The sequence below is a fragment of the Podarcis melisellensis genome (assembly GCF_964234715.1).
Source record: "Podarcis melisellensis genome assembly, chromosome: 1".
Taxonomy (NCBI): domain Eukaryota; kingdom Metazoa; phylum Chordata; class Lepidosauria; order Squamata; family Lacertidae; genus Podarcis; species Podarcis melisellensis.
Window position 1 is genome coordinate 717746 of NC_138528.1, and position 288358 is coordinate 1006103.

Consider the following 288358-nt stretch of genomic DNA (forward strand, 5'->3'; position numbering starts at 1 on the left):
GACAGTGTTCTCAAAGCTACCAGCATGAGTTTGACCAAACTGTGGGAGGCAGTGGAAGACAGGAGTGCCTGGGGTGCTCTGGTCCAAGAGGTCACGAAGAGGACCATGAGGGACACGACTAAACAACTAAACAACAACAACAAAGCAAACTCTATGGTATGTGTCATGAATGAGTAAATGGGGGAGAGTTCTTCAAGGAGCATCAAGGAAATTCTTTGGAGAAAGTACCCTTGTGGTTTAAGAACATAAGAAGTTCCTGCTGGACCAGGTCAGTGGTCCATCAAGTCCAGCATCCTGTTCTCACAGTGGCCAACCAGAGGCCCATTGTGGGAAACTTGCAAGCAGGATTCGAGCACAAGAGCTTCCAGCAACTGGTAGTCAGAATCCTGGCTAGAAGCCCTCGATAGCCCTCTCCTCCACCATAAATTTGCCCAATCCTCTTTTAAAGCCATCCAAGTGGGTGGCCATCAGTGCCTTCTGCAGAAGTGAGTTGAACTACTCTACTTCCCTGCTCGCCCCCTCCTCACAGACATCAATCTCTGTCCAGTACCTCTTCAGCTTACCTCCCCCTGGGGACTACTCTCCTCTTTGCTTTGCCCCCCACTCCCAGTTTAACATCCCCAAACAACTTGCCAAAATGGAGTGCCAATCCCACCCCAAGCTGAGGAGAGCCACACATCCATATTCATCCGGCTTTTTCACATTAGGAAACATGGACCGCTAATTGTTGAGGGACTCACCTGTCAGGTAGCAGCCTCTTCAATATGGAAACACAAACAGGGAGGAAATATTGAAACACAAACAGCATAAAGCCCAGGCTTCCAAAAAAAGCAGCTTGTTAAGAGTTCTCCAAGTTGCCACGATCTTCTGAGGCTTTGACCATGCACCTTTTTCCAAAAAACCTCTTCCTATGGGTGGGGTCAACAGAAGGCACTGAATTCATTCAGCAGACTGGTCTGTGAACAAAGCACAGTACAGTGTTTTTTTTTATAAAAAATATATTTAGGGGGTACTCTCATTTCCTACTCATATTGAAATACTGTCCCTCAATGAGGCCAAACTTAGATTCACAAAGTCTTTAGGGGTACGCGTACCCCTGCGTCTCGCCAGAACAAAAGCACTGGGGCAGTATATCAGTTCAATAAATAAAATAAATGTCAGGAAGAAGGGGTGTCCCTGTTGCCCCTGGGCCAGATTCCCTTGGGAGGTTGCGGACTCTCCTTCCTTGGAGGTGATGCTTTACCTGCCAGGGATGCTTTGCCTGAGATTCCCGCATTGCAGGGGGTGGGAATGCAGAGCCTTCCTACTCTACGATTCTATGATTCCAAGAGGCAGAATTTCTAGATGACTGTAGCCAGAACAGTTGGTCATGGAACCGATCAGAGGAGCAGCAACCTTGGACTTAATTCTGAGCGGCAGCCAGGACCTGGTGTGAGATGTAAGTGATTCTATGATAATACCCGAAATGCGCTTGGATGGGTCCAACTGGCCCGGGGCTGGTGGTTTGTCTGTGATGGAAAGCTGGATGTGAGTGCTCTGTGGGCTTCTGCACCTGGTCCTGGCGATGAGATCCGGCTCTTCTGATGTGCATGAGAGGGCTGGAAGCAGGCTCTTCCTCCTTGCCATTTGCCCTGCAACCCAGAGGATGTTTGTGCTGCTTCCTTCTTTTCGAAGCAGCCTGTGGCGCTCTCTGCCAGCCTGATGGTGCCCCTGGCCTGCCATGCCTCCGCTGGCAGCCTGGAAAGTGTGGTCACCTGCGCCCAGTTGTGCAGCTGGCTGGGCCTGCCTGCCTTGCCCAGTCATCTGCCTGCTTCTGATAAAAGAAGAGAAGAACCAGGCTCTGGCAAGAGGGCATCAGGCTGGGAGTCTCAGGGCTTGGCTGAGTATCTCTGGGCATGGGGTCAGGGTAGGGGTGTGACAGGGTATTGTTTGTTATTTATATGCTGCCTTAAGCCGAAAAAGACACCCCAAGCCAACTCACAACCAATGCAAATGCAAACATAGCAATGCAAATGTTGTTATGGGATGCCATAAAAACCAAACTTGAATCGTAGATTTGTAGAGCTGGAAGGGATCCTAAGGATCATCTAGTGCAGGGGTCGGCAACCTGGGGCCCGTGGGCCAGATGCAGCCCAATCGCCTCCTCTCTTTTCTATATATATATATATATATTAGTTTTTTAACATGCCATTTTCAACCGTAATTAAACATGCTTTTACATCTTATTCATATTTTTTTTACTTCCATCAGTCCTGTCTGAAAATTTCCCAATCTAGTCTCTTAGTATGCATTTCTTACTTTCCCTATTACATTTAAGACTCATAACCAATATCTCTGTCTTTTTCTACTTTGTAACACTTCGTATATTTCTCCTTACAAAACGTCTTGTAGTCCTACTAGCGTAATTTGTTGGTTACAGTTGCTCTTCAAATAGTTTGTATACTTCTTCCAATCTTCTGTAAATCTCTGGTCCTTCAGGTTTCGAATCCTTCCTGTCATTTTGTCCAATTCTGCATAGTCCATTAATTTCATCTGCCATTCTTCTTGTGGCCCAATCACCTTCTCAATCCGGCCCACAGACAGTCAAGGAATCAGCGTGTTTTTACATGAGTAGACCGTCCTTTTAATGAAAAGGCATCTCTGGTTATTTGTGAGCATAGGAATTCGTTCATTCCCCCCCCCAAAAAAATATAGTTTGGCCCACCACATGGTCTGAGGGACGGTGGACCGGCCCAGGGCTGAAAAAGGTTGCTGACCCCTGATCTAGCGCAGACATGTTCAACCGGTCAACCGCGATCGACAGGTAGATCACCAGGGTGCTCCAGATAGATTGTGGGATTAAGGAAAGTGGGCAATGAATGTCCTCCCCCCCCCCAGTCATGGCTTGTTTGCCCTGTGGAGGTGGCAGAGTGGGGAAGGAGGTAGGGCGGCGGACCATTGGGCTCAACAACTATAGATCACCGCTAGTTTTTAATACTGGGAGTAGATCGCAGTCTCTCGGGAGTTGAATGTGCCTGATCTAGTGCAATCCCCTGCAATGCAGGAATATGCAGCTGTTCCATACAGAGCTCGAACCTGCAACCTTGGCATTATCACCACCATGCTCTAACTAACGGAACTTTCAAGAGTATTAAAACACTGTTGCATGTCACCCCAGTCTTGGAGCAATGAGAGACTCCAGGGAGTTGAGCCGCTTATCCCTGACAAATGGCCATCCAACCTTTGCTTCAAAACTTTCAAGGAAGGAGAGTCCACCACCTCCCAAGGGAGACCGTTCCACTATGGAACAGCTCTTACTGTCAGAAAGGTTTTCCGTGAGTTTAGTCGCAATCTCCTTTCTTGTAACTTGAAGCCATTGGTTCGAGTCCTCCCCTCCAGAGCAGGAGAAAACAAGCATGCTCCCTCTTCCATGGGACAGCCTTTGAGATATTGGAAGATGACTATCATATCTCCTCTCAGTCTCCTCTTTTCCAGCTAAATATACCCAGCTCCTTCAATCATTCGTCACAAGACTTGGGTTCCAGACTCTTGACCATCTTGGTTGCCCTCCTCTGTGCACCTTCCAGCTTGTCAATATTCTTCTCCCCATGTGATCATATCGGAATGAGAAGTCTGGAGAGCGGCAACACAAGAACGGACCTTTTTTGTAGTGGCTCCCTGCTCATGGAATGCTCTCTCCAGGGAGGCTTTCCTGGCACCTTCCTTACTTATCTTTAGGCACCAGGTGAAAACTTCCCTCTATAATCAGGACAGGACTTTAGCCTTTAACTATCTGAGGCTTTTTAGAAGTGGGCAGGATGGTTTTAATGTATTTGTTCCACTTGGTTTTAATGTGCAGTGGTACCTTGGTTTTCAAACAGCTTAGTTCATGAACAACTTGGAACCCAAATGCTGCAAAAGCGGAAGTAGGTGTTTCAGTTTTTGAACTTTTTTTTGGAAGCTGAACATGCTCCGTTTTGAGTCCCCCTGTGTTTCCTGTTGCGCTGCTCATTTGTGTCCCCCTGTTGTAATTCAAGCCTTCCATTTCCTATTGCAATGTTCTAAGGTGATATTTGGAGCTTACATTTGGTGCTTTCATTTTTGCTATTTATTTTGTGTTTTTTGTTTTGAGGCTTTTTCAGTTTTTGTTTTTGTGACTGTGTGGATCCCAGTTCAGCTATTGATTGATTGATTGATTGATTGACTGACTGATTGATTGATGGTGTGACTGCGGAAATGGATAAAAGCTCCCCCCCCCATCCAAACAATGACTATCATCAGTGCAGGCAAAATTTATTTATTTTAAATTTTAATTTTTATCATCTACAATTCTCTGTTATTTATTTTATAATACATTACATTGATTATTGCTTTCATTTTATGGATCAATGGTCTCATTAGATAGTAAAATTCATGTAAAATGGCTGTTTAAGTCTGGAACGGATTAATCAATTTTTCATTACTTTCTATGGAAAAGTGCGCCTTGGTTTGGGAATGCTTTGGTTTTGGAACGGACTTCCGGAACGGATTAAGTTCGAGAACCAAGGTATCAGTGTATCTCTCTCTGCCTGTTTGTTTGGTGGAATGTCACTTTGGGTTCCCCTGGACACGATAAAGTGACTAACAGATTCTAATCATCATCATCATCGCCATCATCATCAACGGCAGCCTTGCCAGGCTTGGAAGTGGAACAGTGATGGATCCTACTCCAATGGCCGTTGATAGCCAATCAGTACTTTCCCTTTCAACACCTTCCGATAATTGCCCTTAAATCAATTTGTTATAAGTTAGGTGCTCATTCCCCACAAAGGTGAGCAAATCAATCCATCAATGTCAAGGCACGTTCCCTGGGTGAATTTGGGGAGCATCGCATCCCTCCTGCCGACGAGCGATTTCCCTCCCCCTTGACAAAAGCAACTCATAAAGCATATTGGCACGATCTCCTGTGTTTCACCCCCCCAAGACACACACCCCCGCTTGAGCCACTTAATAGGATTCCTGTCCATACGGAATAATTCTGCTGAGCTCTCCGCACAGCCGCCTGGAAAGAGCCTTGATAGCTGCCTCCTTAATTGGTTTCTTTGCTTCATAATATCCAAGAAATAAAAGAGGCAATAATTGATTATCCTTGCTCAAAGAAGTGGCAGTCTGATTTCCAAAAGGCTGCAAGAGGCCCCTTTCTCACCTCTCTCCAGCGCCGGGCCTTTGCTTTTCCTGGGTCTGAGCACATCGAGTTCGTGTTTGTGTGTGATCACATGGAGGTGGTGCAGTGAGTCATTGCGTCTGGCCGCTCACCAGGAGGTTGGTGGTTTGAGCCCACCTAGGGGAAGCTAGGGGCAGGATCCCTGCACTGCAGGCGGCTTCTCTGGATGACCCTTGGGGTCCCTTCCAACTCGACAATTACATGATTCCAGGCTGATCGCCGAAGAATGGATGCTTTTGAATTCTGGTGCTGGAGGAGACTCTTGAGAGTCCCATGGACTGCAAAAAGATCAAACCTCTCCATTCTGAAGGAAATCAGCCCCGAGTGCTCACTGGAAGGACAGATCCTGAAGCTGAGGCTCCAAGACTTTGGCCACCTCAGGAGAAGAGAAGACTCCCTGGAAAAGACCCTGATATTGGGAAAGATGGAGGGCACAAGGAGAAGGGGATGACAGAGGAAGAGATGGTGGGACAGTGTTCTCGAAGCTACAAACATGAGTTTGACCAAACTGCGGGAGGCAGTGGAAGACAGGAGGGCCTGGCGTGCTCTGGTCCAGGGGATCACAAAGAGGCGGACACGACTAAACGACTAAACAACAACGACAACAGGGTGTTTCAACACGGAACTACATTTTCAGAATGGAGAACAGCCTTTGCCAAAGGTCTCATGGACTTTGAAGACACTTGAACGCAGTACGCAAGGGAGAAATGTACTAAGAGGAAGGCACGCCTGGCAAATAAACACTGTGATCAACTCCCGCCCGGAAACCAATGTCCCCAATGTGGAAGGACGTATGGATCCAGAATTGGCCTCCACAGTCACTTATGAACTCATTGTTAAAACCGTGTTTTTGGAAGACAATCTTACTCGGCTATGAGGGATCGCCAAAGACGAAGACATTTCCACCACATGCAAGCACAGTCAGGCTTTGCTCCCCCCCTCACCTTTTTTTTTGGGGGGGGGGGTAATAAATTTTTGTACTTTACCACTCTCACCTTCCTGAAAATATGTTCTCTCCTATGGAAGATTTTATATCAACTGCTCTCCTCCCCCCCCCCAAAAAAACCCTAGGTTGTTTGTTGTTTTCTTTATGGCTCCTTTAAAAAGGTCCAACGTCTTCCATTAATTAAGCAGCTGAGAGGAAGGAGAGGGCACCAACCTCTGAGGACATCTGCTCCATGGTTGAACAGCTCCTACCACAAGAAAGTCCTTCCTGATGCTTAGTCAGAATCTCCTTTCTTGTAACTTGGAGCCATTGGTTCGGATCCTACTCTCCAGAGCAGGAGAAAACAGGCTGGCTCCATTTCCCATGTGACTTCCCTTCAGATATTTGGAGATGGATATCATATCTCCTCTCAGTCTCCTCTTCTGTTGCTGCATCACCCTGCAGACTCCGCATTGGGAGTCTCCCTTGCCTTCGTGCTGTGCCACAAGGTACAATGGTATAGCTATGGAGGATGGATGGCGGCTAACGGATTGAGGTTGAATCCTGACAAGGCAGAAGTACTGTTTCTGGGGGATTGGGGGGCAGGCAGGTGTGGAGGATTCCCTGGTCCTGAATGGGGTAACTGTGCCCCTGAAGGACCAGGTGCGCAGCCTGGGAGTCATCTTGGACTCACAGCTGTCCATGGAGGCGCAGGTCAATTCTGGGTCCAGGGCAGCTGTTTACCAGCACTATCTGGTATGCAGGCTGAGACCCTACCTCCCCGCGGACTGTCTCGCCAGATTGGTGCATGCTCTAGTTATCTCCCGCTTGGACTACTGCCATGTGCTCTACGTGGGGCTACCTTTGAAAGTGACCCAGAACCTACAACTAATCCAGAATGCGGCAGCTAGACTGGGGACTGGGAGCGGCTGCCGAGGCCACATAACACTGGTCTTGAAAGACCTATACTGGCTCCCAGTATGTTTCTGAGCACAATTCAAAGTGTTGGTGCTGACCTTTAAAGCTCTAAATGGCCTCGGTCCAGTATACCTGAAGGAGCGTCTCCACCCCCATCGTTCTGCCCTGACACTGAGATTTAGCACTGAGGGCCTTCTGGCGATTCCCCCCCTGTGAGAAGTGAGGTTGCAGGGAATCAGGCAGAGGGTCTTCTCGGTAGTGGCACCCGCCCTGTGGAACGCCCTCCCACCAGATGTCAAAGGAAAAAGCAACTACCCCACTTTTAAAAGTCATCTGAAGGCAGCCCTGTTTAGGGAAGCTTTTAAAATCTGAGTGACTATTTTATTATATATTTTGTTGGAAGCCACCCAGAGTGGCTGGGGAGACCCAGCCAGATGGGCGTATTATTATTATTATTATTATTATTATTATTATTATTATTAACATTCAATAAAACTTTCCCTCCCTGTCCCCCTCCCTTTTCAGAATGAATCTGGACTTTTGCTGGCACAGAAATATCGCAAATCTTTTCCTAGGTTCATTTTAACTGCATATTGTTAATTACAAGAATGATGAAAGGGCCTTTAACTAATCATTAAGAAGCAGATCATTTTGTCAATATGTCTCTGAGATGGGGATGGGGGGGAGGAAAGCAAAACTGCCAAAGACTCTCCTGCGAAGTTTAACGAGCCGTGATGAGATTTGAGATCAATCTGCTTTTCAGAAGAGCAGATGCCAAACCTGAACTTCCTGTCTTTCTTCCAGAAGCCCAAAGGCAAAGATTGATTGAGTTTTATTTGCAATAAGACTAATAATCAGAAATGGACCTTTTATGCCAGAAAAAGTGGAGTGGAAAATGGCAATTGACTCTGACATGCTTTAATTAGAAAGGGATTCTGGATTTTTGGTTCCTGCATTGCAGGAGTTGTCTAGAGGATCCCTGGAGTTTCCTTCCAGCTCTGCAAGGACCTGAAGGGCTGCCACGTGGAAGGGGGAGCAAGCTTGTTTTCTCCTGCTCTGGAGGGAGGGCCTGAACTGCTGTTTTCAACCAAAAATGTCAATGATTTCCCTTCTTCTCTTTCCATCGCTCATTTGGCATATCATAAATCCCTGCATATTTTACGTAAGCCAAACCATTCAGTATTCCATTATTGCATCCATCAAAACTTGTTTACACTGTTGCATTTATCTTAATGCTGCCAACACTTTCAAGTGTACACAATTTCCCCCCATATATTCAATGAACATTTTCCAAACTTCTTTTTTCTTGTTCTCTTATTCTATATGTTAGATCAGGAGGCTGTGCATATTCCATCAGTTTAAGTTGCCATTCTTCTTTAGTTGGGACCTCGCTTGTTTTCCATTTTGGGGCAAACAAAACATGGGCCGCAGAAGTGGCATACATAAAGAGCCTTTTTTGACGCCTGGGAATTTCCATCTGAATTATCCACAACAAAACGGACGCTGGTTTGTTTGGTTTTTTTTTTTTTTTTTGGAAAAGTACTTTTAAACATTTTTTTTTCCAATTCATTATGGATGATTTCCCAATATTCTTTTAACTTTTTACAGGTTCTCAACATATGGAAGAACGTTCCTTCCACCTCATTGCATCTCCAGCACTTATCCAATTCAGGATTGTACATCTTAGCAAGCCTAGGTAAAGGTAAAGGGACCCCTGAACGTTAGGTCCAGTCGTGACCGACTCTGGGGTTGCGGCGCTCATCTCGCTTTATTGGCCGAGGGAGCCGGCGTACAGCTTCCGGGTCATGTGGCCAGCAGGACTAAGCCGTTTCTGGCGTACCAGAGCAGCGCACGGAAACGCCGTTTACCTTCCCACCGGAGTGGTACCTATTTATCTACTTGCACTTTGACGTGCTTTCGAACTGCTAGGTTGGCAGGAGCAGGGACCGAGTAACAGGAGCTCACCCCATCGCGGGGATTCGAACCGCCAACCTTCTGATCGGCAAGTCCTAGGCTCTGTGGTTTAACCCACAGCGCCACCCGCATCCCTTTTCTTAGCAAGCCTACTCGGAGTTAAATCATTTTCAAGTACTTCTCCTTCAATCCTATGCAATTCTCTCATTTTCTATTTCCTCACTTTACCATTCTGATTTCCGAAGGTTCAGAGCTGGTTACAATACATAAAATAAGTTGCCTCTGAAGCAAAGATGTATTCAGACATGGGGATTACTGCCCTAGCTTTCCCTCATTACAATGCTAGGGCTTCTGTCACAGTTTCCAATGCTCCTTTTATGCTGCTTTACCTCTTGCATTATGGAATTGAGGCTTTTTTGCTCAATATACCACCAGATCATGCAGAAATTCATTCACACCGTTGGGCGTGGTTCAAGACCACAGCAGACATCTTTCGACTTGTCACAACTCTCTGTATGCAGGCAGCCTCCTGTTTTCCCCTGAGAACAACAGGAAAGAAATTCATGCTGGAAGACCACCTCAAATTTCATTGCATTGTGTGATCCAGGAAAATTATGGGGAAATTACAGCACAAATATTCTGCGTGAACAGGGTTGCAAATGATTTTTTCCCTTTTCTTTCTGGAAGCAATTAAAGTAGGAACGAGCACTAAATGTCTGCGAGATCCCTGTGGATCTTCAGAAGCAGCTTTTACGTTGAGTGTAAGATCACATAAAATGTGGAAATTATCAGGTAAGGAAGCGTCAGGGAAATGGAAGGGAGGACTGAAGGCAGCCGAAGGCAGGGCAAGCCAAGCCTCCCTTGCCACATATCTGGGAAGGCAGTTCAGGAAGGTAGACTCCACAAAATCCTCTTTCCGTTTTGGAGAGGACTTTGCATAATAAAATCCAGAATCACATCTAGACTCTCTCCCCCTCCCCCCCAACCCGGTTTGTTCTTTTCTGTTGAGGAAACTGTGGGAATGATGTGAGAGGATATACTGATTAATATTATCCTTCCTAACTCGCTCCAGCAAGATTCTTCATACAGAAGAGTGCATTCCCCCTTTTACACAGCAGAAAGCTGGTTGCAGACTCGTGTGAGTCTTTTAAGACTCTGGCTTGCTCAGATTGAGGTGTTCCTGGTAAGACCCCTGGAATTCCTCCTAAAAGAATGAAGACACAACAGTCTTATTCATAAGTAATAAAAAGAAGTTTACCCACGATCAGGCAGAGCAGAGTGTGATCCCTGAAGGCAGGCTTAAAGTTACAAATACATAGAAATAGGTTTACCCCATACAGGAGATAACCCAGGGACTGCTGGCTGAGAGCCAGGTGAGTCCAGGTGAAGCAGGAAGCAGAAAAAGGATGAGAAAGAAGGGAGGGTGGCTACGTGACTTGGCCTTTCACCAGGTCTGGAAAGGGTCGTGCCCACCTAGTGGTCACATGCAAAGGAAGGATGCTGCAGCCAGGTGGAACAGGAAGTTCAAACTGGCTGGACCAACGTTCCCCTGCATGTCTACTCCAGCCAAACAGGTAATGTTGTACTTGACTGCTCCAGTGGATTACATGCCACAGAAACTGCGACAAGCAGCAGAACTTCCAGCATGCTCCAGGGTGCGGTGGCCCCCTTCCCCTCACCTGCACAGAGCATTGCTGCAAAAGTACTGCTCTGGAGCGCAATGGGACCTACAGCCCAATCCTATGAATGCTCCCCTAGCTGCACGTCCTGCTAAGTTCAAAAGGATTGGCAGTCCAGTCCCACCTAGGGATGCTTCCCTCTATTTTACAGCCCCCTGCAAAGTCTCCCTTCCACTGCTGCTGCTTCTTGTCCCCTGCCCCCCCCCCAGCACTTCCTTCCTCCTCCTCCTCCTCCTCCTCCCTCCCTCCCTCCTTCCTTCCTTCCTTCCTCCGCTGCTCCTTCCAGGCTCTGCTGGATAGCCTGTTCCTCCTAGTCAGGTGGTCAGTCAGGTGGGAAGAAGAAGGTGAGCTCTGGGACCCTGATCTGTCCCCGCAAAAATCCTGCCACGGAAGCACCTGCCTCACTAGGCTCATGGCAGTGTTGGCTCCGATTCACAGGCCTTGAAAGGGAACAACACTTTCAATTAATTAAATTATTGATGCTTGTGGAAACTTAGAGCTGGGTAGAAGGTCTATTTTACTTAGAGGAAAATCTGCACTCCAGCAGGAGAGGGTGGGAATAAGGCAATTCCGTTTAAACTTGAAAAGTTTGTATAAAATTGAGCTCCACCCTCATTCTCCGCTGAGCTGCAAGATTCCTGGTGGTTCTGGGTAACAAACAGGTTCTGTGTTCCTTCGAGAAGCAAGACGCAGAACAAACTGCTGTGGCTTTAAGTAATATGGTGGATGCCGTAAAAAAAGCCGGAAGCATTTTTGTTAGGGATTGTAGGAAAAGACCTGCTAAGGAAATTCAAGAACATATTCATGTATGCGACAACGGCGGCAAGAGTCTTAATAGTACAAGGATGGAAGAATTAAGAAATCCCGACCAAAGAACTGTGGAAAGGGAAACTGATGGATTACGTGGAACTGGCGAAATTGACGCACAAACTCCATGATAAGGACAACTGTGACTTTAAAGAAGAATGGGAACCTTTTACAAAGTACTTAAAGAAGCAACAAAATGAACTGGATCCCTTGGCAGGTTTTGAATAAACAAACACAAATTTATTATTGGTAACATATAGACAGATAATTTAAGGATTTTTACAATTTTACAATATTCAGAGAATAACATGTGCTGAGAAACCAGAGAGAGGAGCTGAGGGAAGTCTGGGCGGGGGTGGGAGGGTGGGCTCTTCTTAGGGGGGGAGGGGAAAATAGGGGGGATGAGGATGATATGTTTTTGATAAATTGTTATGCTGAAATTCTTAATAAAAATTATTCAAAAAAGAAATATGGTGGGTGCACCTATTTGCACCTAAGTTTGGATGGAGAGAGTCACAACATGGGGATCTCCAGGGACTTCTGCCCCACATCAGGGCAGCACCAGAGTCCCAGGCAGCTCTACTCCCCTGCCTTCAGCCAGCCTGCCCAAGATGGATCTGCCTGCTTCCTCAGCTGTCCCAAGCCTTTTGCCAAAGGCCCCCAAGGATTCCTGTCCAAATCTCCAATCTCTGGTCACAGCTTAGGGCAAGCGGGGAGGACATTTCTCTAGGATCGCCAATGGCTCTCAATGGCCCTGTCTTGTTTCTCAGTGCTCTACAACAGGCTAGCCCTCTTCAGCCGCTCCCTTCATATCACAAAAAATCAAAACCCTACCATTAAAAAAGGAAGAGGGGCAAGCTTTTGGTCCATCCAGGTTTTGGAGTCTGCATGCCCCACCAGCCTGGCAGCGCCATTCTGCCCCCTCCCCGCCTTTCTCTCATTCTTTTTGTCTTGAGGTGCGGCTACCCTAACGGGAAATGTCAAGGCCATTTGGCGCTGAGCTTTCCAACACTATTATTCCGTGCCAGAAGCAAATGGTTCTCCTAATCAGGCTCCCGCAAGCGCCTGACTGGGATCACAGCAACATTTGCCAGGCGCCCTAAACAGAGGTTATTTTTAGTCCCCGGGAGCCAGAGCACCAATAAGCAATAATGACAAACAACCTTTCTGATGAGAAGACTCATCCCCAAGGCGTGATGTACCATCACCTGTCTTTCATTGCGGCAAGATTTCTTTGTACTTACAACTCCTGATTTGCATCCCTCTCCAGAGGGGCAGGGAAAGGCAGCAGGCCTGGGAGATGTTAGCATTGATTACCTTCAGCTGCCTACCTCTTCAGACCGACTAGTTTCTGGGACACATGGTCATTTAGGCGATGAGGATTGTATCACTTGGTCACTGTGGTTGTCCGAAGGGCAAACCTCTAATCTTGGCAGGTCAGCCAAGCTTCTGGGATGTGGAAAATCTCAAGGCGAGGCAGGTCATCACTTCACCTCTAGGTCCCAGTCTCTGTCCTGCTCCACAGGCAGGTCAGAGATCATTTCACACCTGACCAGCTTTACTCTTCAGGAAACTTTCAGTTACCCCTGACCATTAGGTGCAGTCGCGACCGACTCTGGGATTGCGGCGCTCATCTTGCTTTATTGGCCGAGGGAGCCAGCGTACAGCTTCCAGGTCATGTGGTCAGCATGACTAAGCCGCTTCTGGCGAACCAGAGCAGCGCACGGAAACACCGTTTACCTTCCTGCCAGAGTGGTACCTATTTATCTACTTGCACTTTGACGTGCTTTCGAACTGCTAGGTTGGCAGGAGCTGGGACAGAGCAACAGACGCTCACTCCGTCGTGGGTATTCGAAGTGCCGACCTTCTGATCAGAAAGTCCTAGGCTCTGTGGTTTAACCCACAGCGCCACCTGCGTCCCTTAGTCAAGGGGTAGGTTGCCTCAAAAGAAATCTAGTGTCCAGGTGTCATGGGGAAGCTGGAAGCAGAAAGGTGGGAGGCACCACCTGGGAACCACCAAGGACAGAAGGCTCAGAGTCTGGGGAGTGGTGGTGGTATGACAGTGAGTGGTCAGAGAAAGAAAAGAGAGCAAACTGGGTGGAGGAGGAGGTGTTAGAAGCTGAAGAGGTAAGAGGGCTTAGTTAACTGGGAGAGTCTGTGGCAGAGAGAAGTCCAGAAGCAGGAGAAGAGGGAGGCCAAGAGGCAGAGATGAGTCAGGCAGGTGAAGAAGCCAGGGCTTCTCTCTTCTGCTGTGACAAGCTCCCCTCCATTCAGTCTCCTAGGATCAGAAGAGGTAAGAAGTGGAAGGAGCAAAGAAAGGCTCACCGACGTAGTCTCAGATTGCTTGGGAAGGTCCCTGGAGAGAAAGAGGCAGCTGTGGGAAAGCAGGGACCTTCAATCTCCCCCAACTGTCTCATATGGGCAAGGTCTACTAAGAAGAATCGCTGTGCTCATTAGACCTGGTCCTCTTGAGCTGACCTTGTTTCTTCTAATAAAGAGTTAAACTCACTTACTCCGTGTGATTTATTGCTGGTCAGTTCCTCACACCAGATGAAGGGAAGGCAACCAAGATGATCAAGATTCTGGAAAGCAGGCCTTATGAGGAATGGTTGAGGGAAATGGGTACATTTAGCCTGGAAAGGAGACTGAGAGGAGATATGATAGCTTTCTTCAAATATCTGAAGGGCTGTCACATGAAAGGGGGAGCAAGCTTGTTTTCTGCTGCTCTGGAGGGTGGGACCTGAATCAATGGCCTCAAGTTACAAGAAAAGAGATTCTGACTCAACATCAGGAAGAAGTTTCTGACTTTCCTTCCCTGGAGGAGTTTAAGCAGAGCTTGGACGGCCACCCATCAGGGATTCCTCAGCTGTGATTCCTCATTGCAGGGGGTTGGACTAGATGACCCTGTAGGCCCCTCACAATTCTCCAGTTCTATGATAAATCTCTCTCTCCATTTCTCACTCTCCTCTCAGCCCTTCCCAAAAGATCCTTGCTGAATACGGAATCAGAGGAGTGTCGTTTTCCTTAAGTGAATCACTCCATGATTAAAGCCAATGTTCCAACAGGATCACGGCTCACTTCACGCTTGCGATGATCAGATGCTTCTAATATCAGGCCCTGCAAAATTAATGGGATGGAGATAACCGAGAGAGGGAAGATGGCTGCTGTGTTCTCTATGGCTGTGCTAAAATTTAACATCCTCTATTTGCAGAAATGCCACATGCTAAAGCCTCCCGAGGAATGCCCCACCCTCAACTAATAAGAGCAGCCGTTCTTTGCTGGGTGACTTGGAATTGCTTCCTCCGTGCTCCTCTTCTGAATTTCTCCCCGGATGCCGGGATTTCAAATTACCTGCTCTTGCTTCCGAAGTGGAACCGCTCTATTAGGCATCCCCCGTCGCTCTGGTTTTTTATTTCCAAATTCTGTACCTAGAAGTGCACCACGTCCCATTTGTTGCCTCTCTCATTTCCTTCATGCCTTCTTCTCCCTTTGCACCACCGCTCTGCACACTTCCACATCGGTAAAAACACGACCAAACAAATCAACCAAACCTGATGCGATTGCAGGGGCATCAAGATTCGCTTTTGTGTTTCATCATCAAAGTTTGTGTGTTATTTTTCGCATCCGTAACACGGAGCGGGGAGGGAGGAAACTTAATGTGACTGTAAGGATAGATCAAGATTCCTCCCATGCAGCTTTTTGCTCTCTAACATGTAGGAATGTTGTGGATAGTAGGAGAGAATATATTGATTAAATATTATCCTTCCTTCCTCACGCTCATGAGCTGGTAGCAGAGTACATTCCCCTGCATTTGGCAGGAAGCTAGTTGGTAGATTCCTTTGACTCTCTTGAGTTAAGCAATCCAGTCTGGATTATTCCTGGTAAATTCCCCTTTAATCCCTCTTAAAAAGAATAAAGACACAACAGCCTTCTCTTAAAAGTCATGAGAAGTTTACTTACATTCAGTTCACGTATGATCCTGAAGGCAGACTTTCGCTTGTAGTTACAGAAGAGAGTTTGGGTTCATCCCATATGGGAACGAGCCCCTGTCCAGCAGACAGCAGAAGGCATCCAGAGATCTAGAGAGCATGGCATCAAAGAGGACGATGGCTGCGTGACCAGTCCTTTCATGGGGTCTGCCAGGGTCACGCCCACCTACTTGGTCACATGCCGGGGGAGGATGCTCCAGACAGGTGTAGCAGGAAGTCCTCCTGGCTGCAGTAACATCCCCCTGGGTGTCCACTCTGGGCAAACAGGAAGTGTTGTACTTGACTGCTTATGTTACATCCCACATAACCAACATGCAGGAGCTTCAAGATTAGGATACGGTAACTTTTCATTTTGAAAAACCATGAGAAGAGTCTGCTGGATCAGGCCCACCTAGTCCAGCATCCTGTCCTCACAGCGGCTTACCAGGTGCCCCCAAGCAGGATCCTAGCACAAGAGCTGAGCTCTCTGCTAACCGGGTTCGATTCCCTGCTCCTCCACCTGCAGCTGCTGGGTGACCTTGGGCCAGTCACACTTCTCTGAAGTCTCTCAGCCCCACTCACCTCACAGAGTGTTTGTTGTGGGGGAGGAAGGGAAAGGAGAATGTTAGCCGCTTTGAGACTCCTTAAAGGGAGTGAAAGGCGGGATATCAAATCCAAACTCCTCCTCCTCCTCCTCCTCTTCTTCTTCTTCTTCTTCTTCTTCTCCTCCTCCTCCTCCTCCTCCTCCTCCTTCTCTTCCTGTGGCTTCCAGCAAGTGGCATTCAGAAGGAGGGCTGGGTGATATATTGAAATACAGTACATATAGTTACTTACACTCCCCAAAGTGAATAAAACACAAACACCCCCAAGAAACAGATCTTGCTGCACACAACGACCCCCCCCCAAGCAAAAAGAAAGGAGAAACTTCAGGGCAATCAGTGGGCCTTGGAAACCACAAAGGGTGTGTGTGGGGTGTATAGGGACACCATAATGCCTCTTGTTAATTTTTCTTGATTTTACTGCTGTGGTGTTTTTGTTTTGTTTTGTTTTGGTAAACCACTTTGCAGGTTGCTTTTTAAAATAAATTTTATTAAATAAACAATAAATAGAATTAAAACAACACAAGCCAAAACACAAACCATCATGTAGATTTAAATATCTGTCCATAGTCGCTTACTTGTTGTAAGAGAATATGAAATAAAGTCAAACGCAAAAATAAATAAATTAAAAAATCAATGTGTGTGTGTTTTTTTGGGGGGTGACAAGAATTGTCCCACACGGGGTACCCCCTGACCCTGCTACCCACTGCGCCTCTCTTGCCAAGAAGGATCTCCCTCCCTCTCGCCCCCCTTCCCAGCCTTTCCTCTCCTTCCTGGGGGGGGGGGGGGCGCCGTCTTGGCCGCCCGACAATTCCCAGCCCGTCTCTCTTCATTAGCGGGACGTGGGGGCTCCGTCTGTCCCCTCCCTTGTAAATGGAGGAGACACGCCGAGTGAGGGAGGTAACGAGACTCCGCGGAGAAGGAGGCGCAGCTCGGAACTGCCTTCGCCTTCCACGCAAACACGAGTCTCGCTAATTAAGCCAACAGCAATTAACCCTTCCTGCCTTTTGCAAACGAGTTGGGGACTGGAGGAGAGCGCAAATCCCAGCCCTCCTCCGCCTCCTTCCTCTTCTTTCTTTCTTTCTTTCTTTCTTTCTTTCTTTCTTTCTTTCTTTCTTTCTTTCTTTCTTTCTTTCTTTCTTTCTTTCTTTCTTTCTTTCTTTCTTTCTTTCTTTCTTTCTTTCTTCACCTCCTCCTCACAGCGGTCATCCAGATGCACCAGGGGGAAACCCGAAAGCAGGATTCAAACACAGGACTCCCCTCCTGGAGTTTCCAGCAGCTGGTATATTGGCGGGACGCGGAGCACAGCCATCCTGGCTAGGAGGGGGGGGGGGCACGTGTTCTAAGAGAAAAAAAGATTTTGCTATCCCTGTAGGATGGCGGTCCCTGTTGCTGCATCTGAGGTCTTCCTGCTTTCCTGCTCGTGTGTTTTGCCTTTACTCAGTGTTCTCACTGTAGGCTTTTGAAAACTATTATTTCATAAGATCTATACGCTGCCCGACTATAAAAAAGAAAAGAAAAAGCCCATTCAAAGCAGTTCACTGAAAAAATAAAATAGTAGAATTGCTTGTAAGAAGTTTTTTTTAAAGCAAAAGCAAAATAGCAGGTGCTGGAAAACATTCAGGGAAGGTTCCTTCTTCTTGTTGTTGTTTAGTCGTTTAGTTGTGTCCAACTCTTCGTGACCCCCTGGACCAGAGCACGCCAGGCACTCCTGTCTTCCACTGCCTCCCGCAGTTTGGTCAAACTCATGCTGGTAGCTTTGAGAACACTGTCCCACCATCTCGTCCTCTGTCGTCCCCTTCTCCTTGCGCCCTCCATCCATAGCTGTCAACCTTCACTTTTTTGTGGGAAATTCCCTTATTCCAGCACCGTTTCCCGCTGCTATCCCGGATTGTTAGATATCCCATAGACTGTCCCCAGGACAGCTGAGGCTGCTGATCCCTTATTTTCGAGGCTGCTGATCCCTTATTTTTAAATCTATAAAGTTATTTTAAATCTATAAAGTTGACAGCTATGCCTCCATCTTTCCCAACATCAGGATCTTTTCCATGGAGTCTTCTCTTCTCAGGAGGTGGCCAAAGTATTTGTTCCTGCTGAATACCAAAAGGCAGGGAGTTCCACAGTACAGGTGCTGCCTCATGAAAAGAATGAATTCTGAGCAATGCAGAACAGGTTTGGCCCTGCTGACCAGGGGGGAAAGGCCACATGAAGCAGCCCCCCAAATGGCAAAGAGGAAGGTGACTGTGACTTCCATCATAGAGCTTCAGTATGCTGATGACAATCTAGTGTCTGTACACTCAGAGGATGACCTCCAAACCACCCTAAATATCTTCACAGAAGCTTACGAAAAGCTTGGCCTGTCGCTCAACATCCAAAAAAACAAAGTGCTGCACCAACAAGCACAAAACAACCCCTCTGCAGCGCCACAAATCCAACTCAATGGTGTAACGTTGGAGAATGTTGATCACTTATCCTACCTGGGCAGTTATCTTTCCACAAGGGCCAACATTGATGCCGAAATTCAGCATCGCCTGAGCTCTGCCACTGCGGCCTTCTCCCAAATGAAGTGCAGAGTGTTTGAGGACCGGGACATTCGCAGGGAAACCAAAATGCTTCTTTACAAAGCTATTGTACTACCATCCTTACTGTATGTTTGTGAAACATGGACCACTTTCCATCAACGGTGTCTCCCCAAAATTTTCACATCACTTGGGAAGACAGGCAAACTAATATCAGTGTCCCTCCCGGTAAAACACAAATTCGATCTTCTCCTTTTAGGTAAAGATCATAAGATGACCTGGATGGTCACCAGATTCTGTCTACAGATCTGTAGGTGCAGACCATCCCCCGATACAAATTAGCCCATCAAGAAAATCCCCATACTCAGACCCATGGGTGACTCTGGGCCAATTTTCTATGGTAGTTTTTCCTAAAGATTTTATGTGTTTACGCATTTAGTGCATTTTTTAAACATGTAAGCCATTGCTGTATATTGTTTTAAATGTCTGCTTTGCTTTTGGGAGTGCAGACCCATTATGCGTTTTACAAGCTCGTCTCTGACCATAATAATAAAATATTATTATTATATACCAGTGTACTGGAAGAAGCAAAGATCCCCAGTGTCAAAGCAATGATTCTTTAACATCAACTTCGTTGGTCTGGTCATGTTGTGCAGATGCCTGATGATCATCTTCCAAAGCAACTACTCTATTCCGAACTTAAAAATGGAAAGTGTAATGCTGGTGATCAACAAAAGAGGTTTAAGACTGTCTCAAGGCAAATCTTTAAAAATGTAGTATAAACACCGACAACTGGGAAACACGGGCCTGCGAGCGCTCCAGTTGGAGAACAGCCTTGACCAAAGAAGAAGAAGAAGTTTCTCCCCCTTGTTTTTGAAGCCGGATGTCTTCAGCTGGAAAACTTCCTTTGCCTTCTTAGGCTTCCAGCTCACGGAGCTCAGTTTACACACCAGATCACTGAAATTATCCCTGTATGGAAAACTCATGAAGATTTAAAGATGCAGTAAAGCCAACAGTCTTAGCCTGTTAAATGGCTCAATAACAACCAAGCTGCTTACTATAAAAAGGCAGGGAAGGAGGCGCGGAGGGAAAACCAAGGCAGGCGCCTCTTCAAAGCCAAGGAGCCTCTGTTTGCTGCACCCTTGCAGAATGGGCTCTGTCCTCCTACTCCCACCCCACCCCAATGCTCATGATCCGATGGGGGGGCGCTATGACCTCGACTTCTTCTGGGCTCCATCAACTCATCCTCAGTGCCACCTGCCATATAAAAAGCATTTTTTTTCAGACCCACTAGAAGGAAGATAACACACGCAAATGTGTATATCAGGAGAAATTTATTCTAAATTGTACTCTAAAATTCTTGAGGAGCCAAAACTGCATGGGAAAGACCAAAAAAGGGTGGGGGACATTTGAAAAACACCACTTTTTTTGTTTGGGACACACAGAGAGAATGAGAACAATTTACAGCCATGTTACACCTTAACATTGTTGATGGGAAATTAAAAACAGGTATTAAAAATGTGCAAAAGGTGAGGATGAACTTTCTTAGGGCAAGAGTTGCTTGAGCAGCTATAGGCAGCAATGCTTTTAAATGTCAGTTGCTGGAAACCCCAGGAGGGGAGATGGCCTTCAGGATCAGGCCCTCCTGGATATTTCCCACAGGCCTCTCTTTGGCTACAGTGAGAAGAGGATGCTGGACTCGATGGGCCATGGGCCTCATCCAGCAAGCTCTTCTGGTGTGCTTAGGACAGGGAATGAGCTCCTTTGGAAGGTGGTGGAGTCTCCTTCACTGGTGGCCTTTAAGCAAAGGTTGGGTGGCCACCTGTCGGATTCTTCAGCCATGATTCCTGGGGGTTGCGCTAAATGATCCTTGGGGTCCCTTCCAACTCTGTGATTATATGAAAAGGTCCCACCCTTCTCAGAGCTGCGTGTTGAGTCCATGTGCGTGGTGGACACCCTTGGGCATTCAGACATGCACCCCACAGCGTGCTGCAACTCACTCCAAGATGGCTTTTGTTAGGATTCTTGCATTGTTGGGCCTTGAAGTAGATTGGGGGACCTTCGAACTTTACAATTGTATGTTTTAAAAGCTTCCAGCCTGGGTTCAGCCTCGGTGTGAAGTGATTTGTGAAGCTGAATTGACTCGCAGTGTTTGGGTTTCATCTCATTTCTTCCTGACCAGGAAGAGCACCAGCCCAGCTAGAGGAGCAAAGTCACCTGGAGGCAGGAGGCAGGCAGGGAGGAAAGAAACCTTCTCCTCCGCTTGCCTGCCGTGTGACAGGGCCATTAAATAATGTAAACCTGAGAGGGAGACTGCATTATCAACTGTGCCCACGTTCTGGTGGGCCTGGGGAATCGCGTTCACCTTTGCACAGAGCAGAAGATGCCCTGAAAAGTAATGAAAGTTTGTGCAGAGGCAAAGCAATTGCATTGTGTCGATGGCTGCGCAGCCGAATCTTCGGAGAGTTCTAGGTCATAAAGCTGTTCACCCAGGAAAGGGATTGCAGGGCTTGTGATAAAATCATTTAAGTATTTGGCAGAGGCTGTTAGAGGCAGAAGACTTTTCTGATTCATTATTGCCATTAGAGCGCCAGGCAGATTCATGTCAAAAATAGAAGCATCTCCTGCTCAAGAAGCTCAGGGCAGAACCCAAGGTCCGTGGAGGAGAATCAGTCGGAGGAAGGGCCAACTCCATCAGCCCTTTCAGTTCTCAGTCTGGGGACTGCTCAGCACCTGAGAAGAGCCAGCTGGATCCGGCCAGGGGCCAACTAGCCCAGCACCCTGCTCTGACAGAGGCCAACCAGATGTGCTTGTGGGAAACCTGCCAGGAGGATTTGATCCCAAGAGCAATCTGGCCCTCTCGTGGTCTCCAGCCACGGGGACTCAGAAGCATCGCTGACTCCCACTGCAGAAGCAGAGAAAAGCCACTGACTGCCGTCTCCTCCGCCGTGAATTTGTCCAGTCCTCTTTTAAAGCCACCCAAATTGGTGGACTATTTCCTGTGGTTCTAGTTACAGGTTATAATAATAATTTTTTTTATTTATACCCTGCCCTTCCCGGTTCAAAAAACCAGGCTCAGGGCAGCTAACAACAAATTTAAAACACTTAATTGATGCAACAAAAAACAGCATAAAATACAGTATAAAACGTGAGTAACAATAAATTCAGAATTCACTAATCAATTTAGGGGGGAAATCCATCCAATAAACATTAGATGATCACCAGGGCTAGCTGGATAAATTAGTCCTATTTGGGCCAGCCAGGAGACCAGGGGAGAATTAGCTGTGGGATCCCAGAGCGGGTAATCTTCATTAAAAGGGGAGGGGGAGGCAAGGAAGGGGAATAAAAAATTGGGCTAATTTCAAGCTGAAAGCCAGGTGGAATAGCTCTGTCTTACAGGCCCTGCAGAAGGAAGTCAAATCCTGCAGGGCCCTGGTCTCATGGGACAGAGCATTCCACCAGGTCGGAGCCATCACTGAGAAGGCCCTGGCCCCGGTGGAGGATATTTGACTTTCTTTAGGGCCCGGGACCTCTAAACTATGATTATTCATGGACCTTAAGGTCATTTGTGGGGCAGACCAGGAGAGGCAGTCCTGTAAATACGAGGTAGGTAGACGGGAAAGAGAAGTTGCTGAATTGCAACTTATTACCAAACTTAAAACCATGGAGAGATCTGGTCTGAATAGAGACATTGGATTCTTATCTCATTATACATGATAAAGTTATTTTTAGCCATTTCACCCCTTGCTTTTTCCTGTAAGACCAATTGCAGTCATTAATAGTCATCAACAGGTTTACCACACCTACCAGCCAATCACCCATTCCCACCACCCTTCTGAGCAATACCCCTCCCCACCCTCTCACTATATATAAGGGTCTGGTGACTTCTATTTCAGTGTATCTGAAGAAGTGTGCATGCACACGAAAGCTCATACCAAGAACTGACTTAGTTGGTCTCTAAGGTACAACTGGAAGGATTTTTTTTTTTATTTCCTGTGGGAGTGAGTTCCACAGTTTAACTAGGCACCATGTGAAGAAGAACTTCTGTCCTGAATCTTCCAGCATTCAGCTTCACTGTACGTACATGAATTCTCATCTTAGAGGAGAAGGAGGAAAAGTTTTCTCTTCTTTTTCAGACTGTGCATCATTTTATAAATTTCCACCACGTCACCTTCACCTGCTACTCGCCTTTTCTCCAAACCAAAAAGGCCCAGCTGCTTCAACCTTTCTTTGGAGGGGAGTTAAGGCGGGTGAGTGGCTGACCTTAGCAGGAGGCGTTTAAGCAGGCGCTGCAGATCCTGAATTTAAGGGGTGCTGGTCTGGAGGACCTCAAAAGTCCCTCCAAACTTCATGGTTCTGTGATCTGAGTTAATTTCTAGATTGTTGAGCTGGGTCTAGGTTGCCATATTTTGCAGAGCAAAAAAGAGGAGACATTTGCCGGCACCTGGGGCAGAAGTGGAAGGGATTGTGCGGAAGTGGGCATATTCCACAATGTCCCTTCAAAATATGCAAAAACAAGGACCCTGCATAATGCAAAACTCACACAGTATGTGTATGTTTTGCTCTTGGTTGTCTAGTACTGCGTAGGCGACATAAAACGTATCCTGTTCCCACACCCCTGGACATTTTGGCAAATTCAGAAAAATCCACCTGGACAGAAATTTTACCCCTGAAAAACAGGACACATCCTGGGAAAAGAGGATGTATGGCAACCCTAGTGAGTTGACCTGATTCAAACTGGATCTTGATGCCATCACAAATGAAAGTGCACCAAGATGACTGCAAGCAGTCCAGATCTGTGACTTAGTAAAGGTAAAGGTACCCCTGCCCGTACGAGCCAGTCGTGTCCGACTCTGGGGTTGTGTGCCCATCTCACTTAAGAGGCTGGGAGCCAGCGCTGTCCGCAGACACTTCCGGGTCACGTGGCCAGCGTGACGAAGCTGCTCTGGCGAACTGGCACCAGAGCAGCACGTGGAACGCCATTTACCTTCCCGCTATAAAGCGGTACCTATTTATCTACTTGCACTTAAGGGTGCTTTCGAACTGCTAGGTGGGCAGGAGCTGGGACCAAACGACGGGAGCTCACCCCGCCGCGGGGATTCAAACCGCCGACCATGCGATCGGCAAGTCATAGGCACTGAGGTTTTACCTACAGCGCCACCTGCGCCCCCAGAGATCTGTGACTTGAGAAATGCCAAATGCAGAGGAACGCAAACCAAGGGGAGGCTGTGGCAAATTGCACCAGCCACGATCCCAGCATTAAACAGAGAAATTCCGGGTCTTCAGCCAACATTCACAGGGAGTGGAGCGCAGGGTGGAGCTGAGTCGAGCAGTTTGCTGGAGCCTGGACCAAGTCCTCAAAATGCCCTACAAAAAACTTTATCGCGTTACGTCTTTGAAAAAAGCAGCGGCGCAGAGATGCTCCATATGAATGAGCCCAGCTGGCCTCCTGGAATTGTTTGCTTCCTTCTATACATTTCAGATGCTTCAAAATGAGATTTCCCAGGGCCTCTTGCCTCCCCTGCAGCACCTGAGCCATTTCCCAGTTGGCGCAGAGATGAACTTAAAGCATCTCCTGACATCCTGGGGGATTTGCTCTGGGCTCAGTGGAGGAGGCCGGACGGCTTCTCTAGGCAAAGGGCAACCATTAGTGGAGCAGAAAGGTTTCTGGCGGCTGCAAATCCTTCAGGACTTCTACCTGCCCCTGAACCGATTGGCTGCAGTGCCAAGTTCCTCCTGCCTTTCGGACCCTTGACATCTCAAGTCCCTGGCAGCCATTTGCAGGCTCATATTTTTAGTCTGTGTCTCGGAAGACATTGTTCATCTCCCTCTCCCACTCCACACCCTTCCTTCCTTCCTTTGCTGCTTTTTCTTTCTTTCTTTCTTTGCAGGTTCCATCCTGCAGGAAGGAAAATGGAGAAAATAGATGTGAAGTTACCAGCTGCTCAGAAGGAAGAAAACAGGGGCTTTGGTTATTAAGAGGCAACCGCTTCAATTTGCATTTGTTTAGTCTGGCCCCGGACAAATGGAAGGAGGTTTTACATGCCTTCGATTGGAGGCAAAGCAGTTGGTTATTACCTGACAGAACGTGAGGTGTCTGCTCTATTGCACTGACTCTTGAAGTGGAAGCAAATAAAAAATGAAAATAACCAGCTCACAATCCCCCTCCTGCCACTTGGGCTGGAAGCAACGGAATCTGACTTCTTCCTAATGCCAGAACATTTCTCATCTGGCTCAGCCGCCACGGCTTCAACCAGCCCAATTATTGCTTTAACTGCCGGCAGATTAAAGGAGAAAGAGAAACCCATCACTTCCTCCTTTATTTTGACAGCCCAGAGATGCTCTCGGGTCTCCTCCTCCGCCTGGAGGACAAATGCCCTTCCCAGGAGCAGCTTAAAAAATAAATGAATTAAGAAGTGACACACACTTCAATAACACACAAGAAGAAAGACAGAAAGAAAACACTACCGCCGAATTAAGGTTAAGATTAAAGATACACACAAAATGCAAATTTGGGTCATTTCATTCACAATTCCAGAAAAGAATGTATTATTATTGGGAGTGGAGGTAGTAATACTCTCCCCTGGATTTTAATTCTTTTATTTTATTACATGTAGCAATGCAGATGTTTGAGCGATACGGAAAAGAACAATGATTTGCCTGTTTGACATTGAATAGTTCACCACTTAAAAAACAGAAACTGGAGTGGAGAACTGGCTCTTGCTTCCGCTTAACAAATGCAGGCAATCTGCTCCCAGGACCCCTTGGAATCTGGTCGGGCTGCGCTTATTGAGGGGGTTTTATTTTGTGGTGGAGAAAAGACATTGGCAGAGAGCCAATCAGAAAAGGGGTAAAAGGGTAAAAGGAAAAGGGGACCCAGATGGGGGTCTGAGTTGGACCCTGACCTAGGAGCAAGGAGGAGACCTGATCCTTGAGACATGAGCAGAAATCTCTGCTATGTGCCATTGATGTAAAAAAGGTAAACGTAAAGGACCCCTGGAAGGTTAAGTCCAGTCATGAATGACTCTGGGGTTGCGGTGCTCATCTTGTTTTACTGCCCGAGGGAGCCAGCGTTTGTCCAAAGACAGTTTTTCTGGGTCATGTGGCCAGTTGGTCTCTTAGGTGCTACTGGAAGGAATTTTTTTTATTATTTTGTTTCAACTATGGCAGACCAACATGGCTACCTACCTGTAACTAGAACGTTTTTATTATTTTGTTTTGTCCATGTTTAATCTTGCACCTTTCTAAAAATTATTTACTGGTGTGTAGGGGTTTTTTTTGGGGGGGTTGTAAATCTGCCAAAGAATAAAATAAACATAGGGTGATGGGGTTTTCTCAGGACGATGGGGAATATGGGGGGGGGGGGAGTGAGAAATGTCTATATTTCCATCTGAGGAATGTTGGAGGGTCTGAGTATATGTGTGTTCATGGGACTCCCTTCAGATAATGAATCAGAACATCATCATCATCATCATTTTATTATTTATGCCCTGCCCATCTGGCTGGGTCTCACCAGCCACTCTGGGCAGCTTCCAACCGAATATTCAAAACACAACACGGCATCAAACATTAAAAAAACTTCCCTAAAAAGGGCTGCTTTCATATGTCTTCTAAAAGTAATATAGTTGCTTATTGCCTTGACATCTGCTGGGAGGCCGTTCCTCAGGGCGGGCACCGCTAAGAAGAAGAACCTTCTGGATCAGGCCAGTGCCCCCCCCAAGCAGGATCCGAGCACCAGGACAGCTGTCTCCTCTTGTGCTTTCCAAAAGTTGGCATTCAGAAGTATCACTTCCTCCATCTGTAGAAGCTGAGCAGAGCCATCCTGGCTAGCCTCTGCTCCGTGAATTTGCCCAGTTCTCTTTTAAAGCCATTGAGGTGGCCATCACTGCTTCCTGTGGCAGGGAGTTCCGTAGTTTCACTACGCACTGAGTGAAGAAGTCCTTTCTTTCCTTTAGCTGTCTCGAATCTTCCAACTTTCAGCCTCATCAGATTCCTCCTCTAGGGCTTCGAAAAGGCGGGTGATTCCTCTGTGTCCTGTTCCTTTTACTCTGATCCTTATGTGAAGGCCGAAAGGACTCGGAGTTAGATACAAATAAAGAAATAAACCCAGCTTCTGGTGAGTCAGACTACTTTGGGGTTATTCTGATCGGTGGGGCAGGGAGGCCCCACAGACCACAAGTTGGCCGCCAAGCCTGAAGGCAGATGCCCTGCACTGCAAATTTGCCAGGATTAAAGCTCTGCCTCCGATGGAGAAAGAGATTTAATTGCATTTACACAGCCCAGCCCACGGGAAGAGATGACAACACACACACAAAAGCCCACCACCACCGTCTTCCAATATAATTGCAAATATTTCCACTGAAGGAAAAATAGATCCTATCAGCTACGAAATAGACTTTCAGAATGATGCAAGCGACTGCCACCCTCCATTCTCTGGCTTGGTACCTGCAGGAGGAATGGCATGTTCTGGGCTGTGGTTTTTTTCCACCAGGAAAGTTCATTGATTCCTCTTCAGCATATTTACACACACAAAAGACTTTCTGTTGCATATAAATTACATTTTCAAAGACTTCGGCTAAATGCAAATATCATTGATTTCCCCATATCCCACAAAATGATAGTGCCAAGGGAATTGCAAGGGGGGGGCGGGAAACGTGGAGACTCAGAGAGAGTTTCTGCTGTTACTGTTTATCCAAGCGCACAAAAAACCACACAGAAGCACTCTCTGGAATCATTTACATTCTGTTTAGACTCATCCTTGAATTGGAAGTGCTTTGACTTGTGCCACCTGTTTGGGATCTATATAAGCTGCGGTGGAGCAAATATTTACCCACAGGTATTTGCACAGGTACCATGGAAATCCTCTCTTTGCACTGGGAACAAGGGCCGGATTCCAACGGGAACAGCCATTCATGGCACCCAAAGGCGCAACACAGTTCACTGCATGTTGGGAGCCAGGGAAATGATTTATTCCCAAGACAAACTATGAACGTTCCCAATTTACAAATGACATTTTTAATCCAACCTCTGGGCCAATGTTAAGAACGTAAGAATCACCTGCTGGATCAGGCCCATGGCCCATCTAGTCCAGGATCCTGTTCTCACAGCAGCCAACTGGATGCCCCATTTTGGGAAATCAGCAAGCAGGATTGAGCCCCAGAGCCCTGTCCCCTCCTGCGGTTTCTAGCAACTGGATTTGAAAAGCATTGTTGCCTCTGACAGTAGAGGCCAAACAATAACCTTCTCCTCCACAAATTTCTCCAGTCCTCTTTTAAAGCCGTCAAAGGTGGTGGCCATCGCTGCTTCCTGTAGCAGTGAGTTCCATAGTTTAGTTATGTGCTCTGTGAAGAAGTCCTTCCTTTCATCTATCCTGAATCTTCTCACATTCAGCCTCACGGGATGTCTGTGCTGGGCACAGGGGTAACCCATGAAACGCGGTCCAGGTCTGGTCCAGAATCTGAAGGTTCCGCTGGGAGTCAGTCTGACAGGGCCAAGGCAGGACACGAGGCAGGAAACCAGGCAAGGACAGGTACAGGATCTCAGGCAGGATCTGGCACACAGCAATGTTGCTCCGGCAACCTGGAGCGGGGTCCGACAGCCTTTTATCTTTGTTGGGGTAGCGGCCAGGGTAGTAGACCAGAGATGATGATGATGATGATGATGATGATGATGATGATAATGATAATGATAATAATGATAATAATGATAATAATGATAATAATAATAATAATAATAATAATAATAATAATAATAATAATAATATATTATTTATACCCCGCCCATCTGGCTGGGCCTCCCCAGCCACTCTGGGCGGCTTCCATAAAAACCAAAAATACAGTAAAATATCACACGTTAAAAACTTCCCTGAACAGGGCTGCCTTAAGATGTCTTCTGAATGTCAGGTGGTTGTTTATCGCTTTGACATCTGGTGGGAGGGCGTTCCACAAGGCGGGCACCACTACCGAGAAGGCCCTCTGCCTGGTTCCCTGTAGCTTTGCTTCTCGCAATGAGGGAACCACCAGAAGGCCCTCGGCACTGGACCTCAGCGTCCGGGCAGAATGATAGGGGTGGAGACGCTCCTTCAGGTATACTGGGCCGAGGCCGTTTAGGGCTTTAAAGGTCAGCACCAACACTTTGAATTGTGCAGAGAAGGGAAATATTTTGATCACCACCTGGACCCTGCTGATGTCGAGAAGAATCTCTCCTCACAGGAATCTTGGATTGAAGACGATCCCTCATGTAGATGACGTTCTTGCATTTGTCGACTTCCCTTCCCCCTTTCCCCCCTTTAAAAATCTAATATAGGGAGAGCACCATATCATGCATCTCACAGCCATTTCAACTGAATGTCGTTCCCGGCAAATGTCACCACCGAATATGAGTGTCCTGGCAACGCGGCCTCTTCCATTCTCTCTTTCCTGCGAACAGATCCGGTAGCAGGGCCAACTTAGACACGACCAACCGATGCCAGGATTGCTCCAGCCATACCTGGCATGGACAGCTGGCATGGATGGGCAACTGCCAAGCCTTAGAGATGGGCAGAGCCCCTGCTGCTATCCAGAACCGGACTCTCTTTCCAGACCCTCTTAACACCAAAATGTCCTTCTTACCAGCTCTGGAAAGGCAAAAGGGAAGAGGGGTTAAGGCTACAGCAGCTGAGATTGCGGTGGGGAGAGGTCTGTGATAGCATTCTGGCAACTTTCTTGGGTTTTAAAAAATAAAATCAGTAGGTTTATAGAAGGGTGAAGAGCTCAGAAGCAGGATCTACCCAGTCACTCCAACGCCTGTCCAGTCTCATTCACAAATTGCTAGCATTGATTAAATAGAGGAAATAAAACACACAAAGATCCCATTGGTAAGGGGGAAGAAAAAGTTCTTCACTTACACTTTCTTCTTGTCTTATAAGGAGGGTTTTGGATTCTTCACCTTGTGGGAATGTTCAGGGAGGCAGGAGAGGATATATTGTTTAATTATATCCTTTCCAACTTGTGTTAACAAGTTCCACAATTTAGCAGAGTAACATTCCCCTTTTTAAACTTGTAAGGCGGACAGCATTTGCCAGGCTTGTATAAGCCTCTAAAATAAGTTACCTGGTATTTTCCCCTTTAGTCCCTCCTAAAAAGATAGACACAACACAGTCTTCTATAAAAGTATAAAAAGAGTTTACTCACTCACATTCTGTTCACAGATGGATCTCAGAAGGGCAGACTTAAGTTACAAAAGTAATATACCTGGAATCTATCCCATAAAGAGACAGTCCCTTCGTCATCTCTTGGCTGGAAGCCAAAAGAGCATCTTAGGCTAAACAGATGTTGCTTCTTCGATGAAAGTAGTCAGAGAGAGAGGGATGGCGGCCAGTCCTATGCTTTTGTTACCTGCACAGGTGAGGCCATGCCCACCTCTGGTCACATGTAGAGGAAGTCTGTCCAAGCCTAGGGGGAAACAGGAAGCTCCGACTGGCTGGTCCAGATATCCCCTTTTTATGTCCACTCTAGGGATGTTGTACTTGACTGCTCTGTGTTTCACATCCCACAAACCTACATGGTGGGAGCTGGGGATTTCTGTGGGAAACCATGAAGGACAGAGTTTAATGACCCTTTTCAAAGAAAGCGTGGCTTTATTTCATATAAAACTATTGTGAGACATGGTCCCTTAGTGCCACCCATATATGCACATGCCTGGTTCACTTAAGGTTATATAATAATTATAATAATTTTATTCTTTGTACCTCGCCCATCAGGCTGGGTTTCTCCAGCCACTCTGGGTGGCTTGCAGCATATATATTAACTTTGTTTGTCCCAGCCCATGCCCTCTGCTGACTGGAGGCATGCAAGGTTGCTGAAACCTTAAAAAATGTCTGGGTTCACGATCCCACGTGGGTCTGGAGACTTGACACAATCTTCTGAAACTCCCCAAATGAATGTTTTATGGAGATCACACAGACAGCATGCTATTGAGAGTTTGGGGGCTTATGGCTTGTGTTGGAGGCAGGTAGCATACTATGGCAGGCGTGTCTGTGCAGAGCATGTCGGACAAGCTAGGAGGTGTGCAGAGGAGGGCAACCAAGATGATCAAGGATCTGGAAACCAAGCCTGATGAGGAACGCTTGAAGGAGCTGGGTATGTTTAGCCAGAAAAAGAGGAGATTGAGAGAAGATAGGACAGCCATCTTCACATATCTCAAGGCCTGTCCCATGGAAGAGGGAGCAAGCTTCCCCCCATCCTTCTGTGGAGGTTAGGACTCGAACCCATGGCTTCAAGTTATAAGAAAGGAGATTGACAGTGGAATGGTCTCCCTCTGGAGGTTGTGGACTCTCCTTCCTTGGAGGTTTCTAAGCAGAGGTTGGATGGCCATCTGTCATGGATGCTTCAGCTGAGATTCCTGCATTGCAGGGGGTTGGACTAGGTGACCCTTGGGGTCTTTTCCAAATCTACAATTCTAGGATTCTGTGATTCTATGGTAGTTAGCTGACCTTGGGATGGGGAAAGAGTTTATATCCTGTACCTGGGAAGTCATAAAGTGTTGGGGGGGGGGGGATGTGATCAATGGCACTAATGTCTGAATTGTTCAGGGGGCTGTTATTACAAGACTGCTTTAAGTGCACACAGCCTTAAGTGCTTTCGAAGGAAAGGATTGAATTTCTCACCAAGGTGCTGAATTGCAAATTCAGCAAGGAGAAAGGAAAAGGTGAAGCGAAACCAGATGTTTCTCAAGGAGCAGAAAGATGGGATGAGACAGTCTTGGCACTGGCTGGTCATGGAGCAAGGCGAGGGGACAGGGAGCTCAGCTTTGCATGCTGAGGACCCAAGAAAACTGCCAATATTGTGTTGCTTTGTCTTTTTTAATAAACTGCTTTGAGGATGTTGTTGTTGTTTTACATTCAAGGAGTGTAAAAATGTCATGAAATAACTAAAGAACTCAAACTAAAAAACATCAGAGCAGCACTTCAGACCAGATGATTATGGATCCTGATTCAGCCCATTCCCCAAAATCACATATTTATTGCAGCTCTATCTTAATTATAGTTTACTATAGACAAGAATTTTCTCAATCCATTCCAAATTTTTACACACAGAGACACCATTGGTTTGGAGACCTGCATTGCAAAATTCAGAGATTTGACGGTTTGGGTGGATAACTGAATTGCAAACAGCAACCAGATTTCTTGGCCAGCCCTTTAATAAGTGGGCGGGATCATAGATTCATAGAACAGTAGAGTTGGAAGGGACCCTGAGGGTCATCTAGTCCAACCCGCTGAAATGCAGGGATCTCAGCTCAAGCACCCCTGAAAGATGGCCATCCAACTTTTGCTTAAAAACCTCCAAAGAAGGAGAGCCCACCACCTCTCATGGGAGTCCATTCCACTAATAATAATAATAATAATACCAATACTACTACTACTACTAATAATAATAATAATAATAATAGTATTAATTTTATTATTTATACTCCACCCACCTGGCTAGGTTTCCCTTTGGAATCAGAGCAGAAAACTAAATTAACATTTGTAAAAAAGCCAGAAGCATTTTTTTAGGGATTGTAGGAAAAGACCTGCCGAGGAAAGTGAAGAATATATTTATGTCTGCAACAACAGTGGCAAGAGTCTTAATCGCACAAGGATGCAAGAATGAAGAAACCCCAACAAAAGAACAGTGGCAAAAAAATTGATGGATTATGCAGAACTGGTGAAATTGACATATAAATTGTGAGATAAGGACAACAGTGACTTTAAAGAAGAATGGGAACCGTTTACAAATTATTTTTAAAAACCCCAAAATGAACTGGACTCCTCGGCAGGTTTTGAATAAACATACACAAACTTATTGTTGCTAATATACGGTAATAGATAGATAAGTTGAGGATCTTTACATTTTTATAACATGCAGAGAATAATATGTGTTAAAAAATCAGAGAGAGGAGCTGAGGGAGGGGAGGGGGAAATGGAGGGAAATATAATGATGATGATTTGTTGGAATAATTTGTTATGTGAAAACATTCAATAAAAAAATTACAAAAAAGAAAAGAGAACAATGGAACCAGAGCAAAAAACAACATTGTGGCTCAACTCCCTGTTGATTTTTGATTTAGTGGATATATGGAGATAAAAATATCCTGTCCCTGTTCGATTTCTGACTTTCCAGAAATTGGAAAAGGGTTACAGCCTCAGTGAGAACCCCGAGTCAGTGCCTGATGGTGCTCAGCCAGGCTCACAGAACCACAGAATTGTAGAGTTGGGAGGGACCCTCAGGGTCATCCAGCCCACCCCCACCCTGGCAACGCAGGAATCTCCACTAAAGCATCCTTGGCAGATGGGCACCTTCGCTAAAAACCTCCCAGGAAGGCGCCCAGCTGCAATTCTTTCCCGGCCTCTCCTTCTGGCTCTGAAGACGCTGGAGCCGTGGGCGTCTTGCGTGTCTCCCATCATTGCAAACCATCTGCTTCTTCAGCATTCTGGGGTGGGGGGGTGGGGGGTGCTGCTGCTTTTTTTAATCCGTCAGGCCAAAAACGAAGCCATTCTGGGTCAAACAACATCCTCTGACAAATTTGGCTGATGAGACTCAAGTTTGTCTTTTGGGTTCGGATCTCGTGGTTTATTTATTGGTCATTATTCCTGACAGCTTTGCTTGTTGGAAGGAGGAGGCGGAGGAGGCGGCAGCAGCAGCAGCAGCAGGGGAAATTGTCTTGGCTGAAGATCCAAATAGCTAGAATCGTAGATTCGGAGAGCTGGAAGGGACCCAAGGGGTCATCTAATCCAACCCCTTGCAATGAATGAATCACGGCTTTTGGGAAATCCTGCTCAAGCACCTTTGAGGGTAACTAGGGACGCAGGTGGCGCTGTGGGTTAAAGCCTCAGCGCCTAGGACTTGCCGAACAAAAGGTCGGCGGTTCGAATCCCTGCGGCGGGGTGCGCTCCCGCTGCTCGGTCCCAGCGCCTGCCAACCTAGCAGTTCGAAAGCACCTCCGGGTGCAAGTAGATAAATAGGGACCGCTTACCAGCGGGAAGGTAAACGGCGTTTCCGTGTGCGGCTCTGGCTCGCCAGAGCAGCGATGTCACGCTGGCCACGTGACCCGGAAGTGTCTCCGGACAGCGCTGGCCCCTGGCCTCTTAAGTGAGATGGGCGCACAACCCCAGAGTCTGTCAAGACTGGCCCGTACGGGCAGGGGTACCTTTACCTTTACCTTTAGGGACGTGGGTGGTGCTGTGGTCTAAAGCACAGAGCCTAGGGCTTGCTGAACAGAAGGTTGGCAGTTCGAATCCTTGCAATGGGGTGAGCTCCCGTTGCTCGGTCCCTGCTCCTGGCAACTTAGCAATTCAAAAGCATGCCAGTGCAAGTAGATAAATAGGTACCACTCCGGCGGGAAGGTAAACGGCATTTCCGTGCACTGCTCTGGTTCGCCAGAAGTGGCTTAGTCATGCTGGCCACATGACCCAGAAAAACTGTCTGCGGACAAACACCGGCTCCCTCGGCCTATAGAGTGAGATGAGCGCCGCGACCTCAGAGTCGTCTGCGACTGGACTTAACGTTCAGGGATCCCTTTATCTTTACCTTTTTAGAGGAGGAGAAACAACCCCTTTGTGAATGAGGCAAAAGAGGGAAATGTCTTTGCAAAAAGGCAAAAAATAAAAATAAAATTGGGTGACAGAAAGGAATTCAAGAAAACAGAATCCAAAGGACATCTGAGTCTGCTGTATCAGGCTAGTGCCCATCTAGCACGGCGACCAACCAGGTGCCCATTATGGGAAACCTGGAAGCAGGATCCGAGCACCAGAGCCCTCTCCCCTCCTGTGGTTTCCAGCAACTGGGATTCAGAAGCATTGGCTTCCTCTGACCTTGGAGACAGTGCAGAGCCAACCTGGCTTCCAGCCTGAGTTTAAGGGACCCAAGGGTCATCTAGTCCAACCCGCTGCAATGCTGGAATCTCAGCTGAAGCATCCATGACAGATGGCCATCCAACCTCTGCTTAGAAACCTCCAAGGAAGGAGAGTCCACCACCTCCTGATGGTGACTGTTCCACCGCTGAAGAGCTCTTGCTGTCAGAAGGTTTATAAAGAGACCACAATCTCCGCTGTGCCTCATTTCCAAAAGGAAACACAGACCCTGGGTGAGCGTCCGGGAATCGCACACCACTCGGAGATTGGGGTGGCATGCAAAACTAAAGAAAAGAAGACGACAGAAGACCTCTCCTTTACAGTTTGCCAAGAAAGAATGAAGCTTTTATTCAACGAGACGAATTATGGAGTTCAATTAGCTTCAGCAAAATTAGCAGCTCTCCAAAGGAAAACATAACAATAATTTGGGGGGGGGAGAGGGGAGGGGAGGAGAGAGAGAATTACTGGAGGCTCCCTTTCAGCGTGTCAGCATTATGCCCTGATAGGGGAAAAAAGTGCCATGTTTTCCTTTGCATTGGCTAATTTTACGAGAGGACATAATTGCTACAGTTTCTCACATCTAAGGCTTCTCCTCCCCCCCCCCCCCGTTCCAAGCTGGCCTCGTTGCCCAATATTTAATTAGAGTGACCCATTTTGCACACATGCCAGCTTGTCACTTTCTAATGGAGATGATCCTCAGCGCAATGGAGCTGCTTGATGCGTTTTTCAGACGGCGCCCTGGGACCCATCAGTGTGATGTTATCGTCTCTGAATGGGCGTCCTCTATCACTTAGATGATAATCGAGCCGGGAATGGGCTGGAAGGGCTGGCCGGCTCTGCTTTGTATTCCGGAGGACCAAAAAAATGATGTACAGCCGTTTAATCTTCACATTCCAGGACAGAATTCTACATGGATGGAAACGCCAGTGGTTTCCTCCCCTTCTCATATTGCTAGAACTCGCGGACGTCCAGTGAAGCTGAAGATTCAGGACATAGAAAAGAAAGGACTTCTTCACCCAGCACACAGTTGAACTGTGGAACTCCTTCCTGGAAGAGGGAGGGACAGCCACCAACTTGGATGGCTCGAGGAGAGCATGAGACAAATTCATGGAGGAGAAGAGGGCTATCGTTGACTTACCAGCCAGAATGGCTCTGCTCCACTTCCACAGTTAGGAGGCAGCCATGCTTCTGAATACCAGTTGCTGAAAACCACAGGAGGGGACAGTGTTGTTCTTAGTATCAGGTCCTCCTTGTGGGTATTGTTGTTGTGGTGGTAGTTTTGTAGCTGTTGTTGTTATATTTATTTATATCTCACATTTCACCCCATAGAGGGACTCAAGCCAGTGTGGTGTAGTGGTTAAGAGGAGTGGACTTGTAATCTGGTGAACCGGGTTCGCATCTCTGCTCCTCCACATGCAGCTGCTGGGTGACCTTGGGCCAGTCACACTTCTTGAAGTCTCTCAGCCCCACTCACCTCACAGAGTGTTTGTTGTGGGGGAGGAAGGGAAAGGAGAATGTCAGCTGCTTTGAGACTTCTTTGGGTAGTGATAAAGTGGGATATCAAATCCCAACTCTTCTTCTTCTTCCAGGTGGCTTGCAGATAAATTGTTGTTATTGTTTAGTCGTTTAGTCATACCCGCCTCTTCGTGACCCCCTGGACCAGAGCACACCAGGCACTCCTGTCTTCCGCTGCCTCCCTCATGCTGGTAGCTTCGAGAACACTGTCCCACCATCTCATCCGCCATCGTCCCCTTCTCCTTGTGCCCTCCATCTTTCCCAACACCAGGGTCTTTTCCAGGGAGTCTTCTCATGAAGTGGCCAAAGTATTGGAGCCTCAGCTTCAGGATCTGTCCTTCCAGTGAGCTGCTGATAAATTAGAAACTGCTAAAAAAGAAAAAGAAAAAACTCATTAAGAAACAATTAATCTCTCTTAAATTGACCATGGAGTGACAGGCTCAGTCCTCCAAACACCTGTCCAAGTTGTCAAAGGCCAGGGCAAAAAGCTCCGCCATGAGCTTCACCATAGTGAGTAGGCAATGGTGATCTCTCATTTGGATCAAGGCTCTGCTTTATAGGAAAGTGAAGAGAATAATATTCTATGAAGATATGCTAAGAAAACTGAATTGCATTGAAAAAAAATAGTTTTGGGTCGCTGAAGAAACACAGTGGCGAATCAGTTGCAGGGGATGTGGGTGATGCAGTTCACATAATTTTCTAAAAGTCTTCTAATGGGATGAGCACAACTATGAGAAATCAGATTGAAGCCACTCAGTATATTACAAAGTGACATAATATATCGGGCTGTTTTATGGTTTGCTGCGTGTTAAATCATTGTGACGAGATGGGACAATTTGCATAATTTCTTCCACATTTGGTTTTGTTGCAACAAAGTGGGTGAATTGGCTCTGAATGGAACGGGTGATTTAATTTCTCTCCTGTCAATAAAGCAATAAGGTTTTAATGCATTGATGAGGTCAACTCAGCACAAGTCAGGAGAAAGTCTCGGAAGCAGGAACAGCCTTGAAATGGACCCCCACCTCAACTTCCATGATACGCCGCTGCTCCTGCTGTCTGGGGCAGACTCCTGGAGGAGACCTTCTTGAAGCATGAAGTCCTAGTGATTGTGAGATTTTAGCCTTCTCTTTGGAATCACAGAAGTGTTGGGAGACACCATGAATGTCCTTGAAGACATTGACTGGCCATCTCTGCCTCCTGGCGGAGGGAGTTTAAACATGTTTTAACTATGTGCCACATGAAGAAGGACTTCCTTTCCTCCGTGCCAAATTGGAGGTGGCTTCCATCAAGTTCTTGCTCATCTCCTCCTGAGTGGCCTCATTTCCAGACCAGAAGACAAAGCCAGCTTGCTAGCGGTATTTATTCCAGGCACCTTTAATTTTGCAAATTAAGCAGCAATCTCATTCGCACTATTTTTTATTTTTTTATTTTTTTGCAAGCGTCCCATGCGAGTAATTTTCTCCCACAGTTGTAGAATCAGCAATCAACTGGATGGGGAAATATCCAGAAGGGGGAAAGAGGGATAATTGCAGCGTGTTGGTCCCTTGGCGCTGGAAGGAGGGAGAAGTCCAGCTCCACAAGTTCTGCCTCTCCCCAAGGCTCCCCGCATTTATGGAGACCAATTCATTTCGGAATAAGGAGGTTGCTAATAACGGAAACACCAGCCCCACCACAGGATCCTGCCAAGGTGGACGGCTGCCCAGGAGACTTCAGCCATCGTAAAACACTGACTCTCCCATTTTCTCTCCTTTAATTAATTATGTTTGGTTTGGCTCCTTGTGGAAAACCAGGTCAGTGGCTCCTCTTCTGAACTGGAACTAATCACTATTGCTCAATTGTTACTTATCCGAGAGGGAGCTGAGTCTCCCTGCTGGATTTGCAAAGATGCACATTGGTCCTTGTTTTAGACCCTCTAAAGCAGGGGGGCCACCGCCCAAGAATTAAAGACTGGTAGATCACTATCTACCCCTATTTTGGGGGAGTTCAGGGCAAAGTTGTTGAGCTTTCCTAGGGAGAAGGAAAGAGGAAAGGGGAACGGCCACTCACCAACAGATTGCTGAAGAAGAGTTTAGATTTGATATCCTGCTTTATCAGTACCCAAAGGAGTCTCAAAGCGGCTAACAATCTCCTTTTCCCTTCCTCCCCCACAACAAACACTCTGTGAGGTGAGTGGGGCCGAGAGACTTCAGAGAAGTGTGACTAGCCCAAGGTCACCCAGCAGCTGCAGGTGGAGGAGCCGAGACGCGAACCTGGTTCACCAGATTATGAATCCACCACTCTTAACCACTACACCATACTGGCTAAGGGGCTGGGTGAGGGGGTGGGGCCAGATTCTATTTTTAAAATGTTAAGGAAAGGGACCCAGCGATTGACCACGATCTACCAAGACCTTCTTGGGATCTACCAGTAGATCATGATCAACCTGTTGGACATCCCTGCTCTAAAGGTGTAAAGAGAGCCACAAACAAGAGATGCAGCCCACCTAGTGCTGCACGGAGCTAGTCCTGAGTGGATAGGGGGCTGCCTCACTCTCTCTCTCTCTCACACACACACACACACATATTGGCTCTTTGCTCAGGTTAACACACTTGTCATCCTCAAGATGGACTTAATATGAAGTTGGTAGGGGAGCTCAAGCAATTTCTTCTAGCTGAACTGGCAGGGAGAACCACTGAGTTCCACACAGGTCTGTATAATGCAGATCAAGGCTCGCCAAACTTTCTGTGCCTCTGAGCATAAGGCAATAAGAAGACCCTGCTGAATTAGGCCTGAACTTCTCCTTGCAACAGCTGGCTACTTGTGTATGCTCCTCCTTTGTGATTTCTCTGTTCTTCCATTTCTTATACATCCCTTTCTTAACTCTCCACTCATCTGTAAGCTCCTTGCGCAGCCACACCGGTTTCCTTAGATGCTTCCCACTTTTCTTTCTTGATGGAATTGTCTGCATTTGGGCCTTCAATATTTCACCTTTTAGAAACTCCCATCCATCTTTGACTCTTCTCTCTGAGTATTTCTGGCCATGGATCTCACCCAGTAGCCCCCTCAGCTTTTGGAAGTTGGCATGTCAGAGTACATGTCTGACTATGCTCAACTTTCCCTTTCCTCTGTTTCCTGAAACCCAGGAGGACATGAACACTTCCTCTCAAGTTTCGAGAACTTCTGCTTCATCAATCAGCTCCTCCCTGTTGTTGAGGAACAGGTCCAAGATAGATGATCTTCTTGTTGCTTCTTCCACCTTCTGGGAAATGAAATTGTCAGCGAGGCAATGGAGCGATTTGTTGGACCTTACATTCTTGGCAGAATTTGACTTCCAACAGATATTGGGGAAACTGAAGTCTCCCATGACTACTATATCTCTCATTTTTAATGTCTGGTATCTGCTCTAGGAAGGCATCATCCAAGGTTTGAGTCTGACTTGGCAGTCTATGGCAGACACCCACAGTAAGATGACTGTGATTTTCCTTCCCTTCGATTCCCCCCTCCCTAGGGGCACCCACCTGCATCGCTGTTCTAGGACAGCCCACTCTACTCTGCCAAGAGATTTTCCTCATCTTGCCCAGTAGCTTGAAACGGGGATAAGGGGACCTCAAGTTGCTATATCTTCCAGGAAGGGACCAGTTTGCACTTGCTGCCGATGTAGTTTTGCACAGTCTCAGACTGGAAGGCAAACCTCGCCCAGGTGCTGCAGGACATGGCAGCAGCTCCCTCACCACCCATGTCTCCTGGTCCTACGTACACCGTGAGACAGAACTCTGGGCCTCCCCCACAAAAGAGGTGGCCTCACAAACACCTCAAATCAAATTAATGGCAACTATTGGGCTAGAGTTCTGTGAAGATTGTCAAAGGGGGCCACTAGGGGGCGCATCGGAAGATGGCTGACAATAACATCTCTCCGACCCACACGAGGTAATTTGGAGGCTATGATGGGAGTAATTAGCCTCTCTACCCCCCCCCCGGATGGTGGGGGGGACTGCCTTGCCTGCTGTGCCCTATACCACCCCCAAATTTGTGGGGATGGGGGCACTAGGCACAAAGCCCTCCTGTGGGATTTCGGCACTCCTGGATGTCAGCATCGCCCTTGAGCCAGTGTACCAACTGGACTCATGCACTACAGCCCCGACTGGGCTGGGCGAGCTGGGCAGCACTGCCGGAGACCTCCTTTCCCACAGGAACTGGTCACAGTGCTGTGGACTCACAGCTTGGAGCTGAGAGCACCGGATTCACTGTCTCAATAATGCAGTCGTTGCGCAGCAGCGTTTTGCAGAGTCTTGCAGAGTATAAACCACTCGGAGAGCAGCTCTGTAAAATATCCTCCTTTATTCTATAACTACAGCTATAATACAAACTATATACAGAGCTAAATATTCTGAGCATACATCAATGCTACTCTGAGTGCCTGCAGCTGCTCTTAGCAGCAATCTTATCTCTAAATACTATCTCTTGCACTCACTCTCCGACAAACTGACTGACTCTCTCTCTCTCTCTCACACAGAGACTCACTCACTTGACTAATTAAGTAGAGAGCAGTACATTGCTCCTCCTCTCTGTAGAGTCAGCAGAGACCTCAGGAGATGATCAGGAGATTCTTGGGTATGGGAGGGGTGAAATCTCCTCACTGGACGCCGTCCCTGATTCGTGCCACTAGCTGCAAGAACTTCAAAAGAAACAATTTGGATGAAGGAATGCACATATTTCAAGGAAGGAGGGGGAGTAAAGACTGCTAACAGAAGAGATCTCTGATAAAACAAGACAAGATTAAATCATGAGAAGATACACCATGACACGGTATGGCAAATGACTGATGGGGGAGGGAAAAAAACTTTCCTTTCTTTCCTTATGTGATTAAACAAGAATCCCCTCCCCTCACGAGTCAGAAATGTCATTTTAAGGACTTAAGCTGTGGATTTAAGGCTGTGTGGAGATAAACTTTCGAACCAAAGCATGTTTTAAGAAGAGCGTGGTATGTATAAGAGCTTTGGAATTACGCAGTTAAAAATGCCGTCGCCATATTGGGAAGTTCTGTTGGAGGACTTGAGTCTGGGAGGAGAAATAGAGAAATAGAGCTGTTTTTATATTGTGGGTGAAACTCCTCAGAGGGATTTAGAGCGACAGTTTTGTGAGATTAATGATGGAAAGAGCGATGTTGTCTATGAAGGCGATGATATATGGAAACCATCTCGATTTGAGGATTGGAAGAACGGAAAAATTCACACAGGATTATTATTGGTGTATATCGGCTTAAGGAGACTATCAGAAGAGATCATAAAGAAAAAAGAGAAAATATATGAACAAGATGTGATGTGGAAACAGCAAGATAAGACTGGATAGAATTATGAACTCTGTTTGGACTGATTTGGATTGATTTGGACATTAACGCAGTAGCAAGAAGATGATCAGAATCCCCCTTCGGATCTTTGGATCCCCCCAACAAAAATTCCAAATTCGGCTTTGTAATTCGGAATTTATGTGATGTGATTTAATTTGATTTGATTGGCCGGTTAATAAAGAATTATTTTTTTAAAAAAGGGAGGGAGTCAGACTATGCCCTGACCAAAGGCCTGGTAGAACAGTTCTGTCTGCAGGCTCTGCAGAAAGATGTCAAGTCCCGCAGGGCCCTAGTCTCTTGTGACAGAGCGTTCCACCAGATCGGGGCCACAGCCGAAAAAGCCCTGGCTCTGGTTGAGGCCAGCCTACCCCTCTCTGTGGCCTGGGACCTTCAGGATGTTTTTGTTTGAAGACTGTAAGGTCCTTTGTGGGACATACCAGGAGAGGCGGTCCTGTAGGTACGAGGGTCCTAGGCAGTATAGGGCTTTAAAGGTTAAAACCAGCACCTTAAACCTGATCCTGTACTCCACCGGGAGCCAGTGCAGCTGGTATAGCACCGGGTGAATGTGATCTCACAGTGAAGACCCCATAAGGAGTCTCGCTGCAGCATTCTGCACCCGCTGGAGTTTGTGGGTCAGTCTCAACTTGAATGAAATTGGGGGGGTGGGCTGAGGGAGAGGCGTTCTCCTGGCTCAAATTTGCTTGCAAACATTTCAGATTAATTTTTTATTCCTTCCCCCTCCAAACTGACGACTGGGCTTTGCAATTTCCCCAGTAATCTGCTAAAAATAAGCAGGGAGGGTGGGGGAGAGTAACATCAACATAAAGGGAAGAAGAAATGATTTTGTATTGCTTTAAGGCATTAACCGCCAGGGCAAGGGAAGGAGCAGGCCATTACGGGGATGTTCTAGGGAGCAACGAATCTGCTTTCATGGGCTAGAAACTGCTCCAGGCAGGATTTGTGTAGCCCATGATCTGCAATGTGTTGCATTCCGATTGCCACATTCCTAGAGGTGCAGCGATTGCTGCTCACCTGACCAGCGTGAAACTTCGCGGAGGCTCCAGGTAGGTCTGAATTTTTCAAAGAGCCTCGTTTTCTGGTGGTTCACCCCCAAGTAAATTGGAATCAAAGTATTGTCAGGGTGGGGATTCTGGAGGAACTGATGGCCTCAGATATGCTTTCAGGCAAATCAAGTCTCTTTTCCCGTTTGAATCGTTTACAACGTGTCAAGCTGCAGACTGAGTTGCTAAACTGAGAGGATGCAGAGCAGTGGTTCTGTAACCAGCTGCCTTCTTATGTGAGAACCTAAGATGTCTGCTGGATCAGATCAAAGGGGCCCATCTAGTCCAACATCCTGTTCTCACAATGACCAATCAGAGGCCTCTTCTGCGAAACTAGAAAGCAGGATCTGAGCACAAGATCATCTTCCACTCCTGTGGTTTCTTATACCTGGCATTCTGAAGCATGGCTGCCTCCAGCTGTGGAGGAACAACAGAGTCTTCCTGCCGTCTCCTCCATGAATTTGTCTAAGCCGCCTTTAAATCTATCTTGGCTGGGGAGCCATCACTGCCTGCTGTGGGAGGAAGTTCCACAGTTTATTCAGAATTAATTTCAGTAGGGACAACTGTCAGGTTCTACACGTACGCAGGAAGAACCAGATGCACAAATATAAGATAGGATCTAGGGGTCTTGGTGGACCACAAGCTGAACAAGAGTCAAAAGTGTGATCCAGCAGCAAAGAAAAATAAAAAAAAGTGAATGGTATTGTAATGGTTCTAGGGGGGTGCTCGTGCGTAAGTTGCCACCACTCCTGGCTAGGTTGCCTGGTTGAACCCTTTCTGTCTGGACAGCCTCTCGCTCCTGGCTGTCTCAGTCGCTGGCAAAATCCATCGGTGGGCGTTTCTTGAACTTCTTCCAGCAAAGAAGTTCTTTGACGCCAAGTCTCCTCCTACTCTCCCTGCGTGGAAGTCCTCTGCGCAGGGAGGGTGTGGGCAGCGGAGCACCCGTGCTCTCCCCACTGGTCTCCGGTGAAGAGTCCTGGAGCCTCCTCTCCGATTCCCCCATCTGCCCCCCTTCACCCCTGGTGTTACGCTGATTTCCTTCCCCAGCAGATGGGCTGCCTCTCTCCCTGCTGGGACCCTCTCCGGCATCCCTCTGGAGCCTTCCCTCCACCTCTAGCTCCAATGGCAGTTCCCTGACAGGTATTCTAGCTGCATCAACAAAAGTCTAGTGTCCAGATCAAGGGAAATCATAAAGGTAAAGGGACCCCTGACCATTAGGTCCAGTCATGGCCGACTCTGGGGTTGCGCCGCTCATCTCGCTTTACTGGCCGAGGGAGCCGGCGTACAGCTTCCGGGTCATGTGGCCAGCATGACGAAGCCACTTCTGGCGAACCAGAGCAGCGCACGGAAACACCGTTTACCTTCCCACTGGTGCGGTACCTATTTATCTACTTGCACTTTGACATGCTTTCATACTGCTAGGTGGGCAGGAGCAGGGACCGAGCAACGGGAGCTCACCCCGTTGCGGGGATTCGAACCTATGACCTTCTGATCGGCAAGTCCTAGGCTCTGTGGTTTAACCCACAGCGCCACCCGCGTCCCCAGGGAAGTCATAATCCCACTCTATTCTTCCTTGGTCAGACCCCACCTGGAGTCCTGTGTCCAATTCTGGGCACCACAATTTAAGAAGGATGTGGACAAGCTGGAAGGTGTACAGAGGAGAAGGTCCAAGAGGATCCAGGGTCTGGAGCCAAGCCCTAGGAGAAAGAGTTGAGGGAGCTGGGCATGTTTAGCCTGGATGAAAGGAGGTGGAGAAGGGTCCCTGCCAATTCTACAATTCTCTGATTCTATGTGCTGAATGAGGAAGTCCTTTCTTTCAGACATCCTGAATCTTCCGACATTCATCTAGGTTGGATGTCCCAGATTTCCAGTGTTATGAGAAAAGGAGGAAACACTTTTCTCTCTCCGCTTTCTCCATGCTGTGCATAATTTTCTAAGCTTCTCTCGCGATGCCCTTTTGTCTAAACTAGAAAGTCCCAAATTGGGGCATCTCGAATGACAAGTAGTTGCTGGCTGGGCAGCATATATACAGACTCTTGGAAGAAAGCAAATGCTGCCCAGCAGAACAAAAGACATAAAGTGTCTCCCCTGGTTTCCAGCAAAGTGTCTTTTCCACAGAGAGTTTGGAAAACAGGCTGTTCCTGCCATGAAGAGGCACTTAATGAGCCTGAATTGCTTCACTCTGGATACTGGAAGCTCCCGGGAGAAGGAGCGAGGGCTGCAGGCGCTTCTCCCCTGGCCATTCTGACGAGGCCATTGACATTTCAGCTGATTTCAGACAAAAACCTTGTTTATCTGGCTTGTTAAGGAGACTCTAAGGATAGTTTAAATTCTTCTATGCAAGCAACCTCAGAGAGCTCTGCTGAGCCAATTCTGCAGGGGAGCACCGGTTCCTGGACTTTGGGCAGCTCTGCAACACTTTGGGCAGCTTGGAGCATATATTAAAACATAGCAAATGTTATCTCCCGCTTGGACTACTGCAATGTGCTCTACGTGGGGCTGCCTTTGAAGGTGACCCGGAAACTACAACTAATTCAGAATGTGGCAGCTAGACTGGTGACTGGGAGTAGCTGCCGAGACCATATAACACCGGTCCTACATTGGCTCCCACTACGTTTCCGAGCACGATTCAAAGTGTTGGTGCTGACCTGGAAAGCCCTAAATGGCCTTGGTCCAGTAAGCCTGAAGGAGCATCTCCACCCCCATTGTTCAACCCTGACACTGAGGTCCAGCTCCGAGGGCCTGTGGTGCGCCTGAGCCATGCTTCTCTCCTGGGAGTGACACGGTGGCTTGGGCGCCTGCAGGCTCCGCGCTGCCCCAAACGGTCTACCCACCGCCTCCCCCCAGTTGTAGGGCGGCTGAGTGAGAGGAGGCAAGCAGATTCCTTGGAGGCCTGATGGAGCGTCCTGCCCCAGCTGGCCCAGACCTGCAGGTGGCTGGCCCAACCCCTGGGCACAAGGCACGCGCACCACCACAGGTGCCCGATCGGCTTGCTCCGCCGCTGCTGCCTGGTTCCCAGTAACTTTGCTTCTCGCAGTGAGGCCCTTGGCACTGGACCTCAGTGTCTGGACTGAGCAATGGAAGAGGAGGTCTCCTTAAAGCACATTTAATACACATTTTTAAAAATCACAGTTGGAGGGACCCCCAAAGGTCTTCCAGTCCAACCCCTTGCAATGCAAGAATCTCAACTAGAGCATCCAGGACAGTGTTAGGATTTTTATCTATCTGAGCTGCTCCAGCGACTGTGAGAAAGGAAGTCTGTATTATCTCTTGGTTTCACTTCTGTGTGTGTTGCAGTTCTGTACTGGTGTTCAGAGAGCGCAGATGTACTGATGGAGTCTCTGTATATAAGACTGTAAATAAAGTAGTTTTAGAACTACGGTTGAGTCTTTCTTCTGCTTGAGTACGTTTCCGAGCACAATTCAAAGTGTACAATAATACAATACAATAATATAATACAATAGAAAAAACAAACAAAATAACATATAATTTTACAATAACCATATTTTCTTCACTTCTTTGGACTTCCTGGCATCTCTCGTTCCTGCATTCCAAGTTTTTCAAGCTTTACCCAGCAATTTATCACCTTGTTTCAATTCTTATATTATAATTTTCCAATATTGTGTCCCTAATTTTAGATAATTTTACCCAAACCTTAAAAGCTTAATTTTAGCATAATATTTATCCAAAATTTATCTTTCCTTATATTTTCATTTATCTTCGTATTCCTTTTAACTAGCTTAATGGTGCCATATTGTTAATAATCTTACATCTTTCTTAACACTCATGTTGTTGTTGTTGTTTAGTCGTTTAGTCGTGTCCGACTCTTCGTGACCCCATGGACCAGAGAACGCCAGGCACCTCTGTCCTCCACTGCCTCCCGCAGTTTGGTCAAACTCATGCTGGTAACCTCGAAAACACTATCCAACCATCTCATCCTCTGCCGTCCCCTTCTCCTTGTACCCGCCATCTTTCCCAACATCAGGGTCTTTTCCAGGGAGTCTTCTCTTCTCATGAAGTGGCCAAAGTACTGGAGCCTCAGCTTCACAATCTGTCCTTCCAGTGAGCACTCAGGGTTGATTTCCTTCAGTATGGAGAGGTTTGATCTTCTTGCAGTCCATGGGACTCTCAAGAGTCTCCTCCAGCACCATAGTTCAAAAGCATCAATTCTTCGGCGATCAGCCTTCTTTATGGTCCAGCTCTCACTTCCATACATCACTACTGGGAAAACCATAGCTTTAACTATACGAACCTTTGTTGGCAAGGTGATGTCTCTACTTCTCAAGATGCTGTCTAGGCCTGTCATTGCCCTTCTCCCAAGAAGCAGGCGTCTTTTAATTTCGTGGCTGCTGTCACCATCTGCAGTGATCATTGAGCCCAAGAAAGTAAAATCTCTCACTATCTCCATTTCTTCCCCTTCTATTTGCCAGGAGGTGATGGGACCAGTGGCCATGATCTTCGTTTTTTTGATGTTGAGCTTCAGACCATATTTTGCGCTCTCCTTTTTCACCCTCATTAAAAGATTCTTTAATTCCTCCTCACTTTCTGCCATCAAGGTTGTGTCATCTGCATATCTGAGGTTGTTGATATTTCAACTTAACACTCATACAATTTACAATATTTTTGTAAATAGTCCTTAAATTTCTTCCAGTCCTCCTCCACAGCCTCTTCTCCCAGGTCTCGGATTCTGCCAGTCATTTCTGCTAGCTCCATATAGTCTATCAGTTGCATCTGCCATTCTTCCAGTGTGGGCAAATCTTGGGTTTTCCAGTGCTTGGCGACAAGTATCCTTGCTGCTGTTGTTGCAACAAAGTGTTGGTGCTGACCTTTAAAGCCCTAAACGGCCTCAGTCCAGAATACCTAAAGGAGTGTCTCCACCCCCATCGTTCTGCCCGGACACTGAGGTCCAGCGCCGAGGGCCTTCTGGTGGTTCCCTCACTGCGAGAAGTGAGGTTACAGGGAACCAGGCAGAGGGCCTTCTCGGTAGTGGCGCCCTCCCTGTGGAACGCCCTCCCACCAAACAACTACCAGACTTTTAGAAGACATCTGAAGGCAGCCCTGTTTAGGGAAGCTTTTAATGTTTGATGTATTACAGTATTTTAATATTTTTTTGGAAGCCGCCCAGAGTGGCTGGGGAAGCCCAGCCAGATGAGTGGGGTATAAATTATTATTATTATTATTATTATTATTATTATTATTATTATTATTATTATATGCCATAAGACTGGCATGCTCTTTTCAGGAGAGAAGAGTCGCTTATTACCGGCCTCTCTGGACTGAAGAAGATTTACAGCCAGAGAGAGCCACGGGGGAACGCTCCGGAGACTTGGGGAAGTTTGCAGCCTTCCCGGGGTGTTTTTCCAACAGACAGATGGCCATCCAACCTCTGCTGAAAAACCTCCAAGGAAGGAGAGTCCACCACCTCCCCAGGGAGACCGTTCCACATTTGTAGCACAAGAGGTCCCCCCACAAGATTTCTGGGAACTGCAGTCCCCTCTTGCAGAGGCACAATTCCCAGCACCCGTAACAATATACAATCCCCAGGATTAATTGTGAGGGGAGTGGTCATGTGATTTGAATGGGCTTTAAATGTATTTCAAACTCATGTCTATTTATAGCAAAATCGATGGAGCACCTGGTTGTAAGAAAACCTGGAAGCAGCTTACAAAAGTATTATGAAAATATTGATAAAAACAATTGTGAACGAGTATTTTAGACTATCCATAAGATGGTTACAAGCAACAGTAGCTAAAAAGAAATGCGACATATGTGAGGTTTATGCATGTCTGTCTAGTCCTACCTAAACAAATATGTTTTAAACAGGCACCAGAAAAAGGACAGTAAAGGTGTCAGCACTGTCCCCCCCTTTTATTCTCGCAAGATTTAATGAAAAATCGAGGGGGGAAGTAAAGGCAAGGAGTTTCAAAGTGTAGGTGGGGCCACACCAAATGGTCTATTTCTTACACGTATGGAATAAGTTGTATGCAGGACTGCAATGGTGCCTGTTCCACAGGTCGAACCTCCACTGGAGGTTTTTAAGCAGAGGCAGGTGGCCATCTGTCAGGGATGCTTCAGTTGCGATTCCTGCAATGCAGGGGGTTGGACTAGATGACCATCAGGGTCCCTTCCAGTTCTACAATTCTGTGATTCTGAGGCAATCTCAGAAGTATAGAGCAGGGGTCAGATGCCTCAGGCCCATGGGCAGGAAGTGGCCCATGGAGGCCGTTTAACTGGCCCACGAGCTGCCTGCTCGGGGAGTCCCTGAACATTGTGCTAAACTGGTGCAGTGCAGCACGGAGACTCTCTTCCACTGCTCCAGAAATCGCTTCTGTGCATGCCCAAACGTTGAAAATTGCATCTGCACATGTCTGTGGCACCGGAAATCACTTCTGCACATGCCAGCAGTGATTTCCGGCACCACGAACATGCGCAGACATGATTTCCGGTGTTGTGCTGCCCCAGTGCGGTTCACGGAGAATCTCAGTGGGAGTGATCCGGCCCATGCCATTAAGCCTTGCTGACCCCTGGTATAGAGCAGGCACATCCAACTTTCAAGAGACTGCGTTCTACTACAGTGGTACCTCGGATTAAGCACTTAATTCATTCCGGAGGTCTGTTCTTAACCTGAAACTGTTCTTAACCTGAAGCACCACTTTAGCTAATGGGGCCTCCCACTGTCGCCACGCTGCTGAAGCACGATTTCTGTTCTCATCCTGAAACAAAGTTCTTAACCCAAGGTACTGTCTGTAACCTGAAGCGTCTGTAACCTGAAGCATATGTAACCCAAGATACCACTGTATAAAAAACCTGGCTGTGTTCTACCCATTGGATTGACCAAAGTTGATTATATTTTTTGGGGAGGATCAGTCAAAGTTCAGCTTTGTTTTGGTTTGGGTTTTTTTGGGGGGGCAATCAGGGTCCCACGATCGACCAGGATCCACCAGGGACACCCCACAATCAACCAGTAGACTATGATCAACCGGTTGGGCATCCCTGGCATAGAGTGTGGATCTGCCCTTTATCTGATATGAAAAAGAAGCAAGGCTTTTGGGAAGAGCGTTCTGGCTCTGGCTTTTTTAAAGCATGACTAATGACATATTGAGTTTGCCACAGCGTTATTGATTAGTGTTTTGAATGTGGAAGTGAAGTCTCCTGCCGCTCAGTTTATCTGCGGAGTCTGGGAGCCAGCACTCCGCCTCTCTCTTCCCTGCGCTGGCCATGAAGCTTCCTAATTTGATTACTGGGTGTACAAAGGCAGCGATACAAGACAGCCTTTGGTCTGCTTGAGGCAGGTGAGGAAGTTCCTTTTTTATAATATTTTTATTAATTTTCCATTTTATAACATATAAACACATCTTTGTTATCTACTTTACTTCTTTTGTTCATATGAGTCTGTTGACTCCCTCCCGCCTCACGGATTTCAAAATTCATTTGTATATAATAGCATTTATGCATATTCCATTTTACGTTTCGCTCATTCAGAATATCCCAATTTTTAAATAAATATAAAAGGGTAATGGCAATTATCATTGCAAGTCTTCTTACAACCCTGCTAGTGTTGTTAATTGCTTACAATGGTCCTTCAAGTATTGTACAGTGGTACCTCTGGTTGCGAACAGGATCCATTCCGGAGGCCCGTTCGCAACATGAAAAGAATGCAACCCGCAGCAGCTCCCAGTCTTTTGAAAAGTCTCTATTGTCCTTATGGGATGCGGGTGGAGCTGTGGGTTAAACCACAGAGCCTAGGACTTGCCGATCAGAAGGTCGGCGGTTCAAATCCCCGCGACGGGGTGAGCTCCCGTTGCTCGGTCCCTGCTCCTGCCAACCTAGCAGTTCGAAAGCATGAAGTGCAAATAGATAAATAGGTACCGCTCCGGCGGGAAGGTAAACGGCGTTTCCGTGCACTGCTCTGATTCGCCAGAAGCGGCTTAGTCATGCTGGCCACATGACCTGGAAACTCTACGCCGGCTCCCTCGGCCACTAAAGTGAGATGAGAGCCGCAACCCCAGAGTCGGCCATGACTGGACCTAATGGTCAGGGGTCCCTTTACCTTTACTATTGTCCTTATCTCTGAGTCAGTTAACTTTGCCATTTCCACATACTCCATCAGTTTTTCTTGCTATTGTTCTTTCGTAGGTATTTTGTCATTTTTCCACCTTTGGGCTAGCAAAATCCTAGCCACTGCTGTAGTAGACATAAATAAATTCTTCTTCTTCAGGTCATTTTGAATCCCGATTCTGTCGTTTGCAGCATTAGCTGCCTCTCCCAGTTTGTTGTCACCTGTTTCCCAGTCCTGACCTTTCCCTCCCCTTCCTGCCTTGTCTGCTCCCTGCATGCTAAGAAGCTGCCCTTTTCTCCGCGAAGCACAAAATACAGCTGGCGCTCTGGAAACAACCCATTTCATCCTCCTGGCAGCACTTGCAAAACCGCCAGCATCTTTGTTCTCCTGACAAGAGCAAGAGAGGTCACTGTCTTTGAAGGGTCTGCGGGGGGGGGGCAGATAAAAAGCTGCAATGAGCACAAGGGGAGCCCCAGTTGAGGATGCATCTTGCTCCCCCAGCAGCAAAGTGTGAAAGTGACACTTGAGGAAATCACCTATACAAAGAGCACGACCCATTTATTTGGTTTATTGGAGCATCAGCCGAAACGGAAACAGCGACGGCCTTGTGGGTCTCAGGAGCAGAGAGGAGAAATTCATGTCAGTACAGCTGCATAAATCCAAATCTATCAAATTTGCACTTTTCGAAACAATATTCAAACTGCAAGCCAGCCTTCCTTCGAAGTTTGCACTTTTCTGAATTCTGCAATGCGCTTCACCGATCAAACAACACTGACAAAAATGCATGTTTTGGGGGGAGGATGCATATGAAAAATGGCATAAATGGGTGGTGGTTTAATATTAAGGGAACTGCTTGCAAAAGAATGTGTGCGTTTGTCAAAACTGCATATGAAAATGTATTTATTCAGATGAATTCACACTAGAATGCACTTTGATACTGCTGAGCACAGAATCCTGCTAAGGCAACTCAGGGAGTTGAGGGTCGGGGACACAGAACATCTGTGGTTCTTTCCTTTCCTCCAGGGCCATTTCCAAAAAGGAGTCATGGGAAGCTACTGCTCATCACTGTGGGAGTTGTCCTCCAGTGATCCACAGGCTCCCATCTCGCCCGCCATGATCTGTAGCCTCTGGGAGTGGCCGCCAGGACCACATGACACCAGTCCTGAAAGTCCTACATTGGCTCCCAGTACGTTTCTGAGCACAATTCAAAGTGTTGGGGCTGACCTTGAAAGCCCTAAATGGCCTCAAAGGCCAAGTAGACCTGAAGGAGCGTCTCCACCCCCATCATTCTTCCCAAACACTGAGGTCCAGCTCCAAGGGCCTTCTGGCGGTTCCCTCACTGCAAGAAGTGAGGTTGCAGGAAACCAGGCAGAGGGCGTTCTTGGTAGTGGTGGAACGCCCTCCCATCAGAAGTCAAGGAGATAAACAACTACCTGACTTTTAGAAAATATCTGAAGGCAGCCCTCTTTAGGGAAGTTTTTAATGTTTGATGCTTTATCATGTTCTTAATATTCTATTGGAAGCTGCCCAGGGTGGCTGGGGAAACCCAGCCAGATGGGCGGGGCATAAATAATCATTGATGATGATGATGATGATGATGATGATGATGATGATATGGAGCTCCTGGGAGCTGTCAGCAGGATAATTGGAGTGACATGTCATCAGGCTAAGTGGGCCATTGGCCTGATCCATCAGGCTCTTCTTGTGTCGTTACGCGTGATCCGCCACCCCCTCCAGTTCCCTCGGCACTTCGTGATTCTCCAACTCTTGGTGGCTCAGCCACCCTGGTGGTCTTCCCTGCAGCCTTCACTGAGTGCCAGATTCCCACCCGCCTTTGGAGGCAATGGCTGCCTGGTCCTCGCTGCTCTTTGAGGAAGAATAGCTCCAATTGGGAACCAGACGCACCTGTTAATGGGTTTGGCCCCCTAAACCGAGAGGTCAGAGTCACAGGGCGAGAATATGGGGGACTTTCATCCTCCTCCTCCTCTCCAACACACAGATGCCAGTTATCATCATTGCCGCTGTCAGGTAACAGTGCCGGCAGATAATGGATGGCTTGTCCGACAGAGTCTCCCCTTCGCCTCACCAGGTTCCCATTTTTCCCCATTATGTGAACTATCGTTTTTCTAGTTTGTCTCCGAGTTGCATTCGGGCCTCTGATTTATTCTCTGTTCATTTCATAAAAATGATTATGTGTCTCCTACCTGTGATTTATAACTATAAATCATCTTTGCCCCGAAAACAGTTGCACGGTATCTCCCTCTCGCAACATTTATAAATCTGAAATGTTATTGTGCCACTTGGCAGGCGAATAGCAAATTGTGAGCGCCGGGTGCCTCAGGACGCGGCTCCCAGGGAGGGAAGAAGACAGGCAGGCGCCTCTCCCTGGCTGGGGGGTGCCTGGGAATCGTAGGACTGTAGAGTTGGAAGAGACCCCAGGGGTCATCTAGTCCAACCCCCTGCACTACAGGAATCACAGCTGAAGAATTCAGCCTCTGCTTAAAAAACTCCAAGGAGGGACCATCCATCACCTTCTGAGAGAGTTTGTTCCAAGGCTGAACAGCTCTCACTGTCAGAAAGTTCCTCCTAATGTTATGTCAGAATCCTCTCTTTAGTAATTTGAATCCATTGGTTTGGGTCCTCTCCTCCAGAGCAAGAGAAAACAAGCTTGCTCCATCTTCCATCGGACAGCCCTTTAAATATTTGAAGATGGTTATCTCCTCTCAGTCGCCTCTTCTCCACGCTACCCATGCTCAGCTCCTTCAAGTGCTCCTCATGAGGCTTGGCTTCCAGACCCTGGATCATCCTGGTTGCCCTTCTCTGAACACAACTCCATTCCAAACTTAAAAATGGAAAGCGTCATGCTGGTGGTCTACAAAAGAGGTTTAAAGACTGTCTCAAGGCAAATCTAAAAAAATGTAGTATAAACACCAACAACTAGGAAACACTGGCCTGCAAGCACTCCAGTTGGAGAACAGCCTTGACCAAAGGTGTCATGGGCTTTGAAGACACTCAAACTCAGGATGCAAGGGAGAAACATGCTAGGAGGAAGGCACGCTTGGCAAATCCACACTGTGATTATCTCCTGCCTGGAAACCAATGTCCCCACTGTGGAAGGATGTGTGGATCCAGAATTGGCCTCCACAGTCACCTATGGACTCATTGTTAAAACCGTGTTTATGGAAGACAATCTTACTCGGCTACGAGGGATCGAAGAAGAAGGCGCAGAAGGTGGAGCAAGCTTGTTTTCAGAGGAGGAGGAGGAGGAGGAGGAGAAGGAGAAGGAGAAGGAGAGACTGCCACTTCCCCAGATTTGGACATGAGATTTCTTGTTAGAAGGATCCAACTACAGAGACTCCCATTATCAGTACACATTATCAAGGCAAGACTTGTTTGAAGAAGGAGCGGCAGGCAATGCCACAAACATCCACGAGGGGTTTTATTTCCCATGCAACAAGAGCATGGCAGGCTGGGGGCAAGGCGGGGGGGGGGCTGCTGGGAGTTTTGCTGAGCGGAGACCCACGAGTGACAGCCAGCTTGTCTTCCGATGTGGATTTTTTGGCAGCCATAAATTTTGACAACGCTGATTGAATCCCAGACTGTGACAAGGTCAGAAATAATAAACTGAGGACAAGAGTGTGTTTCTAGTTGTCACTCCAGTGGAGACCGATTTGCTGGTGCCCTTGTTTCCAAGCAGTTGGTGTGAGGGCTGCGATTTGAACACACACACGCGCGCGCACACACACACACACACACACACACTCCCTCTGGTGTGAAAACATAGTGCAGACTCATCCACCCCCCACATTCCCTGCTGCCATGGAATATTTGCAGAGAGCTCATTCTCATCCACTTATTTTTTGCTCGGCCATATTTGCATTCGGCTTTCCAACCCTCCTGTCCTAGTGGCCCCACAAGGAGAAAACCAGCTCCCATTTTACAAATCAGAAACTTAGAGAGGGGGGAGAGAGATTGAGAATACAATTTTTTTTCAAGGCTCATAAGCAGAGGTGAGTCTTGGGGCTCTCCCTAACCGAAGGTATTTATTTCATGGAATTGTAGAGGTGGAAGGGACCCAAAGTGTCATTTAGTCCAACCCCCTGCGAGGCAGGGTCCACTGTCCCACAGACCTTGTGGGGGGCCAGACTATATTTTGAAGGGGGGGATGAACCAATTCCTATGCCCCACAAACAACCCAGAGATGTATTTTAAATAAAAGTACACATTCTACTCATGTGAAGAAGAAGAAGAAGAAGAAGAAGAAGAAGAAGAAGAAGAAGAAGAAGAAGAAGAGGAGGAGGAGGAGGAGGAGGAGGAAGAGTTTGGATTTGATATCCCGCCTTTCGCTCCCTTTAAGGAGTCTCAAAGCGGCTAACATTCTCCTTTCCCTTCCTCCCTCTGTGAGGTGAGTGGGGCTGAGAGACTTCAGAGAAGTGTGACTGGCCCAAGGTCACCCAGCAGCTGCATGTGGAGGAGCGGAGACGCGAACCCGGTTCTCCAGATTACGAGACTACCGCTCTTAACCACTACACCACGCTGGTTACCCAGGCAGGCCCCACAAATAACCCAGAGGTGCATTTTAAATAAAAGGACACATTCTGCTTATGTAAAAACACGCTGATTCCTGGACCGTCCGCGGGCTGGAGTGAGAAGGCGATTGGGCCGGATCCGGTTAGGACTTGGTTTGCCTAACCATAATCTAGGGAATGGATTGATTCTCCTATGAAGAGAAAGGTTTTTGCATTTGGGACTTTTTAGTTTAGAGGAAATGCGAGTCAGAAGCAACGGGACAGAAGATGAAGATGATGATATTATGCACGGCATGAAGGAAGTGGAGGGAGAAAATCCTTTTCCCACTCTCACAACACTGGAACTCATGGATATCCTAGGAAGCTAATCTTGGAAGATCCAGGACAGAGAATAGGAAGTCCTCCTTCACAAAGTGTGGTTGAGTGGTGGAAGTCCTTCCCATGGGAGGCCGTGATGGCCACCAACATGGATGGCTTTAAGAGGGGAGGAGACAAATCCATGGAGGAGGAGAGGTCTGTCGGGGCCACTAGTCACAATGACTGGGCTCTGCTTTGCCAGTTGCTGGGAACCACAGGAGGGGAGGGAGCTTCCTCAGGTCCTGCTTGTGGGTTTCTGACAAGCATCTAGTTGGCCACTGTGAGAACAGGAGGCTGGATGAGATGGACCACTGGCCATCTTCTGATGTTCTTCGGCCCCCACTCAGAGATGCTGGTTCCCGAACCGTCCGTGAGCTGGATTTAGAAGGCGATTGGGCCAGATCCGGCCCCCAGGCCTTAGGTTGCCTACCCTTGAACTAGATGCATTGAAAAGTTGATCAGACAAGTTGGTGGCCCAACTAGCCCAGCCTCCTCTTCTCACAGGGGCCAACCAGATGCCCCAAATGGGAAACCCACAAGCAGGATCTGAGCCCAAGAGCATCACTCTCCCCTCCGGTGCTCTCCAGAAACTGGGATTCAGAAGAAGCATCTCTGCCTCCGACTGGAGGAAGAGCAGAGACATCCTGGCCAGGAGCCACCAAGAGCCCTCTCCTTCTTCTCAGTTTTGTCCAATTTTGCCTGTCCTGCTACAAAACAAATAATTTGACTCCATTTTCTTTGCTGCAGTGGGTAGATTTATATATGACCATCTGGATGTTTTAACTATTGTTACCCATCAATGTCCGTGGTTTTATATAGAAATAGTATATAGTATATATAGATATAGATATATCTTGTAAACCGTTTTGGGCTTTATAAATGAGCAGTGGTATATAATAATAATAATAATAATAATAATAATAATAATAATAATAATAATAATAATTTATTTTTATATGCATTTTTATTGGGTTTTTTACATATCATTTTCAACAATCATTTATCATAACTTCTTATCTTATACAATATTTTAGACTTCCGTCAAAAATCTCTGATGATTTTCCTCTGATGATTTTCCTCTGATTATTTTCTTTATCACTTATTCTGCATTTCTTAATTTCTCTATTACTCTTAATTATCATTAACTAATAAGTCTCTAATAATAATAATAATAATAATAATAATAATAATAATAATAATAATAATAATTTATTTATACCCTGCCCATCTGGCTGGGTTTCCCCAGCCACTCTGGGCAGCCCCCAACAGATTATTAAGAACACGATATAGCATCAAACATTAAAAACTTCCCTCAACAGGGCTGCCTTCAGATGTCTTTTAAGAAAGATAGTTGCTTATTTCCTTGACATCTGGTTCCCTGTAGCTTTGCTTTTCTCAGGGAGGGAACCGCCAGAAGGCCCTCGGAGCTGGACCTCAGTGTCTAGGCTGAATGATGGGGGTGGAGATATAAATATACGTTTAAAAAATAAATAAAAATAATCTTTAAATATTCATACATTTATGTGAAGTAGTACATATGCATGGTATGCAAAACTATGTCTTCTTTTTCAATGATCGCCCCCATGTTCTCCAACTGGGGGGGGGGGGCTCTCTGGAGAATTAAATGTCCTCGTTATCCAGGAAACTCCTGGAGACCCACAATTGTTTCTGGGACTTATTTATCTATTCCCTTTCTGCATCTCTCTCTCTTTTAATTAACTTTTTAAAAACAATTTATTTTTAATACAAGTGCAGTTTGCAGCAATCGTGACAGACTGCATTCTTGACAATTAACAACAATCCCCTTTTATACTACATAATAATTTTGTAAAATCACAAAAAACAAATCGATGGTAATTTTAGCCTCTGATAATTACCATCCCAAAAAAGAGGGTTATTCTGAGTCAAACCATATTTTCTCATGTAATTGTTAAAGAATTATAGTTAATTGTCCCTTGTTCTTTAAGTGTTCTCCAATCTTGCTCATTTTGTCTTCCTTTTCCCCATTTTTAACCCATGAAAACTAGGTAGTTTTGCCAAAATTAGCCGTTTCCTCTGTACTTTTATATGGCATCCTCTAATATGGTAGATTTTCTCTCTCCCCCAATATTTTACATATACCGCAAGGTGATTTCATGAGACCATTATATACACAGACCTACCAAAATGATTAAGGTTTAAAATGATAATTTTAGGTTATATTTTAGTGATCAAGATTTAACATATTTTTTTAACTGCCGCTATATCTGAATTGTCTCTGTTATACCCAATTGTGATTCAATGTATCTGAAGAATTCAATGTATTCAATGTATTTGAAGATTCAATGTGTATCTGAAGAAGTGTGCATGCACACGAAAGCTCATACCAAGAACTAACTTAGTTGGTCTTTAAGGTGCTACTGGAAGGAATTTTTTTTTTGTTGTGATTCAATGTATTCCTCTTGTGTTTTATGATTTTCCTGATATTTTAAGTGACCCGGAACTGGTCTGTGACCGTAATAATAAAATTCTATTCTATTCTATACACAGGCACATTTGCATGTATAAAACCGGTTTTAAAGTTGCACTTTTTTTCTCCCTTTCTGGAGAAAATGTTAAAAATATTTTTTGTTAAAAAAACAGAAATTTTTTTATTAGGACTTTTAGGTACCAATATTCCAAAGGAGCAGAGAAGACTTTTTATGTAGGCGACAAGAACCGCATGGATGCTACTAGCTCAGAGATAGGAAGAAGACCGTGTCCCTACCAGAGAGGAATGGCAAAAGTAAGATGATGGATTACGCCAAAATGGCAAAGCTGACCAGAAAACTCAGGAACCAAGAGGACAAAAACTTTTAAAAAGAATGGGGAAGATTTATAATTTACTTAGGAGACCACTGTAGGCGGATAAAAAGATTAGTAGGATTTTAATATCACCTGTAATGTAACAGGTATTATGGGTGAATACAAAATATAGATGAGGAGATAATATGTGGTTGAAAATGTTCACATTAGGACTCATGGAAGGGATACTGGGGGGGAGTCGTGAGATTCAGAGTAATCTATACAGATATGTATTTGGGATTGCTTTATTTTTGGAAAATCGCATAAAAATGAGTTTTTTAAAAACACACTTTTTGGACGTTTCAAAGAACCGTTAAATACAGTGGTACCTCGGGTTACATACGCTTCAGGTTACAGACTCTGCTAACCCAGAAAGTGCTTCAGGTTCAGAACTTTGCTTCAGGATGAGAACAGAAATCGTGCTCTGGTGGAGTAGCAGCAGCAGTGGGAGGCCCCATTAGCTAAAGTGGTGCTTCAGGTTAAGAACAGCTTCAGGTTAAGAACGGACCTCCGGAACGAATTAAGTACTTAACCCGAGGTACCACTGTATATAGAAACAGTTAAAAAACACCATTGCACATATAAAAGCCCTTTCCTGTCTAGGGCAGGGGTAGGCAACCTAAGGCCCGGGGGCCGGATCTGGCCCAATCACCTTCTAAATCTGGCCCCCGGAAGGTCCGGGAATCAGTGTGTTTTTACATGAGTAGAATGTGTCCTTTTATTTCAAATGCATCTCTGGGTTATTTGTGGGACATAGGAATCCGTTCATTTTTTTCTTCAAAATATAGTCTGGCCCCCCACATGGTCTGAGGGACAGTGGACCGGCCCCCTCCCTGCTGAAAAATTTTGCTGACCCCTGCTCTAGGGAGCTACTGCTGCCAGTCAGTGTGGACAATACTTAGGTCAATGGGCCCATGGTTTCCTTCGGCATGTGATGCTCCCCTGAGGCAGGGGTCAGCAAACTTTTTCCGCAGGGGGCCAGTCCACTGTCCCTCAGACCTTGTGGGGGGCCAGACTATATTTTTTTGGGGGGGAATGGACAAATTCCTATGCCCCACAAATAAACCAAAGATGCATTTTAAATAAAAGGACACATTCTACTCATGCAAAAACATGCTGATTCCCAGACCATCCACAGGCCGGATTGAGAAGGCGATTGGGCCGGATCTGGCCCCCAGGCCTTAGTTTGCCTACCCATGCCCTGAGGTTTCCAGAGAACCACTTCCTCTTGTTTAGGAGCCAGTGGTTGTGTTCTGGTAGGGTGTTGGGTTCGAATCCCCACTCACTAGGTGGCCTCACAGGCCAGTCCCTGCCTCTCCATCTGGCCTACCTCCAAGGGTTGTTGTGAAAATAAAAGTGGAGATTAGGAGAACTGTGAGTGCCCCCTTGGGCTCCATGGAGGAAGGCTGGGCTAGAAATGGAACCATCAATTTAATGCAATTGTTGATTTTAAACACTTATCCGCTGCCTTTTCTTGAAAGCTTCTTGGGAGGGGTGTGTAAAACAGAAGCCGCGTGGCTCCCATTCTGGGTCTCCCGTTCTGTGCCCAGAAACCGATCTGCATTTTCACAGCCAAGGGAGCCTGGAGAGAAAATTGCACGCTTAGTAGAATCCTTTTGCAAATCGCACGGATGTCTAAACATCTGGGAATTGGTTAATTACCAATGTGGTCCATTAATTAGCTGCGTAGCGTGCATTTTATTCGGGGTGGGACTCGGTAGAATCGGCGCCGCGAAATCTGTTCAGCGGCTGAGGATTGCAAGTGTTCCTGGTTCTGCTGCTTCCTTGAAAGGGATCTCCTCTCTCCTTCCCAAAGGCTGTTCTTCATGAGAAAATCAGCAATTTTCGACATGCACATCTTCAGCAGTTGCAACCCTGTAAGTGCTGCCGTTTCCCAGCTGCTACTTGCCAAGGATGCAAATCTCCCGCTAACCGTTTAGAAAATAAATCCAAAACCATGCATGATTGCAGGGGCGGAGGAAGGGGGTGCGGTGGGGGCGGACTGCCCTGGGTGTCTTTGCTGAGGGGGTGACATTTGGCACACCGCCTGCCCGCAGCTCCCAAGCCTGCCCCGAGCATTGCCCCTCCCCCCTTGTTTTGACAGGTTGGGGGGTGCTTGGGAGTCGCAGGTGGGTGGTGCGCCGAATGTCCGCTATCGGCAGCTCACTCTGTCCCGTGGGGGGCTCACTCCGCCCCTGGCTGCTGGGGGTGCGCCGCTTCGTGCACCCATGTGGCTATCCTGGGCCTGGGAGGGCACCATCTGCACCACGCCCCCCCCCCCCCGGGAGTGTGCCCGCCCTGGGCAACGCAGGCACACGCTCTGCCGCTGCATGATTGTGGTGCGACTCATGTAACACGTTGGCGATTAATATACACAGAGCAATAATTATACATACTTTATCAACCTTCTGAGAAAAATACAAAACCTTGTGCAAAGCCACAGAGACTTGTGAACTACAGAACTAAGATGAACTTATAATGTCTGGTTTCAATAGATTTTTCAAATGCTTAACTCAGTCTTTTAGATAAGTTCATGAAGATACCAACAAAAGGTAAGTTCGGTGTTGTTCACAATAGCGAGAGATGCTAGTGTAGTTGTGTTGTTGTTGTTGTTTAGTCGTTTAGTCATGTCTGACTCTTCGTGACCCCCTGGACCAGAGCACGCCAGGCCCTCCTGTCTTCCACTGCCTCCCGCAGTTTGGTCAAACTCATGTTGGTAGCTTCAAGAACACTGTCCCACCATCTCGTCCTCTGTCGTCCCCTTCTCCTTGCGCCCTCCATCTTTTCCAACCTCAGGGTCTTTTCCAGGGAGTCTTCTCTTCTCAGGAGGTGGCCAAAGTCTTGGAGCCTCAGCTTCACAATCTGTCCTTCCCATGAGCACTCAGGGCTGATTTCCTTCAGAATGGAGAGGTCTGATCTTCTTGCAGTCCATGGGACTCTCAAGAGTCTCCTCCAGCACCAGAATTCAAAAGCATTAATTCTTCGGTGATCAGCCTTCTTGATGGTCCAGCTCTCACTTCCATACATCACTACTGGGAAAACCAGAGCTAGTATAGTTGTAGATAGAATCATAGAATCATAGAGTTGGAAGAGACCACAAGGGCCATCGAGTCCAACCCCCTGCCAAGCAGGAAACACCATCAGAGCACTCCTGACATATGGTTGTCAAGCCTCTGCTTAAAGACCTCCAAAGAAGGAGACTCCACCACACTCCTTGGCAGCAAATTCCACTGTCAAACAGCTCTTACTGTCAGGAAGTTCTTCCTAATGTTTAGGTGGAATCTTCTTTCTTGAAGTTTGGATCCATTGCTCCGTGTCCGCTTCTCTGGAGCAGCAGAAAACAACCTTTCTCCCTCCTCTATGTGACATCCTTTTATATATTTGAACATGGCTATCATATCACCCCTTAACCTCCTCTTCTCCAGGCTAAACATGCCCAGCTCCCTTAGCCGTTCCTCATAAGGCATCGTTTCCAGGCCTTTGACCATTTGGGTTGCCCTCCTCTGGACACGTTCCAGTTTGTCCGTGTCCTTCTTGAACTGTGGTGCCCAGAACTGGACACAGTACTCCAGGTGAGATAGATGTTAGTGAAGTTGTAGACAATGAAGTTGCAGACCACAGGGGGCCGGGGTTTTGCACCTGTTTTGCCCCAGCAGTCCAAGTGATCAAGAGGCCGCTGTTCGCCCCCGATGGGGCCCTTTTACTGGGGCTTGCAGGTAGCACACTCCCAAGGTAGTTTTCCAGGCTTCTTCAGTGGTCTAATCTCAAAGCCTTGATTAAGTACTTAATTACTTCCAGAGGTCCGTTCTTAACCTGAAACTGTTCTTAAGCTGAGACACCACTTTAGCTAATGGGGCCTCCTGCTGCTGCCACACCGCCAGAGCACGATTTCTGTTCTCATCCTGAAGCAAATTCTAAACCTGAGGTAATATTTCTGGGTTAGTGGAGTCTGTAATCTGAAGCGTATGTAACCTGAGGTACCACAGTATTGATATTTAATCTTATAGAGAACACTCTTTCTTGACTTAAGCTTAAGAGACTGAAAGAGTATTCTCTATAAGATTGAATAGGTGCAAAAAGGTTGATAAAGTATGTATAACTATTGTTCTGTGTATATTAATCGCCAACATGTTGCAGGAGTCACACGGCTTATTTTAGCAGCACAGGTTGCATTTTTCTAGCTGCATGATTGTGGACAGGTATTGCACGACCCCTTCCGCTTTTTTGATTATTCACCTGTGCATGGGGGGCAATCTCAGGGTCTCGTACGTAGCAGAGGAGCCCCCTTGCTGCCATCTATTGAAAGTCATTCCTTGACACAAGCTTTCTTCTCTGGAGGGTAGGACTCGAACCCACAGCTTCCAGTTACAAGAAAGGAGATTCTGACTAAACTTTAGGAAGAATTTTCTGACAGCAAGAGCTGTTCAACCGTTCAACTCTCAGGAGGTGGTGGACTCTCCTTCCTGGGAGGTTTTTAAGCAGAGGTTGGGTGGTCATCTGCCATGGATGCTTTAGCTGAGATTCCAGCATTGCAGGGGGTTGGACTAGATGACCCTCGGGGTCCCTTCCAAGTCTACCTTTCTACGGTTCTCTGATTTAGAGTGTATGGATGCCCAATGAAGTTTTTCTCTTCCTTTCTCTCTCAAATATGAAAATCTCATCTCTGGATATGTCAAATGAAATTCTGTCCAAAACACAGGAGAGTCTAGAGCAGTAAACCAGAATTCCTGACATGTCAGAGAGACACAAACAAGTTGAAGCCCTGATGCTGACATTGTGCATTCGGATCACAGTCTGCAATCGAGGGAACGTCATCCGCGACTGGAAGCATCAACATTCGGAGCGGCTCTCCGCCACTCGGGTGATGTTGGAGGTCAGGCTCAGCATGTTTCCTGAAGTGCAACACTTTGACCTCTCTGCCTCCCCCTCCCCTCTGCAGAGGACAAGGACACCCCCCAACGAAAGACAGCCGGGAGATGAGTCACTGAATTTCCTCACCCCACACTTCAAATGCAGCAGGGGCAAAGATTAATTATTCCGTAACATAGAGGTGCCTCTTCAGAATGCAGGAAGCACTTTCGAAACCAACTCTGGTTGTCACAACATCCAGCACTGTTTTAACAGGGGAGAAAAGATGCAAGATTCAATCACTGCCGAGAAGAAACTTCAACATTTCAAAATCCCCTGGTGTTCGAAAACAGGGGCTCTGGGATCTTCTAAAACTCCACAGTGACCAGGTGGGTGAGATATCTTCAAGTATCTCAAGGCTGTTCCATGGAAGAGGAAGCCTGTTTTCTCCTGCTCCAGGGGTTGGATCGGAACCAATGGCTTCGCATTACCAGGAAGGAGATTCTGACTAAACATCAGGAAAAAATAATAATACAGTGGTACCTCGGGTTAAGTACTTAATTCATTCCGGACGTCCGTTCCTAACCTGAAACTGTTCTTAACCTGAAGCACCACTTTAGCTAATGGGGCTTCCCGCTGCTGCCGTGCTGCCGGAGCACAATTTCTGTTCTCATCCTGAAGCAAAGTTCTTAACCTGAAGCACTATTTCTGGGTTAGTGGAGTCTGTAACCTGAAGCGTATGTAACCTGAAGCGTATGTAACCCCCCCTGTCAACTTCCCTCAATTTCGTTTCCTGGATATTTTTACATATTAACTTCTCCTGCTGACATGAATATCTTAATTTTGCAATCTTTAACTTGAATATTATTATTATACTCTTCTCATTTCACGTCCTCCTTATAGTTGCTGCATTTATTTTGCTAGCTGTAAGTGTTTAATCAAAACCTGCTAGTGAGTTCATGTCTTTACATTGTTTCTGTAGGTATAACATAAATGGTTCCCAGTCTTTCTAAAAGTCTCTGTTGTCCTTGTCTCGGAGTCTTTCAGTTAACTTTGCCATTTCAGCATATTCCATCAGCTTTCCTTGCCATTCTTCTTTCGTTGGTATTTCATCACTTTTCCATCTTTGGGCTAGCAATATTCTAGCCACTGTTGTAGCATACATAAAAAGCTCCCCCCCCCCTTTCTTTTGGCAAATCTTGACCTGAAATGCCTAATAAAAAGCTTCTGGTCTTTTCACAAAGGTTATCTTAAACATTCTTTTCATTTAATTATATATCATTTCCCAGTATTTTTTTTTAAAAAAATATTTTACAATTCTCCCACATATGAAAAAACGTGCCTTCTTTTTCTTTACACTTCCAACATTTGTTGGAGCCTGTTCTATACATTTCCCCCCCCATTTTTACAGGTGCAATATAGGAAATAGGGACGCGGGTGGCGCTGTGGGTTAAACCACAGAGCCAATAAATGTTGGAAATGTAATGAGACTGAAGGTCTCATTACATTCTTTCACCTTTGGTGGACATGCCCAAGGATTAAGGCTTTCTGGGAGATGATCTATAATGAAATGAAAAAGGTATTTAAATATACCTTTCTGAAGAAACCAGAGGCCTTTCTCCTGGGCATGGTCGGCCAATTGGTGCCAAAGAAGGACAGAACTTTTTTTATGTATGCAACAACAGCAGCAAGAATACTCATCGCAAAGCATTGGAAGACACAAGATTTACCCACCCTGGAAGAGTGGCAGATGAAGTTGATGGACTATATGGAACTGGCGGAAATGACTGGCAGAATCCGAGACCAGGGAGAAGAGTCGGTGGAAGAAGACTGGAAAAAAATTAAAGATTATTTACAGAAATACTGTAAAATTAATGAATGTTAGAAAAATGTTGGAATGAAGTTATATGGCTTTAGCAGAAATGTTATAAGGAATTAAGTACAAATAGATTTTTAATGTATTAAAGGGAAAAAATAAGATTAGAATAAGTTAAGATAAATTACAGGAGAGAAAACAGAGGAAGATAGAAAGGAATTGCTGAAACAGTTAATTGAAATGGAATACAAAAAGGGAGGTGTTTTAAATTGTGTTTGTTTTGTTTTGTTAATTCAATGTTTTAGTGTTAGTGTTACGTAGTGTTTTTGTTTTTGTATTGTATTGTATTGTTTTGTTTAATTCCTTTTCTTTCTTTTATAGTCTTTAAACTGTTAATAAATATTATTTTTTAAAAAATAAACCACAGAGCCTAGGACTTGCCGATCAGAAGGTCGGTGGTTCGAATCCCCGTGACGGGGTGAGCTCCCGTTGCTCGGTCCCTGCTCCTGCCCACCTAGCAGTTTGAAAGCACATCAAAGTGCAAGTAGATAAATAGGTACCACTCCAGCAGGAAGGTAAACGGGGTTTCCGTGCGCTGCTCTGGTTCGCCAGAAGCGGCTTAGTCATGCTGGCCACATGACCCGGAAGCTGTACACTGGCTCCCTCAGCCAATAAAGCAAGATGAGCGCCACAACCCCAGAGTCATCCGTGACTGGACCTAATGGTCAGGGGTCCTTTTACCTTTTTAATATAGGGAAAACTTCCTAACAGCAAGAGCTGTTCGACCGTGGAACAGTCTCTGTCCAGAGATGGTAGGCTCTCCTTCTAAGCAGAGGTTGGACGCTTGAGCTGCCACCTGCCATGGACGCTTGAGCTGAGATTCCTGCAGAACTGTGGAGACAGAGCTGAGCCCTCCTGACTAGTAGAAGTTGATAGCCATGAATTTGTCCCATCCTCTCAGTGCTTTTCTTCTAGAAAAAATTGTGCCGGTACTCACCGTGAAGTTGTTACAGCAAGTACTACATTATAAACCAAGGCTTTTCTTCTAGAAGGAAATGTGCCACCATTGCATATCCTTGAGTACCCCCAGAAAGCACTGTGTCCTCTTCTAAAGTCATCTTATGGCCTAGGACCCTCGTACCTACAGGACCGCCTCTCCTGGTATGTCCCACGGAGGACCTTACGGTCTTCAAGTAAAAACATCCTGGAGGTCCTGGACCACAAGGAGGTTAGACTGGCCTCAGCCGGAGCCAGGGCCTTTTTGGCCATGGCCCCGATCTGGTGGAACGCTCTGTCACAAGGGACTAGGGCCCTGCGGGACTTGACATCTTTCCGCAGGGCCTGCAAGATGGAGCTGTTCCACCAGGCCTTTGGTCAGGGCACAGCCTGACCCCCTCTCTCCTTCTGTAATCCTCATAGAACTCTAGCCCAATGGTTGCCATTAATTTGACTCTGAATTGATTTTAGAATGTATTTCAATTAATTGACTGTGATTTTATGAAAATTTTGCTATATTTATGGTTGTTAGCCACTCTGAGCCCGGCTTCAGCTGGGGAGGGAGGGATATAAGTAAAATTTTATTACTATTACTATTATTATTATTACTATTATTACTACTATTATTATTACTATTATTATTACTATTATTATTATATCTATGCTTCCTTTCTACATTGCTATACGCAAGATCAGTGCTTTTTTCTGGGGGGTACACAGGGGTACGCTTACCCCTAAACATTTTGTGGATCTTTGTAGTTTTGTCCATTTAATGTATTTATTTTTCCTATTTTGGACTGTACCCCTAAACGTTTTTTTAGGGGGGGAAAGCACCACACAAGATGTTTTACGAGCTGAAGAAACAACAAAATAGGCAACCACAATCACACATCACAATCCAATCCAATGCAAGCAAGTTATTGCAAAATTGACTTTCAGAATCCTAGCTCATTTCCAGCCAAGTGTTTGTTGCAAAGCGAAGTCTGGTCTATAAAAAACCATCCCTGGGAGCATTAAGTGCAATTTGCCACCAGCTCATTTCCCTCCCACCCCCCAGATAAGGCGAATCTGCGTCGTACAAGGAGCCATGCAAGGCCTCCCCTCCTCTTCTCCCACCCACACAAGGCCTGACTCTGTACCAGCTCGCTCTCTCACACTGAGTGGAATTAAGCCACAGCACAGTGCACACAAAAAGCAACCCCTGCTCTCACTCTGGGAAGCAAGAAGGAAGAGGAGGCATGGTAGAATTTTTTTTAAAAAAACTATGGCACAACATGGAGAGAGTGGATCGAGCAAAGTTTATCTCCCTCTCTCCTAATGCGAGAACTCATGGAAGATTCAGGAGAGATGAGAGAAAGTCCTTGTTCCTGCAGCAAAGAGTTAAACTGTGGAACTCCCTCCCACAGCTTGGAAAGAGAATTGGACAAATTCCTCTTTAGGCCTCTTTATGCTCCTAGCCAGGACGGCTCTGTTCTGGCTCCACAGTTGGAGGCAGCGGGTAGGCCATCGGCCTGATCCATAACCTTCTTCTGTTCTGTGGGAAGCCCAGGAAGAGAGAGTTGCTCATTGGGGCATCTGAGAACAGGACATTGGACTAGATGGACCCTTGGCCTGATCCAGATAATGATGATGATGATGATGATTTATTTATACCCTGCCCATCTGGTTGGGTTTCCCCAGCCACTCTAGGCAGCTTCCAACAGAATATTAAAATACAGTAATGCATCAAACATTAAAAGCTTCCCTGAACAGGGCTGCCTTCAGATGTCTTCTAAACGTCTGGTAGTTGTTCTCTTTGACATCTGGTGGGAGGGCGTTCCATAGGGTGGGTGTCACCACCGAGAAGGCCTTTTGCCTGGTTCCCTGTAACTTGGCTTCTCACAGCGAGGGAACCACCAGAAGGCCCTCGGCACTGGACCTCAGCGTCCAGGCTGAACGATGGGGGTGGAGACGCTCCTTCAGGTCTACTGGGCTGAGGCTGGTTTGAAACATACTGGGAGCCAATGTAGGTCTTTCAAGACCGGTGTTATGTGGTCCTGGTGGCCACTCCCAGTCCCCAGTCTAGCTGCCGCATTCTGGATTGGTTGCAGTTTCCAGGTCACCTTCAAAGGTAGAGCACATTGCAGTAGTCCAAGTGGGAGATAACCAGAGCATGCACCACTCTGGCGAGACAGTCCGTGGGCAGATAAGGTCTCATCCTGCATACCAGATGGAGCTGTTAAACAGCTGCCCTGGACACAGAATTGACCTGCGCCTCCATGGACAGCTGTGAGTCCAAAATGACTGCCAGGCTGCGCACCTGGTTCTTCAGAAGCCTCTTCTGGCGTTTTTATGTTCAGGGTCCCGGGAATTTCTCAAAGTGCCCATTCTGAGATGCCAGCCATAGATGATTGTGGGTTGGGGTAGAGGAAGGGAGAGGAAACCCCAGCAGAGTCAACTCCTTCCCCTGTTGCAGCCATGAAACTTTCCTTCTGCGCTGGAGTCGATCCCGTTGGCTTCCGACGTGGGGATGCAGTAATTTTCTGTCGCACGTAAAGGTTAAGGATTATTTACGAGTTTCCCTGGGGCTTTTGAGTTGACAATCTGATTGGTTCTAATCATCGTTCTATTCATTTCCTGAGGCAATTAGAGTTGTTATTTGCTTTATTATGTTTACTTGAGGATGGCACAACAAAACATTAATAGTGATTTGCTGGAGAGGCTGAGGAGGAGAGTGGGGGCTGGGAACCAGGCAGAGGTGGGGAGAAGGAGCCATGCCAGAACCAGGGCAGAGGATCGCCGCTTCTTCCCTGGCCTGGTCGTTGCCTTCGGGTGGGATTGACAGCTGTCCAGTCCCTCCTCCCAGAGTTGCACCTCCCTGCACTGCAGGGGTTTGACTAGATGACTCTTGGGGTCCCTTCCAATTCTACAGCTCTGTGACTTGATGACTCCTGTTTCATTGGGTACAACTGCTTTGGGGGGGGGGAATATTGGCTTAGACATGACTTACTTAAACCCCATTTATTTCCATGGGCCTACTCGAAGCATGAGTAAGTCTGATGGGGAAGTTCTTAAACAACTCCTAACCCACAATAATACTACAACCAGACCTAACATGGACACTGGCACCAGAGCCTGCAATAAACCCAGATGCCAACTTTGCTGCCACATACACCCGGACAACACCATTACTGGCCCCAACAACATCACACATACCATCTCGGGACTATTTAATTGCTCATTGTCTAACATTGTGTATGCCATCAAATGCCAACAGTGTCCTTCAGCTCTCTATATTGGACAAACAGGCCAGACCTTACGCCAAAGAATAAACGGACATAAATCGGACATCAGGAATCACAAGGCAGAGAAACCAGTAGGAGAACACTTCAATCTCCCAGGACATTCTATACAAGATCTCAAAGTAGCTGTTTTACTACAAAGGAATTTCAGAAATAGACTGGAAAGAGAAGCTGCTGAATTGCAACTTATCACCAAACTTAAAACCATGGAGACACCTGGCCTGAACAAAGACCTTGGATTCTTATCTCATTATACATGACAAAGCCATTTTTCACCTTCTCACCCCTTGCTTTTTCCTGTAAGACCTATTGCAGTCGTTAAGAGTCGTCAACAGGCTCATCACAGCTATCTGCCCATCACCCATTCCCACCACCCTTCTGAGTAATACCCCTCCCCACCTTCTCACTATATAGAAGGGTCTGGAAACTTCTGTTTCAGTGTATCTGAAGAAGTGTGCATGCACACGAAAGCTCATACCAAGAGCTAACTTAGTTGGTCTTTAAGGTGCTACTGGAAGGATTTTTTTTTTGTTTTGTCTGATGGGGAAGAGCAGGATAAGTCCCTTAATGTGGGCTCTATACCCCACCCAATCAAAATATGTGTCCCTTCACACTCCAAGTTGCAGTTGTAAACTTACACATCCATTTCTTGGCATATCCTGGATTCCCACATTCCAGTCTTTTCCTTAGCTAGACTTTGCAGACAATTGTCTTCCCTGGATCCCTCAGTGCATGTCAGGAACCACCTGGGGCCCTGATTCCCACCTAGTCTCCTTGTTTCCAGGTGAATGGATTTTTTCAGGGTTCTGGTCACCCCAGTGGAAGCACAGCTCTCTTGATTCCTTGTTGCCACCATCCTCTCTGTCTTCCAGAGAACAGTGAATTCCTATTTGGCAAGAGTTTTGAATAAATGTCGGTGACCATCTTCATCCCTTTCCCATCAGCTCCTCTGCAGACTCGGCTCAGTGGGAGATGCAGCTACAGAATTTCTGATCCGTCCCTCTGGTTCTTGTCAGGAGTCAACAGAAGGCTGGGATCCTGTTGGGTCTCCGGATGCCTTCCTGGCCCACCTTCCCAACTCTTCTGGGACAGGCACTTCCCATGACTTCTTTAATGGAATGAAATTTCCGAGGAGATGATAGAATTGCAGAGTTGGAAGGAATCCCATGGCTCATCAAGTGCAACTCCCTACAGTGTGGGAATCTCAGCTCAAGTAAGCTTGAGAGGCGGCCACCCAACCTTCCCTTAAAAACCTCCAAGGAAGGAGAGTCCCCCACCTCCCAAGGTCATTCATTCCACTGTCTTTTTTTTAAAAAATGAATTTTTATTAATTTTCCAAACAGTTATACAATTTTATCCAAAATACAACAAATTATTTCTTTTTTGAACTTCCTTCAGCGTTGTCAGGGAACTGACATCAGAGCGAGAGGCGGAGGCAGGGCTCCAGAGCGATGCCGGAGAGGGGACCAGCAGGGGGGAAGGAATTCAGCGCGACACCAGTAGAGAAGGGAGGGAGATGGAGGAATTGGAGACTGGTCTCCAAGACCCTGCATCAGAGACTAGTGGAGAGAGCGCTGGCACACCCCTGCCTTCCCCTTACTTGCGCAGACGAGTTCCGCCCAGGGAAAATAGGAGGAGACTTGGGGTCAAACAGCTCTTATGCTGGAAAAGGTTCAAGAAATGCCCACTGACAGATTCTGCAAGCGACTGACCGGCCACGGAGTGTGGGCTGTCAGCCAAGGCATGGTGAACCAGGCAATCGGACACAACTAGCAGGCAACTTACGCACAAGTAACCCCTTACAACCATTACAAGCGTCTCTGACAATCATCCGTATTTATAACTTTAGTTACACATTCCCTTCTTTCATATTGCCATTATACTTCCCTTCTCCCACTATTTCATATTAACAATACTTCTCCATTTTTACAGTGCCTCTTGAAATCCCACTAGCGTTGTGTTCACGCCACATATGTTTTTCAGATAGTCTATGAACTTTTCCCAGTCTTCGATGAACTTTTGGTCTTTGGTGTATCTGATTTTCCCAGTTAATTTATCCAATTCCGCATAGTCTATCATTTTCAATCTCCATTCTTCTATCGTCGGTATTTCCTCTTGTTTCCATCTCTGGGCCATCAAGATTCTGGCTGCCGTTACTGCATATTGGAAGAGTTTACAGTCTTTTCTTCTTATATCCTTTCCTACAATCCCTAAAAGAAAAGCCTCCGTTTTTTTTACAAAAGTATATCTTAACATTTTTTTCATTTCATTATATATCATTTCCCAAAAGCTTTTCACTTTCTTACATTCCCACCACACATGAAAAAACGTCCCTTCTTTTTCTTTACATTTCCAACATTTTTTTTTAAAGAATATTTATTAAAGTTTTCAACAACTTAAATAACAGAAAAAAAAGAAAAGAAAAATGACAATAAGATAGACATACATACAAAACAAATAACAAGTATAATTTCATCCCCTTACAGTCGTATACCTTACTTTCCCGACCTCCTCGTACCTCCCCTCTCTGTATTCCAATCTCTAATCAAGCCAATTCAGCAAATCTTTCCCCTAATTTCTGATTTAATTTTTAATCTTCCTTTTCTTATACATAATCATTACAGCTAAAAACCCCTTAATTTCTAAGTCAACATCATTCTAACATTCAATAATCTTGCAATGTTTCTTAAGATAGTCCTTAAATTTCTTCCAATCTTCTTCCGCCGTCCATTTCCAACATTTGTTACACATCTTATACATCTTTGCTAACTTTACAGGTGTGATGTACCATCTGTAAAACATTTTCATAACATTTTCTTTCAGTGTCGTGCGTGCATTAAATTTTATATTCTCTTTCCACAGTTTTCCCCATTCATCAAATTGGATATTATACCCAAAATCTTTTGCCCACTGTATCATTACCGATTTAACCTCTTCATCTTTTGTATGCCATTCCAACAATATCTTATACATTTTTGACAGAGTTTTATATTCATTGTTTATTATGTCTCTTTGAAAATTAGATTCTTTTTCTACATAACCCTTTTCTTTCAAATCTTTTTTGAACATTTCGTTTACTTGAAAATAATGCAGCCAATCATATACATGATCTTTGACTTGTTCAAATGCTTTCAGTTTCCATTTTCCTCCTTCTTTAATTACCAATTCACCATATGTACTCCATTTACCTCTCATATTAATTTTCTTAACACTCATTACCTCCAGCGGAGACAACCAATGTGGGACTTTGGGCTCCAATATATTTTTGTATCTATCCCATACTTCTATTAAAGAGCCCTTGAATATGTGGTTTCCAAAGCCTTTATGAACTTTCTTCTTATCACACCATAGATACGCGTGCCAACCAAATCTGTTGTCAAAACCTTCAAGATTTAATAATTCCTTATTTTCTAATTTTATCCATTCTATTAACCAACATAGGCATGCTGCTTCATAATATAGTTTCATAGCTGGCAGGGCGAAGCCACCTCTTTCTTTTACATCCGTCAAAAGTTAAAGCTTTTGCCGATGATTTGGTAATGACTATGGAAGAACCAATAGAAAGTGTAAAAGTGGTATTGGATGAGATGGAACAATTTGGAAAGGTAGTTGGATTTAGACTGAATAAGAGAAAGACCAAAATGATTGTAAAAAATATGGAACAAACTAAGATTGAAATAATACTCATTTTGACCTACTGTCACCCCTTTTATTTGTTTGTTTTGTCTAATTGCATTTAAAAAGACTTCCAGAACCATTATAAATAACAATGGCGAAAGTGGGCAACCTTGTCATGTTCCTTTAGATATTTTTATACCTTCCGTAATAACATTGTTAACTATCAATTTAGCGCTCTGTTCTGTATAGATTGCCTTTATACCATTGAAAAACTCTTTCCCCACCTCCATATATTCTAAATTTTTCAACATAAACTCCCATATAATATTGTCAAACATTCCACTGTCAAACATCTCTTACTCTCAGAAAGTGCTTCCTAGTGTTTAGCTGCGGTCTCTTTTCTTGAATTTGAAACCATTGGTTCGGGTCCCACCCTCTGGAGTAGGAGAAGACAAGCTTGCTCCCTCTTCCTTGGGACAACCATTCAGCTTGTCTTTTCCAGCTTGTCAATTGTTGTTTAGTCGTTTAGTTGTTTCCAACTCTTCGTGACCCCTGGACCAGAGTACGCCTGGCCCTCCTGTCTTCCACTGCCTCCTGCAGTTTGGTCAAACTCATGCTGGTAGCTTCGAGAACACTGTCCCACCATCTCGTCCTCTGTCGTCCCCTTCTCCTTGCACCCTCCATCTTTCCCAACATCAGGGTCTTTTCCAGGGAGTCTTCCCTTCTCATTAGGTGGCCAAAGTATTGGAGCCTCAGCTTCAGGATCTGTCCTTCCAGTGAGCACTCAGGGCTGACTTCCTTAGCTTGTCAATATCCTTCTTAAACTGGACACAGGACTCCAGAAAGGGTCTGGCCAAGGCAAGATAGGATTGATGGACCTTTCACTTCCCTTGATTATGGCTATTGTGCTACAGTATTTAAATTATCTTTTTCCATCATGAGTCACTTTGTGCTCATTTGTGTTTATGTGTTAAGATGCTGGTGTGATTATGACTTGAATTATGGCTGTGCTTGAATGAAAGTGGCCCTGATTCAACCAGGACCTCTGACTCTTGAGGAGGCCCATTTGGACAGGGTTGTGCTTGCCAGCGCTGCTTCTCCCTGGGCTGTCTCTCTCCTCCCTCCTCTCCATGCCCTGCACTGGCTTCCCTGTGGCATCTTGCATCCGCCGTTCTAAAAATATTGCATCTATTTTGAACCAGCTCGTCCTCCCTGGATCCTCAGGAAATGATAAAATGGGGGAAATCTATTCATGCCAAAATATCTCTATAAAATGGGGGAAATCTATTCATGCCAAAATATCTCTCTCTGTTGGATTGCAGACGTAATGTCCCTGCAGTGACATAAGTCATGGGGGATTCGATCCTCGCTAGACATGGAATGTAAAAATGGGGGTAAACAGCAAATTGAAGCTCTCTGTCTTCTGGGATAGAATCACTGTGTTCTTTGTGTTGATCAAGCGCAGCCCAATTTCCTATTTCTTTTCTCAACAAGACAGACTATGGACCTTTTAAAAAAGCATAGTAAGTTATTGTGCATGTGAAATTTCATCCAGGATCAATCACATTCTAGTTTTTTTCTGTCAGGGGTGGGGAACCTCCGGTCTGCGGGCTGATCTTGGCCCACCAGGGCGTGCAGTTTGGCCCATGAGGCCACTTCCCCCAAACCATGTCCACCTGTCAATCAGCTGACAATCAGCTGTGATTCCTGCTTTGCAAGGGTATTGGACTGGATGACCCTTGGGGTCCCTTCCAGACGTCCAATTCTATGGTTCTGTGGTTCTGTGACATCAGATGATGGGCAGGTATTTCCAGTGGGGCATCTGATTGGCCTATTTGAGAAGATGATGCTGGACTAGATGGGTCTTTGGCCTGATCCAACAGCCTCTTCTTATTTACCAAAAAGTGCCAGTCCCCATGGGCCCCACATTGAACAAAGTGATTTAAAAGCTGACACCCCAAAGAAGGTTGAGGAAATTGTTTTGATCCAACACGATCTCTGGATTTTCCACCTCCAGATTCCCCGATTCTGATTGCAAAAGTGGTTCTACCACCTTAGCAAACCCCACCCTCTTCTGACTCTTATTTCCAGACATTGTCTGGACTGCTGTGCAATCACAGCTGGGCACATTTTTCCTCCTGATTTTCCCTTACAGGTTTCCAGTGCTTAGAAAGCACATTGATTAAAACACTGTGCTGGGGAATCTGCCTTCATGACTTTGCACAATTGCAATTTAATCAGCGCTCAAAGGAGGGGGTGGGAGGAAGGCTGTTGGAGCAGAAAGCTCAGTACAGGAACATCCCATTCCAGCACAGAAGGCCTCACAAAAGCAAATGCTACACTCCTTCATCTAAGAGAACTGGACTGATTATTATTGTTGTTCTATTTATTTATATATATATATATCCCACCATTTCCCCTGGGGAGCCAAGGGCTCATCCACACATTCTAGAGAGCACAGATCCAGGCACTTTTCCACCTGACCCACACTTTCTAGCCCTGGGTCTCAGTGGTTTCCCCTGGTCCCACTCCTTCCCCAAGGAAAACCACCTCTTTAGTGCTAAATCATCAATCTGGAGAAAATCCAAATGGCCATTTGTTCCAATTGACCGCTAAAGAGTGGCAAAAAGGTCAGGCGGAAGGCTACCTTTACCTCTTGGATGCCTACCCCCCAACTAGCATCAACTTGCCAAACATCTGGACAGGCTTGTCTAAAATGTCTTTATCAGGTGCCCAAAAGAGGTCAGGAAATGAACCTTCCTGGTGTCACTTGGCAGGGAGTTCCAAAGTGTAGATGCTGCCACAATAAACGGCCGAGTTCTTCTTATAAATGTGGATCAGGTCTTATGTTGCTGCTGCTGCTGTTGTTTTTACAAATCAGGTTGCCTCTGAGTCTGGTAGCCCTCCAGTCTCTCCTGAGCTGCAGAGGCTCAGGGCAGAGAGGCGGAGGGAACTAGGTTCCCGCAGGAGGAGGGCTCACCTCCAGGCCAGGAGAGACGAGTCACCAGAGGATCAGGGCCACCCTATGCCTTGGGGCAGATAAAAGCCGGCCAGCCCAGTCCCAAGTTGCAGGAGCAACGTTGTTGGTAGCCAGTTCCTGCCTGCACCCTGCCCTGCCGGATCTCCTGACCTCGCCCGACTCCCTGCCTTGGACCCAGCTTCAGCTTTGATGGATGGCCTCAATACTTCACCCTCGGACTGGACTTGGACCACGCCTCACAGAAACCCTTGGGACCAGCACAAGTTTCATCCTTGGCCTCTGCTGGAAAACGCTTGACCACCTCTTCTAAAAACCCAGCTCCATCTCTCCTATGTGGCATCAGGGATTCAAACAGTCTTGGGGTAGTTCTGAGCCACCATGAGGGTTGCAAAGAAGAAGAAGAAGAAGAAGAAGAAGAAGAAGAAGAAGAAGAAGAAGAAGAAGAAGAAGAAGAAGAAGAAGAAATAATTAAAGAACACCCTCCCCCAGCCTCACACACACATGCCAGACAACGTGTCTTTCTTTGATCCACACACACTTTTCTTGAGAAGAGCATTTCATTTTCACTCTTCCCTCCATAAATGGCTGATACAAAAACCCTTCCAAAAATATCGGTTCATCTCTAATAAAAGCGGATTGTCCGAAGAGAATCTTGCTCTCGATTTCGATTTCTTCCATGCGGGGATTAGCTCTCTGTGGAGCTCAGATGCTAACTTGATCTGATATTTTTTAAAAACAACAACAACAACAACACAAGAACTTATTGCTAAAAGGAGGAGGAGGAGAAATCCCCCTTCCATGATCTAATCTCTGCTGAAGAAGGGTGGGTGTGTTTTGAAGCCCCCCCCCCCCGCTATTGGCAGTGTTCCCTATGGTGAGGAGTGGGATGCTTACGTCAAGTGATCTGGCATCCTTTGCCAGTGAAATATCTCGCTCCTGTGAAGTCTTGGTCTGCTTCAGTTTTGCAGTTAAAAAGAAATGAAGAGTCTTGTATGAATGCCTCATCGTGAGGTCTAAAGGGCTTTGGGGAACTCTTCAATGTAGGGAGACAAGGGCTCTCCAAACAGAATCAAACCGGGACACGGGTGGCACTGTGGTCTACACCATTGAGCCTCTTGGGCTTGCTGACCGGAACGACAGTGGTTCGAATCCCCACGACGGGGTGAGCTCCCATTGCTCTGTCCCAGCTCCTGCCAGCCTAGCAGTTCAAAAGTAGATAAATAGGTACCAATGCAGCGGGAAGGTAAATGGCATTTCCATGCGCTCTGGTTTCCATCACGGTGTCCCATTGCGCCAGAAGCGGTTTCGTCCTTCTGGCCCCATGTGTGCTGGTCCCGTGGGTTACCCGAGAGGCAAGGTCCAAGTCCGGTCTGTGGTCAATGGTGCAACATGGAGGCCGTCCGTAGTAGCTGAAGCTAGATGCAGAGTCAGATGATGTCAGGAACAGGCTTGCAAGCCGGGAGCCAGGGCGGGTCAGGAGCTCAGGCAGAAAAGCAGGACAGGGTTCAGGCAGGAACTAGCAACCAACAATGTTGCTCCCGCAACTTGGGACTGGGGCTGGCCAGCTTTTATCTGCCCCGAGGCATAGGGCGGCCCCGATCCTCTGGTAACTTGCCTCTCCTAGCCTGGAGGCGAGCTCTCCTCCTGCGGGAACTTAGTTCCCTCCGCCTCTCTGCCCTGAGAATCCCAGGCCATCACAAAACCGTCTGCAGTAATGCCAAGGACACCTCCCAGGGTGGGGTATGGACCCTCCCAGTTTCCTTCACCCCTTCTCATTTGGCATATTAGTAATATATTTATTTTATGGAAAGAAAATTCAGACCAGCTGAGTCAACTTTTGAATCCGTTATCTCTAGGGATACAGAGACACGTCTTCTGTCAGGATAATAGGACGATGAATATCTTAGACGTTCCGGTTTTCCAGGAAGGTGAACATCTGTCTGCCAGTTAATAAAGAAAACCCTACAGGCAGCAAAAACCTATTTATGGCTGGGAAAACTCCCAGTAATGCCATATGGACATTTTTGTTTTTTATTTTACATTTGAGATGTAATTGGGCAGATCTTCAAGGTTGTAAACAGGGGGCTGCCCAATCACTGAATTATATTCTGCAAGAGAAGGTGGTGTCCCGCTAAGTCAGCCCCATAGCAGACCAACTCAAATCAATGGACATAAATCACTTTAGCCCATCGATTTCAGTTGGGCTGCTCCTTGGATATCATCACCCAGGGTGTCCAAAAGTTTTAGTGATCATTTGTTGACAACTGATAAAGTCTAAAATGCCTTATTGTCTTTCCACTCGGAGATACTGAGTTTCTTTTTCTTTCTGCTGTCTCACCTGATAATTCAGCATATTGAAGTGTGGGAATTGGTGCCTCTGGCAATATAGACTTTCCAAATGTTATTTGAGCATGGAGTAAAGTGTGCTTTCTGTGAATAATTAGATACAGAGGGGGAGTGCTTCTCAAATTCAGGATTTTATGAGCCTTGCTTAGGGCTGTTCTCTTAGTCAGGTCTCTCTCTTTCTCTCCCCTCCGAATTCATATTTAGAAATGCTGTTTTATATAATGTGTTTTTCAGGGAATTTTCCATATGATGCAGAAGGTGGTGATATAACTGGCATCTGACACCTTCATTATCTAGCTCCCATTGTGTGCAGAAGATGCTCCTCTTTACCCTGGTCGTTGACTACACAAACTCTTCCTGGGACTGTAATTTGATTTCAGTGGATTTCAATGTTGTAGGGGAAGAGTTAGACCCAGAGGCACCAGCCTGTGAGAAGAAGAAGAAGAGTTTGGATTTGATATCCCGCCTTTCACTCCCCTTCAGGAGTCTCAAAGCGGCTAACATTCTCCTTTCCCTTCCTCCCCCACAACAAACACTCTGTGAGATGAGTGAGGCTGAGAGACTTCAGAGAAGTGTGACTGGCCCAAGGTCACCCAGCAGCTGCATGTGGAGGAGCGGAGACGCGAACCCGGTTCCCCAGATTACGTGACTACCACTCTTAACCACTACACCACACTGGCTGTGTGTGTGTGTGAGAGAGAGAGAGAGAGAGAGAGAGAGAGAGAGAGAGAGAGACATCATATGCATGACATTCCAATGTCCCAATGCCATGCATGACAGCATTGTGCCTCCCTCCCTAAGCCGAGCAAAGGAGTTTTAGGCTTTAGGAAGGAAGCACCAGGCTCTAACACTATCATACTCTGATTTACCAGGAACATTTAGGGAACTCCTCTGATCTCCTGAGTCCACTGACGAGATGCCAGAAGAAACCCATGAGAAGCTCAGAAGAACCTGATGGACCAGGCCAGTAGCCTGCCTTGATCCTGTTCTTCTCACAGCGGCCAACCAGGACACCATCAAGCCAGACCTGAGCACAAGAGCAGCTCTCCCCTCCTCTGGCTTCCAGCAAGTGGCATCCGGAAGCATATTATTATACTGTCATATCTCGGGTTGAATGTGCTTCGGGATGAGCACGTTTGAGTTGCGCTCCAAGGCAACCTGGAAGTAATGGAACGTGTTACTTCCGGGTTTCACTACTTGCGCATGTGCAGACGCTCAAAATGACGTCACGCACATGCGCAGAAGCGTGTGTGTGCAGACATCTGTCGCTAGTTACATTTGCTTCGGAAACGGACCCCGTTCGCATCTAGAGGTACCACTGTATATATTAATAAGCAACTATGCTTTTGAATTCTGGTGCTGGAGGAGACTCTGGAGAGTCCCATGGACTGCAAGAAGATCAAACCTCTCCATTCTGAAGGAAATCAGCCCTGAGTGCTCACTGGAAGGACACATCCTGAAGCTGAGGCTCCAGTACTTTGGCCACCTCATGAGAAGAGAAGACTCCCTGGAAAAGACCCTGATGTTGGTAAAGATGGAGGGCACAAGGAGAAGGGGATGACAGAGGACGAGATGGTGGGACAGTGTCCTCAAAGCTACCAGCATGAGTTTGACCAAACTGCAGGAGGCAGTGGAAGACAGGAGGGCCTGGCGTGCTCTGGTCTAGGGGGTCACAAAGAAGCGGACACAACTAAACGACTAGACAACAACAACAATCCTACATTTAAAAGACATCTGAAGGCAGCCCTGCTTAGGAAAGTTCTTGATGTTTAATGCCGTATTGTGTTTTTAATATTTGATTCGGAGCCGCCCAGAGTGGCTGGGGAAACCCAACCAGATGTGTGGGGTACAAATAATAATAATAAATTAAATAATAATAATAATCCCTGTCTGTGGAGGCAAAGCAGAGCCATCGCAGCTCGTTCCAGGAGATGCCTGGACTCTGTGCCCAAAGTGTCCATCTTCCTTCTCTGAGTGAGGGGCTTGCTGGTTCATGAAGCGGAGGAGGAGGAGGATGAGGAAGAGGAGCCTGTGTCCTTTCTTTGGGGACGTGGTCCCCCCCTCCCCGCCTGCCACACAAGCAGGCTGCCGTTTCCTAGAACTCCGAATCTCAGGAATCAGGTGCCAAGCCCAGTGTGGTCACGTCTGGCATGCTGTAACTAACCTCCGCATCCCTTTAATTACCTTCCCTCCATCTTAGTCCCCACCTCCACCCCCTCTTTTTTGGTCTCTCTCTTTAATTGCCGCTGCATAATCATCTCCAGAGAAAAAACATCTGCGGTTTTTATTGATCTCTTGTTTCCTCGGGGAGGATTTTGCAGTGTAGTGCTGCGTAATTTAATTTCTTCCTTTTCCTTCTGATACCCACCACAGTCTTGAGTGGTTTTTCAGTTTCTCTCTCTCTTGGCAGGGGGAGCAAGGAGTGCAAAAGGACTTTCTCGTTCCCAGAAGCTCTTTCTCTCCATCCTGCTGCAAGACACACACCCCCCGGGCCCAGAGAGGATCCCGCCAGGCAGAGGGAACCAGCTCTTTCCCATCCTCGCCTGCCTTCTCTGCTTGCATGCGCAGGATTGGTGCGGCCACCTGTGGAGAACTGTGCCCGATTCTGATCCCCTCCCCTCAAAATGGATACTGCATTTGGAAAATGAAATATACTCGGAGTCGAGAGTGGATTTCATGCTCTTTATTCAGCTCATAGTGGTGAGGAGAAATGGAAGTTCCCCCAGAATGTCTGCTTTATATCCATTATTTACACAATGGGCCCCACGTGATTGGCTAATTCCAGGATTCACCTGTAGGCCAATCAGGTTGCGGATTCATTTCCACCTGGAGCTGGATTGGGTGGCTCCTGTGGACCAATCAGACTGCTGTATTCTGGATCCTATTGTTCTAGGACCAATCAGACTGCTGCATTCTGGATCCTATTGTTCTAGGACCAATCAGACTGCTGCATTCTGGATCCTATTGTTCTAGGACCAATCAGACTGCTGCATTTTGGATCCTATTCAACTCAGTACAGAACAGAAAAGGTTCAGAAAAGGGCCGTCAAAAGGATCGAGCGGAGGGACTCCCATGAGAAAAAGAGACTTTAGAGAAAAGGAGAATGAGAGTTTGTAAAATGAGTGAAGTTCGTAAAATGATGTGGCAAAATGTTTTTCTCCCTCACAATACTAAAACTAAGGGACATCCAAAAAAGCTGAAAGTTGGAACTACGCAGCACACAGTTAAACTCTGGAACTCCCTGCCACAGGGCTGGACACCAACCTAGGCGGCTTTAAAAGAGGATTGGATTAATTCATGGAGGAAGTGAGAGTTGAGGGCCATGGAGGGCTCCTCCTTGCCAGGATGGCTTCACAGTCAGAGACAGCAATGGTACTGAATCCCAGTTGCTGGAAACCACAAGAGGGGAGAGTTACTCTTGTGCTCGGATCCTGATTAAGGGTTTCTCACGGGCATCTGGTTGGGCATTGTGAGAAGAGGGTGTGGGACTGACCCAGCAGCCAGCTCTTCCTATATTCTCTTTGATATTTAAAATTTTTATTGGAAATTTTATTTACAACATAACATAAACCCCCCAATACAGAAACCCACCCTCATTAAACGCGAACATAACATACAATAAGCATAATATACAATGCAAACAACCAAATGAAAGATTTCCTTTATCCTATCTGGCCTCCTTATTTACTTCTTATAAGCTGTTTCCTTTATGAATAATTACTAAGATTTTTCTAATTATAACTTAAATATCCACAAAGTCTCCTGCAGACATTAATCGAAACAAGTCCAGGTATGTAATTTAGGGCACTGTTTTGTGAAGTATTCTCTGCATTTCCCCCATGCTTTTTGATACTCTTGTCTAGTGTGATCTCTAATTGCCTCAAACGAGCCAGTTCAATATACTCTAACAGTTTGTCTTGCCATTTCTTTTTTGTTGGCACAGTTTCTTTTTTCCAGTTTTTAGCAATTAGGATCCTTGCCGCTCCTGTGGCATAGAGGAATATTTTCTGATCTTCTCTTGCTATACCTGTGCCCGTTATCCCTAGTAGAAAAGCTTCTGTATTTTTTATAAAGTTATACTTTATAACCCATATTCTCATGCTCCACCTTGCTGGAGACTATTATCATCATTATATTAATTTATATTCTGCCTTTTCCCCAGATCTCGACTGAAGGCTGCTTCAACCAATGCAGAAACAATGCCAAAAGTTAAAAAAAAATATAAAAGACAATCATAAAAAGTAATTAAACTGTAAAAGGATCGACACAATAGAAAACGCAAATCTATGCAGATAATAAAAACAGCAGGACAGTATCAAAAGGAAAAAAAAGAAAAGAAATGCTCACTTCTCAAAGGCCTGTTGGGATTAAAAAATAATAATATTTGCTTTCCAGGGGAAGCACAGCAAGGAAGGGAGTTCCAAAGTTGCCTCGGAGGAGTAACCACTGAGAAGCCCCTCTCCCACAGCCCCACCAAATGATCCTGCGGGGTGCGAGGGCCAAGAGAAGGGTCTCCCCAGAAGATCTCCCAGCCAGGGCAGAGGTGGATTTCAGGCAGCACAACTGGCTTCCCCCAACTGGTGCCACTGGGTATCACAGCTATGACTTGGTGCATGCGCAGAGCGGAAGGTGAGAGGCAGAAGGGGGCCTATTCTGGCCTCGCACAGGGCGCTGCAGAAATTGGGAAAAGTCTTCCCCCGCTAGGTGGATGAGCATTTACTGTTCCCAACCCTCATCCATCTAATTAGATTTTAATTTGATCCTGACTTGTTTTCAGGAGGTAATTTAATTATTGTTTGGTTTTATACTAATGTTATATATTTGATGTTAGCCGCCCTGAGCCCAGTTTCGGTCAGGGAGGATGGGATACAAATAAAAGTTTTATTATTATCATTAAGTATTTCTTTATTATTATTATTATTATTATTATTATTATGGTAGGTGTGTATGAGGGAATACGGTCATTGCAGAGGGTTGGACTAGCCTTGGGGTCCCTTCCATCTCCACAATTCTGTGATTCTGTGAATAAGCAACAACTGTGTCCAGTTCTTAAATGGGAGAGGCAAGAAGGGAGAGAAGAAGGAGGCTCCTCCGCAGCAGAATTTGCCTGCAAAACCTCCCTGGGACTCCTCCTTGTCTCCTCGCCTGATGAAAAGACCAGTTGCTGCCATGACAAGTTCCATTTTAATATGAGCAAAAATGAAATCCAGGCTGCCAGGTGTCAGGCGACCGCAGGCCGTTCTGTTCATGCGCAAAAGGGGGAGCAGGAGACAGAGGTGCGATTTTGCAGGGCCTTTTCCCTCCGCGTGAAATACTTTTCTGGTTGTCGTCTAAGTGACAGCGACTGTCACTCAGGCAACCTGAGTTAAGAAGAATATTGATAAGCTGGCAAGTGTGCAGAGGAGAGCGACCGAGATAATCAAGAGCCTGGAAACCAGACTCCTATTTATGAAGAAGGGTTGAGGGAGTTGGGAGAGAAGATATGAGAACCACTTTCACATCCCTGAAGGGTTGTCACACGGAAGAGGCAGCCAGCTTCTTTTCTGCTGTTCTAGAAGGTGGGGCCAGAACCGATGGATTCAAGTTACAAGAAAGGAGATTCTGACTCCATTTTAGGAAGAACTGTCCAGTAGTAAGAGCTGTTTGACAGTGGAAAGGACTCCCTTGGAAGGTGGTGGACTCTCCTTTTAAGCAGAGGTTGGGTGGCCAGCTGCCAGGGATGCTTGAGCTCAGATTCCTGCACTGCGGGGGGTTGGACTAGATGGCCTTTGGGTCCCTTCCAACCCTACGATTCCATGATTCTATTATGCTGTTATTCTCTGCCTGCTGGGAGCAGTGCTGGATTTACATATAAGCTAAACCCCACTCTTACTTACCATCCCAGGCCGCCCATCTGCGACCACGTTGTTCTTTTTTTTATCAGACCAAAATGATCAGACAACAGCAAAGGTTGCTAGGTTTATCGAGGGTGCAGTGAGATTAAGGGCCACGATCTGAACAATAATTTTGGTCATTTGATTGTCCTTTTTACCCATTGTTGTCTTTTTAATTGTATGCATTGTTTGTTTTATGTTGCTATGGCCGTTGGCTAATGCGAATGAAGTTTATCTATCTATCTAAACAAGCTATAGCTTAGGGCCCCACTCTCTTGGGGGCCCCCAAAAAAAATTAAAGGAAAAAAACACCTGGATGTACATTTCCAAAATATAAGATGAAAAACAAATGAAATAAAACCTACATCCAGTGTGTTGTGTTGTGTAGGTTCCTATGATGTAAGTCATGGCCCCCGCCTGCTCGCCTGCTCCCTCAAATATCCCTGGTTTGCTCCTTTCTATATACAGGGCAACATGTGCAAATGGCTTGCAATACCTATGAGGTCCATAAATTACCATATAGCATATATTCAAGACAAAAAACAGTGACCATTGGTTGTTGACAAAGGACAGATAAAGGGCCCCATTACCTTCAGGAGCTGAGGGGCTCATCAAACCTAAATCCAGCCCTGGCTGGCATGTATCTTCCCGAAGCTAGAGGAGCAGAGGAGCAGGTTTCCAATATATACGGCTACACTTTTATTTTATAGTACGTAATTGTCCTCCTCCATCGGGGCAGGGGAGGGGAGGAGGGTCCTTTGAAAACCATCCCTGCTGTGGGGTTGTCATTGTGGTTCCCACCTTTCAATGGTCGCAGGCTCTGGGATAACAGCAAATGCAACTCAAGATCTCTCTTCCACTTGATAGATGGGGTGGAGATGAGGAAATTTTATACTCCATAAAGGAGCCCTCAATGGAAAGCGGAGAATAAATTCTTAGGCAGCAGCTCCATTCAGAGGTTTGTAGCGGTTAACAAATGGTGCATCTGACCTCAAGAAGAACATAACCCAAGTTTTCTCCTTAACATTTGGCCTCCCCTGAAGGTTCGAAAGGGGTCTACATTTGGGAAGGGAGGGCTGATTTCATGAACTGACGGGGGCCACTGTTGTCTCCAGACTAAATAATCCATGTCTTCATAGAGTTGTGGAATTGGAAGGGACCCAAAGCGTCATCTAGTCTGACCCCCTGAGGGAGCTGTATGTTGTTGTACCAATGCAACCCTTCAGAGGTGATCTGGCTCAATAAGAAAACTGGGTAGGCCTTCACTGCTGTGGAGCGAAAGGAAAGCCTAGCAGTCAAACGTTTCGTTTATGGATTAAATGCAGCATCAAAGAGAGAGATGAAACATTCATGCCCAAATCTCGGATTCCTCCCTCGGTGGCTCCTCGCACAGCCTGCAGCCTCTTCTCCACGTGCGCAGAGTGAACTCCCTGCCTTTTGTTTGTCTTGAAGTCTTCATCCAAACGGACGTCCCTATTAAACAAAAAGGGCTAAACTGCACTCAGAGACTCAGATGCGAAACGCGGCGCAGCCTCCCAATCAGTTCATTAAGTCTGAATAAACACATGGAAATTAATATTCAACTTTCATTCTCATATAGCCAAATTAGAAGCCAGCAAAGAGGGAAAGAATGTAATCTAATTAAACTAATGAGAGTTGTGCTAATAAATTGCCCACCATTAATTCTTTATTGCAGCAGGAGCGGCTCGGGAAGGAGACGTCGGCAGCCCCACCGACCCGCCCCTGACGCAGGGGGGCTTCAAAATCAGTTGGTTCTCCCATCAGCTTTGCATGTCCCCCAACCGCTTCAAGGAAAAGCCAGAGATCTGCAAGGCGCTGGAGCCGAGGAGACCCACTCCCAGAGCTCAGTTGCTCCTTATTTTTAGAGAGACATTCACCCACCCATTGTTTTTATTCCATTAAATTGTTGTTGTTTTTTTAAAGCACCTGAAAGTGGTTTACCAAAAGACAAAACAATAAAATCCATTAAACAATGACAATACTTTAAACGCGTACAAAAAGTTAAAATTCACACTGGCATTTCTACGCCTCTGGGCAGGATGCTTTTAGCAGCTGCCAAAAAAGAATGAAGTTGCCAGCTTGATCTCAATAGGCAGGGAGTTCCAAAGTGGAAGCCCTGGAAAGCACTGATGGAGAGAGTTGCACTTGGGCTCAAACCCTACTGGGGGATTTCCATTGTGGCATCTGGTCGGCCACTGGGGGAACAGGACGCTGGACTTTGGGCCTGACCCAGGAAGCTCTTCTTTAAGTCGATAGAAAAATCTGTTGGAGAGGGAGGTGTTCCTTCTCAGCTCCTGATCTCGAACGTGGATGCCATGGAACGAGAAGCTGCCCCTTAATTTTGCTTTACTTGTTTCTTATTTACTTGTTTCTTGTTTCAGTGCATTCATATTGTCTTTTTTCATCCATGGAGTCAGGGGCGTCTTACCCATATTTTACTAATATTTTACTGGATATCAAACTGGATATTTCATGTTTTATCATGTTTTTAAAATTAAGTTGGGAGCCACCCAGAGTGGCCGGGGAAACCCAGCCAGATGGGTGGGGTATGAATAATAAATTATTTCAATTACTACTACTACTACTAATACTATGTTTTATATAAGCTGTAAACCACCCAGAGTGGCTGGGGCAACCCGGTCAGATGGGCATGGTACAACTAAGGTTTTTTTCTTTTTTGTTTAATTGTTGTTGTTGTTGTTGTTGTTGTTGTTTACAGGTGTGTTTTTCTCGTGCTTATCTTCCTTCCAAGTGACTGGGCACTTTCATTTCCAGACACACACACACAGAGAGAGAGAGAGAGAGAGAGAGAGAGAGAGCGAGAGAGCGAGCGCAGGAGGGATTCAACATCCATTTCTGCACCATGGAGTAACTTTTTCTATAAGGCTACAAATACAAGACTTTTCACCCAGGAACACGGAGCTGATGAAAGACGTTCGTTTCCCCGCTCTGTAAAGCTAAGTTGAAACCCAACCAGTAACCCAAACAGAGACAAACTGAGCCGCAAAAAAAGAGGAACGGATCTGCCTCTTGCAAAGAGCGCGGCTGGGAAGCACAGAACCATTCTGAGCATTTGAGTGAACGTAACTGGGTCACAGGGATCCTTTACGCATCCGGCTCAGAGACTCAGCTGGGATCTGGCGCTCTAAAGCTAGATCATCCCGCCTCCTCTCGGCTTCTGCTGCTTGGCTTGCAAAATCCCCCCAACCGCCTTTGTTGTGCGGCGTCGCATTTGTGATGCTCCAAGTGTCTCCATGGAAAACTTTCAAGTCTGACAGGCAGGCTCAGCAGAAGCCTCGAGGACCTGGTGGAATTTCCCCATTTTGACTTACAATCAATGGGGGCAGCGCATCAGAAGGGGGGGGGGGAGAAGGAGGCCTTGTTTGCTAAGTAATTTTTTTTTTAATGATCCGATGTTTTTATGCCTCCGGAAACCGTGGCGTGTAGATGGGAGGTGTGGGGGAGGGGGCCAATCCAACAGAAATTTCTTTTCGTGGAATCATTGCATTGCAGAGTCATTAGAACTGGATATGGAACAACTGATTGCTTCAAAATTGGGAAAGGAGTATGACAAGGCTGCATATTATCTCCCTGCTTATTTAACTTATATGCAGAATTCATCATGCGAAAGGCTGGGCTGGATGAATCCGAAGCCGGAATTAAGATTGTCGGTAGAAATATCAACAACCTCACATATGCAGATGACACAACCTTGATGGCAGAAAGTGAGGAGGAATTAAAGAACCTTTTAATGAGGGTGAAAGAGGTGAGCGCAAAATATGGTCTGAAGCTCAACATCAAAAAAGATCATGGCCACTGGTCCCATCACCTTCTGGCAAATAGAAGGGGAAGAAATGGAGGCAGTGAGAGATTTTACTTTCTTGGGCTCCATGATCACTGCAGATCTTTCTTGGGAGAAAGGCGATGGCAAACCTAGACAACATATTAAAAAGCAGAGACATCACCTTGCCAACAAAGGTCCGTATAGTTAAAGCCATGGTTTTCCCAGTAGTGATGTATGGAAGTGAGAGCTGGACCATCAAGAAGGCTGATCACCGAAGAATTGATGCTTTTGAATTCTGGCGCTGAAGAGACTCTTGAGAGTCCCATGGACTGCAAGAAGATCAAACCTCTCCATTCTGAAGGAAATCAGCCCTGAGTGCTCACTGGAAGGACAGATCCTGAAGCTGAGGCTCCAATACTTTGGCCACCTCCTGAGAAGAGAAGACTCCCTGGAAAAGACCCTGATGTTGGGAAAGATGGAGGGCACAAGGAGAAGGGGATGACAGAGGATGAGATGGTTGGATAGTGTCCTTGAGGCTACCAGGATGAGTTTGAGCAGACTACAGGAGGCAGTGGAAGACAGAACTGCCTGGCGTGCTCTGGTCCAGGGGGTCACGAAGAGTCAGACATGACTAAACTACTAAACAACACAAAGGGACCTCCAGGGTCATCTAGCCCCACCCTATGCAATGCAGGAATCACAGCCTTTGCAAAGGTGTTGCGTTTTAATGAAGGGCCTTGCACATTTAAGGAAAAGAGCAGTGAAAAAGAGACAGATCGTGTTCAAGAATGGGGCAGTTTAACCCCTTCTCACCCTGCCGCAGTCCTGGTGAAAGCTGCTCCTTGCATCAGAGGAGAGGTCAGCTTGGCTCTGGCCAGAGTCTAGGCATCTCGGCTTCTGTCTCGGCAGACCAGGTCAAGCAAGCAGACTCAGTGGGATGAACGGGAGGTGAGAGAGCAGTGCCCAGGACCCAGCTGCAGCAAGCAAAGGTCAAGTCTGTCTGCCAGGGTTCACCCACCACCCTCTGTCCTCTCCAGTTGGCCATTGATCTGTGGTTTCTCCCCCAAAAGGAGCCATTCTGAAAATCTCAATGTCCAAATGCGTTTTCTCTCAAAATCAACTGTTCTAAATACTCTTTCATACATACAGCCATACCTCGGGTTACAGAAGCTTCAGGTTGCATTTTTTTCGGGTTATGGATGCTCCAAAATACAGAAGTACCAGAATGGGTTACTTCTGGGTTTCAGCAGTCGCGCATGCGCAGAAGTGCTAAACTGCACTTTGCGCATGCGCAGAAGTGCCGCTGCGGGTTGTGAACATGCATCCTGCATGGATCACGTTCGCAACCTGAGCGTCCACTGTAATTGGAGTCACAAGATGCACTGGGACATTTGGTCAACAGCAAGAACAACAATGGCTGAATGTCCCGGTACAATTTGCGACTCAAAAGATAGAATTATAGAACTGAAGAAACTTGTTTTCCACTCTTCCTGATGGTAAGACCCAAACCAACGGATTCAAGGTACAAGAAAGGAAATGCCAACTAAGTCTCAGGAAGAACTTTCTGAGGACAAGAGCTCTTGGGCAGTGGAAGGTGGCAAGCTCTCCTTCCTTGGAGGTTTTCCATCCGAGGTTTGATTGGCACCTGCCAGGGATTCCTGGGATTCCTGCCTTGCAAGGGGTGGACTAGATGCCCCTCAGGATCTCTTCCAGCTCTACAATTCTATGTTTGCATGAAAGAGGGCCCCAAGAGGGGTGATGTGACAGTTGCAGCTGGGAAGGAAGGAAGGAAGGAAGAAGGAAGGAAGGAAGGAAGGAAGGAAGGAAGGAAGGAAGGAAGGAAGGAAGGAAGGAAGGAAGGAAGGAAGGAAGGAAGGGCTAATTGGAGCTTTTCTTCCGCCTCCTCTTTTCCAGGAAGAGGTGGTGGTGGCACTTGGAGCCATTTCTGCCGGAATGAGCGAAGTGCCGAGGGAAGGCCATTTATTCTGATTAGCCTGCCTCATTACACAAACACAAATGTTGCTTAAGCAAATGAAGCCAAGCTGCCTCCTCGCTCTTCCAAGGAGGCCCTTTGCGGCCCCACCAACAGAACGTGCCAACGGAACCCAGAGCGCCGGCCATTTCTTCCTCTTTGCAGCCCAGTAATGAAACATTCATTGGGGCCTCGAATGGAGGCCTCCAGAAGCGGAGGAGAGGAAGAAGGCCAAGAAAAATGGGCTGCCACGCCTGCAGAGGGAGCGACAGCAGGAAGAATGCCTCAGAAGAGCCGGGTGGATCAGGCCACAAGATGCCTCTACTGGGAAACCTCCAAGCAGGATTCGAGCACAAGAGCAACTCTCCCCTCCTGGAGTTTCCAGCAACTGCTCTCCAGAAGGATAGGTGAGCACAGCCATCTTGGCCAGTAGCCATCAATAGCCTTCCTTTAAATAATGGTTGCAGTAATCAAAGCCATCAAGGTAGGTGGCCATCTCTGCTTCCTGCAGGAGTGAGTTCCGCAGTTTAAGCAAGGCCAGGCAGCCCATGAGGTGAGGTAAGGCCATTGCTTTAGGCAGCATATCTGGGTCCAAGGAGAGGGCTTTGGGTTTTACTTAAAGGCTAAAATATAGCTCCATATAAAAAGGAGAATTTCCTGAATGTATAGACCCAGGTTTGGGGCAAGAGGTTTAAAAATCACAAATTTATTCTTATTCTTATTTAGTATTTATTATTATTTATATACCGTCCTATACCTGGAGGTCTCAGGGCGGTTCACAGAAAAGATCAGCGTAAAAACCACAATATATATAATCAAAATAAAAACAACTCGATTACACCCCCCAAAAAATGTGCAGCAAGGCATTGAAATATTGCCTGCTAGACCATCAAAATATCCCTTCAAAGTTGCTCTTGCCAGAGGAGTGAGGGTGCCAGGGTGCCAGGGCTGCAGGGGGCAGGCATGGAGGAGGCAGCTGCGTTGAGCAGCAGATCCGGTGCCTGAGGCAACCACTGCACCTTGCCTCACAGGTGACTCAGCCCTGAAAGAAGAGGTAGGGCAGCTGCTTTTCCTAGAGAAATCCCAGCTCCAGACCCCAAAACCTACCTACCTAAGAGCTTCCCCAGAGACCCCTTGCTGGGAATCCAGAGCTGGATCTTCTTGAGGCCTCTCCCTTGTTATGTACTGAGTTGAATAGGATCCAAAAGGCAGCAGTCTGATTGGTCCCAGAACAATAGGATCCAGAATGCAGCAGTCTGATTGGTCCTAGAACAATAGGATTCAGAATGCAGCAGCCTGATTGGTCTTAGAACACTAGGATCCAGAATGCAGCAGCCTGATTGGTCCACAGGAGCCACCCAATCCAACTCCAGGTGGAAGTGAATCCGCAACCTGATTGACCTACAGGAGAATCCCAGAATTAGCCAATCACGTGTGGCCCATTGTGTAAATAATGTATATGAAGCAGACATTCTGGGGGAACTTCCATTCCTCCTCACCACTATGAGCTGAATAAAGAGCATGAAATCCACTCTCGACTCTGAGTATATTTCACCCCTCTTAGGGAAGCTCTTTCCCATCAACAGCTGCCTTGAAACTGCTGAGGGGTTGAAAAGTTGGGATGACTTGGAGGAAGCCAGGAGGACTGCGGGTGAAGAGAGAGCTGGGAGTGGAGGGTGCCCCCTCTTCCCATCTTCTGGACCTCCTGGAAAACTCAGGAAACCTTCTGCACCTGGAATTGGTCCTGGAGAGGTCAGCTGGATGGGCTGCAGCCAGAGGAAGCACCATCCCTCTTGGGCTGCCCATAAAAAGCAGGTCTAGAGGGAGAGGCTAGAGGAAGAGCAGCGATGGCAAACCTGGTAGAGACTGAGTGCCCAAACTGCAACCCAAACCCCCTTATTTATCGCAAAGTGCCAACACGGCAATGTAAGCTGAATACTGAGATTTTAGTTTAGAAAAAACAACTTGTACATTAACATCTTTTGCCTTAAAAGAAAAGCACAATGACAGAGCTTCCAATGACACAAGCCACTTTTTGTTGAAAGGTAAAAGTTTGCATTTGGCATGCTTTTGAACAATTTATGTGATTTTTGCTGTTGTATGCATGCTGATAACTTGGCTCATACTTTGTAAGCTGTTGGGTGATCTGTTCTAGAAAGATACTGTGGTTGCAAAAACTAAGATACTGGGAATGACATTTCCTCAATTTCCCTTCAAGAAACTCTTTTCTTTCACCAAGTTGGGCAACACTTTTGTGGTTGGTGTAAGAGTGCCGTCGGACGCTTGATGTGCGACACACAACATTTTCATTGCACAGAAGACAGAACATTTCCCCACTGCGTTCAATCAATCCAAATAACTCTTGGAATGATCTTCCACTATCTGTTCTTGCTTTTCCTTTTCCTTTTTTTTTTTTTTGCTGTACTTCTTTTTGGGTGTCCCAATACAAATCTAGCCCTGTGTCTGCGTCACAACAGTGATCCTCAATTCCTCTGGCAATCTAGTAACAAGCTCTGGTGAACTCAGTGCTGGGGCGACGGCGCATGTGCCCACAAAGAGAGCTAGAGGGATCACCACCACTGGGCTAGAGGGATCTTTCCAGCAGCTTTTAGTGTTTTGAGACTTTTGCGGGTGAACTGAGAGTTTGTTTGGACCCTGGGTGAGAATCCAAAGGCCGAGAGGGGGTGTCAGAAGGAAAATGGATCGGTATTGATTCATATATATTATTCATGTTATCTTAACGTTACATTTTTATATGTAACTGTGTGTTTTTGCAATGTTTTCTTTAAGTTGTCCGCCGCTGCTTCGGGTTTTTTGCACACCACTTTGAGATATTTTTCATAAATTAAGCAGAGTAGAAGTTAAATGCTCTGATCTAATAATCTAATCTTTCTGAGCCAGGAAACGAGGATGAAGTTGCAGTCCAAGCCAGCAGAATCAATTGTTCTGAAAAGACTGCTAATTTGCTGAAAGTGAGCCCTCAAAGCATTTTGTTCGTCAAGCCACCGCGTCTTTGTTTACAGGTTAAATCCCCGCTGTCTCATCCTGTTAATGATCTCCAAATTAAAGCTGACCTTCCAATTTGGAACCTTTCAGGGACTCAGAGATAATGGCTGGTGGGGGCGGGAGGCATCATTTAGGAGACCAATGAGACAGGCCGGCAGGCGCCCCATGCCTGAAAACCTGAATCGGGGCCGTTCCATTTTGAACAATGAAGAAGGCACAGGGGAAAGGGGTTCTGGGCACTCTCCCTACCCTTAAAGAAGGCAGGACTTGTGGGCGCATTATTTCTTGGAAATGTCTTGCCCCCCAAAATGGTTTTCCTTGAGCTGGAAAGATGGTGAACCATCTGGAAACCAAGTCTTTTGAGGAACAGCTGAGGGAGTAGGGGGTGTTAATCATGGAGAAGAGGAGGCTGAGATGTCAAGGGTTGCAGTGACTCGTTTTTCCAGCCAAGGTACACCCAGAAGCCAGCACCACCCTTCCAGAAGCTGGAGGAAGAAGAGTGCGCAGGCAGAAGGACAAAGCACGTCTTTTGCTTTCCTCTTTTCGTCCCATGCTCTGGTGTGAGCCAACTGACTCAGGCCACAGTATGGGACAAAACAGTGCATCTTTTCGAGCAACCAGAGCTCTGGAGCCCAAACATAACATTCAGGCTTGGTATCAGAAGCTTCTGTAGATCTGGGATGCCCCTCTTAAAAAGGAACAGCTGCATGCTATGCCAGACCCAGATCTTCAAATATCTGAAGGGCCGTCCCAGGAAAGATGGATCCAGCTTGTTTTCTGCTGCTCCAGAGGGGAGGACCTGAAGCAATGGATTCCAAAGACCAGAGGGGAGATTCTGACTCAACATCAGGAAGAGCTTTATGATAGTAAGAGCTCTTCAGCAGTGGAACAGTCAACATCAGGAAATGGTGGGCTCTCCTTCCTTGGAGGTTTTTATGCAGAGGTTGGATGGCCATCTGTCATGGATTCCTTGGCTGAGATTCCTGCATTGAGGGGATTTAGGCTAGATGACCCCTTCCAGCCCCACAATTCTATGATTCCTCCTGCAACACCATGGAAGGCTCAAGAAGAATGGAGGCCGTGACAGTGCAACTGGCTGCTTCAAGCGCTTTGCCAGGGATCCTCAAACTACAGGTTTCCACCACTTTACCTGCTGCAGTCAAATCTGCTCTGCATTACCATCCTATTACAATAGAAAGAGAAGACGTGTGTGTTGTCGAGGAGATATATATATATATTTAAAAAGTAAAGACTGGTTGTTTAAATAAGACTGGTTCTGTACTGAATATTTATGGAACCCAGTGTTATCCAAAAGGGCAAAAAATAAAAATATAGGTTATTTAAATTTAATTTGCATTTAGATTTTCAAGTCAGGTTTATTATATAGCAGAAACATGCTAAAATTAAATCCATAATGTACATTACAGCAAGTTGAGCAAATTGTACCTTGGAGCAATTTCTGCTTCGAACACAGGCTGCCTTGCCTGCCTCTTCTTTTTTCCCATCATGGGTAAGTAAATTTGCAGGCGCTTTTCAGCAACTCTTTTATTATGCCTATTAGTAAATCAATGGAGAGTCTGGAAGAGAGAAAGTGTAACTGCTCAGGCAGCTAAGAGAGATGCAAAACCCGGCAGCGGCTTGGATTCGCCAAAAGGACTAGGTGGCGTGGCAGGAAAATGTTGCCTTCTCTTTCGCTCTGCTGATTCAGCATTAAAAGAAAATTTAAGGATTTTGACAAGCTAGAAAGTATACATACAAGGGTGACCAAGATGGTCAACCGTCTGGAAACCAAGCCTTATGAAGAACGGTTGAGGGAACTGGGAACGTTTAGCCTGGAAAGGAGGAGACTGAGAGGAGATATGAGAGCCATCTTCAAACATCTCAAGGGCTGTCCCATGGAAGAGGGAGCAAGCTTGTTTTCTCCTGCTCTGGAGGGAAGAAACCAAACCAATGGATGTGGCATGTAAGAATCAGGTGCAGTCAAACACAACATTACTAGAGTAGACATGAAGGTTGTCTCAGTCCTCGAGCTGGAACTTCCTGCTTTCCAAGACTAAGACGAAACCTCCTATGTGTAACTTGAGATGGGTGTGGCCTCTCCTGAAGTAGAGAAGAAGCAGAGTGTCAGGGTTTCTGGGAGAGAGGAGGAGATGACAGAGGAGACGGAGAGCGAGTGGGAGGAGGGGCAGAAGGATGAGGAAGAAGATGATGGAATTCTGAGGGAATCCACGAGTCTGAGCAGCGAGTCAGAGGATTCTCAAAAGGGGGTTACCTTAATCAAGCAAAGGGGAGGAGAAGGGAGAAGCGGAGAGGAGCCCAGTGGAAGACAGAGGAAGCAAGAGACGTCTCAGCCGGAACGGAGTAAAGGGGGTGGAGTTGTCAGTCTCTCGGAGGGAGCAGGATTAGGAGAGAACAGAGAGAGGGGGTTGGAGCAGGGTGTTCAGCCGGAAAGGGTGGAGAGCAGAGCAGGGGGTGGTGTAGCGGTCGAAAGAAAGGTCAGCAGCAACGTACGCGCGCCAAGTTCAAACGTAGAGGCGCGCGGAAGTGGAGAGAGCTCAGGGGAGGAGCCCGGCCCTAAAGCCAGAAAGAGGGGGGAAGAGGCGGCAGAGGATTCAGCCTCAGGCGAGTCACGGAGAGAGGGAACCCAGGGGGGCAGGAAGACCCTGCGGAAAAGAAAGGAGAGGAAGAGGTGGTCTAGAGCCAGGCTATTAAGTTGGTGCGGAAGAGGGGAGGAGTCAGAGGGGACTTCAGCGGTCTAACGTGGCAGACGTACGGCCACAATGCTGAACTGTATGAGAAGCAGAAATCTTTAATAAACTTTTCCTGTAAATAAGCTGCAACGGAGTGAGGTCTCTTGTGAGCTGGGACCAGTCCTGGGTGGCCGTGACAGTAAGTCCCCTCTCCCCAAGCAAAAATTTTTTTTTGCGAAGCTCACGAACGGGAGCAGCCATGAGCGCTGAGGAGCAGCTGGTTGCATTGCGGAATCAGGTTACCGCTCTCACATCGGCAGTCATTGCTTCGCAGAAGAAGAATGACGACTTGGAGAAGACGTGCCAGGATTTGCAGGCAAGGTGGGAGCGCGCGGACAAGGCGGGGGCCCCAGGATCCAGAGCGGAGGGCATTGCGCTTGGACGGAGGGGGGGTGCCCTAGTTCCGCATTTTAATGGCAACTTGCAAGACTATCCCAATTTCAGAGCGGACGTTGTATATGCACTGCACTTACTCCGTCACGATTTTAAAGATGAGGAGGAGAGAGTGGGGTTCATTGTTTCGCACCTGCATGGGGAGGCCAGGGCTTGGCTACGCAATTTGTGGCGCGAAGATGGACCGGCCCGTCGCGATTCAACTGCGTTCATCAAAGCGATGGATTCTTGTTTTCAATCCTCTGTGGATGTGGACATTGCGCGCCGTCAAATGCACGGGCTGAGGCAGGGGAAAGCGACTGTGCGCCAATACCACTCTAAATTTTTTGCATTGCTCACCGCCTTAGATTGGCCAAAGGACAGTAAACCGGTCAGAGATCTTTTTTGGGAGGGATTGAGCCCCCCCATCAAGGATGAGATCGCTAGGGGGGACAGACCCCAGACCCTAGAAGACGTGGTGCAACGGGCTTTAGCTCTTGGAATTCGACATGAGGGGCGTCCGTGGCACGAGGAGGACGGGCCCCAAGCGCGTGCGCAAGCAAGGACTCTCCCTTTTGTGCACAGGGACTTCAGCCGTGCGCACCCCTCGCCAATGGGGAAGGACAGAGAGGAGCCAATGGAGATTGGTGGTGCTAGGGCTCAGAAGCCATCCCAGAGCCCTGTCCCTGGTGCAGCCAAAGCGAAGCCTCCTAGAGGAACCAGGAAGTGTTACATCTGTGACAGTGCGCACCATATGGCGAAAGAGTGCCCCCAGAGGCTCCAGAAGCACACTGCAGCGCTGGCAACCGTAACAGCAGAGGTGCAACCAGGGGAGCAGCTTCAGGGAAACGACAGTGCCTGGCTGGAAGCAGAGCTACTGGGGCTCAGCCAGGCGGATCTGTAGACAAGCCCCCAGCATCACTGCAGAGCGTGGACCCTTTGCCTCCCAAACCGGCAGTTCTGCTCACAGCAACACTCCAGTTGCCTGATGGGAGACTCCTCGAGGTTCCAATAACGATCGATTCGGGAAGCAACGCCGACTTCATGGGACTGCAGTTCGTTAAGCAGCACAACATGGCGCTCCTGCCTGCAACGACGCCTCTGAACGTGGTCACGGTGGACGGCAGGAAGTTGCTGGGGGGGCAAGTGGTGCAGCAAACCCCTCCCATGATGATGCAGATTGGCAACCATCGAGAGCTTATTAGTTTCAATGTCACCCACTTATCGGACACACCCATCGTGTTAGGCATGAGTTGGCTGGAGAGGCACAGTCCCGCGGTTGCGTGGTACCAGAGGCAGATCAACTTTTGTTCATCGTATTGTGCTCAGCATTGCTTTCAGACCGATCAGGGAGGAGAAGCTGAGCAGCCATTGCATCTGGGTATGGTGCAAACAGTGCCTCACAAGTACCAGGAATTCTTGGAGGTTTTCTGTGAGAAGGAAGCTGACAAGTTGCCGCCTCATAGACCTTACGACTGCGCGATTGATTTAGTGCCAGGGGCGCAATTGCCTGCTGCCAAGCTGTACTCCATGTCGGAGGACGAAATGCAAGAGCTTCGGGAGTTCATAGACCATAACCTCAAGCGAGGTTTCATCCAGGAATCTAAAGCAGCGGGAGGCAGCCCTGTTTTCTTTGTGAAGAAGAAGGACACGCCCCAAAAAAGGCTTATAGTGGATTACAGGTTCATCAACAGCTTGACTAAGCCCAAAGCTTTCCCCATGCCCAAGATTGACGACCTTTTAGCGACCGTCAGGAGGGGCAAGATTTTCACCAAGCTGGACCTACGTGGAGCTTACAATCTCATCCGCATCCGGAAAGGAGATGAGTGGAAGACCGCCATGTTCACCCCTCTGGGCACATACGAATACAGAGTCATGCCTTTCGGCCTCCAAAATGGCAGCCACGTTTTTCAAGCATTTATGCACCACGTGCTAGCAGGTCTCCTCTACAAAAAGTGTGTCTGCTTTCTCGACGATATCCTGATTTTCTCGGAATCGCCGGAGGATCACGATAAGGACGTGAGGGAGGTCCTGCAGAGGCTGAAGGAACACAGGCTGTACGCCAAGTTGGAAAAGTGCCAGTTTGATGTCAGAGAGGTTGATTTCCTTGGCTACAAGTTGTCCGACGAGGGACTGGCCATGGACAGGGCTAAGGTTCAAGCGCTGTTGGACTGGAAAAGCCCTCGAAATCGGAAAGAGGTCCAGAGGTTCATCGGCTTTGCCAATTTTTACCGCAAGTTTATTAAAGGTTTTGCGAACGCGACGGCGGCGATCACTGACACCCTCAGTTCCAAGAAAAAGAAGTTCGTCTGGACCGAACAAGCGGAGCGGTCCTTCCGGACGCTTAAAGGTCTTTTCGCCTCCGAAGAGCAGCTGCTCCACGTGAATCCCGGCAGACCCATGCGGGTAGAGACCGATGCGTCAGATAGAGCGGTTGGGGCCGTTCTTTTGCAAGAGGATTCACAAGGCAACTGGCGACCGGGTGCGTTCTACTCCCGGAAGCTCAGCAAGGCGGAGCGCAATTATACCATATGGGACAGGGAGTTGTTGGCCATTCATGCAGCTTTCAAAGCGTGGCGACACTTCTTAATAGGAGCCAAGCACACGGTGCAGGTCCGCACGGATCACAAGAACTTAGAGTATTGGCGGACGGCTAAGTTGCAGACCCAGCGACACATGCGCTGGGCGGAGTTCTTTGCGGACTTCGACTTCAAAATAGAATACATCCCAGGAGACTCCAATGTTATTGCAGACGCGCTGTCCCGAAAGCCGCAATACTTGGAGGAAGCAGCTCCAATCGCAGCAAAGCACATTTTCGCACCGCAGGCGTGGACGTGCGCTACCATCGCAGTCGACCTGGACGCGGTGCGACGCGCGTTGCAAAGGGATCAGTTTGCACAGTCTAAGATGGAGGAGCTACGCGGAGGGTCGCGACACAACGATGAGTTTCAATTACAAGATGGACTTTTGACTCGTAAGGGTGCCCTTTACGTGCCCACCGACGATCTTCGAGCCAAGGTTCTGCAACAGTTGCATGACGCCCCTAGTGCAGGCCATTTCGGCAAAGAGAAGACGATGGAGTTGGTGGCTAGAGACTTTTGGTGGCCCCAGATGAGAGGAGAGGTGGCGGACTACGTCGCCAGGTGTGATATCTGCCAGAGGTCCAAACCAGTGCACCAGAAGCAGGCGGGATTGCTAGAACCGCTGGAGACACCGCAGCAACCATGGGAGAGGGTAGCGTTGGACTTTGTTACAGACCTGCCCAGCTCCAGAGGTAAGACGGCGGTGTTAGTGGTGGTGGACTTGTTCACCAAGATGGCGCACTTCATCCCTTGTGCCAAGGTGGCGACGGCAGAACAGACCGCAAAGCTCTTCATCGATCACGTCTTCAGAGTGCATGGACTTCCGCAGTCCGTCTTGTCCGACAGGGGGCGCCAGTTTGTTTCCACTTTCTGGCGAAAGCTTCTGGGCATCTTGCACGTCAAAATCAACCTGACATCGGCGAGGCATCCACAAACCAACGGTCAAGCGGAGAGGGTCAACGCGATCATGCAGCAGTACCTGCGGTGCTACGCCAACCAGCGACCTGCGGCGTGGGTGGACTATCTGCCGATGGCTGAATTCGCCTACAACAACACGAAACACGCTTCCACCGGGGTGACGCCTTTCTTCGCGAACAATGGCCGTCATCCCAGAACCTTCCCGAGATTTGCGGCACCAGGAGGGGGGGGGCCTCAAGATGCCGACCAGTTTGCAGCGGAGTTGCAAGAGGTGCACGAGGAGCTGCGGAGACATTTGGAGCTGGCAAAACAGGCGTATAAGGTGCAGGCCGATAAGCACAGGAGGGCGGGAGAGGACATCCAGGTTGGGGACTGGGTGTGGTTAGCAGCCCACGCGATGCCGGCCAGGTCATTGGCCAAGAAGAAGTTAGGACACAGGCAGCTAGGGCCATATCAAGTTGAGGCTAAGATCAATCCGGTGGCTTTTCGTCTAGCCCTTCCGGAAGGTTCCAGGGTGCACCCGGTCTTTCATAGGTCGGTGCTCACTCCCTACAAAACCCCACACAGGTTTCAAGAGTCAGGAGCACCCCCAGAGCCACGTAGGAGGGCGCCTGAGAGGGGGGAATCGCCAAGACCAGGACCTCTTAACGAGGTCACAGAGATACTGGACTCGAGATGGGGGGAGGAGGGAGTTGAATATTTTCTCGCCAGGGAGGGCACACCAGCCGCTGCTAATAGTTGGGTGCCAGGCTACGAGTTAGACGAACCCCTTTTGAAAGAAGAGTTCCATGCACTTTTCCCACATAGACCCATGCCAGCTGAGTACTTTGATGACTGGCTTTTCACACCCACATTGTCAGATAGCACGTTCAGGGGTTTCTCTTCCCCCGAGGAAAGAACACCAGAATCAAGCCCGCCCAGGGGATCGTGCTCGGGGGTGGACACGGAAACCCCTTATTGGTGGGAGGAGCAGCCAGAGGAGGAATGGCGTAAGAGGTGGCTGATAGGTCCTTGGCGGGCAGCACCGGAGGAAGTAGCGATGGAAGCAGAGACTGAGAAGCATTTGGGGGAAGAACCCGACTTCGAATACACTTACACAGAACTGCCAGCAGAGAACATTGACGTAGACGACCTGTATCCTGAGCCTACCCCCGAAGAGCCGCAGTTTCCACAACCGGTCCCCGGCGAGCGGGAGGGGGGAAGGGGGGGCTTCGAGGGGGGGATGGATGTCAGGGTTTCTGGGAGAGAGGAGGAGATGACAGAGGAGACGGAGAGCGAGTGGGAGGAGGGGCAGAAGGATGAGGAAGAAGATGATGGAATTCTGAGGGAATCCACGAGTCTGAGCAGCGAGTCAGAGGATTCTCAAAAGGGGGTTACCTTAATCAAGCAAAGGGGAGGAGAAGGGAGAAGCGGAGAGGAGCCCAGTGGAAGACAGAGGAAGCAAGAGACGTCTCAGCCGGAACGGAGTAAAGGGGGTGGAGTTGTCAGTCTCTCGGAGGGAGCAGGATTAGGAGAGAACAGAGAGAGGGGGTTGGAGCAGGGTGTTCAGCCGGAAAGGGTGGAGAGCAGAGCAGGGGGTGGTGTAGCGGTCGAAAGAAAGGTCAGCAGCAACGTACGCGCGCCAAGTTCAAACGTAGAGGCGCGCGGAAGTGGAGAGAGCTCAGGGGAGGAGCCCGGCCCTAAAGCCAGAAAGAGGGGGGAAGAGGCGGCAGAGGATTCAGCCTCAGGCGAGTCACGGAGAGAGGGAACCCAGGGGGGCAGGAAGACCCTGCGGAAAAGAAAGGAGAGGAAGAGGTGGTCTAGAGCCAGGCTATTAAGTTGGTGCGGAAGAGGGGAGGAGTCAGAGGGGACTTCAGCGGTCTAACGTGGCAGACGTACGGCCACAATGCTGAACTGTATGAGAAGCAGAAATCTTTAATAAACTTTTCCTGTAAATAAGCTGCAACGGAGTGAGGTCTCTTGTGAGCTGGGACCAGTCCTGGGTGGCCGTGACACAGAGCCACAGGCTGGCGACCATCTTGTCTCTCTATCAATGCCATCTTAACAACAGCACTACTAAGATGCCCCCTTGGCTCCAGACCAAGAGAAGAAAAGGGGGGTTTTCTCCCATAAGGAGATAGTCACCACATTTAAACTATGTTCTTACCTTTTAAGTCTGCCTTCTGGGAACCTGTGCGTGAACAGATAGTGAGTAAATGTTTGATACTTTACAGAAGACTGCGTAGCATCTTATTTTAGGAGGGAAAACACCAGGAAAGGTTTACAGAGACTCTAATGTGTCTGAGCAAGCTATCTGCTGTGCGTGTTTAAAAGGGGGGGGGGTCTTAACTCTGCTGCTTTTGTTGAACTTGTAAAGACAAGTTGGGATAGGATATCTTAGACAATATATCCTCCCCCGGATCCCTAAACATTCCCACAATGGATTCGAATGACAAGAAAGGAGATTGCAACTAAACATCAGGAAGAACTTTCAGACAGTAAGAGCTGCTGAGCAGTGGAATGGTCTTCCTTGGATGATGGTGGACTCTCCGTCATTGGAGGTTTTTAAGCCAAGGTTGGGTAGGATTCTTGGGTTGTGATTCCTGTGTTGCAGGGCGTAGTGCAGATGACACTTGAGGTCCCTTACAGCTCTACAATTCTGTGATCAAATGAATCCTAGGGTGGTAGGAAAAGGAAAATGCTTCTTTGGACCTTAAATCAATGGCTCCCTCTTGTCTCATTCTCAGCGGAATGAATGGAAATCTCTCTCCCCTCGCCCATTCCTTTTGATGTGTGTGAATTGCTAATATATTCCAAGCTCCTGACCTGCATCTCCCACTTTCTTCAGCCAGAAGTCACGATATTGGCCTTCTCCCTATCCCATGGATCATTATTAGCTTCTTGTGGGGGGCAGTGTAGCTGATACCACAGAAACGTGAACCAGGATTCAGCAGGAACTGAACAGATCACCTCAGTGGCCCAGAGTGCCTTCCATCAGCTTCTGCTCCTATCTGGACAGGGATAGCCTGACTACTGCTGTCTGTGCTCTGGTAACCTCCGGGTTAGATTACTGCAATGCGTTCTACGTGGGGCTGCCTCTGAAGACGGGTTGGAAACTTCAGCTAATGCGGAATTCAGTGGCCAGGTTGCTCACGGTTTGAGCATCTTACACCAATCCTGGTCCAACTGCATTGGCTACTGATTAGTTTCCAGGCCCAATTCAAAGTGCTGGTTTTGACCTATAAAGCCTTAACGCCTCAGGACCGCAATACCCCAAGGACTGCCTCTTCCCATATGAACCTACCCAGACCCTGAGATCATCTTCTGAGGTCCTCCTTCGTGTGCCTCCTCTGCGAGAGGTCCAGAGGGTGGCAACATGAGAACAGGGCCTTCTCTGCAGTGGCTCCCCGTCTATGGAATGCTCTCCCCAGGGAAGTTCACCTGGCGCCTTCGCTATAAACCTTTATGCGCCAGGCAAAAACGTTCCTTTTTAACCAGGCTTTTCCTTACTTGATCTACATCCTATACCCTTTTTTAAAATGATGGCTCTTTGGGGGAGTTTTTGCTTGGGTTTTTGGTTTTGATTTGATTTTATGTATTTGATATTTTATGTGAACCGCCCTGAGACCTTCGGGTATAGGGCGGTATAGAAATTCAATCAATCAATCAATCATATTGGAGACTGGGCCTAAGTCTAACGAAACAAATTCCAATCTTTAGTTGAGATTTCTGCATTGCAGGGGGTTGAACTAGATGACCCTTAGGGTCCCTTCCAACTGATTCTGACTTCTTGTTGAAGCTGCTCTTAGCACAGGGGGGAAGAGAAGATACACACAAATGGCCTCTGACAGAGAGCCAGCCTCCATTAGGCTCTGCCTTTGAAATACTTAATAAAGACAGATTTGCTTTGCTCCAGAAGAAGGAGATTGGTCTTTTCCAGCCTCGGTCTCCAGTGCTCCCTCTAAATGCTCCCCACATCCAACCCCGCTTCTCCTGGCCGCCAAGGAGCAGACGGACTTCGCTTTGCCCCGGCGTCCCCGCCATAACATCTCACATCGCCAAGCAAGACGTCCCTTTTCTGTTTGGGTTTACGCCTGTCATTTGCAAAAAGCGGCTCAGTTGTCACATGTTTGGGAAGCAGCTCAGGGGTTAGGAGGAGACGTTGAAAGACAGAATTTAAAATCTGATGCTCTGGATCCCATCTCTTCAGGTTACTTTGACAACAGCATTTCAGAGAGGCTCATATTTGTCCCTTCCTGTTAGGCCCACCGTCTCTCCAGTGCCTCACATGCGCTTGGAAGTGTGCACATCACAGGAGCAGAAGCACCCACTGAAATGCAAAGAACATCACTTCCCTTCTAGTTAGGAGTTGCAGGACTTCTTGCCAGCCAAAGCTGCTCACTGCTGGAGCTGGCAGCCAAGGGAGGCCTGTCATAAGGCTGCCTCCTTTGCCGCAGAAAGGGTTTCAAGGGAATGCCAGAAAGGCACCTGCTGAGAGCCTTCATGGAATCATGGAATTGGAGAGTTGCAATGCAAGAATCACAGTTAAAGCATCCTTTGTTTACAGCCACCCAACCTCTGTCTAGAAGCCTCCAATGAAGGAGATTCCACCACCTTCCTGTGGGGTTTGCAGCTAAAATCTCAACTGTGTATTTTGTTGGCAAGCACAGAGCTAATACACTGAGAGTTATTGAACTTCCCAGAGAGGACCCTCTGTGTGGTTTAAAGACTCTCTCGAGGTTTAAAGGCTCTCTCAAGGCAAATCTTTTAAAAAGTAGTATAAATACCGACAACTGGGAAAAACTGGCCTGCCAGTGCTCCAGTTGGAGAACAGCCTTTACCAAAGGTTTCATGGGCTTTGAAGACAAACTCAGGATGAGAGGGAGAAATGTGCTAAGAGGAAGGCATGCTTGGCAAACCCTCACCATAATCAACTCCTGCCTGGAAACCGATGTCCCCACTGTGGAAGGACGTGTGGATCCAGAATTGGCCTCTACAGTCACTTACGGACACACCGTTAAGACCATGTTCATGGAAGGCAATCTTACTCAGCTACAAGGGATCACTAAAGAAGAAGAAAACAAAATCACAAACATGTGTCTTGCTAGACAAGCATGGGGCTAATACACCAAGAGTTCTTGAACTTCCCAGAGAGGACTCTGTGTGTGTGTTCACTTCTTTTGCCTCCACTGGGTGAGACCTCTCTAACAAATGAAAGAATCCTTCTTATTTCCTTCTGCCTATGAGGAGACCGTCTCTTTTTCCCCACCACGCCTCCAAGCTGACCAGACGTGTGTGGCTAAAGCTCCTGCTTTCAGCCATGTTAGCTAAGACTACCATTTATTTTATTTTATTGTAAGTTAGAAGCATTTTTCTGCACGCTACTTTTGTTGTGTTTGCTGCTTGCATTGAAATGTAAGTAACACCCTCTTTTTTTGTTTATCTTATTAAAAACATTTGGTGCATTCTTTGCAAGGGGGATGAAGAGGAGAAGGTGAGCTGAGCACAAATGAAAGGGATGGAAAGGTCTGACTGCCTAATTCCTCAGCTTTATTAAGCTGCAAAACGTATAAGTGTTTTATTCTGCTAAAAAGGCTTCACAGCCAGTTTTTACTTTTGTTCTCATAGTGGCTGACCAGGTGCCCTAATGGAAAATCCGGAATCAAGATTCAGGAAGCATTTTCGTACAAATTTCTCCTAATAAACACCTTGTGCTGTTGTGACTAATATGCACTTTTTTGGGCAACCAATTTCCCCTGATATAATTTATATTTATATGTTGTTTTTATTAATAGATACATTTCTAATTCATTATTTACCCTTTCATATGCATTTGTGTGGACGTGATTTAGTTGGAGAAGCACGCCTCAAAATTCAGAGATGCAAGCTAGCCTTGTTTTGGTTCAGGAGCTGGTTGCAGAAGGGCAAAGGGGGGATTTTCTTATTGAAATGCAAACAAACACCAAGCTCTCTCTCCCTCGGTTGGCCAGGGGAACGCAGGAGGCTCAGATCCGTTCATTCCATTCAGAGTGAAGGGTTCCCTGGCTCCAAGGAGAGATGCAGAGTGTGCTGCGGATGATCCCTGGAGAGGGAAGGAAGGCAAAATATTGATTTCCTGCACTCCTTTTCGTGGGCTGATTGAAATCAGGTTAGTTCTCCTTTACAGAGACACACACACCCCTCCATCCTTTATCTCCCGCAGTGTGTGTACTGGAACAGTGGGGCTCTCCTTCCACCACCCCAACAACAACAAAACGCTGGGAAAATAGAAGCAGGAACAAAATCCCCTGGAAAGATATTGCAAAGGCAAAGAGGTTTGCTCGTTTTTTCTCCTCCAAAGCTCCGGTAAGCTCCATGGCAACTGATTGGCTGTTCTCCTGAAGAGCACCGAAGCCGCAGAGCTCCATCAGGATTTCGGCAGCGAATCCGTCTCTGAACTAAACAACAGCAAATGAAGTTAGGAGTTAATCCTGCAGCATCAGGGCGAGAGTGACAGCGAGCCCTGACAAGGCCCGGGGCTCTGAACAGGGAAGGGCGGAAGAAACCCCAACATCACTCAACCCCCAAAAGAAGGTTTTCAGAGCCAGGTGCTCTCACCTTTGCTCATGTGCGGAGAAGTGACAGCATTTGAGGCCGAGGAAGAAATCCTAGGATCACAGAATGGCAGAGGCAGAAGAGACCCCTAAGGGTCGTCTAATCCACACATACACACACACCGAAATGCCAGAATCACCACTAATGAATCCCTGACAGATGGCCCTCCAAGCTCTGTGGGAAGATTTCTATGGCAGCTTGAAGGAGGAGAGGCAGTTGGGAAGGGGGTCTTCTCGCTGGTTGCCCCCAAATTAAGGGAAAGGGCTTAGAGCATTCAGAAAGTCCCAGCGTTTTAGTTTAGGGAAAAGGAAGGCAAGAGGCAACATGACAGAAGTTTGTAAAATTATGCGTGGCCTGGAGAAAGTGGAGGGAGAAACGTTTTTCTTCCTCTCTCCTAACTTTAGAACTTGTGGATGTGCAATGAAGCCGGACATTTAAAGCCTTATACGGCCTAGGACCCTGATACCGACAGGACCGCCTCTCCTGGTATGTCCCACGGAGGACCTTACGGTCTTCAAACAAAAACATCTTGGAGGTCTCAGACCACAGGGAGGTTAGGCTGGCCTCAACCAGAGCCAGGGCTTTTTCGGCCGTGGCCCCAATCTGGTGGAACACTCTGTCCCAAGAGACTAGGGCCCTGCAGGACCTGAAATCTTTCCGCAGGGCCTGCAAGACAGAGCTGTTCCACCAGGCCTTTGGCCAGGGCACAGCCTGACCCCCTCCTTCTGTAATCCTCACACAACTCTAGCCCAATGGTTGCCATTGATTTGATTCTGAATTGATTTTAGAATGAATTGATTTTAGAATGTATTTCAATTAATTGATTGTGATTTTATGTAAACTGTGTTACTTTTACTGTTGTTAGCCGCTCTGAGCCCGGCTTCAGATGGGAAGGGCGGCTTATAAATAAATTATTATTATTATTATTATTATTTAGGGAGAAGAATTGATGCTTTTGAATTATGGTGTTGGAGGATACTCTCGAGAGTCCCATGGACTGCAAGAAGATCAAACCTTGTCATTCTGAAGGAAATCAGCCCTGAATGCTCACTGGAAGGACAGATCCTGAAGCTGAGGCTCCAAGACTTTGGCCACCTCATGAGAAGAGAAGACTCCCTGGAAAAGACCCTGATGTTGGGAAAGATGGAGGGCACAAGGAGAAGGGGACGACAGAGGACGAGATGGCGGGACAGTGTTCTTGAAGCTACCAGCATGAGTTTGACCAAACTGCGGGAGGCAGTGGAAGACAGAACTGCCTGGCGTGCTCTGGCCCAGGGGGTCACGAAGAGGCGGACACGACTAAACGACTAAACAGTAACAGCAACATTATTTAGGGAAGGACTTTTCATGTAGTTAGACTGTGGAACTCCCTCCCACAGGAGGCAGGGATGACCACCAGTCTAGATGGCTTTAGAAGAGGAGCGAGCGCTCTTGTGCTCAGATCCTGCTTGCGGGCTTCCCATGGACATCTGCTTGGCCACTGTGAGAACACGATGCTGGACTAGACAGGTCATTGCCCTCATCCGGCAGGCTCTTCTCTTCCTAAGCTAGGCCTGGGCCAGACTCCCTGAGTCTGCAATCCAGGAGAGCCTCTCCTGCCAGTCAATGCAAATCCCCCCCAAGGGAAATCTGTAGGGAGCTCATTTGGAGAGGCAGACTTGGCACCCGGCCGTCCCATTCCTGCTTCCCTGAGCTCTGGCTTGGTGGTTTCCATAGTTGTGTTTGACGGTGGTTAATATTGTTTGCAGTCATCTGTGGGCAGCTGATAATAACTTTTTGTTTCACTCCTGCCTTGCAATCTGGAGACTTTTTTGCATTGCTGTCTCCCACTATCCAAGTGTAACCTCTTGCCAACGTCCCTCAAACACCACCAGGCAACAGAAATGTTTTAAATAAGCAAACCGTGGATTTGCAGCCACGCTTGACAGCGACCCAGACGCAGCCTCACCTCGCATTACGTATGGGCGGGTTCTGGTCCCTTGTTTAAAGGACTGCCTTGTATTAGTTCAGCCTGAGTTGCCGCTGCTGGAGCTCCTGCACATCTCATTAAAGTGGGGCCTTTTGGAAGCACCGAGGTTCAGGCTACAATGGAGGCGCCGTTGTTTACACTCTTGTTTTATGCATCAGTCATATTAGGATGCCGTACGTTGGACACCTCGCTTTGCATTCCATCCTGCTCCTGTATCCGTTGGCAGCCGTGAGCAGCAGCCTTGGAGGAAACTTCTGGCAGATGAGATGCAAATGAAGGCAGAACCAGAGGTGTCCAGTGGATTCCCAATGTCGCTCTCCTCCAATGTGCAGAGTCAGGGTGGAAGCAGGATTCGCACCCGGTCTGCGCTGTATGGTCAAAGGAGGAGGGGGGTTAGTGATGGTGGAGAAGGGTGTTGGTGGGAGGGAAACTGGTGGGTGGAAGAAGAACAGGCAGCTCCTCTATGTGCCTCCTCATTAAAAACATAAGAGGCCCCTGCAGTCATAGAATTGTAGCCATGCTGATCACTTGTCCTACCTGGACAGTTCTCTTTCCAGAAGGGCTGACATTGATGCCCAAATCCAGCATCACCTGAGCTCTGCAAGTGCAGCTTTCTTCTGATTGAAGTGCAGAGTGTTTGAGGACCAGGACATTCAGAGGGAAACCCAAATGCTTCTTTACAAAGCTATTGTACTACCAACCTTACTGTCTGCTTGTGAAACATGGACCACTTACAAACGCCATCTCCAACTCCTCGAAAGATTCCATCAATGGTGTTTCCGAAAAAAAATTATACATTCCTTGGGAAGACAGGTGAACTAATACCAGCGTCCTGGATGAAGCAAAGATCACCCGTGTCAAAGCAATGATTCTTCAACATCAACTTTGCTGGACTGGTCATGTTGTGCGGATGACTGCTAATCATCTTTCAAAGCAACTACTCTATTCCCAACTCAAGAATGGAAAGCTGGTGGTCAACAAAAGAGGTTTAAAGACTGTCTCAAAGCAAATCTTAAAAAAATGTAGTACAGTTGTTAAAACCATGTTTATGGAAGACAACATTACTTGGCTACGAGGGATCACCAAAGAAGAAGAAGTGTAGCTTTGGAAGGGACCTTCCTTCATAAGGAAGTTGTTCCCTGCTGTTATAAAAATTCTAAGGTCCCAAATATAAAATAAACATTCATCAATGTACAAGGCAAACACATGCAAAAGTACAGAAATAGTACAGGAGAGTACATGTGTCTGAAATAGTACAGGAGAGCAATCCTAAAGTCAAACCAATTTACCAAACCAATTTGACTCTTCTAAATTGACCTCAATATATTTCTCTGCAAGGATGGAAGAAATGGGAAAGCCTTCCCTTTGTTTTTCTGCTTTCAGATCCCGTCTTAAGGGCATATTTGTGCAGAGATAGGATGAGCCTGTGACCTGGATTCAGGAATTAAAATATTTACCATCACAAAAGAATGGCCAGGCTGCCCAGGCAATCAGTGACCATTATCAGGTATCCTGGCAAACAGGATTTCTGTTGTAGACCACCTCCTTCTGTGATGTATGTATGATGTTTGGGGGGTGGTCTTGAGCTATAGGGTGGGCAATTATAGGGGCTTGCACACCTTTGTTCTGGGTTCCTCCTCCCTCCTGCATGTGGTGAGTGAGGACCCTGTTGCAACAGTTTAATAAAGATCAGGCTTACTAGTTGCTTTGCTTCTCAATGTTCTCTGGTTGGTCTCTGTTATTTTCTCCTACCAATGGGGAACCTACTTAAGGACCTCATATGGGCTCTTGGATACCCCATAAGGGAAAAGGAGCAGGTTTTTTCTTATAACAGTTTGATTACCAAGATCAGGAGCATCAAATGCTGCTGCCATATTTAAGACTCACGGTCATAAAACTCACAGCATCATATGTAGAGTTGGAAGGGACCCCAAAGCTCCTCTAGTCCAACCCCTGCAATGCAGGCATCACAGGGGAAAAAATCCCTAACAAATTGCCAACCATCCTTTGTTTTAAAACCTCCAAGGAAGGAGAATCCACCTTGTTCAGAGGGAGTCTGTCCTCTGTCCAAAGGGCAGGATTTTCAGGAAGGACTTTCTGAAGGGAGGAGGAGGAAGAAGAAGAAGAAGAAAAAGAAGAAGAAGAGGAGGAGGAGTTTGGATTTGATATCCCGCTTTATCACTCCCCTTCAGGAGTCTCAAAGTGGCTGACATTCTCCTTTCACTTCCTCCCCCATAAAAACACTCTGTGAGGTGAGTGGGGCTGAGAGACTTAAAGAAGTGTGACTGGCCCAAGGTCACCCAGCAGCTGCAGGTGGAGGAGCGAGGAAGCGAACCTGGTTCAGCAGATTACAAGTCCACTGGCTGTTCAGCAGTGGAACAGACTCTGTTGGAAGGTGGTGGACTCTCCCTCCTTGGAGATTGTTAAGCAGAGGCTGCTGCACAAGAGGGGAACATTGCACTTGTGCTAAAGTCCTGCTTGCAGGTTTACCAAGAGACATCTGGTTGACCACTGTGAGAACAGGACACCGGACTCACTGGCCTGATCCAGCAGGACTTTTCTGAGGACCTCAAGGTACACAAGGAGAGTCTTCCCTGGAGAGCACAGAGAGCGGGTTTCCCCAGGAGGGAGTCGGGCTCCCTCAACACCCCTCCAGCATCAAATAAACATGGAGCCATAATCGTTCTCCTTTTGACTAAGCCAATTCAGCACATACCAGAAGACAAAACGGACAACCTTTCACGCCTCGCTGGCCTCCCGTTTGCTGAATCGGCACTGAAATTACTTTCAGCTTTGCTGAACAAGGGGAATGGTGTTGTGAGCCAGCTCCTTTCCGTGCTTCATCTTTTGGGGATGATTTCCCCTCCATCTCTTCTCTCCCCTTCCCCAACGCAGGCTGATGATGCACACATCTCGCAAGCCCTTCTGTCGAGAGGGGACAATGGCATCCTGTTTGCCCCTCCGTGGAAGAGGCCAACTTGCATGCTGTTGAGAAAGAGCCTTGTGATGGCCTTAAAGATGTCTTTAAATAACCCCCCAGTGGAGATGAAGATGCTGTCTTAAAACTGAACATTAGCAACAATCTTCTGAGGGCAAGAACTGCTTGACGATGGAAGGGACTTCCTCAGAGGGTGGCGGACTCCCTTTCACTGGAGCTTTTTAAGCAGAGGTTGGACGGCCATCTCCCGAAGATTCTTGAGCCATGATTCCTGTGTTGTGGGGGTGGACTAGGCACCCCTTAGGGTAGCTTCAAACCATAGGAGCCAATTCCTAGTGATCCCGGTGCCTGTGGTCTCCACATTAAAATATTTGAGGGTCTGCCCCCTCAAAGTTGAGGGGCATTCCCATTCAAATGGTGTGACCGATTTTGCAGGGCGGGGCTTACCTGGGCCCCCACAATATTTTATTCAAGTGGGCAACCCTGCTTCAAACTGTACCATGTTATCATTCTATGATTCTATCCCAGCAGAGAGAGACAGCTAAAAACAGCTATAACACACGGAAGAAGAGACAAAAATGGTTCCTCATTAAAAAACCTATAAAACCTGAGGAGAGAAGTACCGGTTTGCTTGGTGTCAAAATTGCAAAAATATTAGCACTGACATTGCTCCCTGATTATGGCGCCACCACTGAGGAGGCTCTGTCCTGCATCCTTACTGCATAAGCCTCATCCTGTAAAACTGGGGCTATTGGGTTATATTATTACGTGACAAAGAAGTCCTTCCTTTTGCATTTCCTGAATCACCTGCTTCTCAGCTTTGTTGGGCGAGTCCCAAGTTCTAGCGTAATGGGAGGGGAACTGGCACTTGGGGGCTCTGCACTTTTGCACTGGACATCTGTAACCCCCTCACCCCCATATCTCCTCAGTCCTGGCCCAGTTAATAAGTAAAGGGATAATTGGCTTATTATCCTAATTTTGTTTACTCCTTCACCATCACATTATTAAATTCCCCAACAAAGGCAGTTCTGCCTGAACCATAATTATCTGCAGGTGTGAATTAGCCAATTATATTTCCTGGCTTCTTAAGCTACATACCCCATAATAGTTCACCAAAGAAGCCATTTAAGGGAGGGAACCTTGTGTTTCAGTGCGGGGAGAGCAAGTCACTGCACATCTGGGGGAAAGGGAGCAGTTTTAGTAAACGGGTCAGTGCCACAAGTTTTGCAGAATGGGAAGAACCAGACTCTGCTTCTTGCTTCTTAATGCCCTGGAACCCTGGAAGACCTCAAGGAGGAACTGGATCCCTTTCGACTTTCTAGCCTAGGGGTCAGCAAACTTTTTCAGCAGGGGGCTGGTTGAGCTTGTGGGGGGCCGGACTATATTTTTTTTGGGGGGGATGAACGAATCCCTATGCCCCACAAATAACCGAGAGGTGCATTTTAAATAAAAGCACAAATTCTACTCATGTAAGAAAACACTGATTCCTGGACTGATTTAGAAGGCGATTGGGCCAGATCAGGGCCCCGGGCCTTAGTTTGCCTACCCATGTTCTAGGCAGTCCTCAAATTGTCATTGCGCATCCTCTTTTCCAGTATTGTCTCCTCTGGTGTTGGCTATCCAAGTTCTCTGCAGCAAAGCAAGGGGTTAAACCTGAGACCTACTGCAAGCAGACCCTGCTCAACAGGAAGGACCTCCTTCCAGACCAGACTCCATGGGGAAGGGCCTTATCTCAGTGAGGAGTGTCTGCTAGGCATGCACATGTCCTCAGGTGGCTTCAGTCATGACTCCTCCACTGAAGAGGCTTGGATTAGATGACCCTTGGTGCCTCCTTCCGACGCCACAATTCTTTGAATCTATTGTTCCCTAGCACCATCTCCAAGTATGGCCATATCATCATGCCATTCTATGAGCCCATGGTGCAGCTGCCCCTGGAACCCTGTGTGCAATTCTGGTCGCCACCTCTCAGAAAGGATATTGCAAATTTGGAGAAGGTTCCAAAAAGGGGAATCAAAATGATCCAGGGCAGTGTTATAGGAAAAAAACCCTGCTCCTTTTCCCTTATGGGGTATCCAAGAGCCCATATAGAGTCCTTAACTGGGTTCCTATTGGTAGGAGAAAATAACAGAGGCCAACCAGAGAATATTGAGAAGCAAAGTGGCTAGAAAGCCTGATCTTTATTAAAGCTGTTGCAACAGGGTCCTCACTCACCACATGCAGGAGGGAGGAGGAACCCAGAACATTGGTGTGCAAGCTCTTATATAGACTTTTGAAATTGCCACCCTGTAGCTCAAGATTGGAGAAGATCAGTCTACATCCCAATCCCAAAGAAGGGCAGTGCCAAAGAATGCTCCAACTACTGCACAATTGCACTCATTTCACACGCTAGCAAGGTTATGCTTAAAATTCTACAAGGAAGGCTCAAGCAGTATGTGGACCGAGAACTCCCAGAAGTGCAAGCTGGATTTAGAAGAGGAACCAGAGACCAAATTGCAAACATGCGCTGGATTATGGAGAAAGCTAGAGAGTTCCAGAAAGACATCTACTTCTGCTTCATTGACTACGCAAAAGCCTTTGACTGTGTCGACCACAGCAAACTATGGCAAGTTCTTAAAGAAATGGGAGTGCCAGATCACCTCATCTGTCTCCTGAGAAAGCTCTATGTGGGACAAGAAGCTACAGTTAGAACTGGATATGGAACAACTGATTGGTTCAAAATTGGGAAAGGAGTACGACAAGGCTGTATATTGTCTCCCTGCTTATTTAACTTATATGCAGAATTCATCATGCGAAAGGCTGGGCTGGATGAATCCCTAGGCGGAATTAAGATTGCCGGAAGAAATATCAACAACCTCAGATATGCAGATGACACAACCTTGATGGCAGAAAGTGAGGAGGAATTAAAGAACCTTTTAATGAGGGTGAAAGAGGAGAGCGCAAAATATGGTCTGAAGCTCAACATCAAAAAAACGAAGATCATGGCCACTGGTCCCATCACCTCCTGGCAAATAGAAGGGGAAGAAATGGAGGTAGTGAGAGATTTTACTTTCTTGGGCTCCATGATCACTGCAGATGGTGACAGCAGCCACGAAATTAAAAGACGCCTGCTTCTTGGGAGAAGGGCAATGACAGGCCTAGACAGCATCTTGAGAAGTAGAGACATCACCTTGCCAACAAAGGTTCGTATAGTTAAAGCTATGGTTTTCCCAGTAGTGATGTATGGAAGTGAGAGCTGGACCATAAAGAAGGCTGATCGCCGAAGAATTGATGCTTTTGAATTATGGTGCTGGAGGAGACTCTTGAGAGTCCCATGGACTGCAAGAAGATCAAACCTCTCCATACTGAAGGAAATCAACCCTGAGTGCTCACTGGAAGGACAGATTGTAAGCTGAGGCTCCAGTACTTTGGCCACCTCATGAGAAGAGAAGACTCCCTGGAGAAGACCCTGATGTTGGGAAAGATGGAGGGCACAAGGAGAAGGGGGCGACAGAGGACGAGATGGTTGGATAGTGTTTTCGAGGCTACCAGCATGAGTTTGACCAAACTGCGGGAGGCAGTAGAGGACAGAGGTGCCTGCCGTTCTCTGGTCCATGGGGTCACGAAGAGTCGGACACGACTAAACGACTAAACAACAACAACAAGCTCAAGACCACCCCCCCAAAAAAATATCATACATACATCACAGAAGGAGGTGGTCTACAGCAGAAATCCTGATTGCCAGGATAACAGTTAATGGTCACTGACTGCATTACCTGGGCAGCCTGGCCATTCTTTTGTGATGGTAAATATTTTAATTCCTGAATCCAGGTCACAGATTCACCCTATTCATACACAGATACACCCTTAAGACAGGATTTGTAAGCAGAAAGACAAAGGGAAGGTTTTCCCATTTCCTTCCTCACTGAGAGAAATATATTGAGGTCAATTGGGAGAGTCAAAATAACTTCAGGATTGCTCTCCTGTACCACTTTCTTGGGCTCCATGATCACTGCAGATGGTGACAGCAGTCATGAAATTAAAAGACGCCTGCTTCTTGGGAGAAAAGCAATGACAAACCTAGACAGCATCTTAAAAAGCAGAGACATCACCTTGCCAACAAAGGTCCGTATAGTAAAAGCTATAGTTTTCCCAGTAGTGATGTATGGAAGTGAGAGCTGGGCCATCAAGAAGGCTGATCGCCGAAGAATTGATGCTTTTGAATTCTGGTGGTGAAGGACTGCAAGAAGATCCAACCTATCCATACTGAAGGAAATCAGCCTTGAGTGCTCACTGGAAGGACTGATCCTGAAGCTGAGGCTCCAAGACTTTGGCCACCTCCTGAGAAGAGAAGACTTCCTGGAAAAGACCCTGATGCTGGGAAACCCATTGCTCTCGAAGCTACCAGCATGAGTTTGACCAAACTGCGGGAGGCAGTGGAAGACAGGAGGGCCTGGCGTGCTCTGGTCCAGGGGGTCACAAAGAGTCAGACACAACTAATCAACTAAACAACAACACCATTTCAGACACATGGTTTATATTCCTATGTATGTGTTTGCATTGTACATTTATGGACGTTTATTTTTTATTTGGGACCTTAGAATTCTTATAACAATTCTGCATGTAGATTTATTTATTTTTAAGCCATGTCTTCTTTTTCTTTCTGGTGACGGAGAGTTGGAAATGCAAAGGAATGGCTTCATCTGTGCGGGTCAAGTCAGATCATGCTCCTTAAAATAATGGCCTCTGATTCTTCTCCCAATCGGCTGAGCTTCCTGGTAATGATTCCTTTGCTGGGCTGAGCGAAGGAATTGAAATCAGCTTTAAAAGGCAGCGGATTTGCTATTGCTGTGTTCTACAATCCAGAGGTGAGCTTTAGCGAGGATATTCTGATGCTAATTCCTCTTCCCTAGAGGACATTTTGCTTCATTTTCACGCTGTTTCACTGCCGCCCCTTAAACGTTTTGCCATCATAATGCACGAAGAATAAGCCTTCAGGATAAGTGTTGGATGCCTTATTATATAAATTAATATAAAGGCACTTTCCACCAGATTTTCTGAAGTCTCTCTCTTTCTTCCTTTTTGCCCCAGAGCCAGCTGGCCGTCTTCTCAGTGAAATGATGGTGCCATCATGACTCCCAGACCTGTGCAATCTGTCTGTGGATGAGTTCAGCTGGAGGACATGACAGTTCAGAAGGTGACCTCGCCCAGCTTCTCTGCATTCATGGAAAACTGGGTCCTTCCCAGCCCCCCAGATCATCCCCCAAATTGAACAGCCATGAGATGGGCTTATCTCCAAGGGGATGCTACTGCCCGCTCAGTGAAACCTCCCAAATGCTGCTCATCCTGCAATTATGATTATTATTATTTTAAAAATATTATTATTATTTAAATTTATGTACCACCTGTATGACGGTGGTTGCAACATAAAACCACAATCTAAAAACACGACATACGTAATCGAAATAAAAACAACCTGTCAGGGGTTCAGGAGCAGAGGCACAGGGGAAAGAGGAAGCGGAGAGCGAAGGGGAACAATCTGAGGGCAGCGTAGGTGAGGATGACAGTGGGGCAAGAGATTCCATGAGCCTGTCCAGTGATTCGGAAGATTCCCAGAAGGGGGCACCGATAGCCAGAGCAAGGGGGGTCCCGGGAGGGACGCACCAGAAGCAAGGGACCAGCGGTGACTCCCAAAGCAGCAGCTGGAGATCGGGACCAGCTTCCCCACCGGAGCGTAGCGGGGGGGAAGGGTCCCACGTGTCAGGGCCGGCTTCCCCTCCAGGGGAAAGAGAAGATGAGTCAGGGCTGACCACACCCCTATCGCTGAGTGAGGGAACAGAGGGGAAGTCAGATCCAGCGAGCCCCCCCGAAGGGGGAAGCAGTGACAGGAGCAGTCAGGAGGTCAGGAGGAAGGTAGCCGGCTGGGTGCGTGCGCCAAGTTCAAATGCACAGGCGCACGGGAGAGCTGGGAGCGCGGATTGGGAGCCAGGTCCTAAAGCACGCCGGAGGCAGGGGGAAGAATCCGGGGACTCTTCAGCATCAGAAGAGTCCAGAAAGGGCAACACCCTGGCGGGCAGGCGGACCCAGAGGAGGAAGGAGCAGAGGAGGAGGTGGAGCAAGGCTAGGGTCTTGAACTGGTGTCTGGGGGGAGGAGATTCAGACGGAGCTTCAGCGGTCTAGAGTTGAGACGTAGAGCTGCGCGCCGCGGCTTTGGAATCGAAACTGAACCTTATCAGCAACATACCCTGCAGTGTTCCTCAGATGCAAATAGGGACATTTCTCACCCCCCCATCTGACCCTCATCGAACCCCCCTTTCGCCCGTCCCCCCAGAGTACTTCCTATCAGAAGAAGGATGAGTGTCATCACCACTTCACCAATGAATTTGAATTTTACTATTATGGTCACAGACCAGTTCCGGGTCACTTACAATATCAGGGAAATCATAAAACACAACAGGAATACATTGAATTGCAATTGGATATAACAGAGACAATTCAAATATAGCGGCAGTTTTTTAAAATAAATAAATCTTGGTCACTAAAATATAACCTAAAATTATCATTTAAAACCTTAATCATTTTGGTAGTACAGCTTGTTCCCTAAGTTTTATGGCAGTCACACAGAATTTGGCCACCCTGAGCGTGATCTCTGGATCCTTGTCCTCTACCAGGAGTTTTAAACATTGGAGTTTGTATATCCCCATAGAAACGAAAGCGTAGCAAGACATGAGAGACAGTTTCACCAATGGGACACAGGACACTTGCCCTCCACTGTCCTGAAAAAACCTCCTAATGTTTTGCTCTGCTCTGCTCTTTGGTAGATTTACAAAAAGGAAAGCACAAACCAATAAATAAATTTTAGCAAGGGCTTCTCCTTCCTTCTTTCTCCCCCCCCCCCCGGAGGCCTGCCCCCTTCCTGCCCATCAAAGCCAGTGCATCCAGCAAGTCTGGGCCTTGGTGGAAAAGGCAGGATCTCCTCCTCCTCGCTTGCTCTCTGAAATATATTCGGAGTCGAGAGTGGATTTCATGCTCTTTATTCAGCTCATAGTGGTGAGGAGGAATGGAAGTTCCCCCAGAATGTCTGCTTTACAGTGGTTCCTCAGGTTACATACGCTTCAGGTTACATACGCTTCAGGTTACATACGCTTCAGGTTACAGACTCTGCTAACCCAGAAATAGTGCTTCAGGTTAAGAACTTTGCTTCAGAATGAGAAAAGAAATTGTGTGGCGGTGATGGCAGCAGGAGGCCCCATTAGCTAAAGTGATGCTTCAGGTTAAGAACAGTTTCAGGTTAAGAACGGACCTCCAGAACGAATTAAGTACGTAACCCGAGGTACCACTGTATATACATTATTTACACATTGGGCCCCACGTGATTGGCTAATTCCGGGATTCTCCTGTAGGAAGGAAGCTGGCGGGGCAGCCGTGGGGAGGCCATGGGGTGCCCCTCGCAGCCGCCACAACCATCAGCAGAGCTCAGGACAAGCAGCGAATCATTCTCCCCCTGGAGGATGGCAGCCCTTGGGGGGGGGGGGAGATAGGAACATTCTGGGATCAAGAGGGAGGCCGGGGTGGCTTTTGTGATACTGGGACTGTCCCTGGGAAATTGGGACCCTTGGGGGGTTTGCAGCAGCATTCAACACCTTGGAACTCCCTGCCTATTGACAACGAGTTTAACAGAAACCCCCCATTGACATAGAACAGGTAAATGTAAATGTTTGACATTGTTATTATTTTGCTGGAAGCCGCCCAGAGTGGCTGGGGAAGCCCAGCCAGATGGACAGGGTATTATTGGTATTATTAGTATTAATATTATTATGGGCTCTGTAGGGGAGACAACTTTGTCCTCCTGAAAGCATTGAACACATTCCCCCATTGACACTTTCCCCAACCTTAGCAAAAGATAGTTATGGCACGTCCGTCAGGCCTAAGGGTCCACCAGCTATTGTCTACCCCTTTTTGCCTGGTTCCCTTCTCCCTGCCCCAATCCATCCCACGCATTCTGCTCACATTTTTCTGGCCTCTGGGCCCCTCCTGGCTGAAATGGGGAGCTGGGAGGAAGGGAACTGGGGGCTGCCATCATCTTATCAGGCACCCCAGAGCTGCCAGGAGGCTGCTGAGATACCCACTGATGGAGCCATGGCCATTCTCTGGACAGCAAACGTCTTTTAAGAGAGAAGGAAAAAACAACAGGAGAAAGAGAACTAAATGCCACATGATTTAGATTTCTCGGGTATAAAATAATCTGAAATAGACTAGCACAAAGTACACCATAAGCAAAGGTATAAAATGGCAGTTTATGGATAAGCAGCCTCTTTTAAGTACTAAACGTTGAGTCGTGCGAGCAAATCTCCAAAATAATGAGGGGGAGCATTAAAAACGCATTTATTTTACAGTCTGCACCTTAAGATTCCACAACGTTTTTTGCTTAGTTACCGATACAGTGAAATTGGAGGCTTTTAATATTGTTCTTAATGGAATTTCTGAAAAGGCAAATGGAAAAAGCTGTAAGATGACAGTTTGTAAAATGGTGATGGAAAAGATGAATTAAGAGGAAAGGGCCTTGCCGATATATATATATTTAGATGTATGGCCAGGAAGGGGCCGTGGTCCAACAGAAGAAGGAGTCACAGAGCTGGGAGATGATTAAGAGCCCAGCTACCGATGGCTTGTTTTATTTTATTTCACAAGATTTATATACCCTTTGCTTGCAGTAAAACCATAAGGAGAGATGTCTTCTTAGGTACGTGAGGCTATAGGAAGCTGGATTTTCCTGAACATACATAGCTCAGTATTGTCCACAGTGACTGTCAACTGCTCTGCAGGGCCTGTAAGAGAGGTTCTCCTTGATGGTTCCAGTATGGAGCCTCACACCCAGTTCCCAACTGGTCAGAATTTATTCAATGATGCATTACCAGGCAGAGTTCAAAGAGAGAGCTTTCAGTTTTGGCCCACACTATGAAGAGTAAGACAAACCTAGACAGCATCTTAAAAAGCAGAGACATCACCTTACCAACAAAGGTCCATATAGTTAAAGCTCTGGTTTTCCCAGTAGTGATGTATGGAAGTGAGAGCTGGACCATCAAGAAGGCTGATCACCGAAAAATTTATGCTTTTGAATTATGGTGCTGGAGGAGACTCTTGAGAGTCCTGTGGACTGCAAGAAGATCAAACCTCTCCATTCTGAAGGAAATCAGCCCTGAGTGCTCACTGGAAGGACAGATCCTGAAGCTGAGACTCCAAGACTTTGGCCACCTCATGAGAAGAGAAGACTCCCTGGGAAAGACCCTGATGCTTTGAAAGATGGAGGGCACAAGGAGAAGGGGATGACAGAGGACAAGATGGTTGGATAGTGTTCTCGAAGCTACCAACATGAGTTTGACCAAACTGTGGGAGGCAGTGGAAGACAGGAGGGCCTGGCGTGCTCTGGTCCATGGGGTCACCAAGAGGCGGACACAACCAAACGATTCAACAACAACAAATGAAGAGTAAGCCTAAGAGAAATTCATTACCAGGTTCAGGGAGTCTTATCAGGAAGCCCCACCTGAAGATCCCAGCGAGGACTGAGCTTGGATTTCTGCAGGTAAAGCAGATGGTGTACCCCTGAGCTAGGCCAGATCATTGCTCTCCCATCTTGGAAGGTGGTGGACACGCTTTCCTTGGAGACTTCTGAACGCAGAGGTTAGATGGTCATCTGCCAGGAGACTTGTAGCTATGATTCCTGAAACACAGGGAGTTGGACTAGATGCCCCTGGGTCCCTTCCCACTCTACAGTTCTAGGATTCTGTGACTCTATGACCTCAAAAGGTGGTGGACTCTCCTCCATTGGAGTTTTTTTCTTCCCCCACAGGTAGGATGGCCACCTGTCAGGAACTCTTCAGCTGAGATTCCTGCTAGGCAGAGGGTTGGACTGGATGTCCCTTGGGGTGCCTTCCACCTTGACAATTCTACGATTCTATGAAACCTTGGAAGCAGAAGAATTAATTCATGCCCTCTCAGTTATTTCTGGCTCTTCTCAAACTCCCCTTGGAAACAGGAACTGCAACATAAACCCACAACGTGGGGTATTTCCCCCGACCTAGAGAGTAAGGCCATTGTCATCACGTCCAGAAATACTTTTTTGAAATGGGGAGGACTGCAGTCCTGGTAGAGCCTCCAGATTTATTGCTCAGGGCCTTACTTAATCTTTGCAGGGGCTAATTCATGTGCTGTAACAGTCAAGGAGCCCCCACTTTTCCTAGCGATTGGCTTTGTCGCAGCTACAATCCCCACAGAGAAAAGCATCATTTTCTCCCCTGAAATTTGCAGTGTGGGTAGAGCATTACTCACTCCTATGCTAGACCTTCCAATTAGCCGGAAATTAATTCCATCGCCTCTACTTTCAGCACAGCAGCTACGGGTTGGTGTGTGGACCCGCAATGGGCCTTCACGGTCACATGGAGAAACCCTCCCCTGCAGAACATTAGAGGGAAGCTGTGCAAGTGTATTATTAAGCCTTGTGTTGCGAGGAAAATATTAAAAAGGCACATTCTCAATAGAATCCTTTCTGAAAGAACGTGATTCTTCCCAAGCACGAAACGGTGTCCCATAACTTTCAGGGGGATGTGATGTTGACCTAGAAAATGGCAGTTCACGCCTCCTGCTCCTTCCGCAGATGGCCTTCGATGGTCCTCTGAGGACAGATTCTGCACCCGTAAAAAGGGAGCAGGAACAACTTGCCTCAAATAATTATTGTGACAAAGAAGTGGAGCTAATCAAGGATAAATTGTATTATCCACCATCAGCCTCAGGGGTAGGATTAAAACCATAAGGAAATAAATTAAGCCCCTGAAAACTTTCAGATAACTGGAACTGAAAAGTACCCTCCAAAACAAGGCAGTAGAAAATGAGAACTTATGAAGGACTTTGAAACAAACATGACATGTATTATTTTTGGAGCATATATAGAATATATATATACAAGCTGGAAGCTGTGCAGAGGAGGGCGACCGAGATGATCAAGGGCCTGGAAACCAAGCCTGATTAGGAATGGTTGAAGGAGCTGGGTATGTTTAGCCTGGGAAAGAGGGGACTGAGAGGAGATAGGATGTTGTTGTTGTTGTTTAGTCGTTTAGTCGTGTCCGACTCTTCGTGACCCCCTGGACCAGAGCATGCCAGGCACTCCTGTCTTCCACTGCCTCCCGCAGTTTGGTCAGACTCATGCTGGTAGCTTCGAGAACACTGTCCAACCATCTCATCCTCTGTTGTCCCCTTCTCCTTGCGCCCTCCATCTTTCCCAACATCAGGGTCTTTTCCAGGGAGTCTTCTCTTCTCATGAGGAGAGAAGTCTTGGAGACTCAGCTTCAGGATCTGTCCTTCTAGTGAGCACTCAGGGCTGATTTCCTTCAGAATGGAGGAATCTCCTTCAGAATAGTGGTGAGTTTTGACCAAACGTGATCCATCTGGAGCAGGAACCGGCAAGCCACTCCAGTATCCCTGCCGAGAAAACTCCATGGACAAAGGAGATAGGAAAGGCATCTTCAAAGACCCAAAATGCTCTCATTTGTCACAAGCTTGCTTTCTGCTGCTCCAGAGGGGAGGTCCCAAACCAATGGTTTCAAATGACTAAATTGTTAGGAAGAACTTTCTGCAAGTAAGAGCTGTTCAATGGTGGAACGGACTCCCTCAGAAGATGGTGGATTCTCCTTCCTTGGAGGATTTTAAGCATCTGTCTTGGGTGCTTCAGCTGAGATTCCTACCTTTCAGAGGGTTGGACTAGATGACTATTTGTGTGCTTTCCAATTCTATGATTCTATGAACAATTAAGATTCTGTGAAGCAAGCAAGCCCTAATCTCTGAATGGCACCTTCCTTCCTTCCTTCCTTCCTTCCTTCCTTCCTTCCTTCCTTCCTTCCTTCCTTCCTTCCTTCCTTCCTTCCTTCTCTGGGTGCCTCCTCTGTCCCAGCACTAGGCACACAGGGACTGTCCTGGTTTTGTTTCCTCGCAATCAATAATCTCTCCAGGTCCAGCCTTCCAGGCAGATTAGAGCAGGCCTGGGACGCACGGAGAAGGGCTGAGCTGCCACTGAGTAATGGGCGCAATAAATATCCCCTTTGTTATCCTTGCACAAAAGATGTTTTCACTGATGTATAACGGTGCCATGTTCAGATTAGCCGCCTTGCTGCCGCCAGCGAGAAGGAGCTTGAATCATTTCCAGTACCTTCCCTGACTGAAGTGGGCCAGAGCCTCATAAAACACCCTTATTGCTTTCTGTCCTTCCTCCAAAGCGCAGATCAAGGTGTTATTTCATTGCTAAGATCCTGACGCTGGGAGAGAGGCGGCCGCTCTCTGCCTAGAGCTCAGAATGGCAGGTCAACGCATCTTCCGGTGTAATGGGGTTGAGATTAATTGGTGATAAGAATCTATGAACATAAGAAGATCCTGCAGTGTCAAGACAATGGCCTATCCAGTCCAGCCTTGTCTTCTCACAGTGGTCAACCAGATATTCCAAAGGGTTGCCATATTTCAAAAAGTGACACAAAATTTGTTGTTGAGCTTTCGGAGGGGGGCAAAGTTCTTGAGATGGATAGATAGATATATTGGCCAAAGTTTTGGCTAAATCTCAAAAGAATTAAAGTTTTTGAACTATTTATTTTTAAGGAAATTCGCAAGAACATCAGCACTTTTGGCACGGGTTGCCATATGTCCAGGTTTTCCCATACATTTTTTTGTGGTACTACACAATATAGTTTGTTAAGAAAATTCCCAAACTCGGATCCACATCTATCTTTAAGTCTTTATGTGTTTATATGCCTACCGCATTTTAAAACTTAAAATCCATTGTTGTATATTATTTAAATGTTTGTTTTGCTTTTAGGATTGTAGTTCCATTTGTGTTTCACAAGCTGGTCTCTGACCGTAATAAATTTCATGTTCATTTTTAGTGATTTTTGGAAATTCCAGCCGGACGCTCTTTCTGCCCAGACGTGTGGCAGCCCTGCCCACAAGCAGGATACAGCCCCACAAGCCCTCTCCCCTCCTGTGGCTTCCCGTGACTGCTATTCAGAAGCTTGACTGAACATAAGAACCAAAGTCCAGCATCCCGTTCTGTCCGTAGCCAAATCTAGATGGACTGGACCTGGACCAGGAGGCTCCACAGGAATGTAAGAAGAGCCCTGATGGATGAGGCCCATGGCCCATCCAGAGGCCGAGCAACCTTCTCCAGTCCCCGGAGCGGCACTCGTCCCAGGGGGCATGGTGCACATCCCATGGGGTGCGTGGTGAGCGGGGGTGCCCCGGGGTGCCGCCGATCAGGGGTCAGCATTATGCCACCTCCCCTTTGGAATGCCACCTGGGGTGGACCCATAGCTGTCAACCATCCCTTATTTGGCGGGAAAGTCCCTTATCCCAGCGCCGTGTCCCGCTGCTGTCCCTTATTGATGATGTCTCTTAAATTTCCTGGAAGCAGCTCCTCTCCCTCCCTCCCTCCCTGCCGGCCAGGGAGGAGGGAGGCTCCAACTGGGTTGCTTGGCTGCGTTGCTCACCCAATAAGGAGTCTAAGAACAACTGGTGGGTGGAGCTTGCATGCCTTGTGCCGATCAAATCGGCTGCGTTGCCTGGGGACTCCTTTGCTCAGCGCTTCCCAGCAGAGAGGTGATGGTGGTTTTCCTTGCTGCATCCCCTTTGCTGGGTTGCTGCGCTGTGGGAACCACCGCTTGAGGCTTCGTTTGGCTGCTGGCTGGGCTTTCTACCTTTGGCTCGGAGGGGCTCAGAAGCTGAACATACCTGTGTTCGGAAAATGCCTTATTTTGGCTGCTGATCCCTTATTTTCAAATCTGTAAGTTGACAGCTATGGGTGGACCGCCTCCCCTCCCAACCTCGGAACGCCCCTGGGTCCATCTAGTCTACTGTCCTGTCTTCACCGTGACCAACCAGATGCCCATAATGGGAAACCCACAAGCAGGATTTGAGCGCAGTTTCCAGGAGCTTGCATTCAGAAGAGTTCCTGCCTCCAACAGCAGAGCACAGCCATTCTGGCTAGTAGCCACAGACAGCCCTCCCCTCCATGAATTTACCCAATCCTCTGATAGCCATCCACGTTGGTGACCTTCACCCCCTCCTGTGTGGTTTGGGAGCTGCACGGTCAGGGAAAAAACAATGCTGTCCAGGGTTGTAAAGACTGCAGAGAGAATAATTGGGTGCACTTTTCCCACCTTGGATCAAATATATGCTTCCAGGTGCCATAGGAAAGCTGCAGAGATAGTACAGGATAGTGCGCACCCCGGAAATGATCTCTTTCAGCTTCTGCCTTCTGGAACAAGGTACAGGGTTATAAAGACTAGGACTAGCCGCCTGAGAAACAGTTTCTATCCAAATGCGATTTTGGTTTTAAATGCCGTGTAAGGAGTCTATGTGGTGTAGTAGTTAAGAGCAGTGGACTCGTAATCTGGTGAACCGGGTTCACTTCCCTGCTCCTCCACATGCGGCTGCTGGGTGACCTTGGGCTAGTCACACTTCTCTGAAGTCTCTCAGCCCCACTCACCTCACAGAGTGTTTGTTGTGGGGGGAAAGGAGAATGTGAGCCGCTTTGAGACTCCTTCGGGTAGTGATAAAGCGGGATACAGTGGTGCCTCGCAAGACGAAATTAATTCGTTCCGCGAGTTTTTTCGTCTAGCGAATTTTTTGTCTTGCGAGGCACGGTTTCCCATAGGAATGCATTGAAAATCAATTAATGCGTTCCTATGGTCAAAAAAAGTCCAAACAAAGCCAAATTTGGTACAACAAGAGTTTATTAACTGCTCTTTAAAGTCACACATACTGTAAAGAGCAGTTCAAAAAATGAAGGAAAAATAAATTAAGTTTCTAAACATGACAGAAAAACATTTAAAAATCAACAAAGTGTACAGTACATTTTCTAAGACTCTGGGGGACCACTCGAAGAAGGCTCCTCTTCCACTCTTTGCTTCTTGCTCAAGAACCTGTCCATAGTCTGCTGCTTCATCCGCCTTTTCAGCACCTCCCTGAAAGGTGACATGACCGTCGTATCATAACTGTTCCCAAGGTCACGTGCCTTTTGCTTGTCAGGGTGGTGCTGGTCTGCAAAAGTCTGCACCTCCTTCCACTTCTGGCAAATGTCCCTCAGTTTTTCGGAGGACAGCCGTTCCTCAGTTGCTTCCTCCTCTTCCAGCGAGGCCCACTCCTGCGCAGCCTCTGCCTGCAGTTCGACCAGCTCCTGGGTGGTCAGCTCGTGGTCGTGCTCCTCCACCAGCTCGCTGATGTCCTCCTCTGTGACCTCCAGTCCCATGGTCCTCCCCAAGGAAACAATGTCCTGCACCACTGTTGACTCTGGTGCATCAGAGTCACTTGGTGCCACACAGTCCGGCCACAGGCTGCGCCAAGCGCAATTCAAATTTCTCTGGCTGATCCCGTTCCAGGCCGTGGTGATCATCTTCAAGCAGGTGACGATGTCGAAGTGGTCCTTCCAGAATTCCCACAGGGTGATGGTGGTGCAGTCAGTCACCTCGAAGCATCGCCTGAAAAGCTCCTTGGTGTACAGTTTCTTGAAATTGGCGATGACCTGCTGATCCATCGGCTGGAGCAGTGGCGTGGTGTTAGGCGGCAGGAACATGATGCTGATGAAGCTGAACTCCTCCAACAAGTCCACCTCAAGGCCTTTAGGATGAGCAGGAGCATTGTCCATCAGAAGCAAAGCCTTCAGTGGCAGGTCGTTGTCCAGCAGGTACTGTTTGACAGCAGGGCCAAAAGCAAGATTGACCCAGTCCACAAACAGCACACGTGTGACCCAAGCCTTGCTGTTGGATCGCCACATGACACTCAGCTGCTCCTTGTCAATCTTGTGTCTCTTGAAGGCCCGTGGGTTCTCCGAGTGGTACACCAGCAGGGGCTTGATCTTCAGGTCGCCGCTTGCGTTGGCACAGAAGAGCAGGTCAGACGGTCCTTCATGGGCTTGTGGCCAGGCAACTTGGCCTCCTCCTGAGTGATGAAAGTCCTTTTGGGCATCCTCTTCCAAAACAGCCCGGTCTCGTCACAGTTGAAGACCTGCTGTGGAACGTAGCCCTCCGTCTTCACAACCTCCAGGAACTCCACTGCAAAGTCTTCAGCCGCAGGAACATCAGAACTGGCAGCCTCTCCGTGCCAGACAACGCTGTGGATTCCGGATCTTGTCTTGAACCGGTCAAACCAACCTCTGCTTGCCTTGAAGACTTCTGGCTCGCCTGAGGTTCCTGGCTGATCCTGGACGAGGTCTGTGTGCAAGGCCTTGGCCTTCTCGCAAATGACGGCCTCAGTCACTGTGTCCCCTGCACGCTGCTTCTCTTCTAACCAGATGAGCAGCAACTTCTCGACCTCCTCCAGAACAGCTGGCCGGTTCTTCATGATCCTGGTGACTCCCTTGGCTGCATCAGTCGCCATGATCTTCTCCCTCATCTTCAGGATGGTCCCGATGGTCGATGGATTCCTGCCGTACTCCCTGGCGAGGTCCGTCACACGCATTCCGCCGTCGTGCTTCCGGATGATCTCCTTCTTCATTTCCAGCGTCACCTTCTCCTTCTTCCTCTCACCGGCCTCTGCAGCAGCAGTCTTCTTGGGTCCCATGGCAGCACAGCTCCTTTGTAAACTCAGAAAAAGAAGAAAAAATCAGTGATGTGCTTCAAATCCAAAAAATTCAGAAGCACACAGCCACCCACCACACAGAAATTAAAACCCAGAACCAAGTCCTTGAATCCCAAACACCCCAACCCAAAATCCAAAACCCCCCAAAAAAGTTTTAAAAGTTTAACTAACCAAATGGATGCAAAAGAGGTTCGGGAAGAGCTTCAACAATCAATCATCGAAGTCTTCAGAAACCTCAAATGGCTGCAAAAGAAGTTTTGGAAAAGCTTAAAAAATCACCAAAGTCTTCAAAAACCTCAACTGTTCCCCCAGCCACCCATACCACACAGAAATTGCAAACCCCTAGCCAACTGCTCCCCCAGCCCCTCCCCAACTGCTGCAAACCCCTCCCCAACTGCTCCCCCAGCCAACCAGCACACAGAAATTCAAACTCAGAAAAATTTTAAAAAAAAACCAACATGGCCCAATGGTCATAAAAAAATAAAAAAAAAATTCCCCACAAGCTCCCAGATTGCTGCAAACCCCTCCCCAACTGTTCCCCCAGCCAACCAGCACACAGAAATTCAAACTCAGAAAAATTTTCAAAAAAAACCAACATGGCCCAATGGTCACAGAAAATCAAAAAAATTCAAAAAAAACCCCCACAAGCTCCCAGATTGCTGCAGAAACCTCCCCAACTGTTCCCCCAGCCACTCAGCACACAGAAATTCAAATTCAGAAAAAATTTCAAAAAATAACATGGCCCAATGGTCACAGAAAAACAAAAAAAATCCAAAAACCTCCCACAAGCTCCCAGATTGCTGCAGAAACCTCCCCAACTGTTCCCCCAGCCACCCAGCACACAGAAATTCAAACTCAGAAAAATTTTCCAAAAAAACCAACATGGCCCAATGGTCACAAAAAAATCAAAAAAATTCAAAACCCCCCCCACAAGTTCCCAGATTCTCTTAACCCCCCCCCCAACACCAAGTCCTTGAATCCCAAACACCCCAACCCAAAATCCAAAACCCCCCAAAAAAAGTTTTAAAAGTTTAACTTACCAAATGGATGCAGAAGAAGTTCTGGAAAAGTTTTGGAAAAGCTTCAAAAATGAGCAAAGTCTGAGAAAAGGCTACCAAACCGCGTGCTAACAGTTGCTCCTCGAAGTCAAGTCGCAACTGCAGCTGTTCAAGCAAAGCACCCTTGGTTTTAACGGTTTTAAGACAAAGGAAACAAAGTCGCAAGACGTTTTCGTCTTGCGAGGCACGCCCATAGGGAAATTCGTCTAGCGAAGCGTCGCAAAAACCGAAAAAACCTTTCGTCTAGCGAGTTTTTCGTCTTGCGAGGCATTCGTCTTGCGGGGCACCACTGTATCAAACCCAAACTACTCTTCTTCTTCTTCTTCTTCTTCTTCTTCTTCTTCTTCTTCTTCTTCTTCTTCTTCTTCTTCTTCTTCTTCTTCTGTATATTGTATTTTAAAAATGGGGCATCAGAGTTTTTAGGAGGCTAACCAGGTTACGGACATTTTTAACCTATCCCTGTTGCAGGGTTCTGTCCCTACCTGCCTGAAGACATCGGTTATAGTGCCGGTCCCCAAGCAGTCAGTGGTGGTATCTCTCAATGACTATAGACCAATAGCCCTAACATCTGTCGTTATGAAATGTTTTGAGAGATTGGTGCTAGATCATATTAAGGCTGGTCTTCCATCCACTCTAGACCCGTTCCAGTTTGCATACAGAAGAAACAGATCTACTGATGATGCTATTTCCATCGCTGTCCATACTGTACTGAGTCATCTAGAACGACAGGGAACCTACGCAAGGCTGTTGTTTGTGGACTACAGTTCTGCCTTCAATACAATTCTGCCAGACAGGTTATTCCTTAAAATGACCAATTTGGGTATACATCAGAAGATCTGTCTGTGGGTAAGGAATTTCCTGACTGATAGGCCGCAGACAGTGAGAATGGGATCTTACTATTCTTCTACTCTAGTATTAAGCACAGGAGCCCCTCAGGGATGTGTGCTAAGTCCCTTTCTCTATTCCCTGTACACATTTGATTGCACCCCACTGTATAAGTCCAACACAATCATCAAATTTGCGGATGATACAACAGTGGTGGGGCTCATTAGTGAGAACGATGAGACTGCTTATAGGAAAGAAGTACAGGGGTTAATTCAATGGTGTAAAGAAAACAATCTTATGCTTAACACCAAAAAAACCAAAGAACTCATAATTGACTTTAGGAGAAAGAAAAGTGTATTTTTACCATTGCACATAAATGGCGAGGAGGTGGAGAGGGTTGGTAGTTTTAAATACCTGGGCATTTATATCTCTGAGGACCTCTCATGGACTGCAAATATTAATATGGTTGTGAGGAAGGTGCAGGGGAGGTTGTATTTCCTGAGAATGCTCAGGGGACTGAATCTATCTCAGCACCTACTTCTGTCCTATTATCACAGTACCATCGAGAGTGTCTTAACCTATAGTATATTATCGTGGTATGGGAGCAGCTCTGAAATGGATAAAAAAGCTTTACAGAGAATAATTAAAATTGCCCAGAATGTTATTGGGCTCCAACTACCAACCCTGGATGAGATCTTCACGTCTCGCAGCTTGAAGAAGTCACACAATATCCTGAGAGATCCCACCCATCCTGCTCACAACTTCTTTGAACTGTTGCCTTCGGGCAGAAGATATAGGACAATGAAAACACGAACCACACGCCTTCTGAATAGTTTCTATCCAAGAGCTCTGATTGCACTAAATAATGATCTCAGGGCCAGTTGCAAGAAATAGCAAGCAGGGAGTAGGAAGGAATGAGATAGGTTTTAGGTTATGTTATGCCTTTAATAGGTTATGTTATATTCTGGATTATGTTATGTTTTATAGATTATGTCTGAATAGGATGAGAGTGTTGGAGATACGTGCAAATGTGTATGTGAACCCGGTCTTTGGGTGTTTGATTTTCGTTGTTGTGTATACTGTGTATATACGGACAATGACAATAAATTTATCTTAATCTTAATCTTAATCTTAGGATAGCTGGGATAGCAGGCTTGTTGGTTTTAAATGTCTTATGTAGATCCCCCCCCCATTTTGTTGTTCTGTATGGGACAATGACAATAAAGATTATCGTATTGTATCGTATCGAGTTCCATAGTCAGCTACGCTCGGCAGGAAGAAGTCCCTCCTACTATTTGTCCTGACTCCTCCAACATTCAGCTCCATTGGACTTTCATGAGTTCTCCTGTTATGAGGGAGGGAGGAAAGCTTTCCTCTCTTTGCCCCCTTCTTTTCTGCCTCTCCCGCCACCCTCTTCCTCCTTCCTCCTTTTCTGGCACCCCTCGCCAATCAACAAGTTTAAAAATTCACCGCTCCAGCAAGCCCCAATTAACCATAGTGCTTGTGCACTATGCAGATGATGACAAGTTGGGGACAGCTAATTAGTTGCCTTGTATTAATAAAAATGTATCAGCTTTTGCGGCAAAGTTCTACAGTGTTGTTTTTAGCAGGGACCCTTTCAGTTCAGGAGGAGGCTAGGCTCTCATAGGAAGAAAAAGAGGTCATTTATAGCAGATCTGCCCCCTTTTAAAATAAAAACAAATCAGGTTGGTGATTGCGGTTCCCAGGAAGCACCCTGCTGTCTTGTTTTGCACTCAGACGTCCCCAGGTGTGTCACATTTTGGGGCTTCACACAGTGCTCCTCATACATCAAGACCGCATCTTCTGATCATGATGGGACTTGGTGTGTAGGGAACGCAGAAAGTGGCCACTGTAGATCTCCAGAGTTCAGACTGTGGGAATGTTCAGGGTGGCAGGAGAGGATATATTGTTTATTAATACCCTTCCTAACTTCCGTTAGCAAGTTCCTTTGCTCAGCAGAGTGCATTCCCCTTTACACAGCACAGCAGATAGCTGGTTGCAGGCTTGTGTGAGCCTCTCACTATTGTACAATTCAGTCTGTCTCAGACTGAATTGTACGTTCCTGGTAAGTTCCCTTGAATCCCTCTAAAAAGACAAAAGGTGCCATAATCTTATTCAAAGTCTATAGAATAAGTTTGCTTACATCAGGCAGAGCACAGTGTGATCCCTGAAGGCAGACTTAGTTACAAATATGTACACGTGGATCTGTCCCATATGGGGGATAGTCCCAGTGCTTCTGCTAGCTGAGAAGCCTTGCTAGAAGCTGGTCAAATGAAGAAGGAAGTCAAAAAGAGGGAGGTGTGCTGTGTGACTCGGCCTTTTGTTACCTGGACAGGTTGGGTCACGCCCACCTTCTAGTCACATGCAAAAAGGAAGGATGCTCCAGCCAGGAGGAACAGGAAGTTTTGACTGGCTGGACCAAACATTCCCTCGCACGTCCACTCTAGCAAAACAAGGAATGTTGTACTTGACTGGTCCCCATGGATTACGTCCCACACAGACAGGGGTTCTTCTAAGCCATGCCAGGAGATGCCATTGGGGACTGAGCTTGGGACCTTCATCATGAAAGGCAGATACTCTAGCTGCTGAGATATGGACCTCCATGACTTGGTGGACATGCCACTTATTTGGAGGCCTGGAGGGCCATCTCGTTCGGTGTCATGATTGAGCCAGCTCCCAGTGAAGGAAGCAGTCAGGAAGAGAGAGAGTTCACTGCCCGACAAGATGAGCATAGCTGAGTGCCAGCTCCCCCGCCCGTAGGAATGCCAGTGGATAAGAGAATGACGGAGGGCAAACCGGAGCCCTGCCAACGCTCTCAAGAAGTGCAAAGGACCACAAAGAGAGAAGGAAGCAGTTCAATAGGCAGGAACAGAGACCAAGATAGTGACTCGGAAGAGGTTGGAGCTGATCAAATCTCTTCCCGGGGCCGGTGTAAGGGGGCTTGCTAGACAGGAAGCAGAAAGGACGTCAGCTTTGTAAGTTCACTTTCTGTTTTAGAAAGCAGAAGGGACCTTAGAAAGGTCATTGTAATTCAAGATGGCAGAGGCTGTGTTAATGCCGTCCAGAGTTACAGTGGTACCTCGGGTAAAGTACTTAATTCGTTCCAGAGGTCCGTTCTTAACCTGAAACTGGTCTTAACCTGAAGCACCACTTTAGCTAATGGGTCCTTCCACTGCCGCCGCACCGCCGGAACACGATTTCTGTTCTCATCCTGAAGCAAAGTTCTTAACCTGGAGCACTATTTCTGGGTTAGCGGAGTCTGTAACCTGAAGCGAATGTAACCCGAGGTACCACTGTATCTGTATGTTTTGACAATAAATCCTCCTTTTTGATTAACTGCGCTCACTGGACTCTTGACATCCAACGCCCTGCAGTGCAGGCGTCACAAAAATTCCCCACAGATGGCCACCCAACCTCTGTTCAGAAACTTCCAGTGAAGGAGAGATCCAGGGCCACCCATTGCACTCTTGAATGACTACTTGCAGGAAATAGTCCCACTCTACTCTGCCTTGGTCAGACCCCACCTGGAGTCCTATATCCAGTTCTGGACACCCAAGTTTAAGAAGGATGTTGACAAGCTGGAAGGTGTGCAGAGGAGGGTGACCCAGATGATCAAGGATCTGGAAACCAAGCCTGATGAGGAACGGTTGAAGGACAGGGGTATGTCTAGCCTGGAAAAGAACAGAATGAGAGGAGATAAGATAGCCATCTTCAAATATCTCAAGGGCTGTCCCATGGAAGAGGGAGCAAGCTTGTTTTCTCCTGCTCTGGAGGGGAGGACTCCATCCAATGGCTTCAAGTGACAAGAAAGGAGATTCTGACTAAACATCAGGAAGAACTTTTGGACAGTAAGAGCTGTTCTACAGGTGGAACGGTCTCCCTCGGGAGCTTGCGGACTCTCCTTCCTTGGAGGATTTTAAGCAGAGGTTGGGTGGAATTCTTGAGTTTTGCTTCCTGGTTTCTCTTCAGATCGTATAAATCTTTTGCCTTTTACTAAAGTCATTTCTCAGTCTTGTTTACTCCCAGGAAGCTGTTGGACTGACCGCTGGCCACAATGGCTGGCTCTGATGAAGTCCCAAAACATCGGGGGGGGGGATTTATTTATTTAAATAGGAGAACTGGGTGCTGTGCAAGAGGCCACTGGCAGGATGAGTCCCTTCCTTTTTGGGAAAGGCAGGGAAGGGGACTTTCCCAATCCAAAATAGCACTTAAAATTGTTCCCTGTGCAGACGTGTTTCAGAAGAGGGCTTCGGGCCGTGTGCATTTGCCAGCTCTTGTTTTCAAAACGTATTTTGCTCCCTAGAAACAGAACTTTGCAGTTGCCTGAGGCAGCGGAAGCAACAAGACTGCAAAGCAAACAGCTCCCCCCCCCCTTTCTTTCTTTTTTTTTGCAAGCCTGACCTGTAGGAAAACATCTCTTTTGCAACAGGAAAAACAAATTGGTTTGAAGGGGAATGTCAATGGACACAGACTCCCTTACCTCTTTTCCAGACCAATTAAGCCCATGTTCTTCGTTGAGGGCTTGTGTATTTCTCAAAAACGGATGGAGATGCCTTGTGGATAAAGACCCCTTGACCCACCCTGAGGAAGACTCGATCAAGGCATCACTCTTCTTCTGCTGCTGAAATCTCCTCCTTGCTCCCTCCTTTGCGCAGGAACCACACGTCTGAGACAAGTAGCGCTGAACCGACCCCTGCGAAGAGGAACCTGCCAATCACAGGAGCCGAGGAGGTTGCCCCAGACCAGGAGTCAATTGAGTGCAGTATTGCCCATGCCTTAAGTGACTCATTCCCTCCCTCCAGGGGTCATCTAGTCCAATCCCCTCCAATGCCGGGGATTGGGCTCCAGGGGTCATCTAGTCCAATCCCCTCCAATGCCGGGATTGCCAGGCAGAAAGGAAGGAGCCAGGGAGGAGAGTGTAGGTGGATTCCATTTTTCAAGGGCTCCTCAAAGCCTGGCAGCACCCCAAGGTGAACTGATGCTTCTGCAGGATCCAGGCTTCCACCACTGGGCTGAAACTTCCAGGTTTCCCTGTCTCTATCTCTCTCTCTGACCTCTCTGGATTGGAGGGGTCAGTCTGGATGATGCCCAGAGTCCCTTCCATTTCTTTGAATCTGTATCTTTGGCAGTAGACAAGCAGGTTTGTCAAACCAGCCCTTCTGTCAAGGTGATAGTTTGGGCTGGCTAGTTAAGCACCACGATTGGCATAACCAAAGAAGTTGTTTTGTGCCATAGAACAGGCATGTCCAACTTTCAAGAGACGGAGATCTACTCCCACTATAAGATAGCTGGCAGTGATCTACCAAAGTTGTTGAGCTTTTTTTAAAAAAAATTCCTTCCAGTAGCACCTTAAGCTAAGGGGACCCCTTTAGGTCCAGTCGTGACTGACTCTGGGGTTGCAGCGCTCATCTCGCTTTATTGGCCGAGGGAGCTGGCGTACAGCTTCTGGCAAGCCCTAGGCTCTGTGGTTTAACCCACAGCGCCACAGCGCCACCCTTCCAGTAGCACCTTAGAGACCAACTAAGGTTGTCCTTGGTATGAGCTTTCGTGTGCATGCACACTTCTTCAGATACACTGAAACAGAAGTCAGCAGACCCTTATATTTAGTGATAGGGTGGAGAGGGGTATTACTCAGAAGGGTGGTGAGAATTGGCTGGTAGGTGTGGTAAACCTGTTGACGACTGTTAGACTGCAATTGGTCTTACAGGAAAAAGCAAGGGGTGAGATGGCTAAAAATAACTTTATCATGTATAACGAGATAAGAATCCAATGTCTCTATTCAGACCAGGTCTCCATGGTTTACCACACCTACCAGCCAATCACCCATTCCCACCACCCTTCTGAGTAATACCCCTCCCCACCTTCTCGCTATATATAAGGGTCTGGTGATTTCTGTTTCAGAGTATCTGAAGAAGTGCGCATGCACACGAAAGCGCATACCAAGGACAAACTTAGTTGGTCTCTAAGGTGCTACTGGAAGGAATTTCTTTATTTTGTTTCGACTACAGCAGACCAACATGACTACCTACCTGTAACTAGAGCTTTTTTTAGGAAGCCAAAGTTGTTGAGTAGGAGGACCAGCGCCAGAGTGAAGCATGTGTGAACAGAGATGGAAGCAGACTGGAAGCTGGAGACACAGAGACCTGCTTCTCTGTGCTGAATCCAAAGATGCGGCAAATGGAGAAGGAAGGCCTGTTTGGGTGTTGATGCCGTGACCCCTTCCAATCCTGGGCTTATGCTGGAGATTTAAAACAATATGTCCTGAAGGCACTACAGTCACCGAAGATAACTGGCTAACACCCCAGAGGACAGGATCACACTTCAAAACGACCTTGACAGATTAGAGAACTGGGCCAAAACAAACAAGATGAATTTTCAAAACAAAAAAATTCCTTCCAGTAGCACCTTAAAGACCAACTAAGTTAGTTCTTGGTATGAGCTTTCGTGTGCATGCACACTTCTTCAGATGAATTTTAACAGGGAGAAATGTAAAGTATTGCACTTGGGCAAAAAAAATGAGAGGCACAAATACAAGATGGGTGACACCTGCTTGAGAGCAGTACATGTGAAAAGGATTTAGGAGTCTTGGTTGACCACAAACTTGACATGAGCCAACAGTGTGACGCGGCAGCTAAAAAAGCCAATGCAATTCTGGGCTGCATCAACAGGAGTATAGCATCTAGATCAAGGGAAGTAATAGTGCCACTGTATTCTGCTCTGGTCAGACCTCACCTGGAGTACTGTGTCCAGTTCTGGGCACCACAGTTCAAGAAGGACACTGACAAACTGGAACGTGTCCAGAGGAGGGCAACCAAAATGGTCAAAGGCCTGGAAACAATGCCTTATGAGGAACGACTAAGAGAGCTGGGCATGTTTAGCCTGGAGAAGAGGAGGTTAAGGGGTGATATGATAGCCATGTTCAAATATATAAAAGGATGTCACATAGAGGAGGGAGGAAGGTTGTTTTCTGCTGCTCCAGAGAAGCGGACACGGAGCAATGGATCCAAACTACAAGAAAGAAGATTCCACCTAAGAACTTCCTGACAGCAAGAGCTGTTTGACAGTGGAATTTGCTGCCAAGGAGTGTGGTGGAGTCTCCTTCTTTGGAGGTCTTTAAGCAGAGGCTTGACAACCATATGTCAGGAGTGCTCTGATGGTGTTTCCTGCTTGGCAGGGGGTTGGACTTGATTCTATGACCTTCATTTCAAGGAAACCGAACTTGGGTCAGTGCCTGGAACCCCTGGATTCCCTAACCGCTCAGAGATTGGGGTGGTGTGTAACAACACAAATCAGGAAAAACTTTCTGGCAGTAAGAAGTGTTTTACCATGGAAGGCTCTCCCTCAGGAGATAATGGACTCTTCTTCCTTGGAGGTTTTCAAGCAGAGGTTGGATGGCCATCTGCCATGGATGCTTGAGTTGAGATTCCTGCATTTAAGGGGGTTGGACTAGATGTCCCTCGAGGTCCCTTCAAACTCTGCTGTTCTATGATTCCGCCCACACATACCTGCCTCTGTAGCATCTCCTAGAGGTCTTAAAGTTAAAGGTAAAGGGACCCCTGACCATTAGGTCCAGTCGTGGATGACTCTGGGGTTGCGGCACTCATCTCGCTTTATTGGCCGAGGGAGCCAGCGTACAGCTTCCGGGTCATGTGGCCAGCATGACTAAGCCGTTTCTGGCGAACCAGAGCAGCGCACGGAAACGCCGTTTACCTTCCTGCTGGAGTGGTACCTATTTATCTACTTGCACTTTGACATGCTTTTGAACTGCTAGGTGGGCAGGAGCAGGGACCGAGCAACAGGAGCTCACCCTGTCGCGGGGATTCGAACCGCCGACCTTCTGATCGGCAAGTCCTAGGCTCTGTGGTTTAACCCACAGCGCCACCCGCGTCCCTCCTAGAGGCCTTCTTGCTTGCGAAATCTAGGTCCTCCTTCTTCATAACAGTCCCCACTCAGGCTGTTTGCTGGCATTTCTCTGCTCAGTGAATTCATTTGTCGCAATATGTCCAAAAGAAATAAAAAATAAAACAAAATCCTTCTTCAGAATCTGCTTGAAAACTTCCACGGGCGTCTTTGATGTATGCCATTAATTGTACATGCTCTTAACTATTTCATGGTGATTTGGCATTCCAATTCATTTCTTAATTGGACATCTGTTCTCCCTGTAAATTTGATTTCTGACTTGATAGAACTCTTGGCCTCTTCATTGGCTCAGACAGATCTATTTCTTCCCTTGCTCCCTTTCTCTCTCTCTTTTTTTTTTATTTGGAGAACAGTCCATTTTCAGTAACTTTGTTTTATCTTGCAAGGATACTTGACAGCAGGATAGAAGGAAACAGAAAGAGCCTTCTTGGGTGGAGATGCTGGTGGCTGCATAGATTGCGGCTTAAGGTTTCCTGGATCCACACATGCTATTGTCAGAGGCAGATTGCGTAGATTATGCTGGTTTGATAATGTTGCATCACTTCTGGAGCTGCTGACGGCATATTTCCTGGAATACGCACACACAAAAATCAATTTAAAATCATCTTAATTACACTTTTTAAGGGGTTGAATAAATCAGTCTGTTTTCAGCAATCAATTCTGCCTCGTTTCCACATTAATTTGTGGTTTATATGTTTTGCAAAGAAAAATCTGTAGGAACATTTGTGCCTAAATGCACTGTGCATTTTATGTCAAAGGGGACATATCCCCCCCTCTTTCCTCAAAAAGGGCACTTAAAAAAAATTGCATTTCCTGAGCTGAGAACTGCAAAGGGGAAACCTTTAAGCTGCAGCCAGACTAAAAACATAAGAAGTTTGGGCAGGATGAGGCCAATGGCCTGTTTAGTTCAGCATCCTGCTCTCACAGGGGACAACGAGATGCCTCAATGGGAAACCCACAACCAAAAAAATTCAGGAATGTGGACCCCGGTTTTTTGGAGTGCTTAACATGATGGTGAGCTGTTCTGGGAATTTTCCCACCATTGCTGCATTTGGACACCTTTCTTATAAATGTCAGCTTCATGTCGATACCCGTTTGGACATCCAGACGGCATGCATCCATTTAGATGTTTAAGGTGGATGGATTGATGGTGACTGCATTTTCTTAAGGTGACCCAGTGAGCTTTAGCTGTGATTCCTGCGTTGCAGGGGGTTGGAATAGATGACCATCGGGACCCCTTCCAACCCTACTGTTACATGGATTTAATGTCTCAAATGTATAAATTAAATGTTCATAAATGTACAAGGCAAACACATACATAGCAATAGAAACCATGTGTCTGAAATAGTACAGGAGAACAATCCTGAAACCGTTTTGACTTTCCCAGTGAGAGTCAAATATTCCTCTGCAGTGAGGAAGGAAATGGGAAAACCTCCCCATGGTCTCTTTGCTCCCAAATCCTGTCTTAATTCATATTTGTGTATGAATAGGGTGAGCCTGTGACCTGGATTCAGGAACTAAAATATTTAGCATCCCAAAAGGAATGGCCAGGCTGCCCAGGTAATGCAATCAGTAACAATTATCAGGTATCCTGGCAAACAGGATTTCTGCTGTAGACCACCTCCTTTTGTGATGTATGTATGATGTTTTGGGGGGTGGTCTTGAGCTACAGGGTGGAAATTTCAAAAGGACTTGCACACCAATGTTCTGGGTTCCTCCTCCCTCCTGCGTGTGGTGAGTGAGGACGCTATTGCAACAGTCTAATAAAGATCAGGCTTACTAGCTGCTTTGCTTCTCAATAGTCTCTGGTTGGTCTCTGTTATTTTCTCCTATTGATAGGGAACCTGCTTAAGGGGTTTAAAGACTCTCAAAGCAAATCTAAAAAAATGTAGTATAAGCTCTGATAACTGGGAAACACTGGCCTGCGAGCGCTCCAATTGGAGAACAGCCTCTACCAAAGGTGTCATGGGCTTTGAAGACACTCAAACTCAGGACGCAAGGGTGAAACGTGCTAAAAGGAAGGCATGCTTGACAAATCCACACCATGATCAACTCAAAGGCAGAAACCAATGTCCCCACTGTGGAAGGACGTGTGGATCCAGAATTGGCCTCCACAGGCACTTACAGACTCATTGTAGAAACCATGTTCATGGAAGACAATCTTACTCAGCTACGAGGGATCGCCAAAGAAGAAGAAGCTCTGCCCATCCCTGATCCATGACGTGGTTGCAGGACCCTTGTGAAGACCAAGAGTTAGAAGGGGCTGGAGTTCTCCACTGGGTTGCCTCCTGGGATAGGTTGTGGCAGAAGCTGATGGGGAACATGCAGAATTTTATCATCAAAGGGAAGCAGCCTTTTCATTATCTGGGTTTCCAGCCGGCCCACAAGCCCCTCCGTAGCGAGGGAGAAAGGGAGAGAATAATTACATTTTGGGTGTGTGTGATCATCCTTTTGAAATTGCTAACAGCCTCATTGCTTGGTTCAATCAATTAGACTGGAACTCACAGCAGGAAATATAATTATTTTAATTATTCTGAATTTGAAAGTGACGTGTGCAGAATCCAAAGATGCTTTGTTCTTCAGTCTGGGCATTGATGAATAAATACTCTCCCATCATTTATTTTGGGGTGGGTGGGTGTGAAATGAAGACTCAGGAGCATTCACCTTACAGGCCACTCAAAGCAGACATTCATTGGGACAGTGTTCACACACGCACAAGGAATTGGTCTGTAGTGGACTCATGGATTAGAGAGAGCATCTGGTGAGCTGGAAATCACGGCAGCCGCAGACATCGAGAAATGCAATTATTTCATGTCACCACTTCCTTCATCCTTTGTCTTTGCTGCTCTGGAATTCATCCTGCAGAGCCTTATCTGGACTTCCAGAAAAAGCAAGGGAACAAAGGAAAACAAGCAGAGAATGACTGAGCAGATGGTGGAAGCTGACAATGGCTGGCTGCTGGTTATCTTGTCCAGCGTCTTATTGTATAGCCTTCTTCAAACATCTGGTTCCAAGCCCTGAAATAGTGGAGTGCTGCTGGCAGCTCTGAAACCTTCATAGAATCATTTATTTGAAAGGAAACCCAAGGGTCATCTAGTTCAACCCCCTCAATGCAGGAATCTCAGCTCAAGCATCCATGAGAGATGGCCACCCAAGTTCTGCCTAAAAATCTCCAGTGACTGAGAGTCCACCGCCTTGTGTCTCTCCCACTATCAAACAGTTCTTGATGTCAGAAAGTTCACCTTGCCGACAAAGGTCTGTATAGTTCAAGCTATGGTTTTCCCAGTAGTGATGTATGGAAGTGAGAGCTGGACCATAAAGAAGGCTGATCACTGAAGAATGGATGCTTTTGAATTCTGGTGCTGGAGGAGAGTCTGGAGAGTCCCATGGACTGCAAGAAGATCAAACATATCCATTCTTAAGGAAATCAGCCCTGAGTGCTCACTGGAAGGACAGATCCTGAAGCTAAGGCTCCAAGACTTTGGCCACCTCATGAGAAGAGAAGACTCCCTGGAAAAGACCCTGATGTTGGGAAAGATGGAGGGCACAAGGAGAAGGGGACGACAGAGGATGAAGTGGTGGGACAGTGTTCTCGAAGCTACCAGCATGAGTTTGACCAAACTGCGGGAGGCAGTGGAAGACAGGAGTGTCTGGCGTGTTCTGGTCCAGGGGGTCATGAAGAGTCGGACATGACTAAACGACTCAACAACAAGGTGCTACTGGACAATTTTTAATTTTTAAAATTTATTTTGTCTGCATCAGACCAACATGGCTATCTACCTAAAAGCAGAATTGGGGGAAAGGGTCAATGTCCCTCCCTCCAGTTCTCAGGGCAATGGCTGGATTTGGCCATCCTGCGAGCCCCTCCCCCACCTCAAGGAAAGGAAGGCTCTTGCTTTGCAGCCAGAAAATTAGGCTCTGGAGCATGGGGTTGTCTATGCTTGGTCCAGCAATTTCAAAAGCAGAGAAGCAGTCCCACAGCAGCTGCCAAGATTTGAGAAGCTTGACTCCCAAACTCTGTTTGCAAAAAAAGGGAAGAAGATGCAGGGTGAATGCAAAGGCCTTAACCTGGCAGGAATCTTGTGTTGTGGGTTGTACTGCTTGCCAAAGTGCCATGCAGCCCCATCTCTCACAATAGCTGCACAACACACACAGCCCATCACTGCCGCATAAATATTGTTGCATGCCACCTGAATTTCCGATCAGGGAGAGATTCCAGGGAGTTCTAGCGCTTGCTCAGAGTTTGGTTTCCTTGGAACAAAGATCAGCAGATACTGTGGTGTCTTTAGGATATATGGTTTCATTTGCCCATCTGGACAAGCTGAACATAAGATGGAGGGGCTCAGGGCATCAGCACCCCCAACAGATCCTGATTCTCCATTAGTCACAGCTTCGGATCCAGCAGAAGCTCCCAGCCCAACTTGCCCAAACTTCTCCTACCTAACATCTAGGTGAGGAGAGGTGGAGGACAGGCCCACCATTTAGCCTCATCCATTAGTTTTTCTATGTTATGAACAATTAGGTTCCTTTAATTTGTTCAGGTGTTTAACAAAGATGAGACCCAGTCTGCTCAAATAATCCTCAGACAACCAATATTGGATTTTCTCTATAAATAGTGTTTTATAGATGAACAGGTAACAAACGGTTCACATTTCAAGACAAGGAATAGGCACTCAGTCATACAGCCATACATACACCTGCCATACTTACACCACTCTCCACTCAATTGATCAGGTTCAGCGAAAGCCACGGGGGCAGATGTCTGGCACACAACTCATATATATATATGCTTTGTTGCTCATCTGACGTTTGGCCTTGCACAGCGTATGACTCCTGTTTTGCATCGTTCTCACAACGCTTATCTTATCTCGCATGTAATGTTGTGCATGCCATCTCTTTGCCTCCCTGTGTATGCTGTTCTGACCTTGGCCTAGCACACACCCTTCCAACGAGATTATCCTGATGTTTACCACATTCCATCAGCGCTTATACAACACTGTTCATGATCTGTTCAAAGACATCGAGTCCATTCTGTGGTGTTCTTCAGCCATCTTCTAGGCCCATTCAAACCATGCCATTCAACACATCTATATGCTTGAAGCCTCCCAGAGTGGCTGGGGCAACCCAGTCAGAAGGGAGGGGTACAAATAATAAATTATAATAATATTATTATTATTGTAGCTCTTGCAACTTGGCTCTTGCAACTTGGCTCCCCCTTTGGGGATTCAGAAGAGGACACTGAAGTGGCCATCATCTTGCAAAGAAACTTGTCTCACTAGTTCAGCAATAGAATTTGCATTTAGATACTAACCCTCACTGGGTCCAGGACCCCAAGAAGGGGTTTGGCCTTGGGGCATCATCCAGACTGCTCCCCCCAACCCACAGCATCATCAAAGGGTAGATCTCTTCCCTATCATATAATGACTGTTCTTGTTGTTTAGTCGTTTAGTCGTGTCCGACTCTTTGTGACCCCCTGCACCAGAGCAGGCCAGGCACTCCTGTCTTCCACTGCTTAGGTCAAACTCAAGTTGGTAGCTTCAAGAACACTGTCCCACCATCTCGTCCTCCGTCATCCCCTTCTCCGTGTGCCCTCCTTCTTTCCCAACATCAGGGTCTTTTCCAGGGAGTCTTCTCTTCTCATGAGGCGGCCAAAGTCTTGGAGCCTCAGCTTCACGATCTGTCCTTCCAGTGAGCACTCAGGGCTGATTTCCTTCAGAATGGACATACAATGGTATCTCAGGTTAAGTATTTAATTCGTTCTGGAGGTCCGTTCTTAACCTGAAACTGTTCTTAACCTGAAGCACCACTTTAGCTAATGGCGCCTCCTGCTGCTGCCGCGCCGCCAGAGCACGATTTCTGTTCTTATCCTGAAGCAAAGTTCTTATCCTGAAGCACTATTTCTGGGTTAGCGGAGTGTGTAACCTGAAGTGTATGTAACCTGAGGTACCGCTGTATAATGAATAGATCAGCATAATTTGCAGAGCCTTGAGGTCCAGGCATCTCACAGCAGCAATGTTCCCCTCGAAATACAGTGGTACCTCGTTTTACAAACAGTCCTGTTTATGAACTGTTTGTTTTACGAACTCTGCAATACCAGAAGTAGTGTCCCAGGTTGCGAACTTCACCTTGGTCTATGAATGGAAGTCGACTGGTGGAACGGCACTGGTGGTGGGAGGCCCCATTAGGGAAAACACGCCTCTGTTTAAGAACGGATTTGGTTTAAGAACGGACTTCCGGAACAGATGAAGTTCATAAACTGAGGTACCACTGTACATATATGCTACTGAAGCAGACATACCAATGAGAGCATCAAATTCTGAAGCCAAAGAGGCTCCTCATTCTTGTTTAGAATCTCGACGCGTCTCCTCGGCTAATTTGGTTTATACATCGGCTTTGGGTCTCATTTTATTTCCCTCCTTCCCCATGCGCTTTCTATAACTGTGGCATTCTTCTCTCCAATGCACAGACATAATGAGATGCTAAATCTTTCTTTAGGCAATGTTTAATCCACATTTTAGATTTAAGAAGCACACAGACCAAAATTCTCTCACTGCCGCGCGCTGTATCTAGCCGAATGGTTAAATACATATTTATATCAATTCTACCCGCCGCCGTCCTCTCTCCGAAATAGTTTCATTCAGAGCACCAGACCAGGGAAATCGGCTAAATATTAAAATGCATGATATTTATAAGAAAACTTGTTATGCAAATGTATTTTTAAAGCAAGCGTTTTGACTGATACGTTTCCGCCCCTTCCAAATATCACAACATGTTTTCCTTTGAAAAAGGGATCCACAAATAGCTGCGGAGTCTGTGATCGCTGGCAAAATATTTAATTTCAAACCTGTGCTGCTCTCCAGTTGGCAATACGAATGTTGGACAAGCATCTGCCAAGGCAGCCTTAAAGTCAGGGCCTTTTTTTGCAAATCTCCAAAGTCAAGGCAGAGAAGCTTCTCAAGAATAGCATCTGCAGAGCAAAATGCAAAAGTGGGGGGGGGGGGTCAAAGGCCAATCTCAGCCCCACTTTCCTCACTGGGTATTTGCCTCCTGCCCAGTTTGCTCATTAGGGGTCAAACCCTGAGCATAGGGAGAAGGTTTGCCTGTCCAGTGTATTATGAAATGCGTTTCGCAGCAGCCTTCCACAAGGGTCCATCGGGTTTGATCTTTCTTTTTTTTTAATCCTCAGAAACTCTGTAATTCACAGCTTCCCATCATATCAGGTGACAAAGGAAACAATCTGCAGCCGCGGATCCGCAAACAAGGGAAGCCGAGCACTCCAGTAAAGGAGCACAATGCATTTTATTGGCTTTCAAAGTCCTCCCGCCTTTGTCAAAGGAAACCTCTCCTCTAAGTGCACCTTGAAGAGGGCTGATTGTTGGGTGTCATCACACTCTCCATTGTCTGGCAAGGAAGACGGAAACCCCGCTGTCTGCCCAAGGTCAACACTTACAGCAAGAGGAGGAATGCAGGAAACTGCTGGCACCTTGGCCTCAGAAAGTCCAGAGGTCTTTTATTAGCTCATTCAGGAACAGCTGCTGAGAGACGTACTGTGTGTGTGTGAAAGTTGTCTATCTGTCTGCCCACCTCTTCTCTGTGGTTCTGTGATTCACTCAGACACCTCTTAAGCAGGGCTCAGCAAACTTTTTCAGCCGTGGGATGGTCCACCATCCCTCAGACCTTGTGGGGAGCCAGACTATATTGGGGGCGGGATGAACAAATTCCTATGCCTCAGAAATAACCCAGAGATGCATTTTAAATAAAAGGACACATTCTACTCATGTCAAAACATGCTGATTCCTGGACCGTCCGCGGGCCGGATTGAGAAGGGCCTTAGGTTGCCTACCCTTGCTCTTAAGAATACCTTCTGAATACCAGTTCCTGGAAACTGCAGAAGGGGAGAGTTACTGTTGTGCTCAAATCCTGCTTTGGGGCATCAGGTTGGCCACCACGAGAAGCAGAAGGTGGACTGGATGACCCATTGGCCTGTTCCACCAGGGATCCTCTGGCATCCAGATTTTACATGATGGTTCCTCAGACTGGCAAACAGGTTTTCATCCAAGTTTGGATAGCATAAGAAAAACCCTGCAGGAACAGACCAATGGGCTGTCTAGTCCACCCTCTTGTTCCTGCCGTGGCCAGCCTGATGCCATCAAGGGAACCCCACAAGCAGGATCTGAGCACAAAAGCAACTCTCTACTCCTGTGGTGTCTGGTCAAGGCTGTTCTCCAACTGGAGCCCTCGCAGGCCAGTGTTTCCAAGTTGTCGGTGTGTATCCTACATTTTTTTAAGAATTGCCTTGAGACAGTCTTTAAACCTCTTTTCTAGACCACCAGCATTACATTTTCCAACTTTAAGTTCGGAATAGAGTGGTTGCTTTGGAAGACGATCATCAGGCATCCGCACAACATGACCATTCCAACGAAGTTGATGTTGAAGAATCATTGCTTCAACACTGGTGATCTTTGCTTCTTCCAGTACATTGGCATTCATTTGCCTGTCTTCCCAAGCGATGTGTAAAGTGATATATGTGGAGGCATAGTATGGTCATCCTGGCTATCCTGACTGAGCAGTCAAAACGTATCCTGACTGATATGTTTCCACCCCTTCTTCTGCTCCACAAATTTGTCCAATCTTCTTTTGAAGCCATTGAAGGTGGTGGCCACCCCACCTGCTGTGGAAGTGAGTTCCATAGTTTAACTCTGCACTGCATGAAGAAGTCCTTTCTTTTATCTATCCTGAATCTTCTCAAGAGACCAGGGCCCTGCGGGACTTGACATCTTTCTGCGTGGCCAGCAAGACAGAGCTGTTCCGCCTGGCCTTTGGTTTGGACTCACTCTGACCCTTATGTTTCCCTCTCCTTATGGTCTTGATTATCAGCTACTTTAAAATGAGGCTGCATTTTAAATGGCATTTTAACCTGTATTCCCCCCCTCTTTTTCCCCTATTATGTTTTTACTCTGATTTTATGGGCAAATGGGTGGGGCCCCTCCCTCAATTCTAGGTAGTTAGAAGGACCAAGTGAGAGTTGAGGCCAGAGAGTTGTAGTGAAGTGAGCTAGAGGGAAAGCAGCAAACGAGAGAGAGAGAGAGAGAGAGAGAGAGAGAGAGAGAGAGAGAGAGAGAGATATTTCTGTTTGAATCCAAGGCTGTGAGAAACAAAACTCTCTTGGGGTGTTAATGATCTGAGCCCCTCCATCATAGGCCCAAATTGTATGTAGGTGTGAATAAACAATCTGTCATAAAGTCATCCAAGTCTCCAGTGGGCCTCCTTTCCAAAAGGAAGCACAGACCCTGGGTGAGAACCTGGAACCCTTGGAATCTCGCATCGCTCAGAGGTCAGCGTGCCGCAATATGTTTTATTGAATGTGAGAGTGTCCCCAAAATGGGATCTGGGGCTGTTTTTACAGAATTGGGTTCATAGATCTTTCCCCTTACCTTCATGTCCCTTCCTGAAGAATAGCCAATACAATTCATGTCCTCTGGAAAAAGTATGACAGCCCTGGGCTGCAGAAGTCAAAAGCTCGCTAATAAATTGTGATGGGATCGATAAGCATCACCTCCCCACTGGCTGTGCAGTAAATCCTCTCTACTCTTACTGGACATTTCTGAGAGCCGTCCCAAGGTAAGTCAACATGGCAGAAGGTCCTTGCTGGCTGGGCCACTGGTTTCATGAACAGGTTGCTTGGATAGATGTGGTCACCAGCTCTCCAAGGACCCCGATGAAGAAGATTTGATATTTGGATTTGATATCCCGCTTTATCACTGCCCGAAGGAATCATAGAATCATAGAGTTGGAAGAGACCACAAGGGCCATTGAGTCCAACCCCCTGCCAAGCAGGAAACACCATCAGAGCACTCGTGACATATGGTTGTCAAGCCTCTGCTTAAAGACCTCCAAAGAAGGAGACTCCACCACACTCCTTGGCAGCAAATTCGACTGTCAAACAGCTCTTACTGTCAGGAAGTTCTTCCTAATGTTTAGGTGGAATCTTTGAGGAGTCTCAGAGTGGCTAACATTCTCCTTTCCCTTCCTTCCCCACAACAAACACTCTGTGAGGTGAGTGGGGCTGAGAGACTTCAGAGAAGTGTGACTGGCCCAAGGTCACCCAGCAGCTGCAGGTGGAGGAGAGGGGAATCGAACCCAGTTCACCAGATTACGAGTCCACCACTCTTAACCACTACACCACACTACACCACCTCTGCCCGCACTCTTCTCTTACATGAGAACTCAAGAGCATCCAATGAAACTGAGTGTTAGAAGATTCAGGACAGAGAGAATAGAAAGTCCTTCTTCACACAGCACATAAACCTCCCTGGGTACAGAACCCCAAGAATTGGAGGAGACTCAGGATATCTGCCAGGCTGACCCCTCAAACTCACAACAATACTGAACCTGCTGGATCAGGACTATGTCCCATGCAGTCCAGCATCCTGTTCTTACATGGCCATCCAGATGCTGCAAGTGGGCTCTGAGCACAAGAGCCCCCTCCCCTCCTGCTGCTTTCAGCCACTGGCATTCACAAGCATCTCTGCCTCCTGCTGTGGAAGCAGAGCATGGTCATCATGCCTAGTAGAAACTGATAGCCCTCTCCTCCTCCATGAATTAGCTCAATCCTCTCTTAAAGCTCCTGTGGGAGGGAGTTCCACAGTTTAACCATACGCGCCTTGAAGAAGTGATTTATTCTATGTGTCCTGGATCCCAACAAAAGAGGTTCAGATACTCTCTCAAGGTAAACCTTTAAAAATGTGGTATAAACACCAGCAACTGGGAAACACTTTCCTGCAAGCGCTCCAATTAGAGAACAGTCTCTACCAAAGGTGTCATGGGCTTTGAAGACACTCAAACTCAGGACACAAGGGAGAAACATGCTAAGAGGAAGGCACGCTTGGCAAACCCTCACCATGATCAACTCCCACCCAGAAACCAATGTCCCCACTATGGAAGGATGTGTGGATCCAGAATTGGCCTCCACAATCACCTATGAACTCAGTGTTAAGACTGTGTTTATGGAGGACAATCTTATTCAGCTACTAGGGATTGCCAAAGAAGAAGAAGAAGAAGAAGATTCATTGGATGCCTGCAGCTTGTAGTGTTATGAGACACTTTGCCGTAGCTGTCTTAAGGAAGAGGGCAGCAAACTTCCATTGGCTCTGGGGACAATTTCCCATCTAAAAAGAGCTGTGCCTTTGGCTGTGACCTCATTGCCACCTCCTGAAGTGACCATCAGTGGCCATTGAGGGCAGGAATTACTCCGCGTGCCCCCACCCACCCTTCTTTGATGAACTTGCAACAGGACTCATGCAATAACTCTGTAGCTGTCTCAGGCCTATGTTGTCTAAACCCAAGAAGGTCCCTGAGTTGGAATGGGGGCTCCTTCTCTCTCTGTGGCTGACATGCCTGCAAGAAGGTTCCTGCTCTAATCTGCCTGTCAGGTTTATGTAAAACCAGACAAGATAACTGCTGCCAGCTCTCCCTTTGTCTGACAGGAATCTGTGACCTATTTAGAAAAGGCAGAAAAGCCTGACTCACCGAGGAGGAGGAGGAGGAAGGGGGATCAGCGCTGGTGCTCACCTCCGCCTTGCACGAGTGACATTATTTTGACAAGTGTGCTGCTTTCGAGCTGAGAGGCCCTTCGAAGCATCAAGCGGGGATTATGCAGATGGAGCCGTGGTGAGATGGCAAGGAACTGCCAGCCGGTCTGAACTCAGAGGTTGGGGATGATGGAGCCAGGAGCCACGAGGACCTGGAAGGGTCCAGTTGGGTGCTCACACAGGTGATGGGTGGCTGTTCTCTTCCTGGCCCAGATCTGCTTATTCTGAGCGGCCATCTGTTTCATCGTGATAAAATGCACTTGCTCCAATGCACAATATGGCAGGCATGGCTGTCTGGAGGGCTTCCTGGCTGCCCTAACTTCCTAGAATGATAGAGTTGGAAGGTACCCTAAAGGGCATCTTGTCCAGCCTCCTGCAATGCAGGGAGTGCAACTTACGGATCCCTGACAGATGGGTCCAACCCCCTGGAATACAGACACCACAGCTAAAAAAAGGTAAAGGTACCCTGGATGGTTAGGTCCAGTCAAACTTGACTATGGGGTGTGGCGCTCATCTCACTTTTCAGGCCGAGGGAGCCGCTGTTTGTCCACAGACAGCTTTCCGGGTTGTGTAGCCAGCAGGACGATTAAACAACTTCTGGTGCAATGGAATACCATGATGGAAACCAGAGCGCATGGAAATGCCGTTTACCTTCCCGCCACAGTGGTACCTATTTATCTACTTGCACTGGCATGCTTTCAAACTGCTAGGTTGGCAGGAGCTGGGACAACTAAAGCATCCATGGCAGTGGGCCATCCAAACTCTGCTTAAAATCCCCCAACAATGGAGAGTCCATCATCTTCCAAGGTTGTCAGTTCTACTGTCGAATGGCTCTTACTGTTGGAAAGTTCTTCTTAATGTTTAGTTGGAACCTTCTTCCTTGTCGTTTGAATCTGTTGGTTCAGGTCCTCCCCTCTGGAGCAGCAGAAAATACGCTTGCTCCATCTTCTGTGTGATAGCCCTTCGGTCCGTATAGTTCAAGCTATGGTTTTCCCAGGAGTGATGTATGGAAGTGAGAGTTGGACCATAAAGAAGGCTGATTGCTGAAGAATGGATGCTTTTGAATTAAGGTGCTGAAGAGACTCTTGAGAGTCCCATGGACTGCAAGAAGATCAAACCTCTCCATTCTGAAGGAAATCAGCCCTGAGTGCTCCCTGGAAGGACAGATCCTGAAGCTGAGGCTCCAGTTCTTTGGCCACCTCATGAGAAGAGAAGACTCCCTGGAAAAGACCCTGATGTTGGGAAAGATGGAGGGCACAAGGAGAAGGGGACGACAGAGGATGAGATGGTGGGACAGTGTTCTCGAAGCTACCAGCATGAGTTTGACCAAACTGCGGGAGGCAGTGGAAGACAGGAGTGCCTGGCGTGCTCTGGTCCATGGGGCATGAAGAGTTGGACATGACTAAATTACTAAACGACTAAACAACAACAAAGTCATATCAGAGATATAGTGTTGGGTGGCAGCTGAAACAGGAAAATTATCTTTGTGCTTGCCAATGCAAGCCTGTGACAAGAAAGCCCCGCCTTTCAAGCCTGTGAGAAAGGTGTGTGTGTTTTTTTGCTGTTGTGCTTGCTCCTCTAAAAACAATTGTTTCAGTTCCACTCAAAATACCAGATGCCTCTGCCAGGAAGTGAAGATGATGGGTTTGGGTCCAGACGCTTTCTCTTCAATCTTGCAGCAGGCACTGACCCCTGGTAGCCATTTATTATATGTCAGCGAGAACCGATTTCCAGCGGCAGCCTACATTTTTAACACATGAAAGCAAAGAGAAACACTTCATATTGGAGAGTTTAAATTTAAATCAGGCAGAGATATACGAGTTCTTCTGTTCCGTGTTACAGGCGCTGAAAAATACTTTTGAGGAAGCTGCTCAAATCTTTCTTAAATCATTTCCACAGTGATAAAACAATTCACAACTGTAACAAATATATTTATCCCTGGCAAAGATTAAACTGTCTCCTCATTGTATTGCTAAAGAGACTGTCGGCTTCTCCTTCTGGGGCTGAGAACCACGAAATCTGACCGGCGGTCGTGTCAAGCAGGAAACTGTCAATGCCCAAGATCTATTTGCTGGTCGGGCTAAAATATTGCAGGGACCAGGATGAGCCGAAGTACAGTGGTGCAAAGTCAAAGGATGCCTGCCTGAGATCACACGAGTGGTGCTCTAGTCATAGAATCATGGAATTGTAGAGCTGGAGGGAACCCCAAGAGTAATCTAGTCCAGGCCCTCATATTGGTGGTCTATTAGGTCAAATGGTGAGAAGATGTCCCTTGGGGATTATGGGCTATGAAGACCTATGGGGATTTTTGTCTTGGGGTAATAGACTAGAGCAGCGGTTCTCAACCTGCGGGTCCCCAGATGCTGTTGGACTACAACTCCCATCATCCCTGAGCTCTGGCCTTGCTAGCTAGGGGTGATGGGACTTGTAGTTCAACAACATCTGGGGACCCACAGGTTGAGAAAGGCTGGACTAGAGGGACTCCTTGCCTCTGAACCTCCCGACCAATCTCACCTGCTCTATGGATTCCTCCAACCAAATATGCCCAAGAGTCTCTGAGCGGTGGCCTAAGAACATCAGAAGATGACCAGTGGTTCATCTCATCCAGCCTCCTGTTCTCACAGTGGCCAACTAGATGCTTGTCAGAAACCCACCAGCAGGACCTGAGGAAGCTCCCTCCCCTCCTGTGGTTTCCAGCAACTGGCAAAGCAGAGCCCAGTCACTGTGACTAGTGGCCCCAACAGACCTCTCCTCCTCCATGGATTTGTCTGTTCAGTTTCTGTTAATTGATTCTCATGAAAACTTACAGATTCTGGCTTCACACAATTAACTCAAGGCAGTGTCAGTTTACTCTTGGCAGAAAGCCAAGGTCTGCTTGACCTAGAAACTACTTACTCTGATTGGTTAACGACCAGCACTCAACTCTGTTATCTAGGAATGCTAGCACAGTTTGGTGTGGAGGGTGTGTTAGGAGTAGAAGTGCTGTGTATGGTTAAGAGAGAGAGAGAGAGAGAGAGAAAGAAAGGATTTATTTTGCTTTGCTTTGTATGCAGAAACTCTGCTGGTTTTATTTTTCCTTTTAATAAATCCTGTAAATAGTTATTCTGAGTCTAGCTGGCTAGTCATTTCCACCTCAACTAGCTTCTTCGCTGTGCAGGAAAACTCTGCTACGTTTGGGCTAAAGCCATTAGAGCTATGCCTGACACTTCAAAGTTCCAAGATTGTCTCCTCCTCTCTTAAAGCCATCCATGTTGGTGGCCATCATGGCCTCCCATGGGAAGGACTTCCATCGCTCAACCACACTTTGTGAAGGAGGACTTCCTTTTCTCTGTCCTGGATCTTCCAACATTAGCTTCCTAGGATATCCATGAGTTCCAGTGTTGTGAGAGTGGGAAAAGGATTTTCTCTCTCCACTTCCTTCATGCCATGCATAATATCATCATCTTCATCTTCTGTCCCGTTGCTTCTGACTCGCATTTCCTCTAAACTAAAAAGCCCCAAACGCAGAAACCTTTCTCTTCATAGGAGAGTCAATCCATTCCCTAGATTATGGTTAGGCAAACTAAGGCCCGGGGGCTGGATCTGGCCTTCTGAATCCGGCCCACAGAGGGTCTGGGAATCAATGTGTTTTAAAATGCATCTCTGAGTTATTTGTGGGGCATAGGAATTCGTTCTTTCCCCCCCCCAAAAAAAATATAGTCCGGCCCCCCACCAGGTCTGAGGGACAGTGGACCGGCCCCCTGCGCCTAGATCATTTTGGTTGCTCTTTTCTCAACCTTTCCAAAGTCTACAATATCCTTTCCAAATACAGTTGTGCTATAACATTTCTGTGACATTCTTGGTTACAGATGCTTTAAAAGTGTTTGTAATTTCAAAAGTATACATTTTTATTTAAATTGATGTGGCCTCTTGGTTTCACTGTACGGTTGTTCCCCATCTGAACTGAAATACTGATCTACCAAAGTGATGATGATGATGATGATGATGATGATGATGATGATAATGATAATAATAATAATAATAATAATAATAGGAAATCATATAGTACCTTATATAGAATCAGGACTATTTAACACAGCTAAAGATATGTTTATAATGGTGGAAAAGATCCTATTTTGTTTGAGATGAATGCATAGTGATAAGAGTTGCTGCATGGCAGTGTATGTGAGTGCTGTTAATTCAAACACAGGATAAATATCCATTTATGGTTGAGAAATGAACGCCTCTCCAGTTTCCCATCATGTTACAAAAGGAAGATCTTAATCTGGTGAGAGAGAGAGAGAGAGAGAGAGAGAGAGAGAGAGAGAGAGAGAGAGAGAGAGAGAGAAGCTTTTCTGCTGCTGGAATTGGTCAAATGTCACCGGCAAATATGCCTTGTCTTGACTTCCTCAGAAAGCAGGCTCCTGGTTACCTTAGCAATCTTCTGACCTAATTCAGGTCCCTATTATGAATTTTTTTAAAAAAAAGTTCTGCCTTTTAGTTCTTGCAAGCAAACATCAAAGAGTCTCATTCGCTTCTCCTGCAGCCCAACGGCTTTGCTGCACAGAGAGAGCCTTCTGCCAGAAGAGAACAGCCATTTCACATCAAGCCAAGGGGGAAAATGGAGTCAGAATGACCTTCCACAGGGAGCTCATCTCTGTGCAGAAAGACAATTTTGGATGTGCTTTGCCTGGTGCTGGATGCAGAAGAAAGACGCCATTTGGACAAAAGTTCTCATTTTGCTCCAAGGCTGAGGGGTCTGAGGAATCCTTATGAGTCCACAGGAAACAGCTGGTCTCTTCTGTCCTTTATTAAGGTTGCATTCTGTGCTTTTTAGAATGTGTGGCCCTCTGAAAGGCTTGGGAAGGGTTATGATGGATTAAAAAGGCAATGCTAAAAATGCTGCCGCCGTCGCTGCTGCTGCTGCTACTGCTTGTTTAACTGGAGACTGGCCTGGTCCCAGATGTGGCAGCAATGCTGATGGATACCAGTTGCTGGAAACTGCAGGAGGGAAGGTGGGAATGTAAAAAGGTGAAATGCTTCTGGGAGATGATATATAATGAGATGAAAAAAATGTTGAAATATACATTTATAAAGAAACCAGAAGCATTTTTACTGGACATTGTTGGGAGTGATATAAATAGAAAGGAATATAAGCTCTTTTTATATGCAATAACAGAAGCAAGAATATTACTGGCCCAAAAATGGAAGCAAGAAGAATTACCAACGATTGAAGAATGGAGGATGAAGTTAATGGACTATGCAGAGCTAGATAAACTAACAGGAAGGATTTGAAACCGGTGGGACCAGAAATTCATGGAAGCCTGGAGTAAATTTACGGACTATTTGAAAAGTATTTGTGAAGAACAGACGACGTTTGTAGGTTTGCAAGAAGTTTTGTGAGGAGTATTATTGGAAGTATTGCAAAAATGGAGACAGGGAAGGATGATTTGTTAAGAGATGTAAAGGCAATATAAAGTTAAGAAATGCATTAGAAGTGGTTAAAACGGTGGATCATCAGAGGTGCTGATGGAAGTCTAAAAAGATTGTATAAGTGATAAGTTTTGTGGTACATTTCATAATTTATATGGTAAAATCAATAAAAAATTAATTTTTTAAAAAGGACACTGCAGGAGGGAAGAGGGCTTTTGTGCTTGATTCCCGATTGCTGTGACCGAGCATGAGAGCATGAGAGCATGAGAGCATGAGAAGAGCCTGTGAGATCAGCAGCCTGTTCTCACAGAGACCAACCAGATGCCTCTTCTGGGAAACCAGCAAGCAGGACTTGAGCAGAAGATCAGCCTTCCCTGCCTGCAGTGCTGCCTCCAAGTAGGACCTCAAGCAGCTGACCTTCTGGGGCGCTGAGGAATGTCAGTCTTGTTCTGCTCCCAACAAAGAACACGAGGGACAGGGAGGCTGGTGGGTCATAGAATTGTGAAGGTGGGAGAGAAGTCAATGGTCATCTGTTCCAACTCCCTGCAGGAATCACGATGAAAGTATCCACAACGGAGGCAGCACCATGGACAGCTCTCAGGAAGCAGCTGCTTCCAACAAAGGCTGGAATAATGATAATAATAATAATAATAATAATAATAATAATAATAATAATAATAATAATTTATTTATACCCCACTCATCTGGCTGGCTTTCCCCAGCCGCTCTGGGTGGCTTCCAACCAAGTTTAGGGAAGTTTTTAATATTTAATGCTGTATTGTTTTTAACACTTGATTGGAAGCTGCCCAGAGTGGCTGGGGAAACTCAGCCAGATGGGCAGGGTATATATAAATTATTATTATTATATATTAAGAACAATACAGTGTCAGACATTTAAAAATTCCCTAAACAGGGCCCCCTTCAGTTGTCTTTTAAAAGTAAAATAGTCGTTTACTGCCTTGACATCTGCTGGGAGGGCATTCCACTGCGCAGGCGCCACCACCGAGAAGGCCCTGTGTCTGGTTCCCTGTAGCCTCACTTCTCACAGGGAGGGAACCACCAGAAGGCTGTCAGCACTGGACCTTTGTGTCCAGGCTGGGTGATGGGGGTGGAGACGCTCCTTCAGGTATGCAAATGGAAGGACACCTCTATAATGGCATAAGAAGAGCCCACTGGATCAGGCCCAAGGCCTGTATGGTCCACCATTCTGCCTGCGAAGAAACCTGAAAGCAGGATTTGAGCACAAGAGCAACTCTCCCCCCTCCTATGGTTTCCAGAAGCTGGTCTTCAGCACCATTGCTGCCTCCGACCATGGAGGCAGAGCAGAGCCATCCTGGGTGACAGCCCTCCACAGCCCTCTCCTCCTCTATGAGTTTGTCTAATCCTCTTTTAAAGCCATACATGTTGGTGGCCATAATTGCCTCCTGGGGGAGGGAGTTCCACAGTTTAACTATGTGTAAAGGTAAAGGACCCCTGGATGGAGAGAACCAGTGTGGTGTAGAGCAGTGTTTTTCAACCTTTTTTGGGCAAAGGCACACTTGTTTCATGAAAAAACATCACGAGGCACACCACCATTAGAAAATGTTTAAAAAATTAACTCTGTGCCTATATTGACTATATATAAAGTAATTCTCTTGAATAGGAATCAAATAAACACAAAGAAAGTATTTTATAATTACTTTATTATGAAATAGTAAGTAAACAGAAATATGAAAAGTTATAAAATACTTTATTTTTAAATCTTTTGAATTTTTCAATTTTTCCCACGGCATACCAGGCAACATCTTGCGGCACACTAGGGTGCCACGGAACAGTGGTTGAAAAACACTGGTGTAGAGGTTAAGAACGGTAGACTCATAATCTGGTGAACCAGGTTCACTTCCCCTCTCCTCCACCTGCAGCTGCTGGGTGACCTTGGGCCAGTCACACTTCTTTGAAGTCTCTCAGCCTCACTCACCTCACAGAGTGTTTGTTGTGGGGGAGGAAGGGAAAGGAGATTGTGAGCCGCTTTGAGACTCCTTCGGGTAGTGATAAAGCGGGATATCAAATCCAAACTCTTCTTCTTCTTCTTAACTTTAGTCAAAGGTGACTATGGGGTTGTGGTGCTCATCTCGCTTTCAGGCCAAGAGAGCCAGCATTTGACCACAGACAGCTTTCCGGGTCATGTGGCCAGCAGGACTAAACTGCTTCGGGCGCAATGGGACACTGTGATGGAAACCAGAATGCACAGAAATGCCGTTTACCTTCCTGCCAGAGTGGTACCTATTGATCTACTTGCACTTTGATGTGCTTTTGAACTGCTAGGTGGGCAGGAGCTGAGAAAGAGCAACGGGAGCTCACCCCGTCACGGGAATTCAAACCGCTGACCTTCTGATCAGCAAGCCCAAGAGGCTCAGTGGTTTAGACCACAGTGCCACCCACGTGGCATCACACTGATACAACAACAACAGCAACAATTTATTATTTCTATCCTGCCCATCTGGCTGGGTTTCCCCAGCCACTCTGGGCGGCTCCCAACAGAATATTAAAACAGAATAAAACATCAAACTTTAAAAACTTCCCTAAACAGTAAGAGATAAATAAGCATATCTGTAAGTCGTGTACATCAAATTCTGGAAAATGCTTTAAAAATACATATGCACACACACACACAATGCTTCGTGCACAGAGAGTTCACACAGTTATGCGTTAGTTTGCAGATCTTTTTATGACGAGTCGTTAACGCGAAAAGCAGGCCCTGTCCTTCCCAGTACGCAACCGCGCCCTCCGTCTTGCGGGGGGTGTCTTGCCCCCCGCCCACCAGAGCCGCATCTGCTTGGCCTCTTCTTGCACCTGCCTCCCCCCACCCCATTCCAGACTCATGTTTTCCGTGCCTGGAAAGACTCCATTAACATCGGCAGTATTCTGCTGGCTTATTGTACCATGAAGTGTTTCTGATTAGCAGGTAATTTGATGGAGTGAGGCATTTTAATGGGACCGGCACAGGAATGCTCATGCAAACATGATATAGAAATAGAATTTCATGAGCATCTTGCTCCCGGCACAGGTATTTTCGCTGTTCCGTCTGGAGCTGCAACACCCATTTGACTCGAGTGATACAAAGTAATTGAATTAGAAAAGGGGATTAGGGCTCTTTCAAGCGCGATCTCAGACAGAGGTTTTTTGTATTGCAATCTGTTGTGTTCCATAAATGGTTGCGAGGGCATTAATGCACGGAACCGCTTGCCTGGTGTGGGGAGAGGTAATTGAGGAGCAGGAATTCTCGGCTTCCCTGTTTACGTTTACTCTCCGCAGGTGCGTCTCCGGGAGGAGGGAGAGAGATAACTTTCCCTGCTGCCGCACTTCCTGAGGCCATGAGGCAAGGATCGCCACCCTGTGAGGATGGCAGGCAGGGCCCACGGTGTCCTTTGCAGGCAGGACGTGTTTCATGGAATTGGAGGGTTGGAAGGGATCTCTAAGGGTCATCTAGTCCAGCCCCCAGCAATGGAAGCGAAAGCAGGGGTGTCCAAACTTTTTTCAATGAGGGCCAGATTTGATAAAGTGAACATGCATGAGGGCAACCAAAGTTCTTGACGTTGGGTTGAAGTATTGAAGTTGCTGACCTGTTCTTTTCTTTTTTAAAGTGTTTTTATTGACGAATTCAACATAACAAATTATCAAAACATACCATATTCATTATTTTTCCCCCTTCCCCCTTCAAACCCTCCCTTTCCCTCCTCCATCCATCAGCTCCTCTCTCTGATTTTTCAGCACATATTGCTCTCTGCATCTTATAAAACTATACATACCCTTACATTATCTATCGTGTTATCAACCAATAAATTTGTGTATGTTTATTCAAAACCTGCCAAGGAGTCAAGTTTATTTTGTTGTCTTCTTAAATAAGTTGTAAAAAGCTCCCTTTCTTCCTTAAAGTCACCGTTGTCCTTGTCCCACAATTCACATGTAAATTTAGCCAGCTCTGTGTAGCTCATCAGTTTTTCTTGCCACTTTTCTTTCATTGGGATTTCCTCATTCTTCCATGCTTGTGCTATCAAGACTCTTGCTGCTGTTGTAGCATACATAAATACCAGTAAATTCTTTGTTTTTCTTAGTAGGTCTTGTCCTACAATCCCTAACAGAAATGCTTCTGGGTTTTTTTTTTACAAATGTCATTTTAAACATTTTTTTTTTCAATTCGTTATATATCATTTCCCTTTTTAAAAAATTTCTCTACATTCCCACCACATATTAGTCATAGAATACTTTTCATATGGGATGTGGGTGGTGCTGTGGGTTAAACCACTGAGCCTAGGATTTGCCGATCAGAAGGTCGGCGGTTCGAATCCCCGTGACGGGGTGAGCTCCCGTTGCTTGGTCCCAGCTCCTGCCAACCTAGCAGTTTGAAAGCACCCCAAAAAGTGCAAGTAGATAAATAGGTACCACTCCAGCGGGAAGGTAAACGGCGTTTCCGTGCGCTGCTCTGGTTCACCAGAAGCGGCTTAGTCATGCTGGCCACATGACCCGGAAACTGTACACCGGCTCCCTCGGCCAATAAAGCGAGATGAGCGCCGCAACCCCAGAGTCAGCCACGACTGGACCTAGTGGTCAGGGGTCCCTTTACCTTTACTTTTCATATACCTTTTGGCTCAGATCGCAGGCAGCACAGGGGGGGGGGAGATGAACAGCGGGCAGGAGTGACAGATAACATAGCATGGAACAAGCCAAATGGTGGGTGGGAGAGAAGGCCAAACGCCGGCCGCGTGCAAGAGCCGGCAGACGGACGGGATACAGAGTGGGCTCATACAAGAGCCGGCAGGTGGACGGGACCTAGAGCCACACACCGGGTGCCAGCGCAAGCAGGCAACCAACAGGGAGAGAGAGGAGGGCGCATGCGAGGGACGATGGCTAGACAGGTGCTCAAACCACACGGCAAGCAGCTGCGAGAGCCGACCGGCTGGCAGGTTAGCCAGTCCCAGCAAATAACCACCCAGTGGAACCGGCGTCCATGCCCACACCCAGGAAAGAGACTGCCGGTGGGGCTGGATTAAACTGACCAGTGGGCCGGATTTGGCCCCTGGGCCGGACTCTGGATATGCCTGAGCTGCAGCATCCCTGACTGAGGGCCTTGCCTTCAAACTCTGCAGTTCTGTGATTCCACGAGGAGAGAATCACAGCAGAGATTTAAGATCACAGCCAGGCCTTGGCTGATTTACATCTGATGCCCTTTTAAATGTGTTGCGGGAGGGGCAGTTCTTGGTTTGTTTTGTTCCTATTTTTATTATGTATTCTGTGATTTGTGTATAGCAATTTTATGTTGTGATCTGTGGGTGAAGGACAATATATATATTTAATAAATTATAATATCTGCAACAAAACATGCAGCAGAGTAAGGTGTTGAGATATAGGCTGTTAGACTTTTAAAATATGCCTTTCTAAGCTCCTTGCAAAGTCTCCCACTTCCCCTAGCATGGGAAAAGACCACATGGAGTAGGTTAAAAATGGTTCACTTGCAAACTCTTCAAAGATCCAATTCATGTGTTTTTTCCCTACAGCATCCAGAAAACACAGGCGGCAAAAAAAGGTTCCAAAGTGGCGAAAGGGTCTAAATTATTTATATAGGAACACAAAGACGACTTTGTAGAAAAGGCCATGAAGTCCGAGTTTGAACAACTAGCTTAGACCTTTTGACACGCTGGAATTCACATGATAGACTGAAGGAACAGAAACTTTACCTTCCTCCAAGGTGAGGGAGAGTGACATATTTAAGCCTGGCAGGACCGTTTACTCTATGGCATTAACCCCTTCATGCACCAATCCCTTCATGCATCAATCAGTCTTAAGCATTTTGGTTATACGAGGCTGGTTATCCTACTTAAAGTGGGCAAGGAAAGGCCATGAGATGCTGAAATACCTCTGAGACTTTTTGCCACAATTCTTCTTTGAATGCCCTCAGTGGTACCTTGCCAAACTTCCACCCACCTTCATATTCCTCAATAAGCTCCCCTCACACCGGGGAAAATAAAAATATATAAGAAGCAAGCCTTCTTGCCTCCAATAGCTTCACCAATGATGGAGCACTGAGGACCTTTTCTCCTTGCCATGCCTTTTGTATCATGAGGTGGGTAGGCTTAGAATCAGAACCAGAAGATTTTTCCAGACAGTCTCCAAGAGGAGTTCAGTGGAGAGTATATTGCGGTAACTTAGCCCTGTGCTTTTGAAAGGCAGATGAAGGGCATTGTCTGCCCCTGAGAACTCTTCTGTGCCAGCGCCAGTTTCCCCACTTTTATTCAGGATCCATTCCAGATCTTCTCCTATCCAAGGAAAGGATATCTCTCCTGGCGGGGGGCTGTGACTTTGCCCTCCAGGAGAAAAACACCTGGCACAGCTCTTTCGAAATAAACTCCCCATTTTGAGTCACTCACAGCCTTGTTTTATGACACTTTCCCTGGATGAAGTTTCATGAGTAATCGGGCAATAACCCACATGCTGCTCTGCCAAAGAGAGACGTTGATCAGAGTTTGCACACAGAGACTGATGTTTCAGACAATATATATATATATGACAGGGGGTGAGATGGTGGCAGGTGGCAGCCTTCGCTCTTCACAGAGACATGGACCCTCCAAAGCACTAATGGGTCACATTCCCAAAAGGATAGTTGCCACCAAATTTCCTTCTCCGTGTGTTCATGTTGGACGATTGGGCGGGGCTCACTGCGGTTTTGCTGCCCACTGAAGGCTAACCGAATCTCAGGGGCATGGGCAAAGTAATTCTTCATGCCATAAACAGTTGGAAAATATGGAACTCTCTCCCACTAGAGACAGTGATGGCCACTGACTTGAATGGCTTGAAAGGAGGACTGGACAAATTTCTGGAGGAGAGAGTTGCCCATGGCTCCTCACCACAATAGCTATGCTCTGTCCCCACAATGTGAATCCCATTTGCTGGAAGCCACAGGAGGGGACAATGTTGCTCTTGTGCTCAGGTCCTACTTATGGGTTTCCCACTGGGGCATCAGGACAGTTGATGTGAGGACTGGATCAGGGCTGGGTTTAGGTTTTATGAGGCTCTCAGCTACTGAAGGTAATGGGGCCCTTTATCCGTCCAGCTGTCATTTGTCTACAACAAATTACCACTGTTTTTTGTGTTGAATATATGCTATATGGTAATTTATGGACCTCATAGGTATCTCAAGCCATTTGCGCATGTTTCCATGCAACCAGTCCAGGCAGAATGTAGGCACCCTCTATATAGAAAGGAGCAAACCAGTGATATTTGAGGGAGCAGGCTAGCAGGCAGGGCCCATGACTGGCATCATAGAAGCCTACACAACACAAAACACTGTTGCTGTATGTAGGTTTTATTTTATTTGTTTTTTATCTTATATTTTGGAAATGCACATACAGGGGTTTTTTTTTCCCTTTACATTTTTGGGGTCCCAAGAAAGTGGGACCCTAAGCTATAGCTTGATGGCTTATACGTAAATCTGGCACTGGACTGGATGCAGGATGAGATGGGCCTGATCCAGCAGGCTCTTCTTATGGAAACCAGAGGAGGGGAGAGGGTTCGAATCCTGCTTGCAGCTTCTCCACAGACATCTGGGTGGCTACTTCGAGAGCAGATGTTGGCGCTCCATGGTGGGAGTTGCTGGAATCCACAGACGGGGAGAATGTTCTTGTGGGCTTCCTAGTGAGGTATCTGGCTGGCCTCTGGGGGAAACAGGATGCTGGACTGGGTAAGTCATTGGCCTGATCCTGCAAGCTCTTCTTTTCTCTTCTTCCTTTCTGGAGCATCCTGGCCTCAGTTCTCCTCCTTCGATCCCATCCTTCCTCTCCCCCTGTGTCCCTGGGCTCTTTGATTTTTCTGCTGGCGTTGTTCTCTTGCTGACGCCCTGGGTGATAATTTGAGTCTCAGCTTGGGTGCCATGTAATTTGTATTCTTTCTCTTTGCCGCTGCTCAGCCGCGCTCCGAGGTGACGCCCTCTGGACAATTTGTCTCTCCACAAACAAAGTCCCGCTGATTTGCAAAGTGACAGGCCCTCTGCATCTGTGGCGCAAAGGCACTGGCAGGCTTGCAGGAAGGGGAAGATTAATTGGCGTGCGGGGAGAGCTAATATTATAAATTGATGGGGCTTAAGCAATGCCTATCGCTTATGTCCCCCCTCGTTCTCCGACACCCTTTAACGCAGCTCCTCCCTCGCCCTCCTACGCCCCCCCCCCCAGTATCTTTCCAAACATGTGGCCCAATAAAGAACAGGCAGGTTGGTGCAGATGGGGGTGTCTGGATAGGACCCAGTGATGGATAGGATCCTCCTAGGGCCATTAGGAGGCCACTGCCAGCATTCGGCTGGGCTCTAAGTGTGGGGCTTTGCATGCGTGTCAGCACGAGAGATCAATGACAGGAACATTATGGCTCCACTGAGAAGCACATCCCCCTCCTCCCCCTCGCCTGCCACAACGGCCGCTGGAAAATGACGGTCGGCAACATTTCAGTGGCACTTTGAGCAACTGAGAATCATGCAATTGTAGAGCTGGATGGGGCCCCTAAGGGGTCATCAAGTCCACACACACCCCCGGCAATGGCGCCATCGTTTCTTTTGTGAGTGTGTTCTGTGCTGGACAGAATGATAAAGATAATAAGAGGGAAAAATAATGCATTCATTTATTTATATCCTGCCTTTCTCCTGAAACAGGACTGACACAAATGAAAGCAACACATAAAATACGGAAGGCTAAAAGACAACTACAAAAAGGGAATTAAACTAAAATAGACTTTAAACAACATGAAAAACAAATCTGTTAATGTACCGAGGATAAAAACAGCGTTCTTAAAAGCCCTTTCCTTTCAAAACCTATTGGTTCCCAACAGCGTGTTGGCATAAAACAGTCTCCCCCTCTCTGTTGGTGCACAGACAGCAAGGAGGGAGCCAGTCTAGCTCAGGGGTCAGCAAACTCAGGCCGGGGGGCTGGACGAGGCCCACCAGGCTTGTTAATCCACCGGGCAAGCCTTGCAGACCCTGCCGCCTGCTCATCAGGCTTGCTTTCCAGCTCCTTGGTCATGCTGGTTGCCCTCCTCTGCCCACCTCCCATCTTGCCAATAGTCTTCTTAAACCGTGGTGCCCAGAACTGGACACAGGACTCTAGGTGGAGTAACCTATACATTATTATTTTCCCCAGACACCTCCAATGCTTACTGGGCCGGTGGGATGTCTGGGTGAGAACCCTGTCTTGGTTTGCAGCATTTAACTTTGGAGATCGGGGCTGTTGGCAATTTCACCCCCCGAAGCTGCATTTGTGATTGGTGCAAATCAAATGTCTGTCTGAGAAGAGTGTGGGAAACTGAAAACAGTCTTATCTCTTCTGTTGTATGTATTTTACTTTTACTTGCACTGCAAGTATGTATTTTACTTGTGCATGTTCTCTCGGAGTTGGAGAGAATGGACGCCATTACGCCTTTGTCTGTACATAGTGTGTAAATAAATAGTAGATTAGCTCTACGATGTCTCACGCTTCTTGCTGTGTTTTACCAGAAGTGTAGTGTGCATATACCATCTGGTATAGGTCTCTAGAAGCGCACTGAAAGAGAAGGGAGATGCCTTTTCCAGAGCTGTGCATACCAGAGGGTGCTCTGAGAGCTTGCAGGCACCCCCAGGGCATTTTACAACAAGGGCTCCTACCCACCATGAGAGAGTGAGAAAAACCCCCACCTCCCAGAAGCAAAGTTATAATAGGGTTGTCACCAAGATTACGGCAACAAGTTCTATGTGGGCTGCCTCTGAAGAGGGTTTGGAAACTTCAGCTGGAGCAGAATTTGGCTGCCAGGTTGCTCACCGGGTGTCAGGAGACCAAGTTCCCAGCTTGATAACACAGTAAGCGTAGGTAATTAAAAAGGAGGATTTATTGCAAAAACAAACAGAGAGCTCCGGACGGCTCTGACAAAGCCTCCAACATCATTACTCAAGATGACGCTTCTGGAGATTCCTTCCGGTGTCTACAGAATATATGGAACTAACGCCCCTTGCGTCTCTTGTTTTGCTTCCTGTCTAGCAGCCCTCCCATTCTTCAACTCCTCGGACTTATTGGATCAGCTCCAGCCTCTTCCTTTTCCGAGAGACTATCTAATAATACCTTTATTGTCGATGTACAACCTGCATACAATGAAATTAACCAAGCCTCCCCCCCCCAAACACTCAATCTCTGAGTCTATTTGCTCCTATTTGTACTTCTTGCAAGCTTTGTCTGTGTTCTAGCCCGCTCTCAGGTGTTGCCTTATCAGCCTGCCCATCAAGGTCAGGAAGAGCCAAAGTCTGCAGCTGCCAACTCTCCTGAATAACATCTAATCCTCTCTGTTCCTGCCTGCTTTCTACTGTTGGCTGCAAACCTTCGCTTGGAGTTGGCTCATTGTGTGTGAAGACCCCCCAAGACCTCCCAAAGACACACTTGACACCAATATTAGTTTAAGGTTATTGGCATAATTTTGGCCACAACTTTATTGATTACAGAATGTGAGTGGTTTGCTTAGGCATTGGTTTGACTACATCTACACCTCAGGCAGGGCAGCACTGACAACTGGACACTGGCAGAAGTCAGTAAGGGAAAACATACTGGGCGAGCGTTGGTCCTACCACAGCCACAATCTCACCCCAACATGCTCCCAGGTGCTCTGGCATGGCCCTAACCCCTGGAAGGGGATCGGACAAAAGCAAGGCGAGCCACTGGATTCCTTTAACGGAATACCCTTCCGTGCATTGGAGGGACAGGTGTGTCAAGCTCCCCTCCCCTCTACATTGAACCAATGCCTAACAGCCAAACCTTACAAAGTTGTGACGATTTGCTGCACGGCTGGCGAAACCCAAATGGCACCAGCCAATCCGCCAAATGGGGAAATTCCTACTGGGCCCCTGTCCCCCAAACAGACAACCCCCTACGGCATAACAAGGTCATTTGTTTAGTCGTTTAGTCGTGTCCGACTCTTCGTGACCCCATGGACCAGAGCACGCCAGGCACCTCTGTCCTCCACTACTTCCCGCAGCTTGGTCAAAAACAAGGTCATAATGAACCCTAAATATAGGGAGGGTGGGTGGGTGATCTGATGCATGAGGCGAAAAGAGGAAGCTTGATGCTGTCAGGAGTTTGTCCTACACTCGAGTAGGACCCTGGCAGAGACACATGCCCGACTGGCATGCTCTCTCCCTCCTGGTTGATTGTTCAGGAGCTTCATTAGCTTTCTTTTGCCCGAAAATCACAGTGACCGATGCCAACAGACACTGGCACACTTAGGGATCCGCAGAGTCTTCACAGCTTGCGTAACAGACCTCAGCAACTCAGCATTTTGGCTAATCTACTTTACTGACATCTAAACACACACGGAGCACTGCAACATGGCTCCCTCTCTCTCTAGCATCAGGCAGCAAAGAGAAAGAACAAAGGACAATAGTCTCACTTCACGGAACACAGGAACACAAACATCCTGTCTCCGTCACTTCCGACTCTGTGGAGTCAAAACATACACCGTCATGTGATAGACAACAATCCCATGGCTGCAATAATGGAGCAGGAATTCTAACAGATGCAACGTGCAGCGGCATAAATAGGTCCCCCGGCTGCAAATTCTCTCAACCCCATTGGCGAGAATTACCCCAGCAACCGAGGGACCCAATCGGGTCATCGTGGCTATCCAGACGATCCCACCCACACAGATGGTGAGGTCGGACTTAGTGATCTCACCGCAACGATCCTCGGATGAAGGGCGGCATAGATTGTGGATAAGCATCTTTAGTTAACAGTCTTAACCTGACTTCCGTCAGAAAAAACCATCATTCAAACAGCTTCCTCCCTCCTCTCCTTCCCAACACTTTTCCGCCTCTCTCTTCTAGATACAGAGGAACCAAACAATCAAGTTTGCCGCAATGCATCCGGGAATTGCTGGGGACCTTTCAATCATCTCTGTGCTGCAGGAAGATAAATTGCAATGATAAGATGCCTTTGGTGACCCGCAGTCTGGGGTTTTCAGTTTTGAAGCAGTGATCTTGTTGATAAAACAACAGAGAACAAAGTTTCTTCCAACATACTCAAGAGGGAAAACAATGGGAATGTTGCTTACTCCTTAATTTTAATGTTGTAATGAATGTGGGGGAAATTAAAAGGCTTTTATCCATCTATCTCACTGCTTGATTCCTGGGGATTCCTTCCACAACTTTTCAAAACTAGCAGCTCAGCTGAAGCTTGTGACACTAAATATTTATTAATTGTGAAATAATGCATGTTATATGATGTAGGGGCTGTGTAAATATTTCCCCGTGTTTTGGGGCGTTGGAGTAGATTACCCTCAGGCTCTCTTCCAGCTCTAGGCTTCTAGGATTATTATTACTGTGATTAATTACTGTATTTTTCGCTCTATAGGATGCGCCAGACCACAAGACGCACCTAGTTTTTGGAGGAGGAAAACAAGAAAAAAATTATTCTGAATTTCAGAAGCCAGAACAGCAAGAGGGATCGCTGCGCAGTGAAAGCAGCAATCCCTCTTGCTGTTCTGGCTTCTGGGATAGCTGCGCAGCCTGCATTTGCTCCATAAGACGCACACACATTTCCCCTTACTTTTTAGGAGGGAAAATGTGAGTCTTATAGAGCACAAAATACAGTACTTGCCCTTAATCCTAAAATCCCAGGGCGGGTTACAGCATTAAAGCACAATCTTAAAAACAGTTTAAAACAACTCAACAAGTAGCATGCATTGCTTAGAACTTATCAGCAGTATGGAAGGTTTTGGGGATTTAGACACTTATCATGAAGTTGAACTGGAAGACAACATGCAATTTATGCTATGTAAATTATGGTTTTAATGTTGTACGCTGCCCTAGGAGGTTCAGATAAAGGGTGGTAGTATGCAACTTGAATAATTAAAAACAAACAAACAACAATTTATTTATTTATTTATTTATTTTGGTGTTGATACCCCACCTTTTCCTCAAGGAGTGAAGGGTGACATAGGTGGTTCTCCCCTTTGCTCTTTCATCCTCAGAACAACCCGGTGAGGTAGGTTAGGTTGAGAAACAATGACTGGAACCCAAGGTCTCCTGGCCATGTCCAGGGCCAAGTGGTCTCTTCACCTGACACTCGTAATGGCTGCTTCCTCGTTCCAGCAGCAAATGATTCCATTTAATTATAACCATTTCCACACACACAGACACACACACACACACACACACACACACACACTCCTGTAGCAAAGGACCTTCAGGTCCACAAATGACAACACTTTGGAGGTCCCAAGTCACAAGGTGGTTAGGCTGTCTCAACTAGGGCCAGGGCCTTTTCAGTACTGGCCCCTGTGGGAATGTTCTGGGGTGCAGGAGAGGATATATTGACTAATTATATCCTTATCCAACTTGTGCTAACAAGTTCCCAAAATATCAGCAGAGTTTATAAACATTCCCCTTTTAGTTCGCAACGGTAACGTGTGCACAGGTTCGCTAGAACCTCTATAATAATTACTCTGGTAATTTCCCCTTTGATCCCTCTTAAAATACAAGACACTACACAGTCTTTATAAAAGTATAAAAGAGTTTACTCACGTTCTGTTCACAATATGATCCCAGAAGGCACACAGACTTAAAAAGGTAAAATACATTTAGAATCTATCTTGTAGCAAGATAGTCCTTATCTCCTCTCTTGGCTGGGAGCCAAGAGAGCATCCTTAGATGTTCCTCATGGAAGGAAGATGGCAGAGAGAGGCAAGAGAGAGGCAAGAGGCAAGAGAGAGAGATGGCTGCCTGCCCTGTGCTTTTATCATTACCTGCACAGGTGGGGCCACACCCACCTCTGGTCACATGCGGAGGAAGTCCGTCCCCAGGAAGTTTACCTGCTTGCTGGACAGACATCCCTCCCCATGTTCTAACATGTACACTCTAGGAATGTTGTCATTGACTGCTCCTGTGTTTTACATCCCACATACCCCTTCTCAGGCAATACAACATACACAAAATATAAACAACTTTATTCAACCACCCAGAGTCCCAGCTTGACACGTAGATTCTGGAAACTCTCTCTTGGTAGGGGTTTCGTCAGGATGTCAGCAGTCATCTCTTGGGTGCTGCAGTAGGATAGCTCCACAAGTCCATCCTGGATCATCTGGCGTATGTAGTGGTATTTAACCCCAATGTGTTTTGTTCTGGCCAGGAACTTCTCACTCTGTGTCAGCTTCAGGCAACTTTGATTGTCCTCCAGCAAGCTGACAGGCCCTTTTCTCACCAACCCAAAGTCCTTTATGAGTTGATCAAGCCAGGCGATCTCTCTGCAGGCTTCTGTTGCTGCAACGTATTCTGATTCTGTGGAAGATAATGCTACACAGCTCTGTTTATAACTGCCCCATGCAACAGGTCCATCACCAAACATGAAAACGTGACCACTTGTTGATTTATAATCAGCATTATCCCCAGCCCAATCCGCATCAGTATACCCAACCAACTTAGGGTCTCTGACGGCTGGTAACCTTAATTTACAATTCATGGTACCCTTCAAATATCGCACCACCCTCTTTACACCTGCCCAATCATGCTCAGTGGGAGAATTCACTTTTCTGCTAAGAATCCCCACAGCATTAGCTAAGTCAGGTCTACATGTGGTAACTAAATACAAAAGTTTACCAATCGCCGACCTGTAGTCATTGTTGTCTGGCAACTGCTTCGAATCCTGCTGATTCTTCAGGAAGTCAGTAGCCATCGGTGTAGCAACTGGATGTGCGTCTTGCATCTGCATGTGCTCAACTAGCTCGTGGATCTTCTGTCTTTGGCTGAGAAGAAATGAACCGTCCTCTTCTCTTTCCACCTGGATCCCGAGGTAGTACTGGACATCTCCTAGCTCCTTGACCTCCACCTCTTTGCTAAGGTGTTTTACTATCTGTGTATAGTCTTTCTCACTTGCTGTGGCAATAATCAGGTCATCAACAAATGCTAGAATATATGAGAATTGTCCATTATTTGACTTACTGTACAAGCACTTGTCAGCGTCGCCTTGCTTGTACCCAAGTTGCGTCAGCATTTTATGCAACTTCTGGTTCCAGGCTCTAGCAGCCTGTTTAAGTCCATAAAGTCCTTTCTGGAGTTTGCACACTAAATGCGCCTCATGTGGTTTCACAAAACCTTTGGGCTGTTTCATATAAATTTCTTCTGAAATCTGCCCATGTAGAAAAGCGGTAGCAATGTCTATGTGTTTCACTCTCATTTTCTTGGAGGCTGCAATGCTTAAAAGCATTCTTACACTGCTGTACCTCACGGTTGGTGCAAAAACTTCATCATAGTCTTCACCAAAACGCTGTGAAAATCCCTGTGCTACAAGTCTAGCTTTGTAGCGCTGCACTTCTCCTTCTGACCCCTTCTTAACCTTGAAAACCCATTTACTGCCAATGGCCTTCTTACCGGGAGGCAGCTCAGTGAGTGTCCAGGTCTTGTTCTGATGCAGTGCATCCATCTCCTCCTGCGCGGCCTTCCTCCAGAGACTGGCTTCTGCAGCTGGCATCTCCTGTATCTCTTCCCAAGTGGAAGGTTCCTGTGGAAACGCCGACCCTGCAAAGTAGGACAACCGTAATGGTGGGACACCTTTGTTGGTTCTGGACGAGCGTCTGACCTCTGGTTCTGCAACCGCATCAGCTTCCTCATCCTCCTCCAACGCAGGCATGTCCCCATCTGAGTCCTCATCTTCGTCTCTGGTGCCGCCAGGGTTCTGGTCCTCTGCGTCTTCTAGTGTGTTGCCTGTAGGGGGCGCTGTAACACTCGAAGGCAGATTATTACTTTGTGGGGTCTCAAAAGGGAAATATACAAACTCTTGAGTCCTTTCTGACTCATCTGAAGAATCCACAACAGTGTTCTTAGTGTCTACTTTTCCATATTCATCAAAATAAACCGCATGGTATGCATTTGTCTTACCAGTTTGTAAGTCCATAATTCTGTATCCTTTGCCTCCAGAGGCATATCCCACAAGGATACCTGCTTTTGCCCTGGAGTCAAGCTTGTGTCTGTGTTCTTTGGGCACGTGGAAGTAACACGGACTTCCAAACACACGTATGTGCGAAAGATTGGGAGCTTTCCCATGCCAAAGTTCAAATGGTGTGCGCTCTGCACCTTTAGTTGGCAGTCTATTCTGCAAATAGACCGATGTGTACACTCCTTCGGCCCACAGCTTCTGTGGCAAACATGCATCCTTTAGCATGCACCTTGTCATGTCCATAATGGACCTAAACTTTCTCTCAGCTATGGCATTCTGCTGTGGTGTGTAAGGAATTGTGGTTACGTGTGCAATTCCTTCCTTGGCCAGGAGAGCCTGCGTTTCATTTGAGCAGTACTCACCTCCATTGTCACTCATTAGCACAGCTGGAGCTCTTTGGAATTTATTCTTGACCATGGCAATGTATTCCTGGAGCTTGTCCACTGTCTCACTCTTCTCTTTGAGGAAATATACAACACAAAATCTTGAAAAGTCATCCAGAAATATTAAAATATATCTATTCTTTCCCAGTGAGGGAACATTCATGGGTCCACATATGTCAGTGTGCACTATGTCAAGCACTTTGTTGCTTCTTTGTTCTGCACAACGTGGAAATGAAGGTTTTACAGCCTTCTCAGTAATACAGCTTATGCACTTTGCTGGAGCTTTGTTGCTCTGCTTTACCTGCAAACCTCTTACAAGATCTCTTTTCTGTAGATCCAGAATGACGTTGGTGTCTCTATGTCCAAGCCTTCTGTGCCATAGGTCCAGATCTGCTTCATCCTTCTGGCTGGAATGTGCCACTTTTGCAGACTGATTCTCTGAAAGATCAAGCTCATATACACCATTGATTAGCTTTGCTTGAGCAAACACTTTGCCATTTCTAGTCACTTTACATTCTCCATTTCCAAATGTGATCTGGAAACCTTTCTTGTCCAAAGTGGACACGCTAATTAAATTGCAGCTCAGCTCTGGAACATACAAAACTCTAGAGATTGTGTTCTCAATGCATTCATTGTTTATATTGCATTTCAGACTCATGGAACCTGCACCTTTTGCTTTAACAATGTTGCCATCTGCAATCTCAATTTCAGATCCTTCTTCATCATTTATCTCATTAAAATAGTCCTTTTTATATGAAAAATGTGAACTGGCACCTGAATCTAAAATCCATTTATTACGTCTATTCTCACGATTCTGGACTGTTAAATTCCTTTCTTGCAGTAGCCATGTGCATTCACATTTCCCCTTCTTTTCTCCTTTTGGCTGAAAGGGGTGGGGTTTCTTTGCTTTAGGAGCCCTGCAATTCTTTGCAATGTGTCCTTCTTTGTTACAATTGAAACAAATCACTTTCTTAGGCATCTCTTTCGACTTTGTAAATTGCCTAGATGCATAACTACTGTCTTTGCTTCTAGCATTTCTCACTGGAGATTCAGCTCTATCTCTGCATTCTTCTTTTAAATAACCAATCAAGTCTTTAAAAGTCAGACCTTGTCTATGATCCATCAAACTTACAAATGCGCTAAAGCGTGGTCCAAGTGATGATAACAAAAATGCTATCTTTGTATCTTCATCAAAAGCTTTGGGAGTCAAATCAATTCTTTGAATAATCTCAGTAAACTTGTTGATGTGCTCTGTGAATTCCTCTTTTGAATTCATCCTCAATCTGGTTAATTTACACACCAAGTTTCTGAAGCAGTTTATGCTAGATTCTCCATACACGCGCTCAATATCTCTTAAGATTTGAGATGCATCATCTGTACTATTTATTAATGATAGCTGCTCATCGCGAAGTCCACTCAAAATTATGTGTCTAGCTTCGCTGTTCATGCGTTTCCAAGCACTTATCTTGGCTAAATCCTCCTCAGACGATCCTGTAGGCTGAGGCTTTAAAGCTTCCAAAATGTGCTTATAATCTAAACATGCTATCAAGCGCTGCTTCCAGTGTATGAAATTGTGTCCATTCAGCACAGGCATTCCTAGCTTTGCATCAGTATCAAAAGCTGCTCTAGCCATCTTAAAATCCAAAAATTTGAAAATTCTTCAAAATTTCAAAATTTCTCAAAATTTTAAAATCAAAATCTCAAAAATCTCAAAATAATTCTTCACTGCCTTGGGTCACTGTGAACTCTGAGGGAAGGGGGGGTTGCTTAATCCCCACTGCACAATGGAACAAAGGACCATGTGCTTACCAGGAAGTTAACTCAGAAAAATACTACTCAACTCAAAATCACAATCCAAAGCAATCCTTCAAAAATACGCAGAAATATGCAATACTGGGCCCATAACCCTTTGTGGGAATGTTCTGGGGTGCAGGAGAGGATATATTGACTAATTATATCCTTATCCAACTTGTGCTAACAAGTTCCCAAAATATCAGCAGAGTTTATAAACATTCCCCTTTTAGTTCGCAACGGTAACGTGTGCACAGGTTCGCTAGAACCTCTATAATAATTACTCTGGTAATTTCCCCTTTGATCCCTCTTAAAATACAAGACACTACACAGTCTTTATAAAAGTATAAAAGAGTTTACTCACGTTCTGTTCACAATATGATCCCAGAAGGCACACAGACTTAAAAAGGTAAAATACATTTAGAATCTATCTTGTAGCAAGATAGTCCTTATCTCCTCTCTTGGCTGGGAGCCAAGAGAGCATCCTTAGATGTTCCTCATGGAAGGAAGATGGCAGAGAGAGGCAAGAGAGAGGCAAGAGGCAAGAGAGAGAGATGGCTGCCTGCCCTGTGCTTTTATCATTACCTGCACAGGTGGGGCCACACCCACCTCTGGTCACATGCGGAGGAAGTCCGTCCCCAGGAAGTTTACCTGCTTGCTGGACAGACATCCCTCCCCATGTTCTAACATGTACACTCTAGGAATGTTGTCATTGACTGCTCCTGTGTTTTACATCCCACAGCCCCGACTTGGTGGCACGCTCTGTCACAAGAGACCAGGGCCCTGCGGGACTTGACATCTTTCCGCAGGGCCTGCAAGACAGAGCTGTTCCACCTGGCCTTTGGTTTGGACTCAGTCTGACCCTTATGTTTCCCTCCCCTTATGGTTTTGATCTATGAGCTACTATTAAAATGAGACTGCATTTTAAATTGTATTTTTAACCTGTATTTTAAATTGTGCCCCCCCCATTCTGTTTTTATTGTAATTTTACTGGTGTTAGCCACCCCGAGCCCGGCTCTGGCCGGGGAGGGCGGGGTATAAATAAATTGTTGTTGTTGTTGTTATTAAGAATCTCCTTTCTTGCAACTTGAAGCCATTGAGTCCTCCCCTCCACAGCAGCAGAAAACAAAATTGCTCCCTCTTCCATGTGACAACCCTTGTGATATTTGAAGATGGCTCTCATATCTCGTCTCAGTCTCTTTTCCAGTCTGTGTAAGCATGTGTTGAAAGCTCTATCAGACACTCCAGACACTGCCCAGAAATGCATTACTGAATAAAGTCTGACTGATTGGGGATGTGGTACATGCCACCCCCCTGGGGAAATTTGAACCTGAATTTCTCCCCACGGTCCACCCTCACTCTCCCGTGGAATCTCTGCCTGCAGCTGCCAACCTCCCTCTTAGCAGCCTGAAAAGTCTGCATCTCCGACTCAGGCTTCTGTGTGCCCATTTCGTTAAGTCCCCTCTATAAAAGTCTTCCTCTTCGATCTTTAGCTCGAGATCCAGCAGTAGCTCACATGGAACCACCTTATGCGATTGCCAGCTGCCTCCGCTCCGCTGCCCACCTCCTTAAACTTCTGAGGCCTTTCTGGTGACATTCACTTGAAGAGCCCTGCCTGTGAAGTTTGAAGTTCAGAGGAAGATGCAATCTTTCTAAGCCACTGGCTCATGAAGTGATAACGAAGGCAAAGAGGGGAAGTTGACTAGATTATCCAAATCCCATCTAGGCGACGGAATATTAACACCCAAATATCTGTAGTTTGTTTAATGTTTGGCGTCGGTCCTCTTTTTTTCTCCAAAGAAGCCTTTGCACAGATCATTAGCATCTCCAGTTCAGAAAATAATGGCCTCAGATATCTGCTTGTGTTTCTAAGGATGCAACGTGGATGAAAAATAGGTTTGCTTTGGGTCTAATAAGCTGTTGGTTGCTGTAGGCGGTCTCAAAGAATCTTTCAGATGAATTCATTAATCTCTCTCTCTCTCACACACACACACACACATGCACACACGTCTCTTTCAGATGCTATCTGCAATATCCGTGCACAAACACTGATAATATTTGCACTTCCTATGGAGCTGTTTTCCAGAACATTAAGGGAGGCACAGGGCTGCTTCAGAAAAGGCACTGCTGGCAAGACGTCTTGCCAGAGAAGAAATCAAGGACTGGAGGAGAAGGTCCTCAGCAAAGCCACTCGGGGGTTTTGAGAAAAAAACTTCGTTTAGGGTTTCACTATGGAGCCTTACACCAAACTCCCAGAGTTTATTCAGGAATGCTTTACAGTGTCCAGACAGTCTATGAAAGTAAAATATATTCAGAGTGGAGTGTTGATTTCATGCTCTTTATTTCAGCTCAGGGTAAACAGTGAGTGAGTGATTTCCCGAAAAACCTCTGGCTTTATATATATTATATAATCCCGCGTGATTGGCTGATTCAACTTCCCTCCTGGAGCCTGATTGGGCGGCTCCTGCAGGCCAATCTGGTTGCTGATTCACTTCCTCCTGGAGCCTGATTGGGCAGCTCCTGCAGACCAATCAGGTTGCTGTCTTCTAGGATCCTAGGATCCTACCTGCCTATTGTTCTAGGATCCAAGCTTAGTACATAACAGGAAACATTCCCATTGTTGCACACACTAGATAAGAAAAAAATAGAATCTAGAAATTTCTTTGCAACGGAGTTGGAGACCAGAAGATGCTAGTGCCTCAGGAGAAGGAGGGAAATATGAAGTGGGCTCCATATGGATCCTTGGGGCATCTGTTTGGCCACTGTGAGAACAGGATGCAGAACTAGATCTGGCCTGATCCTGCTGGGCTCTTCTTAGCATCTTATGGTGCTTGATATTGGGGAAGGTGTTCTTTTAGGTAACTGGGTGCTAAGCTATTTAGGGCTTTATATCCTATCATGAACACCTTGATTTGGGCCTGGTAGCCCACTGGCAGTACTGGCACATATTGTTGAGGTGTGTACTTGAGTGTGTGTCTTGCATTCACTCATTGTGTTGGATTCTGCCCCCGTGATTCCAGGAATGCTTCAGCTGCGCTCGCTCCCCACCAGCACTTAAGTATTTGCATTCTCAAAAAGGTCCAGTGAATGGAAGAGAACGGCGACTGTCCTGTTCATTTGGCTGTGCTGCAACTGCTACCATGCCAAGAGAGGTGTTTGGTGTGCTTTTTTACCCCAAGAGTATATCCATCACTCCTGAAGGTCAGACAGAGACTAAAGGTTTGCAAAACATGCAGCATTTATCAACACACATCAATATAACTCAGGCAAGTAGATCGAGCACTTGACCTTCTCGTGAGCTGAGGAATGTCAGTCTTGTTCTGCTCCCAACAAAGAGCACGAGGGACAGGGAGGCTGGTGGGTCATAGAAACATAGAATTGTCAAGTTGGAAGAGAAGTCAATGGTCATCTTTCCCAACCCCCTGCAGGAATCACGACAAAAGTGTCCATGATGGAGGCAGCACCATGGACAGCTGTCAGTGTTGTAAATAAAAGTCTGCCCCTTTTTCCTTATGGGGTTATCCAAGAGCCCATACAGAGTCCTTACGTAGGTTCCCTATTGGTAGGAGAAGATAACAGAAGCCAACCAGAGAATATTGAGAAGCAAAGCTGCTAGTAAGCCTGATCTTTATTGATCTGTTGCAACAGGGTCCTCACTCACCACACGCAGGAGGGAGGAGGAACCCAGAACAATGGTGTGCAAGCCCTTATATAGACTTTTGAAATTGCCCACCCTGTAGATCAAGACCGCCCCCAGATACATCATACCTATATCACAGAAAGGGCGGTTTACAGCAGAAATCTGAGTGCTTTGTTTACCTCCTGTCTGCCAGGTTACCTGTTTAATGGTCACTTGATTGGATACCCTGGGGAGCCTGGCCAGTCTTTCGTAATGATCAATACTTAGTTCCTGAGCCAGGTCACAGGCTCACACCCTAGTCATATCTTAAATGTACCCTTAAGACAGGATTTGTGAAGGAAAAGACAATGGGGAGGCTTTTCCATTTTCCTTTGATCTTGCAGAGAAAACATTTGGTCAGTTTGGGAATCAAAAATGGTTTCAGGTCGGTCTTGCTGTGCTGATCTATGTACGTGCTTGGTTGGTGCACTTATGAACATTTAACATATATCTAAGACCTCAAAATTCCTATGACACCAGGAAGCAGCTGCCTTCAACAAAGGCTGCAAGTGGAAGGAGACCTCTATAATGGCATAAGAGGATGCACTGGATCAGGCCCAAGGCCTGTCTGGTCCACCATTCTGCCTGAAAAGTTCCCTGTGCAAAACCAGCAAGCAGGATTTGAGCACAAGAGCAGCTCTCTCCCCTCCTGTGGTGTCCAGAAACTGGTCTTCAGAATCATTGCTGCATCTCCTCCTCTATGAATTCATCTAATCTTAATTTATAGCCATCCAAGGACAGTGGGTTCCATCCTTTAACTATATGGATGATATAGGCAAACAGTCAAGCCATGAGACGTATGCAGTGCTGGATTACATCACAGGCGAAAGCTATGCCCCGGTCCTGATGGGGCCTTTCGGTTTGTCAGCCTGATGCTGCAAACAGCTTTTTGGAGCTCTCCTCCATGTGTCCACGAAGTCTCTTTTCCCCGAAGTGCCACTGTGCATAATTGCCACGTAACTGCTGCAAATGGCTCCCTGCCTACAGGAAATTTCCGTGAATTGACAGCATTGTTTGCAGGGAACCTGATAAATGAGGCTCGAGAAATGGAAGGCAACTGCTCATAATATGTTCCAATTGCCGCTCATGCTTTGCCTCCACAAAAGAGGCCTTTTGATAGTCAAGATGGGGGAGGGGCAGGAACGGGAGGCAGAGGCTCCTGGGGGGGGACCTGCATTAAGAGAAATACACCTGGAATCAGAGGAGAGGGGATTTGACAGGCATCCAGCATTCTGAGATGCAGGGAGATTAAGACGGAGACGGGCGCTGGGCCAAAGGCATCCACAGCCTTTCAGGTGGACTTTGCCTTGCAGAGGCTGAGAAAAGACGCCCAGGGATTGAGAGCCTTCTGCGCGCATCTGGCTGGGCTGCAGGAATGGGGGATTTTGCAGTGCTCACAGCAGACACCATGCTGGGGGCTATTGTGTGCGCATTTGCAGCAACGTCCGTGACCCCCACCTTATGGGGACAAAAGCAGCTTCCATTGAAAATGATGCAACAGTGGAAACTGGGATGGATTGGGAAGGGAGAGTAAGATAAGGTTACCAGATTTTTTTCAAAGAATCTGGGGACACTTTAAAAAAAAACAACAACAGAAAAAAGTTATTTTTTAAAAAAGTCATTTTTTAAAAAATTAAGAAGTGATATGTTCTCTTATGGGTCTCCTCTGTCACACGGCCTTCCTCTGGTCCCTGGCCTGATCTCTTGGAGCGCTATCTGCCATGGAGTAGGCTCGGGTTTGGCCTGGGCTCGGCCATGTGTCCTTGCCCTCCCAGTGCTCTCCTACCTCTCCTCCTCAGAGGCAGCAGCAGCACAGCAAGGTTGGGGCTCCCCGCTTTTTTCTCCTTCCTCTTTCTCTCTCTTCCTCCTCCTCCTCCTTTCCTCCTCCTCCCTGCATCAGCTCCAGGGTTTTTACTGGCCCTGGAGCACTACTGGGCAGTCGCCCAGGTGGCCAGGCGCTCTCGCTTCCAGCTTGATTTGGGTCATGGGGGGTCAGCAGTTCCCCCAGTTGATGCACCGGGTTCCCTGGTTCCCCCTCGGCAGTGGCAGCAGCAGTCTCAGCAGCCCGGAGCCAGCCTGGTAGCGCAGTTGACTCTGGCTGGCTTCAGGAGCTGCTCACTGCCATGGCGCTTGCCATTTTGCCTCGCCGGAATCCTCATATGATGTGCCTTCTGCCGTTGAACCAATCATGCAACATTCATTCCCTACTAATAAATCTACAACACTTAAAATATAAATCCGGGGACATTAAATGAAATCCGGGATGGATTTTGTCCGGGGACAGATTTGTAAATCCAGGGACTGTCCCTGGGAAACAGGGATATCTGGTAACCATTGGGTTGTTACGATATAGAAGCAATGCAGCTGCAAACTGCTAGCTTGAAAGCAAAACATAATGGGAATGTTGGGACTGTCCATGGGAAACAGAGGGACAGTCAATTCACAGTGCGAAGCACCGGAATCAGAGTGTAATATGAGCTCTTCCGTTTGTTCCTGTCCAGGAAGTGCAGGAAGTGTTTGCCACTAGATTGCTGGAGTTTGAAGAGAGCAGTCATGTTTTTTTTGTAATGCTGCAAAGACAGAAATAAAGGCATGAAAATACGTTTCTGTCTATCTCTTTCCCCTGCCAGGGGGCAGGAAAGAGGGGGGGTGTTCTTCTCACGCTGAGAAGGATCGCCTATTGCGACCTAGCCTGGATCTTGCTGGGGAATGCAGCCAGGGAGGTCAACAGGCGATCAAGCCGGGTGCCTGGGAGAGTTGCCAGTTTCTCCTGATATGGGCTTGATTTCCGACATGGGTAAGAACTGGGGGCGGGGAGGGGAGCAAACAGGTAGAAAAGTTGGGGTGAGGATAAAGAAGAGACAATCTGAATCAGAAAACGCCACCAACAAACTCATTGTAATGTTCAGAGAACTAGACAAAGAGCATGTTAAATAGGTTTTTTGGGGGGGAGAAGTGGTGCAGAATTGTCTCCCCTCCCCAGCACAGTGATTGGAGAGGAGGGAGGAGTGGGGAAAGGTTCTAGCCTTTGATTGGAAGCTAGTAAACTCCAGATCCCCTCCTCCCCACACTGTCATTTCCCTTATATGCTGCTATTCACATCTCTCCTTTCACTCTGAAGATGCACCATCTGGCATAGAGAAAGCAACCTCTGAAGAATCTGGAAGGAGGAGGCAAGAAAGGAGATTGCGACTCAACATCAGGAAGAATTTTCGGGCGGTAAGAGCTGTTCAGCAGTGGAACGGATTCCCTCGGGAAGTTGTGGATTCTCCTTCCTTGGAGGTTTCTAAGCAGATGTTGGATGGCCATCTCTCCTGGATGCTTTAGTTGGGATTCCAAAACAACAACAACAAACCTCTGGTTACGTGAAACATACTCAATCAACACACAAGACGTAACCGGCTGTACTTTTGAATAAATACGGTATACTATTCATTGTATCAAATTGCAGATTTCAACGGAAGTCTCATAAAGTTCAACAGAAAAAGCAGAAGAACCAGTGGATCAGTTCATTCTATATCCCGTTCATGCATAAGGTCCATACATGTATAGGTGTCTATTCCACCTGTCTGTTCACAGAGTCCAGTAATCTACATGAAGGGTCGTTACAGTTCCACAGAATCCTTTCACAGAGTCTAAGACAAGGATTTCTGGAATATCAGTACAGTGGTACCTCTGGTTACGTACTTAATTCGTTCCGGAGGTCTGTTCTTAACCTGAAACTGTTCTTAACCTGAAGCACCACTTTAGCTAATGGGGCCTCCTGCTGCTGCCGCGCTGCCGGAGCACAATTTCTGTTCTCATCCTGAAGCAAAGTTCTTAACCCGAGGCAATATTTCTAGGTTAGCGGAGTCTGTAACCTGAAGCGTATGTAACCGGAAGCATATGTAACCTGAGGTACTCCTGTACTATGCTATAAGGTCCACTATCCTGTAATATTACATATGAGCCTGTTCAACTGATGAAGACTAGGATGGCGAAACAAGGCTAATATTCCGGAAATCCTTGTTTTAGACTCTGTGAAAGGATTCTGTGGAATTGTAACAACCTTTCGTGTGGATTATTGGACTCTATGAACAGACAGGTGGAATAGACACTTATACATGTATGGACCTTATGTATCAACTGACTAGAGAATGAACTGATCCATTGGGTCTTCTGTTTTTTTTTGTTGACCTTTATGAGACTTCCATTGATATCTACAATTTGATACAATGAATAGTATACCTTAGTTATTCAAAAGTTCAGCTGCTTACATCTTGTATGTTTATTTAGTTGAGATTCCTGCATTGCAGGGGGTTGGGTGAGATTTAGAATCCCTTCCAACTCCACGATTCTATGATTCTTATGTCAGTGGCTCCAAGGAGCATCTAATGGAGACATTGTCAACACCAACAGAAATCACTGAGGTTCACCTCTACCTCAAAACATTCCGGGTCTGTTTTTATTTGGTAAAGTGCATGCATTAAATAATTCACCCGCTTGGCTTTGAGCAACTGTCCCAGAAAACCACAGAGGGAGGCTGCTAAATATACAGCCTCTCAGCAGTCCAGCTTTGCCAGAAAATACGGCCCCATTTCCCTCTGATAATACCCCCTGGACTGGCTAAGAGCAGGGGGTTCAGCAGCAGAGCACCCCCCAAATGGCCAGGAATTGTGAGGGTTTGCAATGTGGATGGAGCTCTGAGTTTGGCTGTGAGCAGCAGAGTCACCTTTGAAAGGGGAAGGAGTCAGAGGAGAAAGGGAAGGGGGGAGTCCTGGGAGGGTCTTGGAAGCACCCGGGCAATAAAATAAATACAAATCTGCCAGCAGTTTACAGAGCAAACAATAAAAATGCAACAACATTCCATAAAAATTCTTGAAAACGAGATTGAAAATGATAAAGAGAAAATGAAACTATATGTCACGAATAAAATGGAGCAGTATACAAAATAAAAATGAAGAGTCTGAGTTCAGAAAAGCTGGGGCAAACATGCCGTTTTTTAAGGGGCATGGAAAGGTCAGTGCTGTCTCCGCCAAAGAAATCACCCAAGGGAGGGCTTTCTGGAAGGTGGGTGTTGTGGCCAAGAAGACCCAGCACTGCCTGGTCCCCAAGTGAGAATCTGCTAAGAAGTTAGGACTGATGTTTTGGAAGAGGAAGAAGGTGGAGTCAAAGAGAGGTAGGGGAGGAAGAGAAAGGAAGAGGAAGAGGGGAGGAAGAGGAGGAATGAGGAAGGATAGAGGAGGAGAAGGAGGTAGAGGTAGAGGTAGAGGTGGAGGAGGAGGAGGAGGAGGAGGAGGAGGAAGAAGAAGAAGAAGAAGAAGAAGAAGAAGAAGAAGAAGAAGAAGAAGAGGAGGAGGAGGAGGAGGAGGAGGAGGCGGAGGAGGAGTAGGAAGAGGAGGAGGAGGGAAGAGGAAGAAGGAAAAAGAAGATGACGAAGAAGAAGAAAGGAAGATGAGGAAGGAGCTGGAAGGAGAACAAAACAGAAAAGGGCAAGAGTAAGGCATCGTTACCGGCATTCTCATTGAAATATTTTATGTTCCTCCGAGCCCTGTAAATTTAACAATGGGGAAACACCCACACAAGGGAGAGGCAACCCAGGCTATATGGTGGAGCCAATTCCATTCACAAATATTATCCTCTCTCTTGATTAATTACGGCTGTGTGAGAGAGAAATGACCTCTGCGATCCGATTTCCCACCGCCTTTTCGCGCCGCCATTCTGCAAGCGAGGATGCCAGCATCTCTGCTCCCAGGCTCCTCACAGACACTGCTGATTAGGGACCGCCATATATTTGATGCTGAGAAGAGAGATTGCTCTCTCTGACCTTCAGAAAACAGCTCACCTCCTTTCATGGCTGACTGTAATAGCGAATCATTATTTCTGGTAAATATGAATGGGGTTTAGTGGCACCCAGACTTCTGGAATCCCGCACTTAAGAGATAAAATGCAGTCTAGGGAAAAGTGAAGTGCGCATCTCACAAATTAATGGGTCTGTCAGGAGAAATTTGCAGGAAAAGAACAGCAAAATAATAACCCAAAGCAGATTTCTAACAGTAAAATTGAGTTTTCCCTCCTAAGGCATTTGGAACCTGCCTTTTGGACTGTGGCTACTAATTCCTAAACAAGCAAAGCCGCAAGCGACCCCAGGAATATATCGCCATCATCATGTTCAGTTTATATCCAACCCATCCTGCCAAGGGAGTCCATGACAGAAAACACATAATTAAAACAATACAATTAAAAACATCACTTTAAAAGAAGCAGCTTATAAACATTCTAAATACGGCTTAAAAGTGAATCAATGATGTTGGGTTTGCCAGGAACACCACCGTTGGGCTGTCAAAAGCTCTGGGGGAAGCAGGAATGCTTTGAAATGCCAATAAGAAGCCAAGGAGAGAATCTGCTCAAGGGCCCACCTGGTCCAGCCTCCTCTTCTCACAGGGGCCAAACAGCTGCTCCAATAGGAGACCAGCAAGCAGGATCAGAGCACCGGGGCAGTCCTCTGCCCTCCTGCAGTTTCCAGCAACTGATATAGAAGCAGTGCTGCCTCTGAGGGTGGAGGGCAAAGCACAGCTAAAATATATTCGGAGTCGTGAGTGGATTTCATGCTCTTTATTCAGCTCATAGTGTTGAGAAGGAATGGAAGTTCCCCCAGAATGTCTGCTTTATATACAGTATTTACACAATGGGCCCCACGTGATTGGCTAATTCCGGGATTCACCTGTAGGCCAATCAGGTTGCGGATTCACTTCCACCTGGAGCTGGATTGGGTGGCTCCTGTGGACCAATCAGACTGCTGCATTCTGAATCCTATTGTTCTAGGACCAATCAGACTGCTGCATTCTGGATCCTATTGTTCTAGGACCAATCAGACTGCTGCATTCTGGATCCTATTGTTCTAGGACCAATCAGACTGCTGCATTCTGGATCCTATTGTTCTAGGACCAATCAGACTGCTGCATTCTGGATCCTATTGTTCTAGGACCAATCAGACTGCTGCATTCTGGATCCTATTGTTCTAGGACCAATCAGACTGCTGCATTCTGGATCCTATTGTTCTAGGACCAATCAGACTGCTGCATTCTGGATCCTATTGTTCTAGGACCAATCAGACTGCTGCATTCTGGATCCTATTGTTCTAGGACCAATCAGACTGCTGCATTCTGGAGCCTATTGTTCTAGGACCAATCAGACTGCTGCATTCTGGATCCTATTGTTCTAGGACCAATCAGACTGCTGCATTTTGGATCCTATTCAACTCAGCACATAACAACAGCCCTCCTGGCTCACGGGCATCGATGCCACCCAGAAGACAGGGCCAGCTTGCTTCCTGCAGCTCCATAGGGGAGGACCGAAACCAATGCATTAGAACGGCAAGAAGTCAACATTTCAGACTGGAAGGGTTGTTAGAAAGTGGAACAGACTCCCGAGGCTGGATGGCCACCTGTCCTGCTCGAGTTGAGATTCTTGTATTGCTAGATGACCTCAAGGGGTCCCGTCCAAATCTACAATTCTACAATTCTGTCATTCATTTGACAGAATGAATTTGTAAGCAACAGAGGTTGGATGGCCGTCTCTCAGGGATACTTGAGTTGCAATTCCTGCCATTTCAGAGAGTTGAACTAGACGAGTCTTGGGATTCTATCATTCTATCATTCATTGGAAGTCTCTCTCAGAGAGAGAGAGAGAGAGAGAGAGAGAGAGAGAGAGAGAGAGAGAGAGAGAGAGAGAGAGACTTCCAATGAATGATAGAATGATAGAATCCCAAGACTCGTCTAGTTCAGCTCTCTGAAATTGCAGGAATACACACACACACACACACACACACACACACACATTTATTTTCCATTTTATAATACTCGTCCATATCATCACACTCCACTTGACGTCCCTGCCTCTTTAGAGCCTGTCAACTTCCTTCCCTCCCGCCTCATGGCTTTCAAAATTAACCTTTATATCATTGCATTTTGTTCTAATGGCACTCATTACAAAAGAACTCAACATTTAAATAAAGGTAGAAAGTCTTCAGACAACCCTGCTAGTGATGTTAATTGCTTACAATAATCTTTCACATATCTTACAAATTTACTCCAGTCCTTTTGGAATATTTGATCCTGCTGGTTTCGGATTTTCCCCGTCAGCTTTGCCACTTCCGCAAAGTCCATCATCTTCCTCTGCCCCTCTTCTTTCGTTGGTACTTCTTGTTGTTTCCATTTTGGGGCTAAAAGAATTCTTGCTGCAGTTGTTGCATACATAAACAGTCTTTTATCTTCCCTTGGTATCTCTTCACCCACTATACCCAGTAAAAAAGCTTCTGGTTTTTTAACAAAAGTATTTTAAAACATTTTCTTTAACTCATTATATATCATTTCCCAGAAAGCCTTTACCTCTCTACAAGTCCACCACATAGGGTAGAAGACACCTTCATTGTCTTTACATTCCCAGCACTCACTGGTTCTTGTCTTATACATTTCGGCAAGTTTAGCTGGTGCTAAATACCATCTATACATCATTTTCACAACATTTTCTTTAAGTGTACTGCATGCACTGAAATCAATACCTTCCTTCCATAACCTTTCCCATGATTCTAATTGAATATTATATCCAAAATCTTTAGCCAAGTGTATCATCACAGATTTAACCTCTTCATCTTTGGTCTGCCATTCCAGTAATAACTGATAAATTTTCAAAAGTATTTTTAATGGGAGGTTTTTCGACAGGGCTTGGATGGTCGTCTGTCAGGGATTTTTTGCTGTAATTGCAGGGGGTTAGACTGCAAAGACCTCACCTTGCCGACAAAGGTCCGTATTGTTAAAGCTCTGGTTTTCCCAGTATGGAAGTGAGAGCTGGACTATAAAGAAGGCTGATCACTGAAAAATTGATGCTTTTGAATTCTGGTGCTGGAGGAGACTCTTGAGAGTCCCATGGACTGCAAGAAGATCAAACCTATCCATTCTTAAGGAAATCAGCCCTGAGTGCTCACTGGAAGGACAGATCCTGAAGCTGAGGCTCCAAGACTTTGGCCACCTCACGAGAAGAGAAGACTCCCTGGAAAAGACCCTGATGTTGGGAAAGATGGAGGGCGCAAGGAGAAGGGGACGACAGAGGACGAGATGGTGGGACAGTGTCCTCGAAGCAGCCAACGTGAGTTTGACCAAACTGCGGGAGGCAGTGGAAGACAGAAGTGCCTGGCGTGCTCTGGTCCAGGGGGTCATGAAGAGGTGGACACCACTAAACAACAACAACAACAACATGGTGTGGGACCCTCATGACATAAGCGTGGGAGAAGGGCAAGGATCCCAGTGATGACAGGAGGAACAGATCTGTGATGGGTGCCCTGGCCTCTCCCACTTTCTCTCCGCAGAGCCTTTCAGAAGAAGAGCAGGGCAGGCAGGAAAGGACCACGGCCCAGTGCTAGAAGTGCCTGCTCCGCATGCAGAAGCCCCCAGGCTCAATCCCTGCCGGCAGCATCTCCAGATTGGGCTGCGGGGAAAGCCTCTTGGCCTGAAACCCTGGAGAGAGGCTCTGCTGCCAGTCAGTGTAGGTGATGCTGAACTCGACAGTCCAACAAGATGGGCCTGACGGCAGCTTCCTCTGCTCCTGTATCTCCAGAACCGTGAAGACTAGAACCTTGCTATTGATTTTAAGGGAAGTGCTATAGCTCGGTGGCAAGAGCACCTGTATTATTATTATTATTATTATTATTATTATTATTATTATTATTATTATTTTATATAGAAGGCCCCATGCTCAGTCCCAAGAAGGCTTCAAGGTGACCACTGCTGCCAGTCAGTGTGGGCAATACACGACTAAACAACAACAACAACAACAGACTGGGTGACCCTTGAGGTCCCTCCCCCCTCTGCCATCCCATGATTCTAAGATGCTCTTATCTTTTCCCTGCTTGCGGGTGAATCCAGCCCAAGGCCAGCCTTTGGCTCATCTCCCTGCTGCGCCACGGTGGTGTGGGCTGCACCGTCATCCAGACCGATGGATGGCCTCTTCTTTGGTGGGTTTCCAACCCACAGCTGAGCCGCTGCAGCCTGGGCTTGTGTGTGTGTGTGTGTGTGTTTGGTACCAGCCTGGCTGTGGGAGGAGCAAGCCCTTGATGCGGGAGGGATTGTTCTGCAATGCTGCTCCCTTTAATGAGCAGGCTGCCTCGAGGATTCCCGCCAGTTGGCAGGCCTCTTTCGGAGCCCCTGCCCACCCCCTCATCCCTCCCCCAGCCTCCTCCGCAAAAAGCAGCCCTGGTCCCTGGCCGACAGCAGCAAATCAACTTCAAATAGTGAGGGGAAGTAATAAAGGCTGCTTACAGGTGGCTGGGAGAAAACATCACAGATGGTTTCCAAAGCTCCTCGGGGATCACGGGATTGTTTATCGGGTTGATTTGCATTAACTTAAAAAGGCCTTATTAAATTCAAAGTTTTCAGCTCCACAGAAGCAGGGAAGGAGTGTCAGTCTGCAGACGGAGCTCTTGTTAAGAAGGTGCCAGGAGCAGATTTCTCAGAGCCAGCCTTCCGCCAGCCAGGCTGCCTTCTCTGGTAGCCAACTGAACCTTTCACCTTGAAGAGCAGCGGAGGCGACTCCAACTTCTTAACGAGGATCTGGACGAGCTGGAGGGGGGCCAGACGAGGGAGAGCCAACAGGATCAGAGGAATGCAGAGTTGGACGGGATACCAACCCCCTGCAGTGCATCCCTCAGCCATTCCTCAAGCGTCTGAGAAACAGTTGAAGGAGTTGGGCATGTTTCGTGTTGTTGTTGTTTAGACTCCCGCAGAAAGTGGTGGGCTCTCCTTCATTGGACATTTTTTAATGGAGGTTGGGTGGACACCTGTCAGGGATTCTTGAGCTGTGATTCCTGCATCGCAGGGGGTTGGACTAGATGACCCCTGGGGTCCCTTCCAACTCTATATATGATTTTATGATCCCAGCACACCAGAGGCCTTCACTTTCTCCAATTTACTGCAGCTTCAACACCCATCCTTTTCTTAATGAAAATTATTATCTCCATCTGCAAATGAGTGTGCTTTACTAATAGAGCTCAGGATGCAATGCAGTGCTGCTGGAAATTCAGAAATTGCCGAACTGCATCGAATGACTGAACTTCATCTGAACTGCTTGTCATCCAGCCCAACTTTGGGTACAAAATTCTTCCACCTAATTGCTTGTTCACATTTTCTTGCCGGATCTCTAGACAAAGAATTGGGGGCATGGAACAATCCTTGATTAAGGCTCTGCATTCTCTCCGGAGTTGTTGGTTTTTTGCAAAGTCTCTTCCTTGTGGCGTGAGAGAACAAACTCAGCAAAGTTGCTCAGGATTCATGCTGGTGTTTCTGCCACCCCTACAGGCAAAGATGCCCCTTCCACACATGCCATCAGGACACTCTTCTCAACATTTTAGTCATTTATTTCTTGCATGCACATCCCACCTATTCCTTTAAGGAGCTCAATATAATTGTAGAACTGGAAGGAACCACCAGGGTCATCGAGTCCAACCCACTGCAAGGCAGAAATCTTTTGCCCAACACGGCGCTTGAACCCACATCTCTTTACGCAGCACAGAGTTAAACTGTGGAACTACTGGTGTTTTGCAACTTTGACCTGTTGCAGGACCTTAGCCAGACCTTAGCAGAGTATACACAGAGTTCCAGAAAGCAATCAGTTGCAGGCAGGATGGACGAAGCAGGAACAAGACGCTGCTACTAGTAACTTGGTTACTTAGAGGTGTTTATTATTTACAGCAGACTCTACAAGTTACAGTGGTATCTCGAGATGCGAATGGGATCCGTTCCGGAGCCCCGTTTGCATCCTGAACAGAACGTAAGACGCGCGTCTGCGGGTGCGCGGGTTGTGTTTTGCTGCTTCCACGCATGCGTGTGACATCATTTTGAGTGTCTGCACATGCGCGAGCGATGAAACCAGGAAGTAACATGCTCTGTTACTTCTGGGTTGTTGTGGAGCACAACTCAAATGCGCTCAACCTGAAGCACATTCAACTTGAGGTATGACTGTACTATATACGTGAACAGAAACGGATCTTAACTAGCTCTCTCTTAACAAACTCTTAACAACTCTCAGAAATCAGAACACCACACTGACCAACAACCTATCCAGTCAGTAAGGTCATAAGCCATCATGCCTGTGTGAGACCTCAACCAATGGTAGAGCTGTATCCAAGGTCCCATATCTCCAGGCAGAAGAACTCCTCGGCTCAGTCATCCTTGGCTTTCGGCCAACTTTGTGTGATGCTACACAGAATGGCATGTAATCAAAGATCCCAACAGGAACTCCCTCCCACAGGAGACAGGGATGGCCACCAATCTAGATGGATAGAATCATAGAATAATAGAATCATAGAGTTGGAAGAGACCACAAGGGCTATCGAGTCCAACCCCCTGCCAAGCAGGAAACACCATCAGAGCACTCCTGACATATGGTTGTCAAGCCTCTGCTTAAAGACCTCCAAAGAAGGAGACTCCACCACACTCCTGGGCAGCAAATTCCACTGTCGAACAGCTCTTACTGTCAGGAAGTTCTTCCTAATGTTTAGGTGGAATCGTCTTTCTTGTAGATGCCTTTGAAAGAAGATTGGAGAAATTCATGGAGGAGGAGAGGGCTGTTGATGGCTCCTAGCCAGGATGGCTGCACTCTGCCTGCACAGTCGGAGGCAGAAACGCTCCCGATTATGGGATGCTGGAAGCCACAGAGAGGAGAATTGCTCTTGTGCTCAAATACCACTTTCTGGTTTCTCATTGGTGCATCTGGTTGGTTGCTGCGAGAACAGAAGGCTGGATCAGATGGGTCATGGAGTCAACACCTGAAGAAATACCTGAAAATGAGAAATCCATTTGGGGGATAAAAGACTAGCATGCAAAAATCTACGAAACCTGGGGAAATCCACGAGGGGTTTGTATTCAGGGATGTGGATTCTCCTGTGATTTTTCTCCTGATCCACAAGCACATGATGGAAGAAACAGGCCATTATTTCCCGGCTCAAAAGTTTTAAGTGAGTTAGCCACCGAAGTGAGAGCTGGACCATAAAGAAGGCTGATCACTGAAGAATTGATGCTTTTGAATTCTGGTGCTGGAGGAGACTCTTGAGAGTCCCATGGACTGCAAGAAGATCAAACCTCTCCATTCTGAAGGAAATCAGCCCTGAATGCTCACTGGAAGGACAGATCGTGAAGCTGAGGCTCCAAGACTTTGGCCACCTCATGAGAAAAGAAGACTCCCTGGAAAAGACCCTGATGTTGGGAAAGATGGAGGGCACAAGGAGAAGGGGACGCCGGAGGACGAGATGGTGGGACAGTGTCCTCGAAGCAGCCAACGTGAGTTTGAGGGAGGCGGTGGAAGACAGGAGGGCCTGGTGTGCTCTGGTCCAGGGGGTCACGAAGAGGCGGACATGACTAAATGACTAAACAACAACAACAACAACAACAACATATTTCCCTTCTGAATTCATTCCTATTCTCCCTTTTCCCTGAATCCAAATTGAACATTCTTTGCGAGCAAGGAGTCACGTCTGTGCTCAAGAGCAGCCAGTGAGCCAGACACAAAGGGAAGCCCCACCCAGGACCCTGAAAAGAGATGACTGGCAGCCAGAGCAGGCATTATGGGGCAGAGAAGGACTGCTGCTCTGACCCAGAGGAAGGCAGTTCCCAGCCTTGCCAGCAGAAACTGGTGTTCTCCGTGTGAACCTGACAAGCTAACAAGTTAATTATTGCTAGGATACCGTAATGAGGAGAGGAGAGCGCAAGGCCTCCAAATAGAGCTAAGTAGTTTGCTGAGACGAGGAAAGGACATGTTGCAAAAGGAACTAATTAACCTGCACAGACAGAAACGAGCGCAGCTGGGAGGACAAAGGGAAGAGAGACTTTGAGGAAGTCTCCAAAATGTGTTCCTGATCTGAGGCCGCTGGTAAGAACATAAGAAGCGCTTGGTGGTTCAGGCCTGTGGACACCTAGTTCAGCATCCTCTTCTCACAGGAACCAACCTGATGCTTGTGGGAAATCTGCAAGATTCAAGCACAAGGGCAACACTCTCCCCTCCTGCCATTTCCAGCAGCTGAGATTCAGAAGCTATTGGCAAAACCTATTTGGTGTTTCGCAACTTTCTGACTAGTTGCAGGACTTTAGCCAGACCTAGCAGAGTAAACACAGAATCCACGGAAGCAATTGGCAACTTGGCTGCAGACAGGATAGACGAAGGCGGAAGCAGGAACTTGTAGTTAGGTGTTTATTATATACAGTGGACTATTTACAGGAACAGAAGACGGATCTTATGCTAGCTCTCTCTGACACGACTCACAACTCCTACACTGAAACACAGAACTCTGAACCTCTGAACTCATGAACTAACACATTCCAGTTAGTAGGCCATTAATTATCACTCCCTTGAGAGAGCTTGACCATTCAGGGAGCTGTCTCCATGTCTCTGGTATCACCAGGCAGACTTACTCCTTCACATGACCTTCCGGCTGTCTGCCAAACCTTGTGTGAGTAGCTGCATGTACACAGTTTCCCAACAGAAGCATGGCTGTCTCCAACTGTGACGACAGAGCAGGGCCATTGGGGTCCATAACCATCAATAGCCATCTCCTTCTCCATATATTTTTCTAATCCTCTTTCAAGCTCATCTAAGTCTGCTCCACATTTTTTAGGCACAGCTCTGGACTTTCCAGACCACTTTCCCAATGAAAACCTGGTCTTTGCAGCTGAATTGTGTGGGATGTGATACGTAAGTAGCAGTCAAGTAAAACATTCCTTGTTTTCCTAGAGTGGACATGTGGGGGAATGTTAGGTCCAGCCAGTGGAAGGCTTCCTGTTTCCTCCTGGCTGGAACATACTTCCTTTGCATGTGACTAGAGGTGGGCATGACCTTACCTGTCCAGGTAACAAAAGGGACAAGGCATGCAGCACACCCTCTCTTTTTGACCTCCTCCATCGTTGGAGCAGCTTTTTAGCTAGAGATGCTCTGTTGGCCTCCAGCCAAGAGAGGACACTGGGATTATCCCCATATGGGATAGCTCCACATGTATATCCTTTGTAACTAAGTCTGCCTTCAGGGATCCATCTGAATGTGAGTAAATGTCTTTTATATAATTTACACAAGATTGTGGCATGTTTATTCTTTTAAGAGGAATATAAGAGAACTTACCAGGAACCTGATAGTGAGAGGCTCACACAAGCCTGCAACTAGCTACCCGCTGTGCGTTTAAAAGCAGAATGTGAAACTCTGATAAGTAGAGGAACTTGCTAGTGCAAGTTAGGAAGGATATTAATAAACAATATATCCTCTCCTGGGCAAAGGGAAAAAAAGTTCTCTGACACAGAGCAATAGAGCTCAGACCTGTGCCTAGAGAGCATGGAGCAAAAGGTAAGTGGAGATAAGCCCTTATTCACCATTTTTAAAGCCAAGAAGGCCAACCTATTGCATCCTTTCTTCCTCGGGGAGTCTCTCCTTCCCCTTCACCCTTGGGAGGGCCATCTGCCAGGGACTACTTAGCTGTGATTCTGGCATTGCAGGGGGTTGGACAACATGACTCTTGGGGGTCCCTGTCAGCTCTGTGATGTAGCAAGAGGTCTGGAAAGGCTCTTAGGCTGGTGTTCTTAGCGGGCTCCCCCCCCCCACCCCACAATAACTAGCATGAGCCTTTCCCAAACCTGGCCTTTTTGCTTGAGCTGCTGCTGCCGAGCCCTCGTTGTTATGCGGGTCTTATGTGCGCATGAGCGCACTGCCTCGCTCCGGAGGAATCCATCTGAGATAATGATCAGCCTGGCTCTGCGCTCATAACCAGGAACCCAGGCGCCACCCAGAAATGTTATTTCGAATGCCTGCAAGCGCAAGCCACTCGCAGAGGTCAAGAAGACAAAAGGGCACTCCCGGGAACTCCTCGCTCTTATTCATCCCTCTGTATGGATTTCCTTTATAAGTGGAAATGTTGCTGCAGACCAAGTTTATTTTTCTCAGTGACAGCAGAGGTGCAAAGAGGCAAGCTGGAAGGAGTGCAAGTTTGAACCTGTGGCTTAGGGGCGGGTTGGCCCTCTGGCACCTCTCATGGTACAACGCAAGAGGTTTCCTCAAAAAATCACCAAGAGTAAGAAACAGATCATCAAATTTGCAGATGCTGCCAAAGTGGGAGGGGTAGATAGTGCAGAATCAGAAGTCAAGCTGACCCTAACAGGTTGGAATACTGGGCCAAAATTAACAAAAGGAATCTCAGTAGGAACAAATGAAAGTTTCTACACTGCGGCAGGAAGAACCAGCTGCACAAATACAAGTTGGGGGACACCTGGCTTGCTGGTAGTACATGTGAAAAGGATCTAGGGATCTTGGTGGACCACAGGCTTAACAGTGTGATGCAGCAGGAAAAAAAGTGAATGCTATTCTAGGCTGCAAAAAACAGAAGTCTAGTGTCCAGATCAAGGGAAGCCATAGTGCTGCTCTATTCTGCCTTGGTTCAGTGGTGGAGGAAGGGGGCGGGCGTGGCCCACCCCAGGTGCCATCTCTGTGTGGGGGGGTGACAAGGCACCCCGCGGGATGCTCATGCCACTGTCTCCAGGCATGGCGGCACAAGCTGCCGCCATCGCGCTGCTGTAGCCGCGTGTGGAGGATCCTCTGCTTGTGGTTGCAGTGACGGTGGAGGGCTCCCATCACCGTCCCGTCAGCAAACCGCCCGGTGGCGCATGCAGATGCACCGTACATATGGCGCATGTGCGTGCACCGTACATACGGCACATGTGTGGCTGTGCTTGAGTGCTGTATGAATAGTGGCGGGATCCCAATGCCGCTGCTGCAGCCACAAGCAGAGGATCCCGCCACCGGCTGTATGGCAATTGACCAGCGCTGTCGGCAAACTGCCCGGTGGCACATTCGCTGCACCGCTACGTACATACGGTACATGCATATGAGTCGTATGTACAGCGCCATGCATGCATCATCGTACAGCGCATGCACCGAACATAGCAGTGCAGCACATGCATTGTACCTAGCAGTGCCGCACATGTGCCGTACATACAGTGCACGTGCATGCGCCGCTGGGCAGTTTGCCTTTGTCCCTGCCTTGGTCAGGCCACACCTACAATACTGTGTCCAGTTCTGGACACCACAATTTAAGCAGGATGATGACAAGCTGGAAGGTGTGCAGAGGAGGGCGACCAAAAAGATCAAGGGTCTGGAAACCAAGCCTGATGAGGAACGGTTGAAGGAGGTGGGTATGTTTAGCCTGGAAAAGAGGAGATATGAGAGTCATCTTCAGATATCTCAAGGGCTGTCCCACAGAAGAGGAACCATCTTGTTTTCTCCTGCTCTTGAGGGGTGGAACAAAACCATGACAAGAAAGGAGACTCCAACTGAACATCAGGAAGAACTTTCAGATGTTAAGAGTGGAGGTTAATTGGCCATCTGTGGTGAATGCTTTCATAACATTTCTGCTTACGTATGAAGAAAATCTGGAATCCTTGGCAGATGGCCCTCCAACCTCTGCTTACAAACCTCCTAGGAAGGAGAGGCCACCACCTTCTGAAGGAGACTGTCAAACAGCTCATATCACCATAAATTTCCTCCTAATATTCCCTTCCCACTCTGCACCTCAGCATCCTCTAGAGATGCACAGGCGTCAGCCGTGGAAATCCTGCCGGGGTGAGGGCAGAGAGCAGAGGGCAAAGCCACGCTGCCCTTTCAGGAGTCTTTTCCCTATGGATTCTTTGCAAGAATCTTTGTCTCTTGTCCCCAGTCTCATCCCTCCCTCCTTTTGCAACACACCCACCCACATCCCTTTTTGCCTTCCTCACTTCAACAGCCCCATTTTAATTGGAGAGTCCGGATTCAAAGAGCTGCCTCGGTGGTTCCATGACTAAGCCTCACTCCGACATCCTCACTGAAGAGCCTGGAAAGAAGAGCTCGGAATCCGGATGAAAGACGAAGTTGATCATCCCACCGCCGTGCCTTTGTCCCCTTGTTATTCAACATTTCACGGCGGAGAATAGTTAGACGGCGCACAATCCGGAGAAGACGCCTATAAATCAATCAGAGCTGCCATCTCCCCAAAAGGAGTATTTCAAGGTCTAGTTGACATTTTATTCTGCCTTTCATGCGCCTTGCATAATGGATGTATCTATCCGGCAGTTTCCCAACTCATAGCGGGAGTGGAGTGCTCAAACATCTCCCGCGGCATTCTGGGAACAACTCAAAAGGGTGCTTTTTCAGGTGTGGAGGGAGGGGCGCATGCAATCTGGCCTGCCAGGGAGGGGGGGGGAATGAAGGATACTGAGGGTGGGGTGGGAAGGCAAGGGGGTGCGTTGAGGGGGGAGAGCAGGGGCAAGAGAAAATCCCTGTAGAGCAATGTGAGAGTGGAAACAGTGAGGACTAGAACTTTGAAAGGGATATGAAGCACACCAGGAAGTCTGGGACACCACAGGGGTAGAGAGAGAGCAATTGTGGATTTTGGGCATGGCAGGTGATTCCACCCCACAGGGCACAGAGCTGAGGAGGAAGAAAATTGAGAAGAGCTATAGTTGAGAAGATGCCTTTGGGGCCACCAAATTTTGGCCTCACATTATGAAAGATTACAAAAGTTCTCCCCTGTTGTGGGAAATGTGGAAGGACGTCGCTCTTGAGAACTCTCTTCAAATAAGCAAACAACCATCCGTACAATTCGTCATTTCAACAGATGGGACATGCCAAGGAATTGAGATCAGGAGACAGATGGAAAGGGCTGCATCATGCCCACCAAGGACCACAGCTTGGCTCAGATCTAACCCTCTGGGTTTGGGTGATGCCAGAGGGGTTTGCTCCAAGAAGACAGGGCAGCCATCCTGCTCTTTTGCCAAGCAAAGCTCAGCAAAGGTGGTTGAGTCTTCCTAGACATGGCTGGCCGGCTGACCCGGCTGAGGCAAGGGGAGGCAGTGGCCTCTGGGTGACAGGCTCTGACCAACACCTCTTCTTCCGCTGTGAGTCTGCCATGTTTGTGTGCCCAGTGGCAGCAGGCAGCAGTTGGTGGGTGCCTGGGTGCTGGTGGTGGGTGGATGCACGGTGGTCAGCATGTAGCAGAGGAGAAGATGGAGTTGGCAGAGGTTGGGGCACTTTCTGTATTGTCTCTCGCTGTTCGATGCCCTGGGCCAGCCCTGATCCTGCACACCCTGCTGAGGGCCACCTCCTTAGTCTGTGACACTTTGATCCACACGCCCAAAGTGGTCCTTCCCTGTCTCTTGCCAAGGGCCTTGGGAAGATAGGAAGACAAGCAGGATTTAGCCAAGAATGCCCCACCCCCCGCCAGCAAGGGGAGCACAGCTCTTTCGCAGAAAACTTTGCATACACTCCCAGAGCAGCACCTTTTGTTTTGAAAAGGGAATTCCTAATAACAGCGCTGACCTACTGTTGAGTGCAATGTGGGGATGGCTACTCTTCCTTCAGTTTGCATCCAAAGGTGAACCTTGATTTGCCTTTTCCAAAGTGATACCAGGAGCAAAACGCAGCCCGCTTTAGAAATTCACCCTTCTCAGGATGCAGCTCTCCCCTCAACTAATGTGTACAAAAATGCATATACCAATAACAATAATACTACGGAAAAAATACAAAATGCTTTATATTGCAGAGAACTGATCAGCAAACATGTGTATAAAATTGAACTAAAATGCTGATGACTTTTCATGTGACTTTAATTGAAGCACCTGAAGTTTCATGTAAATTGTTCTTATTGCTTCACAGTGATGTGGAGGCATCCCAGTTTAGCCAATAGCCTAAGAAGACAAGAAACGTCTGCTGGGTCAGGCCAGTCACCTATCGAGTCCAGCCTCCTCTTCTCACAGTGGCCAACCAGCTGCCCCAATGGGAACCCCACAAGCAGGATTCAAGCACAAGCGCAACTCTGCCCTCCCATGGATTCCAGCACCTGACACTTGGAAGCAGGGCTGAATCCAGCTGGTCTCCCTGGCCAGCCCTCTCCTACAGGAGTGTGAAAATCCTCTTCTCAAGCCATCCAAGGTAGTAGCCATGCCTGCCTCTTGTGGGAGGGAGTTCCACAGTTTAACAAAGCGCTGTGTGAAGAAGTACATTATTTTATCTGTCTAGAACCCCCCAACATTCAGATTCCATGAGTTCTAGTGTTATGAATGAGGAAGAAAGACTTTTTATAAACTTCTATCGTGTCACCTCTGATTTGATTTTTCTCTAAAGCGAATAGTCCCAAGCTTTCCTCTTGGAGGAGCCCCTCTATGGCAGCTTTTGCCATGCCTCCTCCTGAGTTGCAAAAAATTTCTGGGGTGCTGCACAGACACTCCACCTCCCCACCAAAGAGAAACCCCAGGAAACATGGTCAAGTTGTTTTCTCCCGCAGCGTCTTGAGCTTCTCTGCCCGCCTTCTCCTTCTGCCTTCCACAAACATGATAAATAGAGGTCTCCTGATACCAGTGCGGCTAATTACAGAACATGCAATGACAGGCCGCGAAAGAGAGAGAAAATGCATATTCCCTTTCATTAACTTTTCAAAGCTTACTGATTCTGCGGAATTGTTGCAGCAAATTGAGCAAATTGTAAATGATGTATGAAGTTAAAAATTCATGCCTCCTCCTTGCGTGGGGAGAGAGACAACACGGCTCTGCAATCGGGGCAGGCCGGCTGGGAAGGAAGGCTCAACCCTGGCTGCGCCCAAGGAACTCTCCCCCAAACTCACTCCAACAGAAGAGGCATCTTCTGGTCCAGACTGGCAGGCTGGCATCATCAAGCGAAACACCCGTTTCTGATGCAGCTCTGGGCCAGTGGGGTTAATGGGCATCGCACCTCCCCAGGGGGCTGTGGTTTTGGAAGGGGTGAAGGGGAGCTTTAAGGCAGAATATTTGGCACCCTCCCTAAACTGCAGCTCCCAGACTCTTTGGGGACAGCCAGGACAGGTGCGCTGGTATCAGAAAACCAAGGTGAGCTTGCAGCGTTGATTGTTGTTGTTTAGTCATTTAGTCGTGTCCGCCTCTTCATGACCCCTGGACCAGAGCACGCCAGGCACTCCTGTCTTCCACTGCCTCCTGTAGTTTGGTCAAACTCATGCTGGTAGCTTCGAGAACACTGTCCAACCATCTCGTCCTCTGTTGTCCCCTTCTCCTTGTGCCCTCCATCTTTCCCAACATCAGGGTCTTTTCCAGGGAGTCTTCTCTTCTCATGAGGTGGCCAAAGTCTTGGAGCCTCAGCTTCAGGATCTGTCCTTCCAGTGTGCACTTAGGGCTGATTTCCTTCAGAATGGAGAGGTTGGATCTTCTGGCAGTCCATGGGACTCTCAAGAGTCTCCTCCAGTACCAGAATTCAAAAGCATCCATTCTTCGGCAATCAGCCTTCTTTATGGTCCAGTTTTCACTTCCATACATCACTGCTGGGAAAACCATAGCTTGGACTATACGGACCTTTGTTGGCAAGGTGAGCAGCATTGATAACCTGCCCAAAAAGTGTGTGTCTGTTTATCTGGTGTTGATGCCGACAGCAACAACAGTTTGAATCCACAACCCAACCAGTCAAAATGGTCTTGGGCTGGATAACATTAAAACCCTAACCCTAACCCTAACCTCCAAGGAAGGAGAGCCCACCACTTTTTGAGGAAGTCTCTACCGCTGTCAAATCGCCTTTCTTGGAACTTGAAGCCATTGGTACAAGTCCTACCCTCCAGAGCAGGAAAAAGGAAGTTTGATGGTGCTGGTAAAAGGTGGAAAGGTTGGGCCACCAAGAGGCAAGATGGCACCAGCATTTCCTCTCCACAGTCGTGCTTGTGCTCTTAGAACGGGAGCAGCAGCCTCTGACCTGCAGGAAGCTGCAAAATGATATAACAAGGAGGGGTTGGGGTTGGGGTGGTAATTTGAAGTGCCAGCAGGGTTTTTTCCTATTTAAAAAATGCCCCTTCCATGTGTCATGGCAAAACATTCAAGAGACGAATGTAAATTGTTGGAGCTCTTTTTTAAAAAATGGTTTTTAAAATTGCATTTCCAATGCTGGGATGGCGAATATTTAAAGGATTTCTTTTCTCCCTTTCTTTATATAATTGGGAAAGAAAAGCAAGTAGGTGATGCAATAAAGGGACACAATCAAAGCAATAAAGCAGAGCTGTCTTACCTTCTGTCCACACTTCCCAGGCACAGCTCCGCGCTTCAAAGTGCTGCGTCTGAGTGCTTTTCCTTTTCCTTTTATTTTTGGCCCTGTGCTTTCCCTCTTTCCTGCTGCACCAGAGCAAACAGCAGTCCTTGGAAACCCTCAATTGCCATTCGTTCCAATTCAGCATTATAGAGAAGGATTTTGTCAGGGAAAATTCCAGGACTAAGGGGGGGAAAGAAAAGCTTTGGGATGGAGTGTTTTAAATTGCAGAAATTGTTGGTGAGCCCTAAGAGGAGGTTCTGTTACAGATTTGAGGTTATCCAGCAGGAAGCAGGCATTGCCCCTTCTGGAGAGGCTGCCCCCCCTGCAGTCTCCACCGGATCAGGCCAGTGGCCCACCTAGTCCAGCATCCTCATCCCACAGCGGCCAACCAGATGCCCACAAGCAGGGGCTGAGCACAAGAGCAACTCTCCCCTCCTGACGTTTCCAGAAACTGGTAGTCAAAGCATTGCTGCCTGTGACCACAGTCCTATTGATAGTCCCCTCCTCCTCCTCCATGAACTTCTCCAACCCTCTTTCAAAGCTGTCCCACTTGGTGGTCACCTCCGCCTCCTGTGGGAGGGAGTTCCGCAGTTTAATTGTGCGCAGAATGAAGAAGGATTTTCTTTTCTCCGTCCAGAATCTTCCAAAGTTTGCCCAAGCAATCAATAGGTAATGCTAGACGCCTTCTCCTGGCTCCTCAGCATCATTTTCACCGGTAAGCTTCCAGTTCATCAGAGTTGTCAAGAAAGGCATAATGTTCATGCCGAGACATCAGGCATTCCTGAAAGCACATGGAAATGAGTCTCGTGGCATTCAATGCACACGAGCATCAGCCATGCTCCGCCAACTGCTGTATCTGCACTATTTCCCCCTACACAATCTCAGCATTGCTTTGCAGGGCTTGCAAATAGCCGTGTAATATTTCTGTACCTTGCTTTTGACTGGAGACCTGATATACAATGCAGGATTTGCCTGGTTGCATCTTATAGAATCACAGAATGGTAGAGTTGGAAGGGACCCCAAGGGCCATCTAGTCCAACCCCCTGCAAGGCAGGAATCTCAGCTCAAGCATCCAGGACAGATGGCCCTCCAACCTCTGCTTAAAACCCTTCAGGGAAGGAGAGTCCACCATCTCTTGTGAGAGTCTGTTCCACTGTCCAACAGCTCTTACGGTCAGAAAGCTGGTATTAGCAAATTAGCAAAAATGTATAAAACAGGCTCAAATGTATGCTGGAAATGTAAGGAAAAAGGAAAAAGAAGGCACTTTTAATCATATGTGGTGGAAATGTAAGGTAGTAAAAGGATTTGGGGAAATGATATATAATGAGCTGGAAAAAAATGTATAAAATAACCTTTGCTAACAAAAACCCGGAAGCCTTCTTTTTCAGAATTCTAAGTGCCAAAATCCCATGGGAGCAGAAAAGACTTTTTATGAATCCAACCACGGCTGTGCGACTGTTATTGGCCCAGAGATGGAAAGAAGATAAAGTCCACACCAGAGAAGAATGGCAGGTGAAGTTGATGGACTATGTCAAAGTGGCTAAAGCGACTGGAAGAATCAGAAATCAGCTAGATCAAAATTTTAATAAAGAATGGGGGGAATTTAAAACTTATCTTAAAGACCATTGTAAACAGTTAAAATTGTTAGTAGAATTGGAATATCACTTGCAGTTTAATGGTGAATTTTGGATATAATGGAGATGTAAAGGATTTGGGTCATCATAAAAGATGCAGGAGGAAATGATTAATGAGAGGACCCACAAAGGGGAAGATGGAAGTCCAGGAGATTCCTTGGAATCTTGTTTTTATGATCTATGTTCGATATATGATTGTAAAATTTTAATCAGAAGATACAAATAAATATTATTATTTTTTTAAGCATCCCTGACATTTGGCCACCCAATCTCTTCTGAAAAACCTTCAAGGAAGGAGAGTCCACCATCTCCTGAGGGAGACCGTTCCACTGCCAAACAGCTCTTAATCAGAGCCAGAGTTGCATTTCTTGGTTTCTTCTTGTTTTTGTCATTGTGATTGGTTTGATTTATATTGCATTTTTATATATAGATATATATATCTCATAGGGACGTGGGTGGCGCTGTGGGTTAAACCACAGAGCCTAGGACTTGCCGATCAGAAGGTGGGCGGTTTGAATCCCCGTGACGGGGTGAGCTCCCGTTGCTCAGTCCCTGCTCCTGCCAACCTAGCAGTTTGAAAGCATGTCAAAGTGCAAGTGGATAAATAGGTACCGCTCTGGCAGGAAGGTAAACGGCGTTTCCGTGCGCTGCTCTGGTTCGCCACAAGCAGCTTAGTCATGCTGGCCACATGACCCGGAAGCTGTACGCCAGCTCCCTCAGCCAATAAAGCGAGATGAGCTCCACAGCCCCAGAGTCGGCCACGACTGGACCTAACGGTCAGGGGTCCCTTTACCTTTACCTATATTGCATTTTGTGTTGAAATCTTTCAATAGAAATACTTACTGAAATTGGGAAGCCGAGGAACAGAGAAGCGAAAAATGGCCCATTTGCCTTTCTCTCGCCTCCTGTCAATTCCGCATTGTGCAGGATGGATCCCTGCCTTTTGTGCTCCCTCCACATGCTGCCAATTAGCTGCCAGTGGACCCATAATTAAAGTGCCTCTCAGGGAGCCGATCAGGCCCCGTTTGGTGCCAGGAGAGGAAGGAGGCGAGGCGTCTCCAGAGACAATGCCACCCAAAGCCCAAAGCCCACTTCCTGGCTCCTGCGCTTCCAGGAACACTCGGAGAGCCTGGGATTTGCTTTCAATATAGCTAAAGCTTCTTGATTGCGGCTCCATCCTTCAGACATGTCTCGAGAAGCTGAAAGCCTAACATTAAACATTTCCTGATGAATATATTAATTATTGTTCTCCCGAGCCGAGGCGGGCTTGGAGGAGAAGAGCGCGGCAATGTCACACTTGAATTAGAGTCTTTTGCAACTTAATTACACCCCGGTTGACTCTCTCTGGGGCAGGCGCTCCTGGCCGGTGTCAGGACGGAAGGACGCGAGCACTTCAAGCGCAAGAATTAGACCCCAGCAGCCCATCAATCCGCCTCATCATCTATCCAAATGCTGGCGGCAGATGCGAAAGCAGAGTCCAAGGGGAAGCAGGAGGGGAACTGCTTATCAAGCGTCAGATGTCTTAAGTATGATGGACGTGTTTTCACTCCGTTGTTGCCTTACAGATTTCCTGCAAGACAGCAGCACGCAAGATGTAATTTGCTTTAAACAAGAATATTCATTTCCCCTCTTTCTTAGCTCCCTGCCCCTCTCCTAACACTCCACAAAGGCACTGTAAAGAGCCTGGAATCATGTAGACCTGGAAGGGAACCCCAAAGGCCATCCAGTCCACCTCTCTGCAATGCAGGAATCACAGCTGAAGAATCCCCGGCAGGGATTATTTTGGGGGTTGATTTTCAAGGTTTAAATTGGGGGTGGGGAACCTTCAGCTCAGGGGCCAGAGGCAACCCTCCAAGGCTCAATTTTAATGCAGAATGTGGGAATAACTTTCTGATGGGAGAGCTGTTTAGCTGAGATTCCTGCATTTCAAGGGGTTGGGCTAAATGGCCCCAGTGGCGTAGCAAGGTCAGGTGGTACCCGGTGGGGGGAATTTCTTGTCAACCCCCCCCCCATTTATTTATTTATTGCCTGCAAAAATGGTTTGACTTTATTTCATATTTTTTTTTGGGGGGGGGGGAGAGATTGCATGCCTTGTGGTGAGGAGTCTGCCTGCCGCCGTACAGCTGAGCAAGGAGCCAGCGGGTGGACTTCTTTTATACTTTTTACACAAGATTGTGTCATGTCTATTCTTTTTAAGAGGGATATAAGGGAATTACTAGGAATCTTATACTGAGAGGCTAAAACTAGCCTGCAACAAGCTAACTGCTGGGCATTTAAAAGGTGAATGTTAAAACTTAGCAGAACTTAGCAGAACCTGCTAGCGCAAGTCAGGAAGGATATTATTCAACAAGATATCCTCTTCTGTCTCCCTGAACATTCCCACAAATAGGAGCAAAACTCCACAGAAAACCCAAATTTCTGTTTTTCATGCTGTGTTAAAGAGTGGGTTTTCCTGGCAGGGCAAAGGGGGGGGGAGTTCTCTGACACAGGGGCTGGATGATCATCAGGGATGTTGTAGATTTCTTGCATCAGCAGGGAACTGGATGAGACGATGCCTTCTGAAGGTCCCTTGACAGTTAGGGATGGTGAAGAAATTTGGTTTGGCTGACATTTTAATGCAAGCCTAGGTAATGCACATTGCCTGAAACAAGGCAAGAACTGGCCCCAAAGGCAGCCTGGATGATTCCCCTGCGACCAGCTCCAGTCAACAGTCTGGCTGCAGACCTTTGGGATAGTCAAGGAGTCCCAGCACTTTTTAAAAGCAGCCCCACATAGAGCATGTTAAAGGTAAAGGTAAAGGGACTCCTGACCATTAGGTCCAGTCGTGGCCGACTCGTTGCAGCGCTCATCTCGCTTTATTGGCCAAGGGAGCTGGCATACAGCTTCTGGGTCATGTGGCCAGCAGGACTAAGCCGCTTCTGGCGAACCAGAGCAGCGCACGGAAACGCCGTTTACCTTCCCGCCGGAGTGGTACCTATTTATCTACTTGAACTTTGATGTGCTTTCGTACTGCTAGGTTGGCAGGAGCGGAAACCAAGCAACGGGAGCTCACCCCGTCAAGGGGATTCGAGCCGCTGACCTTCTGAGTGGCAAGTCCTAGGCTCTGTGGTTTAACCCACAGCGCCACCCGCATGTTACAGTAGTCCAAATGGGACGTAACAGACTTGCACTTGTCCCGTGTCTAGAAAGCATGAATCTGAGCAGTTTCCCCTTTGTCCCTGTCTAGGGAAGTTTTAAATGTTTGATCTTTTATTGTGTTTTTAATATCCTGTTGGAAGCTGCCCAGAGTGGCTGGGGAGACCCGGCCAAATGGGCTAGGTATAAGTAATAAATTATTATTATCACAATAAATCAGAGCAAATGTCAATCCGGAGAAAACCTGACAGACATTTCCTCCGATTCAGCAGCCAGGATCGGGTTCCCCTGGGGGGGGGGGAGGGGGGCAAGGGCACATCTCAAAGGCCCCAAGGTGTGTGTCTCACATTTCTGAATCTTGGGATGTATTTCTCCATATAAAAACATAGAAAGTGGGGGAATGTGTGGAAGGTGAGGGGAGAGTGGGCATAATTGGCTCAGTGAAAATTGTGTACAAAAATGTGCTGCATTAGAGGAAGCTGATTGCAGAAAATGTGGCAAGACAAACTGCTTCCATGAAAGAGTGTCTAGGACTCCACCTCTAGAGACCGACCGGGATTAAGGAACACAGCAAATGAAGGAATTTAAGTCTGAAATCCTTCTGCATGTTTTGTTTTTCGCCTCCAAACGACAACAAAAAATGAGTGAGCTGGAAGAGAAGCTTAATGAACTGAAAAACAAGTCAGACAAAAATAATATTTGTGTCTTGGGGCACCCTGGGGACTTGTTGGAGGGAGATGCGACACAATTTCTCCAGAAAACTCTGCCAGAGGGCCTTATCTGTCCCATCATGACCTCTACCCTTAACTCTGGGGGGAACCAGGAAATTGCTCCACAGCTGTGGAAAACCAGGCAGCGCCTGAGCATGTGAAGAAGGAAGGGAGTTTTAAGGCGGAAAGAAGTTTGGTGGCAAGGACTTTTTCATGCAGCGCTTGTTTAATCCATGACACTCGCTACCAGAGGAGGCAGCGGATGGCTTTGAAGAGGATTGGAGAAATTCATGGAAAGGTCTATCAATAGCTGTGATCTGCATCCCTGCTCAGATGCAGCAATGCTCCTGAATGCCAGGTCCTGGAAATCACAGGAGGGGAGAGTTGATGTAGTGATCGGATCCTGTTCATGGGTTTCTCACTGGCATCTGGTTGGCCACTGGACTAGATGGGCCTGATCCAGTAGGCTCTTCATACACCCTTATGTTCTTATTACCACTCTTAGAAGCTAACCAATTTGATTTGAAAGATCACACGTCTGAGTGTTCTGGAAATTTCATAGGGCTGGTTTGCAAAGGTGAATTATGTCCATGCAAATTTTCTCTTCCCAAGAGGTCCCATGGAGAAGTAAGAACTCACATCCTGTGGTGTTTTCTCATTGGCACGGTGACCAGCCAATGAGAATGTAGAGAATTGAAGATGGGGAAAAATGAGAAACTGAGAAAGATCAGTCTGGGCAGATTCCACTCTATCTATTCGTTCTTCCTTCCTTCAAGAATAGTGGGACAAAACCACACATTGATAAACAATGGGACTTATTCTCGCGGGAGGCAGTGCTGAGCCCCAACCTTGATGGCTTTAAAATGGGATGGCAAAAATCCCTGCAGGAGGAGAGGGCTACTGATGGCTCCTAGCCACAGCCTCTTCCCACCTTGGATCAAATCTGCACTTCCAGGTGCCATAAGAAAGCTGCAGAGATAGCGCAGGATAGTGCGCACCGGAAATGATCTATTTCAGCTTCTGCCTTCTGGAAGAAGGTACAGGGTTATAAAGACTAGGACTAGCTGCCTGAGAAACAGTTTCTATCCAAATGTGATTTTGGTTTTAAACGCAGTGTAAGGTAGTCTCTATGGGAGTATATTGTATTTAATTATGGGGTATCAGAGTTTTTAGGGGGCTAACCAGGCTGGGATAGCTGGGATAGCAGGCTTGTTGGTTTTTGAATGTCCAATGTAGATTTTTTCAATTTTGTTGTTCTGTATGGGACAATGACAATAAAGATGATCGTATCATATCATATGGATGAGGAGAGCAACTAGGAGGACTTCCAATTTCTTGGATTCCTCCACAAAGGAAGCCAGAGAGAAGGAGGGAGGGAGAGAGAGAGAGAACGCCTGCTGTCGGAGATGGGAGCAAGCTTGTTTTCTGCTGCTCCAGAGGGGAGGACCTAAATCAATGCAATCAAATTACAAGAAAGGAGAGTCCAATTAAACCTTAGGAAGAACTTTCTGTGGGTAGAAGCAGAATGGACTCCCTTGGAAGGTAGTGGACTCTCCTGCCTTGGAGGTTCTTAAACAGAGGTTGTATGGATTATCTAGTCATGACTCCTTCGTCACAGGGGTTGGACTTTCCAACTTGACAATTCTAAGATCTGTGCAAACCACAGATTTGACAGCCACCAACTCTGCCTTCTTCTCACAGCTGAACCCTGAGGAGCTCCAGTTGCCAGTGTTGCCAGGGACTCTTGTTCTTCTCCTTGCAAGCAAATGAGTGATCTCCTGCCCCACATACTCAATAAGCTCCAGGCCCCAGGCCCCCGCCTATCTGCTCCTGCTCCTGCCTTGGTAAACAAAGGCATTTGTCAGGGAGCAGGAGTTGGAGTCCTCCTCTTCATCAGCGGGCAACGGAGGTGAAGCAAAGAGCTAGCCAGGGTCTTTTACAGGGGACAAATGTCAGAAGTGTGGGTTGCCACACCCAGCTGCCACTTCCAGGTGTGATCCCTCCATTGCAGGGGGTTGGATTAGATGCCCCTTTGGTCCCATTCTGCTCTTCTCTGCATGCACCATGTACCGTGACCTGGCTTGTGTGAACGTAGCATGGATGGAGGTGGGGACCTCTGGCCTCTGGAGGAGGAAGCAGACCTGCCGCCTTCCTCCTTTCCTCTCGCTTAGCGGCTTAAAGTATCTGCATAGAGGGAGATGGGTGGATATTGCTTCTGTAGTGCTCATTAGCCTCTAATTTGGACCATTAAATGCAGAGTCTTGTTCTGATCAGTTCTATGGAGAAATTAGAAAATAAAATAAAAAATGATGGAGCCCTTTTGAGCAAGATAATCTGTCTTACTGGCAGCTTCCATCAACTTTATTTAATCACGGCTTTTTAACAACTAAAAGATAACGAGGCATGAATGTACCTCCTTCCGCTCTTTTAATTACCTCTATCTTTCTGGATCTCCAAAGGAGATGGCTGCCGATCTTATTGAAGGCCTTTTATTTACTGTAAAGAGAGGCACGTGTGTGAGCTGCAAATTTAAATCAAACTTTAGCAGGCTACCAGCAGACTCCAGATGTTGCCAAGATTTGGGCTGCGCGTGACTTTTGGGAACCTCTCAGGGAGGCTCATTCACTTAGAGAATCACAGAACCATAGAGCTGGAAGGGACCCGAGGGTCATCTAGTCCAACCCCCTGCAAGGAAGGAATTACAGCTTCTCTGAGCTGCTCCTGAGTTCTCGTTCCAGGCTGGTCCTGAAAGGAATCCATTGCTGTGTTTCACATTTCCCCTAATTTGGCCCTCCAGATGTTCTGGGACTACAATTCCCATCATCCCGGACCACTGGTCCTGTTAGCTAGGGATGATGGGAGCTGTAGTCCCGAAACATCTGGAGGGCCAGGTTTGGCCATACCTGCCTTAGACCTACCCAGCAAGCCTGGAGAGGAAAGAAAATGTGACCCAGAGCCCTGCAGATTTGGACAAGGCAGATTTGGATTCCTTACTTCATTTGGATTCCTTTGGATTCCTTTGGATTTGGATTCTTACTTCACCAGTTTCCAGCGGCACTACACCAGAAAGAAAATGTGTCCCCTTTCCCTTGTTTAGAAATCATTTTGCTTTTCCTGAACTATGGAGCCGACAGTTTTTGTAAGAACGTAAGAGGTTACCTGATTTTGTTGTTGTTTAGTCGTTTAGTCGTGTCCGCCTCTTTGTGACCCCATGGACCAGAGCACGCCAGGCACTCCTGTCTTCCGCTGCCTCCCGCAGTTTGGTCAAACTCATGCTGATAGCTTCGAGAACACTGTCCCATCATTTCGTCCTCCGTCCTCCTTCTCCTTCTGCCCTCCATCTTTCCCAACATCAGGGTCTTTTCCAGGGAGTCTTCTCTTCTCCTGATGTGGCCAAAGTATTGGAGCCTCAACTTCACGACCTGTCCTTCCAGTGAGCACTCAGGGCTGATTTTCTTCAGAATGGAGAGGTTTGAGACTTCCTGCAGTCCATGGGACTCTCAAGAGTCTCCTCCAGACCAGAATTCAAAAGCATCCATTCTTCGGTGATCAGCCTTCTTTATGGTCCAGCTCTCACTTCCATACATCAATCCTGGGAAAACCAGGGCTTTAACTATACGGACCTTTGTTGGCAAGGTGATGTCTCTGCTTTTTAAGATGCTGTCTAGGTTTGTCATTGCTTTTCTCCCAAGAAGCAGGTGTCTTTTAATTTCGTGGTTGCTGTCACCATTTGCAGTGATGATAGAAATTTATAAAATCACACGTTTTGTGGAGAAAGTGGATAGAGAAAAGTGTTACTCTCTCTCTCATTACACGAGAACTCATAGATGTCCAGTGGAACTGAATGTTGGAAGAGTCAGAACAGATAAAAAAAAGTCCTTCGCCACATGGCACATAGTTGAGCCATGGAACTCCCTCCCACCAGTGGCGGAGCCAGCCAATCGGGCACCTGGGGCGGCGCATGTGCCCTGTGCGCAAGGGTGGGGCCAGTCACCTGATGTCAGTATTTTCATCCCTCCCATTGCAAAGATCACCAGATCATGTTTGTTTTACTTTCTGTCTGGAGGGGGCGGAACTACTCTTCCAGACTTCCGTCCTCAGTACTGTGTTGTTTTCTCTTTGATCTAGAATCATAGAATCATAGAATCATAGAGTTGGAAGATACCACAAGGGCCATCGAGTCCAAAAGGAGACTCTACCACACTCCTTGGCAGCAAATTCCACTGTCAAACAGCTCTTACTGTCAGGAAGTTCTTCCTAATGTTTAGGTGGAATCTTCTTTCTTGTAGTTTGGATCCATTGCTCCGTGTCCGCTTCTCTGGAGCAGCAGAAAACAACCTTTCTCCCTCCTCTATGTGACATCCTTTTATATATTTGAACATGGCTATCATATCACCCCTTAACCTCCTCTTCTCCAGGCTAAACATGCCCAGCTCCCTTAGCCGTTCCTCATAAGGCATCGTTTCCAGGCCTTTGACCATTTTGGTTGCCCTCCTCTGGACACGTTCCAGTTTGTCAGTGTCCTCTTGAACTGTGGTGCCCAGAACTGGACACAGTACTCCAGGTGAGGTCTGACCAGAACAGAATACAGTGGCACTATTACTTCCCTTGATCTAGATGCTATACTCCTATTGATGCAGCCCAGAATTGCATCTGTCTAGAGACAAGATGGCAGCATGAGAGAGCTGACTCTCTCATACATGTTTGTTATGCTCTTTTATTTGTTTAATCAGTAGAAATAAAATTAGGTAGGCAACAAAACCTCCACAGTATGGTTTCCGTTTCTCTGCTGCTTTTGAGGGGCTCACAACAGCAAATGTGGGTTCACTGCACCTATTCCTTGGGAATGCCGCGCTGCTGTTCGTGTGATTGGAAGGTCAGAGAAGGTGCTCCCAACACGCAGCCCATGCAGGCGCTGAAGATGTGGGCTGTACATGGGTGTACAGTCACCTGAGGGGGTGGGGCCAGCCACCCATGGGGCAGGGTGAGCTGGGGCAGGACACTCCGTGGGACCTCCGAGGAGTCTGCCTGCCTCCTCCCACTCAGCCACCCTACAGCTGAGGAGGAGATGGTGGGCGGACTGTTTGGGGCAGTGTGGAGCATGTGAGCACCCCTACCACTGCGACACTCCCAGGAGAGACACGTGACTTGAGCGTGCTGCAGGCCCCACGGTGAGTGCCGCCCGGCATTTTGTCACCCCCCTCAGTGGTGACACCCGGGGTGGCCCGCCTCTACTGCCCCCCTTCCTCCGCCCCTGCTACCCACAGGAGACAGTGATGGGCACCAACTTAGATGGGTTTAGAAGAGGATTAGGCAAATTCATGGAGGGGGAAAAGGCTTTTGGTGGCCTCTAGCCAAGATGGTGGTGCTCTTCCTCTGCTTCCACGGTTGGAGGCAGCAATGCTTCTGAATACAAGTTTTGGAAAGAGCAGGAAGGGAGAGGGCTCTTGAGCTTGAATCCTGCCTGCAGTTTTCCCTTTGTGGCATCTTCTCATTGAGAAGAGAAGGCTGGACTAGGCGGACCAATGGCTTTGCCCAGCAGATGCTCTTCTTGTGTTCTTATGGGTCAAACTGAAGGGAGGAGATCTAGTCCAGCCTCCTTTCTCACCTTACAGTGGTCATGTTTGGTGGATGCTTGATGTCTTCTACAGCAACTACTCTATCCCGAATTTTAAAATGGAAAGCGTAATGCTGGTGGTCAACAAAAGAGATTCAAAGATGCTCTCAAGGCAAATCTAAAAAAAAGAAGTATAAACACTGACAACTGGGAAACACTGGCCTGCGAGCACTGCAGTTGGAGAACAGCCTTTACCAAAGGTGTCATGGGCTTTGAAGACACTCAAACTCAGAACGCAAGGGAGAAATGTGCTAAGAGGAAGGCACACTTGGCAAATCCACACTGTGATCAACTCCCGCCCGGAAACCAATGTCCCCACTGTGGAAGGACGTGTGGATCCAGAATTGGCCTCCACAGTCACTTACGGACTCACTGTCAAAACCATGTTCATGGAAGACAATCTTACTCAGCTATGAGGGATCGAAGGAGGAGGAGGGGGGGAGGTTTCAGAACTAGAATGGGTCATTCTTACCCTACAAAAAACAAAACCATTCAGGAGAGAGGAGTGCTGGATTGTCTAAGGGAAATGGACCCCTAGAACCTTCTCCCTTTCTTCTTTCTGTAGGCATTCCTGCTTGTGGGAAAGTGGGTTTTTGGTTTTCCTTGCGCTGCAGAGCCCAATCAGTGTTGCACATCCCTTCCAGATCATTGTCTATAAATGGCTCCAAATCGTGCATCATGTACTCCAATAAAGAAAGCCATATAATTCAGATCAGATGAGAGCAGCCACAATAAAACAGATAATGGCACTGTGGATGTGCTGCCCATAAGCCCTTTATCTACATTAATTAATCACAATACCACTGAGAAGTCAGTGGGATTGTGAAAGGCATACAGAGACGTGTTGGGGAATCAAAACTTCCCAGACAATGAATGTCACAAAATGAGCTGCTGTTCCCTTGGAAGAGGCCTGATGGGATCACGATTGTGGAGATTCTGACTAAACATTGGGAAGAACATTCCAACGATGGTATGAGCTGTTTGACAGACAGAGAGGAGATAGGAGAGCCACCTTCAAATATCTCAAGGGCTGTCACATGAAAGAGGGAAGAAGCTTGTTTTCTCCTGCTTTGGAGGGGAGGACACAACCAATGGCTTCAAGTTACAAGAAAGGAGATTCCGACTAGACAGCAGGGAAAACATTCTGTTAGTGAGAACTGTTAAGACAGTGGAATGGTCTCCCTCAGGAGGTGGTGGACTCTCCTTCCTTGGAGGTTTCTAAGCAGAGGTTGGATATTCAGCTGCCATAGATGCTTTAGTTGAGATCCCTGAATTGCAGGGGCTGGACTAGATGTCCTTTGAGGTACCTTCCAACTCTAGAATACTTCTTGTTGTTCTTTAGTCGTGTCCAACTCTTTGTGACCCCATGGACCAGAGCACGGCAGGCACTCCTGTTTTCCACTGCCTCCCGCAGTTTGGTCAAACTCATGCTGGTAGCTTCGAGAACACTGTCCAACCATCTCGTCCTCTGTTGTCCCCTTCTCCTTGTGCCCTCCATCTTTCCCAACATCAGGGTCTTTTCCAGGGAGTCTTCTCTTCTCATGAGGTGGCCAAAGTCTTGGAGCCTCAGCTTCAGGATCTGTCCTTCCAGTGAGCACTCAGGGCTGATTTCCTTCAAAATGGATACGTTTGATCTTCTTGCAGTCCATGGGACTCTCAAGAGTCACCTCCAGCACCAGAACTCAAAACCATCAATTCTATGATTCTATAATTCTCTAACTCTAGATCAGTGGTTCTCAACCTTTTTTGGCCATGCCCCACCTAAGCATCTCTAAAATCCTGATTTCCCCCACCCCCCATGACATATAATTCTTATTATTCAAAAAGTGAACTCCTATTCACTTGGAGGAAGCCTAAAAGGCCATTATTCTCAAATTGCCCCCCTTAAAAATCAAATTGCCCCCTTTGGGGCATGTGCCCCATGCTGGGAACCACAGCTCTAGATGTTCTCTCTCTGCAAGGGACAGCACTTCCACGAGGACACATATTTTTGGGAAGAGGCTGAACAGTTGAGACATTTTCAGCACCAACAAAAAAGTTTTTGGAAATTGTGCGCAGCTTTGGTTCAGCTTTAAGCAATCCGGCATTGCCAGCCAGAAAAGTGAAGCTGAGTATTCTGTTTGGCTTCCTGCAAAAGCGAAGGAGGGTGACGTGATTAGAGCAGCAAAAGAGGCAAATGAGGGAGAGTTCTGGAGAGAGGCGAGGAGAAGGCTGAAGTCATCTGGACAAGAGCTGAGCAGGGCCGAGGGTTCGTCTGTTTCCTTGCCAAAGAGACACATGTGTCTTTGGTTGGATAATAGCCTGCAGGTGCAAAGCAGTCCCTGTTCTGCGGTTGCCCAGAAAGCACCACGGACTGGAAGGACCAGTTCCCCAATGAAAGAGGAAACTCTGGAAGCAGCACATCATTTGCCAGTCCTCCTCGCTGCAGAGAGAGAGAGATGAAACAGACTTTGCTGTCCTTTGCTAGTCTGGCCTCCGTCCGCCGGCTGCGTCCGCTCAGGCCATGAAGAATTCATCAGAGTCCAGTTAGGTTCAAAGGCGTTTTATATGAAATAATCATAATAACAAGCTTTGCAGGCAGGAAGAAAAAATATGGGCTGGAAGACCATCAGGCCGCACAGCAAATGTTCTGTCTCGTCCAAGGCAGGAGCTGCAGAAACAGATTCTGAAAAGAGACCTTTTTCCCCTGAACACAGAAAAAACATGTTGGCAGCAGGTGGGCAGAGGGACGGGGAGGGGGGGGGAGAAGTCTGTGAAGTCAGTGAGCCCCCCACCCCACCGCAAAGACAGATGACCAGGTTCTTGGACACAGAAAAGGCTTTGCAAGGCGGTTGGGGGGGCAGTTAGAGGGAGGAAGCAGATGTCTGGCTTCAGGCAAAGAGTCATGTCCTGCTTGCACTGTGAACATAAAATACTAGAGCATCTTCAGGGGAAGGTGAGAGGAAATCTACATTTATGGGTATAAAGAGGAGCAGAATCTGACTTGTTTTTTATTTTATTTGGAGAACAAGCACAAATAAAAAAAATGTTCAAGAAGGCAAGTGGTGGAACTCTTTAAGACTCTGGGTTGTTTTTTAAGTGCAGCCTCAAAATACAAGTTCAGTAGAATCATGGGAAAGTGGAGTTGGAAGGGACCCTAAAGATCTTCTAGTCCACCCCCCTGCAATGCAGGAATCACAGCTCAAGAATGGCTGAGAGCCGGCCATCCAAACATTATTTAAAAGCCTCCCATGGAGGAGAGTCCAGCCCCTTCCATTTTACTGCTTCACGTGTTTATGTGGTTCCCACACCAGCAGAAAGGGTGAACTGGGCTTCCACAGCCTCTGATCCTGGAGGCAGGAGACAGGTCTTACAGCTAGGAGCCAGTGGAACTGAGTGCTGTGTGAAGAAGCCTGTTCCTTCTGTGTGTCCCAGATCTCCATGGGATGACCCTGGCTGAGTTGAGGTCAAGATACCTGGGGGAAACTCCCAAGCATGTTTCAAGCAAAAGGGCCACCCTCTCCACTCCGGCAGTCTCATTCCCATCAACTGCACTGGGATAACTGGGACATCCTGTTTTCTCTTGCGAGAGCCCAGTGGCCATTTGAAGCACCTTGCTCTTGCGCTCTTTTGGGCTGAGATCCCGCCCTGAAAGGAAGCCCTTTTTCGGGGCCATGGTCTGGTGGGGGTCTCGTAACTGATGTGGGATCCCCCCCCCCTTATTAGAAATTTTATTTACAACATAACATAACCCCGCCAACCCCCCCCCAATACAGAAATCCACCCTCATTAAATGTGAGCATAACATACAATAAGCATAACATACAACAATACAAACAACCCAATAAAAGACTTCCTTCATCCTGTATCTGGCCTCCTTATTTACTTCTTATAAGCTGTTTCCTTTATGAATAATTATTAAGATTTTTCTAATTATAACTTAAATATCTGCAAAGTCTCCGGCAGACATTGACCGAAACAAGTCCAGGTATGTAATTTAGGGCACTGTTTTGTGAAGTATTCTCTGCTTTCCCCCCATGCTTTTTGAAGCTTGTCTAGTGTGATCTCTAATTGCCTCTGTCAATCTAGCCAGTTCAATATACTCTAACAGTTTCTCTTGCCATTCCTTTTTTGTTGGCACAGTTTCTTTTTTCCAATTTTTAGCAATTAGGATCCTTGTGATGCGGGATTTTGGAGCCAGAAGACGTTGTCCGAGATTTGGGCCACATCACGCTGAAGGGCTTGCCGATTCCGGCAGCTGGACTTCAGAAGCACTGCTGGCTCCAGCTGTGGAGCATGGCCCTTGTGGCTAGAAGCCACCGGTTGTCCTCTCCTCATCCATGAATTTGTCCGATCCTCTTCTGAAGCCGCCCCAGTTGGCAGCTCTCCCTGCCTGCTGGGCAAGCGAGCTCTGTAGCTTGACTCTGCAGTCTCATATTATTCCTTGTGTTAGGAGAGAGGGAGAAAAACGGCCCTGCTTTCGCCACAACATGCATAACTTTGCAACCCTCCTGTAATATCCTCGTTTAATAGTCTTCTTCCAAAATAAGGTTGTAAGGAAGATCAATATTGGTATCATCCAACACATTTAATTTGGCGTTCGGGAGGCGGCTGTTTGCAGGCGCCCAAAGCTCCCTTCTGTGCTCATAGGAGAGGAGAGGCTGCCCCCTGAAGTCCACCTCACGTCTCTGCCCCGAATCTTCTTCAATCCTCTATGCACTTACCTGGGAGTAAGCCTGGCTGGGGACGGGGAGCCTGTGTCCAGGACCGCACTGTCTGTAATAGTCCTGTGCTAGCTTTCAGATGGAAAGCATCAAAATTCAATAACATCAAGGCAGCTTAAAATCATCCATCAATTGAACATTAAAATCAATAGAACAAGCTAAAACTAAAAGAGCAGCAAGAAAGAGGGTTTAGAAACTTACAGGATTTTTATATTATTTTTTAAAATAAACTCTGAGTGTCTGAAGGTCACAACATCAACTATCCAGAGGAGGTGTCTTGTGTGTTTCCAGAAGTGAGTAAGAGCATGAGGTGAGCCTGGTGGATCAGGCCCATGGCCCATCTAGTCCAGCATCCTAAGAGGAGGCGTGTAGTGGTGATAGGGGATTCCCTACTGAGGGGAACAGAAGCAGTGATCTGTGGGCCTGACAAGATGTCTCGGGAAGTGTGCTGTCTCCCCGGGGCTAAGATCCAAGATGTAACTGAACGACTGCAAGGAATCATAAAACCCACTGACAAATACCCCTTCCTCTTGGTTCATGTGGGAACCAATGACACTGCAAGCAATAGCCTCCAGAAGATCAAAAGAGACTACGAGGCTCTGGGCAGGAAATTGAAGCAATTAAATGCACAAATTGTCATCTCATCTGTCCTCCCAGTTGAACGACGTGGCCCAGGGAGAGAGGGAAAAATAGTGGAAGTGAACAGCTGGCTTCGCAAATGGTGTAAACAGGAATGGTTTGGATTCTTAGATCACGGACTGCAGTTTCTTGAAGATGGACTTCTGGCAAGCGATGGGCTGCACCTCACAACGGTTGGGAGGAATGTTTTTGCCAAAAAACTCAGAAACCTCATCAGGAGGGCTTTAAACTGACTAATGTGGGGGAGGGAGACAGTGCTCCTGAAGGTAGGAGTCTATCAATTGATGAAGATGATCATCCAAATGTCATAGACCAAATGGAGCAAACAGCACGCAGACCTAGTGGTGGGAGGAAAAAAATCCTTAAATAAGAGACACGGGGGAATGATTAATGGACTTCAGTGTCTGTACACTAATGCACAAAGCACAAATACTTGGTCTTCCTGGCTTCTGATCTTTCCCGTCCATCTTGCCATTTTGGCAATCACGCTTGGTCTGCTCTTCTCTGGCCGGTACTTTTCCTTCTTCCCACCTCTGGGCTGAGAGCATCCTTGCTGCTGCCTGCGGTGGTTCCAGTCCTCCTTGGATGGTTGTTTCCAGAGGGCGATGCTTGGGGAGTCTTCTTCAGCCCCACAGAGACTTCAATGTGGCGTTCCTCAGGGTGCAATTGTATCCCCCCATGCTGTTTAACATCTATGAGGAAGTTTCATCTGGGGCAGAATTTGGCAGCCAGGATGCTCACCGGGGCAAGATGGTTTGAGCACATGGCGCCAATCCTGGTCCAACTGCACTGGATGCCGATTAGCTTCCAGGCCCAATTCAAAGTGCTGGTTTTGACTTCTAAAGTCTTAAATGGATCAGGACCGCAATACCTCAAGGACTGCCTCTTCCCATATGAACCTCCCCGGACCCTGAGATCATCCTCTGAGGCCCTCCTTCGTGTGCCTCTTCCCCAGGGGGTGGCAGCACGAAAACGGGGCCTTCTCTGCAGTGGCTCCCCATCTGTGGGATGCTCTCCCCAAGGAGCCTCGCCTTGCACCTTCACTACCCATCTTTGGGCACCAGACAACATCATACTCCCTCATCTCCCAGGCATTTGGCAAATGAAACCATCTATGGCCTTTTAGAATGGGAGGGGGAATTACTTTATTTCTTGTTATGGTATGTATTTTTGTGTTTTGATATTATGAACTGCCCTATGATCCTCAGATGAAAAGTGGTATAGAAATTGAAATTAATAATAATAATAATGGTGTCGGGTGCCCTCTTTCTGGGTGACAAAGAGGATGTTGGCAGCGCAACTCCCAGCATTCTTGGAAGAAGCAGATTATCTAGACCCTTTAGTAATAAGAGCAATGTCTGCTTCTGAATGCACAATTTGTACCACATTTCTTATATCAATTACTTTTTGTTGGGATTTCAAAACCACTTAGAAGTTTATTTTTGAAATATGAAGCAGTGCATAAATGGACTGAATCAATGATAATAACAGTTTATCATTTTTCAATTTCATCCGTTGCATTAGAAAATAATGTACACACCGACTCGAGACTTTAGTGAAAAGGTGGCGTAGAAATTCTTCACACGCATAGATAATAATGGAAGTGGAGAGAATGGATGGCTGGGTGGTCATCTGCCAGGACTTTTTCTAATCATGATTTCTGCATTGCAAGAGGGTGGATTAGATCAGTGTTCCCCAACGGGGGCCCCCCCAGGATATTCCAAGGGGGCCACAGGTGGAAATCTCATAAATGAGGGGGCACAGCGTGAGGCTAGTGGAGCACAGAGGGAAGTGAGAAGTGGAGGAGGGACAGTTGTGTTTTTAAAAATATCCTGATCAGCTGGCGATCCTCTTGGCCAATCCCAAGCAGCGAAGGGGGGCAGCCCACCAGGGCCTAATGCACACCAGTGCACTGGAAGAAGCAAAGATCAACAGTGTGGAAGCAATGATTCTTCAACATCAACTTTGTTGGACTGGTCATGTTGTGCAGATGCCTGATTCTTGTCTTCCAAAGCAACTGCTCTATTCCGAACTTAAAAATGGAAAGCGTAAGGCCCTGGCCCTAGTTTAGACCAATCTAACCACCTTGTGACTTGGGACCTCCAAAGTGTTGTTATTTGTGGACCTTAAGGTCCTCCTTGGGACAATCCAGGAGAGGCGGTCCCGTAGGTACGAGGGTCCTAGGCCGCATAGGGCTTTAAAGGTCAAAACCAGCACCTTAAACTTGACCCTGTACTCCACCGGGAGTCAGTAAATAACTGTCTACTCAGAAGAAGGCTGCACTGAGTTCAGTGGGCCTTACTCCCAGGTAAGGGTGCCGGGGGGGGGGGGGCTATAGGATTTTATCTAGGCAGCCTGGGCTCCTCCGGATGACAAGATCTTCTTGTGCCAGTTCAGTGAGGACCATTTGATTTTTAAAATTCTCCCATATATAGAGAACTCCCTGTGCGCCTTTTGGACTGTATCTGTAGGTTTCCTCCTCTGTGTCAAATAACTGGAGTCAAAGAAGTGTTGCTTACTTTTTATAACACATGGAAGATGAATCTCCCTCAGGAAGTTCTTCACTCTCCTTCCTTGGAGGTTTCTAAACAGGGGTTGGATGCCCTGTGGGATGTGAAACAGAAGAGCAGTCAAGTACAACATTCCTCGAGTGAACATGTTTACACATGGGGAGGAATGTTTGTCCAGCCAGCAGGTCAACCTCCTGTTTCCTTCTGGGCTGGGAGAGACTTCCTCTGCATGTGACTAGAGGTGGGTGTGGCCTCACCTGTGCAGGTAACGACCAAAGCACAGGGCAGGGCAGCCATCTCTCTCTCTTTCACCACATGCATTGAAGAAGCAACATCTGCTTAGCCAAAGAGAGGGCAAAGGGACTGTCTTCTTATGAGATAGTTTCCAGGTGTATGATACTTTTCTAAGCTAAGTCTGCCTTCTAGGATTTGATTGTGAACAGAATGTGAGTGAGTAAACTCTTTTTTATACTTTTATAGAAGACTGTGTTGTGTCTTATCTTTTATGGGGGAATAAGGGGGAAATACCAGAACAGTTATTATAGAGGCTTTGGCGAGCCTGAGCAAACGCATCCATTGCAAGTTTTAAAAGGGGAATGTTACTATGCTAAATTGAGAACTTGTTAACACAAGTTGGAAAGGCTATAATCCAACAATATATCCTCTCCTGCATCCCTGAACATCCCCACATGGCCCCCTGTCAGGGATGCTTGAGCTGGGATTCCAGCATTGCAGGGGCTGGACTAGAAAGAGGAGCCTTGGTGGTCCCCTTCCATGAATCTATGTTTTTCTGCTTCAACAATATTTCATTACGTTCCTATTATTTTATGTAATTGTATTTGGTATAAATTATAAAAATATATAACTAAAACATGTTCTATTTACAAACAAAACATTTAAATAGCTACCTTTCTACCGGTAAGTCAAGGATGGGGACATGTGTACAGGCAGGATTTTGGTTAGGGGAGCAGGCTTTTGTTGGGGAAGGCAGAACCTCATATTTGTATAGATTTTAACTTATTTGGGGGGTGCAGCTGCCCCCCTGCCTCCCTTGGCTATGCCCATGGGGGGCCACAGGAAGGAAAGGGTTGGGAAACACTGGACTAGATGAGCGTTGGGGACCCCTCAACTCTCCAATTCTACGGTTGTGTGAGTCTAAGAGATGGAAATTCCAGAGGAAAATGCTGGTGGTGTTGAAGTCCTGAGAGACCCCAGATTTCCATGAAAAGGCAAGGCAGTGGGTTTAGATTTGAGGCTGGGACTCCATCCCTTGAGAGATGCCCCACCCCTGTTAAAAGACGTCAATAATAGCCATACACTTGTGGCAGAATGGAGACCCTGACAAAGGCTGGGAGTGTGACGGATCGCCTCTCCCCGAAGCCTCCCCGATCGAGGGCTGGAGGGAAAGGTGAGATTTCTCCAGAACATTCATGAGCTCTCTGAGCCTGACAAGCCTCTTCAGGATGAAGTGGTGTGAGCAGCACAATCCCCAAATGATTTTTTGCAGTTTACAGCCCAGCCAAGCCATAAAGGACCATCACCTGTGTGATATATCACCCAAACGCTCCCATAAATCCCAGGGTCAAGGCACCTTACATGGCTCTATTGGGCAATTAAAGAGAGAGAGAGAATGGGAGCTTCCCCCCATTTTAATCTCGGGGGGGGGGAGAAGGGAGGAGAGCACAAGAAATCTCTGGGCTCGGGGAGAGATGGTGCTGCTGCAGATCCTCACCTCGGCCCAGTGGCATCCAGGGTCTTGAATTCTGTTTATACCGGTTTATATGTCTCCTTTTGGCCCCCAAACGGCACCCCAAAGGCAGCTCACAAACAACACAAAGGCAATTTGGTAAAAATCAAACTGTACGGTTCTGGGATTTTGTTATGTACTGAGTTGAATAGGATCCAAAACGCAGCAGTCTGATTGGTCCCAGAACAATAGGATTCAGAATGCAGCAGTCTGATTGGTCCTAGAACAATAGGATTCAGAATGCAGCAGTCCGATTGGTCCTAGAACAATAGGATCCAGAATGCAGCAGTCTGATTCGTTCACAGGAGCCACCCAATCCAGCTCCAGGTGGAAATGAATCCGCAACCTGATTGGCCTACAGGAGAATCCCGGAATTAGCCAATCACGTGGGGCCCATTGTGTAAATAATGTATATAAAGCAGACATTCTGGGGGAACTTCCATTCCTCCTCACCACCATGAGCTGAATAAAGAGCATGAAATCCACTCACGACTCCAAGTATATTTCAGATTTCAAAAGTCGATTTTCCAGGTGCCATTTAAAGCTCAGGCATTCCCTGCCCTGCCAAGCCTAGAGAGGCCACAAACTCACGTCCGCACCATAGATTTAAAGCCCTTTCATCCCTATTTAGGAGTCACAGCTCCTAAGAATCTGGGGAACACTTGCTTGTAAAGATCGCCCAACATTTCCTACAAACTCCCATTCCTCAGATTCTTGGGGGAAGGGACGACTCCAAAAGTGGTATGAAAGGGCTTTAAATACATGTTGAGGATGGACCCAAGTTCTCAGAGGGGTTTGTGAGTCTGAGGATGCAGAACAGCCTCCTCCAGGGCCTTCTTGAGCAATGGAATCCCCTTATGGCAGGGTGTGTGTGTGTGTGTGTGTGTGTGTGTGTGTATTTGAAAACAGATCTTCTTTCCTTTTTTAAAAAGGCTTTTTAAGAGAAAATTTAATGCTGGCATATTTTGCAAAAAAAGAAAAGGAAGAAGATATTGTTGTGGTGAGACATTCTGGGAAGCGTCTTCTTGCCAATGAAGACATGAGCCCTGGTTTGTTTCCCATGACCTTCAGAAGACGCACCTCCCAGATTTATTTGATTGATGTGAAGGTGCTGAACGGGAGGTTCCCCAACCGAGCCCCCCCCATCTGAGCCTGGCTCTGCAGCAGATTCCCAATCCCTCCCTGGCAAAAAAAAGGGGGGGAGGCAGAGTTTGCAGCCTTCTCCAGATTGTGATATAGAAAGATCAGGCCCTGTTTCTATGGCAACCCCAGCCCAGAAATGCACAAGCCTCTCCCCCCCCCCAAAGCTTGCACAGAGAGGGTTTGCTTCTGCCTGTTAACTGTTTCCTTTGCCACATGTGACAAATAAGCTAAATTAGCTATCAACCGAATTAGCTATGCAGAGTGTTGGCCCATTTGAATCTCATCACCACAACAGAAACTTCCAGATGCTCAGCTGCAAGAAGAAACAGTTTGCTGACACCCACGGAGGAGACCCGGGGAACCCAGCTGCACATTTGCCAAGGCGCAGAACGGAAGAGGCTGCCCAGCGCACCCTTACTCGGGAGTAAGCGCCGTTCAGCTCACCCAGGCAGACACAGGGAAGCACGTCAGGCGGGCAAGAGATCTGGAGCCCCAGACAGGCGGACGAAGGGCTCAAGGAGCCGTAAACTTGGGAGGGACCTCCAAGGGTCATCCAGTCTAACCCCCTGCCGGGCAGAAATCACAGCTGAGAATTAGCAGAAGAAGAGCCGGCTGGATCAGGTCAGTGGCCCCATTGGGCCTGATCCAAAAGGTTCGTCTTAGGTTCTTACGTTAGAGGCCTAGTCAAATACAAAAAGAGTTTCAGGTGTTTGAGTGGTGGAGAGAGTGAGTGTGAGAGAGAGAGAGAGATGGAAAATACTTTTTCAGCTCCTTCAAAGCTTCTCCCAGCTGTGATGCTGCCAATACCATGTCAAGCAGCAATAGGATAATAATAATAATAATAATAATAATAATAATAATAATAATAATAATAATAATAAATAATTGTATTTATACTCTGCCCTCCCTGGCCAGAGCAGTAAAAAAAACAATAGGGGAAAAACAAACCAATTTAAAATACAGGTTAAAATGCAATTTCAAATGCAGCCTCATTTTAAAAGTCAAAACCCTAAGGGGAGGGAAACATAAGGGTCAGACTGAGTCCAAACCCAAGGCCAGGCGGAACAGCTCTGTCTTGCAGGCCCTGCCGAAAGATGTCAAGTCCTGCAGGGCCCTAGTCTCTTGTGACAGAGTGTTCCACCAAGTCGGGGCCAGTACTGAAAAGGCCCTGGCCCTAGTTGAGACCAATCTAACCATCTTCATCGCGACCTGGGAAGCTGCTCTCTTATTGATATCTGCTGTGAAGTCAGGGAAAGAGAAGCAGCATTTGTTAAAGGGCTGAGCAGTTCCCTAATAACTCTTGTGGGGAGCGCAGGGGAGCAGCAGCAAACGGAGACAGGAGCTGAGTCTTCGCAGCAGTGGGAGCCACAGAATGAACACAGAATAAACAGAGAGGCAGCTATTCTGGGAGGCCTAGACAGGGTGGTGTTTTTTTGCAGTGCGCTTTGGTTTCATATCGTCTATGAATATGAACGCATGTTTGTTCATTTATCTGTTTGTTTCATAAAATTAGCACCCGGCTAGATTGGAAAAACGACAAGAACAGAGCAGTTTGCGAAAACAAGAAATCGAGAAAAAAATGTAATTGTTTTTCAAAACACGCATAAAGTTAAAATGCTCAAACAGGTTAAGATTCAAATCAGCTTTTTAAGAATTTGGGCAGGCTTGTTTAAACAGAAATGTTTTTAGCAGGTGCTAGAGAGAGAGCAGTGAAGATGCCTGCTTGTTCTCAAGAGGCAGGGAGTTCCAAAGGGGAAATGCTGCCACATGAAAAGATTGACTTCTTCCAGACGGGGTATGAAAATGTCAGTTTCTCTGATGGAAGCGGTTGAGCGGACACATAGGGGGTAAGCTGATCTTGTAGGTGATCTGGCACCAAGCTTTTAAGGACTTTTATGTGGGACGCGGGTGGCACTGTGGGTTAAACCACAGAGCCTAGGACTTGCCAATCAGAAGGTCAGCGGTTCGAATCCCCGCCACGGGGTGAGCTCCCGTTGCTCAGTCCCAGCTCCTGCCAACCTAGCAGTTCGAAAGCACGTCAAAGTGCAAGTAGATCAATAGGTACCGCTCCGGCGGGAAGGTAAACGGCATTTCTGTGCTGCTCTGGTTTGCCAGAAGCGGCTTAGTCCTGCTGGCCACATGACCCGGAAGCTGTACGCCAGCTCCCTCGGCCAGTAAAGTGAGATGAGCACCACAACCCCCCGAGTCGGCCATGACTGGACCTAATGGTCAGGGGTCCCTTTACCTTTACCTATGCTAATGGTAACACCTTGAACTCTGCCCGGTAGCCAGTCGGCAGGCAGGGCAGACCTCTGAGCAGCCCAGGTGCTGAGAAGGCCTTGGGAAGACTTGCCCTTGCTCTGCGTAATGGAGTGCAGAAGCCCATTCAGAAAACAGCAGTATTAGCTTTGCACCCGCTCAGAATGGCGTCGCATCACCAGATCTGATTTGTAATGTGAAAGGGGGAAAAATCAGTTAAAGAAAGAGATGGCCCCAGAGCGGCAGTCATTCAGGGTTGCAACTGCTGAGAAGATGCCCTCATCATCGATTTGGGTGCTCCCTTTCCACAATAAAACCACTTCAGCAGTTGCCAAAATGGAACAGAATCCAAGTAGTCCAAAAGAAGAAACAGAGACTTCCGGAGGCGGCGCAAAACGGCAATGGCGGTCCTCTTTACTGTGTGAAGAGGGGCTCCGCGAAAAAGGGTCGTCCGCTGCGGCAAAGCGGAGACCCATTAAGATAAACCGTAGGCAGAGCGAGCCTGCGGCCGTGGGACTCGGCGGGTGCCAGAAGCCCCCCCAGAAACGAGGAAGGGACCTCGTAAGAGGCTCCGGAACGTGAACGGGGGAGCGGCGCTGTGAGTTCATCGCTCTTTTCGCGGAAGTGAAGCCGCGCTGCTGTTGCTGATGAGCGTCGACCTTTCTTCTTGAAAATCATCGGAATTGGCTGCAATTTACCCGTGAGTAAGGGGTACTAAAGATTGACTAAAGATTGATTTAAATTCGTTTAATTCGGCTGAAAACGGGAGGCGAGTAACAGGAAGTCCGCCTTCCGGTCCTGCTAATCAGAGCAAAGCAAAGAGCTCGATGTGGGCTGAAGCGCTCAAAAGAGACTTTGAAATTAGTATGAAGGGGCATTAACAGACTGTGTTCTCCTAGAAATTAAAAAGATTGAAGGATTAAATCTGTTGGTTCATTGCGCTAAGGAATCTTCCCCCTATTGTGAAGTGACGTGGAATTGAAGGGGATAACCGAGCTATCGGACTGCCAGTGTTGCAAAGGAGTACTGTCAGGCTGCTGAAACTTTTTCTTAAGTACAAATTGTTGCATTGATGGATACACTATCGCTTTAATACTGATATTGGAACCTTTCCGTTACCTTGTGGCACTATTTTGAAACAGAACTATCTGAAAGCCTCCTTTTTGAACTTGGGGACTATAAAAGTTGAAATAGGAACTTTGATGGTGGAAAAGAAACTTTCTTTCTTATGAAAACCCCCCCTAGTGGATTTGCGGAGGCATTGAGGTCTGGGAACTGTACCTTATTGGGATTTTTTGTGGTTAAATGTTTACATTCTGGACTTGCCTTTCTCATGGATTGAAAGACTATTTGACCTTGAACAGAGGCAGCTGGGGAATGAGTGGCTCAGGGAAAACAAGAGCATCTAAAGCTAAGGAAGCTTTAGCTGAGGAAGCTAAAGAAAAGAAAAAAGATAAGAGAGCTGGGCAGCTTGTTCAAACAACGTTGACTCATCAACGCAGATCCTCGGTACCAACTGTGCTGACGGCGCAGGAGGAAGAAGTTGAAACGCTTGCAACAGAAGATATGGCAACTGGAGGAACTGATCCAGTCTTGAAACAAATTTTGGAACAACTGGCACTTTTGAATAAGAAGGTGGACGATCAGTCATCTAAAATTGACAGAGCTACATCTACTATCAGTAAGTTAACAGATCAGGTTTCCCAGCATACTCAGGCTATTGAGAAACTGCAAGGAGCTACGGCGGAGAACTACAAATTAGCTGCGGAAGCCAATCAAAAAGCTGAGCAAGCGTGCAAAAAGGTGGAGGAGATCAAAGGGGAAGTAAGACCTCTGAAAAGACAGGTAGGAGAACAGCAAGCCTACCTGTCAATGGTGGAGCTGAAAAGTAAGGAATGTAATCTTAGGCTGAGGGCCGTCCCAGAGCTGGAGCAGGGCAACCTAGAGGAATTTTTGACGCAGTTGTTTTCTAAATTTTGGGGGGTTGAGGAAGATAAAGACTTCAAAATTGTGACGGCCTTCAGATTGGGAAGATCGGTTAAGAAAGACAAGTCCAGAGACTGTTTGGTTTGTTTGAGAACAAGAGAGGAAAGAGACAAGATACTAGGCCAACATTTTAAAAAATCTCTGGAAGTTGAAGGCAAAAGGGCAGAAATTTATAGAGACATTCCCAAATATCTGTTGGACCTTAGAGCCTCATATACAGACTTGGCCAAATTGTTAAGGTACAACGCAATCCCTTACAGGTGGGAATTTCCTCAAGGTCTATCATTCACCTATAAAGGAAAGAAGGTAAGAATTAAAACACCAGAGGACCACCAGAAGTTCCTACACGACAACGAGGAGGACCTCCAAAAGAGAGCTGCAGATTCTTGGCCTCCACCACCGGGATCACCACCAAGACCCGTACCATCTGGAGGCGGACCGGCACCACAGCCTTCGGGAACGGAGGACAAATTAGATACCCAACTGTGATATCTAAGAAGTAGACCAGGATGTCTCTACAGCTTCTCAGCTGGAACATAAATGGCGGGAATTCTCCAGAAAAACGGAGAAAAGTATTTCATATTTTGAAAAAAGAACAATTGGACATTATTTGCCTGCAAGAAACACATGTGACAAGACTCCACAGAAAAGTGTTAATTAACAAAAGGTTAGGCCAAGAATTTATCTCATCGGACAAAGTTAAGAAAAGAGGAGTGGTGATATATGCAAAGGAGAACTTGTCACCAAAATTCGTATTCAAAGATGAACAGGGTAGAATTTTGGCAATTGAAATTCAGACACAAGGAGAAAAGTTTTTAATTCTAGGAATATACGCCCCAAATGATGGAAAATCGGATTTTTTTAAGAAGCTGCATGAGACTATGCTGGACTATTTGGATTACAACAACATTATCATGTTGGGAGATATGAACGGCGTCGCCTCAGTGAATATGGATAAGTCGCAAAGTGCTAATATAACGAAAGACGGCAGACTACCAAAAACCTTTTTCGAAATGACTGACAATTTGGATTTGATTGATATATGGAGGATCAAGAACCCTCTAGGGAAAGAAGGAACTTTCTTTTCTGAGGCCCACATGACATGGACGCGAATCGACCAAATATGGATAACTAGAGGGCTGGCACCTAAGACCAGAAAAGTGGAAATCTGCCCAAAAACCTGCTCCGACCACAACGCTTTGAGAATGGAATTGAGATTAAATACAACCGGATCTTTCAGATGGAGAATGAACGACGCTTTGTTAAGAGATCAGGAGATTGTTAAGAAGGCCCAAAAAGTTTTAAAGGATTATTTTGAAATAAACTTAAAGACAAATGTGGAAAAAAGAACAATCTGGGACGCAAGTAAAGCAGTTATGAGAGGGTTTCTAATACAGCAGAACACGATTAAAAAAAGGCTCTGGAATGAAAAGAAGGAGAAGATTTTGGAGAAAATAAGAGAAGGAGAGAAAAAACTGAGATCCAGGCCTAAATCAAAGGAAGTATTGAGAGAAGTGAAGTTTTTCCAGGCACAATATTCGAAACTGATAAATCAAGAGGTGGAATGGAAAATTAAACAAATGAAACAAAGATCCTTTGAATCTGCTAATAAGTGCGGGAAGTTGTTGGCTTGGCAGTTGAAAAAGAGACAAAAGCTTAACACAGTTACAAATCTAGAGATTGAAGGGAGAATGGTTCAGAAACCCGAGGAAATTAGAAAGTGTTTCCAGAGATATTTCAAAGAACTTTATTCACAAAGGCCACAAAAAGGCTCGGAGGTGGACCAATTTGTCACAACTAATGGATTACAAAAAATACCCCAGGAAATGAGAGCAACCCTGAACTGTAATATTACAATCCAAGAAATTGAATGCGCCATTCAGAACCTCCAACTGGGCAAGTCTCCGGGACCTGATGGACTTACTTCCAAATATTACAAGGCATTGAAGGATTCATTGATACAACCATTGTTGGAAGTTTGTAACCAGATTATGGAGGGGAGGAAGGCACCGGAAACGTGGAAAGAAGCTTTCATCACGTTGATACCAAAATCAGAAACTGAAAAAACTCAACTTAAAAACTACCGTCCTATCTCACTCCTAAATGTGGATTACAAAATCTTTGCAGACATTTTGGCAAGCAGGTTTAAGAAAGTATTAAATGAAGTGATTCATAAGGACCAAGCAGGCTTTCTCCCAGGCAGACATTTATTTGACAACACAAGAAACATCATTGACATTTTGGAATTTTTACAGACTAACTCAAATACAAGAGCAGTGTTGATCTTTATTGATGCGGAGAAAGCCTTTGACAACATTTCTTGGATGTTTATGAAGAAAAATTTGGAAAGGATGGGAGTAGGGCGGGGGTTTGAAAATGGAATAGAAGCAATTTATTCAGAACAAAAAGCTAAATTGATAGTAAACAACGTGGTGACAGAGGAGTTCAAAATTGAAAAAGGGACACGACAGGGGTGCCCTCTATCTCCTCTGCTGTTTATTTCAGTCCTGGAGGTGCTATTGAACATGATTAGAAATGACCGGTTGGCACAGGGAATTGTGGTCGGAGAGAAACAATACAAACTGAAAGCATTTGCAGATGACTTGGTATTAACATTACAGGAGCCAGCCTCTAGTACTAAAAGAGCGTTAGAATTAATTTCTGACTTTGGTCGGGTGGCGGGATTCAAGCTGAATAAACAAAAAACTAAAGTTTTAGCAAAAAACTTGACAACTACTGAAATAGAGGAGTTCAGAAAAGAAACAGAACTAAATGTGGTTAAAAAAGTAAAGTACTTAGGGGTGTACCTGACCTCCAAAAATTTGAATTTGTTTAAGGACAATTATGAGAAATGTTGGTCAGAGATCAAAAGAGACTTGGAAACATGGTCAAGACTGAAACTTTCCTTGTTGGGCAGAATAGCTGCTATAAAGATGAATGTATTGCCGAAAATGCTATTTTTGTTTCAGGCCCTCCAGATCGTGGATAAGGTGGAATGTTTTGGAAAATGGCAGAGGGATATATCTAAATTTGTCTGGCAGGGCAAAAAGCCCCGAATAAAGTTTAAAATACTAACAGATGCGAAAGAAAGAGGGGGGTTTGCCCTGCCGGACTTGAAGTTATATTATGAATCTGCAGCCCTCTGCTGGTTGAAGGATTGGATTTTGTTGGAGAACACCGATGTCCTCGACCTGGAGGGATTTGATAATGCTTTTGGGTGGCATGCATATTTGTGGTATGACAAGGTTAAAGTTCATAAATTGTTCAAAAACCATATTGTCAGAAGGGCAATTTTTATGGTCTGGTCAAAATATAAAGACTTATTGGAGAGTAAAACTCCGAGGTGGCTCTCACCGATGGAGGCCAAAGCACGTAAAAGACTCAATATGGAGGCCCACTGGCCTAAATATTGGGAAATAATTGAAAAAATTGGAGATAAATGGAGGTTGCAGAGTATGGAAAAGTTAAAAAACAAGGTGCGAGATTGGTTGCATTATGCTCAAATTCAGGAAGTTTTTAAAGCGGACAAAAAAGTGGGTTTCCAGGAGGAAAAATCGAAACTAGAGACAGAGTTGCTTGAGCCAAAATCTAAGCTAATTTCGAGAATGTACAACTTGCTGCTTAAATGGAATACACAGGATGAGATTGTTAAATCCTCCATGATAAAGTGGGCGCAGGACTTGGGGCATAACATTATGTTTGAAGACTGGGAAAGGTTATGGAACACCGGAATGAAATTCACGGCATGTAGTGCCTTGAAGGAAAATATTATGAAAATGACATACCGGTGGTACATGACCCCAGTCAAGCTTGCAAAGATATATCACCTGTCTGATAATAAATGTTGGAAATGTAAAGAAGAGGAAGGGACATTTCTACACCTCTGGTGGACCTGCCCGAAGGTGAAGGCCTTCTGGGAGATGATACATAATGAACTAAAAAAGGTGCTTAGATTTACCGTACCCAAGAAACCGGAGGCCTTCCTCCTGGGCATGGTAGACCAGAGGGTGGCCAAGAAAGATAGAACTTTCTTTATGTACGCTACTACAGCAGCAAGGATCTTGATGGCAAAGCACTGGAAGACACAAAATCTACCCACATTGGAAGAATGGCAGACGCAGCTGATGGACTATATGGAATTGGCTGAAATGACTGGCAGAATTCGAGACTCGGGAGAAGAAGAAACGGAGGAAGTTTGGGAAAAATTTAAGGACTATTTGAAAAAGCATTATAAGTTGTATGAATGTTAAAAAATGCTCCTTTCTAGGAAAGTACAGCTTCAGTATCGGAAAATTTTTGAATTGGTAAATAAGGCACAACAAGACAGAAGTGGTGTAATGAAATAATTTTATTGTGTTGAAACTAAAAATTAATGGATTTGGATTGAAATGTTTAGAGACCAGATATCACGATAAAATGGAAGATATATTATTATGTTTAAAATAAGTCAACAAATTGCTGAGGTTTTGGATTTACAGAGAATGCAGTGATCGGAAGATGGGGGGAGTCCATTAGATTTATGGAAACATGTATTTGCAATTTGAATTTTGAATATTACAAACCTAATAAAAATTATATTAAAAAAAACAAAAGAAGAAACAGAAACGCCTCAATCCACATAAAATTAAATTAAACAACCCCCCGCATAATTCATAATAAGGTGTACCAATCACAAAACACCCAAGAACGGCAAAAGCACCTCCATAATTAAATCTCCGAAAGCCTCACTTTTGTGCAGCAAAAATTTGCAGGAGGACAATGGGCTCAGTTGTCGTGGTTGTAATATTACTTTTTATCATCTACATCATCATCATCACTCGCTTCTTCTCAAAACCGTAAGAGCTGACGAGGAACCTGCCAGACTCGGAAACTCGCGGAACAGTTGGCCACCGCCAACAGCTTGAAACTGTTTAACAACAGCCGTTTGCAACTATTGGATAAAACATCGCCTCTAGATAATTTGCATTCGGATTTTTAAAAGGCTAATTATAATAGGAACCTTCAGCTGCAGCGACGGGCGGCGGATCCGTCCTTTGCAAGCCATGTTTCGGTTGCACAGGTTCACGAGTAAACCCCGTTGGCCCCTCAAAAAGCAGAAATTCTGCGTCCGGCGTCGCACAGAGTGCGCTGGGGAGAGGAACCAAACTGTTGATGTCAGAATGCTAATTTATTTTTATGCCTGCCTTTTCCGAGTGCATTTCTCCTTCGCCCGATACCTGCTGGCAATTGTTCATGTCATGTCTGATTTCCTTCTTACAGCAGAAAGACAACAAAGGTTTTCTTTCCAGGGCAAAGGAAAGGGAGGCTGGGGAGTCGGGTGGCAGGAAACAGAGTCCTGCCAGGCCTTTTGCCACCAAAGTCCAGTCTCCACTCTTACGTCGTTTGTTTTATTTTTATTTATTGCAGTTATATTCCCCCACCCACCCTGTTCTCCAAGGGACTCAAGGTGGCGTGTATAGGTCTCTCTCTCACACACACCCCATTTTATCCTGGCAACAATCCTTTGAGGGGGTGTTAGGGGACATGCTATGCTCCTTTTGGAGTAGTTTGTCCCCCTTTGGTCCCTATCCTGCACCCAGCTCTCCCCTGTGGCTCCTAGAAGCTCTCAGCAGGTGACAGCAGCCACACTCCTGGAGCGGCTTTGACCGGCTGGCTCCGGCCAATGGGAGCAAGAGGGGGTCCAATGGTCAGGAGAGTGGATCCTGCCCATTCTGTAGAGGGAAGCAGGGGGGGGGGCTCATCCACCTGGGAAGGGGGAAGAAGAAGAAACGGCCTTGGTCCAGTATATCTGAAAGAGTGTCTCCACCTCCATCATTCTGCTCGGACACTGAGATCCAGCGCCAAGGGCCTTCTGGCGGTTCCCTCCCTGCAAGAAGCCAAGTTACAGGGAACGAGGAAGAGGGCCTTCTCCGTAGTGGCACCCACCCTGTGGAACGCCCTCCCACCAGATGTCAAAGAGAAGAATAACTACCAAACTTTTAGGCAGCCCTGTTTAGGGAAGCTTTTAATGTTTAATAGGTTACTGTATTTTAGTGTTTTGTTGGAAGCTGCCCAGAGTGGCTGGGGAAACCCAGCCAGAAGGGCGGGGTATAAATAAATTATTATTATTATTATTATTATTATTATTATTATTATTATTATTATTATTATTAGAGTTTGTGTGCTGGTCCCGTGGGTTATCCGAAAAGGCAAGGTCCAAGTCCGGTCCGTGGTCAGAGGTGCAACGTGGAGGCAGTCCGTAGTAGCTGAAGCTGGGTGCAGGGCAGGGAGTCGGGTGAAATCAGGAACAGGCTTGCAAGCAGGGAACCAGGGCGGGTCAGGAGCTCAGGCAGGAGAGCAGGACAGGGTTCAGGCAGGAACTAACAACCAACAATGTTGCTCCCGCAACTTGGGACTGGGGCTGGCCGGCTTTTATCTGCCCCGAGGAATAGGGCGGCCCCGATCCTCTGGTGACTCGCCTCTCCTGGCCTCCTCCTGCGGGACCTTAGCTCCCTCCGCCTCTCTGCCCTGAGCCTCTGCAGCTCAGGAGAGGCTGGAGGGTTCCCAGACCCAGAGGGAACCTCCTCGTCCCCTGACGGGGCCGAGAGTGGAGCACCTGCAGGCAATGGGTCCTCCATCAGCTCAGGAGCCAGAGCAGACTCAGCTGATGCTTGCACCTGAGGACTCAGCACAGGTGAGGACCCTTCAGGCTCAGGCCCCAGCTCCGGCTCAGCTGGTTCTGGAGGCGGGGAATCCTGTACAGGCTGGGATTCCTCAGGTTCAGCATCCGAGTCCGAATCCCAGGCCATCACAGTTTGGATTTGATATCCTGGTTTATCACTACCCAAAGGAGTCTCAAAGCGGCTGACATTCTCCTTTCCCTTCCTCCCCCACAACAAACACTCTGTGAGGTGAGTGGGGCTGGGAGTCTTCAAAGAAATATGACTGGCCCAAGGTCACCCAGCAGCTGCAGGTGGAGGAGCAGAGACGAGAACCCGGTTCCCCAGATTACGAGTCCACCGCTCTTAACCACTACACCACACTGGCTCGTCTAGGAGAAGGAAAACTCTGGTCCTCAACCTCCACTGCCTTGTAGGACATCTTTGGGAGAAGAAACAGCTCAGGAGTAAACCCTACATAAAGTGGAGTCCCTAAGGCGGTTGGATGGTTCCTTGCACGCCTCCTTCCAGCAACTCCTGCAGCCAAGCTGGGGCCCAATGTCTTCCTCTGCCTTCCTTTGGACCACATCAGTGAGGCTGAGAGGGGGGTCTTGTCATCTGGGGAGCTCAGGATCTCCAGACACACTGCCCAGGCTTGTGCCCCAGACAGGTCACTTTGGTGCTCCTAACACAGAGGTTTGACTTCACCCCCAGAGGTGAACCCCATTGTCTGTCGAGACCGATATGTGTCAACAACAGCCCCGTGAGGTAGGCTAGGCTGAAAGCCCAAGGTCACATCCAGTGAGCTCCACGACCAAGCAGGGCTTTGAACCCTGGCCTCTCCCAGGTCCTAGTCAAGCCCTCTAACCACTACACCACACTGCCTTTCAGTTTGCAGCCTGTTCTCCTGAAGCTCCTCTGACACTAGGCAAATGCACCCCAAAATTAAGACTCGGGACTTGAGTGAATCCTCTTTCCTGCCTGTATCGTTGCCCTCACACCAGCCTTTCATTCCATTTCTGCAGGTTGGATGAGAAGAGAGAGGAATGTCTGCCTCAAATCATCTTCTCCAGATCCACAGCCCTCCCCTTGCCCTATGTAGGTCTGACCCCACCGTAGGCAACGTCACCCTGTCTGGGCTTGGCCACAGTCAAAAAATACAGATTGCTTGTGTCTTGCCAAGTTATAAAGGCTCCCATTGATTTATTGCTTTTACAACACTTCATATTTGCTCAAAAGGGCTGGTGCAACTAAAATATCTCCTCCAAATGAGACCCAAAGGTCCAGGAGCTGGACAGGGAGGGAGCATATTTAATAGTGGAAAATCTTGCTGCATTGAGAGAGAGAGAGAGAGAGAGAGAGAGAGAGAGAGAGAGAGAGAGAGTTGATAGAAGTTTATGAAATGTTGCATGGCATGGAGAGAGTGAATAAAGAAAGGTTTTTCTCCATCTCCTGTAACACTAGAACTCAATGGGGATCTCCAATGGAGCTGAATGGTGGAAGATTCAGGAGAGATAAAAGGTAGTCATTCTTCAGGCATTGCAGAGTTAAACTGCGGAACTCCCTCCCACTTGCATGGCTGTAAAAGAGGATTGAACAAATTCGTGGAGGAGGAGAGGGCTCTCAGAGGCTCTAGCCACCAGGGCTGGACTTGCCCCCACAGCCAGAGGCAGGGATGCTTCTGAAGACCCCTTGCTGGAGCCACTCTGAGAACAGAATGCAGACCTTCCAATAAGAAGTGGCCCCAAACGGGGACACCATCTCTTGGGACACCATCTCCTGCACAAATCATACAACCTGCATGGAATTGTGGCCCCCACAAACAATCCTTTTTTCAGACGCAGGGCAAAAAAACACATATTCAGGGACACACCGTGCAAGATCGCTGCTCCCCAAAAAGCACTTTTCAGGGGCAGCAATCTTGTGCGGTGCCCCAACCGCATGTTTTTGGTTTCATGCCTGAAAAAAAGTTCAGCCCCAAAACACACGAGATCGTGGCGGCTGTTTTGGCCGCTGTCCTCTGCCTTCCAGGGCAATTGACAGGTATGTCGACGGGCACCTGGCCTGATCTGGCTCTTTTTGAGTTCTTAGCCAGAAGAAGTGGAGAGGCCACACACTTTCCCCCACAGCAGAGAAGCAACTAGCAGAGAAGGCATGTCCCAGGTTGGTTGGATGCTAAGCATTTGCAAAACTGCAACTAGGGCCAGGACCTTTTCAGCACTGGCCCCGACTTGGTGGAACGCTCTGTCCCAAGAGACTAGGGCCCTGCGGGACTTGACATATTTCCGCAGGGCCTGCAAGACAGAGCTGTTCCACCAGGCCTTTGGCCAGGGCACAGTCTGACCCTTCTGTTTCCCTCCCCTAAAAGTTTTGATCTATGGGCTACTTTTAAAATGAGGCTGCATATTTAATTGCATTTTAACCTCTATTTTAAATTGGGGTCCCCCCCATTTTACTGTAATTTTACTGGTGTTAGCTGCCCTGAGCCCGGCTCTGGCTGGGGAGGGCGGGGTATAAATAAAATTTATTATTATTATTATTATTATTATTATTATTATTATTATTATTACTTATGTGTCCACAGGTATTTGCACGGGGGGAGGGGGCAGAGAAGGGCAGACCCACCTGGCCGTGCCCCTGTGACTTCTGAGTAGCCCTATCAGGTTCAGTGGACACCGGTTGCCACTGGTCAGGGGCCTGTTATAAGAATTTAAGGTCTCAAATATATAAATTAAATGTTCACAAATTTACAAGGCAAACACACACATCAGTATGTAAACCAATTTGACTCTCCCAAATGGACCTCAAATCTTTCTCTGCAAGGAGGAAGGAAATGGGAAAGCCCCTCCCTTGGCTTTTGCTTACCTGTCTTTAGGGCACCTTTGTGCATGAATAGGGTGAACCTGTGACCTGGATTCAGGAATTAAAATATTTACCATCAGGAAAGAATAGCTGGGCTGCCCAAGGAAGCAACCACTGGCCATTGTCAGCTGTCCTGGCAGACAGGATTTCTGCTGTAGAAATGTGATGGATGTATGATGTTTTTGGGGGTGGTCTTGAGCTACAAGGTGTGCAATTTCAAAAGTCTATATAAGATCTTGCACACCAATGTTCGGGGTTCCTCTGAGGCATCTAATTATAAGCCTGCATTTTTATCAAAGCTTATATATTTCAATCAAGGCTTGTATTTTAAAATGAGCTTAAAAAAAGGATTTTCAAATGTTTCATGCCAGGCAGAAAACCTTGGCTATCCTCCTAGATAAGTGGCCCCCTGATTTATAGCAGGAAAAACAATTCTCAAAGTCGTTAAAAAAAAGAGGAAATTACAGACTGAGAGCAAGGACACTGATCCTGCATGTTACAGAAGATAAAAAAGGCTGAGAAAACACAATTAGGAATGGGCAAATAGTAAAATGATACCATGGGCCTCTCATTAGAGCAGTGAAAAAGGCAACTGGCTGGAAGAATGAGAGCATTTTTGGGAAATCTTTAAAAGCTGTTTTCTACTGAGTTCCTTTTTACTTTACAAAGGTTTTATTCTTTTAAAAGGCTACCTATGATAATGTATGAAATATATTAGCTTAAATATATTGGCTTAAATGTAATTATGCAAAGGATTTAAGAAATGCTAGATTCATAGAGTCATATTGCAATAGGAGACCAGAGGGGCAAATGAGCCTAGCCCCCCTTGCCAGACAGGAGACGCCATCGAACACTCCTGATATATAGTTGTCAGGCATTTGTTTAAAAGACCCTCAAATGAAGGAGATCTTTCAATGATGATTAACTCAAGATCCTTGAAGATAAAAATGTAAGATTAACCATTTGTTTTAGAAGGCAATAGGGCAAGGAGGGCAAGAGGTGAGCTGGTAATTAAGATTCCATGTAAGATATATTATTACTTATTTGTCATTTATAGATGTAACAATATATAGCTCTTTGTGTTCCATATAAGGACAGGAGGATATGGGTGTATCTATTGTGATTGGTTCTAGCAAACAACCAATAGGAATTTCAACCAGGCTGATTGGACAGAGGCAGCCACAGGAGGAGCAAAGGGGGCTGGATTAAGGGAATATAAGTGCTGGCCAGAATGGCAGGAGGCCAGGCCAGAGCTTGGTAACCATATACCACTGTGCCTCTCATTTATTTGTCTGACAAATAAATTAATATTTTAATTTCTCTATTGCTGCGTTGAATATTTCATTCCAGCTAAGCGTTAACCACAAGCAGAGGTGCTACACCTCCTCCCTCCTGCGTGTGGTGAGTGAGGACCCTATTGCAACAGTTCAATAAAGATCAGGCTTACTAGCTGCTTTGCTTCTCGATAGTCTCTGGTTGGCCTCTGTTACTTTCTCCTACGGAGCAGATTTTGTTTACATCAGGCTTAAGAAGTTAGAAGAGGCTTGGGCATCCCTGGGTCTCTGAGAGGCCCTCCCCACCCCACGCCACCCCCAGTGGAAAGCAGACTAGGTAGAAACTCCCAGAAAGAGATTTTGGAATCAGCCACACTTTCACCAATATTTTGATCGTATCATGCACCAATTAATTCCCCAGGTCCAAGAACTTTTCTGCAGTTGTGCCTTGCAAAAATCCAGCCCTACGCTCCAAAACCCGGTTCAGCAAAACCTCCCTTCATTATGGTTTTGTGGTTTTTTTTTGCAAGTCTGATAAGATCCAATTTAGTGGGCAGAAGGCTTTCGCAAGACACAGCCTCAAAACAAGAAAATTTCTCAGGACTGGGGAGATTTATTGGTACACAATACAATCAAAATACAGGTCAGGCGAGAGTGTGGATGAGGCCCTTGTGCACCTGTGAAACTGACATTTCTATTTTTGGAAATCAGAAATTATCGCAGCCTCCCCATAAATAAGGCGGCCCTCAATGAACGAGCAAGCAGCCTGTTCAGACCCATCTGCATAAATTGCTTTCTGAGAAACACCTGGTTGTGCCGCTAAGCTTAAAAAAAGAGAGAACCCACTCAAATTGGTTCTTCTGGAGAGAAAAGCCTCAGCTTGAGTTCTAGTGGGTCCTCTCCCTCCCTCCCCCCTCCACTTTTTTCTGGCAACAAGCAAAGTGTATAATTAACACATCTCTGCTCTGAATATCTTCAAGGAACAGCTCGAGTTGTAACACTCTGGCCTGTTTTGTAGGATGAGGATTATAACAAGTCATCTCAAACTGTGAGGCTTAATCCTCCACCTCTTCAAGATGTTTTTCCTTGGCTGGTCAAGGGCTGAGGCTGATGTGGGAAGCGCAGAAATGTTTCCTGAGATGAAGGTGCTGCAGGTTCACTTTGCTATTCCTTTGTGGTCGGTGAGCACAGAATGAAGGAGTCTGCGTTTAATGCGAGGGAACATCAGCATCATCAAAGGAGAGCACAGCTCTGCACTCGGTGATGGGTCCCTCCAGTGCCTATGAGCCCCCCAGACATAAGGAAAATGTTAGCTACACTCAGTCATACCATGAGGGCATCTGGCAGAGTATTGTGGTGGGTTTGGGGGGGAGGGGTCAGTTTGGATGATGCCCTGAGTCCCTTCCCATTCTTGGGGTCCTAGTGAGGGCTAACATCTAACAGAGGAGGTTGCTGCGATGACCACTCTAGTGTCCTCATCCACATCCCAAAAGAATGAGTTGCTCATCCTCGCTTTCCTTGTCCCACATTTAGAATGTGGGAAGTAATCCACTGGGAGCAGTCAAGTACAACATTCCTTGTTTTCCTAGAGTGGACATGCAAGGGGATGCTTGGTCCAGCCAGTCGAAACTTCCTGTTCCTCCTGGCCTGGAGCATCCTTCCTTGCATGGGACTAGAGGGTGGACATGACCTTGCCAGACCTGGTCAAAGGCCAAGGCATGCTGCCAGTCTCCCTCTTTTCCTCTTTTTCCACCTTCCTTTCATCCTACGAACTTCCTGGAATGAACTGCTGGCTGCCAGCCAAGCAGTCCCCCAGGTCATCTCCCTTACGGGGTAAACCTGTTCTTATACGCTTGTAACTTGAAGCCTTAAGCCTGCCTTCAGGGATCACACTCTGCTCTGCCTGATCCTGAGTAAACTTCCTTTTTATTGCTTATGAATAAGACCGGGGAGTCTTTATTCTTTTAGGAGGGATTCAAGGGGTCTTACCAGGAAAATATTAGAACACATCTCAATCTGGACAAGCCAGACGGAATTGCGTATTGTCTTAAGAAACTCACATGAGTTTGCAACTACTTTTCTGCTGTGTAAAGGGAATGTGAACTCTGCTAAGTAAAGGAACTGGCTAGCGCGAGTTAGGAATGGTATTAATAAAGAATATAGCCTCTCCTGCCACCCTCAACATTCCCACAAAGAAGGCAGGGGGTTGAGCCATTTTCTGCTTGCCCCGTGCTTTCTAGGCCTGGGCACACGCCGTTTTCCATTTGCCTTGCTGCTTTCCCCAGGAAAACACACTCCACTGCTCCAATCAGAGCAAATGTGAATATACAGAAAATCCGATTGACATTTGCTGCCATTCAGTGGCAGGGAGCAGGCTTTCCTAGGGGAAAGTGGCAGGACAGGACGAGCAGAAGTGTAGACAAGCCCCAAATGATGGGGGCCTCCTGGTTAATGGGTGGGTTTTTCCTTCTTCTCCGCCCTCACCTAGATGCTAGGCAGGAGAACAAGAGCCAGAGTGTGTGTGCGAGAGATGAGCCAGAAGGAGGCTGGAAGCTGGAGACACAGAGTGGCGCATGCGCTAGTTATCTCCCGCTTGGACTACTGCAATGCTTTCCAAGCGGGGCTACCTTTGAAGGTGACCCAGAAACTACAACTAATCCAGAATGGCAGCCAGACTGGCGGAAATGACCGGCAGAATCCAAGATCAAGGAAAAGAGACGGCGGGAGAAGATTGGAAGAAATTTAAAATTTACCTTAAGAATTATTATAAGATTAATGAGTGCTAAAACGTCGAGGTTATTAAAAAAAAGAGGATTACAGCTGTAAATGATTAAGTAAAAGAGAAAAATAAGGGGTAAATTAGATAATTTTAGAAGAGAGGATTTGCTGAAACAAATTTGGAAACAGGGATGCAGAAAAGGGAGGTATGAAGTAGGGTTTAAGAAAAAAAGGATTTGAAATTATATTTGTTTGTTTATGTGTTTGTTTGTTTGTTTTGTATTGTGTATTGTTTGTGTTTAATAAGTGCTGAAAAACTAATACAAATTTTATATAGAAAAAACAGAATGGCAGCCAGACTGGTGACTGGGAGCGGCCGCTGAGACCATATAACACCGGTCTTGAAAGACCTACATTGGCTCCCAGTACGTTTCCGAACACAATTCAAAGTGTTGGGTCTGACCTTTAAAGCCCTAAACAGCCTCGGTCCCGTATACCTGAAGGAGCATCTCCACTCTCATTGTTCTGCCCGGACACTGAGATCCAGCGCCGAGGGCCTTCTGGCGGTTCCCTCCCTGCAAGAAGTGAAGGTACAGGGAACCAGGCAGAGGGTCTTCTTGGTGGTGGCACCCACCCTGTGGAACACCCTCCCTTCAGATGTGAAGGAAATAAGCAGTTATCTTCTCTTTAAAAGACATCTGAAGGCAACCCTGTTTAGGGAATTTTAAAATATTTAATGCTGTATTGTTTTTAACACTCCATTGGGAGCTGCCCAGAGTGGCTGGGGAAACTCAGCCAGATGGGCGGGATATAAATAATAAATTATTATTATTTGTTATTATTAGACCTGCTTGCTATGTACTGGACTGGACCCAAAGCTACAACTAATGGAGAATCGAGATCTGCTAGGATGTTGATGCTGTGAGACCTTCCATCCTATGCTCAGGGTTGCCTCCATGTGTGAATAACGCCATATCTCTTGAAGACGCCACTGAGTTTCATTCTAATGAAAGCAAACTCTGGGTAAGTGCCTGGGAGCCCTGCAATCTCTCACTTGGGGTGCTGTGCATAACAGAATTGTCTAAGCCACCCAGAGTGGTTGGGGCAACCCAGTCGAATGGGTGGGGTACCAATAATAAAATTATTAGTAATTATGATGATGATGCAAAGTAGGTGCTCTACCTCTGCATATTGATGGCCCTCCCCCAAAGTCCAGAGCTCTGGAGGGGAAGGGAAATGCCCCTAAACTAGGGTCAGGGCCTTTTCAGCACTGGCCCCGATCTGGTGGAACGCTCTGTCACAAGAGACAGGGCCCTGCGGGACTTGACATCTTTCCGCAGGGCCTGCAAGACAGAGCTGTTCCACCAGGCCTGGCCTTTGGTTTGGACTCAGTTTGACCCTTATGTTTCCCTCCCCTTATGGCTTTGATGTATGGGCTACTATTAAAATGAGACTGCATTTTAAATTGTATTTTTACTTGTATTTTAAATTGGTCCCCCCCCCATTATGTTTTTATTGTAATTTTACCGGTGTTAGCCGCCCTGAGCCCAGCTCTGGCCGGGGAGGGCAGGGTGTAAATAAAATTTATTATTGTTATTATTATTAAAGGCTCTGTTGGCTTCATTGTGGCCACTTGTGAAGAGTTACAGTCTAAACGGGCAAATATTAACAGGGGGTGGGGGGGATGAAGAAATGTATATTGGGGAGATTGCTTACAGAAATGTGAGTCTTGGCCACCGTCGCATATTAGGAGAAACCCACATCAGAACACAACTAATTTCCAAGACATCTTTTCTTTCTTTCTTTTTAAAATGCCAAACCGACATGGAAATGCAGCAAACATTTTGTGTAAATGGGAACCTTTTATTTGACTGTGGAAAATATTTTATACTACTCATCCTTTTTTAAGCTGTTTATGATACTTATTCTATTAACTTGCATTTTTATCCCATTCTCTCTTTTCAGTGTTTGCTTCACACTTTTTAGCTTGATGTTTTTGCTTATTTTATTTGAAAATCTTATTAAAGATAGATAGATATATAGATAGATGATAGATGATAGATAGATATAGATGATGATAGATGATAGATAGATAGATAGATAGATAGATAGATAGATAGATAGATAGATAGATAGATAGATGATAGATAGATGATAGATAGATAGATAGATAGATAGATAGATAGATGATAGATAGATAGATGATAGATAGATAGATAGATAGATATAGATAGATTGATATGATAATTAGATAGATAGAGATGAAAATTAGATTAGATATAGATATAGATAGATAGATATAGAAAGATAGATAGATGATAGATTAGATAGATGATAGATGATGATAGATGATAGATGATAGATAGATAGATGATAGATAGATAGATAGATAGATGATAGATAGATAGATAGATAGATAGATAGATAGATAGATAGATAGATGATAGATAGATAGATAGATAGATGATAGATAGATGATAGATAGATGATAGATGATAGATGATAGATAGAGATAGATAGATATAGATAGATTAGATAGATAGATAGATAGATAGATAGATAGATAGATAGATGATAGATAGATTTAATAGACAGACAGATAGACAGATGATTAGATAGATAGATGATAGATGATAGAGATAGATAGATGATAGATGATAGAGATAGATAGATATACATAGATAGATGATAGATAGATAGATGATAGATAGATAGATGATAGATAGATAGATGATAGATAGATAGATGATAGATGATATAGATGATAGATAGATATAGATGACAGATAGATAGATAGATGATAGATAGAGATAGATGATAGATAGATGATAGATAGATAGATAGATAGATAGATAGATAGATAGATAGATAGATGATAGATATAGATAGATAGATACATGATAGATAAATAGATAGATGACAGACAGATGATTATTAGATAGATAGATGATAGATAGATCATAGATAGATAGATGATAGATAGATGATAGATAGATGATAGATAGATGATAGATAGATAGATAGATAGATAGATAGATAGATAGATAGATCCAGTGGCGTAGCGTGGGTTGTCAGCACCCGGGGCAAGGCAAGTAATTTGCGCTCCCTAACCCGTGGATTTGCGCCCCCTAACACTAACCCCCAGATGTTGCGCCCAGTGCGGCCGCCCCCCCCCGCACCCCCCACGCTATGCCACTGGATAGATCGACAGATAGATGATATAAGAAATGGGACAAACCTGACATCTAGAAAAATGAGGAACATTTGAGCCACCAAGACTAGCCGCCCTCTCCGTCTGCCAAAGCAGGCGTTGTGCATTCATTAAAAGCTGAATCTCCTCAAAAGAGGCAAAGGTCAAGCAAGCAGAGAGTTTGGGGTCTTTGCCTTCCCCCTCAGAGCAGCTCTACCTGTTAGAAAGGAAGGTCGTGTCTCTGCAAGGAATGATGGCACTGGGGGGGGGGTTCACCCCTTTGGAAGGAGAGTGTGCAAAATATTCCCTGCGTTAGCCAGCAAAGAGCAATCCCTTGTGGTCAGCAGAATTTTAGCTTAACCTTTTCTCCCCGGCTGAAGGTTCATTAAGCGGACTGTCGAATTGATTCATACCTCGCAGGCCTCTGTTGGAAATTGCCGGCGACAAAAGGTTCGTCTTCAGAGTCCCCGTTGTGTCCTTCCGCAAGAGGTCAACCTTTCCTTCTCTGCTGGGCGAAGCACTGCTCAGACGCCACCTTCTGGAAATGCCACCTGCAAAAGAGGGTGGAGGAATGAGACAGAGGTGTCGAGGGACACCGAGGCTGTGATCCTCAATGGATTTACTAAGGAGCAACCCCCATGGAGCTCAATGGGACCTTCACGCAAGTAGAGAACCATAACTTAACTTGTCAACATGGTGCCAGGGCCCCCAAGCTTCTCTTCCCTGGAGATGCAATGCAGAATTATATTTTTAAAAACCTAACAAGCTATCTTGTGCTCATGGCTTCGCTTATCGTTGCTACGCATGATGCATGGACCCTCTTTAAAGTCATAAAGACCATATATGGGCCAATAGGGACACGGGTGGTGCTGTGGGTTAAACCACAGAGGCTAGGACTTGCCGATCAGAAGGTCGGTGGTTCGAATCCTTATGACGGCATGAGCTCCTGTTGCTCGGTCCCTGCTCCTGCCATCCTAGCAGTTTGAAAGCATGTCAAAGTGCAAGTAGATAAATAGGTACCGCTCTGGCAGGAAGGTAAATGGCGTTTCCCTGCACTGCTCTGGTTCGCCAGAAGTGGCTTAGTCCTGCTGGCCACATGACCCAGAAGCTGTATGCCAGCTCCCTCAGCCAATAAAGCGAGATGAGCGCCGCAACCCCAGAGTCGGTCACGACTGGACCTAATGGTCAGGGGTCCCTTTACCTTTATGGGCTACTAAGGTCAGGGGACCCCTAATGGTCAGGGGTCCCTTTACCTTTATGGGCTACCCTCTTCAGATCAACTCTTTGGCTGGTTGTAATGCAAACAAGGCTGATGGCCGAAGAATTGATGCTTTTGAATTCTGGTGCTGGAGGAGACTCTTGAGAGTCCCATGGACTGCAAGAAGATCAAACCTCTCCATTCTGAAGGAAATCAGCCCTGAATGCTCACTGGAAGGACAGATCCTGAAGCTGAGGCTCCAATACTTTGGCCACCTCATGAGAAGAGGAGACTCCCTGGAAAAGACCCTGATGCTCGGAAAGATGGAGGGCACAAGGAGAAGGGGACGACAGAGGACGAGATGGTGGGACAGTGTTCTCAAAGCTACGAATGTGAGTCTGACCAAACTGGGGGAGGCAGTGGAAGACAGAAGTGCCTGGCGTGCTCTGGTCCAGGGGGTCGCGAAGAGTCGGACACAACTAAACGACTAAACAACAACAAAATGCAAACAAGTCTTCATCATCTATATTTGGAACACCAAACCAGATACAGGCTTATTGACAGGCACCGACTTCCTCTCTTTTGGTACTGCGGAAAAGGGGATCATAAGGCCATAAGCAGCAGGCACTGCATCAAGTAGGTCTTTCTTTGGTTTTTCTTTGCCAACGTTCAGCTTCATTGGGGATGAGAGAGAGAAGAAGGAGGAGGTTTCTCCCTCCACTTTCTCCATGCCAGGCATAATTTCAGAAACTTCTACCATGTTGCCTCTTCCTCGCCTTTTCTCTAAGCTTAAAAGTCCCAAATGCTGCCACATTTCTTCATAGAGGAATCTCTTTACCATCTCTTCAATATCCCTGTTATGTAAACTATAACAATAAAAAATTAGTATATATGTATAAAATTTTACACAACAATTTGATTAAAAAATATTGAAGTGGTTTGCAACACACATGCACATACATATTCACTCACTTAAAACGAGACAGAGGATTAAATTTACAGATCATCAGCTAACTATTACAGGGAATCTTTCCTCTTAATTGCCCACCAGCATAGAAAAGCTTTCAGCAAAGACATAAATGTTAATATTGGAGATTTACTTGGGAAGATAAGAAAATTACAAACCAAAATTACAAACCAAAACATTGTATCAAAGCACCATTCCAAAGCCATGAGCAGCTAAAAGCAGATGAGATGCTATGCCCCCTAACCTATTGATTAATCTCCAGTCTCTTAGGCGTCTTGCAATGAAGCCAAGGAAGATGTGCTGAGACTTGGAGGAGGTGGCAGGGAGTTCCACTGGTGAGGAGCAGCCACCAAGACTGGTTCTCAAATGCTCTTCTGAAGAGCAGTGATCTTGGCCTTGCATTACGTGACTGCACAGAGGGGCGGGAGCCTGAGATTGGTCTTAAGGTAATGCCATTCAGGGTCTGCGCACTGCACATGGGATTTATGTCAGCCTCCACCTCACGGCGGCTGATTGCCTCCTGTTTGCCTCCCGCTCGCCCTGGAATTAACAGCTTGGGGAATTACCTTGTACTGGAGGGGATGAGCGTGGGATGGGAGGAATCACAGGTATTTACACACTTCTTGGCTCTCCTGACGTGCGGGGAGATTAATCTGTCAGCTGAAATAACACGGTGTTGGGAGGCGCAGATGAAGGAGAAGCAGCCGCCTCCATGGCAAGGAGTTGCTGAAGGCATCAAAGTCAATCCAGAGCCTGAGGGCTTGTGGGGAGGAAGGAGGAAGAGGTGGAACAAGGGCTGGGGGAGAGAAGCTGAGGTCAGGCCCAGGGCATCCTAGAGGACCAACCAAAGACGAAGGAACAAAGGGATTGCTTCCATTTATTTATTTAAAACATTGGCATGCAACTGTGTCTCATGGGTGGGTGGGTGACGGAGCAAGCTGGCCAGTAAACCACACAATTCAAAGCCAGAGTTATTTCCTTATCAGCAAAACACAATCTTCACAGACTTGGCTGAGTGTCAGGCCTAAGGAGCAGAGCAGCTCAGGTCCTGAAGGTCTTACTCCATGAAGATGAAAGGTCCCCACCTCCCCACAGGTCTCGACAATATTTATCCTCCCTTCCAAGGCTTTTTCCAAGCAATCAGAGACTGCGCCCCCTGTGTGCAGGCCATCTTGGCTCCTCCTGTTTCATACATCTCCTGGTTCTGGGAGACAAGGAGGGGAAGGGAGCTTCTCGCAGCAGGACAGGGAGACACCAGCTTGATGTTGGTTTCTGTTTGTGCCACTGTGCAGTTGCTTTGGAGTCACAAGACTCTGTTTTGCATTCCAGAGATTCCAGGCTGCTGGAGACAGATGTGATGTTACTGGTTTCCTGTTCCTTTGTTTAAGTTGCTCTCTGCTTTCACAGAGAGAGCATGTATATTTCTTTTCTGTCTGCGGCCTCCTCCTCCCATTTGCCTGCTTCATCTTCTGCCTCCGGTTCTGGACTTCTCTCTGCCACAGATTCTGGTAACCAACTGAGCCCTGTGACCTCTTCAGCTTCTGACACCTTCTTTTCCCAGTCTTCTCCCTCTGATCTACCATCTAGTTGTTGGAAAATAGGACCGGACCATGGGCTAGATGGACCTTGGTCTGATACAGCTACAAGGACACCTCTCTCCCCCCGCCCCCCTGAATTCGGAGAGGCAGTGCTGGGTGTGTTGTTTTTTAAACTTTTTTTTATTAAAGATTTCTTGGTTTACAAAAGTATGTGCAATGTCTCTTTTTTCAAGTCACATTTTCTACAGATCAGTGTCATTTATTGAGAAATTAGTCTTACATTAGGAAGAGAATGGGGAAAGAGGTGGAGGGGGCCATGGAGGGTGGGTCTGGGGTCAGATGGCGATGTTTCTATTCTACTTAGTGTATGTGTGGGGTTTTGTGTCAGCGTCTCTTGTGCTGGTTCTCTTTGCTATTCACTTGTGTTCCTTTGGTGGTGAGAGAGGGTGGGGTTGGTTGGTTGGTTGTGATTGGCTGTGGTGAACTTTGTTTTCATGTGTGAGTGGGTGGGTGGGTATTTTGGATCAGGTTAGCCATATTGATTTGTATGCTTTTGGTGGATTCTTGTCATTGTCTTGTTGGGCTGTGTACTAACCAATATACTGAAACTGACACGGGGACAGGACACTTCTTAAAATAGCTGAAGACAGTCGGCATCTCCCAGTCATCCACCCATTGGAAACATCTGCTTGGGAAGATCCATGGAAAATTCCCTGTTTTATTGTCTCTTTCATTTCTCAACCACCTGCCCTCCTTCTCAAAAATATGCTCAAATTGGAATTAGCAGTTGGACCCTTCCCCCAGAGTAGACTCACTGAGGCTCAGGCAAATGAAGCAGGCAGACTTCTGCTGTGGCCGTGGAGGTTCTGCCATGTTCCTCTTCTTTGCAGCCCCCTGTGAAGCCTCAACATCTGGAGCAGATTTGGAGAGGGAAGGGAAGGTGCCTTGCATAAATGGAACTCTGCATGTGAATATTGGATGTATCAAAATTTTCACTGCCATTCTGCCTTCAAGATGACACCCAAGACCCAACAGGACCAAGGCCATTTTGTTGAAACTGTCCTGGCATTAACTGCTCTACAATGGAGAGTGTAGACTGAACACATTTTAATTTTTTTAAAAAAACAGTGTTGTTTTGGTGTGTGAAAGCACTTCTTCATGCAGCATATAGTTAATCTGTGGAACCTTCTCCCACAGGAGGGCCTGATGACCACTGGGTGGCTTTTGAAGAGGATTAGACTAATTCATCAAGGGGAGGGCTACTGACAAACTGGAACGTGTCCAGAGGAGGGCAACCAAAATGGTCAAAGGCCTGGAAACAATGCCTTATGAGGAACGGCTAAGGGAGCTGGGCATGTTTAGCCTGGAGAAGAGGAGGTTAAGGGGTGATATGATAGCCATGTTCAAATATATAAGAGGATGTCACATAGAGGAGGGAGAAAGGTTGTTTTCTGCTGCTCCAGAGAAGCGGACACGGAGCAATGGATCCAAACTACAAGAAAGAAGATTCCACCTAAACATGAGGAAGAACTTCCTGACAGTAAGAGCTGTTTGACAGTGGAATTTGCTGCCACGGAGTGTGGTGGAGTCTCCTTCTTTGGAGGTCTTTAAGCAGAGGCTTGACAACCATATGTCAGGAGTGCTCTGATGGTGTTTCCTGCTTGGCAGGGGGTTGGACTCGATGGCCCTTGTGGTCTCTTCCAACTCTATGATTCTATGATGTCTACTAGCCATGAGGGCTTTGCCCTATCGCCATGGTTGGAGGCAGCAAATCTTCTGAATGCCATCTGCTGGAACCTGCAGGAGGGTCTTGTGTTCACCCCAATAGACTCTTCTAATGTTCTGAAATTCTTGTCGCTCCCAGTTTGCGGTTCCTTTTTCCTCGGTTCTCCAAGAGGAAGACAAGTGTTTCATTGAGATGTCCACCTGCTGGTGATGGGGGTGGCCCAGTATTTTTATTTGGAGGGATTGTTCCCTCCCAGCCCAAAGGCTGCCTCTCTGACTGGGATGCTGGCCGCTGGACTGTTGATGAGGATTTGCACAGAAGGAATGTTGTTTCTTTCTCCTCTGTGAAGAGCTCATCAATTGGAATTGGAAATGTCAGGGTTGCTGCTCCCTTTTTGAAGAGGTGTGTGAATTATTCACTGCCCTCCTCTTAACAACCGGAGTTGCTGGGGGAAAGCTAAACATCCCACAGGGAAGCATTCTGGGGAAGCCCCAGCAGCCCTGCCATCTGCTGAGCCACAGGTTTCCCACCACCCCACTGGGCTCCCCACGCCGAACAACCGCTGGAAGCGCTGAGAGGCAACAACCCATGAAAGCAGTTAGGTGAGCAAGGGCAACGTGGGAGGTGCAGAAACATCTCCCAGTGCTCAGGCTCAGTGGCTGTGCAGGAGGCTCCATCGAGTATGGAGTCTGGCAAACCAGGTTAAGGACGTCAGAAGGTAAGGAGAACCTGTTGGATCAGGCCCATGGCTCATCTAGTCCAGATGTTAGGATTCTTGCTCCGTGTTTGCAGTCATGGGATTGTTGTCTGTCACATGACGGTGTATGTTTTCATTCCACATAGTGGGAAGTGACGGAGACAGGATGTTTTGTATTACTGTATTTCCATGATGTGGGACTATTGTCCTTTGTTCTCTTTCTTTGCTGACTGATGAGAAAGAGGAAGGCGCTGAGTCAGAATACTCCGAGTGTATTATATGTAAATAAACGTAGATTAGCCAAAATGCTGCATTGCTGAGTCTGTTACGCGAACTGCCAATACTCTGCAGGTTCTGTATGTGTGCTATTTCTCTTGTAATCAGTCGCTGTGATGTTTGGGCTGGAGAAAGCTTTTGAAGCTCCCGAACAACCAACCAGGAGGGCGAGAACATGCCAGCCAGTCACGTATCTCTATCGGATTCCTACTTGCGTGTAGGATGATCCTGACAGTGGTTATGGGCCCAGCACGCTTCCGCTGTGCCACTCTGCCAACCAGATGCCTCTGTGGAAAGCCCACAAGCAGGATCTGAGCATAAGATCAGCTCTCTCCTCCTGTAGCTTCTGGCAAATGGGATCCAGAAACTTCACTGACTCCAACTATGGAGGGCAGAGCATAACCATTGTGGCTAGAAGCCATCGATAGTCCTCTCCTCCTCCAAAGATTTGCCTAATTCACTTTTCAAGCCATCCAGGTTGGTGGTGATCATTGCTTCCTGGGAGAGTGAGTTTCATACTTTGACTATGAGCTGGGTGATGAAGGGCTCCCTTGTAGTAGTCCTGAATCTTCAAACATTCAGCTTAGCTACTTCAATGGGGGGGGGCAAATGTTAGACCCCCCCAAACTGATGCCAAAGTTTAGTGCTAGTTTTGGCCCATGAACCCCACATTTCGTGCCAGCCCCCAAACTGACTAATTGACACAGCAACAAGTCCATTCCAAAAGATCCAGCCTTGTCTGATTCCAAACAGGTGCCAAAGTCTCATGCTAGTTTTGTGCTGCAAACAAAACTAAATCAGGGGACATTAATTAAAATCCGGGGACATTCTGGAGACAGATTTTGTCCGGGGGCAGATTGGTGAATCTGGGGACTGTCCCCGGTAACCAGGGACGTCTGATAACCCTATTCTGGCGGTTCCCTCCCTGCGAGAAGTGAGATTACAGGGAACCAGGCAGAGGGCCTTCTCGGTAGTGACTCCCGTCCTGTGGAAGGCCCTCCCACCAGATGTCAAGGAAATAAACAACTACAGTCGTACCTCAGGTTAAGAACTTAATTTGTTCTGGAGGTCTGTTCTTAACCTGAAACTGTTCATAACCTGAGGTACCACTTTAGCTAATGCGGCCTCCCGCTGCCGCCATGCCACAGCCTCATGATTTCTGTTCTCATCCTGAAGCAAAGTTCTTAACCTGAGGTACTATTTCTGGGTTAGTGGAGTCTGTAACCTGAAGCATCTGTGACCCGAGGTACCACTGTATCTGACCTTTAGAAGACATCTGAAGGCAGCCCTGTTTAGGGAAGCTTTTAACATTTGATGAATTATGGTATTTTAATATTTTGCTGGAAGCTTCCCAGAGTGGCTGGGGAACCCCAGCCAGATGGGTGGGGTATAAATAAATTATTATTATTATTACTATTATTATTATTATTATTATTGTTGTTGTTGTTGTTGTTGTTGTTGTTGTTGTTGTTATTATTATTATTATTATTATTATTATTATTATTTAAAGGCAAGGAATGCCCAGGTTTAACAGTGAGTCAAATTTGTAGAGGCCTTGCCACCCACCACCAAGGAACCAACATCCTTCATACAAATATAAGAAGAGTCCTGCAGCTGGATCAGACCATGGCCCATCTCGTCCAGCATCCAGTTCCCACAGTGGCCAACCAGTTTCCCCTTCTGGGAAACTCACAAGCAGGACCGGAGAACAAGAGTACCTTCTCCTTCGGCCTCCAGCGACTGGCATTCATAAGCACTACTGCCTCTGTCTTGGTCGCAGAGTATAGCCATTGTGTCTCGGAACCCTCCATAGCCCTCTGCTCCATGAGACCGTGTTTGGTCCAAGGTTCTGTTGAGGAGCCTTAAATTCTGCCCCTCTGCAGACCCCCATCTTCCCTGGCCCCCAGCGCAACCCATCTACCTTCCATCACTGGGAGTTTTCCGCCTCGTGGGCCGTGATTTGTGCTCTAAATGCACCACAATAACCTTTCCTTTGAGCAGTTGAAATGTTTTCATTAAAAATGAAAGAGCAGATACATCAAAATGTTTCGCGATGTAAAGGCCCACGTTGTGAATATAAAGCAGAGGGAGCCGGCACTGCCAGGAGGCGCCCTCCAGATGAAACAATGGACAAATTGGCTTGTTTTGCGACTCACAGGCAAGACCGATTTGGGGAGCAGCCACCTGGGCTTGGCGGGCGGAAGCAAATGCAAGAGGCAGAGCGAGGACAAGAGCTGCTCGCCCGTGGAGCAGGCTCTCTCGGAAGGTGGTGGACCTTCCTTCATTGGAATTTAGCGCCCTTGTATTTACAGTACCGCCTCGCCTGGTCTGCCCCGCAGAGGACCTTAAGGTCCATGAATAACCATAGTTTAGAGGTCCCGGGCCCTAAGGAAGTCAGATTATCCTCCACCAGGAGCACGGCCTTCTCAGTGATGGCTCCGACCTGGTGGGATGTTATGTCCCACGAGGCCAGGGCCCTGCAGGATTTAACCTCCTTCCGCAGGGCCTGTAAGACAGAGCTATTCCGCCTGGCCTTTAATTTGCATTCAGCCTGATCTTTTATTCCCCTTCCCTCCCCCTTCCCTTTTATGAAGATTCCCTGCTCTGGGATCCCACAGCTAATTCTCCCCTGGTCTCCTCACTGGCCCAAGTAGGACTAATTTAGCCAGCTAGCCCTGGTGATCATCTAATGTTTATTGGATGGATCCCCCCCCCAAAAAAGATTTTTGAATTCTGAATTTATTGCTATTCAGGTTTTATACTGTATTTATGGGGTTTTTTTGTTGCATCAATTAAGTGTTTTAAATTTGTTGTTGGCCACCCTGAGCCCGGTTTTCTGAACCGAGAAGGGCAGGGTAGAAATAAAAAATTATTTATTATTATTATTATTATTATTATTATTATTATTATTATTATTATTTAGGTTGGATGGCTCTCTGTCAGGCATCCTGTAGCTGTGATTCCTGCATTGTGGGGCTCTTGACTAGATGACCCTTAGGGTCCCATCCAAGTCTAAAAGTTTATAAGTCTTCCAAGAGAGGGCGGAAAGTGGCAATGGTAAGGAACAGCCACCCTTCGAAGAGCAGCGATCTCATTGCAGGGGTTGGATTAGATCAGGGATGTCCAACAGGTCAATTATATTTTACTGGTCGATCATGGGGTGTCCATGGTAGATCACGGTTGATCCCCCCCCCGAAAGCTCAACAACTTTTTTTTCCTAAAAAGTGCTCAACAACTCTTGCCAATCCAGTGGGTGAGTTTCCGTTCCCATGCTTCCAGCAGTATGGAATGTAAATAAGGATCATATGATCCAGCAATGAGAGAATGAATTACTGACAGAACCCATGGTCATCGCATTAAGCTGAATGTTGGAAGATTCAGGAAAGATAAGAGCAGAGCACAAGTGAACTGCGGAACTCATTCCCACAGGAGGACCACCAACCTAGATGGCTTTAGAAGAGGGTTGGATAAATTCATGGAGGAGAGGACATGCTCTGCCTCAGCGGTCAGTGACAGCAATCTTTCTGAGTCGCGTTTGCTGGAGACAACAGGAGGGGAGAGGGATCTTGTATTCAGATCCTGCTTGCTGGTTTCCCACTGGGGCATCTGCTTGGTTGGATTAGGTGGCCTCCTGGCCTGATCCAGCAGCCTCTTCTGATGTTCTCAAGGGCACCCTTCATCTTGGTGTGCTGGCGGCTTGTCTCTTCCTCCATGGTCTACACCGAGACATTTGCCACACAGTTTTGCCCTATCTTGCAAGTGCCGGAATGAGCCTGACCTGCTTTGTTCCTCATCATCTCTACATCCAGGGTGCCAGCAGTGATTCTTTGAAGAGGCGAAATAGCGCCAGACTCCTGCAGGCCTTTCATTTCGGAGGAAAGGAGGAAGAGTCGCTCCTGTGACACGGCAGCCCTTTGCTGCTTTGTTCACACACAATGGCAGGAGGGGACGATCACCTCCGAGATGGGTTTTCTAGCTGAGGGGAAAGTAGAAATAGAGGGGAAAGTGACAAAGAGATGTCATGGGACTTGACAAAGGATGGCATGTCGCTTGCAATCCCATGGCGAGCCAGGACTTTGCTGGTTTCTAAATAAAGCCGGTCAAGAGGGGAACTGTTTTCATGTTACAGGAGATTTTCCTCTCCAGAAAACCATGAGCTCAAGCATTCACTGCTTTCAGTTAGGGCAGTGATTCCCAATCTTTTTGAGGCTCCCCTTGGTTCCATAAAGAGGCCTCCAGTGCCCTCTTACCCTCTGCCTTGTCTGGACTAAGTTCCAGCTTATTCACCTCCACTCCTGAACTGACACCAGACATCAGTTCATCATTTTCTACAGCCACCCTGGGACCGGATGCTAGGAAGGAGAGGCAGAGCTGAGCGCCATCTGCATACTGATGGCCCTTCAGCCCAAACCTCTGCATCATCTGAGTTTCACATGGGCATCAAAGAGGATGGCAGGCAAGGTGGAATCTTCTGGGACCTGCCGTGATCCAAAGGCCGTGTGGCACAATGGTCACATCCTGGCACCACCTTCTGGGATTAACCTTCTGGGAAGGAGCGGTGCCTCTGCAACACAGGGATCAACAATTCTACCCCCTGAGGCAGCCAAGAAGGATCCTTTGGGTGCTCTTGTATCACAAAACGCAGAGAGTTCTGGGAGAAGCAGAAAAGCAGGAGTCTACCTCCCCCTGCAGATCTTCCACCAGGGCCACCAGGGCAGGGTCAGTTCCAGATTGAAGTCACCTGCTCCTTCTGGTAGGAATCTCAGTTTGCAGCAAGTAGTCAACATCAACTTCGTTGGACTGGTCATGTTTTACAGGTGCCTGATTATTGTCTTCCAAAGCAACTACTCTATTTCGAACTTAAAAATGGAAAGCATAATGTTGGTGGTCAACAAAAGAGGTTTAAAGACTCTCTCAAGACAAATCTCAGAATACGATGACCAGGATGCTAATCTCATTTAATCAGACTATTTATTTTCCTCTCAAATACCCTCAGTTGATACAAGATGGGTATGACATGAGAGCCTCCTTTGGCACATTTCATATCAACCTTCACAAACGGTTGCTGTTCTCCTAGCTAGGGTGGACTTTGGTAATATTGCACCCTGAGTGAGGACAAAATTTGCCACCCCACCCTCCAATATTTATTATTTTCACAATTATTTCTTTTGGTACAATTCAATAACTCAGTTGGTTAGAGCATAGTGCTGAAAATGCCAAGGTTGCAGGTTCAATCCCTGTATGGGACAGCTGAATATTCCTGCAATGCAGGGGGGTGGACGAGATGATCCTCAGGGTCACTTCCGACTCCAGGATTCTATTGTTCTATTAATTTTTTTCATTCTACTGGATCTTCTCAGTAGGTACTCATATTATTGTCGGAAATCAAGCCTATATCGGGAGTAACTGGCAACACTCCCAGGCACCCGGCTTGGTCTCCTGTTGACCTCTCTGGCTGCATTCCCCAGCAAGATCCAGGCTAGGTCTCGATAGGCGATTCTTCTCAGTGTGGGAAGAACACATCCCCTCCGTCCTGCTCTCCCGGCAGGGAAAAGGAGATAAACAGAAATATTTTTACATGCTTTTATTTCTGTCTTTGCAGCATTACAGAAAACATGACTGCTCTCTTCTAGCTCCAGCAGTCGAGAGACAAACACTTCCTGTACTTCCTGTACAAGAGCAAGAGGAAGAGCTCATATTACACTCTGGGCTAATTCCCGTGCATTGCCCTGTGAATTGACTGTCCCTCTGTTTCCCACGGACAGTCCCAACATTCCCATTATGTTTTGCTTTCAAGCTGGCAGTTTGCAGCTGCATTGCATCCATATCGTAACAATTATTACTATTTTGCAGCCCCTCAGTTCGGCGCCCTGGGGGCAGGGAGCACCCACACCACCCAAACTCCAGCCTGTCTCAGCTCACCTGGTGGTTGCTCTGAGGAAAAAAGAGGTTTCCCCCCTGAGGGAGACACTTTTAACCTGAGCCGATAGATTCAAATGTCAAGAAAGAAGAAACCAAATAAATATCAGGAAGCACTTTCCGATGACAAGAGCCATTCAACAGTGGAACGGACTCCCTTGGGAAATGGAGGACTCTTCCTCCCTGAGGTTTTTTGGGAAAGCTATCTGTCAGGGATTCAGTAGCTGAGATTCCTGCATTTCAAGGGGTTGGACTAGATGACCTGTGAGGTCCCTTCAACCTCTACAATTCTATGACATATGAGTTTGGGGAATTGGGGAGAAGAGGAGCAAAGGACCCTGGTAGAAGTTCACAGCACGAATGTGGCGGCAGAGAAACACAAAACATTATTTAATGGAAAGGTTAAAGAAAAAAGTTAATTGAATCCCATATTTGCCCGAATTTATCTTGAAATTTACTTGTTCTTCAGGAGAGTTCTCCTGTTTTTCAATTCACCTCCACGCTTAAACTCTAATGACACGGGTTGCTTTGAGACTTCAAGAGAGGAAATCTTAATAAAAGCTCGACTTGATGTTATTCCACTGCAAAGCCGGCGCTGAATTAAACATGAGGAGGGGAAGATTTTCCAACAGATGAGTGTCTGCCTTCAGCACCATTGGCCAGCCAGGGAAGATTGCTTGGGGGGGGGGTTGCTCTCCCTTCCTTCCAGATCCCTTATGGACTAGAATCTTTCCCCACTGGCAGCTAAAACTGACGCCCTCATTGGAAGGTTGGATTCTCTCTAATGTGTCACGATTACTGATTACTCCACACAAGTCTTGGTTTATTAACAGGCTTATAAATCTCACTGAGAAGACGCTCATTTTTTGGGGGGGGGGGAACATGCCTTGTATCAGTAGTTTTTAAATATTTTTTTCATTATCTACAGCAATAAAAATATGGTTGTGTGTTTGGTGGGGTCAGTTTGGATGATGCCCCAAGTCCCCCCCCCCCCCAGTTCTTGGAGTCCTGCACCCAGGGAGGGTAGGAATCTAATGAAGGAAGTTGCTGAACTGGTGAGAGAAGCTTCTATGCAAGACAAGGACCTTGGCTGGTCGCTCAAGTCTCCTCATCAACATCCCAAAAGAAGGGGCCAGGTTACAAGAGCTACAACTAAGGGTTGTGGTCCTCTGGGCTAAAGGGGGAGCTCTTCCTCCACCCTCTTCTCCTAGCTGCTAGAGTAGCATGTGGCAGCTGAGCTGGGAAAAGCAGGCTGGAAGTTGCAGACCCAGGTAACTGCTTGCTCTGAGTTGGATCCCAAGCACTGAGCCTAATGCAGAAGCAATGTCTGCTAGGGTCTTAATGCTACAAGCACCTCCATCCTATGCTCAGGTTGCGTATATGTGCAAATAAAACTGCTGGGCCCCAGGGGTTAACCAGAGCAACGTGGTCCAGGTCCAGTCCCGAATCCAAGGGTTCCGCTAGGAGTCAGTCCGACAGGGCCAAGGCAGGACACCAGGCAGGAAGCCAGGCAAGGACAGGTACAGGGTCTCAGGCAGGTTCTGGCAAACAGCAACATTGCTCCTGCAACCTGGGGCAGGGTTCAACAGCCTTTTATCTCTGTTGGGGCAGTGGCTGGTCCTGATCCCCTGGTGACTCACCTCCCTGTCTCACCCGAAGGTGAGCACTCCTCCTGTGAGTACTCAGGTCTCTCCTTCTCTCAGACCTGAGTCTCTGCAGCTCGGGAGACGTTGGTGGGTTACTAGACCCAGAGGCCACCTCAGCCTCTCCTGACCCAACCAGTAGTGGAGCAGCTGTAAGTGATGGCCCAGCTGGAGGCAACGAGGTCATCTCCACATCTGGAGCCAGGGCAGGCTCAGGCCCCTGACTCGGCCCAGCTGGTGCTTGTTGCAGGGGAACCTGTGCAGACTGGGACTCTTCAGGATCAGGCCCCAGACTTGGTTCAGATGCCGCCTGAGGCAGAGGATCCAATGTGGACCAAGGCTCCTCCGGTTCCAAGTCCGAGTCCCAGGCCATCACAAAAACCATGTACCCCAAAGACACCACAGTCTACATTAACTTTCATTCCAGGGAAACCAAACCTAGCTAAGTGCCTGGAACCTTGCCATTTGCTCAGCCCTTGGATTAAGCTTCTGTGGAATGATGGAACGCCAGACCTTCTGTTTTCAATGAGGTGAGCTGGGAGATAAGGAACAAGATGGAATAAGGAGATATGAGGAGAACAAGATGTGAGAGGGAGGAGGCATTTGTCTGCATTTGTCAGCTGGGCAAGGAGGAGATGGATGATCAGGCCACAGAAGATGCTGCTGGGGGGGGAGCTGTCATGGTCCCATTCACGGGCTATCAAAGTCCCGGCTGGGGACGTCAGGACCGGGGGCAAGATGGCGGGGTGGGAGCAGGAATGGGGGTCCCGAAGCCAGGAAGCCAAGAGGCTGAGAGCCGGGAGTCAAGAAGTCAAGGGTCCGAGGATCAAGAAGCAAGGAGTCCAGAAGTCAGGGGTCCGAGGATCAGGAAGCAAGGAGTCCAGAAGTCAGGGGTTCGAGGATCAAGAAGCAAGGAGTCCAGAAGCCAGGGGTCCGAGGATCAAGAAGCAGGGGGTCAAGAAGCCAAGGTTCAATGATGAGGAAGCAAGAAGCAGAACACAGGAAGGCATGAGGCGTGTTGCTGTGGCAAAGAGCCAAAGGGAAATGCTGACCTTATATCCCTTTCCAGCTCTTGCCACCAGGTGCTGTGAGTTACCAAGTGGACTCACCTGCGTGGCCTCAACTTGCCTCTTCAGAACAAGCTTAGGAAGGCCCCAGTCCTGCAAAGTCCTATTGGTCACAGGGCCCGGCTCCTGCATGCACACCTGACAGGAGGGAAGAGAGAGGCAAGGCATGTGGAAAACAGCCTGGACCTCCGGAAAAACTTCACTGTTAATTCATTGCATCTGAATGTAACATCTGGACAATCAAGAGCTTAGAGGGCTCATATATAAGAGTATAAGGAGAGCCTTCTGAGTCAGGCCAATGGCTCTTCAATTCCAGCATCCTCTTCTCACACTGATCAACCAGAAGCCCCAGTGAGAAACCTGAAGGTAGGACCTGAACACTACAAGAAGTATCCCCTCCTATGGTTCCCAGCAACTGGTTTTCAGAAGCATTGCTGAATGTGGAGGCAGACCATTGAGGCCACCATGGCTGATGACCACCTCTAGTTCCCTTCTCTGGGAATTTGCCCAATCCTCCGGAGGGAGCAAGTTCCACAGTTTGACTCTGCACTGCATGAAGAAGGACTTCTTTCATCTGTCCCGAATCTTCCAAAGTCCACCTTCATTGGATTTCCACCAATTCTAGTGTGGATGTTAGATTGTATGCAGTGGCTATTTGTTCAGTATATAATCAGAGAATCATAATTGTAGAGCTGGAAGGGACCCAAAGAGTCATCTAGTCCACCCCTTGCGATGCAGAAATCACAGCTAAAGAGTCCCTGGCAGATGGCCATTCAGCTTTTGCGTAGAAATCTCCAATGGAGGAGAGGCCACCACCTTCCAAGGAAATCCCTTCCACTGTCAAATGGGTCTCGCCCTCAGAAAGTTCTTCCCATTGTTTCGTTGGAATCTCCTTTTGGGGTATTTGAATGCATTGGTTTGTGTCCTCCCCTCTGGAGCTGGAGAAAACAAGCTTGCTCCATCTTCCAGCCCTTCAGATACTTGAAGACGGCTCTCATCTCACCTCTCCCTCTTTTGATTCAGTGACATTATGAATTCTGTTTTCAGTGTGCCAAGTCTCTCTCTTGCTCTTTTGATTTCCAGGACCTTCCATGGTTAAGAAGAAAAGGCAAGTAGACCTGTTGTCCTCCCCACCACAGCTGAGTTCAACGTCAAGCCTGTCAACACAGTCTTCTGCCCCAATTATCCATCAGTCCTGCTCAACGTGACAAACACAGATTGGGGGTTCACCCTCATGGCCTGCTATCAATGTGGGGAGGGGGAGAGAGGGACTTTCTCTTGTGTGCAGGACAGTGGAGTCACCAGAAGGCGAACAACATCACTGGGTTATTGGTTGTCCTGTTTCAGCTCAACATGCCCTGTTAAAAGCCATTTCTACCTGCTGGAGGGCTCAGCAGGGATTCATGACTCAGATGGTATGGCTTTGGCTTGGGAGAAAGGGAAAGGAAGGCCCATATAATTGAAAGACCATTAGCATGTTTATTGCAGGAGTAACGAGCAGAGCTCTATGCTTCTGCTGTCTGGGAGCAAAGGGCAGGCAGCCTCGGAGGCTGATTCATTAGTAACTGTCCAGATTATTAGGGATTTTTATTATTATTATATATTGTTATCATTATTACTATTTCATAATCCAAATGCATGTACTTAATCATTAACACAATACACACATGCAAAGGGGGAAGAAGACCAGCTGGAAGGTGTGCAGAGGAGGGAGATCGAGAGAATCAAGGGTCTGGAAACCAAGCCTGATGAGGAACAGTTGAAGGACTTGGGTATGTTTAGCCTGGAAAAGATGAGACTGAGATAAGATAGGAGAGCCATCTTCAAGTATCTCAAGGGCTGCCACATGGGAGATGGAGGAAGCTTGTTTTCTCCTGCTCTGGAGGAGAGGACACAAACCAGTGGCTTGAAATTACAAGAAAGGAGATTCCAGCTAAACATCAGGAAGAGCTTTCTGAGGGAAGAGCTGTTTGACAGTGGAATGGACTCCCTCAGGACTCTGTCCTTGGTGGTTTGAAGGCAGAGGTTGGATGGCCATGTATCATGGATACTGTAATCAAGATTCCTCTAGAATTATACAAATTAGATTATAGAGGTTGACACCTTACCTGTTCCCTTACCTGTTCCCTATTCCAGAACAAAGTCCTTTCCCCATATAAGAGATGGGGAAGAGATGGGGATAGATTAACTGTGGAACAACTTCCTGCAGAAGGGAGTGATGGCCACTGTGGGGATCACACAGGGTCCCCGGACGTTTAACGGTCTATTGATCCCTGTGCCACCACTGTGCTCGCTTCCCCACTGCCACCAACCCGTTACTCTCGGGTAAAACACTGAGTCCAGCCAGTTGTTAAAAGTGAACCAAATAAACAAGTTTATTTCATAAACATTAACTAGTGTATGGTTTCTCCGATAATATTCCTGTCAGTATCTTAACTTTAGTTTCTTTACCGGCCTATACCTTCCTAATACCTTCTGACTGATTATCTCAACTGTGTGACTGACTCTTCTTAACAAATACTCTCCCTCTTTCACACCAGACTAGCCCAACCCACAGACTTATCTTCTCCATCTCTTCTAACTCCAGACTGTCTTCTCAAACACCCTAACTCTAACTCCCCACAAAACCCTCAGTGCTTAAACCTTGTGGACCAGAGCACGCCAGGCCCTCCTGTCTTCCACTGCCTCCTGCAGTTTGGTCAGACTCATGTTTGTAGCTTCGAGAACACTGTCCCACCACCTCGTCCTCTGTCGTCCCCTTCTCCTTGTGCCCTCCATCTTTCCCAACACCAGGGTCTTTTCCAGAGAGTCTTCTCTTCTCATGAGGTGGCCAAAGTATTGGAGCCTCAGCTTCAAGATCTGTCCTTCCAGTGAGCACTCAGGGCTGATTTCCTTCAGAATGGAGAGGTTTGATCTTCTTGCAGTCCACGGGACTCTCAAGAGTCTCCTCCAGCAACAGAATTCAAAAGCATCCGTTCTTTGGCCATCAGCCTTCTTTGTGGTCCAGCTCTCACTTCCATACATCACCACTGGGAAAACCATAGCTTGAACTATACTGCCTTGCCATGGCGAAGGGGCTTGAAGAACTCAGAGAAGCTATGAGCTATGCCGTGCAGGGCACCCAAGATGGACAGGTCATAGTGGAGAGTTTTGACCAAACATGATCCACCTGGAGCAGGAACCGGCAAGCCACTCCAGTATCCCTGCCAAGAAAACTCCATGGACAAAGACAACAGGCTTAAACCTTATACACAGTTAACTCTCCTCCTTTGGGTTCCCATTGGTTAGACATTTTACAATAAGTTAACCCTTTCCTTATGAACCCAGTATGATGTCACACACCAAGGAGGGCAAACGCCACAGCCACCAACCTAGCTAGCTTTAGAAGATGAGAAGGCCAGTGATGGCTACTAGACACAACAGCTCTACCTCCTCACTCGGAAGCAGCGATGCTTTTGAATCCCAGTTGCTGGAGATTGCAGGAGGGGAGAATGCTGCTCTTGTGTTCGAATCCTGCTTGTGGATTTCCTAGAGGCATCTGATTGGCCATTGTGATAACAGGATGCTGGACTCCCTTTGGACTGACCCAGCAGGCTCTTCTCATGTCCTGATGCTGCAACCTTAAACCAGATACCTCTTGCATATGATCTGCAGCTGGTTTCTTAATTAACTGTTGCTGCTGAGGAGGTGGGGGGGTCATCCTCGTGCAATAACTCATTAAGGTGAAGGAATGAAAGGGAGCTGAGCTGACAGTTATTACAGGGAGAAGAGAAGATTCACGGCCGCGACATCTTAGGAACTTTCTCAATCCAAATTAAACACACACAGAACCCCCCTTCTCCTCGCCCCTCGACTTCCCTCCCTCCTATTTAAAGAGATTAAAATCAAGATTAGTTTGAAGGGACAATTTTATCTAATTAAAGGAGAGGCCTTTAAATGGTTTATTTCATTAACGCATACTGGAGGGGAAGATGAGCCCAGACGAAATATTGCTTTCTGGAAACTGTCAAGGGGGATGAAGATGGCACACAAATAGCCCATTAGGAGCAAGATCCGTCTTGAGGTTATTGGGCGGGGGCAGGAGGGGGGGTTCTTTGCTGTTACTTGCACAGACCTCGTGGCAGTTTTATTCTTCTACTCCCCCCCCCCACAAGATCAAAGACAAAACAGCTGAAGCTGAAAGCTCATGCAGCTTTTTGGCTTTTTTCATACAATCATAAGATTGTAGGACTGGGACCCTCAAGGGTCCTGAAGTCCAACCCCCTGCAATGCAGGAATCTCAGCTAAAGCATCCATGACAGGTGGCCATCCAAGTTTTGCTCTAAAACATGGGTAGGCAACCTAAGGCCCAGGGACAGGATGCGGCCCAATCGCCTTCAAATTCCAGCCCATGGCCAGTCTGGGAATCAGTGTGTTTTTACATGAGTAGAATGTGTGCTTTTATTTAAAATGCATCTCTGGGTTATTTGTGGGACCTGTCTGGTGTTTTTACATGAGTAGAATGTGTCCTTGTATGAATCTCTGGGTTATATGTGGGGCATAGGAATTTGTTCATTATTTTTTTCAAAACCACCACATGGTCTGAGGGACAGTGGACCAGCCCATGTCTGAAAAAGGTTGCTGACCCCTTCTCTAAAACCTCTGATGAAGCACTTTCCCAGAGCATCTGTTCCTCTGCTGAACATCTCTCTCCCTCCGAAAGTTGTTCCTAATGTGTGCCTAGTAGTGTGGTGCCAAATTTGGTGGAAAGGCAGCGGACCCCTGAGCCTGCTTTTCCATCACCGTTGCATAACTGCAGCAGACAGCACGCCCTTTGAATCTGAAGAGGCACAGCCTCTGCCTGGAATTAAGTCGTAACACATTTTATGTTACTCATTTCCCAGACGACACCCACCTGGTGGATTTCTGTAGCCTAAGGGCACGATCTTGCAAACAGGGCTGCCAATTCCGTAACTTTGCAAGGTGCGCAGAAAGGAGGGTTCCAGCACTGCAGCCGTGCGAGGGGGGAGGAGAAAGCAGCAAAATCTTAAAGGCAGATCAGCCTCCTCATCTTCTGGACTTGGCCACTCGCAGCAGTTCAGCCCGGCTTCCTTTCTGAACAAAGCACAGAGCTTGCTGTTGCTGCCCACATGCCTCTAAATGCCAGTGGCCGGGAGTCGCAGGAGAGGAGAGAGCGGCTGCGTTCAGGTCCTGCTTGGCGTGGGCAAAAACCTCTCTCTTTCTCTTCTTCGATCCCTCGTAGCCGAGTAAGATTGTCTTCCATAAACACGGTTTTAACAGCGAGTCCGTAAGTGACTGTTTTGGATCCACATGTCCTTCCACAGTGGGGACATTGGTTTCCGGGCGGGAGTTGATGATGGTGTGGATTTGCCAAGTGTGCCTTCCTCCTAGCACGTTTCTCCCTTGCGTCCTGAGTTCTAGCATCTTCAGATTTGGTAAAGGCTGTTCTCCAATTGGAGTGCTCACAGGCCAGTGTTTCCCAGTTGTCGGTGTTTATACTACATTTTTAAAGATTTGCCTTGAAACAGTCTTTAAACCTTTTTTGTTGACCACCAGCATTACGCTTTCCATTCTTAAGTTTGGAATAGAGTAGTTGCTTTGGAAGACGAGAATCAGGCATCTCCACAACATGACCAGTCCAGCGAAGTTGATGTTGAAGAATCATTGCTTCACCACTGGTGATCTTTGCTTCTTCCAGTACACTGGTATGTTCACCTGTCTTCGCAAGTGATGTGTAAAAAAAATCCAGAGACACCGTTAATGGAATCTTTCGAGGAGTTGGAGATGGCATTTATAAGTGGTCCATGTTTCACAAGCAGACAGTAAGGTTGATAGTACAAAATAGCTTTGTAAACAAGCATTTTGGTTTCCCTGCAAATGTCCCAGTCCTCAAATCCTCTGCACTTCAGTCAGGAGAAAGCTGCACTCACAGAGCTCAGGCAATGTTTTATTTTGGCATCAGTGTCAGCCCTTGTGGAAAGAGAACTGCCCAGGCAGGAGCCAAGCCCAAGAGCCCTCTCCTTTCCAGATATTCAGAAGCAGGGCTGCCTCCACCCATGAAGAGCCATCCTGGCTAGGAGCCCTCAAAAGCCCTCTCCTTTATTGTCTAATCCTCATCTAAAGTCATTGAGGTTGGTGGTCTTCAGCACCTCCTTGGAAGCAAGATCCAGAGTTGAATTCTGTGCTGCACGAAGAAGGACTTTCTTTTATCTCCCAGTCACTCACCTTTGTTGGCTTAACACAAGTTCTAGTGTCATGAGAGAGGCAGGAACATTTCCCTCTTTTTAAATCTAAGGGCTTATCCACACTTAAATTTTGCCCTGTTCTTTCCAGGTCTGTGCTTTAAATCACCATCTCTGAGTGTGTTGGGGAGGGGAGGGGCTTTCCCTGTTAAAACATGTTCTTTACCACTCAATCAGAGCAAATATCAGCTCAGGTTTTCCACAGATGGTTGTTTTCTCCCATTGAACTGTAAAGAGTGGTGCTAAGGTACTAAGGGGTTGCTCGAGAGCAAGTAGGCAAATGCCTCCCTACTCGGCTGTGAAGCCTTGCTTTTGATGCCAAAAAAACCCTTCACCATGCAGAGCGCCACTCTCCCGTGGTTGGCTCATTCACGGGCAGAATCCGTGAGTGGGCGGTCCTTAAACCTTCCCCAGCAGAGTAGTTTCTTGACGCCCAGTCTGCGCCTCCCCTCTCTGTGCGGAAACCTACTGCGCAAGGAAGGCTTGGGTAATGGAGGACCTCTCTCCTCCCCGCTTTGCCCAGGCAAGGTGTCCTGGCACTGCCTCGCCTCCCCCGAGCCCTGAAGCTCCTCTCCACTGGAGGTGTGGTTACTCTCCTCTTCTGAGGAGGTGCTGCTTCCCACGTTCTTTGGGGGCTCTCTGGAATCCACCCGGCTTTTCCCCTCTGGCCCCTGAGCCAATGGCAGTCCCCTGACAAGTGGGTTTTTCTAGGGAAAGGTAGAGAGAGAGAGAGAGAAGGTACTTGGACATGGAGCTCTAAAGCACAGAGTGTGGCTGAAAAGAGCAGAGGCAAAGTGTGAAGAAGTCCTAACACAAGCATAGGCAAACTCAGCCCTCCAGATGTTTTGGGCTACAACTCCCATCATCCCATCATCTACTGGTCCTATTAGTTAGGGATGGGAGTTGTAGTCCCAAAACATCTGGAGGGCCGAGTTTCCCTATGCCTGCCCTAACAGATGCCTTTATATACCCTTTTCCCTAATAGGGGCCTTTTCCTTGCAGGACTGCATTGCAAAAGTTGTAGAAGTCCCAATTTTGAAGGGTACCTCATGCTTTGCTTCATGCAGTTCTTTGAGAAGTGCAAGTTTGGGTTGGTTCGTATTAAAATCAGTTTTCACCTAGGGTCACCCCCCTCCCAGAAACTGCTTTCCATGCCTTAGCTCAGTCCTTGAAATATAATAATATAAGAACATAAGATGAGTCCACCGGACGAGTCCAAAGGGGGTCCAACTTGTCAGCCTCCTGTTCCCCCAGAGGCCAACCAAAGGGAAACCCCCGAGCAGGATCCGAGCACGAGAGCAACTCTCCCCTCCTGGACTCGGAAACATTGCTGTGGAGGCAGAGCCAAGGCACTGTCTCATCCATGAATCTGCCCCCTCCTCTCCTCCAGGCAGCTCCCAATAGATGTTCTGCAACATTCCTTTATCTAATGATTGCGCCAACGGAAGCAATCTGTTCCACGGAAGACAGATGGCTTATTTATTAGGCAAAGACCCCCGGAGAGGAATCCAGTAGTGACAACAAAGGAGGGTCACCTCACCCCGGCTCCGCAGATTTAATACCTGATGTCACACCTCTCCACAAGCTCAGGGAGCCCCTGGCGCCTTCCTCCGTAACAAATTAGATCTTTCCCAATGGGTGCCTGTCATCCCAGCCTCTGAGGTTTATGCTCATCAGAGCAAGAAAGGATTAATTATACTTTTATTCAAGGATGAAGTGGCTCCACTCTACGGTGTGGGTGGGAGAGGAGAACTAGGTACCAGCATCTTTCTGCACGTTTTGGGTAGCCTTCTAGGTTCTCGGATCACACCACAGCGGCCACCTGGATCTAACCAGTGCAGGGGATTAGGTCCCTTGGGGGCCCTTCCAGCCCCATGATTCTATGAACTATTCATGTTAGGCCTGAGCCCTAAGCTCTTTTCATTAATGAGAACTTGTATCTCTGAGCATGTGCAGAGTCACCTCTTTTCCTTGCCACATCCAAAGTGGTCCACCTCCGATGTCCTGAGCCACTGGGCTGCTCTTACGAAAAGAGGGGGGAGGACAAGCACAAAATAACTGAAGCCCACGAGCTTCAAATAAGCCCGCAAATTCCTTCAGTTAAAAGTGTGGATCAAATTCAGGGGTGATATGGGGTGAGGCCCCACATATCCTCCCCTGGGGATTTTGCTCCTACTTCATGCAAATCCAGGTTGTTCTGTTTGGCCACTGTGAGAACCGGATGCTGGCTGAGATGGACCATTGGCCTGATCCTGCAAGCTTTTCTGATGCTCTACTGTTCTGGAGCCTCTGGTTGGCAGCTACCAGAATGCAGAATGATGAGGGACGCAGACCTGTATCTGTTTTCTTCTGTGGCTTCAAATGAATCCATCCTCCTCTCCCAGCCCACTCAGATAACTTCCCAAGAAGGAAGCTTTTCTGCCAAGTCCTGTGAAGCTCCTCTCCCTCTGGCAAGGTCCTTCTTATTTTCAATTCAGGTCAGCTTGTCCCACCATGAAATTGCTTTTGTCAGAGTCGGAGCCAGGGGCCAGGGGAAGAGATTTTGAGGTGGGCCAGCAAAGAGAAGAGGATTCCCTGCCGTTCTCAATGACCCGTCCCACATTGAGCGCTCCAGCAGGGGGCTAATCAACTCTGCGCTGGGCCAAGGCCTTCGGTGGAGGAAAATGTCCTCCGTGGTGTCACCAGAAGAAGAAGCCAAGGGTCAAGAAGCCAACTAGAGTCTTGGAGCAACTTTGTTGTCTCAGGATGGCAAGCGCTTTTCTGAGGTAGTCGGGGGGTGGCAGCAGGAGGAATGCATACTGGTGGTCTTCAGGAAGATGTGGTTCAGAAGAGGGCAGGGAAAAAATGCCTGGGACCCAGAAGAACATCAGAAGAGCCCCGCTGGATCAGTCCAATGACCCATCTAGTCCAGCATCCGGTTCTTATTGTGGCTGATCAGGTGTCTGGAAGAAACCCACCAGCAGGATCCAAGCACAAGAGCAACTCCCCTGGGATTTCCAGCAGCACTGCTGCCTCCAGCTGTAGCAGCAGAGCATGGCTAACAGGGCCAGAAACAAGGGGAACACCCTCCCACCAGATGTCAAAGAGAAGAACAACTACCAGACTTTTAGAAGGCATCTGAAGGCAGCCCTGTTTAGGGAAGCTTTTAATGTTTAACAGACCACAGTATTTTAATACTTTGTTGGAAGCTGCCCCGGGTGACTGGGGTATAAATACAATAATAATAATAATAATAATAATAATAATAATAATAATAATAATAATAATAATAATAATAATAATAATGTCCATCATGCCCAGTGTTGTCTACACTGGCAGACAGCAGCTCTCTGGGATTTCAGCCAGGGCGTCTTTTCCCAGGGGATTGAACCTGCCACCTTGTGCACACAGAGCAGATTCTCTGCCTGCTGAGCTACAGCCCCTTTACAAATGGCTACATAGCCTAGTGGCCTTGCAATTGAGCCCATCTGTTCTTGAATCACCCGCACTGACGGGCAGCTCTGCTCGCTGCTGCTTGAGTCACACACCCCAACGCAAGCCCGTTTGTTTTCAATCTACCACTTGCGAAAATGTCTTGAAGGCAGGAAGTATTTAGGTTTGTTTTGGTTTAGTTTTTTGGGGGAGGAAAGATTGACCTTTTCAGGTCTGCCACATCGATATAAATTAGTTTTGGGGAACTGCATTGCAAAGACCTTTTTAGTAGGTTAGAAAAAAGATTGTTGTTTTAATCAAGCATGAGTAATGTCTCCATAATCTACAGTTGGGCAACGCCGTATTCGGGCAGTAGAAAAGACTTTCTAATTTTATGGTGCCAAGAGCTGTTGGACAGTGGAACAGACTCCCACAAGAGGCGGTGGACTCTCCTTCCTTGGAGGTTTCTAAGCAGAGGTTAGATGGCCATCTGTCCTGGATATTTTAGCTGTGATTCCTGCATTGCAGGGGGTTGAACTAGATGATCCTTGTAGCCCCTTCCAACTCTGCAATTCTATGATTCTATGACAAACCAATGACTTAGTGTGAATGAGAAAGTGTCTGTGCACAGTGAGAAACTGGGCGTTGCTTCACTCTGGGCTGCCACCCCATTAACTGGCAGGGAAGGAACAGTTCAAATTTGTGTTACTTGCAAACCAGGCTAACTACCAAGAAGGCCCTCTCCCTGGTTCCCTGTAACATCACTTCTCACAATGAGGAAACCTCCAGAATGCCCTTGGCGCTGGACCTCAGTGTCCAGGCAGAATGATGGGGATGGAGACGCTCCTTTAAGCATACTGGACCAAGGCCATTTAGGGCTTTAAAGGTCAGCACCAACACTTTGAATTGTGCTCAGAAACGTACTGGGAGCCAATGCAGATCTCTCAGAACCAGTGTTATGTGGTCCCAGTGGCCACTCCCAGTCACCAGTCTAGCTGCCGCGTTCTGGATTAGTTGTAGTTTCCGGGTCATGTAGAGCGCATGGCAGTAGTCCAAGCGGGAGATAATCAGAACCTGCACCACTCTGGCAAGACAGCCTGCGGGCAGATAGGGTCTCATCCTGTGTACCAGATGGAGCTGGTAGACAGCCGCCCTGGACACAGAATTGACCTGTGCCTCCATGGACAGCTGTGAGTCCAGAATGACTCCCAGGCTGCACACCTGGTCCTTCAGGGGCACAGTGACCCCATCCAGGACCAGGGAGGCTGACAAGAAATCTGACAATAAACTTGGTTTGCATTGAGCAGCTCATCTTTTGCACTTCAGGTACAAAATTAGCAGACGTCTCAGGCCACCCAGTAACATCACTTGCTTTGATCTTGCCTGGTAAGCTTTTGAGGAGTTGCCTTTAATGGGCAATAACTTTTTTTGGAAACCTCCATAAAACAAAACTGACCTAGAAACTGAGTGAAACTCTGGAGAGAGCATATCTTCCAGCGCAGAGGAGCGGAGGGAGGCAGGTCAGCGTAAGAAGAGTCTCCTGCTCAGTCACCTGACAGCTCTTCAGTCTTGTTCAGCAATGGAAGGGGCCAAAGGGGCAGAGGAGAATCTCACATCTTGTTGACTGTGTGGCAGCAAGAAGCCTCTCTGTCTCTGCCCAGGCTCATCCCAGGGGGAGATGGGCTGCCAAAGACCGAGAGACCCCACCAGTCATTTAATGGCTCCCCTCTAAACATAGACTGATTTTTTTATTATTATTAATTTTCTATACCACCTTTCGCCCAAAGATAATAGGACAGTTTACAATATAAAAACACTAAAACACATACATTTGGTGGCTTTTCCTTCCTTCTCCCTAAAAGGCCTTGGCCCTGTATACCTGTAGGAGCATCTCCACCCCCATCGTTTAGTCCAGATGCTGAGGTCCAGCTCCAAGGGCCTCCTGGAGGTTCCCTCCCTGCAAGAAGTGAGGTAGAGGGCCTTCTCAGTGGTGGCACCCTCCCTGTAGAACGCCCTCCCATCAGATGTCAAGGAAATAAACCACTTTCTGACTTTTAGAAGACACCTGAAGGCAGGACTGTTTAGGGAAGTTTGTAATGTTTGAAGTTTCATTCTGTTTTTAATGTTCTGTTGAAAGCCACCCAGAGTGGCTGGGGAAAGCCAGCCAGATGGGCGGGGTAGAAATAAATTATTATTATTATTATTATTATTATTATTATTATTATTATTATTATTATTATTCCTTGGAGATTTTAAAGCAGAGGCTGGATGGCCATCTGTCATGGATTATCTAGCTGAGATTCCTGCATTTCAGGGATTGAACTAGATGGCCATTGGGGTCCCTTCTAACTCTACGATTCTATTATTCTCTTGCCTAACCTGGTGGTCTCCAGAAATTTTGAAGGCCAGTTCTCATTAGCCCCAGCCAGCACCATTTGGGACCCATGCTGTTATTTTGTTTTTGGGAGAGAAGAAAAGGGAACCCAGTGAAGGCAGGTGATGCTTTATGGAGCCTCAGAGCTGAAACTGTGTCTTGTAAAAAGATGTTGCAGATTTTCGAAGAGTTGCAAGTGTAACTCAATTTATTCCTTTCTGTCACCTGATAATGCTACTTTTTGCTGACTCTCCTTCTCCTCCACTGACAGGACCGTGAATAAATTGAGTGTTTCCCCTGCAGAAGACTTTCATCCTGGAACGCATTTGGCTGCAGTCTCTTCCTACATAAACAAAACCCAGCGCTCCCGTCCCCAGAGGTCCTCTTCCCATTTGCCTTCTGCTTTCATCAGCCTTCCTTGGGAGGTGGAGCTGAGGTCCTCATGAGCTCACAAGAAGGACATCAGATGCAGATTTCCGTCACCTGGAAAAAAGTTTGTCCGCAGTGACAGGCTAAATCGCTTTCAAATGACTGGCAAATAGCTAGTGACAAAATTCAAATCTTCTCATGCCCTTCATGAGCCTGGAGTCCATGAGGGCTTTGAACTTGGAAAAGACAGCTTCCTAATGCATTCCTGCCACTTCTTACATCTTCCCAAACAACACACTTTGAGCCTGCCGACAGGAGCAATTCTGGGATCTCCTCTCGCTGGTGCTCTCTGGGCCCCTGGAGAGCAGAGGGGTGTCAATCACAGCTCCTTGCTCTGAGCTGAGACACCCAGCTCTTTCTCTTGCAGAAGATGAGGAGGAAAAAGGACTCTCTGGAAGGGCCTCCTTGCCAGGTTGCGAGTAAAAGGGGTGCAGACAGTCCTGGGAAACTTCAGGTGGTCCAAAAACACAGCAGCCAGATTCCTGGCTGGGGTTGCATTCAGATCTCCCATAATCCCTGTATTAAAACAGCGGCACTGGCTGCTGTTTATTTCTGGGCCCAATTCAACGTGCTCAGGCTGCTGTTGAAAGCCCTAAACGGCTCAGGCCCAAAAGACTGCTTGAAAGACTGCCTCCTTCCCTACAGACCCTTTGGGGTCCTGAGGTCTCTGTGGTGACCCCTGAGCTGTGAAGTTCCCTGTACAGCTTCCAGAATGTCATAGAATCGTAGAATTGTAGAGTTTGAAGGAACCCCAAGCGTTGAGCCAGCCCAAACCCCTGCAATGTTGGAGACACACTTCTTGTCCCTGGCTTTTGACACTTGAAGTGCCTGTTTTTAGAGCCCACCTGAATTTTGTGATCGTACAGTGTTTTGAATTGTTTTGCTCTTGTGTTTTAACACTGTAACCTGTCCTGGGACCCTGGGTGAAGGTTGGGCAATAAATGGCATATTTGTGGCATGTAGGAATCAGGTGCAGTCAAACACACCATTGCTAGAGTAGACATGAAGGTTGTCTCAGTCCTCCAGCTGGAACTTCCTGCTTTCCAAGACTAAGACAAAACCTCCCATGTGTAACTTGAGATGGGTGTGGCCTCTCCTGAAGTAGAGAAGAACCAGAGCCACAGGCTGGCGACCATCTTGTCTCTCTTGTCTCTCTTGATGCCAGCTTAACAACAGCACTACTAAGATGCCCCCTTGGCTCCAGGCCAAGAGAAGAAAAGGGGGGTTTTCTCCCATAAGGAGATAGTCACCACATTTAAACTATGTTCTGACCTTTTAAGTCTCCCTTCTGGGAACCTGTGCGTGAACAGATGATTACTTGTGAGTAAACATTTTATACTTTACAGTGTAGCGTCTTATTTTAGGAGGGATTAAACGGGGAAAACACCAGAAAATATTTACAGAGACTCTAACGAGTCTGAGCAAGCTATCTGCTGTGCTTGTGTCTAAAAAAAGGGGAATGTTAACTCTGCTGATTTTGTTGAACTTGTAAAGACAAGTTGGGATAGGATATCTTAGACAATATATCCTCCCCTGGATCCCTAGACATTCCCACAATATTATCATCATCGTGATTATCATTGTCATTACTATTTTTATGACTTCAGTTACTCTTGGAGGAACAAAGCCCGCCCAGCTCCTAACCCCAAGATCTGTGCCCAGAGAAGAAAGGAGAAGGAAGCTCAGCGTTTCTCTTCCCCAAGTCATAAATCCTGGGCTTGGGGCTCCATGGCTGGCCTTCAGTGACACTGTAATAAAACAGAGCTCAGCGCTTGATGGATGGCCCCATTCTTGATGGATCCTGTGTCACCTGGCAAACCCATTCCTGGGTCAACGGTGGGGACACCTGCCATTGGCACACAGGGGAAGGACTGAACGGTGTGCAGAGCTGACGCGGCAGTTTTCTCAGAAATCCACACTCAGACGGCAAAGTCCGGGAGGGAAGTGGCTGGGAAACAGGTGAAGACTCAGGGCAGTGGCTGGCTGCTCCACTAGTGGGTGGGGATGGGGCAAAGTCTCCAGCCTGAATTTCAGCTCTGCCATCATTCACAGAACCACAGAGCTGGAAGGTACCCTGAGGATACCTTGCAATGCAGGAATTAGGATTATTTCATCATTATGCTGTCTGTTATGATGCTTTCTATTATGCATTTATTATTGATGCTCCATAAAATGTGTTCTTAATGTTGTGCACTGGGTTCGGTCAGTCAACCAGCTACAAATCCACCTAACAGTCACCTCAATCAACCCACATTTTACCAGCTTCCTCGTGAGAATATCATGGGGGACTTTGTCAAAAGCCTTAATGAAATCAAGATACACTATGTCCACAGTATTTCCCCCGATCCACCAACTTTTGGAATTCCATCGAAAAATGGAAATCAGATTAGTCTGGCGTCACTTATTTTTGAGAAACCCATGCTGGGTGTTAGTAATCACAGCATCCTTTTCTAAATGCTCACAGACAAACCGTTGAATTATCTGTTCTAGGACCTTCCCTGGTGTCAGTGTCAGGCTCACCGATTGGTAGTTACCTGGGTCTTCCTTTTTTCCCCTTTTGAAGATGGGGACAGCAGTTGCCCACCTCCAGTCTGTAGGGACCTCCCCTGTTCTCCAAGAATTCTCAAAGACAACAGACCAAGGCTCTGAAATCACATCCTTTAGTACCCCTGGATGCAGCTCATCAGGCTCTGGAGATCTGAATTCATTTAAAGTATCCAGGTGTTCCCTTACTACCTCTTTTCCTATCTGGGCTGCAGCTCCCTCCTTACGTCATTTATTCTGTTATCACCATGTTGGGCATCCCTTTCCTTTTGGGTGAAGACAGAGGCAAAGTAGATGTTGAACAGTTCCGCCTTTTCTCTGTCACCCAATAGCATTTCACCATCTTCCCCACACAGAGAACCTACCATTGACCGATGCAGCTGCAGAGCTCTCTTCTTGTTTTTAAGAGTGCATAAGATTGGCAGCATTACATGTTTAGGCTCACAAATGGGGTCAAATTCAAGTATTTTTTATTTCCAAACAAAGGAAATCTACCGTTGCTGGAGAAGTATGAGGAAATAAATATTCACGGATCATAGCTGGGTATTTTGGTAAAATGGATTGTTCTCTGTTAAAGGCTGCATAACTTAGTTTCTTTCCTCCAGAACCTCCCTTGCTTTGAGGCTAGGAAATCTCATCATCATCACAACCTGTTTCTTTCTCTTCTCCAGTGAGACAGCTGGGAAACCTCATTCTTCATTAAGATTGTTTCTGGAAAGGCAAAGTTCCTTTAATAACCTTTGGAAAACTTTTAAAATGTTGGTTGGTTGGTGTTTGCTCATAACAATCACTATACTGGGTGTTCGGCTGTGTTCTTTGCTCTCATGCCAAATGTTCTTATTATGTAAGTATTGTTTGCTATTTTCAAGTGCGCAGGTTTTTATGATGACCTTTCCTTGAGCCTGTTGAAAATATTCTGTTAGTGCAGAATCTATCAGAAGCCACAGAGATGCTCACGCTGGTACACCCCCTTCATGAGAGATAGAATATTGCCTAGTCAACGAATATGGAGCAGTGCTGCCTAAATACAGTGGTACCTCAGGTTATATATGCTTCAGGTTACAGACGCTTCAGGTTACAGACTCCGCTAACCCAGAAATAGTGCTTCAGGTTAAGAACTTTGGTTCAGGATGAGAACAGAAATCGTCCTCCAGTGGTGCTGCGGCAGCAGGAGGCCCCATTTGCTAAAGTGGTGCTTCAGGTTAAGAACAGTTTCAGGTTAAGAACAGACCTCCAAAAAGAATTAAGTACTTAACCCAAGGTACCACTGTACATGAATTTGCCGAATCCTCTTTTAAAGCCATCCGAGTTTGTGGTCATCACTGCTTCCAGTGGCAGTGAGTTCCACAGTTTAGCTACCTGCTGCTTGAAAAGGTGCTTTCTTTAGCCTGTCCTGAATCTTCCAGCATTCAACTATGGACACCATACAGGTACCTTTACTGTACTTTATTAAGTGTCTGCTAAAAACCCTTTTGTTTAGACAAACCTACCATGACGTGTTTTTTTCTTTTCTATTAATTTATTGCTGCTTCTCATTTCTCTTGCATTTTAAAATCCTTTTTACGAATAATGCTGTTTTATTCTTTCTGTAAATCTCTCTGAGGATTGTTCCGATCCTGCAAATTTCATTAAAATAAGAAACTGGGTGTCCGCTAGCATTGTGAGAGAGGGGGGCTCTTTGGCAGGGGCTGCAAAAGCTCTGCAGGTGGATCTGCTCCCCTCTTCTTTTGCTTCATTAGCGCTGACTTCAAAGTGCGGTTTCCTGACCCCTGAAGACATTGACAGCTCCTCCTCCTCCTCCTCCTCTTCTGCCACTCCTGCAGCCAGAGCGGAGATGCTCACCAGCCTCTTTCCCTGCGAAGCCTTCAGCTCCTGACGGCAGCTTGATGGATGACCCCGGCTGCAGTTCCAGTCGGAGGAGCGAGAGGAGACATCGGAGGAATTATGAAGGGAGCAGATGATATGCAATTGGCGAGACGGCGTGACAGAGCGATTTGCTTAAGCTCAGCCCTCGTCCGGCTGCGAACAGGAGTCAGGCAGGAAGAGTCTTGTCAATATTTAAATAGCCGATCACGTCCTTCGCTTGACAGGCCATTTATATGGCGAGATTAGATCGGTGTAGCGCAAATGCACAGCTCTGTTCCGGCCTTGCTGTCTCTACCTTGGGACAGGAGGAAAGGGAGCAGGCCACCACGGAGCAGGGCCCCCCAGCAATAAGCAAGGGGGGCTGCAGAAGGGGCCAACTCCAGGGAGCTGCGTTCTTGGCTCGGAGCATGCAAGAGCCTCCCTGAAGGTCCCACCCGCCAGAATCCTGTCCTTATCATCTTTCCCAGTTCTAGAATCATGAATTCAGAGGTTTGTAGAGCTGGAAGGAACCAGGAAGGTCATCTAGCCTAACTCCCTGCAGTGCGGGAATATTTTGCCCAACGTGGGGCTAGAACCCACGACCTGGCGAGGCTTCCAGGAATGTGCAGTTAAATGTGCATAGATGCCACTCCTTAAAAACCCACCACTGGAGGTGCAGATGCTGGGAAGAACAAGTAGGAACAGAAGAACCAAAAAATGCTGCCACTGGCCCATCCTCATTCAACATCCTGGCCTCAGAGATGCCCCAATGAGGAGTCCACAAGCAGGATCCGAGCCCAAGAGAATCTCTCACTGACTTCTGTTCCCAGCAGTTGGGATTCATAATCTCCAAGAACATAAGATGAGTGAAATATACTCGGAGTGAAGAGTGGATTTCATGCTCTTTATTCAGCTCATAGTGGTGAGGAGGAGGAATGGACGTTCCCCCAGAATGTCTGCTTTATATACGGTACATTATTTACACAATGGGCCCCACATGATTGGCTGATTCCGGGATTCTCCTGTAGGCAAATCAGGCTGCGGATTCCCTTCCACCTGGAGCTGGATTGGGTTTCTCCTGTGGACCAATCATACTGCTGCGTTGTTCTAGGACCAATCAGGCTGCTGCATTCTGGATCCTATTGTTCTAGGACCAATCAGACTGCTGCATTCTGGATCCTATTGTTCTAGGACCAATCAGATTGCTGCATTCTGTATCCTATTGTTCTAGGACCAATCAGACTGCTGCATTCTGTATCCTATTGTTCTAGGACCAATCAGGAGGCTGCTGCATTCTGGGTCCTATTCAGCTCAGTACATAACAATGAGTCTCCTGAATCAGCCCATTGGCCAGTCTAGTCCATGTTGTGTTTCCACAGTGGCCAACCAGATGCCTCAAGGGGAAACCAACAAGCAGGATCCGAGCACAACAGCAACCCTCTTCTGCTGTGGTTTCCAGCAACAGATATTCAGAAGCATTGCAGCCGCCTGGCTGGTAGTCACTCATAGCCCTCTCCTCCTCCTCCATGGATTTGCCTAATCCTCTTTTAAAGGCATGCAAGTTGGTGGCAGGGAGTTCCATAGTAAATGGCCCATGTGACATGCCTCCTCTCAAGAAGCCTTAAAATAAGCCCAGTTTCAGCCCCACCTCACCACTTCCTCACCTAGAATTGTAGAATCATAGAACCGTAGAGTTGGAAGGGACCCCAAGGGTCATGTAGTCCAGCCCCCTGCAATGCAGGAATCTCAGCTAAAGCATCCATGACAGATGGCCATCCAACCTCTGCTTAAAAACCTCCAAGCAAGGATAGACTGGGATAACCCTTCTGTGATGGCCTGGAATTTGTACTCGGATGCTAAACCTGAGGGATCCCAGCCTGCACAGGAGTCCCCACCTCCAGGACCGGCTGAGCCAGGGCTGGGGCATGAGCCCAAAAGGTCCTCACCTGTGTTGGGTCCTCAGGAGCAGGCACCAGCTGAGTCTGCTCTGGCTCCTGAGGTGATGGAGGACCCATTGCCTGCAGGTCCTCCACTCTCAGCCCCGTCAGGGGAAGGTGAAGTTGCCTCTGGGTCCGGAAATCCTCCAGCCTCTCCTGAGCTGCAGAGGCTCAGGGCAGAGAGGCGGAGGGAACTAAGTTCCCGCAGGAGGAGTGCTCACCTCCAGGCCAGGAGAGGCGAGTCACCAGAGGATTGGGGCCGCCCTATGCCTTGGGGCAAATAAAAGCTGGCCAGCCCCAGTCCCAAGTTGCAGGAGCAACATTGTTGGTTGCTAGTTCCTGCCTGAACCCTGTCCTGCTCTTCTGCCTGAGCTCCTGACCCGCCCTGGTTCCCTGCTTGCAAGCCTGTTCCTGACTTCACCCAACTCTGCACCCAGCTTCAGCTACTACGGACAGCTTCCACGTTGCACCTTTGACCACGGACTGAACTTGGACCTCGCCTCTCGGGTAACCCATGGGACCAGCACACCATCAGAGGACCAGAACATCCAGGTCTGCCCCTTCACCTTATCTGCTCTGTCAAGAACTTGACCGACCCTTGGCAGTGGCTTCTGGTTCCCATTTCTCAGCCCTGCTCAACTCCCTGAAGAAGAGGAGGCATGGGCTCCCCCTGGGTCCCCAAAATAGGGACTTTCAGCCAGCAAGGGGGCTTTGTAAACCCTCCAGACTCTCTGCCTGGAAGTGGCGCCGATGCTTAAGCAAAAGAGCTTCATACATCACGACGACACTGAGAGGCGGCAGAACTGGAATTTGTTAACAAGCTGGTTTCTTTATTTCTCGGGGTTTAAATAATGATTATGGCTGGGCTCTTGCTCCATAAAAAGTGAATGGCTTCCCGTTTTGTTGCATATCGTATCTTTTTAGAGCTCAGGCTGTCAGGAGGAGTCTTGTGCTTCAGCTCGTTTGAGTTCTCACCAACAGCGCTCTGCTCCCATTTGTGCATGTGCGCATGCATGTATTTGGGGGCCTCGCATGGCAAGAAGTTCTTCCAGATAAGTGCTGGAGCCACCAGGAGCCAGATCTGGCTCTCCTGCTGGGTCACCTGCCTGGGATCCACACGGGGCTGCCCTTGAAAATGCCTCAGAAACTCCACGTGGTCCAAAATGACACATTCATGGGGGACAATTCTACTGATGGCTACTAGCCCTGAAGGCTGTGCTCTGATTCCACAGATGGAGACAGCAAGGCTCCCAAAATCAGTTGCTGGAAACCACAGGAATGGAGACTTTCTCTTGAGCTTTGGGGTTTTCCACTGGGGCATCTGGTTAGCCTCTCTTGAGAAGAGGATTCTGGGCTAGATGATCCACTTCCTGATCCATCAAGGTCTTCTTCGGTTCTTAGGAATACAATACCTCCATCCCTTTCAGTGAGGCTTCAGCCCAGGTGCGATTGCCATGCATGGATGTGCTGCTATTGTGTGGAAATCACGCACGGATGGTTCCCTGATCCCCACCTCAGGCTCTGTTGTCAGAAAGGCACCTGTTTGGCTCTGGTCTTTCCTCTCTCTTCTGCTGCTGCTGCCGCCTCCCTCTTCTGAATGCTTCTCCTCCCTCTCCAGGTGTCCGTCTCCTCACTGCGTATCTCCCCCCCTCTTGGCTCCGCTTCCCCCTCATTATCTGCACAAGCTGCCAGCCCACTTTGTTCCCATCTGCAAGTGCCACGCAGGGCAGGAGCTCCGGAGGCAGCCTGGCTGGGAAGGACACCAGCGGAATGAGCACTTCAGACCCACAAGAGGGATTTCCACCTGGCTGGAGGGATGGTAATCCAGCCACAGAGAGGAAAGAAGGATTGCTCCAAGCACCCAGGAAGGTGGGTCTGGCCCTGTGGCTCTGACTAATAAGAATAATAATAATACCGTAATTTATTATTTATACCCCACCCATCTGGCTGGGTTTCTCCAGCCACTCTGGGCGGCTTCCAATGGAATATTAAAATACAATAGTCCGTTAAACATTAAAAGCTTCCCTAAACAGGGCTGCCTTCAGTTGCCTGCTAACAGTCTGGTAGTTGTTGTTCTCTTTGACATCTGGTGGGAGGGCGTTCCACAGGGCGGGTGCCACTACCGAGAAGGCCCTCTGCCTTGTTCCCTGTAACTTGGCTTCTCGCAGGGAGGGAACCGCCAGAAGGTAGAATGATGGGGGTGGAGACGCTCCTTCAGGTCTACTGGGCCGAGGCCGTTTAGGGCTTTCAAGGTCAGCACCAACAATTGAAACATACTGGGAGCCAATGTAGGTCTTTCAAGACTGGTGTTGTCAGAGCTGCCTCCAGGTCCCAGCTCACAGAGGACCAACGCTAGCCGGTAGTAATGTACAAAAGTCTTTATTGAGGTTCAGTTTCCATTTACAAGCCGCAGCGTGCAGCCCTACATCTAGACACTAGATCGGCGAAGCCCTGTCTGAGTCTCCACCCCCTGTACACCAGTTTAAGACCCTAGCCTTACTCCACCTTTTCCGTTGCTCCTTTCTTCTCTGGGTCCTTCTGCCCCCCGGTGTCTCCTCCTTCCTGGACTCTTCTGACGCTGACTCCCCTGACTCATGTCCCTCCTTTCGGCGGGCTTTAGGACCTGGCTCCCTATCCGGGCTACCCACTGTGCCGCTCGCCTGTACATTTGAACTTGGCGCGCGCGCCCAGCTTCCAACTTTCCTCTCGACCGTTTCCTCGCTCTCCGATGGAGGCGTGGCCAATCCTGACTCATCTCCTCCCGCTGGCAGTGAGCAGCCTGATCCCGATACCTGGGACTCCTCCCCCCTACTGCTCTTTGGTGGGGAAGCTGGTCCCGATTTCCAGCTGCTGCTCTCTGAGTCCCCTCTGGTCCCTTCTTCCTGGGGTGTGCCCCTTGCTCTGACCCTGGGAGCCCCTTTCTGTGAGTCTTCCGATTCGCTGGAAAGACTCAGAGACCTCGGACCACTGTCATCGCTTACGTTTCCTTCGGATTCCTCCCCCTCGCTCTCCGTTTCCTCCCTTTCCTGTGCCTCTGCTCCTGAACCCCTGACAGGTGTTATATGGTCCCAGCGGCCGCTCACAGTCACCAGTCTTGCTGCCGCATTCTGGATTAATTGCAGTTTCCGGGTCACCTTCAAAGGTAGCCCCACGTAGAGCGCATGGCAGTAGTCCAAGCGGGAGATAACCAGAGCCTGCACCACTCTGGCGATACAGTCTGCGGGCAGATAGGGTCTCAGCCTGCGTACCAGATGGAGCTGGGAGACAGCCGCCCTGGACACAGAATTGATCTGTGCCTCCATGGACAGCTGTGAGTCCAGAATGACTCCCAGGCTGTCCTTCGGGGCACAGTTACCCCATTCAGGACCAGGGAGTTATCCATCAGATCTAGACAGTGACCCTTTCTTACCCTCTGAGTCCTAGAGTTGGAAGGAACCCCAGGGCTCATCTAGCCCACCCTCTGCAATGCAGAAACCAGGGCTGAAGGATCACTGGCAGACAGCCATCCAACCTCTGCTTAAAAACCTCCAAGGAAGGAGAGCCCGCACCTTCTGAAAGAGTCGATTCCACTGCCATCTCTTAAGGCAGCCATGTCCAATAGTTCAACTGCAATCTACTGGTCCATCGAGGGAGGTCCATGGTCGGTCGATTGTGGTCAATCGCATGATCCTTAGCATTTGCGCCCCCCCCAAAAAAAAAATCTTGCCTGACAATGGGTAGATCACAGCCAGTGTTTTTATACTGTGAGTAGATTGCAATCTTGGGAGTTGGATGTGCCTGTCTTCATGCTTGTTCACAGCGGCTGATCTGAGGGGCGATGGAGGAGGCAAGGGGACAATTCTTCTGTTGCTCAGCCTTTTCCTGAGCGCTTGGAATGCAATAGTATCAGGAGCGGACTCATCCTTGAGTCAGACCTGTGCTCCTTCTAGCTTGGTCTTCTCTACATAAGAACATCAGAAGCACCTGGTGGATCTAACTGAATAGCTCAGATGGTTAGAGCCTGGTGCTGATAACCCCAAGGTTGCAGGTTCGGTCCCCGTATGCAGCAGCTGTATGCATTGCAGGGGGCTGGACTAGACAATCCTGAGGACTCCTTACAACTCTAGGATTTGGTGAGATAAAAAGCTAAGAAGATATATTATACACAAACACACACCCTCAAAACAGTTTGCATAAAGGTAAAACCAGTGTTTTTTTCTTTTAAAAGGTTTAGAGGTACCCTTAATCCAGAATGCGGCAGCTAGACTGGTGACTGGGAGCGGCCGCCGAGACCACATAACACCGGTCTTGAAAGACCTACATTGGCTCCCAGTATGTTTCCGAGCACAATTCAAAGTGTTGGTGTTGACCTTTAAAGCCCTAAACGGCCTCGGCCCAGTATATCTGAAGGAGCATCTCCACCCCCATCGTTCAGCCCGGACACTGAGATCTAGTGCCGAGGGCCTTCTGGCGATTCCCTCATTGCGATAAGCAAAGCTACAGGGAACCAGGCAGAGGGCCTTCTCGGTAGTGGCGCCCACCCTGTGGAACGCTCCCCCATCAGATGTCAAAACGATAAACAACTACCTGACATTCAGAAGACATCTTAAGGCAGCCCTGTTCAGGGAAGTTTTTAATGTATGATATTTTAGTGTTTTCTGGTTTCTATGGAAGCCGCCCAGAGTGGCTGGGGAAACCCAGCCAGATGGGCGGGGTACAAATAATAAATTATTATTATTATTTTGACTCAAGGAAATCACCATTTTATAGTTCAAATCGGGAAAAATAAATACAGTGAATGGAAAAAAGTACAAAGATTCACAAAATGTTTAGGGGAATGCGTATCCCTGCGTCCCCCCCCCCCCGAAAAAAAGCACCAGGTAAAACAAAAGATATAATCAAGAAACAATTACTAGAAAATTCACATCCACTTTCTAAGAATCTGTTCAGGCTTGCCTGAGCAAGAATGGTCTTAGCAGGCACCGGAAAGAGAACAAAGAAGGCGCCTGTCCTAATATCAAGAGGCAAGGAGTTCCAAAGTGCAGACGCTGCCACACCAAATTATCTGAGTTCTCACAAATGTGGTATGGGGGTTATGTGGCACCTGTTGCCGAGCCAGTTCCACCCGTTGAGCCAGTCAGATCTCTGAGGCTGACAAGACCCCCCCCCCCTCCTCCTGGCATTGTGCACTAACTTCAGCTTCTAGACCCAGCAGGAGGGAAGCCCAGCAAGAGCCCACAGCGGCCATCCAATCTTGAAGCAACCATTGCGTGAACTTCTGTGGCCAGGATTTCTCCATCCAGAAAAGCCACTTCCGACCCTCGGGAGGAGGTGGTGTTGCGGGCTTCACGTCCCCAACATGCGCATGGGGGCTGGCTTCCAGCACCTGCGCTATCAGGGGAATCCTCGGGGCTGTATCACTTAAGGCAAGCGTGGCCCTGGGACCTCCCTCTTTGATCCACTCAGCTGCTGAGGTTTCCCACCTGCCCACCCTTTAAGGTTTCCCTTCTGACCTTGCTATGGAGCTCAGTTGGTCGCCATTAAGGGGCCTGGTAGGAATTTTTTCCACTTGGCAAATTGGCACTGGCCATTTGGTTTTTCGCCTACCTCGTAGCAAATCGTCATAACTCCTTTTGTTTTGGCGGTTAGGCATTGGTAGGGGTATTGTTATTTAGATGTGTTGGGGGGGAGTGCCATCACCTCCCCCAAATATTGAAGGGTACAGTGGTGCCCCGCAAGATGAACGCCTCACAAGACGGAAAACCCTCTAGACGAAAGGGTTTTCCATTTTGGAGGCGCTTCGCAAAACGAATTTCCCTATGGGCTTGCTTCGCAAGACGAAAAAATCTTGCGTCCCCCCGCGGGTTTTTTCACTTTTTTCGCCCTTTTCCTAAGCCGCTAAGCCGCTTATCAGCTGTTCCGCTGATAAGCCGCTTAACAGCTGATCGCTGGAAGCCGCTTGACAGCTGTAGCGCTAATCCGCTAAGCTGTCAATGGGCTTGCTTCGCAAGACGAAAAAACCGCTATACGAAGAGAATCGCGGAACGAATTCTTTTCGTCTAGCGAGGCACCACTGTAGTCCGGTAAAGGATACCGGGGGGCGTGGCCTCGTCTGAACCCTATGGAGGCCAGGGCCTAAAGCACGCCCCCGAGCGGTGACCCCAGGGGAGTCCCTAGTTGATGTGCATCAGCAGGACTCCCCCTGCTGGTGTTAACCCTTCCCAATCTTCAAGCAAACAGGCTGAAGCCGGATAGTCAGATGGGGTCAATGCCTAAGCCAATACTGCTCTTTCCTGTAACCAATAAAGTTGTGGCCAATTTTAGCCCATTAACCTAAAATAATGGTGTCATGTGTGCGGGAGGCAGGAACTTGCCACGCAACGGCCATCGCTGTGACACCAGCTGCAGTTGGTCAGAGGCACTTCCAGCCGCCAAGGCTACCTGAGCCTCGAGTGACCATCCACAGCGACGGACAGTCCTCCTCCTTTCAGCAAAGGATCAAAAGGGGCCCGAGGCTTCTGTGGGTCCTGCCTGGGGTTTCTCTGGCCCAGCTCCCCCAGGATCTGCTACTTCCTTCTGAGAGCGAATGCTAATAATGGATTGCCTTTTTTAAACACACACATGCACACAAGTGACTTGATTTTCCTCGGAGGTCTTGCTGAATGACCCGCAATTTATGACTTCCTGAGGCTGTTCAGAGTTAAAGCAACTGAAGGGCCGCCTTGGGTAAATGTCTGCTCTGAATGTACCAAACTTAGCTTTTCATTAACTGGAGTAAATTATAGATATCATCCTCTGGTGCAGGGCTGGCTGGCTGGCAGCACAGGAGGAGCCCCGTGACTCACAATCCCTTCCATGCTCTTCATCACCTGAAACGGCAAGTGAGCACACAGACAGGAAGCTTCTCTTCTCCTGCCCCCCCAAAAAACTTTCCGTTATCTGGAGGAACAGTGTTTCCATGGCTGAATCATGGAGTTGGAAGGGACCCTGAGATTCATCTAATCCCATGCAAGACAGAAATATACAGCTTTGCATAGATAGATAGATGGTAGATGATCGATAGATAGATGTTGTTGTTTAGTCATTTAGTTGTGTCCGCCTCTTCGTGACCCCCTGGACCAGAGCACGCCAGGCCCTCCTGTCTTCCACTGCCCCCCGCAGTTTGGTCAAACTCATGCTGGTAGCTTCGAGAACACTGTCCCACCATCTCGTCCTCTGTCGTCCCCTTCTCTTTGTGCCCTCCATCTTTCCCATTATCAGGGTCTTTTCCAGGGAGTCTTCTCTTCTCATGAGGTGGCCAAAGTCTTGGAGCCTCAGCTTCAGGATCTGTCCTTCCAGTGAGCACTCAGGGCTAATTTCCTTAAGAATGGATAGGTTTGATCTTCTTGCAGTCCATGGGACTCTCAAGAGTCTCCTCCAGCACCAGAATTCAAAAGCATCAATTCTTCGGCGATCTGCCTTCTTGATGGTCCAGCTCTCACTTCCATACATCACTACTGGGAAAACCATGGCTTTAACTATACGGACCTTTGTTGGCAAGGTGATGTCTCTGCTTTTTAAGATGCTGTCTAGGTTTATCATTGCTTTTCTCCCAAGAAGCAGGCGTCTTTTAATTTTGTGACTGCTGTCACCACCTGCAGTGATCATGGAGCCGAAGAAAGTAAAATCTCTCACTGCCTCCAATTCTTCCCCTTCTATTTGCCAGGAGGAGATGGGCCCAGTGGCCATGATCTTAGTTTTTTTGATGTTGACCTTCAGACCATATTTTGCGCTCTCTTCTTTCACCCTCTTTAAAAGGTTCTTTAATTCCTCCTCCGAGATAGATAGAAAGATAGATAGAGATTAGATAGATAGATAGATAGATGATAGATAGATTAGATAGATAGATAGATGATAGATAGATTAGATAGATATAGATAGATAGATAGATGATAGATAGATAGATAGATAGATAGATAGATAGATGATGATAGATAGATAGATAGATAGATAGATAGATAGATAGATAGATGATAGATAGATAGATAGATGATAGATAGATAGATAGATAGATAGATAGATAGATAGATAGATAGATAGATGATAGATAGATAGATGATAGATATAGATAGATAGATGATAGATAGATAGATAGATAGATAGATAGATAGATAGATGATAGATAGATAGATAGATAGATATAGATAGATAGAGATAGATGATATAGATAGATAGATAGATAGATAGATAGATAGATAGATAGATAGATGATAGATAGATAGATATAGATAGATAGATAGATAGATAGATAGATGATAGATAGATAGATAGATGATAGATAGATAGATAGATAGATAGATAGATAGATAGATAGATATAGATTTATGTATTCAGTGATCTGTGTTTGCCTGTGCTTCAGTCTGGATTCTGAGCTACATTTCAGGATTTGGGTCTCTGCCATTGGCCCTTGAACTCTGGGTCGTGATTTGCGGTTTGGAAGTTTAGACAGCCAATCATGTTGGGAGTGGGAGCGGCCTGCGCTTTGAGAAATGTATATAAGCAGGTGTTTTGCCCCTGTTTCCCAGTTATGTAGTTCAATAAAGATTCATGCTGTGTCTTGCCTCGTGGGAACCCAACTGCAGATAGATATAGATAGATAGATGATAGATAGATAGATTAGATAGATAGATAGATAGATGATAGATAGATAGATAGATAGATAGATAGATAGATAGATAGATAGATAGATAGATAGATGATAGATATAGATAGATAGATGATAGATAGATAGATATAGATAGATAGATGATATAGATAGATAGATAGATATAGATAGATAGATAGATAGATAGATAGATAGATAGATAGATGATAGATAGATAGATGATAGATAGATAGATGATAGATAGATAGATAGATAGATAGATATAGATAGATATAGATAGATAGATGATAGATAGATGATAGATAGATGATAGATAGATAGATAGATAGATAGATAGATAGATAGATAGATAGATAGATAGATGATAGATAGATAGATGATAGATAGATAGATGATAGATAGATGATAGATAGATAGATGATAGATAGATAGATGATAGATAGATATAGATAGATATAGATAGATGATAGATGATAGATAGATAGATGATAGATAGATATAGAGATAGAATCAGGCAGTGTAAAATTTTTATGAAATAAATATTAAATATATAGTAGAGCTCTTGGTGGAGCAGAAACACAACCTGCAGGGTTCTGGCTCAGGGTCTGAATGCACAAAAACATCAAGACGAAATGGGAAATGGACACGATCCCTCCTGAGCGTCTTCTCCCGCACTGTCGTGCCGGAGTGGCCCCACCGGGAGCTCTAGGATATGAAACAGGACAAAGGCTGGAGCGCAAGTGTCTCTTCTTCCCCAGGAGGCAGTGATGGGCACTAGCCTAGATGTCTTTCTTCATCCAACTGCCAGAGACTTTTACTTGTTTCACAGCCAGAGGGGCTGGAGCTAGTTAGGAATGGGGTTGTTTACTTTGCTTGCTGGCTCCGCCAATGCTACTTATCGGTTCATATGCAAATTATATCCAATCCAATCCAAATTATATCCAATCATTTTAAGTTACTTTAAACCTAATCGTGTGTAAGTTACTGTCTTTCCAAATGTTTTACCTTATTTTGTATTAATTCCTATAAACTCCATTTTCTATGTAATTTCTGCAAATTCTGTATCATTTATAATCCCATTTCATCTCACTTTAATATCATTTAATGCTATTAAGATTGTATATTAATAAACCGAGTGATTCGTTTCAGTTTTATTTGGGGGTCTGTCGTGGCTGTTATACTTACTGCATAGGTTTCACTCCCGTTGGGTTCCTACTAAAAATAATCGAACCCTAATAGGAATCGGACTGGCTTGGTAGGTGGTAATGTTGATGCATCGTCCGATCACATTTGGTGCTCAGACCTGGGAATCTAGCTGAAAGTCATCTAGTGGGAAAGCTGCACATGAGCTGAGTTCAGAACTTGTGAGAAAAGTTGACTAGTGCAATTTCTTTCTTTCTTTCTTTCTTTCTTTCTTTCTTTCTTTCTTTCTTTCTTTCTTTCTTTCTTTCTTCTCTCTCTCTCTCTCTCTCTCTCATCTCCCAACATTTTCTCCAAGGTGCTCAATATAGCATTGCTGGCTTTCCTATTATTTATTTATTTATTTATTTATTTATTTATTATACCCCGCCCATCTGGCTGGGTTTTCCTAGCCATTCTGGGTGACTCCCAAGCACGCCTTCCTCTTAGCACGTTTCTCCCTTATGTCCTGAGTTTGAGTGTCTTCAAAGCCCATGAAACCTTTAGTAAAGGCTGTTCTCCAACTGGAGCACTCACAGGCCAGTGTTTCCCAGTTGTCAGTGTTTATACTACATTTTTAAAAATTTGTCTTGAGAGAGTCTTTAAACCTCTCTTGTTGACCACCAGTATTACACTTTCCATTCTTGAGTTGGGTATAGAGTAGTTGCTTTGGAAGACGATCATCAGGCATCTGCACAACATGACCAGTCCAACGAAGTTGATGTTGAAGAATCATTGCTTCACCACTGGTGATCTTTGCTTCTTCCAGTACACTGGTATGTTCACCTGTCTTCGCAAGTGATGTGTAAAATTTTTCAGATGAAATCTTTCAAGGAGTTGGAGATGGTGCTTATAAGTGGTCCATGTTTCAGAAGCATACAGTAAGGTTGGTAGTACAATAGCTTTGTAAACAAGCATTTTGGTTTCCCTGCGAATGTCCCGGTCCTCAAACACTCTGCACTTCAGTTGGGAGAAAGCCACACTTGCAGAGCTCAGGAGATGCTGGATTTCGGCATCAATGTCGGCCCTTGTGGAAAGATAACTGCCCAGGTAGGAGAAGTCATCAACATTTTCCAACGTCACACCATTGAAGTAGATTTGTGGCGCTATAGAGGGGTTATTTTGTGCTTGTTGGTGCAGCACTTTGGGACCTATGCCAACGCTAATGCTGAGGTTCAAAGAAGAACAGGAGAACTAGAAAACACACGGTGGTTTAAAAAAAGCTCAAGCTATCCAGCACTTAGCTGACACTCTTGATGCACAGAGTGGAAGTTGCATTCATGCCTTGTCCCTAAGGTCACCTATTGAGTTCTGGGGACTCCCAGCTTTGCAGGAAGCACACCCAGGCAGCTTCGTATGGACCGGATCCGTTTGTTAGCAAGTTGCATGTAGGTGGTGCATCTACTGTACAGCAGCTTTCTAAGTGTTGTGTGTGAGTTGTGTGTCCTGTTGTCAGAATAACACACACACACACACACAGACACCTGAATAAGTACCCTGCACAGGCTGATCTTCATGAATCTGGTTCACAGGCAGGATTAATTTGCCTGAAAAGGTAATGAAGACTCGGCAACAGACACTAAAAGGGATCCTTAACGTGAAATACTCCCATTGTCTGTGAAAATTACTGTCGGCTAATGCGTGCCATTAGGTTTGACTGGAGGAGCAAAGAGTGCTGGTATCAGGCACACGGGTGCGCATTCTTGTGCAGCCGTATGCAAATACACACACACACACACACACACACACACACACAGGGTTTCTGCTGGGCTTTAATTTAGCATCACAATAGCTGAAGGCCAAGCCTCTAATAGTTTCCAGCTCTGACCTTTCGGAGTTTGATTTATTTGTGACCCAGTAAAAGGTTCAGCGTGAGCATAATTGCATTGCAATGTGTTTCCTGCAAGAGAGATACTGGCAAAGATATTGATAGAATCAAATCTGGCTGCCTTTCTCCCAGCGTGGGATTCCATTAATGCAGAGAAAAGTCTGGAAGGGGACGGGGGAGAAGGCACAGAGAAGAGGCACCCATGAAAACACACACACACACACACACACACCTCGGCTCTGAGGCAGGAGAGCTCCAGAGTCTAGAGAGGACTAATAATAATAATAATAAATTTTATTTATATCCCACCCTCCCCAGTCGAAGCCGGGCTCAGGGTGGCTAACAACAATAAAACAGTACAAAAGTACAGCATAAACAACACTCTAAAATCATTCATTATAAAATTAATTAATGAGCCACGATGGCTCTGCTCTGTGGAATTTGGTGGAATCACAGAATTGTAGAGTTGGAAAGGGGAGCCCGGTGGTCATCTAGTCCAACCCCCTGCAATGCAGGAATCACAGCTGAGGAAGCCCGGACAGGTGGCCATCCAACCACTCCATCAAAACCTCTGAGGAAGGAGAGTCGAACGCCTTCCAAGTGAGGCCATTCATTCCACTATTGAACAGCTCTTCCTTCCTTTTAGCATTAGAAAGCACAACTGCTCTCTGTTTTGAAATGTGGGTGCGGATTTTCCTTAAGAAATGCACTGCATCATCTGTCTGTCTGTCATCTATCTATATCTATTTATTTATCTATCTATCTATCATCTATCTCTATTTGCCTGCCTGCCTGCCTATCATCTCCCTTTCTTTCTCTCTCTCTCTCTCTCTCTCTCTCTCTCTCTCTCTCTCTCTCTCTCTCTCTCATGTACCTATATCTATCTATAACTATGTATCATATCGATTGATTGATCGATCAATCAATCGATCTATCTATCTATCTATCATCTCTCTCTCTCTCTCATGTATCTATATCATCTATATCTATATCTATATTTATATCTATATCTATCTATCATCTATCTATAACTATCTATCTATCTATCTATCTATCATCTATCTATCTATCTGTCTGTCTATCTATCTATCTATCTATCTATCTATCTATCATCTATCTATCTGCCTATCATCTAGCTAGATAGCTAGATAGCTATCTGTCATCCATCCATCCACCCCACCAGTCTCCCTCCATGCCCATCACTTTAGCTCGGAGGCCATCATTGCATGGGGTTGGGCTAGATGACCACCAGGTTCCCTTCTAACTCTGCAGTTCTGTGAGTCCATGATTCTGCCTCCTCCCTCTGCCTCTCGGCTTCCTCCCAGCCTGCTGCACTGGACCCTGTTCTTTTATTTACCCATATGCATTCAAAGCTGGAGAAGGCAGTAAAAATTCAAATGAGGAGCCTGAGATTTTCAATCTTGCAAGCAAATTCAGGCTGTAAGAGTTTGACGGAGAACATTCCCCCTAAACCTTACATGAGCGACTTTTTTTTGAGCCAGCCATTCATTCAGAGATCTAAGCTGTCAGCTTTAATCCTTGGAATATCAGGCGCAGCTCAGCATTTTAATGGATGGGCTCTACAGTTCTCCACTATCAGATAATTTCTTTTTATTTAAGCACTCTGAATTCAATGGGGGGAGCGGCAGAGACTCTAGCGAGGGCTCGGTGCAGCTGTGGAGCTAGAGCTGCCTTCACAGACACCCTGCCCACCAAGAACCAAGCCATTCTCACTTGCCTCTGGGGCAGCTGGGAGTTCCCCCAAGGAGGAAAATGGAAACCCCTTTCATATACTTAAGAGGAGAATTTCTGGGAAGTTATATAGGCAGCACCTGGTAGTAGTGGACTCTCCTTCCCTGAAGGTTTTTAAAGGAGTTTGGAAGATCACCTGTCAGGGATGCTTTAGCTGAGATCCCTGCATTCCAGGGGGTGGGACTGGATGACCCTTGGGGTCCCTTCCAACTTTGCACTACGATTCTATGATTTTATGAGTCTATGACCTCCCTTGCTGCCTGGATGTTGCTAGTGCTTCTTTTGACAAACTCCTTGACTCTAACCGTATCCACCCAGAGTGGCTGGGGCAACCCAGTCAGATGGCTGGGGTACTAGTAATAATAATTTATTATTTATACCCCAC

At 47.0% G+C, this 288358-nt stretch overlaps 2 long non-coding RNA genes across 3 annotated transcripts; one reads left to right on the forward strand and one right to left on the reverse strand.

Annotated features, from left to right (window-relative positions):
* Positions 1-86660: 86660 nt before the first annotated feature.
* Positions 86661-210152, forward strand: LOC309373101. Of its 2 annotated transcripts, XR_014169781.1 has the most exons (5): positions 86661-86765; positions 115347-115539; positions 115763-115838; positions 120526-121759; positions 210116-210152. It is a non-coding gene; the product is annotated as an uncharacterized lncRNA (long non-coding RNA). The 2 variants fall into 2 exon arrangements; XR_014169782.1 differs by lacking the exon at positions 210116-210152 and having other exon boundaries at positions 120526-121977.
* On the reverse strand, positions 125422-127480 carry LOC309378466. The gene is made up of 2 exons (XR_014172095.1): positions 127008-127480; positions 125422-125720 (listed from the first exon to the last, which is right to left on the reverse strand). It is a non-coding gene; the product is annotated as an uncharacterized lncRNA (long non-coding RNA).
* Positions 210153-288358: the final 78206 nt, after the last annotated feature.